This window comes from Alnus glutinosa, chromosome 10 (genome assembly GCF_958979055.1).
Source record: "Alnus glutinosa chromosome 10, dhAlnGlut1.1, whole genome shotgun sequence".
Lineage (NCBI taxonomy): Eukaryota > Viridiplantae > Streptophyta > Magnoliopsida > Fagales > Betulaceae > Alnus > Alnus glutinosa.
In genome coordinates, this window is record NC_084895.1 from 23,694,273 (window position 1) to 23,977,975 (window position 283,703).

Below are 283,703 nucleotides of genomic sequence, written 5' to 3' on the forward strand. Positions count from 1 at the left end.
CTTCAAGGCATTTTTGTAATTAGGTTAGAAAAATTATAGAAGTTGAACAAGAGACCAAGGTTGAAGACGATCCAAACATATTTTTTCTTTTCTTTTCAAAACGCACTGTATAACATAAGTAAGAAAGAACTTTGCACTGCACAATTGACTCTGCACCTTTAACAAGATTGTCAAGACATGACCTTTCTTTTTAAAATTTGTTCTTCTTTCATTCGTAAAACAAAGAAGTGACAAGGCAGCGAAGGCACCGAATATATTCCTCCCCCCCCCCCCCCCACCACAAAAAAAAATCACTCTTCTCTCATTTGCTCTTTTAAATTATTATTATTATTTATTTTTTATTTTTTTAAAATTTGGATTGCTTTTGTTTTTCATATTTAATTGTTTGTGAATATATATAATTTTTGTTTGATATTTTAATTGTACAAAATATATAATTGTAATTATTTGAGAATGGTATATTCAAGACTATCAACAATGACAAAACCATGCAGCGATCTCAATGTATGAAGAGTGGTTTAGAACAACTGATTAATTAACGCAAGACGTGACAAAATAAATTGTAAGCTAAATTTATATGTTTTAAAAAATAATTAAATTTTGCTGAATTATTTATATATTGCATTAGTTATATTTTTTTAATAATTTTAATTATTTTTTTTTTCCAATTTTAATTTTTTTTATTCATAAAATTAAAAAAAAAAAAAAAAAATTAAAAAAAAAAAAATCTTGACTCCCTTATCCAAAATCTTGGCTCCCCACTGCGTGCAGCAACTGTCTTAGAAACAGGTTGCTCTTTCAATTGAGTTAGCCTTTTTATTAATCGTGCCCTAATTAAATTCAATGAAATTGTTCTTTGGATTATTAACACATATGAGACAAGAAATACATATGTGGCCGTCTAATTAATCTTTGTTTGTATAACAATTGAACTAATGTTGAATCTATAAGCGTACGTCCATTGTCAGCCGATGCTTTGATAGATGGGACAAATTAAGAAGGATAACTTTAAGTAATTTGAAAGGTATTATATATATATATAGTCAACAAAGAGTAACGAATGAATATATATGGTTCAACTAAGATACCCGTTGACCCAATCACCAGTCACAATCACATTACAAAACACAGATGTTGACCCACTTAATTAGCTAGCCTAATTAAACACTATCTAATATTAACTTCAACTTGCTAATTAAGCAACCTAACGAGCTAGAGAAGTTCTTGAAAAACCAAAGTAAAATGTTAGAGAAAGAGGAGGGAAGGGTTTGTTCTTATGTGTGTGTGTGTATATATATATATATATATATATGATCACTTTCAATCGGGGGCATGTATTGATGCAAAATGACGTTTTCAGAAGATAAATAAATGATAATTTGTTATCTCTAAATGTCGTTGTTATACTAATTAACTAGTTTTCATGGATCCCTTGAAATAGGATAGTCGATGTGAGAGTATGGGCGGTGTTACCTGTTAAGATAAGTGTTCAGATAGATAAAATTTGCAATATACTGGTCTATCTCTACCATTTATTTGATTTCATAATCTCGTTCGGACGAATTTTGTTTGTAATAATTTCGTTCACCATGAAGATAATTTCGTCTACCGGCCATTTTTGTCCCGGTTTGGAATAATGCTGCTGTTGACAAAAATAAAAAGATGATGGGAATGGGGATCGATAATAGCTAGAGATCATAAAGGGGAAGTGTTAGCATCAATGCATGTGTGCTACAAAGCCATATAATTCTAACCCTTCTGTAGAGGTGATGGCAGCGTGAAAGGCTGTGGAATTTAATTAGTAGAGATTTGGGCTATCAAAATATTATGATGGAGGGGGATATGTCGGAGATTGCTTATGCTTTACGGAGAGATGGGAGCTATTGGGGCAAATATGGGCATTTTGGTGACTGATGCAGAAATTCTTCTGAGCAGCTTTTAGTCATAGCTAGTATGTGGGAACTGTACAAATTAGGAATGCAAATGAAGCAGCACACAGGTTAGCTATTTCTCAGTCCTTAGATCAGGTTTGGATGAAAGATTTTTCTCTGATCATTGGTAATATTGTACTTGCTAAGCATGATGTTTCTTCATGATTAATGAAAATCTCTAAGTTTCTATAAAATAATAATAAGAATAATATTTTTCTAGCTTTTGCATCCGCCAAATAAAATGAGATTGATGTTCCCTCAAAAAAGAAAATTATGAGGATGATGTTTTCCTCATATTTTTCTGTGGAAAAAATAGGGCTTAATAAAATTTGAAAAATATTTTATAAATTGTGTATGTTTTATAAGAAGCATTTTCAAGCTTAGTTTACCCGGTACACGGCTATACCGCACGGTAATTTTGAACATGTCTACTTTGAATAAATTAACTTTAATATAATAGAGTTTGTTATATTATTTATTAATCCATGGGCTAGGTTTATTGCTAGTAAAGTCTTTAGATTTATTTTATTTCTTTTATAAATAATAATAATTTTATTAAAGAATAAGAAAATTCTTCGTACACGAATAGTATACAAAATATATATATATATAATATGGAAAACCCTCTTTTGAGCCGGCCATAAATTTTCAAACCCAACAAAGGCAGCATGCTATATATATATATATGGTGAATTTCAAAATATGCTATATATCTAATCTAGCATGCTGTCTTTCCCAAATTCTAGCTCCGCCTCTGATTGTCAATGTCCCCTTCAAACTATCAATTGTGTCAATGTATCTCTTCAAACTATCAAAACATTTTCATGCAATGTCTCCCTAAGACTAACAAAAAGACAAAAATGACCATAAATTTTTTTCAATAAAATAAAAATGTCCTTATAAATTTGAAAAAAAAAAAAAACTAAAAACTTAAAAGAAAAAAAAAATTAAAAATCAAAAAATCAAATTACAAAAATAAAAAAATAAAAAAGAAGAAAAAAACGAAAAGAATGATTTTTTTTAAGGAAAAAATAATTGAAAATTATATATATGAAAAAAAAAAAAAACCTTTTTTTTCTGTATAAATTTTTTTGTTTTATATTTTTTTTAAATAATTTTTTTAGTTTTTTTTTTTTTTTTTAAAAAAAAATGATAATTTTATTAAATGTATTTTTGTCATTAGAGGGGACATTGACATTTTTTGGTAGTTTAGGGGGGAGATTGACACAATTGGTAGTTTGGGGGACATTGACAATGAGGTGGTAGTTTGAGAGGGGTTTCGTGTACTTTTTCAATAAAAAAACATATGCTTCTCACATGTTTAAAGGACACATGTCATTTTTATATGTGGATTGTATGAAATTTCCTACAAACTAAAATTTCTTACAAACCAATTTGTAGAAAATTTATATTCTATAAAAATAGGGAGATCAAAGTATAAATGAAAAGTATATTATATTAATAACCAACAAAAAAGAAAAAGAAAAAATGGTGTACAAATGGAGGTTATATATAAAGGAAAATGTTAGGTTTGTTGTACAGTTGTTGTATTGGTGTTGTACAAGAATCAAATCCCATATATAAATGGACCATAAGAAACATTTTCTTTGACTAATTAATAACCTTTTCATAAGCAAATTAAGGGAGGTTCAGACTTGTGGGGTAATGGTCCTTCAAACCCAGGAAAAGGAAATATATGGGAAGGGGTTACAAAGGAGGGGACTTAATTAATACACTTTGAAATCTAATTGGTCCAACTCGAAGAGGAGTATTTATTGAATCTAGGACCATAAAGTTTAGGTCTGACCGTGAAAACCTTTAAGGCTTTATTTATTGCTATAAATGCAAAACTTGTGGTTTAAGATTTTAACAAATTAATTAATAGACACCCCCTAAGTTTTGACCGTGAAAACCTTTATGGCTTAATTTGTTTATTGTGTAGAAAGATAAATAAATTATGCATAATTATCTCAGCCAAGTTTCAAGATTTAGGCAACCCTTATATGTAAAATTAGATTTGTGAAATATTTAAGGGAAAAGTACATAAAATCCTCTCAAACTACCATCTCATTGTCAATGTTCCTCCCAAACTATCAATTGTGTCAATCTCCCTCCCTAAACTACCGAAAAATGTCAATGTCTCCCCTAATTACAAAAATACCCTTCATAAAATTATCAATTTTTTTTTTAAGAAAATGATTTAAAAAATATAAAATAACAAAAATTTATACAAAAAAAAAAGGGTTATATATATATATATATATATATATATATATATATATATATATATATATATATATATATAATTTTCATTCTTTTTCCTTTTTTTTTTTTTGAATTTATAAGGACATTTTTGTCTTATTGAAGAAAATTTATGGTCATTTTTGTCATTTGTTAGTCTTAGGGAGGGGACATTGATATGTTTTGATAGTTTGAGGAGGGACATTGACACAATTGGTAGTTTGGGAGGGACATTGACAATGAGGTGGTAGTTTAAGGAGGTTTTGTATACTTTTCTCAATATTTAATGTAAATTTGTTAAAATTGCTAATTATTTTAAAAATTTAAGCCGATAAGAAGGAGTGACCTGTTTGGGATTGCGTTGATATATGTATATATATAAAGGTCATTTTTAAGCTCATCTCAAAATACAGTTTTAGACCATTTTACTATTTTAGAGCCAAAAATAAATAAATAAATAAGTTTTTTTATCAAACGGACTTAATTTTTTGCTTAGCATAACTTTTTATATATTAAAATTAAATACTTTTTAAGTTTTTTAACTCAATTTCAAATAGGCTATTAATTATTTAATTAATATTTTGAAAATAAAATAGTTTTTTTTTTTTTTTTGGTAATTAATAACAAAAAAGGGTTACAAAGCTAGGGGGAGAAATAGATTCTTTTTATTTCACGTGAAATGATCCACTTGTATTCTTCATAAACTTGACTGGCCAACTACCAACCTCAAATGACCCATAATCTTTGAACGTTGTCCACAAGTCACTGTTTTTCATTCAACATAAGCTAACTACAAATATTGAATTATGTTCACATGGGAGAGAATATGAGATCGAATCGAATATTTTAGTTTTTTTCTTTTTTCTTAAATGGATAGAAAATACATAGTCTGCAAATTTAAGGCAAAACTATGGGAATTAAGTTTGGTGAAATCCGATGATTAATTAGACTAAATTTAGGAGTTAATTGAAATATATATATATATATATAGACGTGTAAGACTAGACATATATAATGTCAAAGTTCAATATATTTTCCAACTTTTTATGGGCAAGACTAGAATTTGCGGAGATGATAGTGGATCTAGCTAGCATTAGCTTGACAATCGATCTGCAAGTCCACTTTTTCCTGCCAATTAATTAACTTCATTCATTAGCTCCTTTCATAGTTATTTCATTTTCCCTTTTAGATAATTAGGAACCATTAAACTCTGACAATTTCGATCCTTTTTTCAAAGTAATGTTCTTCTAGTTTTAACTAGAGATATCCAACTACTACTAGTAGGAGCCAAGAGGTACTCTCTTTCTTGTGTAGGGATTTGGCTTAAATATTGTACTGTATCTTTTTCACTAGTCGTCTGGATTTAATTTCACTATGTTTTTTCCTCATAAAAAAAAAACTTAAAATTAAATTAGAACTGTTGAAAAATTCTATAATATTTTTTTTATTTTTGAGGAACCTAATTAAGTCGAATCCTTCCTACTATAGTTCCCTACAAACTGCCTTTTCGGGCAACCAATTTCTTGGCCGATGGCCAAGAATCCAATGAGCCTAGACCATGGTGTAACTAAAATTTTAGGAGGGGGCGGGCAAAACTAAAAAATTGGTGGTAAACAATTAATTTTGAAGTGTCCGGTGTCCCATCGATCTCATGATCATAAAAAAAATAATAATAATAAAATAAAATAAAATTCAAAGAATTTTTAAACATTTTAGGGGGTTGGTGTCCCAAGTGCAAGTAGGGGTGTAAGATGAGCTCGGCCACTCATCAGCTCAGCTCGATTCAGTTCGGTTAAACTCGATTCGGTCTCGGTTTGAATAATAAATGAGCCGTTCGTGAACACAATAATATGTTCGAATATTAAACGAGACATACTCGTATAAACTCGGCTCAACTCGGATAAGCTTGTATAAACTCGTATAACTTCATTTTCAATTTTTTCTTAGTATTATTTTAATTTTGTAATAAGAACATCTTAAATAAAAATGAATCATCTTCCTAATATGATAGATATAGCTTGAATTACTGTTGTGAGTTTAATTTTATAGATTTGTGTGTACATAAGTGTGTTTGTGAGTATGTGTGGTTATATGTGTTTGTGTGCACACATGTAATTTGTGTATGTGCATAATAAATTTATATACATACATATAAATTCGAGATTATATTATTTAAAATTCAAGTTAATTTATTTAATGAACTCAGATGATAAAATTTTAACAAGACTTGATTAATTAATGATTAATATGGATTTATGAAAATATAAACAATCATGATATTTACTTTATTTAAGAAATGAATAAGTTAATTGAACAGCTCGTGATAAGATCGAGATCGACTCGTATTCGAAATAAAATTAAACGAGCCAAACTTAAACAGAATATTTCGTTCGATGATAAATTCAAGTTCGACTCGTGTTCGAAATAAAATTAAATGAGCTAAGCTTGAACATTCAATACTCGACTCGACTCGGCTCGAATACAGCCCTAAGTGCAAGGTAGTTCCGCCCCTGACCAGACTATTGACTTGGTTAATTCCTAATAGATTTTAAGTTTTTTTTGTACTGTATTAATTGATGACTAGGGTCTTTATTGCATTGCCCTACCTTTTTTTATTATTTTATTTTTTTCTTTGATGTATTTATTCCCTTTGTTCCCTTCATGTAATTGCTTTTTATTTTTAATTATTTTTTCAAAACTAAAAAAACTATAGCTATCAAAGATAGATTTTGGGCATATTTGGACCAAGAAACCAAAATAACCCAACACGTTTACCTCCAAAAAAGAAAACAAGAAAAAAAAAAAAACATATATATATATATATATATATATATATATATATATATATATATATATATATATATATATATATATATATATATATATATATATATATAAAACCCAACACGTTTCTCTTGTATATATTTAATTTAATTAGAATGAAATAGATAGATGTAAAAGTGTTTAAAATATTGATGACTGAGATATGCATAGACCATTCAAATTTCGAATCAATCCAGTTCTTATCCTGCAAAAGGGGGCGGGTGAGGGGTGGGGGGTTAAGAAAAAGTCACCGACTTAATTATATATCGCAATCAAGACTATGGCCAAAACACTTGTGCTCATCGATATCATAAACTATATGATTAAATTGTTAAGATCAATGTGAACTTAATTGATATTCTAATAAATGTGATCGGTTGGCGAAAAATTCAGAGGTTGAGATTTGTTAAATTATCATTTATTTCAAAAACTTATATCGGACATGTGAATTATTTTAATTGACTTCGATCGACTGTGATAACAAGTTAAAAAAACTGATTATTTTAAAAGTTTAAAAAGATAGAAAATAATCGATTTAATCATTTAGTTAGTAAGATTAATCGAGCTTTATTATAAATTTAGGCTACGAGATAACAGGATCTGAAGAAATAAGAAGCTAGATATCTCAAATTCAAACTTTTTGTTAATTGTGGGTCAATTGAAGAATGCATGCAACCAATTAATTCGACCTGAAAAAAGAATGTAATTATAATCACCACACATTACATATTGTTTAATTTAATTGCTTAATTATCCAAAGAAATTAGATGGTAATACCTCCAAAAAAGAGGATGCAAAGGATCCAGGCTGCAGCCGCCAGCAAAGATGTGCTCTTGTTGTGTGCTGTACGTGATCGATCATCAGCCGCCAAGTTGGAAATGGACTTTTTGTTCATCGATCTCTACTCATCTGCATGGGTTCGATCATCTCTCTCCCTCCTCTACGACTCTTAGCCTGTTTTTTTCTGCTTGGAAAACCACCCATGCTCGTTTGACGTACAGCAACGTCGAACTTAATTGGTACTTTCTATTGTCCTTGAGCCTCACCCACAACGAGAGAGAGAGAGAGACGCCTTGTTTTACTTAGTGAGCTCCTCGAGGACCTTGAGCCTTTCACCCCATGGAAAACGTTAAATCTTAGAGGTCCGTCAACGTCGTTTTTCACGCTGGGGAGATAGAGAGAGAGTCTAAAACGGTGTAGGGAAAAGGGATGTGATTAATTAAGGGTTTGTAACGGGGGGATAAATTAGAGTTCAAAATGAAGTCTTTTTTTCTTAAAACATCACTAAACATAAAACAACATCATTTTATTAAAAATATATTTTAAAAAATAAAATAGTGCGGAGTTGGATAGAATTTAATCGATCGAAAATGGAAACCAACTTCCACCCCCACCTCCAAATTTTGTCAAAAACTAAAACGGAACTACCCCTAGCCTCCACCTACCATCAAAGGCTTACCCTCGCGGGTCGGTGGCGAGTCGGTTATCAGAACTGCCTCCGCCTAGACAACCCTATTTTTGGGGTTGCTTTGTTTAATCATTGCTTTTATTTTCGTGATTTTCTTTTTCTAGTTCAATTAAATCTTATTCATAAAAAATTAAAAAAAAGAAAAAAAAAAGAAAAAGAAAAAAAAAAGGCTTTTTCTTTTCTGTTTCTGAGGTCGCCATGATCACAATGAATCAATGATGCTAACCACCCTCATATATATTGTATATCATAATTACAATCATGAATGGCACAAAGGGTACTCGTAATTTATTAATCAAGAAAATAGAACACAAATAAATCTGAATGTAAGGTACCTCTCACAAGAAACACTCCCACATACGATTTCCCAATTAATAGAAAAGTGCAAGCACAATAATGATGATCATTGCAAAAGATAAATATAATAATTAACAAGATAAAATTTTCTAATTTTCATCTTTTAATGATCAAATTTCTGTAATCTTTTTTTAGCAAGAATTACTCACAAATTAAAGGCCATATATTCCTTCAATTCACAAGGAAAACAAGGGTATCGCTTCCATGAATTCCCATGCAACTTGATCATCTTTATCACTTTATCCTTGGTTGATGACCGGCCATCTATATGCAACAACACCAAAAGCTTCTTCACCGATCCATAAACCAGCATTTCCTCCAACACCCTTTCTTCACCCACAAAATCTTCACCACCATCTTTGTTGCCAGATCGACATGCAGCATTCTCTTGGAGATCGCCGCAATGCCCATGCCATGCTCCACCAACGCTGGCCTGCCTTCGGCACATTCACATATATAGCGATTTTATCAGCAGCATGCAGAACTTTCTCAAATTTCGGTCGGTTCGAGTCCGGCAGAAGCTCAACGAGGACGCAAATGGTGCCAGCCTCGATCACCTGTAACCGGCTTTTCTTTGAAGATCCAAGTATTTCTATTAGAACTTCCAAGGCACATGAGCTTGCCTTGGTGCATATCGCATCAGAAACCATCTCTAACAAAGACTTAAAGAAATCTACACCTTGAATAACAAAATTCCAATCGTATCCATTTTTTGCCATCTTTTAGTACATAAAAAGATTTGTAGATTTTTTATACAATATTTCGGATAGTATAAAAGATTTGGTTATAGTTCAAAATTGAAGTAATTTTTCTTCTGTTATTTGATTCTTTTCCTGTGTTTATTTCGTAATTAGCCACCAAATTCAAGAGAGAAACTTGGGTAAAGAGTAACGAAAATTAAAAAGAGATTTTGAGGTGAGAATTGTGAAGAAAGCTCATTGTGAACAGGACGGAGCCATCAGAGAGCAATGGTTGAGGTTGGTCAAAGGAAAATAGTGCTAGTAAATAGTTAAAATGGTATGGCTGCTGAAAATTTTTTAAAAAAGTGACTCACCATAATAGAGAAAAATAATTTTTTTAACTCTTTTGGTGAGTAAAATTTAGATGCTATTAAGAATGCTTTAATAAGACCGGCAAGACATGACCTTTCTCTTTAAAATTTGTTCTTCTCTCATTTGTGAAATAAAGAAGTGACAAGGCAACGAAGGCACCAAATTCCTCCCCCACCCCCCCCCCCCCCCCCCCCCCCCCACAAAAAAAAAAAATTGTTCTTCTCTCATTTGCTCTTTTAAATTTTTTTTTTAATTTTTTAATTTAATTGTTTTCATATTTAATTTTTTGTGAATATATATAATTTTTGTTTGATATTTTAATTGTATAAAATATATAATTGTAATTATTTGAGAATGATATATTTAAGAATATCAACAATGAAAAAATCATGCAGCGATCTCAAGGTATGAAGAGTGGCTTAGAACAACTAAATTAATTAACGTAAGGCATGTCAAAATAAATTGTAAGTTAAATTTATATGTTTTAAAAAATAATTAAATTTTGTTGAATTATTTATATATTATGTTAGTTATTTTTTTTTAATATTTTTAATTTTTTTTTTCCAACTTTAGTTTTTTTTATTCATAAAAAAAAAATAAAAAAATCTTGACTTTCTTATCTAAAATCTTGGCTCCGCCACTGCGTGCAGCAACTGTCTTAAAAACAGATTGCTCTTTCAATTGAGTTAGCCTTTTTATTAATCGTGCCCTAATTAAATTCAATGAAATTGTTCTTTAGATTATTAACGCAAATGAGACAAGAAATACGTACATATGTAGCCGTCAAATCTTAATTTGTTTGAAAAACACTATAACTAATGTTGAATCTATAAACGTCCATTGTCAGCCGATGCTTTGATAGATGGGACAAAGAAGGATAACTTTAAGTAATTTGAATGGTATTATATATATATGGTTCAACAAAGATACCCGTTGACCTAATTACCAGTCACAATCACATTACAAAACACAGATGTTGACCCACTTTATTAGCTAGCCTAATTAAACAGTACTATCTAATATTAACTTCAACTTGCTAAGTAAGTAACCTAACCAGCTAGAGAAGTTCTTGAAAAACCAAAGTAAAATGTTAAAGAAAGAGGAGGGAAGGGTTTGTTCTTTTATATATATATATATATATATGATCACTTTCGATCGGGGGCATGTATTGGTGCATAATGACGTTTCCAAAAGATAAATAAATGATAATTTGTTGTCTCTAAATGTTGTTGTTATACTAATTGACTAGTTTTCATGGATCCCGTGAAATAGGATAGTCCATGTGAGAGTATAGGTTACTTGTTAGGATAAGTGTTCGGATAGATAAAATTTGCAATATACCAATCTATCTCTATTGTTTATTTGATTTCATAGTCTCGTTCAGACGAATTTTGTTTGTAATAATTTCGTTCACCATGAAGATAATTTTGTCTACCATTTTTGTCCCGGTTTGGAATGTTACTGTTGACAAAAATAAAAAGATGATGGGAATGTGGATTGATATATAATAGCTAGAGATCATAAAAGGGAAGTGTTAGCATCAACACATGTGCGCTACAAAGCCATATAATTCTAACCCTTCTTTAGAGGCGATGGCAGCGTGAAAGGTTGTGGAATTTAGTAGAGATTTGGGCTATCAAAATATTATGATGGAGAGGGATGTGTCGGAGATTGTTTATGCTTTACGGAGCGATGGGAGCTATTGGAGCAAATATGGGCATTTGATGACTGATGCAAAAATTCTTTTGAGCAGCTTTTAGTCATATAGCTAGTATGCGGGAACTGTACAAATTAGGAATGCAAACGAAGTGACACACAGGTTAGCTAAGATAGCTATTTCTCAGTCTTTAGATCAGGTTTGGATGAAAGATTTTTCTGTAATCATTGGTAATATTGTACTTGCTGAACAAGATGTTTCTTTATGATTAATGAAAATCTCCAAGTTTCTATAAAATAATAATAAGAATAATATTTTTCTAGCTTTTACATCGGCCAATAAAATGAGAATGATGCTCCCTCAAAAAAGATAATTATGAGGATGATGTTTTCCTCATATTTTTATGTGGGAAAAATAGGGCTTAATAAAATTTGAAAAATCTCTCGTTTGGTTCGTGGAATGTGTATTCTATTAGGAAAATGAATAGTTATTATTGGGAATGAGGAAGAGTGAAATGAAATAATTGTTCTAGTTCCTTAGTTTGGTGACAACACATATACTATAATTAGAATTGAGCCAAAATTACTAAAAAACCTAAATAATTTCTTATTTTTCAAAAAAACTCAAATCTTAAATAAATAAATAAATAAATGTTGGACCTTGAATTTGTGGGTGGCCAGCCACCTAGATCTGATCTAAATTCTATGTTTATTTTTTTTTTTTTAAAAAAAAATTATAATTTTTTTAAAATTTAATTAATTAATTATTATTATTTTAAGTTTAGTTTGGAAAAATTAAAGAAAAATATGATTTTTTTTTTTTTTTGCTTTTTTTTTGAAAATGTTGTCTATTCCTCTAAAAAATGAGATGAATAGTTATTCATCTTCGTAAGAGAATAGTTATTCCCATGAAATAGCTATTTAAAGGAATTGGTCCTTACCAAATAAATGAATAGCTATTTTAATAAAATAGTCATTTCATTTCAAGAATTTATTCTGCGAACCAAATGAGATATAAATATATAAGAAGTATTTTCAAGCTTAGTTTACCCGGTACACAGCTATACCACATGGTAATTTTGAACATGCCTACTTAGAATAAATTAACTTTTATATAATAGAGTTTGTTATATTATTTATTAATCCATGGGCTAGGTTTATTGCTAATAAAGTCTTTAGATTTATTTTATTTCTTTTATAAATAATAATAATTTTATTAAAAAATAAGAAAATTCTTCGTACACGAATAGTATACAAAATATATATATAATATGGAAAACCCTCTCTTGAGCCGGCCATAAATTTGCAAACCCAACAAAGGCAGCATGCTATATATATATATATATATATGGTAAATTACAAAATATGGAAAACCCTCTTTTGACCCATAAATTTTCAAACCCAAAGGCAGCATGCTATATATATATATATATATATATATATATGGTAAATTTCAAAATATAGAAAACCCTCTTTTGACCCATAAATTTTCAAACCCAACAAAGACAGCATGCTATATATATATATATGGTGAATTTCAAAATATGCTATATATCTAATCTAGCATGCTGTCTTTGTTGGGATTGAAAATTTATGGGTGAAAAATTAAAGAGGGTTTCCTATATTTTGTAATTTACCATCATATATTCAAATTAATAAATAAGTAAAAAGATACTTGCTGCATGCTTCCTTTGAGAATTGGATAGTCAACTCCTCAATCTTTGGAAAACAAACCTAATAGACTAATATTGGTAATGCAAATCGGTACGTAACGTAATAGGTTTCCGTTTGATGCAGCTTACCAAAAAAAAATGTACGTACAGTAGTTGACTGGGGCAATTCAAGTGTAATTAAGCACTCATCAGGAATAAATAAATAAAAATTTGTTAGACCTAGCTGTTAATATGTACGTTTTTTTATGTGATTGAATGACGTTATTTTATTTTTTTATAGCGGTTGACATGGTTCCAATCACGTCCTGACACGTGTTAACAAATTGCAATTAAAAAGTTGTACGTGCAGCATTATTAAAGAAAAATGACAAGTATATATATATACGACAGGGATTATGAGTGTGGAAAGGGAGATGATTCTTAGGGGTTATGATTAGGGACGGAGCTGGGCATTGTTATGGGGAGGGGCCAATTAATTTTTTTATTTAGTTATTTTTATCCTTATATTAAAATAGGGAGATCAAAGTATAAATAAAAAGTATATTATATTTAAATATTAAATTAATAACCAACCAAAAAAAGAAAAAATAGTGTACAAATGGTGGTTATATATGGTGCCAATTAGGGTAAAAGGAGGAGTTAGTTGAGTATAATTTTTTGGGACCATAAGCAACTTTTTCTTTGACTAATTAATAACCTTTTCAAAAGCAAATTAAGGGAGGTTCAGACTCGTGGGGTATGTATTGAAAGGGGTTACAAAGGAGGGGACTTAATTAATACACTTTGAAATCTAATTGGTCCAACTCGAAGAGGAGTATTTATTGAATCTAGGACCATAAAGTTTAGGTCTGACCGTGAAAACCTTTAAGGCTTTATTTATTGCTATAAATGCAAAACTTGTGGTTTAAGATTTTAACAAATTAATTAATAAACACCCCTTAAGTTTTGACCGTGAAAACCTTTATGGCTTAATTTGTTTATTGTGTAGAAAGATAAATAAATTATGCATAATTATCTCAGCCAAGTTTCAAGATTTAGGCAACGTACCCTTATATATATTATTATATTCGTGAAATATTTAAGAGAAAAGTATATAAAACTCCCCTTCAAACTACCATCCCATTATCAATGTCCCCTCAAACTACTAATTGTATCAATCTCCCCTCTTAGGCTACCGAAAAATGTCAATATCCCCCATAATGACAAAAATACTCTTAATAAAATTATCAATTTTTTTTTAAAAAAAATATATTATTTAAAAAATATAAAATAACAAAAATTTATACAAAAAAAAAAAGGGTTTCTGTTATATATATATATATATATAATTTTCAATTAGTTTTTCATTTGTTTTTTAAAAAAAAAAATCATTTTTTTTCGTTTTTTTTAAAAATATTTTGTGAAAAGTTTTTTTTTTTTTTTTTTCAAATTTATAAGGACATTTTTGTCTTATTGAAAAAAATTTATGGTTATTTTTGTCATTTGTTAGTCTTAGGGGAGACATTGACATGTTTTGATAGTTTGAGGGGGGACATTGACACAATTGGTAGTTTGGAGAGGACATTGACAATTAAGTGCTAGTTTGAGAGGGATATATGTACTTTTCCCAATATTTAATCTAAATTTGTTAAAATTACTATTTATTTCAAAAGCTTAAACTGATAAGAAGAGGTGGCCTGTTTGGGATTGTGTTGGAAAATAGAGCTTTTCGTATGGAAAAAGCATGAAGGAGCTATATTATATATATATATATATATATATATATATATATATATATATATATATATATATATATATATATAAAAGTCATTTTCAAGCTTATCTCAAAACACAATTTTAAACCATTTTACTATTTAAGACCAAAAAATAAAAGAAAGTATTTTTATCGAACGGACTTAATGTTAAGTTTTGCTTACCATAACTTTTTATGTATTAAAAGTACTTTTTAAGTTTTTTTAACTCAATTTCAATTAGGTTCTTAATTATTTAATTAATAATTTAACACTCTCCCGAACATAAAGTAGTTTTTTATTTTATTTTAATTAATAACAAAAAAGGGTTAGAAAGGGGCAAAATAGATTCTTTTCATTTCACGTGAAATGATCCAGCCAGCTTGTATTCTTTATAAACTTGACTGGCCAACTACCAACCTGAAATGACCCATAATCTTTGAACGTTGTCCACAAGTCACTGTTTTTCATTCAACATAAGCTAACTACAAATATTGAATTATGTTCACATAGGAGAGAATAAGAGATCGAATCGTATATTTTAGTTTTTTTTTTTTTTTTCTTAAATGGATAGAAAATACATAGTCTGCAAATTTAAGGCAAAACTATGGGAATTAAGTTTGGTGAAATCCGATGATTAATTAGACTAAATTTAGGAGTTAATTGAAATATATATATATATATATATATATATATATATATATATATATATATATATATATATAGACGTGTAAGACTAGACATATATAATGTCAAAGTTCAATATATTTTCCTACTTTTTATGGGCAAGACTAGAATTTGCGGAGATGATAGTGGATCTAGCTAGGATTAGCTTGACAATCTGCAAGTGCACTTTTCCTGCCAATTAATTAACTTCATTAATTAGCTCCTTTCATAGTTATTTCATTTTTTTTTTTTTTTTTTTGGTGAATAATTGAACTATATTGATATCAAAACAACTGTACAAACTCCAAAACCACATACAGAAACACAAGAGCAAACAAGCTCTAAAACTTCTCATACAAACCCAGCAAAACAAGCTGGAAACCAGACTACAACCAAAACAATTAAACAGTTAGTTATTTCATTTTCCCTTTTAGATAATTAGGAACCATTAAACTCTAACAATTTCGATCCTTTTTTCAAAGGAATGTTCTTCGAGTTTTAACTAGAGATATCCAACTACTACTAGTAGGAGCCAAGAGGTACTACTCTCTTTCTTGTGTAGGGATTTGGCTTAAATATTGTACTGTATATTTTTCACTAGTCGTCTGGATTTAATTTCACTATCTTTTTTTCTCATAAAAAAAAAAAACTTAAAATTAAATTAGAACCGTTGAAAAATTATATAATATTTTTTATTTTTGAATTGAAGAACCTAAGCCGAATCCTTCCTACTATAGTTCCCTACAAACTGCCTTTTCGGGCAACCAATTTCTTGGCTGATGGCCAAGAATCCAATGAGCCTAGACCATGGTGGAACTAAAATTTTAGGAGGTGGGCCGGCAAAACTAAAAAATTGGATGGTAAACAATTAATTTTGAAGTGTCCCATCGATCTCATGATCATAAAAATAATTAATAATAATAATAATAATAAAATTCAAGGAATTTTTAAACATTTTAGGGGGTTGGTGCCCCAAGTGCAAGGTAGTTCCGCTCCTGACTAGACTATTGACTTGGTTAATTCCTAATAGATTTTACGTTTTTTTTTGTACTGTATTAATTGATAACTTGGGTCTTTATTGCATTGCCCTACATTTTTTTTTTTCTTTGATGTATTTATTCCCTTTGTTCCCTTCATGTAATTGCTTTTTATTTTTAATTATTTTTTCAAACTAAAAAAACAATAGCTATCAAAGATAGATTTTGGATATATTTGGACCAAGAAACCAAAATAACCCAACACGTTTACCTCCAAAAAAAAAAAAAAGAAAAAAAAAAGAAGGAAAATATATATATAATCCAACACGTTTCTCTTGTATATATTTAATTTAATTAGAATGAAATAGATTGATGTAAAAGTGTTTAAAATATTGATGACTGAGATATGCATAGACCATTCAAATTTCAAATCAATCAAGTTCTTATCCTGCAAAACGGGGTGGGGGGTTAAGAAAAAGTCACCGACTTAATCGCAATCAAGACTATATATAGCCAAAATAATTGTGCTCATCGATATCATAAACTATATGATTAAATTGTTAAGATCATGGTGAACTTAATTGATATTCTAATAAATGTGATCTGATGGCGAAAAATTCAAAGGTTAACATTTGTTAAATTATCATCACTTGTTTCAAAAGCTTATCGAACAACACGTGGACTATTTTAATTGACTTCGATCAACTTTGATAACATGTTAAAGAACTAATTATTTTAAAAAGTTAAAAAGATAGAAAATGATCAATTTAATCATTTAATTAGTAAGATTAATCGAGCTTTATTATAAATTTACGCTACGAGATAACATGATCTCAAGAAAAAAGTAGCTAGATATCTCATATTCAAATTTTTTGTTAATTGTGGGTCAATTGAAGAATGCATGCAACCAATTAATTCGACCTGAAAAAAGAATGTGATTATAATCACCACAAATTACATGTTTAATCTAATTGCTTAATTATCCTAAGATATTAGATGGTAATACCTCCAAAAAAGAGGATGCAAAGGATGCAGGCTGCAGCCGCCAGCAAAGATGTGCTCTTGTTGTGTGCTGTACGTGATCATCAGCCGCTATATAAGTTGGAAATGGACTTTTTGTTCATCGATCTCTACTCATCTGCATGTGTTCATCTCTCTCCCTCCTCTTTAAAACCATGTCTCATTTCACCATTCCTAACTATTGATCTACGACTCTTAGCTTGTTTTTTCTGCTTGGAAAACCACCCATGCTCGTTTGACAGCAACGTTGAGCTTGGTACTTTCTATTGTCCTCGAGCCTCACCCACAACGAGAGAGAGAGAGAGAGAGAGAGAGAGAGAGAGAGAGAGACGCCTTGTTTTTTACTTAGGGTGTGTTTGAGATTGTGATTTCGTAAAGAAAAAATGCGATTTTAAATCAAATCGCAAAAAATGAACCGTTTGAGAACCGCGTTTTTAAAAAATTAAAAAGTGATTATCCAAATCGCAGGAAATGATGTGCTTTTTTAAAAATGCAGTATTTTAAAAGGCTAACATGCGATTTTAAAGGCCAAATTACAATTTTACCTAACGCTTAACTGCGTTTTTAAAAATTATTTTTTTAAATCGCACATTTTAAAATCGTTATTTTTAAATCGTACTTTTTGAAATCGTAAACCCAAACGGACCCTCAATGAACTTCACGAGGACCTTGAGCCTTTTATCCCATGGAAAACGTTAAATCTCAAAGGTCCGTCTACGTCGTTTTTCACGTAGGGGAGATAGAGAGGGGGTCTAAAACGATGTAGGGAAAAGGAAAGTGGTTAATTAAGGGTTTGTAACTGGGGGATAAATTAATCAATGAATCAATGATGCTAACCACCTTCATATATATTGTATATCATAATTACAATCATGAATGGCACAAAGGGTACTCGTAATTCATTAATCAAGAAAATAGAACACAAATAAATCTGAATGTAAGGTACCTCTCACAAGAAACACTCCCACATACGATTACCCAATTAATAGAAAAGTCCAAGCACAATAATGATGATCATTGCAAAAGATAAATATAATAATTAACAAGATAAAAATCGAAAACACCAGCGGTATACATTTTACTCACTCAAACTTTCTGGAGAAGATCATATTATAAAATTTTCTAATTTTCATCTTTTAATGATCAAATTTCTGTAATCTTTTTTTAGCAAGAATTACTCACAAATTAAAGGCCATATATTCCTTCAATTCACAAGGGAAGGGTATCGCTTCCATGAATTCCCATGCAACTTGATCATCTTTATCGCTTTATCCTTGGTTGAAGACCGGCCATCTATATGCAACAACACCAAAAGCTTCTTCACCGATCCATAAACCAGCATTTCCTCCAACACCCTTTCTGTAGGGTGAAAGCTACAAATCATGATCACCCACAAAATCTTCACCACCATCTTTGTTGCCGTGATGGAGACATGCAGCATTCTCTTGGAGATCGCCGCTATGCCCATGCCATGCTCCACCAACGCCAGCCTACCTTCGGCACATTCACATAGCAATTTTATCAGCAGCAAAACTTTTTCACATATCGGTCGGTTCGAGTCCGGCTGAAGCTCAACGAGGACGCAAACGGCGCCAGCCTCGATCGCCCGTAACCGGCATTTCTTTGAAGATCCAGGTATTTCTATTAGAACTTCCAAGGCACATGAGCTTGCCTTGGTGCATATCTCATCAGAAACCATCTCTAACAAAGACTTGAAGAAATCTACACCTTGAATAACAAAATTCCAATCGTATCCATTTTTTTGCCATCTTTTAGTACATAAAAAGATTTGTAGATTTTTTATACATTTCGGATAGTATAAAAGATTTGGTTATAGTTCAAAATTGAAGTCATTTTTCTTCTGTTATTTGATTCTTTTCCTGTGTTAATTTCGTTATTAGGCACCAAAGAGAGAAACTTGGGTACAGAGTAACGAAAATTAAAAAGGGATTTTGAGGTGGGAATTGTGAAGAAAGCTCACCGTAAATGGGACGGAGCCATCGGAGAGCAAAGGTAGAGTTTGGTCGAAGGGAAATAGTGATAGTAAATAGTTAAAATGGTGAGGTTGCTGGAAAAACTTTAAAAAAGTGACTTACTAGAATAGAGAAAAATAATTTTTAGTTATTTTGGTGAGTAAAATTTAGCGAGACTACTAGGAATGCTTTAATAAGACTATCAAGACATGACCTTTCTTTTTAAAATTTGTTCTTCTCTCATTTGTGAAACAAAAAAGTGACAAGGCAACGAAGGCACCGAATTTCCCCCCCCCCCCCCCCAAAAAAAAAAAAAAATTGTTCTTCTCTCATTTGCTCTTTTAAATTATTATTATTATTTTTAAAATTTGGATTGCTTTTGTTTTTCATAATTGTTTTCATATTTAATTTTTTGTGAATATATATAATTTTCGTTTGATATCTTAATTATATAAAAATATATAATTGTAATTATTTGAGAATGATATATTTAAGACTATCAACAATAAAAAAATCATGCAGCAATCTCAATGTATGAAGAGTGGCTTAGAACAACTAAATTAATTAACGTAAGGCGTGACAAAATAAATTTTAAGTTAAATTTATATGTTTTAAAAAATAATTAAATTTTGCTGAATTATTTATTTATTGTGTTAGTTATATATATATATATATATATTAATATTTTTTTTCAACTTTAGTTTTTTAAATTCATAAAAGAAAATAAAAAAAATCTTGACCCCCCGACCCAAAATCTTCCCGGCTCCGCCACTTCATGTAGCAACGACTGTCTTAGAAGCACGTTGCTCTTTCCATTGAGTTAGCCTTTTTATTAATCGTGCCCTAATTAAATTCAATGACATTGTTCTTTTGATTATTAACGCAAATGAGACAAGAAATACATATGTAGCCGTCAAATCTTAATTTGTTTGTATAACACTAGAACTAATGTTGAATCTATAAGCGTCCATTGTCAGCCGATGCTTTGATATATATATATATATATATATATATATATATATATCTTAGTTGAACCATATATATATATATATATGGTTCAACTAAGATACCCGTTGACATAATTACCAGTCACAATCACATTACAAAACACAGATGTTGACCCACTTAATTAGCTAGCCTAATTAAACACTATCTAATATTAACTTCAACTTGCTAATTAAGCAACCTAACCTGCTAGAGAAGTTCTTGAAAAACCAAAGTAAAATGTTAAAGAAAGAGGAGGGAAGGGTTTGTTCTTATGTGTGTATATATATATATATATATATATATATATATATATATGATCACTTTCAATCGGGGGCATGTATTGGTGCAGAATGACGTTATCAGAAGATAAATAAATGATAATTTGTTATCTCTAAATGTCGTTGTTATACTAATTGACTAGTTTTTATGGATCCCCCCAAAAAAAATGTTCTTCTCTCATTTGCTCTTTTAAATTATTATTATTATTGTTGTTATTATTATTATTATTATTATTATTTTAAATTTGAATTGCTTTTGTTTTTTATAATTGTTTTCATATTTAATTGTTTGTGAATATATATAATTTTCGTTTCATATTTTAATTATATAAAATATTTGAGAATGATATATTTAAGACTATCAACAATGAAAAAAATCATGCAACAATCTCAAGGTATGAAGAGTGGATTAGAACAATTGAATTAATTAACGCAAGGCGTGACAAAATAAATTGTAAGTTAAATTTATATGTTTTAAAAAATAATTAAATTTTGCTGAATTATTTATTTATTGCGTTAGTTATATTTTTTTTAATATTTTTAATAATAATAATTTTTTTTATTTTTTATTTTTAACTTAAGTTCTATTTATTCATTAAAAAAAAAAAAATATCTTGACACTCCCGACCCAAAATCCTGGCTCCACCACTGCGTGGAGCAACGACCGTCTTAGAAGCACATTGCTATTTCCATTGAGTTAGCCTTTTTATTAATCGTGCCCTAATTAAATTCAATGAAATTGTTCTTTGGATTATTATTGCAAATGAGACAAGAAATACATATGTAGCCGTCAAATCTTAATTTGTTTGTAAAACACTAGAACTAATGTTGAATCTACAAACGTCCATTGTCAGCCGATGCTTTGATAGATGGGACAAAGAAGGATAACTTTAAGTAATTTGAAAGGTATTTTATATATATAGTGTAGTCAACAAAGAGTAACGAATGAAATCATTAGATTTTAGCTTCGTAAATAAGTGGCAGTTTGGTTGTTCTTATATTAAGTTATATATATATGGTTCAACTAAGATACCCGTTGACGTAATTACCAGTCACAATCACATTACAAAACACAGATGTTGGCCCACTTAATTAGCTAGCCTAATTAAACACTATCTAATATTAACTTCAACTTGCTAATTAAGCAACCTAACCATCTAGAGAAGTTCTTGAAAAACCAAGGTAAAATGTTAAAGAAAGAGGAGGGAAGGGTTTGTTCTTATGTATATATATGTATATATATGTATATATATATATGATCATTTTCAATCGGGGGCATGTATCGGTGCAGAATGACGTTTTCATGGATCCCTTGAAATAGGGTAATCCATGTGAGAGTATGGGCGGCGTTACATGTTAAGATAAGTGTTCATATAGATAAAATTTGCAATATACTGGTCTATCTCTACCATTTATTTGATTTCATAGTCTCGTTCGGACGAATTTAATTTGTTTGTAATAATTTCGTTCACCATGAAGATAATTTCGTCTACCATTTTTGTCCCGGTTTGGAATAATGCTGCTATTGACAAAAATAAAAAGTTGATTGGAATGGGGATCGATAATAGCTAGAGATCATGAAGGGGAAGTGTTAGCATCAATGCATGTGCGCTACAGAGCCATATAATTCTAACCCTTCTGTAGAGGCGATGTCAACGTGAAAGGTTGTGGAATTTAGTAGAGATTTGGGCTATCAAAATATTATGATGGAGGGGGATGTGTCAGAGATTATTTATGCTTTACGGAGAGATGGGAGCTATTGGAGCAAATATGGGCATTTGATGACTGATGCAGAAATTCTATTGAGCAGCTTTTAGTCATAGCTAGTATGCGGGAACTGTACAAATTAGGAATGCAAACGAAGTGGCACACAGGTTAGCTAAGATAGCTATTTCTCAGTCTTTAGATCAAGTTTGGATGAAAGATTTTTCTGTGATCATTGGTAATATTGTACTTGCTAAGCAAGATGTTTCTTTATGATTAATGAAAATCTCCAAGTTTCTATAAAATAATAATAAGAATAATATTTTTCTAGCTTTTACATCCGCCAAATAAAATGAGAATGATGTTCCCTCAAAAAAGTAAATTATGAGGATGATGTTTTCCTCATATTTTTCTGTGGAAAAAATAGGGCTTAATAAAATTTGAAAAATCTCTTGTTTGGTTCACGTAATGAGTATTCCATTAGAAAAATGAATAATTATTATTGAGAATGAGGAAGAGTGGAATGGAATAATTATTCTAATTCCTTAGTTTGGTGACAACATATATACTACAATTGGAATTGAGCCAAAATTACTAAAAAACCTAAATAATTTTTGAATTTAATTTTTTTTTTTTAATTTTAGTTTGAAAAAATTAAAGAAAAATATGATTTTTTTTTTTTTTTTTGAAAATGTTGTCTATTCCTCTAAAAAATGAGAGGAATAGCTATTTCTCTTCGTAAGAGAATAGTTATTCCCATGGAATAGCTATTCTAAGAAATTGTTCCCTACCAAATAAATGAATAGCTATTCTAATGAAATAGTTATTCCATTCAAAGAACTTATTCCGCAAAACCAAACGAGGCCTAAATATATAAGAAGCATTTTCAAGCTTAGTTTACCCGGTACACGGCTATACCACATGGTAATTTTGAACATGTCTACTTTGAATAAATTAACTTTAATATAATAGAGTTTGTTATATTATTTATAATTAATCCATGGGCTAGGTTTATTGCTAGTAAAGTCTTTAGATTTATTTTTTTTTATAAATAATAATAATTTTATTGAAGAATAAGGTAATTTCCCGTACACGCGCGAATAGTATACAATATATATATATATGGAAAACCCTCTTTTGAGCCGGCCATAAATTTTCAAACCCAACAAAGACAGCGTGTTATATATATATATATATATATATGGTAAATTACAAAATATGGAAAACCCTCTTTTGACCCATAAATTTTCAAACCCAACAAAGACAGCATGCTATATATATATATTTATAGCATGCATGCTGTCTTTGTTAGGATTGAAAATTTATGGGTCAAAAGAGGGTTTTCCATATTTTGTAATTTAGCATCATATATTCAAATTAATAAATAAGTAAAAAGATATTTGCTGCATGCTCCCTTTGAGAATTTGATTGTCAACTCCTCAATCTTTGGAAAACAAACCAAATAGGCTATTATTGGTAATGCAAATCGGTAGGTAACGTAATAGGTTGATGCAGTTTACCAAAAAAAATGTACGTACAGTAGTTGACTGAGGCGATTCAAGTGTAATTAAGCACCCATCAGGAATTAATAAATAAATAAAAATTTATTAGACCTACCAAGTAATCTTTTACAATTTGTTAATATGTACGTTTTATTATGCGATTGAATGACGTTATTTTATTTATTTTATTTTTTTATAGCGGTTGACATGGATTCAATCACATGCATCCTGCCACGTGTTAACAAATTGTAATTAAAAAGTTGTACGTGTAGCATGCATTACTAAAGAAAAATGATAAATATATATATAGGACATGGATTATGAGTGTGGAAAGGGAGATGATGCTTAGCGGTTATGATTAGGGACGGAGCCGGCCATTGTTATAGGGAGGAGCCAATTTTTTTTTATTTTTTTTTAAATCCTTATATTAAAATAGAGAGATCAAAGTATAAATGAAAAGTATATTATATTTAAATATTAAATTAATAACCAACAAAAAAAAAAAAAAAATGGTGTACAAATGGAGGTTATATATGGTGCCAATTAGGGTAAAAGGAGGAGTTCGTTGAGTATAATTTTTTGGGACCACAAGAAACTCTTTCTTTGACTAATTAATAACCTTTTCAAAAGCAAATTAAGGGAGGTTCAGACTTGTGGGGTAATGGCCTCAAACCTACGAATAGGAATTAAATATATGGAAAGGGGTTACAAAGGAGGGGACTTAATTAATCCACTTTGAAATCTAATTGGTCCAACTCGAAGAGGAGTATTTATTGAATCTAGGACCATAAAGTTTAGGTCAGACCGTGAAAACCTTTATGGCTTTATTTATTGCTATAAATGCAAAACTTGTGGTTTAAGATTTTAACAAATTAATTAATAGACACCCCCTAAGTTTTGACCGTGAAAACCTTTATGGCTTAATTTGTTTATTGTGTAGAAAGATAAATAAATTATGCATAATTATCTCAGCCAAGTTTCAAGATTTAGGCAACGTACCCTTATATGTATAATTAGATTTGTGAAATATTTAAGGGAAAAGTACATAAAACCCTCTCAAACTACCATCTCATTGTCAATGTTCCTCTCAAACTATCAATTGTGTCAATCTCCCTCCCTAAACTACCGAAAAATGTCAATGTCTCCCCTAATAACAAAAATACCCTTCATAAAATTATCAATTTTTTTTTTTAAGAAAATGATTTAAAAAATATAAAATAACAAAGATTTATACAAAAAAAAAGGGTTATATATATATAATTTTCATTCTTTTTCCTTTTTTTTTTTTTGAATTTATAAGGACATTTTTGTCTTATTGAAGAAAATTTATGGTCATTTTTGTCATTTGTTAGTCTTAGGGGGGAGACATTGATATGTTTTGATAGTTTGAGGAGGGACATTGACACAATTGGTAGTTTGGGAGGGACATTGACAATGAGGTGGTAGTTTAAGGAGGTTTTGTATACTTTTCCCAATATTTAATGTAAATTTGTTAAAATTGCTAATTATTTTAAAAATTTAAGCTGATAAGAAGGGGTGACCTGTTTGGGATTGCGTTGATATATATATATATATATAAAGGTCATTTTTAAGCTCATCTCAAAATACAGTTTTAGACCATTTTACTATTTTAGAGCCAGAAATAAATAAATAAATAAGTTTTTTTTTTATCAAACAGACTTAATTTTTTGCTTAGCATAACTTTTTATGTATTAAAATTAAATACTTTTTAAGTTTTTTAACTCAATTTCAAATAGGCTATTAATTATTTAATTAATATTTTGAAAATAAATTATTTTTTTTTTTTTGGTAATTAATAACAAAAAAGGGTTACAAAGCTAGGGGGAGAAATAGATTCTTTTTATTTCACGTGAAATGATCCATACTTGTATTCTTCAAAAACTTGACTGGCCAACTACCAACCTCAAATGACCCATAATCTTTGAACGTTGTCCACAAGTCACTGTTTTTCATTCAACATAAGCTAACTACAAATATTGAATTATGTTCACATGGGAGAGAATATGAGATCGAATCGAATATTTTAGTTTTTTTCTTTTTTCTTAAATGGATAGAAAATACATAGTCTGCAAATTTAAGGCAAAACTATGGGAATTAAGTTTGGTGAAATCCGATGATTAATTAGACTAAATTTAGGAGTTAATTGAAATATATATATAGACGTGTAAGACTAGACATATATAATGTCAAAGTTCAATATATTTTCCAACTTTTTATGGGCAAGACTAGAATTTGCGGAGATGATAGTGGATCTAGCTAGAATTAGCTTGACAATCTGCAAGTCCACTTTTCCTGCCAATTAATTAACTTCATTAATTAGCTCCTTTCATAGTTATTTCATTTTCCCTTTTAGATAATAATTAGGAACCATTAAACTGACAAATTCGATCCTTTTTTCAAAGGAATGTTCTTCTAGTTTTAACTAGAAATATCCAACTACTACTAGTAGGAGGTACTCGATCTTTCCTGTGTAGGGATTTGCCTTAAATACTGTGCTGTATCTTTTTCACTATATTTCTTTTTCATAAAAAAAAAACTTAAAATTAAATTAGAACCGTTGAAAAAATTTATAATATTTTTTACTTTTGAAGAACCTAAGCCGAATCCTTCCTACTATAGTTCCCTACAGACTGCCTTTTCAGGTGACCAATTTCTTGGCCGATGGCCAAGAATCCAATGAGCCTAGACCACGGTGGAACTAAAATTTTAGGAGGGGCCGGCAAAACTAAAAAAATTGGATGGTAAACAATTAATTTTGAAGTGTCCATCGATTTCATGATCATATAAAAATAAAAATAAAATTCAAGGAATTTTTAAACATTTTGGGGGGTTGGTGCCCCCAAGTGCAAGGTAGTTCTGCCCCTCACCAGATTATTGACTTGGAATTAGACTTGGTTAATTCCTAATAGATTTTAGTTTTTTTTGTACTGTATTAATTGATGACTTGGGTCTTTATTGCATTGCCCTACCTTTTTTTATTATTTTATTTTTTTTCTTTGATCTATTTATTCCCTTTTTTCCCTTCATGTAATTGCTTTTTATTTTTAATTATTTTTTCAAAACTAAAAAAACTATAGCTATCAAAGAAAGATTTTGGGCATATTTGGACCAAGAAACCAAAATAACCCAACACGTTTACCTCCAAAAAAGAAAACAAGAAAAAAAAAACATATATATATATATATATATATATATATATATATATATATATATATAACCCAACACGTTTCTCTTGTATATATTTAATTTAATTAGAATGAAATAGATAGATGTAAAAGTGTTTAAAATATTGATGACCGAGATATGCATAGACCATTCAAATTTCGAATCAATCAATTAAGTTCTTATATATCCTGCAAAAGGGGGCGGGTGAGGGGTGGGGGGTTAAGAAAAAGTCACCGACTTAATTATATATCGCAATCAAGACTATGGCCAAAACACTTGTGCTCATCGATACCATAGACATAAACTATATGATTAAATTGATAAGATCATAGTGAACTTAATTAATTGGTATTCTAATAAATGTGATCGGTTGGCGAAAAATTCAAAGGTTGAGATTTGTTAAATTATCACTAGCTTATTTCAAAAACTTATCGGACAACACGTGAACTACGTACTACGTAATTGACTTCGACTCTGATCTTAAGAAAATGATCAATTTAATCATTTAATTAATAAGATTTATCGAGCTTTATTATAAATTTATGCTATGAGACTGGGATCTTAAGAAATAAGATTGAAGGTAGATATCTCATATATATTCAAATTTTTTGTTAATTGTGGGTCATTTGATCGAAGAATGCATGCACATGCAACCAATTCGACCTGAAAAAAGAATGTAATCACCACACATGCATTACATGTTTAATTTGCTTAATTATCCAAAGAAATTAGATGGTAATACCTCCAAAAAAGAGGATGCAAAGGATCGATACAGGCTGCAGCCGCCAGCAAAGATGTGCTCTTGTGGTGTGCTGTACGTGATCATCAGCCGCTAAGTTGGAAATGGACTTTTTGTTCATCGATCTCTACTCATCTGCATGTTCATCTCTCTCCCTCCTCTTTAAAACCATGTCCCATTCCGCCATTCCTAACTATTCTACGACTCTTAGCTTGTTTTTTTCTGCTTGGAAAACCACCCATATATGCTCGTTTGACGTACAGCAACGTCGAACTCAATTGGTACTTTCTATTGTCCTTGAGCCTCACCCACAACGAGAAAGAGAGAGAGAGAGAGAGAGACGCCTTGTTTTACTCAGTGAGCTCCAGGAGGACCTGGAGCCTTTTACCCCATGGAAAACGTTAAATCTCAGAGGTCCGTCTACGTTGTTTTTCACGTAGGGGAGATAGAGAGAGTCTAAAACGGTGTAGGGAAAAGGGAAGTGGTTAATTAAGGGTTTGTAACGGGGGGATAAATTAGGGTTCAAATTGAAGTCTTTTTTTTCTTAAAACATGCATCACTAAACATAGAACAACATCATTTTATTAAAAATATTTTTTAAAAAATAAAGAAGTGTGGAGTCAGATAGAATTTAATCAAAAATGGAAACCAACCTCCACTCCCACCTCCGAGTTTTGTCAGAAACTAAAACTGGACTACCCCCTCGCCTCCACCTACCCTCACAGGTTTACTCTCGCTGCAGGTTGGTGGCGAGGTGGCTATCAGAATTGCCTCCTCCTGCACAACCCTATTTTTGGGGTTGCTTTGTTTAGTCATTGCTTTTATTTTCGTAATTTTCTTTTTCTAGTTCAATTAATTCTTACTCATCCAAAAAAAAAAAATGGCTTTTGCTTTTCTGTTTCTGAGGTCGCCATGATCACAATGAATCCATGATGCTAACCACCCTCATATATATTGTATATCATAATTACAATCATGAATGGCACACTCATATATATTGTATATCATAATTACAATCATGAATGGCACAAAGGGTACTCGTAATTCATTAAGCAAGAAAATAGAACACAAATAAATCTGAATGTAAGGTACCTCTCACAAGAAACACCCCCGGCCAATTAATAGAAAAGTGCAAGCACAATTATGATGATCATAGCAAAAGATAAATATAATAATTAACAAGATAAAAATCAAAAACACCAGCTGTATACATTTTACTCACTCAAACTTTCTGGAGAAGATCATATTATAAAATTTTCTAATTTTCATCTTTTAATGATCAAATTTCTGTAATATTTTTTTAGCAAGAATTACTCACAAATTAAAGGCCATATATTCCTTCAATTCACAAGGAAAACAAGGGTATCGCTTCCATGAATTCCCATGCAACTTGATCATCTTTATCACTTTATCCTTGGTTGAAGACCGGCCATCTATATGCAACAACACCAAAAGCTTCTTCACCGATCCATAAACCAGCATTTCCTCCAACACCCTTTCTGTAGGGTGAAAGCTACAAATCATCCACAAAATCTTCACCACCATCTTTGTTGCCGCGATGGAGACATGCAGCATTCTCTTGGAGATCGCCGCGATGCCCATGCCATGCTCCACCAACGCCAGCCTGCCTTCGGCACATTCACATAGCAATTTTATCAGCAGCAGAACTTTCTCGCATTTCGGCCGGTTCGAGTCCGGCAGAAGCTCAACGAGGACGCAAACGGCACCGGCCTCGATCGCCCGTAACCGGCTTTTCTTCGAAGATCCAAGTATTTCTATTAGAACTTCCAAGGCACATGAGCTTGCCTTGGTGCATATCTCATCAGAAACCATCTCTAACAAAGACTTGAAGAAATCTACACCTTGAATAACAAAATTCCAATCGTATCCATTTTGTGCCATCTTTTGGAATATGGTAATGGTGTAGAGCCTTGCCTCAGCGCTTCCTCTTTGAAGCATGATTGCCATGGACTTCATAGATTCTGGTTTGGATAACAAGTCAAAGGTTGTGTTTTCTTCCTCGGAGAAACGGATCAGTTGTTGTAAAATTCCCAAGGCCTCCTCACAAGCTCCAAATGTATTGAAATCAGAGCACTCAAAAAGAATTTGTACAATAATTTGTACGAGTGCTTCAACTCCTTTAGATTGAATAAAATCTGCTTTTACAATCTCATCATCTTTTTCAATGATGGATCGGAGTTTCTTCAAGGAACTCACCTTAAACGGCGACGATTCAATGGTTCTGAGGAGAGACAACATGTCGTCATGGTTGGGCGAAGGTTGTCGTGAAGCTGACGAGGATGATGGACAAGATTGCGATATTATTGCTTTGAGGGTGCGATTCGGCGTGATATCGAAATTCTTGATGCTTTGCATGGTGGCCGGGCAGGTCTTCTTTTTGTAAGCGAAGAACCATTTCTCGATGTTCTTTCGTTCGTAGCTGACGCCGGTGGAAATGGTGACCGGGTCTTTCATGAGCTCCATGGAAATGGGGCAGAGGAAATCTGGTAAAATCTCCATCGTTGGATCTGGTTTCCTCTCTGTCGATATCTCTTCCATTTTCAAGTGGAGATATTGATAGCATGAGAGGATGAAGGTAGGTTAATTATATATGAGGAGGGAGCCGTGAAAATATAAAGAAGGAAAAAAATCAAAGTCAAAAAGTAATGCATGCACTGTTGCAAGCTGTTAAATATTAAAACATATATGGAAGCAACCAGGAAGCTTGCAGAAATTATCCAAGTTTTTATTTTTTATTTTTTTTCCTTTTATATATATATATATATACATCTTAATTAATTAGTTATACTGTCTTGCTGCCCACTTGTATACGCTAGCTGTGTATTTGACCAAGTATTTAATTATGAACTTACACATTTTACCCAACATTTTAAGTCTATTTGACTTACATCCCTTCAAATTTCAAAATAGCATTGCGGTATCTTAATGGTGAAGAAATTGGCTAATAAATTCAATTGTAATTAGCGATTAACATTGTAAGTGTCGCGTCGACTGCTACATCAGATTGTACATCTAGGATGCAGCATTCAAACTAATAAACATAAATGAAGAGTTGTGTTTTAACTTGGCATTCATAAATTTTTATTGCCAAATTAAATGACAAAAAAATGAGTTGGTTAATATTCACTATTTTTCTTTGCAAATCAACCAATCTGGCTGGATATATAAGGTAATTGATTTACGGTTAAAGTAGTGACAGATTTTTGCTGGTTGCAGAGTAATTCGATCTGCAGGGTATAGATAATTGGATGTACTAAATAACCAACTCATTGACACCCATAGAATGAGATAGCTAGAATTTAAATAGCATGAATTTGGGTCATTTGAGGAGTGATTTAAAATCTTACCATCTATTGAAAATATTTATTATTCCTGCGTTACAATGGTGAAAGAAAACTATAATGTAATAAAAAATTAAAATAAAAGCAAAATAAAGGAAGAAACACAGATTTTATTTGGTTAAGTAGATGATTAATGTCCACATGATAAACCCCAACGGCTACATTTGCTCTTATTCAATTGATGCTTTTACAATACATGATACTCTATGAGAATTGAGGTAAATAAGTATGATAATCAAATCAATGTGATATTACCATTAAATCTGATTACAATCAAATTAATCAAACATATATAATTATTATCAGATATGATTATAGTAGATTACTAACAATTACAACAAATCTCTGAAATCAAATATTCTAATATATTCTAACAAATGATCCATTAATATTCATAATAGGTTTCATTTTCCTTTCATTTATATGCCAACTATCATGTAAAAGGGAAATGTAGCTAGTTGAGATGAGGTGAGCCAATGACACGTCTTCTTCTCAAAACATTCATAAGATGTCATTAGAGTTACTAAAAAAATACTTCACCTAGCAATTAGGAAATGTATAACAATGTATGAACAAAGTTTTTTTCTAAATTGGATTCAAAAAATTCAATTCAGTCTACTTCATTGACATATGTCTAAAATGCATATGCAAAAACACACATGTCAATTTAATATATTGAATTAATGAAAATCACATGACAGTTTAAAGGAAAACTTTGTTCATAGTAGTTTATGAAATAAATGATCCATAAAAAGAATTATTTTCCACAAGTTCCGATCCTCATTGGAAATTATCTCTAGCAGAACTAATGCATAAATTAGAAAGAGAAGTATTAATATATTTGGTGCACAACAAAAATATACCAAGTTGTAGGGACTATATTTCAAAACTACGAAATTATCAATGCAGACGACCGTTTAGGGTTTGACTTTAGAGAAGGTGGCCCACTATTGTGAAATGGATGAGATCTTGATTTGCGGAAAACATGCATGGCTATTTTCAAACTATTAAAGAAAATTAAATCATGAATTTTCAACGGTTCCCAAATATATATTCAAACCCTACGTAGAGAACGTCGGCGAGGACTGCGAGCATAAATATTTTTAATCCACTGAATAACATCTTGTCTGGGCTGTTGAGCTGCCTTGCTGACTCTCTCTCTCTCTCTCTCTCTCTCTTTTCAGGTGAGAATCTTACGCAAATATATTGACAAAACAAAACAAAAACTGATCTGATCGATGATGATAGTTTAGCTGAATAGATATTGAAAAAATATGAGGACCCAATTAATAATATGTTTAGTATCTCTATATAATCTGGGTATATAAAAGGGTTATATATAGGAGATGATAAGCTAGGCTTTAGCTAGGTGGTAATGGTATATAGCTAAATTAATAAACTGGCTAGGATTTATAATTAATTAATTAATTAGAAAGGTGTGAACAAAAGCAAAGCCTATATATATACGGCAGTCACGCTATAGCTAGGGTGAATACCTAAATTAATATACACATAATAATTATACTAACAAGATTAAAAAGAAAAAAAAAAAAATACTTTGAATACCCAATAGAGAATTGGTGCATGATATATATAATTATATATATTTGCCGACGTCCAATTGATTAGGGCTGGCAACAGTACTCGACCACTCTGGTTCTTTTCTTTTATATATATATATATATATATATATATACATTCAAAAGATTCATATGGCTTAATTAATTGATTTTATTATCTTCTCATGAGTCATGAGTGGTGAGCCACTGATCACCTTCAATTGAGTTTGTTCTCGTTTGATCCCGTTTACTCCACGTTATTTACATTTTTATAAATTACTGAATAAATTACGCGTCATACTTGCTTAATTAATCCCTAATTAACTCAGTAACCGTCCACCACCTCAACTAGTTAATCATATTGTGGCAATATGTACACCACAAATGGGAGAATTGGAAACAAAAACTCAATTGAAAGTGAAACCGCAAATTAAGCTTGCGATTTGGCAAGCCGACAAACCAGATGCTTCTTGTTTAATTAATATATTTCTTTATTAAAGCCTTCGGGTTGAGTCAAAGCTAACCATTGCATGTGCTTATTTCAAAAATTTGGGCAGTAGTGGTTTTCATTATTTTGCTACTATAAGTGGATGACATGATCTTCCTTTTGAACATATATATAGACCCAAATTAACTTTTCTAGAGAAATCGTGAACAAATTGAGTTTGACTACTTACAACTTAATTTCATTGCTTCTACGTGCAATGTATCGATCCTAATATCCCTAATAAAATTGAGTTTGATTATCGTTTGCAATGTAAATGACATAACACAAATTAAGTTGACAAACTAGTCTTTTGGGAGCCAAATGGAAGCTGCCTAGTTATTCAAATATTATCTAAATTAAAGCGAATTGCAAGCTCATGGCCAGCATATATATATATATTCGCACGTTAAGGTGATTAGGAGATTAAACATAAATACCGTCTCTTGGCGTGGTTTAATCTTACAAAAAACCTGATATTTTAAGCATGATTATAAGTAGTTAAGCCAAAATAATAATTAAATTGAATCAGACAGAATATCTGTGAGATCAGTTGGGTCATGTATATTCAGAAGTAACAAATTTGTATTATATGGTTTCCTCCATAATTAATTATCGGATATTTATAATTAGATCAACCCAAGTGAGTACTGTCCATGATGGTTACAAGGAGTACTTAGAAGAATCAGTTAATCGCTGGTCAAACTTCATTATTCTGTCATTTTTTGTTTAAAATAATTATAATCCATGTGGAGATCATAGAATAAAGTAAGAAATAGTGGGGGGGAAAAATCTTTAGTCGTTAATGGGACAAATGACAATCGTACGTAGGATATTAGGCTACAAATTGTTTTTTCCTAATAGCTCTATTTGGAAATCTTAGCTATAGGCCGGTCTTTGATTTGAGTTAACTGGAATATTTATATAGTATATATGTCTTCTTTTAGCAAGGCAGTTAAGTAGAAGGAAAATGCTACAATTCCCACCACCATCCCACCCCAATCCCACCAATTCTAAAGTGATTTTTTTTTTTTATTTAATAAATTAATTTTCAACTTTTTACACTTAGGGGTGGTGGGATTGGGGTGGGATGGTGAATCCAGTGGATATCTTAATTCTTTTTGTTTATAGTTGTGATTGGGTCAATAGGTTATACTCATACGATTTTCTTTTCTATTTCTTTTTTCTTTTTTCAGTGCATGGGGTTTCTAAATTAATAGGATTGATTGATGGAATTACAGTCAATTCGAGCAACTCCACGTAGATGATAGATGGGTCTCGCATTTCTGATTGTTTGTGGACCTTGCAGCTATTATTTTTGTTAAGGGTGTCGATATGTTTTTTCTGTCGGAATTTAGTTGTGTCAAAATATAAATAAGATCATTATTTATATTAATTTTAATCCGATTAATTTAATTAAATTCGTCAATTTTATGTTAAACTCGTTTCGAATTTCCAAATAGTGTAAAAACAATGCATGCATGTCTTGATATTGGTGTTGAATTCAAGTCGTGTTCTATCCGTGTTAGATTCGTGTTAGGCTTGAGAATAGTGTAAAAAAATTACAAATCCTAATACACGTAGGATTGCCCCGAATTGGCTGCAATATCACGTGGGTTTCTTCCGTATAGGTGGGACAAAGTTGAAGTTATGAAGATGGGTTAGACACTAGGCAGGCTCTCTCGATCTCATTGGTGTTTTGAATTACTAGCTAGCCGCAATTATGGGCTACCGAGAAACTCCAAGCTAAAATTACGAGTGTAAAAACAGCACAAAGAATAGAAATAGTCAAAGGGAGAAAATTGATCGATTGTGATGGTACGTGATCAGTGATTAATGTTAAACGGCAGCGCCAACGACATGTGTAGAAAACTTTAACCGGCCGGAGTCAAAAAGTTTAGGATCGAGAAAGGAACGTGATGCATGATCGATTAGGAAAGTCGTCACAGTAGATCGATAGTCAAAAACTAATTAATGCCGTGACTTCTCGATCGATCAGACTCCAAAAGAAAAGCTCACAAGAAAAAAGCGACGTTGAAGATGATTATCACAGCGATCGATCCCTATATATCTGTCTAATAAGACTGGTAGTTTTGATCGTTTTGTCCTTTCTTTTGTCATTTTATCAACGGATCAGAAAGGGATTTAGAATCAAGAAAACGCGTTGTACGCGCGTTGAAGTCTGGTGCAAATTCGTGCAAGGAAAAGAACTTGCTCGTGAGGGTAATTAAGCTCGTATGGTTAACTCGTTTGGTTAATATCATGAGATCGACCATGTTTGAGTCCTTATTTAATCAATATATAATTTTTGCGAGTGGAGTTGTGTATATGAAGTTTAACCGACATGGATGTGTCACGAAAAGTAGCCCTCCATTGAATGAGTTTAACGTCGTAATTAAAGAAATTAAACAATTTTTCTTAAAAAATAAATAAATAAATTATCTTCTTCCATCTAGCGGTGAAAAGTTGGTTATTCTATTTTGATAACTACAATCACCCGCCTTAAGCAGTTAGCAGTTATTTAAAGCTATAACCGCATTGCATAACTGCTTTAAGAATTTTGATCTTATTTTTGGAGTATACGGCCTTTGTTGGACCTCATTTTAGACTTTTTTTAGATTTTTTTTTGGCCAGATGTACGCTAATTGTCTTTTAAAACCCCATATAAAACGAGGTTGTGTCGTTGACTATATATATTTTAATATATGGGTAGAGGATTAGTGGCCGTTAGTAACTGCATCCGCCTACCCTTGAAACCGCTAATTGCTTGCCTTAAGCAGTCATCAATTTTTTTAAAAAAATTCTTACAAAAACAGTTAACAATTATTAATCGCTCGCCTTTTCACCCCTAAAGTGCCATTCATACCTCTAAAGAAAATGTTATCTTTTGAAGATCACATGAACATAACGTTTGAACAAATATTTTTTACCTCACACGATCGAAGACATTGGCATATGATCTGGCTCATATCTATTGTATTCCCAATTATACCAAAATAGCAAAGCTTGGCAAATTATTACAACATTTATAATTTACCCTATATGATGAAACCAATAGTTTTTGAAATGGTCGTTCGTTCTATATAACCCAAACACAAACAATATATGAAAAACAAGAGCTATATATATATATATATAGAATTCCCTCTAACAAAAAGAGAGTATATACTACATATATATCATATTGTTATGTTGTCCTACACACACACATACATATATATATATATATATATATATATATATATATATATATATATATATATATATATATATATATATATATATATATATATATATATATATAATTCTTTAAAATTTAATTCCACACAATAATTTGAATGAAAAGGACTGTTAGAGTAATATTTCACGTGTACGTTTGTATCACATCATATCTGTTGCTTGGAGTACTCTTTAGCATATTTAATTTACAAGCTTTGATATGTACGTAGGGCTTGTTCCACTTATGGGCTACACGTTATAGGTGATCAAATATTGATTTTTTATTTTTTATTTATTTTTTAGTACTGAATTCAAATGGAACTACATAGGCCCTTGGGGCCATCAGCTGTCCAAAATTTTAATTTTTTTTTTTTTTATGAGATAGACCCTTCAAAATTAGTATTTTACCTCCTCCAAATTCTTATTTAAAATTTTGTCCCCCCAAAAATTTTAATTCTGCCCTTATGAAGGGGTAAGCAAAAGTAAAGACAGGACGATTTTATATACATAAAGGATTTGAATGCCAAAATAGCTGGTTTATAAGGTTCAGTCAAGATTCTCTTATGCAGCAGCTTGAACCAAACTCTGTCGAGCTGAGTTAAAAATATATAAATTTTATGCTGATGTTTCTAATAAGGTACGTCCATTACATTCATTCCTGAGATGGGTAGGGGATGAATTTGCATCATTTTTCTTCTAATGATTAACAACTTCAAGATTCCAAGGAGGCCGTCTAAATTCTTTTACAAAAATTAACCGCTTGGCCATGTGTCGTCACCTTATTAATGCTTCTTCGACAACTGAATATACCACATTCGATCCCCTTGCATGCCCTTAAGTCCCGAGTTTCACGCTAGTAATAAGGGAGATAGTTGTTAGGGAGAGAATCACATAAAGAGTCTACCAAGAGTGCATTAATATACATTTTTTTTGACACCGTATCATTCTAGCTCAAAAAAGCTTAAGCTAATGGGTTTGAATCCACTTAGGTATATTAATTATTCTTTTTGTCTATACTTTCTCAATGTACATGAAGCACAATACTCACATGTGCACTTACAACCAATTTTCTCCATGTACGCGTGAGTCTCTTCCACATTGACCCAACTCCCTATTGCGTGAATCATTCACAAATCCAAAAGTGACACATGTACAAGAGTTGCACCAATTGTGAGCCACAAAATGCAACTTTGTTCCAAGAACCATTTACCACAGTACTCTTTACCGAAACCAAACCAAATGCGTCAAAGACCAAGACACTAGCTCATTTAAGAGGAAATTAACCATAGTTCTACTAGCAATTGTTAGGGAGAGAATTACCTAGGGAGTCCACCAAGAATACATTTATATACATATTTGAACACCACTTTAATCCAAAAGATTAAACTAATGGGCTTGAGTCTACTTAAATATATTAACTACAAATTTTCTTTTGGACAGAGTTTTCTTCCAAATTGAGTTAAAAAAAAAAAAAAAAAAGTTTCCTCTAACCTCATTTATAAAAGTGATGTGCCTCTTGAACATGTGAAAAACACGTGCTTTTTTTAATAACATGGACAAAGTTTGAATGTTTTTTAATGCTTTTTTAATAAAATTATTTTATTAAAAAAAGCATGTGCATCTCACATGCTATTAAAAAAATAGACATATGTCATTTTTATAGATTCGTTTGAAAATAATTCTTTCAACCAAGTTCGAAGGAAATCTTTGTCCCTTTTCTTTTCTACTTTCTATTATATGAGAAAACATTCACATGTACGTGCACACACAACAGTAGTTGCTGAGTTGGCGGACGCGGGGCTCATGGAGTGCATTGCAAGGAGTTCTCTCATAAGAGCTCTTAGGCTTGTTAGCATTGGGCCTCCTTTCTTGGGCTGATGGGCCTAACGGATGGGCCTTAGTAATGATAGACCTTGGTCATATGGGTTCATCAATTGCCCCTCAAATTTCATCTCCAACATGGCCAGTTGGAAGGTGGGAATCGTTATGTAAACCATATATGCACATGAGATATAATACGTTTACAACTTTTATATAATTTTTGTACAATTTCAACAATATTTTTTTAAAAATTAACTATTAAATATGTAGAACCCACGTGTAAAAAAACAGATCCAATGATTAGTTTAAAAAAAAAAAAAAATTATACAAAAGTTGCAAATATATCATATATCTAAATTGTATACCTGGTTCGGCTACTGTACGTGATGGAACAGAAGTTGTTGTCCGGAATTTTACAAAGTAGGCTACGGTGAAAAAGTGGGATTAGGGTTTTGTCTTATTCCTATATATTTAAAAGATCTAAGAACAAAGGAAGAAAGTGGTAATTGCATTTGCACGGGTGTGAGAGGCTAGCTAGAGTTTTGTGTTATTCTCGCCTCTTTACTTCTAGGGTTTAGAGGTCGTGAGGTGGATTTTGAGAAAAAGAAATAAAAGAAAATAATAATGGACGAAGATCTCTCTAAATGGTATACGGCCTTTTGGGGTAAAACCCATAAACAAAACCGTGCCTGTTTGGTCCAAAGCAAACAATATCATGCCACTTAGAGGGAGCTGTTACATCACCTCTCTTATTGAGTGGCCTAGAATAGCCAAAATCCCTCTCCCTATAGACGTGGTATTTCAAGCATGCTATGATTCTTGTCTATCTATGAAGTCTTGCTGACTATTTTCCCTTGAATTTTGTGGTACTCTCGGGCTCAAGAACAGAACTCCTATGCTAATATATAATGTAATCAAAACCTTGAGATTGCTTATATAAAAATTAATGATTATAATAACTAATAATTGTAAACAAAAACTGAGTGAATAGAATAGAAAACAAAGTGTCACTGAGTGTGGCAGGGCATAGGATCTATAGTATAGTGTCCTAGCCGTCCAGTACGATAGAGATTTAGTAACTTAGCAGCAACTTTATTTTGAGCCTCCTCACCAAGTTCCACAGGAACCCGAAAGGCTTCACGCAATGCAGTGAATTGTGTCTCAATAAGCCTGCCCATGCCCTTCTCGTCTTCCACATTACCATCAAAAGATGAAATCGTCTCGAAGAGAGTCCGACGAATACCATGCACTACGAAATCCTGCACCAACAAGCATGAATTCAATTTCAAACAAAGATAAGAAACAAAGGAACCAAAAACCTAACATCAAAGGTAAATCCCAATTGGAAAGATATTCATGGAAGAAGAAATAATGATAATAGCAGCAGTTAGCTGAGTTGTCCAAGTTTCTTTCTGGCGGCAGCAAGATTTGATGGTTCTATGACTGCTTCAAGGAAGGACCAAATAACAAATTGATTGATGTTATTTCAGGGATATTTCTGAATAGTATACTTTGATTTATTCCATAGAACTAAACATGGATAATAGTTACTTTATGCGCTAAATATTTGCTACTTTCCTATACATTATTGTTTGAATTTGTGTTTTAGATACACTTTTTTAACTTTTTGGTGCTTGTTATTTATCTTCTAAATCAAAAGTTTACATACAAATGTAGAGTTATTGGTTAGTTAATTAACTGTCCGGGTCGTATCATATCTTAATTTTTTTGCCAGAGGATACTTACATAGCAACTAGTGAAAGTTACCAAGAGGTAAAAAGAAACATAAATAGATAAATCTAAGAGAAGATAATTTACAACAACTATAATTCTTTTAGATATATGACAAATGAATAGCTGATACCTGTGTGTGATCTGTGGGGTATTGTCTTTTCTGTTCCATGTCCAACTCGGAGCTACTTAAACACTCTGCTTTGTCATCTACGAATATTCCGTCATTCTCATGCATGGCCAACTTTGCCCATTTCTTGTATTCATCACTTAAGTTGAGGATAGCCAGAAAATATTGAGCAATTTCCCTTTCCCCTACTAAGCAATCTCTAATTGATCCTACATTTTGGAATAAGCAAAACCTGAGCTGACATTGATCCAAGCTTTGGAATTTTCAACAATCATCTATGCATCCCAGATAAGCAACGGTAGCCTATGCAGAAGTACTCAGGTTACAGGCCAAAGTAATTCTAACGGACAGAGTTAGACCAGCTACAGGACTCATCAAAACCCATGGAAGGAAAAAAAACCCTAGTAGGTATAATCATACCTGTTAAAGATAACTTGGAGCAGACCTCAGTGTCAGGAATTTTAGGAGGCAAAACACCTGGGGTGTCCAACACATAAATATTGGGATGGCTACCAATCTGAAATAAAAATTACCTCTCTTACAACAAGATTCAAAAAAAAAAATCAAAAGACAAGAATGCCCATTTGTTGTAGAGAAGATATTCAGAACCAACATAATTGTAATCCTAATTTCCTTTTTCTTTTCTTGGCTTCAAATGAAGCATGAAAGGGAGTGATAACCACGGATACTAGATTTTTTACTTCTAGGACATACAATGTACTGATAAATGAAGGACACACACCTTCAAGCTGATGATATCTTTCGTCTCACCTGGATGTGGACTCACAATTGCATGTTTCAACTTTCCTTTCTCTACCGCCCAAAGATATATGAAAACATTAGTATATAATAAATATTTTTACAACTCAAAGAATAGAAGAAACTCAATTCCAGCAAAACATTATAAATCTTGAAACAAATACCTGCAGCACTAATCCTCCCAATTTGATGCAATGAGTTGACCAGGGCTGACTTACCGACATTTGGAATACCAACGAGCATTATTGTTGTAGTATAACTAGAATGATCTGTCTTCTTTAATTCTCTGACTTGGGCTTGTAAAAAATTTAGGAACTATAAGAAACAAAAACTCCTTGATTGCTTAGTAATTTATAAACAAAGAACAAAAACTAGATTAACAGAATCAGTAACAAAACAACAGATATAAAGTTTAAACTTAGCAAGTTGGTATTTTGAAAAAATCAAGATGGTAATAGAGACAAGTGGGTTCATGACACACACACACACACACACACATATATATATATTAAAATATCAACGAAGTGACATTGTTACAACCACTGGATGCCACTATCAAGTAAAACAAGACAGATGCAAGACAAGATATTTTACATAAGTAAGAACTATTTAGGTTGATTTTAGATATCTAACTAAGCTGAAATCACACAATTGAGTTCCTCACTGCATTTCAGTGAGATATTAGACGTGTCCACCCACATGCAAACACACACACACACACAGTCCTCTTGATAATGATATAAAAGTATCAACACAATGTTCTTGCATATAGTTCAGACATCGATTCAGCACATAACGTTAGACTAAATTCATAAGCTATTGAAAAAATTGGCACATGCAAAAAACTACCTAGCACATACTGGAATACTCCCAATGCTCCACAGAAATAAATACAAAGTAAAAGAAAATCACATTTACCTGCTTTATATTTTCCTTATTATGCGAATTAACTCCATAAGAAATGCAGTTTTTTTTCTCAAAATACCTTATCCACTCCTACAAGCCCCCAAAAAAAGAGAGATTAATTGAAGAGAAACAAGAGTGATCAATGACAAGAATTAGACATGACTATATATGTTCATTACACTGAAAGTACATATAATTACTACAGAAAGCTATTTTTGTCTTTTCTGATAAAATATGTGTCCAAGCATGCACATAATCTATATAGTTTGTGCTAAAAATGTATTTGTACTCGCTCCAGAAAGGTAATAAGTTTCAGTACACTTTTTTCTTTCATCAAAAGGATTAGGAGACCATCAGATTTTTTGTGATTTAAATACTTAATAGCTTCAAGATTGATGGTTATTTCTTTCGCAAAACATGAGGAGAAAAAACAGAGAAGTGAAGCAAAATACCCACCTTAATTTGAGATCGGTTTGCAAGATCCATCTTGTTCATCACTATGATCCGCCTTGAGGAAGATGGGTAGTTTCTCAATTGCTCATACTCCGATGACAATGGAATCTAGAAAGCAATAACACTAAATATTAAAATAATGCAAAATTTAATGAATGTTCCATATCATATAGTGCCCAATAGAACGGGGTAAATGAAAAAGTTGTTAAAGTTTCGTCAGCATCTTGCAAGCACTCTTATTCATAATTTAAATAAAAGCATCATAAGATACAATTCTAGATAACAAGAGCAAGGCCATTTTGATCTCAAATGTATCAAAATTCCTTTTTAAACGCATTAAGAAATTCACTTTTATATAAACTAAGCAAGCAATTTTCTCTTAAAAGAAAGCAAATTACTCAATCTAGTTAAGGAAAATGAACCTACTTCAAAAGAAACAGAATGAGTGTTACACTATAAACATAGAGATGAATGACAGCTTTGGATCATTGAACGAAGCTGAAGCCACCTGAAACCCAGATTCCATTCCCTACCCACTCCTCAGTGGATTCAACACTGATTGGAAACCCAAAGCCAGACTTTAAAACAAGAAGCTCTCACAGACATTTCATCAAACATTTGGTATATGAAAGCAAAAGGACCTTTTCAAGCACGTATAGAAAAAGAAAAGTTGACAGAAACGGGAGGTACCCTTGCATCTCTGACTTCAAGAACGAGATCAACTAACGGGATTCTCTCGGCGATGGCACGAGAGGCCGCGGCCATGTGAGGGTCGTACCAGCCTCCGCCACTGTTCTTTCTGGCTGCTTGCTTTACCGCATCGCCTATTCGCCTTGCCAAAGTAGCCGTTGCCATTTTGGCTGGAAAATTCAAAAAGTGGTTAGAACGTTACTTGACCCTAGAGTTTAGTTAGGGGACCACTTGAGAGATTTTATTATTATTAGCAGAGAGCTGAGAGCCCCTTCTATAAAAGGATAGGCTTGGAAAAATGATGTTTTACAGCTTCCAATAAAAAGTTAACACATCATCTCAAAAGACTAAAATAGAATATGCATGGAAGTACATAATCATAGGAAACTTTCTCCCTTTCAAGAGCCCAACCGGCCTTAAAAAACCAACATCTCCTCAGCCCCATGCCGCCGCCATATTCCGCCGAAGGCCACCGCCATCATGGATGGTGTTTTGCCGTCTAAGGAGAAACCTGGCACGATTTCCATTTTCCAGTCCCCCACAGTAATGAGAAACCTCTGATTTTCACCAAATAAAAAACGTAGAGACCGGATCTGCGCCTGCGAGGGAAAGAGAGATTCGGTGAAGCCCGAGGTCGGCGTCGGGGTCGGCGATGTGGTGGTCTGTTCGATAGATCCGAGAGACGGCACTCTTTGCGCCGCTCTCACCGGTTTTCCTACGGTGTCGTGGCTGGAGGACCGGCCGTCGAAGGCCTCCTCCCTTTCCGCCATTTCCGCTCTTCAGTCCCTCTTGGTCGGATCTCCGACCAGTGCCCATAACAGATCTAGAGGTTGGGGGTGGGGGTGGGGGTGCTTCCGAGATCGGCCTCCCGTGTCGCCGTCAAAGGCCGCCTCCGGCGGCGGCGTTCAGCGAATTCCGACTTTCGGGTGGTTAGGGGCAAATCCGGTGACTCTGTAGAAAGGTGAAAAATTGTATTTGATCCAGTGTTTTCAGGTTTATTTTATGTATATTATATTTAGTGTTTTTAAATGATGTGTCACCCTTTTATTGGAAGCCGTAAAACTCCATCCTTAATGAAAATGTAGTAGGGCCATTTGGTAAAATTTTGAGAAGTTTTTGGGGGGTTTTGAAAAAAGTAAAAGTTGATAATTGATTTGGTAGGTGCCACGTTTAACAAAAGTTGAAAATTGGTTTGATAAAATTTGGAAGCATTAAAAAAATAAATAAACAAAAAAACGTTCAGTGTTGAACTGGTGGCACTGGCAACGGTCGCCAGGCCGTCAGTTCTGACGGGCAACCATACAACACTACTTTTTTTGTTTTTTTTTTTTTAAAAAAAAAAGTTTTTTTTTTATTTTTTTTTGGAAATAATTTGGGTTTTAAGAAGAGTTTTTTTTTTTTTTTTTTGAAAAGTGTGTTAATGGTGAAGGCCACGTGTGAAAATTCATTTAGTTTTTTTTTTTTTTTTTTAAAGTATGAAAATTCATTTAGTTTTAGGGTTTGATGAGTAAACAGAATTTTTTTAGCAATTTACCAATCAAGCCCTTGTTTTGCCAGAAAAGCCAAGTGACCCATGACTATAATAACAAATTTTGAAGTGAACAAGGATAATATTTACTTCATGTCTTTTCTAGTTTTCTTTTCTTTTCTTTTTTTAAAATAAAAAATAAAAAATAAAAAACTCTTTTTGTTGCATGGATATTACGACATGAATGATGGGGAATGCTGCATTACTTATATTTACATTTTAACCATAGTTTATCAATATGTTTTTTTTTTTGAAAAATAATAGAAATCAATTTTTGTACATTTTCACTTTTAAAGAAGTCCGAAATGATTAATTGACAGACAATTTCTGTTTCTTCATTAGTTTATTTCAATAAATATATCAATCAATTCCAGTTTTTTTTTTTTATTATTAATCCTTTTTCGATTAAGATGTATTGATCCATGGATATACATGTTTCTATAGTTCCTGCTCATAGATTAATGAAAATGTGCGGAAGCTCTTTTTTTTTAATAAAATAAGAGTTTTTCCATAACACTTTTTGGGAGTTGTTTCCAGGCATGCCCTTAGACACTTACTGAATGATTCTATTTTGTCTCCTCAATTTTCTTTTTATAGGTAATTAAAATTAATTAAAATGCAAAAGGATACACTGCAAGTCTGCAATGGAATCAAGGAAGCTTAGATCTTATATATGTTGCCGATGAGTAGAACCAGTTGAGTAGTTAGGTAAATCTTCTCATTTTTTGTTTTCTATTTGTTAAGCAAGTGAGAATGTCAAATCAAAGGCTTTTAAAGATACTAAAGGTCATATTTCAAGAGACAGTAAAAGGTTGAACCTGATGACCCATAACATTCGGTGAAGTACTCCTCTTAAAGCTGAAAATGGCATATAGTTGGGGGGGAAAGAAGCAGATTTCTCCTTAGTAGTTGATCAAAACGAACTGATCTATGTCTCTATTACAAATCTCACCTTGTAAGGTTTTTTCTTGTCTCTGTACTCAAGGGGGTGGGGTTTTTTGAGGCATGATTTCAGATTCACCGGTTCCCCTGTCAACACAGGTGAGGGAACTGAAACTATGGTTCCTCTTCTCCTGTGTTCCAGTTGCTCAACCCAGAACTGGATATTTGCCCCACCAAATAAAAACTTCTTTTTCGTAGCATATTTATAAGCAGCTACTGCGTCGAGGGGGCGTAAGAAAACCACCCGAACAGCACCTTTATTAGAAAAGGCCTTTGTCCTCTGGGAATCTACAGTGCCAAATGGACTAAATATCTTTACCAAATCTAGCTTCGATGGCAGCTTGAAATCCTTAGGAAACTTCATACACAAAGATGTAGAAGAAGCAGCAATGGTGGCAAGTGCTTCCAATTTCTCAACCCTTTGTGACTTGAATGATAAATTAGAACAAGCAGGTTGACATGATTTTGGACTCACTGGTTTTGGTTTCCATGTCAACGACTCCGCCGATGGAACTGAAAAATTTGTTCCTCTTCTCATGTGTTCCAATGGGTCAAGCCAAAACCGGATATTTGCCTCACCAAACAAAACCCTCTCTTTCTTAGCATATTGGCAAGCAGCCATTGCATCAGTTGGGTGTACAAAAACCACCTGGGCAGCACCTGTGTAAGATGAGATTTTTGTCCTCCGGGAATCTACTGTACCAAATGGACTAAATTTTTGTACCAACTCCTCTTTTGATGGCAGCTTAAAATCGTTGGGAAACTTCATATGCAAAGATGTAGAAGCAGCAACGTTGGCAAGTGCTTCCAATTGCTTACACCTCTGCAACTTGAATGATGTATCAGAACTAACAGATTGACATGATTTCAGATTTACTGCTTTCTCTGAAAACAATGGTGAAGGAACTGAAGACTGGGTTCCTCTTCTCCTGTGTTCAAGTGGGTCAAGCCAAAACCGGATATTTGCCTCACCGAATAAAACCCTGTTTTCCTTAGCATATTGGGAAGCAGCCAATGCATCAGTTGGGTGTAAGAAAACCACCTGGGCAGCACCAGTATAAGAAGAGATTTTTGTCTTCAGGGAATCTACTGTGCCAAATGGACTAAATTCTTTTACCAACTCCTCCTTTGATGGCAGCTTAAAATCTCTTGGAAACTTCATATGTAAAGATGTAGAAGCAACAAGTGCTTCACACTGCTGACCCCTTCGCAACTCAAATGATGAATCTGAAGTAACAGGTTGATAGAGCTCCTTATTCTCCTTAAAGCTGTCTCTAGAAGTGACACTAATACTGGCTTCTTTGTTGGATCCACCGGATGTAGCACCATCGCCGTCACTAGACAGCATCTTGATTTTTCCAACACTAAGGTCAGATTCCTTCAAAAAAAAAAAAAAAAAAAAAAAGACAGTAAGGTCAGATTGTGATAAGCATATTTTGGCTCCCAATCTAGAATCAACCTCAATAACATTGGCACAAGTTCCAATAATATATTCAACACTGACTGAGTTGCACAAGGTTGAAGTAAACCAAAATTGCAATCAACTTTAACACGCTCATCATGAGCCCCATCAGTGAAGATCATAGTAGCATCACAAACATAAGATATGCAGGTCTCATTATCTTCCCAAATACTTACACTTCTCCCAGTTTCCTGTCTCATGACACAAGGTATGCACGCCCTAGTATCATTTAAAATATCAACTCTTTCTTCAGACTCCTGAAGCTTGCCAATTTCAACAATGTGACCATGGTGAGATGGATCAGACAAAGCAGGCACTGAAATAAACGAATCAGATGAGTTTTCCTTGCATCCAGTTTTATTTATCTGCAGATATGCAGTAGTTGGGATAGTCTTGTGCAGCTTAAAAGAAATACAAGAAACAGAAGGTTCATCAAGCTTCCTCTTTCGCCCCAGACAGTTAACAGGATTGTCCGTGTAAGATACAGAGGGGCCAAAAATTTCTCCACAGCTTTGTTTTCTGTCAACCTTCATACTTAGCTCAGACTCGATATTCCCAGGATGAGAAAGCTGAGCTTCAATGCCTTTAGGTTGCAAGCATTTTTTTAAACAGATGTCAGTAATGTTTTGGAATGACAAACTTCTGAACCTCAAGATATTCTGCTTCACTGTATTCAAGCGTTTTCCAACTAAATAAAATGGATCTAGAGCAAGACAATGCAAGTTTACCAGTATCTCATTGACTGACCGTGCCTTCATTTGCTTAATTCGAGTCTGTGACATACTGCAAAGTTGATGCTCATTAAAAAATTCTTTCAAAACAGGAATTTCCAAGTTCGTTATGTTTGTCACGCCAACTGCCAGGTTCTTTTCCCCTTCCTCAAAGAATAGCTGAAATTCATCTTCCAGTTCTAAAATATCTGATTCATGATAAACTGAGTTCTTTTTCTCACTACCTAGAAAGATATTCAAACAGAAAGAAGTTACAAACCATGAAATCAGACATCTGGTAAGTACAACACAAGCACCTGAGCAGGATATCCTGTGCTATAAATCCTCAATTTTAAGAAATGGTCCAACAAAAAGGACAAGAGCCCATGTACATTTGACAAAGAGATTAAACTAAACACTTGAGAGTACCTTCTAGCATCAGATTAGTCAAAACTCACAGGACCATCAAAAAAAAGTTTGCAAGAGCATATATCACCAAACAGAGATCTTGTTTACCTTGGAGTCGGTTCTAGAGTTTTGACTTTATCAGGGTCATTTTGCCCGCAAAATCTCTTGTACTCAGGCTATCTCACTAACCACAACAACTAAACCCAAATAATAAGACTTTGGTGCAAAGTCAAAAACCAAAGTAGTATACACCATCCATTTCATTAATGACCCCTTCAGAGACAAAATTGAAAAACAAGTTCCAAAATCAGAAACTGCATAATTCAATTACAAAAGATACCACATAAATAAATGAAAATTTAATCAAACCATATCAACCAATTTGACCAACTAGAAAATTTCATCTACGCAAATTTTTTTGATAGATTTGCTTTTCAAATCAAAGCATCCACTTCTTCCCCGAACCCACATTGTCAAAACAACAATGCGATCGAATGACAATAAATCAACCACCCACAATTATCAGATATTCGAGTATACGAGTGTAAGTAGTTAAACGCATTGGATCGTAGTAATACGAATGAGCGATTGATATAACATATTTATTGTCCAAACCCATAAGCTTAAGTTTCTGGGTTAAAACAATGTCTGAATATATTATATCAAAACCACATTTAAGAGATTCTTCAGGTGTTTTTCTTGTTTCATATCCAATACTTCGACAAATACTCACATTAAAATGGAAATTGCATAGACACAAGTGTAAGAATGAGTAGTTAATAGAAAATATCCAGCGACTAATCCTACATGCATAAATTTCTGAGTTAAAGCGATGTCCTACTATGTTATATCAAAACCGCGAAACTAAAATCAACATAGGCATTGCATAGACAATTGAGTACTCTAAAAGCCAAAAACAGTGACTCACTACCTCTTCTTTGGCTCTGCTTGGCCGACCTATAACCACGAAACGCCTGAACCTGCGCGACCGCTCTCACCGCCTCAACAAACTCCGTCTCCTCAACCCACGGTAACACACCCATCCTCAGCACAAACCCCAACACCCCAACCGCCTGAAACGAAGTCGTTCCCCTCAAATCGCTCGGATCACTTCTGTTCGTCCTCTGGCAAGGACACGTTAGGCTCCGAAGCGTCCTCCGACCGAACACCTCCAATGCACGACCAAACATCTCATCGCTGTTGTTGCAAATCATCGGAGATCGGAAAGTGTGGTCGAAGAAACGGAGCTCGGAGCTGAGGAAGTAGCGAGGGGGTTGGAGGTCGAAGAACGAGACGAGGACACCGAGGCTGTGGATGTGGAGGACCACACCGGGCCACCATGTGTGAGGGAACACAACCCTTGCCCATACGACGTCGCCTCTCTGCATCGTCGCTCTCTCTCTCTCTCTCTGACTAAACCATTGTCCAAAACCCTCACACCAAACAGTACTAAGATTGATTTAATATTGGAATTAGATTTTTTTTTTTTTTTTTTTGGGATTTAAACCTTTTTCCCGGTAATTGAGTGCACGTAATGGCGGGAATTGTTTTTTTTTTTTTTTTTTTTCTTATTCAAACTTCCTTTCAATATATAAAGGAGACTAAACGGTTAAATTTCCAAGATTACAATGATTTCCTGATAAACCAAGCCAGAGGCACAGGTATAGAATTTCTTCTACCCAGGCAAAGTCAAATTCAGACCATTACACAACACAACTGCGACAAATTCTACCTAGACTAACAAAATGATGTCTCTGCGTGACATAAACCTCTATTTAATTTAGGAGATGGCACACATTCTGAGCTAAAAAAAATAGCTTATACAGACCAAGTACTGATCTTATAAAACAGAGCAGCTGCACTAATTAACTAACAAGACATAAACAAAAAAACAACAAAGGCACTGGCCAAACCAAATCTCTCATTTCCCCCTTTTGTGCAGAGCCAAGGTTTGCCTCGACATCACCGGAAGAAACCCGATTCGCCCCCAACGAGCAGTGCCAAGCGGTTGATGATTCGACTCACTGAGCAGGGACGCCATAACCAACCGATCGAATAAGCACATGGCATGGGCCACGCTATCAAACCGTCCATAACTATTTCCCTACAAAATCGCCCCCACTAGCACACTCAAAGAAATCGCCCTGTACTCGAAAATGTCACCCCTTTGGCAGGAAGGCGGTTAACCTGAGTAACCGCCACTTGAACCATCGTTCCAACGCCCGTGAGTCCATCTAAACCAACATAGGCATCTTCAGTCATAGCCGCATGTGTGTTATATCGTCAGACAAACTCAGACCCAAAAACAGCACCGATTTCCACAAATCAAAACCGGGATTTCCAAGAAATTAAGCCCATGGCTGAGGAATGTGAGAGATCGGTCACGAGTAACCCCAACAAATCTAAAGAAAACACAAGAAAACCAATAATCTACCTCTTCATCCCATAAAAAGACAAAAGAAACAAACCCCCTCCTCTAAGGTGCCACCGACGCTTGAAGAAAGAAGAAACATTATTTATATACAAAACATAACACAAACAAACTAGGAAGAAGGCAAGCATAAAGCTTCCCTCCTCCATTTGCACGCTCAAACAAGGTCTTTGCCCTCAGAGGAAAAAATTGCCAAAGCGAGAGAGAGTTGGGATGTAGCGACTTCTTGTAATGGCGGGAATTGTTAATCGGATTTCTTGTTTATTAATTTAAATATAAAATTTTTGTTATTTTGTAAATCGCTACAAATTTTCTTTTAATTTATAATAATGAAGACAATTGCATTTTAGTTTTTAGCAAATACTCTTTTCGTTTGTTTCAACGTAAACTGTTTTTTGAAAAATGTTTTCGGCATTTTTTAGTATTTGGTGGGGATAAAAATAAATTAAAATAATGGTCAACGTAAATCATTTTCAGTTTGACCGTAAAAGCCTAATTAATTTTTGGAAAATGATTTTACGATTTTGAAAACCATAAATTGTTTTATTGATTTAAATTTTTCATTTTTGCACGCACGTTTGTAGGAATCCGTCACCACCGGGCATTGGAGTTTGTTGGTAGCCCGACTCTACCGCTCAAGGTCTCCGAATTTTGGTATCCGACTGCCAGAATCCGGCAACACATGCCTGATTCCGGCGATAATCCGGCCGTACTGGTTAAATTCCGGCCCGTTTGGCCGGAATCTGGTTCTACGTAATCCAGCAACGGCGGCTGAACATTGCCTGATTCTAATGGCCGTTGCCAGATTCTGTTTTACGCCATTGATAATTTTTTCGTACGAGTCAAATGCCGAAAAATATTTTCAGAAAAATTATTTTTTTTCTAAAAAATGATTTTATTAAATATATTTTACAATGAAAAACATCTTACATTAAAACAAACGGAGCATTAATTTATATCTTTGTCATGGATTTAGATATTTTACTTTTATTCTTCTTTGTCATAAACTTATTTGTTAACTCCCCTACATTCTTGTTAATTTTATTTTATTATTATTATTATTATTTTTTTTTTAGTTTGACCTTTACACTTTCTCGATCTTTATTTATTTCTTTTCTGCTGGTCTAAGGTTGAGAGCTTAAAAAAATTAAATGAGAAATTATGGCCTCACGTGATAACAATTTTAAAAACACTTCTATGTTTTCCAAATCATTATCAAACAAGTAAAATTAAAAAACACTTTTTCAAACCAAAATAAAAAAATACTTTCTAAAACCTAGGAACCAACACTTCAAAAAAGAATGCGCTCCAATTTGCATTTTCCAGTGCCCCCTTGGCCCTTACTAGGTAACATATTTCTCTTGAATCTAAAAACTACATTTTTATCTCACAATACTGATATAACAGTTACAACCCTCATTTAAATTAATATATATATTAGTTAAAACTGTCATATCAATACTATAAGAAAAAAAAATAGTTTCTAACATTTATCATTTCCTTTTAGGTGAAAAAGGATAGGATGGATTCGGCAATTCGCCGAGTTAAATAAGAAATTAATCGCCCGGAGGCTTGCTATTTTCTTTCATCAAATGATTAGAGAACTTTTAATCCAAGCCCCAATTGACTTAATTCTGCATAACCTGCTATTTGAGGTGTACACCACTGTCTTCTATTGCAAAATATAATCATGTATATATATACATGTATTAATGTGGACTTAATCCTCAGCATGTAAAATGGTTCATTCTCTGATCTTGCCAAATGCCGTTGTAATCACATGATGGACAAGCTTTTGCAAGTAGAGCTACAACAACAGACTTCTTAGTCAAAAGTTAGATCACATGACAAAAGTTACAGATACTACAAAGGAAGTTTATAGAGGGTGACAGCCATGGCCATTCTACTTGGATTGATAATCCTATATGAACCAAAAAGGAACTTCACTAGTGAAATCATACACGATTTGAAAGCAAAGCACCACTAATCCTGGAGGATAAACCTTACAGCAAATATTTTTACTAGCTACAAACTGGGTTGCAAAAAGGAAAATGCAGGGCCACTTAACATGAGCTTTGGCTGGAACTGACCCCAGACAAGCATGTTGTTAACCCTCACCAGTGTTGCTGTTACACTGTAAAAGTGGAAAAGCAAGTGAGAAACATGATAGAGGTAAATGATGTAAAGCATTATAACATATTCGACAGAAGCCATTTATACAAATTTCAATGACTCCTATTCACAGATGAAAAACAAGTTAATGAGAAATGCTTACTTCCAATTAACAATCATACTGTTGATGTTGATGAGTATTTACCAACATAAAGAAATGTAGCAAGATTCTAAAAAATGGAATACCTCAATTACCAGGGGTATCTTAAAACTTAGAGAGAGAGAGAGAGAGAGAGAGATTATGCAATCAAATTTCGACCCAATCAAACAATTTTAACATTTGTTGAATGGAACCTGACAAGGGGATACTTCATCTTTGTATTATGCTGTAAGTTCCATGGCATATGATCAATTCTTCCTTAAATGCACAAACCATGGAACACCCGGAAAGAGGATTAATGCCAGTATGCAAGTAGAAGATATTTCATGGCCACTAGACTTGCAGTCTTGGATCATTAGCTTTTAACCTATGGAAAACTATTATCATGTTAAACCTTGAATCTCGTCTTAAAATATATCACTATGGTAATCTATCATACTTATTACACCACCCAAATCCATTTAATTAGTCAGGCAATGCTCACTCAGCCAAGAAAGGGCTCCTTGACTTCAGTGATTGCTCCAAACAAGCATCCATGAATTGCAAAAATGGATCCATCAAATCTGACAAGCATTGCAAAATCTTATAGACTTGCAAGAATAGACCCATCTCTCTAAAGCCAAAATTAGATGCCTTAATCACAAGAAGTGGGATTTTTAAAAAACAATTCTGGGACAACGATCTTTTTACGAAAGCGCTAAGATCAAGCCTCTCAGCAGCTTTAAATTAAGTCTTGCTAGATCAAGGCTCTTCATTTCTCTACAATTGACAAAGCACAGACATCCGGTAAATTGATGCTGCATGCACACCTAATTCACGGACCTGCATCCCCTAAGCCTACTAAAGGGAGCTCTTTCCAAACCAGAGTTACCGGATTCTCCTACCCACCCTAGGAACTGCAAACCGAATCATGCACCCCAATTCGTGGTAATTTCACATTCTGATTCCACAAAACTAGCTATCTAAATGTACTGTATTTGTTCATCATGGATGGATAAAGGGATATGATTAAAACTTTATATAAAAGAAAGAGTAATACTAGAAATTATATTTTTATCTCACAATTATCCCACAATGTTGATGTGACAGTCTCAACCAAGTTAGTTGATTTTTTTTCTTTGTTTTTTTTTAGTAAAGACTGATCCAAGAGTTGGTTAGGGTTGTGACATCAGCATTGTGGAATAATTGTGGAATAAAAATATAGTATCTAGCATTCATCTAAAAGAAATAACATATGGAAAACATAAAAAAGAAAAAAGACGATAAGGACTTTCATTGAAATTTTATGTGCATGTACATTCACGTGTGCGTACATACATAATAGACTATGTTTATGTGTGCGCGCATGTGCATACACATGCAAATCATATGGAAGTGACCAAAATAAGCTTTTTGACATGAATCATGAATCCAAATAGTGAAACAAAAAGCCTAGTCCCAACATAGGGTGTACCAAGTATAGGATCTTATTAGATCATTGAACCCGTAACATGAACCCAAACACACCACATTCCAGGTAAATTTGCTCCAAACAACATAACTTCCTTCTTGCAACTCACAAGCAAGTCCCAAACTGTCAGTTTTCCTACACTGTATATAATTAGTTGCTGGAGATTCTATCCTCTAATGACACAGATAATTATATAACCAAGCGCACTATCAATTCTACTTCTAGTGAGAAAACTGAGCAGTTTCAAATCTTGAATGTTGTCATTTTTTAAAATATTTTAATGTTGCCATTCTAATTCCAAAAAAACTCACTGTATTTAAAAACATGTGGTTTCCACCAACAAAGACATAAAGAAATACATACATAAAAACATATATGTATGTACATATGTATATGCATATAAGAATGAATATGCTTACGGTTAAAAAATAACAGTAGTAGTTTTCAAAGATGAAAGAAGAAAAAAGGGAAGAGGCATGACTCCACCACGTGCAAAGGTCTACTTTGGGCATTGGAGAAGTAGATCGGGAACCAGTATCGAATAAGCAAAGGAAGGGACATGATTTTTTTTTTTATAAATAATAATTTATTAAAAAGCGTAAGGCGCCCCTAAGTACAAAGACAGTATGCACAAGATGCTCCAAACAAGCAAGAAGCCCGAGCCCTCAAACCCAAAACATGATTCATTCGTATTCAAAAGTTGTGTTCACTTCCAGCATTATGGTCAAAGCTTCTACCTACTTTTAGACCATTAATATCTTTGGACACAATTATGCTTGTCCTCCAGTCATGTTTTGCTTAATTTACCTGTTGGGGAGAGAGAGAGAAGCCAAATTCTTAACAACATGAATAAGAACAGCACCTTCGAATTTTTTTTTTTTCTTTTCAAATAATCGAAATATCCTTTTTATTTTTATTTTTTATAAGTAAATAATCGAAATATCATTAAAAGCATCAAAGGTGGAACCCAGGTACATATGAAGTATACAAAAGAAATACCTAATTAGAAAAAGACAAGATCAAGAAAATCATGCCAAACACAGCTGTCCAAATGCGAAGAATATTGAAGAAAATAGACTTTTATCTCCACCACCGTCCTCCTGCAGTCCTCCCAACACAACTGAAGAAAGTACTCCGTAAGGCACTAGCAACCTCACAATAGAGAAGAAGATAATCCGCATACTCCCCACTGCTATTATACTTGCAGCACCAATGAACCACAATGACATGCTGCTTCTTTAGGTTATACATGGTGAGGATCTTCTCAAAAGCGGCCAACCAAGCAAAGAAAGCCGCTCTCAAGGGAATCTTTATCCGTCAAACACTCTTCTAAGGGGAGGAAGTGCAATCATGAGGGACAAGGACATTGTACAAGATCTAACATCGAACAACCCTTTCTTTGGAGGGGGGGCCAACAAAATTTATCTTCATCTCCCCGTCTCAATCTAAGGGAGTATAATAATTTAAAAAACAAAGCAAAGACATCCACCTCCCAATAATGAGCGGCTCTAATAAAGCTTATGTCCCACTTATGGGAGCTACTAGAAAGCTCCAAATAATATGCTACAAAGGCATCCTTAGCGCAAGCAATATTATATAAATCCAGAAAGGCTTTCTTAATGGCCTAATCCCCACACCGCAAGTCATGCCATTATCTAATATGGCAAGACTAGAAAACACCCCCCAATACCTTCGAAAAATTGAAAGGTAAAATTGAGTACAAGGAATAATTCTAAAAGATCCACAAAACCTACCATAACAGTAAGAGAAACTCAGTTTCAGACTACAAATTCCCAATTGTTTATTTGACCAAGTTTCCCAAATGAAGTCCATGCACTTTTAATGGCATCCAAGAGGTTTGTGTTGGACAAGATAAATTTAACACCTTCAAGTACTGATACCATCAAGATGCCGTTTATTTCTTTTTCTAGTATCCATCCATATGGCACAACCAAGAAGAATCTAACCTCCAAGACCCTAGCCCTAAAAAGTTTGGCAAGAAGATGTGCTACAGCAGCCTAACTCATGCCGACCCTCCAAAACAGAGAAGCATAAGTAAGATCAGAAAGCCCCCAAAATGTAGGTACCGAAAGGCTTCATTCCAAAACTACTTGGAGAGGGAGAAGTGGGAGTGCGAAAGGGTAATGGCCAGCTTGACTAAAGAAGGATTGTACTGGGGGGCCCTGTGGGGGGAGAAAATGATGAACTGGATGAACATGAAAGATCAAGATGCAGTGGATACAACAAAGAATTAGATCAAGATACAATGAATGCAACATAGAATAACTGTTAAAATTTATTAGACCAGCAGAGGTCACCCCAGCAAATAGATTAGAACAAAGGTCTAATGGGGTTTTTTCCCTCCTTGCAGTAGCAGCAATGTACAATCAAACAATTACTGAACCACATTTCAGTTCATTTGATCATCAAACATTAGCAGTTATTTGTTTGTCCACATAACAAAAATAGCATTCACTCAATATCATTTTATGGATATTGTACAGAAATTCGGCTACTGAAGAATGGAACTGTTTTATACAAGATCCATCAATTGTTTTTCCTCCAGCATGCAGGACATAACACCATTATAAAGAATGTTGAGGAAATTTAAGTTTCTAACCGAAGCAATTAAGAAGAAAACTAAGCAAACTAACAATTCAAAAAACCTTCAATTTTCAGGACTTGTTACTATGTCTTACCTATTGTTCCCATATACTTTTATATTCAGAATGAAACAAGTTTCTAATATAAAAAGAAAATTAAAGACAAGGAAGTAAAATATGCAAACATGTCGTTTACTAAATTAAAGAGATCATCAGCTTGAATATTCAAACATTTTATTAGCAGTCATGATAACATGTACATAAGAGGGAGAATCCAAACCTTTTAGCCAGGACCATGTTTGCCGGCACCATGCTTTTCTGCTGGCATGCATACCTTAAAACACTAACCAAAATAACCACGGCAGTTTGATGATCCACATAAGCATTTCTTTTTCCTATTGAGTGTGATGTTACCCTCAGCCTCATTAGAGCGGGCAACCCCATAATCATAAGTCAACTCTGTCATAGGGGGTATATGTCTAATTGCAAAAAATGCAATATGAAGAAAGGATTGATTATTGTGTTCATATAAAACTGGTTGCCAGAAAACACTTGGTGAGCAGCTATGATTCATAAATCGTGCTACATTTCCGACATGCTTGGCACTTATGACTAGGGGAGATGCAATTTCGTAATTCTCATCAGAATCATTAGATCTTTCCTCATCCAATAACCCGGGTTCATAATTCCACTTGAATGAATCATAAACACGGGTTGTATCAAAAACAAACTCATCATTTTCACCTTCCTCCCCACCTGGCTTTACCTTAGCTTTGTCAATAACTTCACCTGCATACTCACATATAAAAGTACCAGCACGAATAGGATCCCATGACCGCAGGCCCCAACCCCTATCCGTCGTTTTAAATACTTCCAAGTGAACTTTCAAAGGCATCTGGGACACTCTGTTTTTGCAGTTGGGAAAGCAAGGACATGTAGGACCACATTCATATATCAAAGGCTTTCTGCTCACAAGAATCCCGTTGGTGGTATATGGAAAATCACCTCCATTATTCGTAACACAAGAGCAGTTGGGATCACCTGGTTGGCATGCATTACGGCAGTTACAACCAAACGAAGGCTGTGCTAAGTTGAATGATTTTGAATACTTGAGAGTGGGAAAATAAGTGAAATAAGCAGGGCCCTTCTCTTCATCAACATCATTTACAAGTGAAACAGGTGTATTTTCGGCCCCAGAAGTCAAGTCTGGAAGAATAAGTCCACCCCTTGAAGAGAAGCCTTCCTTCCACTTCTGAATTGATCTCCAAATGGAAAAGGCACCAGGCTGCCCTGGCATCCTCACAAATTTGTACTTGAATATATTGCAACCAGATTTGCTCTCAGACCACGACTCCTGGATTTTGTAAAGGCCATCATAGACATAGATCTTTGATGATGGATTAACAGCATCTTTGATACCCCGAATGACTCTTATCTCATTGCCCCGACGAAAGCTTCTCTCCAAAGCGAGGTTACCCCTTTCAAGCTTCTGATCAGATGCCTGTTTGTCTTTCTTTCCAAAATTCCCACCCTGACCACTATAAATCAGAACATTCCCATCATCTGCATCATCATCATATCCTTCAGATGAAACAATGCTCAGAGCCACTGGCTCTTCTTCCATATCATCCTTGAGAACCATATAGTCAATTCCACCCATAGACTGAGCATGTAGTCCCACCACACACAATTCAAGACGAAAAAAGAAGATGTCCCCAATCTCAACTCCAGGCAGAGCTCCAATCCTCCTCCTCATGTTCGTCCGGATCCCTTTGCTCATCAAAATATTCCCAGCTTTTAAATCTGCACGCTTAATCCCAGTGCTTCTCTCCTTGGCATCTTCAATCTGGCTGAGCCTCCTCCGAATCGCATCAAATCTCATAAGCACCAGATTATACACTTCCCTGTTACCGTCATCCCTTAGTACTGGACTAATATCAACAACAAAACTTGTACCAGCCCCTTTGCTAGCAACAACAGAGAGAGCAGATTTATTCTTTTTCTTTTGGTATGAGTTGGAGCCACGCAAGTGAGGACCCGCACGTTTTTTACCACTAGAATAACCATCATCATTCCCAGCGTCTCCATTAAAGGACCCCGAGAATTCAGATGGTTGCTGGCTTCGGAATGCCCGAAGTGGAGCCGGCATATGACCCACTGGCGTCTGCATTGGGGCAGGATTCTGGTGGTTGAGATCAGGTGAGGCTTGAGATCCTTGTTGCACACTAAATGGGTAAAATGGCGTAAACCCAGGAGGGAAAGGGCCATTGGGCGGGGCACACACAAAGGGAGAACCTTGAGGCGTACTTGAGAACACTGGTTTCAAACAACGCAAAGGCTTCACATCCAAAACTCTGGACTTATCAGAAGAGGTTGAAGAAGGAACAGAGTTGTAACCTGACCCTCCTTCCATTCCAAAAAGCCCTTTCAAACAAACAGCAAACTATGCAAAGTCTCCCAGCCTTATCATCCAAATCTAAAAATTAACCTGTTCTTCCTTCAAAATTATCTAATTCAAAAACCCTATTTCCCAACCTCCTCCTTCTTCCACTGCAAACCCTTTTAACCAAACAACACAACTCTCAAAGTTTCACAACCATCTCCTCCAAACCTTAAAAACAACCATTTCTCCAAAACCTGAAAAACACCCAACTCTATTTCATGTAAGAACAGAGATTTGGGCCTAAAAGCTGTAACTTCTGTGACAAGAGAGTACAAACAGTGTTACCCATTATGAAAAGAAAAAAAAAATTTACACTCTGAGCAGAAATTAGCAAACTAAAACTCAAAAGGGAAGAAGCAGATGAAGCATGATTTGGAATTGGAATAGGAAACATGGACATGCATGACATAATTAGCAGATCACAAAGTTAAAGCAGACTTTTTTCTAAAGCAAACGTGTTTCCAAGTACGAGACAAAGTTCAGATTAGAAGATCGTTTACCTTTTGCAGTTTTGGGATTAAATCATCGTTAGGGCTGGTGAGCAGAGACAGACACAGAGATGGAAGGAGCTTTGTCTGTCAACTCGCTCATTTCTATCTGAAATTTGCCGTGCCTAAATACTTCTCTCTCTGATTTATATTTATATTTTTGTCGGAAATTACGCTTATCTCGTAAACTACTTAAATTTACAATATTTCCCTGAGCTTTAAGAAATTGTAATGTTCCTTTACAAACGACTTTATAATCCCTTTTGGCCCCTTTATTAAGACTTTTTATAATTTATTAGATCCCAACTATAAAATGGTCACTTACACGTGACCCCAAATGAAAAAATTAATTAATTAATTAAAAAAATTATTATTTTTTAATTTCCTAAACTTTAAAAAATTGTAATGTTCATTTACAAACTACTTAATCCTCTCACTTAAATGTAATGTCCCCATGACCCAAAGTGAATATATATATATATATATATATATATACCCGAGATAAACTTCTAACTTTAAGTTAAGTGAAAGAGCTAGGTAATTAACTAATTAAGGGATGGACGTTGTAACTTTTAAAGTTTAGATAAGATATTGCAAATTAAGTGATAATTTGAGAAGAGTAAATGAGTAGTTATTGAAAATATTTATAAATGTAGATATTTAACTTTTGAAAATTACAATTAGATCTATGATCCTATATAAGGACCCACGTGGACCCCATACATTTTCAAAAATATGAGAATGAAATAAGGGCAGAAATAGAAATTAATTATTTCTCTTAAAGGTTTTGTGATTCGTATATTTGGATAAATAATGTATTAAATGGATAGATATTAATCCCCAACTTGCCTGCATCAAATTTGGTTATATTAAGCAATTATCAAGATTCCCAATTATGAGTATTATTTTTTAGGTATCGTGCATATATAATTATCAAACCCTAGGATATCTTCTCATTTTTCTTTTTCTTTTTTTTTAAAAAAAAGTACTGTAAATAGAAAAAAAAAATTAAGCACACTGGCCAGAACAGCACGATTTTTGATAGAGCAATGACTTCTTTATATATATATATATATATATATATATATATATATATTTGGTACATCTCTTTTTTCAAATTAATAATTAGAAGGAATAAGCTATCTTTTTATTTTCTTTTTATCTTTTCAAATTTAAGTGGCTCTTAAAATTATTATTGAATTTGGAATAGATTACTATTAGATTTTGATCAAATAATGATATTAAAAGTCATATCAACTTTGGGATGATAAAAAAAATACTCTCTACTATTACTCTCATTGGAAGATGTACATGTGTCTAATTGACAACCAATCAAGCAAGAGATTAAATGAGTTTAGTGTCCCTAAGTAGTACAGTGATTCATTAAAAGGGTGCAGTTCGATCTTTTTGTATTTGCAAGATCATAATAAATATTTCAATTTTAAATTTTTTATATATGGAAAGTGTTATGACGTAAAATAAAGATGAAAATCATTTTTACTGTTTCAGATTGTTTGTTAATGCTTTTGTTTTAAAAAGAAAAAGCAAAAGAGAGAAGAAAAAAATTAGGGATGTAAAGCCGGCCGGTTACCCGGTTGAAAATAACTAGTAACCAGCTCTATCAGAGCAATTACGGATTTAAGAAAATATTAAAACCAATTATAACTAGTAATAGGTATAAAATATATAAACTACCCCTCCAAGTGATAGTTGTCGTAACACCAATAATAAAAATCTAAATTATGCTCGATGAAAATTCAGTAATGATAGTATCAATTCCACATAAAGAAGGGGTAAAACAACGAGGGATAAAATATTTGTTACGAGCATTGCAAACTAGGAAAACATGTTTGAAAGAGTAACGAAAAAGGTTAGGTAATAGAATATTCAATAATAATTTTAAAAGTTGTATTATATTTGGGAGAATAAGAAAGGAATAGAAGTCTTGCGCATAGAATTACTCAATAGGATAAATATATATATATATATATATATATATATATATATATATATATATATTACTTATTTATTTATTTTTTTACAATTATCTCACAATCGATCCTAACCTTTGTGTGTGTATGTATATCTATATATATATATATATATATATATATATATATATATATATATATATTATTTTAACAATGATCAATCCAATGATTGATTGAGACTGCCACATCATTATTGTAAAATAATTATGAGAGATAAAAATGTAATTTTTAGCTAGTTAATAAAATAATATTCAAAGCTGAGTTTTCATTTAAAATAAACGAAAATAAAAATTGCTCAATGGATTTTGACGCATTTAAAAAAAAAAAATTTGCTCAAAGATTTCACACCACGTGTAGCTGATCCAACTCCATTATTGATATGCATGCTAGATATATGAACTCACCAAAAAATTAAGAAAAAAATGCAACATTTCCAAATTATACAATTAATTTTCACCTTTTTTTTTTTTATTAAACATAATCACTCTCTCAAACTATTCAACATTCACTGTAAACACAGTGCGGACAGAATGTCGGCCATCAACCCATGTAAGAGACCCAAAATTGTAGCCAACAGGAGCCTCCTTGCCAAAGAAAGAAACCTTGTAGGACAACCTTTTCACACCCTCAAGAAAAACAAGCTTCTTGGGAAATACCCTCACCACTAGCCCCGCAGGAGCATGCAGTTTAGCAATGTACGAGGTGTTTGACAGCCCCACGTTGGTGACACTTCTTTTGATTGTTTTGGCAGTTTGATGCCGGCTGAGCTTGCCTATGGAGATAGATGGGTAGTTGATATTTGAGATGAGTTCTTCAATGGAGTTCCTTGGGCAGTTGAAGTTGGTGTTTAACAAAGACCTTATGTTTTTCTCTGAATAACCGTAGCAGCAAAGGAATTGGAGATAATCTCTTGTTGTTGTTTCAAAGACCAGTCCTGGATTGAGAGCTCTGTGTGGGTTGATTTCTCCGACACCCATGTCATGTGGATTTGCAGTGTAGTTCGAACTGTTTGTCAAAGGTTTCCTCATGTTGTTGTACACGGTTGCTGCAGAATAAGAAAGACAACAAGTTGATGAAACTGATATATAGTCGATTGACCGACTTGAAGCAAATCAACTCGATCTTGTGGAATTGATGGGTTTATTGAATTCTTAAATTCAATTAAATTCATAGCATTGTTTGGATAATAACTCAGCATATATAGGGCCCAAAAGCCTGACCACCGACCACATCCTTTCCAAAACAAACCTCCTTTGTCCAATTTTTGCACGAGTGCATTGGAGGGTACTGTTGGGCCTGGCAGGCAGGCCCGTTGAGCTAGCAACCCGAATACCCGGACCACTCGCATATAGGCCTACTTCACGGCAATAATCAAAGGGATCTATTATAACAAGCATGGTCTTAATTTCTTGTTAAAAGAACACTACTGGCCTTTAAATGCCAAATTCTTCAGTAACATGTTGTTGAGTTTTTCAGTTCACTTAAATCAAAGCAACAATACCCTACAATAATATTGTTTGATAATGTTAGAATATATATTTCATAGGGAAAAGCTCCATGCACAACAGGTTGTGTACAACTTGTACACAACAACTCACATTGGTGGGACTCATGTGAGTGTGTGAATCCCACCAATGTGAGTGGTTGTGTACAAGTTATACACAACCTGTTGTGCAGCTATCAGTGCTCTATTTCATTTTACATTGGTTATATTTTATATTACGTTGACATATTTTCTTGTAAGAATATTTCACATTGAGGTTTAATTGTAATCAAATCTAGATTACAACTTTATACCATTTTATTGTGTTTTCTTGTAGGGTTTATTCCATTCCATAATTAGTTTAGGTCTACTTTATGTTTACTTGTTCATCACTCTTAGTCTCTCTATAAATCGAAAGCATTGGTTGATCAACATACTTAATACAATTCAGTCAAGATGTAGTCGATATACGTCTCTCTCTCTCTCTGCTTCCACTCTCTCTTTCTTTCTCTTTCAAATTTTGTTATTTTATATATATTTCTACATATAGAGATCGAGACATCATGCATGGTAGCTAGATTTCCAGCTAGCCTTTGAAATGTACCTGTTGTCATAAGTGCTGATTTGATCATGGAAGGAGTCCATCCACGGTGCACTGACTTGACCAATGAAGCTGCACCAGTTACATGCGGGCAAGCCATTGATGTTCCAGATCTTATGGCAAATTGGGATGGCTTCTTCCCAATTGGAACACTTCCAGGTTCAGTTTTTGGAATCGTGGCAGCTAAAATGGCCACTCCTGGAGCCATTATATCAGGCTGAATGGAAAAATTAATGTTAAACTATCATAAATGTAGGATAGTAAGACTGCAATTTTGCTAACCAAAAGTACGATTTTGAAGCAAATCGCAAAATATATATCTTATGGCAAATTGGGATGGCTTCTTCCCAATTGAAAACGTAGTATATATATCTTGTTAAATACACATGTATGGATGAAAGCATCTGCTAATTATCTCTTAATTAAGGTAAATGAGAAAGAGAAACAACCTTAAGAATGTTTTCTGTAAGCTGAGCAGGACCCCTGGATGAGAAATATGCAACAACTGGTGCAGGTCTGTATCTTGAAACTTCAACTGTTGGAAGGATTGTTGCTCTTGGGTTCCTGTTCTTATAGGAATAGAAAAATGAGTGTGCCTAGATTGAAACACCCCAAGTTTTATAGCATTCTTCCTTGAGGAATGCTCCGACTCTCTCATTTAGAATAACCGTTAAATGCATGAATTAAATGATTAAATTTACACTATTTCCTATCAATTTAAACTTTTGGAATAAATAGTGATTTAACATGGTATCAAAGTAAATGTACTTTTGGGTTTGAATCTTTTCTATGGTATTTACTCTTATTTTAATTAAAATAAGGAAAAACTTCACTTACCACCGCTGATATTTTATCACTTTTATAATCATACCCATAAACTTTAAAACGTGTCAATTTAGCGTATCCATCTTTCAATTTTTTTCAATTTTATTCATTCGTTAGAATTTTCCATTAAATCGTGTCAAAATTTCTAAAATTAAATAACCCTCATTTTTTTTAGGAAAAAAAAGAGAAAAAAACTTGCATGGATTTAGGCGTTGATCAAGATTTAACGAAATTTGCAAAAATACCTATGCCCGTTAAATTTACAAAAATATCTATGCTTGAATCTTTAAAAAATTATAAATATAGAAAAAAAAAATGGGTATTTTTGGAAATTTTGACCGGATTTAACAAAAATGTGAAATTGAAAAAAAAAATAAAAAATAAAGAAAGATAGATATATTAAATTGATAGTTTTTAAAGTTTAAGGATATGATTGTAAAAGTAATGAAAGATTAATAAATGATAAGTGAAGTTTTCTCTTAAAATGATCGACGTACGTGTTGTCCGGACCCACACGGAAGGGAAGTTCTTAAGTATTATCTCAGCTGGACATGCAATAAAGCTGCACAAGAAAAGTTTACCTGGTGGAATTAATGTACTTAAGAATCTGCAATCCTTCAATAGTGCCAACTTGTGCGAATGGGAAAATGCCTGAATCAAAAGGCACACCTCTCTGAGTCTCGCTGATAAAAATCAACCCTTTGGCCTTCACATCTTCTACAACCAACTTCTTGATTCGTCTTGAAGTAATTGGGTCATCGTCAACACAAACAACAATCTTGCCTGCAGCTTTCTTTGGATCCATCGATCCTGGATGGCAATTTCTGCAGTTTATTTTGAAGAGGATTTTTTCTTAATTTTTTGCTATTTACAAGGAAATTTAATTTGAGTATATTAGGACTGGTGTAATTGGCTTCTAATTATCTTAGCTTCAATATAATGAATATAATTTGGCAATTTTGATACTTTTATAGTGTATGTTCAATCAAGTGTGAGAAATCATTTACGACGTGATCATGATCATAAGTACGCATTTTCAAAAGATAATGAAATGGGAAAACTTCGCTTTACCGTGAAGCATCACGATTTTTATAACGTTGACATTGAATTATCAAAATTTGTAACGTCGGTATCCTATGTTTTAATTCTTTTTAATTCCATCTTGTTAGGGTTTAAGGTTAAATCAAACCGAAAAACAGGTAAAATGTCTCTTATACCCCTGTAAAATTTATAAAAATACAAATTTATCCTTAATTTTTTTTTTTCAAAAAAAAAAAAAAAAACCTAAATGTATGCGACGGCATGGGTCAACAAGAAATTTTTAGTTTATTATTTTTAAAAGAAAAAAATAAATAAAACAGGGATATTTTGGCATGCATCATCTATTAGGATTTAACAAAAAAATTCTAACGTATGAATAAAATTAAAATGGGATGAACATGAGATGTACCGACATTATAAATTTTAATAATTCGAAGTTAACATTATAAAACCCGAGACACCTCCATGTCCTCAGTGAAGTTTCCCCAAAAAATTTAGTCAAAGAATAATGATCCAAGATTACCTTGCTTCATTTACGGGGGTAAAATTAGCAGCAACATCCTCTCCAAAAGCCAGAAGATATGTCTCCCCCTTGTTGAGGTTTGAGAAGTTAATGGCAGAAGCCTAGCAAAACGTGTAAAAATTAAAAATTAAAAAATTAAAAAATAAAAAATGGACTGTCATAAATAAATAAACTTTACTTATAATATTTGATTTTCATCACTTTAGCAATTAAGCCATTGGGAGTGTTCTAAGTACTCAAACTTTAAAAAGCGTAAATTTAAAGTATCTATCTTTCAATTATTTATTTATTTAATTTTAACCGTCCGTTATAATTTTTCATTAAATCCTATTAAAATTTCCAACCCTGTGTTTATTTTTTATTTTTAACAAAATGTAGAAAAAAATTTCAAAGATTCAGGCATTGATATTTTTGTAAATTCCGTTAAATTTTGACCAACACCTAAATCGTTGCATTTTTTTTATATAAAAAAAGGAGGGGTATTTTGAGAATAAGAAATGATATTTACATAACACACTCCCATGATGTCAGACTCATCTTTGAGAATTTTTGACATGATATAATGGAAAATTTTAAGGAATTGTTGAAATTGAAAAAAAAAAAATGAAGAAAAAAAAGAAGAAGATGAATACCCTAAATTGATACTTTTTAAAGTTTGAATACTTAATTACAAAAATGACGAAATATCAGGATTATAAATGAAGTTTTTTTAAAAATAAAAATAAAAATTGAAGCATGATAAGGAATGAGTAATTCATAAATAAATATCTTACTGTGTAAGTCTTCCCATTTCCAAGCAGAACAGAGGACTGGAAATCCCTGTCAATATTAGAAGCTGCAACAGTAAAGATCCATGGAGCAGTATTAACAACGGTGTAAGAATCAGGGCCATCATTCCCTCCAGAGCAGACAACCATGACACCCATTTGCTCTGCATGAAAAGCTCCAATGGAAATGGGATCGTTTAAGTAGTCCGATTCGAATAATGAGTTCATCCCAACGGAAAGCGATATTATGTCTACGCCGTCTTGAAGTGCGTCATCAAAAGCTTTCAGTATGGCGGAACCGGCGCAGCCATCTTCCGAGCATACCTTGTAGCTAGCTATCCTGGCTGAAGGCGAGCCGCCCTTTGCTGTGCCTCGTGCTAAGCCGTAATAGCTGGCGTTGACAGCCGGCGCGCCGGCTGCTGTTGAGGCTGTGTGCGTGCCATGGTCTACAGTATCCCTTGGCGAGCCCAAGGCTTTTGCTGGACTGGTGTTGTTGCCATTCGATTTCATCAGAGGGATTTTGTAGTATCTTGCTCCGATCAACTTCCTACAATATTGTAATCAAATAACAATTAATATATATATTGTCATTTGATTAGATTTTCCTAGTAAACAAGCAACATCCAAATTAAGGGTCGGGTTTGACTTGGGTTTGGTTTTAGTTAGAACCGGACCGTTGGGATTGAAACATGCGTTCTATAACACGACACAAGAGACACGTCTTTCTTTTTCTCTCTCTCTCTCTCTCTCTCAAGCTATACATTTTTAAGTAATGCTACAATTCACATACATTTTATGCAGGCTAACGTAGCGTTTCAAGTTTTTTTTTTTTTTTTAAGTGGCTGACATAAAAAGTTACTTAAAACACGTCAGTTCAGCCGGTGTAAAATTGGTGTGAAGAGTATCATCAATCATACATTTTTTAGAAATGTTATATACTAGACTCTCGTTTCATCCACATTCCACTGAACTAATGTGGCAGTGCACATCCGACATTCTAATTTTTTTTTTTTTTTTGTTACAACGACTGATCCAATGGTTGATGTTCGCATCACATCAACTCAATGAAATATGAGTATATATATATATATATATATGATTTACCTATTACAATTGGATTTCTTAAAGTCAGGCCCCTCCATGCAAACTCCTTTCCATCTTGAAGGAATTTTCCCAATTCCCTCGTCATTGAAACTTGGAGACTCGGGCCATATCCCTTGACAACACATTCAAAAACAAAGAGATCACGTTAGTTGCTGCTTTTATTTATTTATTTATTTATTTTTGTCTTTTATTTCTTGTTTTCGAGGCAAGTACATTAACAAACAATTCAAAACATAAAACATTTTTAAAAAACAGTTAAATTAATAAAAGAAAATAAAAAAAACACTCTGAAATATGTGAAAGCATTGGATATGGAATCAAATAATAGCTATTTAAATCGAAACATGCTATTAATTCTTGAATTTGTAGGACATATATAGAATCCAGGTATGAGTCTTATAAATTAAATAGTTGATTTTCAAATAAAAAAAATAAGAGAATAAAAAAAAAAATTCTCATTTAAATCAGTCAAATTTTAGTTTCTTCTATTTAAATAGTTAATTTGAACACATAAACATGAACCACAAAGTAGATATCAAGCCACTTTCTTCTCTCTCTCTCTCTCTCTCTCTCTCTCTTTTTATCCTATAGCACTCTTCTCTTTTGTCTTGTTTAAGACTGCAACCCTTCTACATATAAGGATTGTACCACAAATTCTCTAAAAGTAGTTTTCCCGTCACCATATTGAAGTTGAATCAACTGGCTTTTTAATATAATAAAAAGAAAATTACTTATCTTGTTCTCGTGGTTTGCAGTTGTACCAAACTGATCATTGATATCAAAAGTACTTTAAAGATTTCATAAACTATTTGTCCAAAATGGTTTATGCCAATAGTTGTTTCACAGAAACCGTTAGATGCACGTATAAGTCCATGTCACAATCAATTACCGATTAACACGTGGTATGGTTGATGACTCATTTTACCCTTCAAAGATTTAATTTTCATTTTTGGGAAGAAAAAAATGCTAAATTGGTCCATATGGACAATTTATAACACGTGTCACTTACAATAAAACATAAAAAGAAATTAAAAACTATATATATATAAAGGAAAATTGTATGATTTTTTTTTTTTTTTCTTTCAATCCTTTATTGAAAGAAAAAAAAAATATCATACAACTTTCTTCAACATCATCAGAAGCTAATTAAATATCTGGGTACTATAATTGCCTGGGGGGTTATCAAAAGATTTTCAAAAGTAAGGACGGTAATTTATGTTTGTGTGTCGTGTTTGGGTGTGTCGAGATATGGATATAAGACTGTATAGGTCAATCTTAACCCAACTCATTTAATTAAACGAGTCAAACCACTCAACTCCAATCCGCTAATTTCTTATCTAATTCACGAATCAGATAAAAAATTGTCAACTCTAGTGAAAAGGCAAGTGAAAGTTTTATGCAGGTTCTGTTATGGAGGGCAAGAATCTATAGATCATTTTTTCTTCCATTGTAGTTTATGTCGGCCCATATGGAGAAAATTGATGACCTTGTGTTTGGTACAGCAGCCTTTTACCGAATGGGATGATATTGTGAGTTGGTCTTGCTCTCTCAAAGGCCGTAGCTTGCAAGTTCTAATATGTAAATTGTGTTTGGTGGCTACTGTTTATCATTTGTGGAGGTTGAGAAATGATTTGTGTCATGGGAATACTCCATAGACAGAAGAAACTCTTGTTGCTCAAATTCAATGGGAAGTGAGGAGTAGACTTTTGTTTAGACGGAAGGGTGATAGGTCAGCCATGACTACTCGGCTGATGCAGATCTGGAAGTTGTAATTGTAATTGTTGTTGTTAGTGGGTTGTTTCTTTGATTTGCTATAAGGCTAGTGTTAGCTTTGTGTTGATACTGGTCTTTAGGTGAGTTTCCAGTCTTAATTGGAGTGATTATACTTGCAGTGTTTGGTTATAAAATGATTAATTCATTTAAAAAAAAAAAAGAAAAAAAGAAAAAGAAAAAGGCAAGTGAAAGTTACCTGTGTCTATCATCCCAATTATAACATCACTTGATAAATGCTTATATCTTGGGCTTGCCCTCCTCATGCTTGATTCCCCTTCCAAGAAATCCCAAGAACGTGTTGTATGGAGTTGAAGAACAGCATCGGGGAAGACTGATACAGTCTCAGCACGCTCTGCTTTCACAATTCCATTCATATATTATTAATATATTATCCAGTAATTCAACTTAAAAAAATAAATTAGAAATTTCTGTGCTAATAAATAAGCATACAACAAGGGTGCTAATTTTTGGCCTGATCATCCATTATTATGAAATATAAGTAATTATTATTTATTAGTTCCATGGTGGTTAGGATTCAGATTCTCTAAATTTCTTAGTTAATTTCTATTGTGAAGTTCTTGAAATATATTAAATATCTTGTTTGGGTAACAATTGTTTTTTTTATTATATTATATTATATTTCAAAAAAAAAATTGGGTTGTTTTTTAGAATTCAAATTCTATTCAGATTTTATCCAACTTTTTATAATTTTGTCTCAAATTTTCTAAATGATTCAAACATAATTTTAAAAAACAAGTTTTCTCGGTATTCATAATTTTAAATATAATACAAAATAATAAAATATAATAAAAAAAATCGTACACCCAAACGAGCCCCTACATATTATTTTAAATTAAATTGTACTCATTTTCACATATAAAAAAAAAATTAAAAAATCTTAATCCATAATTAAATGACCATATTAATAATTAGAGACACGTAATAACCCTATCTTGCGTCCAATACTCCTATACATAGAATCAGGACACAAGCTAAAGCCCTTACAAAATATGCCCTTTACAAAATTACCATCATAACCTTGCTGCTCTTATTTTTTAATAACCAGACAAATCCAGATATGTCATTTTGTCTTTACTATAAGATTATAAAAAGCGGAAAAGCATTAAAAAAAAAATAATAATAATTACCAGATAAGATAGAGGCTTCATTCTCAGTAAGCATGGCAGAGAACCCTCTAAAAGCATGATGATAATGGTGGATTAAAGATATTCTCCCACTCTCTTCACTGCAGAGAAGAAAAAAGTTAAAACTTGTAGGTAGAATATTGCAATAAAAAACGAAAATAACAATTTCAATAATGATGGTGTAAAATCAATAATAATAATAATAAAAAGTACAACATTATTGATGATGATGATGATGATAACCTTGGAATAATGGAGGACAATAATTGCAAATGAGCTGATTCTGAAACTTGAACATCTCCATCACTCTTTGATGATGAACTTCCCATGTAAACAACATAAGGCTGCCAAGGAACAACAAAGTTTTACTGCTACAAGTCAACATGCAAGTTGCCAAGGATGAAGAAACCAAATATAATCGTCTATTGATCTTTGTATCAGCAGCAAAAACAGAGAGAAATGCTATTAAGAAACTGTAATTTGATGCAAACCCAATTCAAATTTTACCTTGGGAGTTTGATTAGATGCGGCGATGGCATAGATGAGAAGACAGTGTATTGATAGGAAACAGAGAAGTTGAAGAAGAGAAGCCATGGAAGATAGGATAAGGGGTCGAGCTTGTACAAGTGAATGAAACGAGTCTCCAATGCCACTGCTTAACTTATCTAATTGCTTTTTGGTTTTTAGTATTCATTTCTCATGTTCATGGGAAAAGCTACTCATAGACTTGAAATGCAAGCAACAAACCTCTCTTTTGGAAAAGAGTAGAGGGGAATGAAGAAGCCTTACTTCAATGACATGTGCAATTTTCTTTCTTTAGTTTCCCCTTTATTCTCTCCCTAATCTTTTCCGTTATTTTAGTTTTTATATACCTTCTTTATTCTTGGCTTCCTCATTTGATTGTGGTGGCTTGGCAGCCTTGCAAGGCTGTACTGACTACAATATGAGTTTGGCTGCAAGGCTGATGATGATCATCTCTGTTTTTGTTTTGAATATAGGCTGCCATACCATGTGCTTTTCATCACTAACAAGTTAAACTTCAAGCTCAAGTCCTATTGTCGGTCTTCAAGCTCGGCATGTTTGTTTAAACTTTTGTTTTCTGTTCTCAAGACAAATACATTAATAAAAACAATTTTCACCTTTACATCGCATCATAACACTTTTTCAAACTGAAAACAAAAAACACCTCCCAAAACACGTTAACAAGCATACTCAGTATGCAGTTAAGTGTATTGTTAATTTGTTAACTTCAACATCATGCTCATCCCTTCAATCTTATTTCCATCCTATGCTACGTTTAGAACATCCCTGGTAAGTGGTAGCCTTGGTCCCTTTCAAGCGTGAAAGCAATGCTTTTCTACAATCACAAATCAATAGAATGTAGACACTGTAATGAAAGGTGCCGATTGAGTGTGCTTTTCCATTGATAGGCTAAAATAATAGTAGGAACAGAATTGAAGACAGTAATGTTCTATCAAAAAGGGTTGGGGGTGTAGACTTTCAAGCACAAAAACTAATAGGGATTCAGGGAAGACATTACTTTATGCGTTTGGACAAAAAGTAATTGCATTACACTCACAAAACAACTATCATTAGTGCGTACTTTCAGAGATGCACTAATTTTAAACACACCATCCAGAAGAGGAATCTTGCTTTTATAGATGAGACTAGTTTTTACAAATCAAATGGTGTATATGTTTCCATGTGGTGAATATATTGTTACATCGTTCAAAAATTTTAAATGCCGTAACATTATTTACATCTTTAGGTACAACAAAATAAAATCTTAACTATAAAGCTAATTTCTCTCCCTTTCACTTAAAAAGAGAGAGGATCCTTAACCGCTTTTTATTTTGACTTCTTATTATAGCCTCACACAATGGACTTGTACCATCTTAATGGCAACAACTTAAGTGTTAGGGCTATGCAATATGCATCGATATTTGATACCAATAAGTTGTGCCTTCATGTAGTAGAGCTCTTTCCAAGTTCAAAAGGTTACTATATACAACAAGTTTATGTTTTGAGTTTATTGGAAAGAAATGCACATTGAAACTTACAATTGCACTCTCTTACAACATCTTATGGAAGACTAGGTAAATTGTCCATCCAACACCAAAAACGAGAGAGAAAAAGGGATGTAAAAGGGTGTTTTCCGGTCCTCAAGGGTTCGAAGATGGGGAAGCTAACACCAGCAGGAAGCACTTCAGACCCAATAAAGAACGGATCTAGACACACAAACCACTCCACAATAGAGAGGCCATCTGCAAGGCAACTGATTGACACTGACTAAAGGAGGTACTGCTTGCAACAGAATGAGGCAACTGATCACCAGCCACTTCGTGCATTTGGAATGCTTGAAATCTCTACTACTATGAAAGCTCTAAATCTTCAGGGGTATGCCTCTGCTAAACTGGGCTTATTTAGTCCAAACATAAGCTCGTGGGGATACACAGACCTCATTGAGCAGTGTCAGGCTGTTTCTCTGTGAGTTGGTTTTTAAGGAACTCGAGGACAGAAAGGCGCTGCAAGTGGAAACAAACAATATTTTTAAATCACTTTCTCAGGATCCAGACTTTTATATGACAAGGCAGGGGGGACCCTTACCCGTTGCTCAAGAGCAGTATCTTCAGATTTCAATTTCAAAGATTCCAATAAGTTTACGGCTTCTTGAAATCCATCAACGGCCACTTCCTCATTTCCTAGGCTCCTGTCCACATCTGCAACTTTTGCGAGAGAAACAGCGACATCTAGAATCTGTAATCATAACAAGCAAGATTTACAAAGTTGCATGGATCGAAAGTCAGAAACTGCAATGTTTTTACTAGAGACAATACTTTCAACATTGAAAGACCATAGGAAAATTGCAGTTTACTTGGTAGTAAATTTGTGAAGAATAAATATGGTTAACAGACTTCAACATGAAACAAACTGCTAAGATTCTTTCCCTTTTTTCTAGAAACATAACTGTATCTCTAAATACAGAACACAATGCATTCAAGAGCACAATAAGAATATGTGCACGTATAAATACATACTTTATACAGCATGTAGGTATGTACACATATATCTACGCATGTATGTCAACAGAAGGTTTATTACTCTACCAAGCAAAAAGATCACATCAAAACAAAGGTGAAACCAAATCATTATCCACTTCTAATAATATTCTATTGCTTGTAGTTTTTACCAGATCTTGAACAACCTCTCCCTTTAGTGTTCTTCAAACACAATTGTTTCTGATATCAACTTTTCTCAGTTGTTCCTTAGAGGTATAGAACCTCATATTTCTAAACTTTGAATCAAAATCCATTAAGGACGTGCAGGGGTTACTTTTGCTAAAACCCGCATGCAAATAAGTAATTAGTTGCATTGGTCTTCTGTTCCATAAAAAACCTCCAAAGCCAATTTGGATGGTTTGCTCCAGCAACCTACAGAAGAATATACAAGCCACCTTGACTAATGATATTGGACCCAATAGTATGTAGACACACACATGCCACACTAGAATCTTCATAGCACCCTCCCTGTAAAATGAGTTGCCAACCTATTCTCTTCTGCAGTTCCCTGATTTCTGTTCGGTCAGACTTCTGCAGTTCTTCAATTAACCTAATTATAGGAATGACCCTCACAGTCATTGTTGATGTATATTTCCAAGACTCCACCATGAAGCTATAAAACATCCCATATCCATGCAGAAAGCAGTACAGTTCCAAAGATGGAACTCAATCTATTTTGATCCAACAACGAAAAAAAAAAAAAAAAAAAAATTAATTGCAAGTCAATAGCTACCAAGTGCAAAAGTAAACCGTGCCACATCAAATATATGCAAAACACTAAAAAATTAAAAATTAAAAACCCAGTTCCCGTAACAAAGCATAGAATAAAACCGCTTGACAATGGCCACAATTCGATAGCTTCAGCTACACCTGAATCTACTATGACCATTTCACCAGTAACCGTATAAGATAACACATAATCAAATCAACTACTGTAGCAAAGCTTCCACCAAGCAAGTGGGTAAAAAGCAAGATAGTTCCTATACTGATAGAAGCCATTCTCTAAACTGTAACACTCCTCATCCGCTAACCAAGTTTATCTCCACAAACCTCTAGTCTGACTAAACATACTTTCAGAAACTCGCATTAAACACAGCCCTAACATCATGACTCATCTATTTGTTTGAGGAAGATGGAAAAACTTAACCTACACTTGTCTACAACTTAGATTGCACAACTTCCAAAAGGACTTGAGTAATTGACTATTCCTCCAGAAACCTGCCTCTTCTTTACCAGCCTGTCCAAACCAAGCACCAACTGACCAATAAAAATGTGAACATGTTAGCAGATGAATAAATATTTGAAAGGCCAAGCCTTTCTTCAGGGAGCAAACTCAAAAGCTACCTATTTTAAGTCAAAGGACTCCATTCAACAAAATCTCTGCAGTCTTTTTGCCTATGGACGAAAGCATCTCTAACAATATCCCAACAACACTAATAGTTTTCCACATCAGCAGGTCAACTATTGCTTTCAACAATTAATAACTTTTTTCAGTAAACAAACACTCACTAGATAAACTGCAGTCATTTTACTCCTGACCACTAGTTTAGATCAATATTCCCATTCACAAGGTAGACTAGAAGATCACATAATATGCAACCTTGCTAGAATCACAATAGATCCCAATTGGGTGCTTGATTGGAGCCAAGTCAATACATGAAACATATCTAAGACATGTAGCACCTACTCTTGTCAATATAATTGACAATGTACAGTTATGGTCCAATCTGATACTTCTGATCTGAAGAAACAGCCCATCCAGAGCTAATAGATTGAAGAAAACTAACCCAAATTGTAATTTCATATGACTCTGTAACTTGACAAGACAGTAAGGTCGCAATTATCTCAGTAACTGAATTCAAACTAAACATTGTAAATGATAACAAGTGAGATAGGCGTATATTGGTTGCTGACCTGGGACGAAACATCTGAATGATGCTTGATGGCATCACGACGAACATTTAGCGACCGAAAATAATGAGACCTTGCGGCTTCTAGTTCTCCATCATAATATTTCAGATCTCCAATTTTATTAAGTGAAACAGAAAGTGTATGTGTAATCTGTGGAGGGAAAAATAACAAGACAACAAAGAGTTCAACAATAGTAAGCACAAGTATGGTTAAATAAACAGTATAATGCCATTATCACATAATAAACGTTAAGATGATATAACCTCCAGATCATCCATTGGCAATTTTGATAGAAATTCAACACTCTCCTCAAAATAAGTGACAGCAGAGTCAGCCTCTCCCAGTGCACGACTGCAATAAATATGACGAGTTAAAATAATCTTACCCCAACATACACATTAGTAATCAAGACATTTGTTAGTGCTTACTAGAATGAAAAAACATAGTGGCTGGGGGTGTTACCCAGCTCTCAAATCGATTTTTTTTTCTTTTTTAAAAGAGAGAGAGAGACAAGTGGTCGGGGTGTCACCCAACCAAGCCAGGGTTGGGTCGTGCCCAGCAGCTGTGAGATGACTGAGCCGTGGCTGGGATGGGACACAGCCAGCCACTTTTTTCTGTTTTTTCTGGGTTTTTTTTTTTTTTTGAGGATATAAATTCTATGCAACAGGCAGGAAATTTTCAATCTCCAGCCAAGCTGAAATCAGCCATTTAAGATGTCTTTTGTATATATGTCAGTTGCTAAGCTACTACCCACCTCCAAGGATAACTAATTAAAAACCTTCCCTCTTGTCCAAAACATCTCATCATCATCATTCTCAAGCACTTCCCATGGTGCAGGTAGACTTTATATAAATAGGAGAAGTATCAACAAAAACCACCATAATGCAAACACATACCAGGAAAAAAAAAATTACATGAACTAAAAAGAAAGATAAAGACCAAGGACGAACCAGCAGTCACCAAGCATACCCAGAACTGCTCCAAGCTGTGAACACAACTCTGATGTGTTGCCCATTCTTTGTAACTGTTCTCGGATGTCTTCTGCACATAGACTGAGTCTTGATTTGGCACTTTCTACATTCTGGGCACGAAATGCCTACAAATGGAAAGCCATCAGTCCAAAGATAGTTGGCTTGGATGAAGGAAAAAAAATGTTACCAAGTATATCAACTACTCAAATTTGAAGCAATGACTCCTCTTGATCAATGCACAAAAAAGCCACTTCAAGTAATGAATGCTATTATACACTGTTTGGGTTTTTAAGTGAAAGAACTTCCTTTCTACATAAATATCACATATTTACCAAAAAAAAAAAAATTGTCATACTATTATACTTAACATTATTCTTGCTCCAACTTATCCACGTAGATAAGAATGGGAACTTAGCAACAATACGAAAGCAAGACATACTCACCCTCATGGCTTGTTGCACCAAGAAAGCACCTCTCTCCAAAGACACGTCTGCATATATGACTGGTTTCTTCTCACCAACTGCTTCCTCTTTGTCTATATTAGAATTAGACCTTTTGATTCTAGCATGACCTTCAATGAAGCGATCAACCATGTCCTGAAGATTTGAATCAGCTTCTATCTTCTCAATATCAGCTCCACATATTGGACAGTCCTTAAAGCGTGATATGCATGCTCTGATTTGAGTTTTTTTTTTTTTTTTTTTTACAAAATCAAAAAACATATATATCAGAAAGGGGAAAAGAGAAAGATTATGATGTAAGTATCAATAAGGGGAAAGAAATCTAAAACAGGAATTCCCATATTTAGCTTACTTGCAATAAACATGAGAACAAGGCACACATTTGCTACTTTCAAAGAGAAGCCCTTGGCAGATGATACAGCTGAAGGGCCCTAGCTTAAACGTTTCTGAATCATATCCAAATGGGCACTTTGGAGGAACCGTGGCAGAGTCACCAGCATCCTTCTTAGTCTTGCTCTCAGTCTCTTGCTGATATTTACACACATTTTCACTCGGTTTTTTCGAAGTTGTCTCATCAGGACGTGCAGCTTTGACAAAAGGACAAACAGGTGTCATCTTGGTCAACACCCTGTATCAATAACACAAAAGAAAGTCTTTAAAGATCAATAACGATCCTTGAAAGAGGTCCTTCATAAACACACAACATCAAAAAAGCGACTAGAAAAATCTACCCATTAATACATCATATTTCAATATCCTATCACCAGCACATTCCCTTCCTACCACGCAGAAATATAATTCATTCCTTCATCACACCCACCTTTACCAACACATTCAAAGGTCAAGATTGAAAGAAACTGCGCAATTGCAACCGACCCAATATCAAAAAAGCATCAATTCTGATCATTTTCTTATTTTTTTTATTCGTAACTCGCACACGTACCAAATGGGTCCTGAACCCAGAAATGCAATTCCAGTTCCTGAATTACCCAAACCCAAAAAATAAATCCTACGCGTAAAGATTACATTTGAGGTGATGTTATCACTTTTTAAATCATATATAGATACCCTCATCAACAAGACAAAGCCTCAGCTTCAGCTTCCATGTCAACTTCAAAATTCAACCCTAAAATGACAGCCACAAAAGTGCCTTTTGTTCATTCATTCATTCATTCTCAATCAACTTCCTTATCTTCCACAAATAGTTCAATTCGTAAGGGTCCAGCTCAAGAAACATGAATAAACTACTTTTACCCATCAATACATACATACATACATACATATAAATAAATTTGCTGTCCATTAAAGGTTCTTTTGAGATTAGGAGCGAAAAACAAAGTTATGAAAATGAAGAGAGACCTGGGTTTTGGATTGAAGCCCTGAGAATCGAAGCCCTACACGACGTCGTTGTTCTCTTCTTCTTCTTCTTCGGGTTGATTTCGTGATCTGCAAAATAAGCAGACCGTCTTGGAAGTAGCAAATATGAATGGTACGTAGATGCCCCACACTTCAATTATTTTATCCTGATTTTCCAACCAAATCCTTCAATTTTATATTAAAAAAGCTCCAAATGTCCCTTTTTGTCTTTTACTTTCCAGATTTTTTATTTTTTATTTTTTTTATTTGTTCCTAAAAAACAAAAAAAAATCATTCTCTTACGCTTTTTCCGTCCCTGGCCAGTTACCACATTAAGAGCGGACAATGATGTATCTCGAAATGACTCATTCAATTATACACAAGGGTATTTTGGTAATTTCATGTGAAATTACCAAAATACCCTTACAACCGACCAACTGGATCCTCTCCTAAACTACTATTTTATTTATTTACGCTGATGTCTGAATTTTTTATTTATTTTTTTAATAAAAAATAATTTAAAGGTGGATTGACAATACCACATCTAAAGGTACAAGCGACGCTAATAACCACTAATCACATAACCACTTAAACTGGTTGCAGTTAACAGTTTTAAGTATTGCTTACAGGATAGCTGATACATGGGGGACGATTTTCTGTCCCTTGTCCCCCTCTTTTTTATTTAAAAGAGGACACTTTTTATTTTTTATTTTTTGATTTAAAAATTAAAAAGAGGAAAATAAGATATGGTTTTTTGCTCCCTACAAATCATTTTCCTGCTTACAGTCTTACAGATACGTTGTTCTTGAATGTGTGCATTCTTTCAATGGAGAGAGAGAGAGAGAGAGAGAGAGAGAGAATTTATTAGGAAGTCCGTACGACATCAAAAAAACTGTAGCTTATGCCTCAGATTCTGCGTATACCATATTTGAGGGCTTCTTGTATTGTTTTCATAAGATATTAATAAAAAAAGCCACATAATGGGTTATTTATTTGATATTTCGCTTGCAAGTAATTATGTACGATAATGATAGGAACCATGATTGGGTCCTCCAAATAACTGACGTGAAACAAGCAGTGATACAATCTTCATATTCAATGTCCCCAAGTGGCCACGTTTTTACCAAACTTGCTCTAACTTTCAATTTTATTTGTAATGGAAGAATGAAGAAGCAAGATGGGAGGCGAAGAGCAGCGAAAAGGCTTTGACAGTCACCAATCATATTTAAAAGGATTTGAAAGAAAATACTAACTTTCCTTCAAAAAATAAAGAAAAAGGGGGATAAAAGTGTCATATTAGACTTGGATAAAAATTCAACTTGAAACGAAAATTCACAATCCTATTAGTATTAGCCACGTTAGGTCCTAGGTCCTACTGATGAGACTGGGTCTGATTATAGCTCAGTCGGACACCGTCTAGGATTTTCCTGTGCGGCTCCCAGTGAAAAGGTATTATCATAGTCACGCCCCCCAGATAGAATAGTTAGTTATGGTTCTCTCCCCCCACTCTTGCCTTTTTTATTAGAAAAGAAAAAAAGAAGCAAATAATCATACAAATTATTTCTGAAGAGACAGTAAATACGTAAATAATAGTCCTCACAAGCTGCAAAATTCTCGGAAAGCTCGTGTACATTAAAAAGCTTCCGAGGACAATTCTCAAGTTAAATAAAACGAGGAAAGTAAAAGCAATAACGTAATTTTCCTTTTTCTTCTATTATCCACAGTACAAAGAATACAGCAGACTAATATACAGAAATACCTGATCAATGATTTACATCTTTGTTTGTCCTAAAAAGAATTGATCTTCTAAAACCAGCATCAGCCACTCCAAAACAAATGTAATCCACCAACCATTAGATCCCCTTAATGCTACAGCATCCATTCAGAGTCCCTCTACTATTCAAAAGGACAGGTACAACTATACAGTAACACTATCAACCATTCGTATCAAACTTTTCCCATGAACTACAAAAAAAATCTGCTTTTTCATTTGGGTGAAGATTGAAAAACTGATGTAAAAGAAGCAAAGCATTTCTCCAGTGATCGTAGACTCCGTGTTCAACGAGTAGATTTGTGGATTCGTTAAAGAAACATCTTCCACATATAAATTCAGTTTCCAAGCAAGTATCTGCTTCACAGAAGTTAGAGCTATTTGACGCGAAAATCATGCCTGAATGTCGTAAGATTCTGCGTGAATTTATCCCTGTTCTTTGAATCCAAGCTTCGAGTAACATCTACCATTAATTTGTCGAAACACAAGGAGAGGCGCTGATGTTGATCTGCGGGCTGCAAGATGATGCAAAAAAAAGTGTCACCTGAGGGATACTTAATTTTTAACCGTCACCGGATGTATACTTCTACTGATGCTTGTAGTATGCAACATAAAGAATACTCGGCTAGAGGATGATAATCATTTTTATTTTTATTTTGTATACTTCAATTTTTTTATTTTTTTTGCATTTCTCTTTACTATTATTAATAAGGAAACAGAACCGTTCAAGCTTGACCAAAACTTATGAACTTGATATTTAAAACATACATAGCCAAGACAGCAGATAAGAAAGAGACAACTAACCTGCGAAGACATAATCTGAGCTTTCAGATCAGCGAATATCTGCAGGTGAATGTTATGTCAGAAATGAACAAGATTACAAACTGTTAAAAAGAAAATAAGAATCTGATAAAAGGTCATGGCAGTCAAAATCAAACCATATCAATCAAGACAAGCCCAATCTAATAGAGATGAGGTATGTAAAACCGCCAGAAAATAAATTTATAATATGTTTGATCCCTTCAAGATCAAGCTGCATAACAGAAGCAACAACAAAGTTGGTCTAACTTTGACAAGTTTTTGCTAATCCTAACATTGGCTCGATATCTTTCCGATGCCCGGTATGCTCACTGAATATCATATGATCAGAACCTAAATCCTACATAAATTACACTTTTTCATCTTAAATTACCATGTATTTGTAATGTCCCCTCTAAACTTTAAAATCAAGCAGTCAACCCCAAATGTTGAGCAAATTATCTTGCTAAATGCAATGGAGATTTTAACAAAAGGGGGAAATTTGCTATTATTCTCGAACATTTAGGGGTTGATTGGTGGAAGAGTTTAAAGTCTAGTGGGGTGCGGAGGGATTGCAAATTGTTTTATAGTTTAGAACAGAAAAATGAAATTTATCTAAAAGCAATCTCATCCACAAAATATTCAAAATTATTGTGGCTTTTAGTATTTTTAAATTGTTCTAGGAACATGAGTCTAGGAATTAGATAGTAACTGACATCCTATCGACGTGAAATTGGGGACGTTATGAGATTATAGAGAATAGAGATCCAACAATAAGTTTGACAAAAAATTGATCTTATGAAAAGTTATAGAATAGTGTAGTGCGCAAGGAGTTGCACCAAGGGCAACTTGAACCTAACCTACACACACACAAGCACGGACATAGAGAAAAAGGAAAATACACAAGCTTAAATTACAAAGCATCACCTGCTCACTGATAAGTATTAAGCTCAACATTGGTCTGCTAAGACTCCATTGGTTGCCACAATCCTCGAACAAAACAATCTCAAAGAGCGTCTTCAATATCTTTATATATAAAAGAAAAAGGCCAAGTTATTTAAACATTCAAAAAGTGCTCAAATAAGCAGATAGAAAAATAGATAAACACACACAAACCTACATTTACATACATACGTATATATATGATGAAATTCAAATGTAGAAACATATAAATGGACCTTGATTCCCATAATCATCATATACAAGTGACTCATAAAAAATAGAACAGAAAATAGAGTGCAAGTTTACATCAAGATATTCCCAATGCCCAACTGAAATCATTCTAACAGTTCTGATGATTGGTGCTGTCCTCTTTGCAATCTTAAGCTGGAAACAACTCAACACTTATTTCTGGGATGTGATATATCTAGAATAATATGGAGGCAGGCGATTTGAAGACTTCCCCATTTCTCACCGGATAAAGGTCATCTTCGGCCCCCTGAAATTCTTAGCTATCCCCAAGGACATCAGAAGTTTCCAACTCTTTGCTATAATAACCATGGATCTGATATGGTTTAGCAGAAATCAAGTGGTTCATAATTCCCAGAAACTGGATGTCACATCACTTCTAAAGCAAATCAAATCTGATTTGAAGGTTCATGAGCAAGCCTGGGAGAATAGTTCTATATCTATTGATCTTTGGAAAGCTCCTCCCAAGTATTGTTTCCCCCCCCCAAAAAAAAAATCATTTTATTGATAAGCGCAGAGGGACGCAACCTTAGTGCATAAGATGTATACAAAGAAAGTCCCCCTTACATGCTAAAAGAAGAACAAAAATCCACAAATTCAGAAAAGTTAGAAGATAGAGAGATATTATACGCCCAGTCCAACTAAAAAGCAATTTGACTAGGACGTTCTTGATGTAGCAATGAGAAATTCTTTTTCAGTTGCCTCAGCAATTATTAGTGATGAAAATGGGAGAGTTACTGCTCCCAGAACAGCAAGGCTGGACACTACAAATGTCAATATTGGAGAAGCACAGGCACCCTTATTAGCAATCATTCCCGCTCATTCTATGGGAATTAATCATCTTATCTCCTTGAAGGGGATTCCACTATCATCATTTTGGCTATAAACAATCCTGTTAAAAGTGTCTCACATCACCAAGAGATACATGACCTGTTAACTTCATGAGTTATGGTGTTCCCTTCTCTCTCAAGGCGTCTTTTGAGAGTAAAGCTCAATGGACTTTATCATGGTATCAAAACTTCAGGGCCTTGGACCATGTTGGGCCTTCCCTCCGATTGTGCACGTGTTTGGACAATAGTGCCACACGTGAGGAGGCGTGTTAAGAGTCCCACATTGCCAAGGTATGCCTGGGTTGTACGCTTTATAAGCCTTGAGCAAACCTCTTCCCTTAAGGTGCATTTTGTGAAAGAATAAGGCTCAATAGACTTTATCAAATCCAAAGCTCATAACTGATTGGCATATTCCTCCTATCATCAAACACATCACTCAATCTCTTTCTACTTTCACTTGATGGGAGGGAGTAAAAATCAGCAGGAAAGCCTACTTGAGAGTTCATCACACAGCAAAGGGTCGGCTTCTCACATTATTTTTGGATGCATTCCACGCTTCTCTCCTCTCTTTGATGATTATAATTCTGGTTGTATCTCTTAATCTCCCCTTTCCCCCCTTCCTATGTATTGCTCAGGTAATAATAATAAAATTAAAAAAGAAAAAAAGAAGAAGAAGAAATCATTCAGATCCACAATAATCTTCTATTGCACATATCAAGCCTATCAAGAGTCAACCATCAGCTATGTTCATGAAAAACTCTAAAATTTTAGTGAAATTGTTTATGAAATCTATCAATTATTATCAGCACAACACTATTGCTATACATGTTTTACCACTAGCATTTAGTACTTATTCATAGGGCCCAACAAACAGATTCCAACAGCATCACTCCACAGTCCTCACCCTAGTTGACAATATAAGGCACCACTTAAGTCTTAAGACATGCAGCCACATCTTGTACATTGAACTTACCCTGGCAGTGAAATTTAGGGGCACATGTGTGCATTGTATTGGTTTCGGCAGGGTTAACAACAGTGGTTTGGGTTTCAGGTTTTGAAGCATTAAGGCTGAGGAGGAAGTTTAGGGTGGTTTCAAGGTGTAGTGGTCGACGGTCGTGAAGGACACCGCCGTGGTATTCACAATGGTTTGGGGGTTGATTTTGCAGGTTTGAGGTTTTCATCACAGAGGCTGTGGTGGTTTCAAGCATACGGCCTGCAGTGTTTGTGGTGGTAGTGCATTGGGTTGCCACTCTCCACTCATCCTTCTGCACAGCATGTGAGCATGATGGCCATGGGTCCTACACCCTATCAACAGCTGGAGTTAGCTTTCTTCGCAGAGCTAGCATATTTGGCAGAGGCATTGGCAATACAAAGTAGGGGTGAAAATGAAGGCGGATAATAACCGTCAGCACCCGCTATTTGCATGTGCGGATGTGGTTATCAAAACCCATTATTCGCATATGCGGATGCGGAGAGCGGTTTTAGGAAATGCGGATGCGGTTTAACCGCATCCGGATACCCTAAAACCGCTATATATATTTAATTAAATTCACTAAAACGAGGTCGTTTTGAAATTTAATAAGTTTAGGAAATTTAGGTTATGTTAATTTTTTTTTCACTATCTCAAAGTCATACTTCACTACATTTACTTTTTCTTTTCTTTGGGTAATCCAAATCCCGATTACTCTATGAGACAATGACCCTCTATTGTCGATAATCGTGAATTGTGTAACAAGTGAAATCTTAATTTATTTAAGCTTGCATATAGTAATAATTGCATTATTTAATCTTGCATATAGATTTAGATAGCAATTCAAGACACTCATTACATCATATGTGGATAGCGGATAATAACCACATTTCATACTCTGTATATTTGGACGGTGGCTTTTTTGTACCCACTGTCGCTTAGTTTTGTAGATTTTCTTGTTCGTTTTTCTCTTCCTAGTTAGGTGTTTCCTTTTGTATACTTTTGGTGTACTTAAGAGCACCTTACACTTTCAATAAGACTAGATTTACTTATATTAAAAAAAAAAATAAAAAAAATAATCATGTAGATGCGGATTGTAATCGCATGATGCCGATGAGGATGCGGATACCTAAAAGCGATAATTGCATTATGCGGATGCGGATATTTTCTTTGATAAGTAAATAAGTTTATAAAAAACGTAAAAGCGTCCTTAAGCATACATGAAGTATACAAAAGTGACACCAAAACAGGAAAAAGAGGGAAGAGAGGAAAAACACCGGCAAAACCCAAAAACAGGATGCGGATGCGGATATTGTTAATAACTGCATCCACATCCGCATTTTCACCCCTAGACTACAAAGGATGGATCACCAAACGCACAAGTGGCTGCTTGCAAGGTTTGCTGGCAACCAATTTCTAGTTTCACTTTGATGCAGACATCATAACTGCCTATGATGCTACAATAAGTGACTGTGTTGAACCTATTTAACTTTTTCAAACTACATTTCTCTAGGGGCTTTTCCTATGAGGGTGGTGGTGGTGTTTGCGGTTTCAAGTTGTATTGTGCTGTGATGGTGGGTGTTTGGCTGTGAGTATCCAGCTGGGGTGTGGGTAGTGTGTGTCCTGTTGCTAGCCCAATCATGTGACTAGGGTGCCACATCAGCTAAGTTATATAATATGAATTTCCAACTCAGTGAAATTGATGACAGACAATTTTTGTGAGTCACATCAGCAATTTCTCTGTTCTATTTGATGAAAAACGTAATATTGAGATAATTTAACTATAACGATTAAATATACAATAATTGAATATTCAAGGACAACATTGACACAAAGATCAAAGCTGGAGGGCCAAAGTAATAGTTAAAGCTTGAAACAACTGCTAGACTAAGTTAGAAAGCACTAAATAAAATAGAAAAAGATCCCAAAAATAAAACATTCAGCTTATGGGTCTTTGGTAAAGCTAGTTCTACAAAATCTTGAACTTATTAGAATACCCTAGCTTAACATAAGAGAACTTAATTAAAACTAAAGCAGCAGCTTTCAAGACTAAGATTCTCATCCAACCTAAATTAGCTATGCAAGGGTTATGTCAGATAAAGGATATGCAATTACAAGACCTATGACAGCCAGTCATACCTCTCGATCACTCTTTTGGGCTAATATGCAGAGATCTAATAGTAAATATCACAAAATAGGTTGTTTTAAGCCTTATCTAACAAAAATGGAGGGAAAAAGGTTATGTCAATCCTGAAGAAGTCTTAACAATTAGTTGACCAAAAGAAATACACATGGTCATAGTTAAAGCACTTTAACTGCAAATGATAACCCATCAATCAGTAACACAATGTAGAATTGCTTACTTCTGGAAACAAATTGGGGCACTCTGCAATGTGACGAGCAAGGTTTATTGCAGCAGGTGAAGTAGGTGCCTCCCCCATAGCAATGTTGTTGAAATAGAAAGCAGCTAGATTATCAACAGCAGATGCACACTGAAAAGAAAAGTATAAATTTTTTTGCTTTAATGAGAAAAATCAGTAAAAAGGAAATACACAAAAAGGGTTCCCAGATTAGATAAGAAACAGATTAGCTTAAACTACATGCTCATACAAGATGTTAAACATATTGCAGTGAAAAAATGTGGGTTGTAGTAAATGAAGAATAGAATAATCCCACCCTTAAAATAGAGGCATAAAACACACCTGTGAAGAAATATTCGTATCCAAACCTTTAAGACCAGATTCAAGGGATCCTACTATATGCCTAAAAGTGTTTGTATCCATGTTCAATATGAAAACAATGTGGCTGTTGAAAAGAACCTCCATTAAGGCAAAATAGGCCCTTGTCAGCTGCAAAAACGAAAAAGAAAAAAGAAGCAGAAAACCAATTAAAATTGCTTAAATACTCTTAGTGAGAGAAAAATAATTCAGAATAAATAAATAAGTAAAAAGTACCTCATGTTTATAATGCAAAACAATAAAGTCAACAACCTATATTAAAAGGACCAACCAACATAATAGGAGGAAGGACTTTAAGACTATACAAATCAACAAATTTGCTTCATATAATTCATAGGCAGGCTTGTGTACAGAATGTTTGATACAGTTGGCACTCAAGGCTTATGCTGAAGGTGCAAATTCAAAATTTGCAAAAATATTACAGCACCAAAGACACAGCCAACCGGTTATCCAATTGAGGCAAGATGATAGAAAAATGTTTTAAGGGCTGGCAAATGGTTAAACTAAAAGAACTGATTAAAAAAATAAATAATCAATTAATTAAAAAAAAAAAAAAATCAGACCAGTTCTAAGGCTTGAACAACTTCGAAGGTCTATGTAGAATATTGGTATAGCAGCAGGTTAAATGGGCCATTGCTGGACTTCTTAAAGGTCTTGGTCAATTTCAGTAGAAATTGAGAAGTGTAAGATTTAGTTTGTCTTGCCTCTTCTCTTGGGTTGCCCAGGAAACTTCAGTGTCATGCCAAGGGATTCTTTTTTTCTTTTCTTCTTCTTACTTTTTTTTTTTTTTTTTTCCAAGTAAAATAAGTTCATTAGATAAAGGAGAAAACTCGAATACATGGGGGATGCATTACAGCTAATCCTAAAGAATGTGATGCCTAGGGAATCTAGTTTGATGATAGGTTCTCATATTTCTTTTTCTTTTTTTCTGTCCTTTTACCTTCTAAATCCCTTCTTTTTTCTTTTTTTTCCTTTCGTAAGTGTACCTTCTAAATCTTTTACTTAGCCATAAACCAGCACTCAAGCCTCCAACACAATGTATAGCCAAACCTTTACTTAAAAATATATTCTGATCATGCTCCCTAAAGCAGCAATATTTACTTTTTAACTCCAGTATTTTCTCCATAGACCAGTACTCACTGGGAGCCAAATGTTTACTTAACAATGTACCTCTTAAAATGCATAATTTACCGATGTACCTCACCATATTCCCTAAAGCACCCTCAAAATGCTTAATTTCCTAATGAGTTGAGACTGCTATAGACAATACCGCATCAAAACTACCATAGAGTTGGAATCCTACATCAAACTTAGTAATAACTAATAAGTACTATGAGTAGATATGACTCACTCACCCTCCCCCCACCCCCATTTTTTTTCTTTCCATCCCAAAGTAGAAGCTTGGAGTAAATGCATCGCAGGAGCAAGCTTTATAAACAAATCATTTCACCATGTTTCAAGCAAAAATATACAATGAAAACAAACAAAAACCACATTTTACAATTTACACAGAAATGTGGAGTTCAAAGGAACGATTATTAATAAGAGCCATGGTAGTATGGTAGTAAAGACTTATCAGTGATGTGATAATAGAGCAATGCCCTTATCATAGAAGGTCCATACTAAAAAATATAACAGTAGCATAGAACAAATTAACATGGCATCCAATTGAACTAATAGATTACTCAACAAAACTTGTAGAGAAAAAAGTTCACATACCTTACGGAAAGCCAATATATCAGCCAAAGGAATTGATAGTGTCATCTTAAGGGCAATGTCAAGTGCATCGGAGAGTGCTCTATCCCCATATAGTTCAAAAACACCAAAGTTGACATAGTTTCCAGAAAGGGCTGTCATTGGCAGTAACACTAAACTCAGCTTCTAACATACGTTTTTTGTCAAGATTTTTATTAAATGAATATTTGACATATGTGATAAGAAAAAAAAGATTACGAACTATTACTATAAGCTCCAAACCACCAGTATTGGCACTTACTAGTCTCATATATACTGTGCCAGATAACAGAAACAACAAATAATCAAATATATCTGAAAATCTGAAAGATAATTGTTTCTGTATGCCATTTTTAGACTGGAAAAGTATTGAAAACTTCTTTGTACAGAGAAGGTTAAGAAAAAGAACATTTTACAGAAAAGAGAAATAAAGAAATGCCATAATGGCTCCTTGTATAGTTCTTAAACTAGTGCACAGGGGATAACAATAGATATCAATGCAAAGAATGATATCGGTAATAAAAGATATCAAGTACAGAAGGCAAAGATGTCTGGCAGAGAACATGTTGAGATTTGCTGAATATTTGATCCACCTTGATTAATGCTTATTATTTATGTTCATTTTATCACGTTGTAATACTTTCCATATTAGGTTCTAGGTTTTTTCTATTTAACCAATGTAGCCATATGGAACACTACAAGCAATAAGAATTTCTCTCTCTCTTTTTCGATCTCTATCTTCTACTAAGTTGCTGAAATGGGAACTTTAGAAGAATGGAGTGATATTTATCTATTAGTTATATGGTAAAACAAAACTATAAGCAGTGGGGAAGGCATTATTAAGGATGGTGGACAAGCAGAGGAACAAATGCACTGGTAGCGCTAACGACCCCCATAGCATAAGAGGGAAAAAGTGGTTGAGATCACCGTGAAGGAAAGCGTTCTTGACGTCTAGTGATGAATGTAAGTGGGTGCTAATGGTACCATTTTGAGCAACTGGACTGAAGCAAAGGGATTTTAATTTGATAATAAGTAACATCATAATAATGATCTTCAAAAATTACCTTTTACTGTGAAACTACAATTTAGATGCGATACGTCTTGTTCAAAAATTTTGCAAGAATAACGTATATTCATCCAAGAACAGACACAAGATTCTAAATGATATTAATGATAACATTTAACATTAAATTTGGTGCTATTTGAATGATCAATTCACAGTAGCCAGGACATCTAGGAAGCTTAAATACTGGATAAATACAACACTCATTCTATTAGAATTATTGCCTAAAAACAAGGGAACCACATATCCAGGTGTGGCAAGTTCAAAAGCTATTCAGTTTGCTTTTGAAACTCCCCAGTCCAATCCTACTTAGAGACAAAGCTAAGAAAGTGAGAAAATGAAAAACATGAATGGGTCCACAGGTCACGTGCGTTGTTCAAAAGATACAAATGAACCTACAAAACACCCTAAAGATGCTGTCCAACAGGCTTAAAACAAACCTATTTCTGACTAAAGCATTGCAATGCAAAAGAAACTGATATCCATTAGATCTATAGTGCTAATGAAAAAATAAATAAGTTTATCAAGCTTTCATATTTAGTGTAAAGGGGAATCACACTCAACAACGCCAAATTGTTGAAAGGGTTAAAAAAACAAAAAACAGATCCAAAAATTCACTTTACTGTGTTTCAAAATTCCTTTTGAAAATTGAATTCCTTTTAATGCTTTGGTCGATTTTCATTCATACAGGTATGGCTCAAATTTTGTTGTCAATATGTACCTTTTAAGTACATTCGAATAAAAAAGGATTCGCGACTATTCGTTATCTCTCATCAAAACCTCTTTTTTTTTTACAAGAAACCCCTCCAAGGCAGGGCACTTTGTGTTCCCTCCCTCTTTCATCAAAACATTATCGAATGAACGTGCCCTTAATTTACATGTTTTGAAATCAATTTTTAAAGTTGTAATTTTTCAATGATTCACTCTTAGATTTTTGTCACACTACATTGTCTAGTTGGTTTTCTTGCTTCTTTCACCAGAATTTTTAAGTGTTGATTAACAACTCTTACATAGCAACTCAAGTTTACATTAGATTTTTCTTTTTAATTATTGACAAAAGTTAACAATGATATACGGTAGTTACATGAACACATGCTTACATACATATAAAAGAGCTTTAAAATTCAGCAAAAAAAAAAAAAAATTATATATATATAACTTAAAAAATAAAATAAAAGACAAACACCACACGAGCACACAACAAAGTAAGCCAAGCATAAGTTTAAAAAAAATGGCAAGAAACGATATCCCCAATATAGTCAAGAACAAATGTAATAAGTGTCTTCTCATTACAAGCACTTTTGTTGATGGTAAAAATGGCCACCAGAACCTATTAAAGGAACTAACTCATGTTTGTACTTAGATTAAGCAAAAATACAGCAAATAATACCCACGCCAAAATTGAAGTCACCGGACCAAAAATCATGCCAGATTAGACCTCAACATCAAAGCGAATAAAACTGCAAAGCAATTAATGAGAAAGGTCCATAATCTTACCTCTTTGAAGAATGGTTAAGGAAATCCATATACCCTTGTATCTAAAGGCATATACATCAGCAGCATCTGGAAGAGATAAAACCCTTGACCCATAAGCAACAATTAGTTTGCTGACTTCACGGAAAAGAAGTATGCCATTTGGAGAAGAAGAGTCAAAAGTCAAACGTTGGGCTTTGTTTAACACGAATTCAGCCATGAATTTCAACAATGGTGTGGTAACCTGCATCATCAAATGATTAAGAAAAGACCCCTTTGAGAAAAGCAAAGAGAAAGACCTAGCTAACCAACCAATAGATTCATAAGAATGAGAGCAACCAAACAAAAACTCTAAATAGAAACAATATCACACAAAAATTGATTTTTGTATGCATCTATGCTTTCAGCTGCATACATCGTTCATAACTAATTTAAAACAATCCTTTATTCATTTAAAAAAAAAAAAAAAAAAAGATTTATGCAGACACAAAAGAAAGACAACTAATATATAATTTGTATCACATGCTATATGAGCTCCACGAACCAAAATTAGAAAAAATAAAAATCTATATCAAGTAAATGAACTCAACCAGGATAGTAACCCTAAAAATGGAGTCAAATATTACAGCTGATTTGAACAATTTGGTCATTTGTCTGATCAACTCCAAATTCCATCACAACAATATAAAACCTTTGTATCATCAAAAGCCATGAATTTTTTTTATTTTATTTTAAGTAATAAAACCAATCTCATTGAAAGCATTAGGAGCCACAAAGTACACAAGAAGTATACAAAAGGAACAACCTAACTAGAAAGGGCAAAACGAAAGAGAAAATCACTAAAACTAATCGACAAATAAGATACGCCATTGTCCAAAGATACAAAGTTTTAAAGAACATAGAAATAATAACCCCATAGACCTCTCCCTGTCCTCAAAATTTCCAACATTCTTTTCCTTCCATAAACACCAAAAGAGGCACATAAGCACCATTTTTCACACCACAACGCTCCTTGGCCTATCAGAGGACCACCGACAATCATACAAATCAATTACATGTCTAACCCAAGACATTCCAAAGCGATTGAAAAGCTATAAATAGCGGAAGCCACATCACAATGAAGAAAAAGGTGATTCACAGATTCCTCATTCCTCTTGCAGCAACATTTGTCCATCACGATGACATGCCGCCTCCTAAGATTGTCCAAGGAGAGGATCTTACCAAGAGCAGCCGACCATGCAAAAAAGGCTGCCCTCAAAGGAGCCTGAGTCCGCCAAATTAGTCGTGACTACTATGGAAAAACTCCACTAAATAGTTCACATGGAGCGTAAATCTTTACTTTGGGTGTCACTCAAGTTCTTCAAAGGGAAACAATCCGAGTAGACAAGAAGTACACAAGAGAAACCCCCTTCAACAAAATCAAATAAGAAAAAAGCAAGAAAATGAAATAAAAGTTTATTCATAAAAGAGGAGAGAAAATAGAATCAGCCATCCATGTTTGCAAAGTATCTAAAGAACTTGCATTAAACTTGAGCATTATATGTCCCACACTCAAAGCTGACTGTTCTGCTGCAACCATAAGCACCACACAAGAGGCAACAGAGCAACCTCCCATACAGAACACAATCAACTTACCATAAAATGGAAAGAGGCAACAGGTAGTTAGCACTAGTCAATCTTGTCCCACGAAAGTTGTTTTCACTATTCGATCATTGCTATAGCCACTATTGCACCTCTGTGATGTCAGCATCACTACTTCTCTTAGGGAGTCCACAATACTATAATCTAGATATGATAAGTGTGTTAAGGGATTCTTCTCCCTTTCTTCCAACCAACAGACTAGCGAGATATTAGACAAACCTCCTCATCTCATGTGAACATTTAATAAAGAAAAACTATTAAAATAACAAACAAGCTTTGTGTGTGTGTGTATATGTTTGTATATGCTCAAGGCTATGAATTATAAAAGAGGCCAATTTTTCTTCCTCATCCAGGCGCGAGAGGTAGCTAGCCTGATTGAGACCAAGGGAAATAATAACGATGGCCATGACAGGCCTGCTTGGAGTAATGCATAAAATCAAAACACGTAAAATCAATGTGCCTCCCAGATATTTAAGCTAGTTTTGACAAGTGCAATTTAACACATGAAACTTTAAACCTATTGACCCATTGAACCTCATTTATTGTGCATTTTCTCAGACTAGTAACAAAGTCTCCAAACCAAACACTCGCTTGACTCCTCCAGGAGCTGCTAAACCAAATCCACATGTCAAAAGCAAATTTGCACAAATTTTACCAAACAAAAATCAAATATAAATCTGCTTTCAACTCTAGATGTGAGATTCCCATATCAAGTCTACTTTTAATTTTGCAAGAAAACCTCAAGAACATGATCACATATGAATCTGATTTACTCTGCTTCATTCTGTACATTTTCTATACAGTAATAAGCCTAATCCCTATCAGAAATCAACTCAAACTAGTTTGTGTTTAGAGCTTCACGCTAACACCATTGCAAACGCACATGGACAATAAATAGAAAAATATATTTTAAAAAGGCAAAAGGCTCAATAATTAAAAATTCCGTTGGGGGGGGGGGGGGGGGGCAAAACCAGAATTTAAACTATAAATTAATTGTAGTAAGATTTATAAAGCAACTATAGAGATACATAGAAGCATGTGGAAATTATTAACCAGGGCAATTGTCTTGCTTCTCAATACATTTTGATACAGGATAGCCAGAAAATGTTTGAGAATAAAGGGCTGTCACACCAGGCAGACGGTGAGAATTGGACATTTTAGGTAGATACGTGAGAGAATCAGAAATTGTTAAATCAAAGAAATGACAAGGAAGAATTGCTGAGACATTCAGCAAGCAAGAAAAAAGAAAATTGCAAAGAATTCAGTTAGACAAAGGAAGAATAGAGAGAGAAGATCAGTGAAGAAGAGAAATAAGACAACAAGTAACTTTCCAACACAACTCAAATTCCGTTCATCATTAAACATCACAAAGAGTCAATATTACAGGCTTCTGTTGCTGAAATTGCTTCCAGATAAGTATCCACAAGTTCATGAGTTGCATAAAAGAATAACGCTTATTATTACAGTTGCTAGCAATTTTAGTGGCAGCTAGCTAGAGCACATCACTGATAAATAGCAACCCTGTAAGCTCCTCGTGAACTGCTTGTAAGCACCATTAAGCTGCATGCATTCTATGCTTAATAGTAACGTTTTTTCTGTATGAACATATTAAAGTATACAAGATCTAATAAGTAATCAAAAGAATAAAAATCCTTAGAACCCTATTAACTAAACTTTGTATTAAAAGATATATTCAAGAAAGGGCGTGTGGACATGTCAAAGCAAGCAGGACGCATGGCCAGCTGGAATTCATGGGATGCATGGCTAAAGCTACCTTAATAATGTTTAATTGCCATTGGCTTCCAATGAAGACAAGTCCAGTTTAGCCATGCCAAGGCCACTCTATCCCCATTTTTTTAAACAACAGTGCTTTCTATACAAGTCAAAATCTCTAGGCCAGTTGATAAATATGGATTATACATGCGTCAATAGAGCCAACCCAATTCGAATTAACACTTAGTTGAGTTGATAAAAGTGAATTCCAAAACTAAAGAGCATAAATGCTTTTTGGGTTAAATATAAGCGAACACTGTTCAAATATCTAAATATAGGCAAAATTTGACAATATCTTCCTACCTCAGGTGTATCAGTCCAGCGCGAGATGCCTTTCAAAAGAAGTGGCATGTGTGCAGGATATAGCCAATCAAACAAAAGGCCATAAGTTCTGCGACTGAGAATATATAAAAAAACAGTCATTGATAGAGATGAACTATTGTTAACAATAAACAAACTCTGAAATTTCATATGTACTTACCTATTTGTGGCCATTGCAATTCCTCTGAGGTCCCTCATTAAGCCAATTAATGCATATTTTACCACATCAGTACGAAACAGTGAATCAGGAGTTGACTCCAAACTGATGAAAACCTAAACGATCGTAAACATTCAATCAGCGTCAAAATTTAAAAACTGAATGAAAAAGCAAAAAATCCAATGGGATGCCATAAATTGAATAAAATACAACTATGACCACCCCTTACACCAACAATCATAAATAAAAAAGAAATAAACTAATAATAATAATAATGATAATAATGATAATTGTAATAATTGTTTTTTTTTTTTAATAAGTATATTTCAAAAAGCACAGAGGGGCACAATCCATAGGATGTATACATGATACCCCTAATTTAAAGAGAAAATAGAGCACATATCTAGAAAATCAGAATAAGAACACTCAGATATAGACTGTAGTTTCGCTCTCCACATAAACAAAGTTTGTATCACCAGCTTTTTCAAGTTAATTAAACCAGTCTCACAATCTTCAAAACTGTGTGCATTCCATTCTCTCCATACATACCACATCAAACACAATGGAGCCATTTGCCAAATTAGAATCAACGTCCGGTCGCCCTTTTGCCCCCTCCAACTCCCCAACATATCTTTCACTGATTGCGGCATTACCCACACCACACCAAACAGCTGCAGGATCGTACTCCACAACTCTGTAGCAACCATACAATGCAGGAACAAATAATCAATTGACTCTCCAGAAATCTTACACATGTAACACCACTCCATCACAATAATGTTCCTCTTTCGTAAATTATCCAAAATTAGGATTTTCCCTAAAGTCGTCGTCCATACAAAGAAAGCCACTCTCGAGGGAACTTTAACTTTCCAAATACTTTTCATCAGAAACGAAGACTGTATAGTACTAGATAAAACCTTATAGTAAGACTTTACTCCAAAGGATTTTTTACGTGCTGGAATCCAACAAATTTTATCCTCTCCTTCCCACCTAACTTTAAGAGAATACATCTCAAAAAAACTACTAACTTCTTCTATCTCCCAATCATGTATGGGTCGAATAAATAAAACATTCCACAGAAGGGTGCCATTATGTCTCTGCATATTCTCCGCCACCCAAGCATCATTGCCACATGCAATAAGAAACATCTCTGGAAAAAGAGTCTTCAGAGGTAATTCCCCACACCACACATCATGCCAAAACAAGACTCCTTTAGTCGCTGGATTCTGTCTAAGCAGCTAGGCCAACCTGAAGCGATGAGCGGGAAGCTGGGCGAAACAGCAGAGCATGTCCAAAAGGTGACGATGACGACAATGAAGGTGGTTTCAAAGCTAGAGAACACCGACATAAGGTCTGGATCACTGGGGGGTAGTGCTATGCGACAAGAGATGCTACTGGACAAGAACGGGGTTGAACCAGAGGGCCTCGATGGTGTCTCTGGGGGCATGGGGAAGGCCGGCAAGGAGCATGTACTGCCTGGGTTTCAGGAGTCAATATGTGCAAGACATGGAATGGCGGAAAATGAGAATATGGAGAAGCAGTTTCACGGGGGAGGTGAGGCCGACATTGAGGGTGAGTATCAGCTGGTTTCTGATTTGAGTCTTGGTGTAGGTGAGGACAGGGATGAGGCCAATCAGGGGAGTGAGAGTCCAAGGGAGGCAGTAATTGATTAGGGAGAGATGGAGTACCCGTATGTATGCAAGGGGTTAGAAGTGAAGAAAAATGTTGTGTCTAATTTTGTGGAGTGTGAGCAAGATTCAAAGGGTTATGTGGGTTGTGAAGATGACTTACGAAGTGGGGTTGAGGGCGATAATTCTTTAGCAGTGGTGATACGCACAGAAGACGTTATTGGGGGAAGCGAGATGCTGGATATCCAACCTTTGGCAGTTTTGGGGGAACAATTAGGAGATAATTTTGTGTCCACAGAATGGGTGGTAGAGAGAGTTAAAGGATTCTACAAAATTGTAGGACAGTCTTGTTTGGGTTTGGAAGATAAATTGATGGTGGAGTTGTTCAATGATATTGAACCACATTGTTATTCAAATAGGGTGGGGCATGACAATAATTTGAGTGCTAAATTTGGGAATCGAGGACAACGTGAAGTGAAGAGGTTGGAATGTTTGGTGAATTATGATGGGAAATGAGGTTAGTTGTCTAGATGGCTAGAAAGGGGAGGGTTGGAAATTGTTAATGTTGAAGCCAAAGATAATTTCGTGGAATGTGCAAGGCATGAATGAGCTCGAGAAAAGAACGAAGATTAGGGGGTTGTTGAGGGAATGGAAAATAGATATTGTGTGCTTGGAAGAGACTAAAATGGAGGTAATTAGTAGGGAGGTGGTTCATAGTGTTTGGGGATGTGTTCATGTGGATTGGGTGTATTTGAGTTCGAAAGGGGCTTCAGGAGGTATTTTGTTAATGTGGGGCAGAAGAGTGGTAGAGAAGGTTGAGGAGCGTGTGGGGAGGTATGTGGTAGCTTGTGCGTTCCGTTGCGTGATGACGGATTTTGATTGGGCGTTTGCAGGTGTTTATGGGCCTAATGATGATGGTGATCGACGAGGGCTATGGGATGAGTTGGCTGGTTTGATGAATATTTGGGAGATGCCTTGGTGTATGGGGGGGATTTTAACATCGTCCGGTCTCCATGCGAAAGAGGGGGGGGAAGCGAGGTCATCACAGGCAATGGTGGAGTTTTCTGAGTTTATTTTTGACCAGGGTCTCATGGATATTCCATTGGTTGGGGGGAGATCCACATGGTCTAATTGCCGCGCTTGGTCCAGAATTGATCGATTCTTGCTCTCTCCAGAATGGGAGAAATATTTCCCAGAGGTTTCTCAAAGACATCTTCCTCGTCTTCTTTTAGATCATTATCCATTATTATTGGATTGTGGAGTAGGGAGACAGGATAGGGGGTCATTTAAATTTGAAAATATGTGGTTGCAAGTGGAAGGCTTGAGGAGCAGGTGAAGTGATGGGGATCTTATATTTATGAAGGTACGCCAAAACAAGACTCCAAGTTTTGGTTACTACTTTACCAGTTAAATACTCAGAGAATCTGGCCCGTTAGGTAAAGTGGTTCATCTAGTGACTTTGTTGCGTGCAGGATGAATACTATAAGGATACACGACCTTGTGATGGCTGTGGATTGTTTGTCATGCAAAACTAAGAAAATGAAGGGCTCAACTTATGCAAACCATTGCATGTGGCTACGGTTTTCAGTCTATGGCGGCAAGGAGGAGAGATAGAGGAGCATAGCAGTAGCATGACTAGATAAAATTTAATAACAAAGAAATGTAATATATATATATATATATATATATATATATATATATATATATATATATATATATATATATATATATATATATATATTGTTTTAAGAGAAAGTGATAAATTCTTTTTTCTTTTTTAATAAGTAATTGGCCCCAAGGAGAGGGGAAAAGGTAGATTTGAACTAGTTACCTCCGCTTCATGAAGCGTGGTCTCCAGCCGATTGAACTACCCCTGGGGTTAGAAAGAGATAAATTCTTTAAACATTGTATTCATCTTGGCGCATCAGACAGCAGTGAGGATCCCATCCATGAATGGTGAATGGTTGTGTGGCTATGGTGTTCAAAGCATTTGGGTGTATTCCGAAATGCTCTATGGGGGCAGCAAGGAGGAGCATAACAGTAGCATTCCTCAATAAAATTTAAAAATAAAAGGTTAATTCACGAGAGAAAATTTTCGTCGATTTTATTGACAGTTTTTTTAGTTTTTATTTTCTCTAATAATGTTCGGTTATTAATTGTTCTAATCAATTCTTTTTGTTCATAAATTAATTATTACTATTATTCACGAATGAGGAATGATTTCTTATATTTATTTATGGGATGACCAATTGTAAATTAAACCAATTTTTTATTATTCTTTTCCAATACATTTCTTAAAATCAAAATTAAATTATAATGAAAAAAAAAAAAAAAAAAAAAAAAAAAAAACCTACGCTATAGGCTAGTAGTAATAATATAAGAATAGCAATAACATCACTGATGACAAGACTCCTTTTTAAGACACATGTTCAGTATGAGCTACACATGCATATAATCAAGACAGGAAGGGTAGAGAGAGAGAGAGAGAGTACTTGCAAAAGTGGATCCATTGATGACTTAAATTTCACAGGGCTGTCCTCCATAAATATTAACCAACCAATAGTGAAATAGAATGTTGTTCTGCTGCGAGAGCATCTATATTCTTCTAAAAATGGGAAGTGCTCCCTCTGAAATTACATATGGGAGAAACAATCATTACAATAAGTATCAAGATAATAGACACTCGAATAAAAAGTGGAAAATGGATCAAAAAGATATAGTTCAGAGTTTGAATTACGGTATGATTTGCTACTATGAATTTAACAGTATCTAACTTCAAAAGCAGCTTCCCAATCATGTACCTGCAACCCCAAAAAACGTCACAGTGGTCTACCAGGTACTTGTAATTGAAAAACTAAAAAAGAAACCAATATATTATCTCAAACAAAACAAATATTTGCTTCAAGTATATCATTCAAATATTTAAGAAATAAAACTTACCCAGATGCCAGCTCCAAGAACAAGCTTAAGGTATGATCAATCACCTCTTCACTCTGAATTAAGCACAAACAAGAATATAATATACTATCAAAGAGAAATTATAACTAACACCCAGGAAAACAAAGTTTCCACCTCTGTATAACACTTCAGGTTTGTAGCAATCTTCCCAACAATTACATTCAATAGTAGCAGATGATCATGAAGCCCAAGAAGCTCAGACAACCGGGCATATAACTGCTGCAACAGAAAAAGAGAGCCTCAAAACAAATGCAGCAAGATAACTCAATGAAGAAGACAAAGGACAATTAATTACCTTAGAGGAATGCATGGCCTGATCACCAACATAAGACTTTCGGAAATGCTGAAAGAAAGTAAGAATTGCTCGATCAAGTCTCTGCTTGCATAGTTCATTATATCTCTGCCAAATACCAAGACGATGGAATTACTAATGTGAATGGCTAAACATAATGTTAAAATTAACATTGGTGCACTTAATTCATTATTCACAGATAACATTTTCCAAAATCACTGAAAAAAATTAATTTAGAGAGAGCAAGAAAGAGATAGGCATTTTCATCTTTCACTCTTTTTTTTTATAAGTAAACTTTTATAAAAGTAAAATAAATAAATAAAAATAAAAAATCTGTTGTCTAAGAAGAAAGGTTAATTCTTACTCCCGGTGGCATATGAGTTACATTTAAAAAGGGATCATGCTAAGAATGCAATTACCAGGAGAAAGTAATCAATATCACCAAACAAAGGGAAAAAAAATGATGAATAATTGGCCCCAAGGGAAGGGTGAAGGGGGCCAAACAAAGAAAAAATTACTGAGAACAAAAGATTATGGTCATCTTACCAAGACAAAACTATTGAAGATATGGTTCATTTTCTTTTTTTTAATAAATAATCGAAATATCATTAAAAGCGAAAGGCGCAACCAGGGTATACAGGAAGTACAAGAGAAACACATAGCTAGAAGAAGAAAAAAGAACAAAAAAAAATCATGAAAACTAAAGACACCACAAGAGGCAAGAAGGCACCATCTTCCACTGCCACCACTAGTCCACCAAGAAGCATACAAATTAGCCACTTTTCTAGGCATAACCCAAGAAAGCCCAAAACGACTAAAGGACGCATTCCATAATGTACAAGCAACTTCACAATGGAAAAAAGGATGGACCATGGACTCCTCATTCCTCTTGCACATACAACACCTATCAACAACAACGAAATACCGCTACCTAAACTTGTTCACGGTAAGGGTCTTTCCTGAGGCCACCGACCAAGAAAAAAAAAACACTCTCAAATGAATCTTGGTCCACCAAATACTCTTCCAAGGGAAAGGAATGTCATCATTACAAACAAGGACACTGTAGAAGGAGCTAACAAGGAACAACCCTTTCTTGGAGGGGGTCCACCAAAGCTTCTCTTCACCTTCCCCGTCTTACTCTAACTGAGTACAACAAAATGAAAAATTAGACATCTACCTCCCAATCATAAACCGCTCAAGCAAACCTTACGTTCCACTAATTGGAACCCCAAGAAAGCTCCAAGTGAGCCACTATAGAAGCATCCTTAGCGCAAGCAATAGCATATAAATTTAGAAAAGCTTCTTTTAAGAACTTGTCCACATCACAGATCATGCCAGAAACTAACCTTGGCACCATCTCCCACCTCAAATACTATTGAAGATAAGCTTTTGTAATCAAGAAACAAGCAAGATAAACATTACAATACGATTATTTCCCCATGACCACCAATAAGCATCTGTAACAAATTCCCTTTGAAATAAAATATTAATCCAAAGCAGTAAAAGGAGAAAGGCATGGTCAAGACACTAGGACGTTCACCCAAGGCACCAAATGTAAACATGTGCAAGTAAAGTGAGGCACCAAATTTATGGTGGTAGTCAATAAATTTATAGCTTCTCTTATATACTCCATGCGTACTTGGCTACGCTATGGTTTTTTAATGATATTACTCTTACTTATCAAAAATAAATAACTTATAGTAAATGGGGCACGACGATATCAAATAAGTTTTACCAATATAAGCAAATCTATCATCATAGATGATGGAGATAAAAAGCAACTAAGGAGATACTATTCAACACGAAAAAAGTAAGAATGAGAAGATCCCCTACAGTTAGAGAGAGAGAGCGCAAATATGGTGATACTTGTTCTTCTCAATCACATAAAGAAACACCTATTTAAATGGTCAAGAGATTTTCCAAACAGTGGTTCATTCTGCAAAATATGAAAATAACACCTTTACTCCAATAACAGGCTTGCTTTTACTGCTTGTCATCTCATTCAAGACACTCAACTTTTTCACAAAAGGCAACTGCCTCAGTAAGTTGCCTCGTCTCTGAATGATCTTAAGTTGGCTCCTATCACCTTGCCTAGCCTGAGCACCTAGAAGAGCACTAGCTCACCTTTGACTACGCTGGGTGGACAATCTTACACATAACCTTAAACCTTTTAGAAAAACTTTGCAAAGGGAAACATCCAATCCTCCTAATCATCAAAGTGTGAAACAAATGAACAATTCTTAGAGGATCATACACCCCCATAACCCATTTGCTATGTTTGAAGGGGCAAAAATTAATAAGCCAATAGCAATGCTAACAATTTACTCTCCAATCATGCCACATGTTCAGCCATTGAACTCCACCCCCCAAAAAAGAATTCTAATTGTACCAGGACAGTATATTTAACATTAAATTCCTCCCAAAAAATAAAAGCACTTCTGCTGGTCAAAGCATGGAAGAATTAGCTGATGCTAGAGGATCTTACCCGCTTTGTATCCAACTGTGCTTACAAGCACACTTTTTTGGAGTGCAGGAATTCATGCAATTAATGCAATAGCAATTGCATCGAGCCAACATCTAATCAGCCTACGAACAATCCTTCCACTCATAGTATGACTTGTCTAAGTGAACTTTTTTCCCTACATATGCAATTGGATAGGAAAAACAAATGCTACCCTGAACATGGTCAAGTTAGGTTCACAGAATTGGTATGGAAACAAGGTTTTCAATGTGGTATCATTGGGGGTGTTCTTAGTTGATTTGCTACTAGGGACTGTGTAGGTATTAAGATGCTAATTTGGTTGTTTGGGCACACACAACGTGTTTGAATCTGTGTTAAATGAGGATTATAATAAATATGTGTTTGCATATATAACACAGAACAATAATGATGATAATTATTATTATTATTGTTAACCATGATGAGAATATGCCAACGTAGGAGAAATGGGGTTGAATTTCCTTACTTCCTTCATTCTATTCTTCCAAATATATAGGAAAGGTGGTTACACAATACAGCTCATGAATTAACAGTTAGTGGGACACCTCACCAGGAAAAGCTGGTGCCTCACCTACAAGTTCTAGAAACTATCATTCTAACACTTCCCCTCAAGCTGGAGTATATATATATATATGCTCAACTTGGAAGCAACAAATGAAAAACAAACTTTAATACTCCCCCTCAAACTGGAACAGCTTCAAACACAAATACAAAGAGAGACTCTATAAAAAAATTAACAAAAAAATGCACTAAACCGAACATAAACAAGCTTAAATTCCACTAAAACCCCAACACCGATTGAAAATTCGCCAAAAACTTCAATGCCAGTCGAAACTTCACTGGAAAACACCCACTGTCGATCGAAAACTCGCCGTGAAACACCCATTGCCCATCGAAACCTTGCTGGAAACATCAACGCCAGTCAAAACCTCGCTGAAAACATCCACACCGGTCAAAAACTAGCTGAAAAACTCAACGGGCGGTCAGATGTCACCGCAAAACACCAAGGTCAGTCAGATCTCACCGGAAAATAAAACAGCCCAGTCGGATCTCACCACAAAACACTAAGGCCGGTCGGGATATAGTGGGAAAACAACACACAAACACCAAATCCAGCAAAACAGCGCCAAAGAACACCAGATCCAGCGAAACAGCGCCAGAAAAAAACCCACAAACAACAAAAAAGTTGATGGGAATGTAACAATACTGAAATCTGTTTGAGGAATTAGTAATGGAAATGGAATGAAAAGAGAAAGAAATGGAAGAACAATGAACGTTTTACTGAAATTTGGCAATTCGAGGAGCCAAAACCTCCTAGAGTGATTCAAAGTGCTCAACCTCCAATTACCGAAGTAATCTTCTTACTTATCAGATAACTGTCCAATCATACTCCTGGGCCTTATATACACAGCCCCTAAGCTAACAACTCTTACAATTGAAACGGGCTTCGCTACTAACTACTAAACCCAAGCTCATCCAGCCCACTAATTGTAGCCCATCCCGCCCACTAATTGTACTGATACATTACCCACCCCTTCAAAAGCACCTTGCCCACAAGGTGCAGGTTTAACAAAAAATGTAAGCCCATTATTTATTTATGTTCTATTTTTCTTCCAACCCATGGACTTCTTGGCCCACTTTAAGCATCAGACCTGCAGCAAAATTTCAAAAAAAGACTAGTGACTTTAGTCAATCCGTCTAACTTTAGCTCCTTGACACTTGGCTGTCCTCTTTGGCAGTCTCTCCTCTAAGTTGACTAGCCCACTAATATTCTGTAGAAGCAGACTTCCTCTACACTATGGCTTGTTCACGTGCCAAAAACGCACTGCTTCCTCTCCTTCAATGCTGACCATTCCTCTGCCAACCCAACTGTCCTCCATTCACCCTCACTACTGTCCATGACATGAAACCTGCCCAGGTCTCTTCACTACTGTCCATGACATGAAATCTGCCCAGGTCTCTTCACTACTGTCCATGACATGAAATCTGCCACGCGTGAGTCTCTACTTGCATGCATGCCTTCTTCTCCCTTGCCGCCGCAGTGAGCCAAGCTCTATGCCTTTTCTGCCACGCGGACTTAGAATCCTGCACCTCAGTCACGCTTGCTTGTTTTGGTTCACACGCCAGCCCTTTTCATTTTTACAGACTTCTTCTCTTCCCGAAAGCACCTCTGAACGTAGCTTTTTTTAGATCATCACGTGAACTCACTTCTACAAGAAACACTTCAGCAACATGATTCAATGACAGGGCTTGAGCGTGTAGCAGCTTGCGTCTAAATTTCCACCACCAGTACCTTAAGCCAAACAAGAGTCGATGGGTAGCTTCCCATACCAGATTTTCAGCCCATGCCAGATTCTGCTTCCCAAGATTAAAATGTCTGAAAATGAGCCAACCCACTACGACATTTATTTTCCACCTTGTCTTAAAGACCCACCAATAATAGTCCTAAAACATATCACTCCTTAACTCCAATTTCTGTTCCAGCAATCCATCAAAGACATTCTCTTCATCTTGAGAAAGCCAATCACTATCTTGGAAATTCTTCAAAGATGTGATGGCCATATCTTCTTGCAACTCCAATTCTTCATTCTTTTGGGTTAATGTCACAAGTTCTTCATCTTGATAAAGTCCAACCCTATCTTGAAATTTCTTCACCACGATAGATTCTGAAATGTTCAACTCCATTCAGCTTGGTTGAGGAATTTCGTCGAACGGTTGGTGGGTATCTTCAACCGGATCTGTTTCTTGAATCATCGTGTGTTTTGCTTCTTCTTCTCTCTTCTCCTCCTCTCCTTTCTTGAATTTTTCTTGAGTCTCTACCTTCTCAGGAACTGGATGTAGCTTTTCAAACTCCATGGATTTGATCTCTAAAGTAACTATCTCTGACTCGTCAAGCGTTTCTCTCCCTTTCACGAGAAAATTTTCCCCCTCCTTAAACAACTCTTTAAAGAGTTTATTTTGACTCCTGAAAAAATTTCTGAATTTTTGCCATAGTTTCAGCTATATGTGATGCCCTGGCATTTTCTTCTTGTTGCTGCCACTCTTGCGAAAATCTTGCTTGAATAGCTCTAAGAAATTCATTCCAAGTAGAAAGACCGTTACTAGCGCATAATGCTCGAAACCAAACTAAAGTTTTACCTTCCATATGGAAGCCAGTAATTGTGAATCTTGCTTGATCTGGAGTATTGTAGGAGTCAAAGAATTTCGATGCTCTGTAACACCAGCCTTCTGGATCTTCCCCATCGAACCGAAGAAAATCAAGGCACAGAGTCCTTGTGTGAAATGGTTCTGCATTCGTTTCTTCATGAAAGGTATGACCAGCTGCATTCATGCTAGTTTCCCCATTGCCATCCGTGACCATAGGCTCTTTGTTCTTGAACATCGTCGTAATCTGTTTGAACTGCTCCTCTTATTTCTTCAACATCTCTGCTTGATTTAGAGATGTAAATAAACCAGTCCGTTCGACAACTTGCTCGATACCCGTTCAGTTTAGCCCGATCCGAACTCGAGCTCGATACTGTAGAAACTCGATTGTTACTGTAGAAACCCGCTCGATTAGTAAGTGATACATACCCGACTCGCTCGACAAAACTCGATAGGGGCTCGCGAACTCAGCTCGTTTAAAGCTCAACCGGATCGCTTGCCCGGCTCGTTAATCCGATTCGTTAGCTCGTTCATATCTTATATATATATATATATATATATATATATATATATATATATATATATATATATATATATATATATATATATAACAATATAATAATATTAAATAGTTAGCATATATATATATATAAACACATATATCACATCACACATATTAACAATAGTTATATATTATACTTATATTATAGTTACTTAGTTATATAAAATATAATAGACTTACTAGGCTCGTCGTTGATGGGGGGTTCTTCCCCGGTGGAGACTCCGGCTTTATCCGCTCATCCGGTTTTGGCCCGGCAAGATGGGTCTAGGTCGGAGAAGATGACGATTGGCATGGATGGAGGGTTGTCGGATATTGGAGAGCTTCCTAGCGTGTGCACAGCGGTGATTGAAGATATCTCAGTGTGTGCGGCGAAGCCCAACATGCGTTTAGAAGGGTCTGTGTGTGGCTTAACCTCGGGTCTGCGTGGGGGACTGGAGTCGGGCCCTAAAGGATTTGAGTTTCCCTCTTTGGGGGCGGATGCGTTGGGAGAGAGGATTCGTTTGTCTCTTCCAGTGATGGCGGACAGTGGGGCTCCCATTTACCCGTCCGAAACAAAATCGGTCATGAGGTATCAGCGGAAATCGAAGGCCAAAGCGAGTAAGCTGGATATTTCCCTGATTGATGAGGCAATGACAGCTTTGAGTTCGCCGATGACACAGTGTTCGGGTACTTCCCAGGCTTTGGACGGGTCTGTGGTTCAGAATCTGCCGGTGCCAAGTGGGGGAGTGGGTCTTCGGCGCGGTTTCCTTCTCCCGAGAGTTCCCTCCCCTTTGAGCGATTGCAAATCGAAGACCGGTGACAAGGGCGAGAATCCTAACTCGAATGGATTGATCCAATCTCAGGAGTGGCCGGTAGGGTTTAGTCCATCTGGGGAGATTGTTTTGTGGGATCAGGGAGAGAAAGGTGACTCTCCTCTCCCCTTGGGCGTAATTCCTCCAGACTTACTCTTGGAGTGGGAGTCCGATGGTTCTGAGGATGAAGATTCGGCCCTGGCTTTGTTGGATGCCATTGAGGAAGATTTTCATCGGGATAGTATGGGGAAGCGGCATAAGATCAAAGGGAATTCTTCGCGGGGAAGTGGTGTTGAGGCGATTGGTGATTCTCCTGGGGCTGCGATTGATCTTAGCTTCTGTGTTAACACTCTAGGATTATCCCACGAGGGGAATGTGGAGGGCTTTTTAGATTTCATGACTAGTATTGATGCGGAGCATCGCATTGAGGCTTCAGTTTCCTCTTCTAAGTTTAAAGGGAGTCGTGAAGTGAAAAACTTAGAGTGCTCGATTAATTATGATGCTAGAGGGTTAGGTTCTAGTAGGGGCAAGGCTAAGCGGACTATTGCGATGTATTAGTATCGGGGTTTTGTGGGCTGTTTTGTAGGGGTCTTTCGGGTTTTTTCTTTTGGGTTTTTCGGGTGTTTTTCCCTTTCCCCTCTTTTGCTTTTTGGTGTCCTTTTGTATACTTCCTGTATGCTTAGGGGCGCCTTTACGCTTTTAATAAATTTCTCTTCTTACTTATCAAAAATAATAGACTTACTATTTGTTCACATTATACATATACTATAGTTTATACTATCTAGTTATATATAATAACATATTATTAATTTATTACTTATAAACTATAGTTATGTACTATATTTTATAATATGCCTTATATAATTACATATTATATATTTATGTTATTAATAAATGAATAAAGGTTGTTCATAATCTTGAGCTTGAATTCGGCTTTGATTATTCATTGAAAAATTTAATAGTCTACCTCGAACTTTAGTTGAGCCGAGCTTGTCGAGTAACCCGGCTCGGCTCGAATGTCATTTTCAACAAACTCGAGTTTGAGCTCAAACTCGCCCGAGTTTTAAACGAACCGAGCTTGAACATACAATTTATAGCTCGGCTCGAATTCGAGCTCGACTATTTAGGCTCGACTCATAAACGAGCCAGTCTTGAAATCTTCAAACTCGACTCGGCTCGATTACATCCTTAGCTTGATTCTTCCACAAACTCTCTTGAACTCCAACGACCTCTAGTTGTAATAACAAAAAACCGTCTTGCAATTCACGAACTTCATCGGCCTGAGAAGAATCTCCCAGCGTCGATCGAGTGTTTTTCGGGGGAAAAAAAAAAATTGTGTATCTAGGGCTTTGATACCACTTGTAACAATACTGAAATTTGTTTTAAGGAATTAGTAATAGAAATGGAAGAACAAGTTTTGCTGAAATTTGGCAATTCGATGAGCCAAAACCTCCTAGAGCCAAAATCTTCTTACTTATCAAATAACTCTCCAATCATACTCTTGGGCCTAATATACACATAGCCCCTAAGATAACAACTCTTACAATTGAAATGGGATTTGCTACTAACTACTAAACCCAAGCCCATCCAGCCCACTAATTGTACTGTTACAGGGAAACCTTGCCGGTGACCGAAATAATTCAACGGCTATCAATGCCAATAACCATCCGATCAATGTCGAAAACCACTGGGTCAACCAGATATGCGTTGACCTGGTTATAAACAGGGCCAACCCGGTTGTTTCAAACAAACCGAGCTAGGCCGAGATAAATGGATCAAATTTTTTTAAAAAAAAACTTGGGATGAACCGGCCAGGATGTGAAACTAGACCGGTCAGTGTAGAGTTTTTTTTTTGCTGGATGGGCCTGGGCTTCACTTGGGTGGAAGAATATTTGGGTTGGATAAGGCTTGACTATGTATACTCCCGGTGTACTTAGGGGCGCCTTACGCTTTTTATAAAATTTTCTTACTTATCAAAAAAAAAAAAAAAAAGGCTTGACGAGACTTGGGCTACATTATAAGTGGACTGAGCTGGACTTGGCCAAAGAACAAAACTGGAATAAGCTTATTCCGGATAAGGAATTAACCCAAACTGAGGTTATCCTTATCCTGGATAGGGATAAGATACACCCGCAACCAAACATGAGTTGGCTTCTTCCCGGAGATGCCACCGACCACCGTTTTCAACAGTGACAGTGGCGACCACCACCACAGAAACTACATATGCTAACACTGACAATGCCAATACAACAATAAATCCTTGAGAACCACCGTGAAAATCCTTAATCCAACCCAACCGAGATCAAACTTTCGGGAACACCGAGAATTCCCGTGAAGGTCTGTAAACCAACACAGAAAATGCTGAAAATGCTAATACAACCACTGAAACTTCCAACACAGCCACAAAAACCACCACCGACAACAAGACAAACGACATTTTTTCTTCAAGCCGGAAACTTTTTCCGGTCACCAACATCTAGAGTTTCATCAAGATCTGAAAGTTCAACAAAAAAGTGAAGAAAAACAAAGAGGACTAAACAAGAATCCTAAACTTTAGAACCTTGATCAGATACCATGTTAACTACGATGAGAATAAATGGGGATGAATTTCCTTACTTCCTTCATTACATTCTTCCAAATAAATAGGAAAGGTAGTTACACAATACAACTCATGAATTTACAGCTAGTGGGCCACCTCATCAGGGACAACTTGAGGCCTCACCTACAAGTTCTAAAAACTCCTATCATTTTTCTATAAGCAATTCAATCTCATTATAAAGCACAGAGGGGCACAACAAGTAAAATTAAAGCATCATAAGATACAACTAGTTAAGGGTATGACATCAAACCAAATACTCTACTTCTTCAAAAAGGAAAATCAGATCAGTTTTTATTTTAGACATCAAGTCAAGTCATATAACATGTATTTATTGCTTGAATAAGGGAAAAAATCTACTAAAAGTCATATCATATTTTTATTTGGGCATGAGATTAAATCAAGATGTTTTCAAAAAGGAAATAACTATAAAAGATCATGGATCTCTCTCTAATATCAAAACAGTTTATTTCTTAAGACTAGCAAATCTACAGATCTGGAACGCGTTAACACATTTTTTTTTATAAGTAAAAAAATTTCATTAAAAAAGCGTAAGGCGCCCCTAAATACACAGGAAGTATACACAGGAGCAACCCAGCTAGCCCACATGAAAAACCCATAAGAAACTACATACCCACAACACCCAAAACCCACATGACACATATCATGAAAAGGTTGCACACTGTGGATTGCAGGTTGGGTATTTGTTGGGGGGTTTCTATTGTATTTTGGGTTTCATGTGGGTTTTGGGTGTTGTGGGTATGTAGTTTCTTATAGGTTTTCTTAGGTTTTTCATGTGGGCTAGCTGAGTTGCCCCTGTGTATACTCCCTGTGTACTTAGGGGCGCCTTACGTTTTTTTAATGAAATTTTCTTACTTATCAAAAAAAAAAGAAACATTAATAAAGCATTACACCAAGTATTACACACACTTTTTAAGTTTTTGTAATGTTTCAACCTTTTGACACAAAAAGACCATTGAAGCACAAAGATCTAGGTTTGAGGACATGAACCAGATGCTTATTAATAAACCTAAAATTCAGCAAAATTGAAGGTCTTACTTTCAACCAAAATTCCATGCATGAGACTACAAGCACTAAGGCTGCTATATTAAAGAAATATATCAATTTGGCATTAGATGGTCAATCTTTCATCTAATATCAAAAATTAAGTTCAGACACCAGTGACTTGTTTGTCTACCTGGCTATGCAGTCCACTGTCAGTTACATTTATCAATTGCAAAACACGAGCCGAAAGTTCGGCATCAAGAACTTCTTGTGATTCCACACTGCATATCAGAAATAAAAGTGAAAATGCCACAGTATTGTAAGTCGAAAATAAAAGTAACCAGAACAACAACAAAGCTTAAAACTTAATATAAAGAATAAAAGGTTATCTACCTACAACCAGTAGATTGTTTTATCTTAAGAATAGCAGCAATTATATGAACAATCCAAGCAAGTTTGGCTTCGATAACAGAGATATCACTGTTATCAGTGGTCTGTAGTCGAGCTCTTTCCTATTTTAATAAATCAAGAAGAACAATTATGATCAGCTTAGTAATAGCCCAAGAGTATTTTAAATTAATATCTAAGGAAATACTCATGATAAATCGCAATACCGTGTACGCTTGCAGAATAGGCTCCATTATGTTTATTATATACAAACTACTGCTTTCATACTGCAACTCAACAAAAAAAAAAAAGTTGTGGTTATTATGCCAATAGAACACCAACAAACAAACAAAAAAATAACACTTCTTTCTGGGAGCTTCAGACCTGAACTATCTTCAAGGTGACAAAGGAACAAACACAAATCATGTATAGAGATTGAACCTGGAATCGGCAAAGGTAAGGAAAGCAATCTAGTTGATCCTGAAGAAGTTCAACATTGTCTAGCGGGTTCTCAGAAAGATCATCTGGCAATCCAGCCTGCAAATACAAAGAGAAGAAACTGGTAGGCTGCTGTTCTCACGTTTTTTTTAAGTATTATCAACATATCAGTCCCCAAAAAAGGCATGGGTTCTTATACCTGCACAGAGTTAAACCTTGATGTGATGAAACCTTCAGTAATCTTGGGCACAAATTCATCCAACAAACTTGGTGCATCACCTTTCAAATAGGGTACAGATGTCACCAATCTGGACCATAGCCCTAATAGGTAGTATACACTGCTGCTGGCCCACTGGTACAGTACATAAACACGGTAAGTAATGCAAGTTGCAGAAGGTATGATGAGTCACTCTATAGACATCATTCTTACGGAAATACAAGAAAGCAATAAACACCAACCAACCTGCCAAGACTGCAGAGACTTTAAAGTAAACTCTGCCACAAGACGTATCCAATCACTATAGCCTTCCACAGTCACGAGCTCTGACAACTGCAACACAATTTTACAAAGGTAATAAACATGGGCAATCATGTTTCATTAATTCAAAGCATAGTTATGAACCATAACAATTCTTTAACATATGTCACTTCAAGAAGTCACCAGAATGCACTTTCTGCATCACCAAAAAAAAAAAAAACACTTGAATCCACAAGTTAAAGTTTAAATACAAAGCATCATACCACCAAACCTCTATGTAAAGCATTTATATGCACTTGCATCAGACAAATGTCCATAGAAAATTTGGACAGTTGGATGCAAGAATACTACAACAATTTTCCAAATGATAAGCCACAGAGCTCAAGGAATTTATCACAGTATGAGAGAATGGTAACCTCAAACACATATACAAGCAATCCGCATATATAATAGATAGTTGTAAAGCCAAGAAATTGCTATATAGAGTTTCTACTATTCTTTAACTAAAGATATCCATCAACAAACTACCAACACCTTTAATACAAAACAGCAGTTATTAGAGAGAGAGAGAGAGAAAGAGAGAGAGAGAAGAAAAAAGAAAATGGATGTTCCTTATCCAATTATCTCTCACTTTTTTTTGGTATGTAATAAATTCATTCAAAGAAAACGAAGTACAAATAAGCAGACAAGAACATTTCCAAATGTTAGTGTCTTTGGCATTGGTCCAAATCTTGATGTGAATTCCACATATACTAGCACTAGTGGTTATGTCATGGCAACAAATGTTAATGCAACTAGATTTGCAGGACCACAGACCAATGTGTCCCATTAATGCAGCAGGGAGTAGAAGACAGCTAGGAGAACCAGCAATTTAACTTAATTTTTTATAACTAACTACAATTTTGTTGAAAAATCAGAGGGAATAACTTAGGTATACAGGCAATATACAAAGTATCCTCCCTCAATAACAATGAATCAAGAAAAACCAATTTTATTTTATTTTTTTTATAAATAATCAAAATATCATTAAAAGCATAAGACACCCACAGATACACAGGAAGTATATAAAGAGAACACCTAGCTAGCCAGAAGGAGAAAAATAACAAAAAAAATTATGATAGCTGAGCACCAAGGATGAAATAAATGCATCTCTCCATAGAAAAACAGTATAGAAGAAAAAAGACTCAATCTCCTCCAACGTTCTCTCGTAGTTCTCAAAATTTCTATCATTCATTTCTCTCCAAAGTTAACACAAGAGGAACAAGGTACCATCTTCCGCACAACAGCACTCTGAGTGCTACCAGCGATCCACCAACAAGCAAGCAAATCGACTACTCGACTAGACATAACCCAAGACAGCCCAAAGCGCCTGAAAAAGACATTCCATAAGGCACAAGCAACCTCACAATGGAGAAGAAGATGGTCCACGGACTCTCCATTCCTCTTACACATAATACTTGTCAATTACAATGACATGTCAGCTTCCTAAGATTGTCCATGGTAAGCATCTTTCCTAGAGCTGGCGACCAAGCAAACAAAGTCACCTTGAAAGGAGTCTTAGTCTGCCAAATACTCTTCTAAGGGAAAGCAAATTCATCAATACGAACTAGAACACTATAGAAAGATCTAACATTGAACAACCCTTTTTTGGAGGGGGTCCACCAAAACTTGTCTTTACCTTCCCATCTCCCATTAATTGAATACAACAAGATGCAGAAGAAGGCAAAGATATCCACCTCTCAGTCATGAGCCACTCTAGCAAAGCTAACATTCCACTGATTGGAGCCACCAAAAAGCTCTAAGTGGGCTGCTACAGAGGCATCATCCGTGCAAGTAATCCCATATAAATCTAGAAAGGCCTCCTTGAGGGCCTTATCCCCATACCATAAGTCATGCCAAAATCTAACCTTAGAGTCAGGCAATCAGCTCCCATCTCAAAACTAGTATGACTTGAAACTCCCCCCAACCCCTCCTAATATTCTTCCATAACCCCACCCCATACGCCCCAACATGCTCATTAGAACAACACCTACCACACAAACTGCAAAATTTAGCTTCCACCACAACTCTCCACCAAGCCTCTCCCTCATGCACATGCCATAAGCATTTTCCTAGGAGAGCACAATTGAACATCTGCAAGTTCCGAACCCCCAATCCTTTTTCAGAGATCGAAAACCAAACCTTGGACCAACTTAACAGGTGAAATGTCAACTCTTTGCCTATCCCCCCATAAGAAATCTCATTGAAGCTTCTCCATACGATTTGCAACACCCATAGGGTGAGGAAAAAGGGACACAATACGTAGACAAATTGGAAAGGATTCACTTGATAAGGGTAATCCTGCCACCCTTAGATAAGCACATCTTTTTCCAACTAGCCAATTGTTGCTCTATCTTTTCAACAACACCGTCCCAAATAGACTTGACCTCATAGGACGCCCCTAACAAGAGACTAAAAAACCCCACAACCCAGAATGCCAACCAACCCTCCACATTCTCAACATTACCCACAGGAACCAATTCCGATTTAGCCAAATTAATCTTCAATCCAGTGATAGCTTCCAAACATAAAAATAAAGCACGTAGATAGCGAAAGTGGTCAAGCTTGGCCCCACAACAAACCAAAGTGTCATCCACAAACAAGATTTGTGAGATGCTAACCTAGATTCCATAGAAAAGCCTAAAAGAAAACCCCATCAACAATTACAGAAATCATTCTACTTAAGGCCTCCATAACAATAACAAAGTGAAAATGCAACAAAGGATCTCCCTGTCTCATACCACAAGAGCTACTGAAGAAACCAAACAGAGTGCCATTCAACAAAATGGAGAAGCGCACCGAAAAAATACAATGTGTTATCCAAGAACGCCTACTCTCCCCAAAACCACACCTCCTCAACTAGTAAAGGAAGAAATCCCAATTGACATGATCATAGGCCTTCTCAATATCCAGCTTACAAAGCACCATTGGCTCACCAGATTTGATAAGTAATGTTAATTCATTAATAAAGCGCAGCGCTTAGAGAAGCTCCCGTGTCAATCACTTCCATTCCTCGTTAGACCATCCGTAGCACTCATAGCTACAGCTCTAACGCGATTATTTCCTAATAATTGCTGTACTTCACAAGTCACATTAATTTGTTGACCGGCAGTATCTCCCTAATACACATGAAGTATACAAGAGTACCCCTAATAGGAACAAACAGAAAATAAATTTAAAAAATCTACATGAGTAAAAACACTCAAACTATGATAATTCGCTATCCAAATATATAACGTGTTAAGCAAACACTTCCGTAGCTCCAACATCGATGTCTTTACATCTTCAAAGTGTCGCACATTCCGCTCCCACCAAAGACACCACATTAAACACATTGGAACTAACCGCCAAACTTCCTTAGCTGGACCATACCCAAATGACGCGCCCCAGCTACTCAACAATTCCAGCACCCTTCGTGGCATAACCCACTCTACCCTAAATAAAGTAAGAATGTAACTCCATATATCGCGAGCAACTTCGCAATGAAGTAGGAGATTTTCTACTACTTCATGTGCATGAGAGTTGGGAAAAGAAAATGGGAGAAAGAAAGGAAAAAAGTGGTGCTGCGCTGAGACTTATTTGTGTGTGTGTGTGTGTGTGTGTGTGTGTGTGTGTGTGAGAGAGAGAGAGAGAGAGAGAGATGACAATTTTTATAGTTTTTTAATGATTTAGTGAGTGAACAATACTCACTATTGTTGGTGGGTACTGTTCACTCACCAAATTTTTTTTGGTTAAAGTGGTAAGGCTGCTGGGAGTGGTTTTTGTAAGTTTTCTGCAAATTGCCTCACCAAAATAGCTAAAAGGCTATTTTGGTGAGGCTACTAAGAATGCTCTAAATAGAAAAGATGGCTCTTAATTTCCTTGAAAGAGTATCTGGTGTGTTAAGGTTCCGGCGAGGATGGCTTTCTTTGTATGGATAACAGTTTTAGGTAAAATTTTGATACATGATAATCCGTGAAAGAGGAATGTCATGGTGATTGAGTGGTGTTGTTTGTGTAAAAAGAATAGGGAGTCAATTGAAAATCTCAATCCCCACAACATTCCTCTTTCACAGATGTAGAGAAGCCAATGAAGCCAAGATTCTTATTTAAAGTGGGGTGCTTTAAAAAAGTGGCTCACCAGAATAGAGAAAATTGATTTTTTGCTATTTTGGCTAGTAAAATTTGGTGACGCTACTAGGAATGCTCTTAACACTTCGTAATAGGACTCCACTTCAAATAGACCCCTTTTGGAGAGGCTCCAAACTAACCTATCATCCTCTCCATGTCGAACCAAAATAGAATAAAGCCGAGCGAAAAAAGAAAGTACCATCTCCATCTCCATCTCCCAATCCTGGACTGAACGCGTAAATATGGCATTCCACTGATTAACTCCATTTTGAACAACCAAATTATGCCACCCTCGCATCTTTATTCCTCACAATACTTAACAAAACTGGAAAAGATTGCTTCAAAGATCTATCCCCACACTACAAATCATGCCAGAAACTTACATCTGACCCAGCCCCAACCTCAAAACGAACAAAGTTACGAAACTTACTACCAAAAAAATAGGAATGGACAAAACAGACTCAATTCTATCAATAGATCATGCCCCTCAAAGGTCCACCTATTTCTTTCACTGTGCGTGGTCCACATGAGACACAATGGCACCACATTTCAAACTTTGTTCATGTATGAATTAGGTTCCCTTCACCAACATTTGACAAAAGCAAACACTTGGGCATAACCCATGTCACATCAAATACCACAAAGAGGAAGGCCCATAAATCAACAGCAACTGAGCAATGAACCAGCAATTGATTGACATTCCCACCAAATAGTTATATAAACAAACCAGTCCATAACTCTCTTATGTCTTATAAGTTTATCAACCATAAGAAGTTTCCCAATGTTTGCAATCCAAACAAAGAAAAGCTACCTTCAAAGGTGCCTCACACCAACTAAATGGCAATTTCACATTATGACTGGCTTGAAAGTAAGATATAAACAGGCCCTAATCCAAGTAGATGGCCAAGACCGTCTTCCTCAATAAATAAGGAGCGTGCTCACATCACGACTTAATGAGGTGTTCCACCACCTGCCCATAGAAATTCATCTATTACAAGTTGAGGGAACTGTTCCAATAATGGAGGCCAAGGGAGCCCACTTCCTAGTACTGCTTTTAGCAACTGAAAAGTGAAAAATAGCTTTTAACCTTACCCTACTAAACAAAAAACAGAGAAGAAAACAATCACCAGACCTGATACTACAGTGTTATATTTCACAACAACATAATGGTGTTAGTTGTTCTATGAACATGAAAAAACATGGCCATATATATCAAACAAACACAGGAACTCCCTTTTGAGAAGAGCAATTACACAACAACATTTGATTGTTGAACATACTCAAATATGAACATTGCCAAAAAGGAGTACCTGACACTCCAGAATTTTACAACAAAAATACCTGATAATTCACTCTGAAACGTCCAAGAAGACGACAATACTCATGGTAATTATCATGATCAGCAAGACCTGATACACCATCCAATGGAGAAATTGTAAATGCACAACCAAAAGAATGAATAGAGAGTAAAGAACTAAAAACTACAAAATATACGAACAGAATAATTAGTATATTGTGTCTGGTCTACGAAAATAATTCCAGCACTAAATTTTAATCCTACTCCACTTTGTAAAACAGCACACTTACAGGCATTAATATAACTGTTTAAATTAAATCAACCACATATGCCTGGCTTGCTAAAAAGCATTAAGTACATGCATTTACAACAAGCTTCAACCACAAAATGTACAGAACAGCAAGAGCAATCAACTAATCTAGAAACTTTTTATAAGCATATTTTAGCTTAAAATTCTGACATATCTCCTGATGTGATTGATATATCAGCTCCAACCACACTTAATTAAAATTCCCACCAAATCTTATACATAGATAAATGCTGACCCAGAAGGCCATAAACAGATGACTAGCAGCAATACTTCCAAGACAAGTTCCATTGACACCAGATACAGAACACAAAAGCCTGACGTTGCAGATTTTCAGCTTGAACAAACCAATGCCAGTCTGTCAAAGGCCAACCAATTGCTTACTATGACTAGGTGGAATAAAAGTCTTCAAAGCTAGTAGTCATATCTGTTATACCAAATAAGAAGACAAAATGGGAAGAATAGTAAAAGAAAAGAACAATTATGTATAGGCAGTAACACAGACATGTGAAACACGCATGCACACACGCACAGATAGAGGAGAGACAGAAAGAGAGAATCAATCATTCAGTTGCCCATCAGCATCAATATAGTAAAACACAAAACTGAAACAGAAAAAGAAAAGGACAAAGAATGTGACAAGCCAACCACACCTTGCCCTGTTTGCAGGATTTCTTTGGTTCCTGTCATTAAATGGGCCAAAAACTTAGAACGGGCAGCATCATTTGTAAACAAAGAACGTCTTACAGAAGCTAGTCGCACCAAGCACTCCAGTGCCTGGAAAGAAAAATTACTTTAACCCCAAGAAAAGAGGTTTAAAAGCAGCATACTCAAAAACAATCAACTAGGGAAACCTTCACAATTAAAAAGGAAAAAGAAAGAAAGACATGGCCTGAGAAGTTTTTTACTTCCCAAAAAACAGAGCAAAAAAAAATTGGAGAACGAGATAGACGTAGTCACATTCCACCATTGTTAAGTCTTAAGTACATACATACAAGAAATTTTAAGTGATCAATTATCAAAGCAAATACCTGCTCATATAAACCAAAGTACTTAGCAAATATCAATTCACTTATAGCAGGGAGCCATCAAGAATACATCCAAAAATCAGTAAAGCAGTCAGAACAAACAATTTTGGTCTTTCAATGTTGCCATTTAAATATAATTCTCAACATTCTTTTTTATATATATAAGAAAAGTCAATACATTAAGAGAGCAAGGGGCGCAACCCAAATACACAGGACCGTATCAAGAGAAAACACCCACAAGATCAAGAACTAGGTACTCCCAATCTACAAAGCTAGAGATCCCCTCAGAGCAATTTAGGATAACAAAGTTGTAGCTTTGAACTCGACTTCTCGCAATCTTCGAAACGTCAAGCATTTCTTTTTCTCGAAATGCACTACATTAAACAAGAATGGATTACATTCCAAACAATATTGAAAACATTCCAACTAAACATTCCTTTCCAGCAAGCCAAGAGTTTCACCTCCCGTCTGGCATAACCCACTATACTCCAAACATCTAAAAAACCAAATTCCAAAACCCTTTCGCAAGATCACAATGAAGAAAGTGATAAGGTGTTTCCCCATTCTTTTTACATATACAACACCAATCAATCACTATGATGAGACGCTTACAAAGATTATCCATACTGAAAATTTTCCTGGATATGTTGTCCAAGTGAAGAAATCCACCTTCAAAGGAGCCTTAAACCTCCATATGCTCTTCCAAATGAAAGAGGAATCAATGTTGGGAAGGAGAACCTTGTAAGAAGTTTTTTACCTCAAAAGATCGTCTCTTCGAACGAATCCAACAAAACTTATCTTCATCTCTCCGACCCAACCTAACGGAATACAGAGCATTGAAAAGAGAATATACAAAATCCATCTCCCAACCAATCATGCACCAATCTGATAAAATTCATGTCCCAAAGCACCTAATAATTGTGAGCAACCAAGTGGTCAGCCACCAGAGCATCTCTATCCCTTGCAATACAAAATAGCTCCGAAAAGGTTTCCTTCATAAAAAAATTCCCAAACTAAACATCACGCCAAAACCTAGTCTGAGTGCCATCACCCACCTCGATACTGACAAAATTAGAGAAGGCATCCCATCCTCTCCTAATATGTTTCCATAGACTCATCCCATATGGCTCGATAACAACATTAGAACACCAACCACCCACCATACTATCATATTGTTTATCCACTACCTGCTGCGAGTAAGCCTCTATCTCTACAGCATACCTCCAAAACCACTTCCCCAAAAGAGCCTAATTAAATGAGCAGACTCCTAATTCTCAAACCTCCAAGATGAAGGAGAGTACAAACCTTCATCTAATTAACAAGGTAAAACTTAGACTCGTTATCCAAACAACCCAACAAGAAATGCCTCGACAATTTTTCTATCCAATTAGCAGCACTTACCGAGATAGGGAAAAGAGAAAGGAAATATGTAGGAAAGTTGGAAAGCTTGTTCTTGATCAATGTCAAAGATTTCTGGGTGGACACTGCTCTTTCCCTAGTGGTGGCGCGTCACGCGGGGGCTTTGAGGGATGGATAGACGATTTCTGGTGGAGGCAAAAGCGTTTGTCTTCTCGGTTATTGAAGGGGCGTCAGTGCTAAGGGTGGAAGAAAAGCGGAAATTTTATCCCGGTGCGGTACTCCTTAGCAACCAGTGCATCGAATGGCTGGTTTCGACTATGGAGGTGCTGATGGGTGGTCATGGTCTGTCTGATTTTGTCAAATCATTCAGGGAGGGGGCGAAGGTGACGATAGTTCATATTGGAGGTAACACTAATGGCCGGTTTGTGGAGGCAGCGGTCTATGGGGTGGGCGTTCAGAGAGGGTTTCTTCGTATTCCTGAGGGGCGGGATGGATGGGGTTGGCTCAAGTTTATTAGTGAGTTGCATAAGGCTTTAGAATTTTTTGGTTCTTCGGTAGGGTGCGGGTTCGGTGTTTCCTCGCCGGAGGAGAAGTTAAGGGGGAAGAAGGTGGGGGTTTGTTTGGGAAAGGCAGCGGGACCTCTGTCTTTCGCGGAGGCGGTTCGCTCGACGCCAACCATCCCTGCTTTTGGTGGCCGGAATCTGGTCTCGCAGGAGGAGGTGGCCTGGTGCGAGGAGGAGCAGTTCCCGATAAAGGAGCGGTCTTGCGCGATTGTCCGGCAGGCGGTGGACTGTTCCACCTGGGAGAAAAGCCTTTTGGATCCGGTGGGTAAAGACCACTGCGGCGATGGCTCCAATGTTCGAAAAGGCAGAGAGTGCAGTACAAGGGACTGCGACGTCTCAGTCTGCAAAAAGATCCTCGAACAGGTTGGAGTTTGGCTGGATTGGGTGAGTGGGTCTAACGTGGGCTGGAGCAGGATTTCTTCTATTGGGCTGAAACTGGGCCGGTGCAGGATCTCTTCAGCTGTGCTTAGAAGGCCACGCTGTAGGGATGGTTCTAGGAAGTTGGGCTTTAAGCCCAACCCCAAGAAGGCTAAGAGGTTTTTCCCGGATTAGGTTTGTGGTCTCGACGAAGCGAGGTTGGACTCTGGAATGTCGGGTTTGGGCTCTTCGGCGCCGGAAGCCTTGGACGGGTCGACTTCTACTCTTCCGGTGTTCAAGTCAGGCTCGTCGTGGATGGGGGGTTCTTCTCCGGTGGAGAATCCGGCTTTCTCCGCTCAACCTGGTTTGGCCCGGCAAGATGGGTCTAGGTCGGAGGTGAAGACGACGACTGGCATTGGTGGAGGGTTGTCGGATACTGGCGAGTTCTCTAGCGCAAGTCCTAGCTTATGCACGGCGGTGGTTGAAGATCCTTTTGCCTCAGTGTGTGCGGCGAAGCCCAACCTGCGATCGAAAGTGTCTGTTTGTGACTTAACCCCGTGTCTGCTTGGGGGGCTGGATTCGGAATCTAAAGGGTTTGAGTTTCCCTCTTTGGGGGCGGATGCGTTGGGAGAGAGGTTTTGTTTGTCTCTTCCGGTGATGGCGGACAGTGGGGCACCCTTTTACCCGTCCGAAACAAAATCAGTCATGAGGTATCAATGGAAATCGAAGGCCAAAGCGAGTAAGTTGGATATTTCCCTCATTGATGAGGCAGTGACAGCTTTGAGTTCGCCAATGACGCAGTGTTTGGGTACTTCTTCTCAGGCTATGGACGGGTCTGTGGTTCAGAACCTGCCGATGCCAAGTGGGGGAGTGGGGCTACGGCGCGGGTTCCTTCTCCCGAGAGTTCCCTCCCCCCTTGAGCGGATGCAAATCGATGACCATTGACAAGGGTGAGACTCCCAACTCAAATGGCTTGATCCAATCTCATGAGTGGCCGGTAGGGTTTAGCCCATCTGGGGAGATTGTTTTGTGGGATCAGGGAGAGGAAGGTGACTTTCCTCACCCATTGGGCGTTATTCCTCCCGACTTACATTTGGTGTGGGAGTCGGATGGTGCTGAGGATGAAGATTCGGCCCTTGCTTTGTTGGATGCCATTGAGGAAGATTTTTTTTTTTTGATAAGTAGAGAATTTTATAAAAAGCGTAAAGGCGCCCCTACGCATACAGGAAGTATACAAAAGGACACCAAAAAAGGAAAGAGAGGGGAAGGGAAAAAACACCCGAAAAACCCAAACAGAAGGAAACCCGGAAAACCCCTACAAAACCAGCCCACAAAACCCCGAGACTAATACATCACATTAGGCCGCTTAGCCTTGCCCCTACTAGAACCTAAACCTCTAGCATCATAATTAATCGAGCACTCTAAGTTCTTCACTTCACAACTCCCTTTAAACTTAGAAGAGGAAACTGAAGCCTCAAGACGATGCTCCACATCAATACGAGTCATGAAATCTAAAAAGCCCTTCACATTCCCCTCGTGGGAGACCCCTAAAGTATTAACACAGAAGCTGAGATCAATCGCTGCCCCAGGAGGATCACCAATCGCCTCAAAACCACTTCCCCGCGAAGAATTGCCCACCTTTGAGAAAGACAATAAAGGCGGGCACCCAAGCACAGACTGGACCGAAGAGAGTGGAACCACTCCCACTTTTGACAGAGGAAGAGCCGCGCCGCTTGGGAGAAGGAAGCCACGCCGAACGATAGGCTGATAGCCCTCATCTTGAGCAGCCATAGACTTTGCAGGAGCTGACAAGGGCTTGGAGACAACCCCACAAGCAGGCCTGGAAAGCACCTTGGGAGCACTGAAAGTCTCAAGAGCCTCTGCAAGCAGATGCTTATCCAATTTGCCAACCTTGTTCTTCCGAGAGTATGAGAGCACCGACTTCGAATCTGACGGGTAAATAGGCGCACCAGACTCTGACATCACAGGGAGGGAGTAACGCAGCCTTTCACCTAGAGCATCCACGCCTGAAGAGCAGACGCCAAGAGCTGGATCAAACCCAAAGAGAGCCGGAGAAGGAGCCATCTCAGACGAAGGCAACAAAGGAGGATCCCCACCCAGAGCTGACCTCACCAAAGCAGAGACACCAACGCCCTCGGAAACAGAAGTAACGGCCGACGATGACACGTTAGAAGCTTCAAATCTGGACGGAGTAGCGGACTTTTCCCCGAGAATCTCCGTGGAAGAAGAAACCGGAGAAAAAGGAGAAGAACACTCTTTTAACTCCGGAAGAGAGGCTGAAGAAAAACCCACAACTTCCGGCTCCGGGGAACCCAAGCCTGAAGGAACAAAACCCATACCCGCGTCAGAACCATGAACCGAAGCTAACCCGCATTTCTTAGCCTTCTTAAAGTAATCCACTCTTGTAAGACCAGAATTCCTGGTCTTATTAGAAAAAGACCTACAGAATCTGAAGAGCTCCATAAACTACGACGGTGCGAGCGTGCCTTCTAGGAGTAGAAGAGGAAAGGCTCAGGTTCTGTAGTTTGTGGGTTGTTTGTGGGCTACGGGTGGTGTGTTTTAGGGTGTTGGTTCCTGTGGGTTTTTGGGTGGGTTTCTTGTGTGTTCCTTGAGGGTTGGGTTGGGGTTCTTTGTTCTTGTAGGTTTAGGTTCTCGTGGGTTTGTTTGGTGGGCTTCTTTCTTTCTTTTTTTGGGCTGTTTTTTTTCGATTTCCAGCTTTGCGTTTTCTCTTGTATACTGCCAGTGTACTAAGGGGAGCCTGACGCTTTTAATAAAGTCAGTTTATTACTTATCAAAAAAAACTTTAAACAAAGGAGAACACATCTTAGATACTGACAATTATCCGATGCAACCCCACAGAAGATAAGGGCATCATCCGCGAAAAGAAGATAAGAGACAGATAATAAGTCATAATTCCCTATCCCCCACCGAAAAACCAGAAATAAAACCACAATTCACAGTGGCTGACATCATCCAACTCAGAGATTTCATAACAATCACAAAAAGTCGGGGGGCCAGAGGGTCACCTTGTCTTTAGATCATGAGCGCTATTGAAAAAGCTACAGGGAGTACCATTAATAAAAATAAAGAACCGAACAGTGTATATACAGTGAAGCACACCAACTCCGCCATTACGCCCCAAATCACATCTCCTTAACATGTATAACAAAAAATCTCAGTTAACGTGGTCATACGCCTTCTTTAAGTCCAATTTAAATACCACTCTCAACTCACCAGATTGAAGACGACTATCTATGCATACATTGGCGATGAGAACTGAATCTAAGATCTGAGTCATCTGACGACCTTTGATAAAAGCATTCTGAGACTTCGAAATCATATTCTCCAAAACAATTTTCAATCTATTAGCCAAAACCTTCGCAATAATTTTATAGATGCCACTTACCAAACTAATAGGGCGAAAGTCTTTAACCTCAACAACCCCCACTTCTTAGGAAAGTGAGGTGAACGTTGCATTCAAACTTTTTTCAAACATGCCACGCCCATGGAACAAAGGAAAGACTTTGATAACATCCTAACAAGATTGGAAGAAGGCCATAGAAAAGTTCTCCGATCCCATAGCCTTATATCCATTCAAGTCTTTCACCACCTCAAAAACCTCATTTTCCTCAAAAGCCCACTCCACCCAAACAGCCTCCTCCTCACTAATAGAGTGGAAAGGAAGACTCTAAATCTGGCCTCCAATTTTCATTCTCAACATAAAGCTGAGTGAAAAATTAGACTACATGATCCTTAAATTCCATCGGACTAGAAGAGATGTTACCATGGATAACCAAGTTCACTACCTAGTTACATTTTCTATTAGAGTTAGCCACCCGATGGAAGAACTTGGTACTCTTATCCACAGCTTCCTCGACTTTTGCCTCCAGCTCACCTCTTCCAAAAGAATAGTCTTCTCCAACTCAATTACAGCTGCATTCTTCCTCAATTTCTCCCCACTAAAAAGCTGTCTATGTTCTTCAATCCCATCCAGCCGTTCTATATCCTTAAGAAGAGCCATTTTGTTCTTCTTCTTTTTTGATAAGTAATAAGCAATTTTATTAAAAAAGCGAAAGGCGCCCCAGTACACAGGCAGTATACGAGGGCACTTACAAACCCAAAGCCCAAGAACATGCCCAAAAACAGCAAAACGCACCAACAACACCCACAAAACCCGAAACGCCCCCAAAAAAAGACACCCACTACAACCAAAACCCAGAGGCACCCAAAGACCAAGCCTACTGAAGCCGACCAAAACCACAAGAGACACCCAAAACCCAAGCTGACCGAAGCCGAACTACAAAGCAAAACCAAAAAGCAACGGAAAAACAACCCACAGCCATGAAAACAATAGGAATTCCACCGGTGCCTCACCTTCTCAACGAAGCTATCTGTTTTCAGCCACATGTTTTCAAATTTAAAATAACTTATGCTCCCTCTAAAAATCGCCACAATCAAGAAGAATAGAAAAGTCATCTAAGAGAACTCAGGTTAATCTAAGTGATCCTTCCATTCGGGAGACAAGAAACCTTTTGATTCTAGACCATGAAGGAGAATCCCGATTATTACACCAGGTGAAATTCCCACCATGGAGGGATATCCATAAGACACTACTCAAAAATAAAGTTCAAGAACTCTTCCATAGTGAGCGAGAAGCTTGCCACTCATGATCTGTCACTAGGGAAGCAAGTCACATTAAAATCGCCCTCAATGCACCAAGCTAAGACCCACCAACTAATCAAACCCGCTACCTCCTCCCATAACAATCGCCTATCAACATCTAAATTAGGGCTGTTTTTGGCAAAAGCCCACTCAAATTGGTCGATAACATTCTTGAATTTACACACCACCAAGTAGTTCCTCAAGCAGTCTTTGACTTTTTCCACAACTCTCCTATCCCAAATGAATAAAATGCCACTAGGTCCCCCCCCCCTCCCTCCCTCCCTTTTTTTTTTATAAGTAACGTATATTAAAAAAAGCGGAGGGGCGCAACCCACAGTACACAGGATGTATACATGAAACCCCTAATTTAAAGAAAAAAGATAACACATTTTCTAGAAATTCAGAATAAGAACACTCAGACATAGACTGTAGTTTCTCTATCCACAAAAACAACATTTGCATCACTAACTTCTTCAAATTCTTCAAGTTCATCAAACCAGCCACTAGGTGCCCCCCTTGAATCCAATTGGCACCAATCTAGATGTTGCCCACCCCATAAACTTTGCACTATACTCATGGATATCTGTTCCAATTTAGTTTCCTGTAAAGTTACTATGCCAGCCTTCCAAGTTCTGAGGAGATTTCTCATTAGCATACATTTATTTACTTCATACAACCCTCTCACATTCCAAGAAATAATTTTTGGCTTAATCAAGGAACAAAAGACACCCATGTAAGAACATATAATTTAGATGGCTGGTTTGCTCAACAGACTCTCTATCTTAAAAAAGAAATCTTGTGGGTTAGCCAATCCAGTAAAGGAGCGGCGTGCAGTCTTCCTCCTTTCCAGCTCTGAATCAAATAGAAAATTTTGGACTGAAAGAGATGAGAACAAGAAAGAGAGACAGAGAATTAAGGTAGTTTGGCGTATGGCCTATATCCACACATCAACACATCAAAGCCTTTCTTCGCTACATATTTGCTTAATTATTTGATTGTATACAAGACTCTATTTATAGAGAAAGAATCTTAACGTTACACGTATTTTCTACTTCTACATTAACAACTATCTTGTAACTTTTGTCACTTGAGTTTTTGTAACTCTTGTCTCTTGAATGCTTGTAACTCTTGTATCTTGAGTCCTTGTAACTCGTCTCAATAACCCACCCTCTTCTACCACCAGATTTGGACGTAGAACCTTTAAAGACATAATTAATGGAACAAGCTAGTCTTTTAAATTCTCTATTGCCTTAAGGCTTGTTCAGAACCCTTGCTCAAAACATCCTTGTTGTGAATGGCTTCAATAGAAGCGAACAGTTCCATAATCGTTTTCAAATTTATCACAAAGCATACCCAAAAATTTACTAGCACCTTTGATTTTCTGTTCTACTCACTCCAAAGTCTTTTCCCACGGATCCTGCTCCTTTTTCTTTTAAGTTCACTCCATTGGGGAAGCTTCAGACTCCTAAACCCCTTTCTGCCGCTCTGTCTCTCGCTGGAGCAGCTATTTTAGGAGAGAAGCTGCGTTCTCCCCTCCCTGTGGTGGTTTCTAAGCCTTTTCAGTGTTACTACAGGAGGGCGAAAAATCTGAGGGAAGGGCATTCTGTGAAGTGGAATGATGGGCTACTTTCTGACTCTCTGGAAGCCGTGAAGATGTCAATTGGCGACGTTCTTAAGAGGTTTTCAGGTGCAGAGCCGTCAGCTGAGAAGGTGGCAAAGCCTCCTGCAATGAAGAAGTCAGTGACGTCAGTGAATCAGGGCCTTTTTAGGAAGGGGTTTCTCAACCTTCCCCCAATATCAGTCCTTCATGTGGCGCTTCAGGAGGTCAACAATGGAGGGGTGGTAGGCCCCTCTTCCCCTTCGATTGGTTGCTTTAATGGTTTCTCCCAATTTCGGAATTGGCCAGTTGGTTTTGAACATAACGGGGAGATTGTGGTGTGGGAGGAGGATGAAGATGATTATTGGGATGGTTTGCCATTAGATTGGGCGATGGATGGAGATTTTGGGGAGGAGGCATTGGCTATTCGGGATGCCATGGAAGAGGAGTTCCAATTTTTTGCGCGTCAGAAGTCTAAAGGGAAAAGGGAGCTTCTAAATTTGCATAGTTCCATTAACTATGGTGATCACTTGTTGCTTCATTGTGAGGTAGCTCGGGCCCTGTGGAGCTACGTTCTTAATTTATTTGGGGTTGAGTGGGTTATGCCACATTCGGTGTTGGAGTTATTGATTAGTTGGGGAGCGGCTATTGGGAGTCGGCAGGCGAAAGAGGTTTGGCGGTTAGCTCCTCTATGCTTGTTGTGGTGTATTTGGAGGGAGCGGAATGCTCGTCTGTTTGAAGATGTAGAGACACCTATGGTGGAGCTAAGGAAGCGGCTGCTCAACACTTTATACTCTTGGATAGCGCCTTATCGTAGTTTGAGTGTCTTTACTTTTGTAGACTTCTTAAATTTACTTTCTGTTCGACCCGCTTAAGGGCTCTCTTGTATACTTCCCGTGTATAAGGGTTGCGCCCCTTAGCGCTTTTCAATAAATTGCTATTACCTATCAAAAAAAAAAACTATGGTGATGCGAACTATCCCTCTAGGCGTAGGAAAGGCAAGGCACACATGTTGTAGGTTTGTTGTGCCTTGAAGGGTAGTGGGTAGTTCTGTTCTTAGTTGGGTTCTTTTGTAGCTTGTTTTGGTTCTTTTGTGTTCTAGGGCCTTGGTGTTGCGGGTTTTTTTGGGTTAGCTTTGGTTGTTCCTATGTATACTTCTTGTGTACTTAGGGGCGCCTTACGCTTTCTTTAATAAAGTTCTTCTTACTTATCAAAAAAAAAAGTTTCATGTTCAAAAAAACCAATCTCCTCCAATCCTGCAGGGGCAAAAATTAATCGGCTCACAATAAAGTGGCTCACCCCAAGGAGAGTAATCCAAGCCCGGTGCACTCTTCTTACTCTCTAACCCCCAACCCTCCAATACCCTCTCATCTGAGGCAGAAAACAACTCCTCTCTAGGGCTGCTAGTCTCTCCTAAGTGCTCGGCCATAGTGGGAATCACAACAACACCCAAGCTATACACCTCGTTGCTCCCATCCCAACTAAGAAGAGACTAGTGAGGAGCAACATCGGTTGCCATGGCTGCTCAAGCCATTCCTTGCATTACAACCCTCCAGCTGGGCCAACCCCTTCTGCTTCTGCTTCTGTTTCTGCCCCTCACAACAGCCCTCCCCCTTCCTTAACGTAAACGATGGAAAAAGGGACCTAGGGATTAAACCAAGGACAAAACCCCTCCTCCCCACCCTAAACATTCTAAACTGACTAGTAAAATGTTTAATACTACATTTTTGCACCAAAAAGAAAAAGGAGATATGATTGAATTATTATAGACATTGTGGATTATTTTCAATAACGTTATGCAGTCGCCCATCATATATATGAGTCAAGTATTTTGTCAGATTAAAAAAGCATTCATTACTTATTGCAATTTCATGCTTTAAGAAGACTAAGTGCGATTACCTTTGGAGATTGATTTATTGCTTTTTACCCATTGTAAGCTAGGTGTGGCCAGAAATAAACATTGTCAAGAAGGGAGTTGCACTAGCGACATGTGACCAATGCCAAACTGGAAGATAAGCATTCTTCCTGAGATGCATGATAGTGGTAAAGGTTAAGACGTTATGGATATGAGACCTTCCCATAGCCATAAATTTGTGGTGAAGATGTTTGCCCAGCATTTTTTTTTCCCTCTAGATTTCTACCCAAAGCTGAAAAAGCACACGCATTTCTGAATCCCAAGACAATAAAGGAGCACACTTTTCATCCCAGAAAACAAATGACCATTAATTTACTTACAGTTGATTTACTATTGTGGTCAACACCACCTTCAAGTATTAAAAGCATTTATTTCCTAGTGCTATAGCCCACATATAAGCATAAAATAGTATATAGCATTCTTTTATTAATAGCAACAGAATCATTGCTAGTAATATTTTCCTGTTAAAAACTCCATTAGCAAGGACGGATGTATATGAAGCACTTGACAAACAAATAAGGTGTCATCCAGTTGAATTACTATCTAATATTAGTAGTACCGTGCAGAATTATTGAAAGCCTATTTGTTCATAGAGAACCCATAGTCAAAACCCAAGAAAAAGGACAATCTCCTTTAATGTCTCATTAATTTTTTATAAGTAATCAACTATTCAAAAGAAAAACTGCCACAACCCTCGTACACGAAATGTATGCAAGAGAGATAACAACATTAAAGCTGTCTAAAATCTTACAAGGTCTAAAATATTCGAAAAATGAGAAGAAGAAACATAGACTACAGCCCAATCTAAGAGGGGTCTCATAAAAGTGAATTTTAAAGAAAGCGCAGGGGTCTCACAATCCTCAAAGTGGCGATGATTCTTTTCTTTCCAAATGTTCCACATTAAGAACAAAGGAACAACTTTCCCAATAGCTTTAAGAACGAAGCAAGGAATATCCTTTAATGTTTCATTCTCTTCATTATATGCAGCTACTACCTAGTGCTGAGTGGCATAAAAGGATCCACATAGCAAACTCCAATTAGTTGGGATTAAAGCTTATTTGAATTGAGTTGGGGTGAATTTAGTCTACCACCATAGTCGCCAATTGATTTTAGTGGGTGGGTGGGGGAAGATAGCCCGGGAATGGATGTTCGATGCTTCAAGAAGTGCCCGGCACCTTCATCCTTTTAGTTGCAACTTTAGGGGGTTCCCCAAAAAAGATAGCCGCCGGGGGGGGGGGGGGGGGGGGGGGGGTTGGAGATGCGCACACCCCCACTTTATTCTTAACTTTGCATTCATAGGATAGAGTTGGTGTTTTCCCTTCAATAGCATTTGATTGCTGGTTCTAAGATGACTTTATTTTGGCCGCCTGCAGCTTTGGGGAGCATTCTTTTTTTTTATATATAAGTGCAAATTTATTAAAAAAAACAACGTACGGCAGCCCTAGTACACATGGAGTATACAAGAAGCAACAACCTCACCACCGACCCTACAAAAACAGCCCACAAAACAACTCAACCCTAAGCTCCTAAAGCTCACACCCCTCAATCTTATCCCACCTCCTATGATAGGGAGCATTCTTACTACAAAACAATTGGTGAATTACCAAATTGAGCAGTATTTGCAAGTGGACGACTTAATAACCTTCTTCATCACTGCCTAATCAATAAAAAGCTTTGAAATTTGGTTTTTCTGCTTACCTGGTCTGTTTTGGTTAATGTGTAGATCAGTAGACATTGCTAACTTTTTTTAAATAAGTAATCTAATTTCATTAAAAACCAAAGAGTTTACCCAAATACATAGGAAGTCAAGAAGTATACAAGAGAAACACCTAACCAAAAAAAGAAAAATGGAGAACTTCACTTAAGGGTACCAAACTATCGGCCTATTTGACTTAAAGGGTACAGAACTTCAAAACGTCTCAAACTAGGGTATCCAATTTTTCAAACATCTCAATTACAGGTACTTCGTTAGGATTTGATGTTAAATTCTGCCAAAATTCCCAAAATACCCCTCCCTTTTTTTAGGGAAAAAAAAATTGTTAGGATTTAGGTGTTGGTCAGAATTTAACGAAATTTGCAAAAATATCTGTGCTTGAATCTTTAAAAAATTTATAAAATTTAAAAAAATAAATAAATAAATAAACACGGGTATTTTGTAAATTTTGGCAGAATTTAACGGCAAATCCTAACAGAATACCTGTATTGAGACATTTTGAAGATTGAATATCCTAATTTGAAACATTTTGAAGTTTAGTACCCTTAAGTCAAATAAGCCGAGAGTTCGGCACCCTTAAGTGAAGTTCCTCCAAAGAAAAAATATTAAAAAAAAAATTCATGAAAGCTAGAAATATGCAAACAAATATAGGTAGCCATCCAATGGAAAAGGGTGTTGAAGAAGAAAGCATTTAACTCTGCCACTATCCTCTCACTATCTTTGAAGCTTTGGTCATTTATTTCTCTCCAAATACACCACATCACGTAATGTGGAATCATCTTTCAACTTACTTCACTTTGAGGCTACCAAACTGCCATCTCCAACAAACAAAGAGATCTTTCATCCGACGAGGTATGACCTACGGTAAACTAAACAAGCCGAAGATAGAGTTCCATAAAGCAATCGTTGTTTCACAATGGAGTGAAAGGTGCTCAACGGTTTCTCTACTCTCCTTACACAAGCAACATTAATCTACCACGATTATATGCTGCTTCCTTAAGTCATCCAAATTGAGGATCTTACCAAAAGCGGCCGACCAAGCAAAGAAAACCACTCCCAAAGAAGCCTTACTCCACCAAATACAACTCTCCTTTATGTACCATTAGGGGTATAAAAAATGAAAGAAAAAGTAGCACTGTCAAGGTAGCAAAATTTCATGAGCAAAACTCTCTTTTGTTCATTGGTTTCACTCCCTCTATATCTGTAGATTTGGTTCTTTTTATCCTTACAAGTTACTAAACTTTCTTCAGATCCTTCATTGAGTAGCAAATTGCCTTTCATTGAATATGGGTCAGCTTTGTATACTTCCTATGAACTTGGGTTGCTTCCTCCCCCTTTGACATTACTTAATGGTTTTATTTACTAATCAAAAAAATTAAAAAATAGCACAAAAGGTGGAGAATATACTAAAAAAATCCCCTATACCCCAACTTGAATAGCTCATAGTAATAATATCAATAAATTAAGGATTAATAATAAATTTGAAATAAATATCAAGGTTTGAAAAAATCTGGTTGAATATGAAAGGAACATGACATGTACCTCCTTGGAAAGAGGGGCCTTTGTAATAGCATAGTAGTCAAAAAATATTTGCAATGATGCAGGGTCCTCCAAAACTGGTCTCCAAGAAGATGGAATCTGTCAAATCACCATCACATTAGAAAATTATTTAACAATCCAATGCACAAGAAACTCACCGAAGAACCATCAAATAACTAATAATTAAGTCAAAAGAGGTAAACACCTGAACAGTACCAAATTCTTCTGAACTTTCATCGATTGATGTCCCAACAAAATCAAACGATAAACATTTAAGTGAAAGAGAAAGTGCTAACTCTTGCAATCGACTGACAACTGCATATTACATAATGCAAAACCTTCAGAACAAAAGTCACCAGCAAAGCAGCAAATGAAGAACTTTTAGGCAGGATGTACGGGTTATGTCACAGCATATATATTAAGCATATTACCATCATTCTTCAGTTGACGCAATGATGTCAATGATATTTGGAATATTTGATAAAGCGACTGATCCCTAAAGTTGCACGCTACCCTTCGATGATGAGTTGAAGGCAAGCCAGGATTTGGCTAAGGATTTAGAAGTCCAGAAAAAATAGAAGCAGATATTAGTAAGCAGATCAAATGATTAAAACAATATCTAAAGAGGAAGGGGGGAAAAGAAAAAGAAAACAAAAACTCACATTCTTATTGGCCAAAAAAAACAAAACTACAACAAGCCTGAATCAAGGGCAAACCTAAGGACAGATTATTGCTCAAATATCCAATACTGTTTCACAACAATAACAAATGCATTGCTATAGATATAATATTTATCATCTTTCAATCTTTATAACATTGGAGTAATTATTCACTATATTGATGATAAACTTGGGGAGAACTTATAAACTTTTTTATTTTTGATAGGTAAGGAGAACTTATAAACTTACCTGATTCATCTCAGATACAAGTTGATTTAATATCTTCAAACCAATAGCATAGTGATCTGATGTCGCCTGTCAAAACAAATAATTAGTGAGCAACATATGTAACCAATCATGTAAAAAAACCAGTTGGAACTAGGTACAACTGGTAGCAACACCTTTAAAGGAAAGAAGTCTACTAATAAATTTTTTTTTTTTTTTTTGATAAGTAATGTCAATTCATTAATAAAGAGCAGAGGGGTGCAACCCTAATACACAGGAAGTATATAAGAGTGCCCCTAATAAGAATGAACAGAAAATAAATTTAAAAAATCTGCATAAGTAAAAACATTTAAGCTATGATAAGACGTTATCCAAATATATAACGTGTTAAGCAAACGCTTCCTTATTTCTTTTTCTTTTTTTGAATTTTTTTTAAAATAAAAAATACAAAACCAGACCCCAACCCATTTACATGATTTTGTGATTTTTTGTTTAATAAAAAAATAAAAGAATTAATAGTTGTGTCATGGGGTGACAACATATCATATCTCTTAAAATTATGCCTAAGAAGCAGAAAGTCAAGATGGATGAGCAACAAAATGTGGGATGCTAGTATGTGACATGGATGCATTATAAGAAGATATATTCTAATACAGATTGTGAAAATCAACCTACTGTGACAAGAAAAGCAAAAGCTCAAGGCATTAGAACTATGCCTAAGAAGCAGAAAAGCCAACATACAATCAAAAAGTCAAATATCAAATAGAGCAAGCATTCAGTTGCAACCATCCAATCAAAAAGCAATCACAAGAACAACTTCAAACCCAACATAGAAGTTTTACAATCCTCAAAAGTGCAACAATTCCTCTCTCTCCATAAAAACCACAAGAGACATGGTGGAATTGACTTCCATTTCTATGCCTATTGCTTCCAAGCAAACACATTATTTGTAACAACACCAACTAAGGACTATTATAAATATCATTCACTTATTAGCAAAGATACATGCTAAGTACTTGCAAAGCCCTAGCAGGCCCAGATGGCCCAGCACAAATGTGGCTGTAGGACAAAAGTTTTAGGCCCTAGTGGCAGGGTTAGGACAGAAATTTAGGGCCCTAAAAATATTTTTTTAATAAGTAATTGAAATGTAATTAAAAGCCTCAAGTTTACAGGAAGTATACAAAAGAAAACACCTAACTAGTAGGAACAAAAAGAGCAAGGAAATCATGATAACTAATCACCAAAGGAGAAACAGCAGCGGATGTCCAAAGATGTAGAGTATTGAAGAATAACAACATAATTTCCTCCAACATCCTCTCACGGTCCTCAAAACTTATGTTGTTTCTTTCTCTAGAATGGCACACAAAAGGTATGAAGGCACCATCTTCCACACAGTAGCACTCCGAATGCTACTGGCAGTCCACCAACAAGAACACAAGTCGACTACTTGTCTAGGCATAACATAAAACAACCCAAATCAACTAAAGAAAACATTTCACATGGCACAAGTAACCTCACAATGGAGAAAAGGATGGTCCACGGACTCCCTATTCTTTTTACACATGTAGCCATCGACCAAGATAACGTGTCGCTTCCTGAGATTATCCATGGTAAGGATCTCCCTTAAGCCCGCCGACCAAGCAAAAAAGGTTGCCTTCAAAGGAATCTCAATCCAGCAAACACTCTTCTAAGGGAACAAAAGCCATCAATACAACTCAGGTCACTGTAGAAGGATTTAACACCAAACAACCCTCTTTTGAGGGGACCCACCACAACTTGTCTTCACCTTCCCATCTCATTCTAGCTAGATACGACACCCTGAAGAACGAGGCAAAGACATCTGCCTCGCAATCGTGAGCCGTTCTAGCAAAGCTTACGTTCCACTAAATGGAACCACAAGAAAGCCGCAACATAAGCATCCTTAGTCAATGGCATTGACTAATTTATTCTTTTTTGCTTACCCCAAGAGTGATTAATCACCTTTTAAAACTCGTGAGCTATTTATCATAATCTCAAACCACATGGACCAAAACTACATTTATCCCTTCTTTTTTCTCCTTTTAGTTAGGCGTTTCTCCTATATATTTCATGTGTATCTAGAATGCGCATTGCGCTTTTAATAATATTTCAATTACTTATAAAAATTAAAAAAAGTATAATGATGAGCCCACTTCTAGTGCATGTCACCTCAACTAATGCACTAAAGTTGCCCCGCATATAGAGGCGCCAACACCTTGACTCATCCAAGAGCCTAGGCCAGCATCCAACTCGTCTTTGACTACATTGCAATAACGTGGTCATTTCCGGTCATTTCAAATGTAACATGGTCTCAAATTCATTAGCGCGGATGCGTGTGATACACTTGGTTTGACAACTTTATAACCATGTTAGTTTATAACTCTCATATAATAAAATTTGTAATACCCCAAGCATTTCTCGAATTACAGTAGATTCATATTTTATACACATAAGTCTACATGCAAACTTACACATACTTTTCATATGAACTTTTTCCTTACACAAATTGATTTATTTCTAACCAATTAAAAACTCCTGAGATGTTTCAAACAAGCATCACCAGTCACCTAAATAATATACAGAAATTAGTATGTAGACACTGGAGCACATACTAATAGAGTTATTAGACTCAATCAGCCAGTCAAAACAATAATGATGCAATCCTCTGATTACAAAAAATCAAGACGGGCCAAATAACCCAATACTGCCCAAAGGGAAAACAACATAATGTTTAAATTTGGATCATATGCCACTACAATGGCAAATGCATTATCAGTAACAAGACCCTAAAAAATAAAATATCTTTCGCTTAATTATCAGCAACATAACCAAGCTATATATTGACACCACAAGTAATAAACATCAAACTCGAAAGTGCAAAATAAATTCAAAATAATAAAAGAATTAAAAAAAAAATGACCTGGCAGAAGGATCATCTCGTTGCTCAATTCATTAAAGAGCCATCAAATCATAAAAACTTGTTAGGCAGGAAAACTAGAATTCAAAGGAACCCAATGAACCAGCTTAAAGATGACACTGTAAGCATATCTTAGACATCACAAATGCGTACATGCATCCGTAAAAGAAGTGCAACACAACAGTTAAGACGCATACACAGGTGTGTGCACACACACACAGATGGACAGAATCCTTAATGTATGCACTATACGTAACCTGGCTCAAGAAGTTCATCGACTCTTTAACCACCTCCCGGAACCGATCATCATCAAACCACCCAAACTTTGTAACTCGACATAAGAGTTGAATTAATGATGCAGTTACAAAAGTCTGCAATTCAGGTCCTCTGGTGGCCAGATAGTTAATAAGGTAGTTTCCTACAAATGAAGTTCAGAAATTCAAAGTTAGGAAGCAAACTAAGAACGAAAAGGAAAAGAAAAAAGCATAAGCCATTTAGCGAACAGGATTAAGAAAAGTACGGATATCAAGACGGAGCTGTAGCGCGAGGCTATGCTCAGTGACTTGCTTCAGCAAACTTGAACTAGCGAGCATCAATGCATAAGGTGTCAATGCATGGTCAAGAATGTATTGGCATTGGGAAATATAATCAGTGTTCACTGAAAAGCATTTCAAAGTGCTCTCTGCATGAGCTCGTTCTACTGAGTCCTGAGAATTGTACAGCCTCTCACACAATGCCTCTAGTTGTGCTAGCTCCATTGCAATGGAATCTGAAATAATGACATTAATATCACATAAATAATACCATCCCTTCAAAGCAAGTTCCAGAATATCTATAGCAACAACACCATCACATTTCACTTGTGAATGGATTAATTCAATAAGCCTTCGTTTGGATACAAAGAAAATGAAAGAAAGAGAAAAATAAATATCTTGATCATTTGTTAAGTCCTTTTAACGCAACAACATCAACCACAGTTCAACAAATTAACCATTCAAATCACTTTTCTCAGCCACCAAACAGAGAATAATAAACAGAAAATAGAAAAACACGACCAGAGTAACATCCAACATCTACGCCATACAGTCAGCCGAGATTGTAACCAATCAAGTGTAGTTGCAAAAGGAAAATGAAAATGAAGTGGAAATCACTGTGATGTATTCATTAGATAATGACTCTTCCCATAAAACGATTGCAACCAAGATTCAAATATGAGTACTACTAAATTTCTATTCCAAAGTTTCCAATAAAACAAGGAGAAAGTTCAAACCTAAAGATAAAGGAAAAACGAAAGAATCATTTCAATCACACACCCTGGCACGAATTCATTGCACAATGGAATTTCCTAGAGAAGCTTTTTTTCCGAGAAAAAAGGATTGCAACGACGATTCAACGATAAGCACTACTCAGATTGACAGTTTTCATTGCCAAATTCGAAGAAAACAAAAATGAAATTGAAGATTAAACCTAAAAAGAAGAATGAAAAAGTCATTGCACCGAAGCAACTGGAAAAAAATTTCCCGAGAAAATGAAAGAAAGCTCCTCCGAAAAAACAATTGCAACGAAGATTGAAAGATAAGTATTACTCAGATTCCATTGCAAATTTTCCAGAAAACGAAAAAGGAAAGTCAAGTTTGACGATAAAAAGAGAAATGGAGAAGAAAAAAAAAACACAGTCATTGTAGCAGCTGGATTTTTCATTTTCCGAGACAACGATTGCAACGAAGATTGAACGATAAGTTCTACTCAGTCTTAACTGCAAAAATTCCAAAAAAAAAAAAAATGAAGTCAAGTTTAAAGATTAAAAATAAAATAAAATAAAATAAAAGAAGTCATTGCAGGCTTGCAGCAAAGCAGCTGGAAAATTTTGCCATTTTCCGAGAAAACGAAAGAAAAAATGTTCCAATAGAAAATAAAAAATAAACAAAGAGAACCATCGCAATGATCAGTGAAACAAAAAGAGAATAACAGAGTAAACCACCTTATTGGGATCTATCTGAGATCCAAACCTTGTTGCCGTTTCGTTTTATTCTTTTTGTTTTTTCAGCTGATTTGGATTAAAATAGGGAACATCGACGAGAGAGAGAGAGAGAGAGGTAGGTTTGTTTTGGTTTTTGCTTTCTTGGTCAGTGAAGAAGGCTTGGGCTTTAATACGATGGCGGTGGCGAGAGCAAGGAGGTCCTTTGGCGCACGGTGGTGTCTCTTCGGCTGCGAGCCTGCGAGGATGGAGCGTTGTGTTGCGTTGCTTTGCTTTGCGGTCCAGTTTCTTCTTTGGTCGGCTCATCAGGGTTCAATGGGCCGGCTGTCTTATTTGGACCAAGGGTTCTTTTCTTCGTCACAAGGTATATCAGCTGAAACTGAAATTCAACCGCTGGGATTTCGAGAGCATTCTAATTACAAAAATTGAAGGGACCATTATAATAAAATTTAAATAATAAAAATCCTAAATATGCTAACATATTTCAAACCTATTCTCGTGCAAACATACAAAAATAAATGTAAAATATGTATATAAAAATAATCAACTATTTTATCTTACATAAATCGAAAAGGAAAGAAAACCACAATTTACGTATCGTTTTCAGGACACCCTATAAGATTTTTAATCATTCCTACACGTGAAAATAGTCACATTTGTGGAAATCCAGATTTTCAGACATCACATTTCTATAAATATGAATGTCTGAAAAATATTAGATTTTATGAACCAAATGTCACGCAAGAGAATTAGGATAACCATCCCCTTCATTCCAAGTGAAATAATGTTCAATTTCATAGTTCATATTATATCTTACAAATCTAATGGTGTATATATTATCATATGGTGAATATTTTTTTAAATGACATGGTAGCATATACAACATTTTATGCAACAAAACAAACCGTAGATAGAAAATTAAATTATCTTTATTTTATTTGAAATTTAAATGACCCTTTAAAAGAATCATTGCACATGTAAGATTTTGAATTATTAATATACACTAGGAGGATTTTATTAAGATTGGATTTGTCATTTAAACTCCCATTTGGAGTTTGGACTAGAGGTCCTAACAAGCTCCTTATTATTTTATTTAATTATTTATTTATGATTAAAAAAAAAAGACATAAATGAAAGAAGTTCATAAAGTAAGTGACAAATTGATAAAGTAAGAATATTCATAGCCGTAAAAAACTGGAAATTATCTATACACTTTATGTTTAGCAATAGAAGCGTAATGTTATATACAACATTTTTATCTCATAATTGTCTCACAATCTTGATACGACAATCTCAATTAATTCTTGTATTTATTTTTTTAATAAATACTAATCAAATAGTTGATTAAGACGACCACATTATTAATGTACGGTAAAAATATAGTTATTAGCATTACTCTTAATATAAAATTCTATCAATTATTTCAATTGTTGTCCTTTTTTTACGTATGAACAAATATTAAAAATTATCAGAAAAATACATCAATTACTCTTAATTATTCTAAAAGAAGAGGGTAAAAACGGTTAAAATAAATTTTATGAACAGAAGAATGTTAATCAATCAGCAAAAATTACCAATGAATCATTGTTTCAAGTTTTATTACTTGTCAAAATAGATCCAGAAGCTTGAGAAATGGGCTTGTAATAAGCCCATTTGAAGGGTCCATAGAAGAGGCGTCCTTGCAATAGTTTATGATAGTCTCCAAATGGGAATTACTGTTTGGACAAAAATTTCTTACAAATGTCCAAACTTCTTCCAAATTGATTTGTAATAAATTTTTTACGACTCACATATAAGAATGATATGTATCCTTTAAACATGTGAGAAGCACATTTTTTTATTAATGCTATTAAAAAAACATGTGAAAAGTACATGCTATTACAATAACATGTGATTCTCACATGCTTAAAAGACACATATCGATCACTCTTATATGTGTATTGTAAAAAATTTCCTACAGACTGGTTTGTAAAAAACTTCTATTCTGTTTGTTTTGTGTCAAAACTTTAAGGCTGAATTAAACCGTGGACAAAAATTTCTTACAAACCGGTCTATAGGAAATTTCATAAAACTCATGTATAAACGTAAGATTTAAAGTATTTTTTTGGTCCTTCAAAATTAATGACTTTTAAAATTACTATTTGATCAAAATATAATTGTGGCCTATTACAAATCTATGTATATATAAGGAATGAATAAGTTAATTGAGCAACTCGCAGATCGTAAACAAGTTCGAGTTCGCTAAAAAATAAATGAGTTAAGTTTGAATAAATTATTTAGCTTAGTGAGAAGCTCAAACTCAGCTCAAATTCGCACTAAAATTAAATGAACATTCAATGCTCCACTTAACTACAGTCTTACCCTTCCTGCTAGCTTCCTGGTTATAATTAATTGAAAATATATGATCACGACAATGAGAGACGAGAGAAAGACGTAAAGATCGAACCAAACCCAAAAGGGAAAAAAGCCAAAACACAATAGGGAGACACAGAGAGAGAGAGAGAGAGAGAGAGAGAGAGAGCAACCGATTGCATTGCCAACAATGAAAGAATCAACGTATATATATGTAGAGATCAGAAATATATCCATGTTCATTAATGTCTCGATCACTGACATGTTTCACGTAATATTCAAGCCTTTTGTATGCATACGCCATAATTAATGCGTGGCTTCGTCATATATATATATCTCGCCCCAGCCAAAAACCTCGTATATATGTATGTTTGAGGGGCTAAAGCAATAATTCTGTCACTGCTTACATCATTTGCCTGCAAGTTGGGTGGGGGGCCGGTAGAGACAATCAGACAAAGAACATTTTAATGAAAACGAAACGAACGAAACATGTTGATTGGTTTTGATCAACACGAGAAGCTTGCTTCTGCGTGTGAATATATTAATGTCTGGCTTTTCTTCCAGTGGAATACTACTTCTTCTCTTTGTTTATAATTAATATGTTATCTTGCTGTCGATCTTTCCTTTCTCTTTTTATCCATACAAAAAGCTTCAGCAACCTCTATAGGTAGCTCTTTACGTTATCGACTCTAGGGAAAATCCAAGGAAAACTATAATTAGTGCAGCATCGATCATCTCTTTCATTCATTTCTAGTGTTCTTGTTCTCATGCACATTATTGCATCGCAAAATATTCCTATCCTCTATCTATTTGATTCCTCGGGGGGAGAGAAAGAGAGAGAGAGAGAGTTGAATGACCTCAGTCAATCACGCAACTTGAGAAAAGGGATAATTAATATAGTGACCATTTTTTTTGCAATGAGGAGAGTGAGAGGAAAAATAAAAAGGCCAATTTTTTTGCAATCAGGAGAGGGAGAGGAAAAAAAGGGGGGGCCAAATTACAATACATAAACGATTTTGTTAAAAAAAAAAAATGTTTTATTTCTCCACGGAAAAACCAATAGCCGAGGCTCATAAACACGATTTTGCAAAAAAAATAAAATGGTTTATCTCTCTGCAGACTCTATAACTCTCGCATAAAAAAACCAACCATTACATGTTTGGGAATACAACGATTTTGTAAAAAAAAAAAAAAAAAAATTGCCCATTCCGCGACTATAGAACTCCCACATAAAAAAAATCAACCGTTAAAATCAAAGAACACAAATATATATATTTTTTTAAAAAAAACAAATACAAATACATAAATCAACAGTTTCTCTTTAACAAATTACCAAAATAACTCTCTAAAATGTATTGCAATTTTCCTCGACAGTTAGAAAGTAGGAGACGTATAACCACCGCTACGAGTTCGCCCACTTAACCACAGCCAGCTCTCGCGTCAGCCTCTCCACATCCCCTTTCAAAAAATATCTCTTGCACCGTAAGCTTTCTTTTTTGTAAGAGGAAAAAAAAAAAAAAAAGACGAACAAAAAGAGAGATAAGAAAAAAAGAGTAACAGGGGGACGTTGGGGCTTTAGTTTGAGTGTTTGAATAGTCTAGCATCAAGCAGTGCGTGAAGTGGACTGAAGTGATGGAAACAATACAAAGCTGACAAGGAATAATAATCTGGAGGCTTAAGGCGATACAATCATTTCAAAATGATATTAGTTTTATTAAATTGTATTCTTTTTTTTTTAGTAACTTTTCAAATGTCATTCGTGGCTATGTTAATAGCCACACTTTATTTATTTATTTATTTATTTTTATAAAATATTATTATATTATTTTTTTCAATAAAACTTAAATTAGCAAATTAATATTAAAGACATAATTACGTAAAAGGGATTATTAAAGTGTGATTATTCATAAACATAAACAGTACATTTATATATTTTTATAAAACAGTATTATGTTTTATTTTTGTCAATAAAAAATTAAATTCCTAAATTAATATTAGGCAAATAAAATGATTCTAGTCAATTATTATTTAACGGATTACTAATTATTATGCGGATCAAAAGTGTTATATTATCTTGTTATGAAATTAAGTTGAAAAATGTTAAAAATAAAATAGTAAAAAAAATTAATTGAATCTAAAAAAGAATTTCTAACAAATTTATTACTATCAATATAATAAAGTTGTATCTAAAAATCTGGAAAAATAAATAAATTTTATATTATAAATGTAATATAAAAATTTAAAAAACTTATTAAATATAAAAATGCCTCATTTAAAATTGTCGCCTTAAGCCTCACAATATCTCGAGCCGGCCCTGTAATGGTTATTAGTTAGGCGAGTTATGGAGTTAGGCCACCGTCTAAGAGCATCTCCGACAGAGTTGCTATTTTAGCCAAAATAGTCAAATTTGATTTTTTTTGCTATTTTTTTCAATCCAGCAGATTAGCTTCTTTAACATTTTTTTCCTTAACAGTGAATAGCCAACACTGGCTATTTACTGTTCATCTGTCTACACTTTTTTTATTAATATTTTTTCTCTCCCCCTCTTCGTCCCTCTTTGCCGGCCATGAATAACCAACCAAAAATCATGAACAATCAACCAAAATTGACCATGAACAACCAACCAAAATCATTAAAATCAACCATAAATATAGCTTTAGCCGTGATACACATAACCGAAACAGGAGAGACACATTCAAGTTTCAAAATCAGATGGGTTCAACTAAAAATCATCAACCAAAATCAACCTATTTTACCAGTCACTGGAAATCACCTCTGACTCTGCCGAATCCGCGCCTAGCTCAACCAAAACTCGTCTCAAGCCACTTGACTCGACTCATGGAGGATCGGGTTGATGGGTTTCGTCTTGGTTCGTCGAGTTCAGCGGTTCTCTCTCGGAAATCGCTCATAATCACAGTAAATCACCTCTGACTCTGCCGGATCCGCGCATAGCTCAACCAGAACTCGTCTCAGGCCACCGGAGCTCGATTCATGGAGGATCGGGTTGATAGGTTTCGTCTGGGTTCGTCGAGTTCAGCGGTTCTCTCTCGGATCAGTCTTGGCCTCTCGGGTCTCTCCATCTCCGGCTCTCCTCTCATGGGTCTCTCCCTAAATCCCTCGATCTCTCTCTCGGTGTATTTCATACGAAAAGAGAAAGGAATAACAAGAAAGAGAGATCGGACAGAAGGGAAAATGAGGAGAAGAAAAGAATAAAAAATATATATATATAATAAAAAAAGAATAGGAAATAATACGTAAATGTTAGTAGAGAGTTGAATAATAAATCTGTTGGAGATAATATAGGAAAAGCAGTAGTTAAAGTAGAGATTGATACTTTTTGAGTAACTATTTTAACCCCAACTGCTGGAGATGCTTTAAGGTCCCAAATTTATAAAATGCCTCAAAAATAGTATATTATATTAAATTTGTCCAAAAAAAAAATTTAGAAAGGTAAGAAAGTCTGAAGAAAAATAAAAAGAGATGAGGCTATTCAGCAACCATGCTATGAGGGTATAGGGAAATTAAAAAAAAATGGTGATGCAGCACGTTTAAAATCTTAAAAAGTTTCAAACCAAAGCGCAACCCACTTTCTTTTTATATTGATTTTTTACTCTTATTTTATTTTAGGGATAATTGCACCGTTGATCCCTGTGGTATGCCATAATTATTTTTCACTCTCTATGGTTTAAAAAATGCATGGGAGGTCCCTGTGATATGCAATAATTACGTTTTACTCTCTGGGTCGATTTTCCGTCCACCATTTTGACGGAATCTGTTAGCCCTACACGTCAGCGCCACGTGTCGCCAATAAGATGGCGACACGTGTCCATCTTCATAAAAAATATAAATTTATTAATAAATAAATAAATAAATTTATTTTTTATTTTTTTTTAAAAAAAAAAAGAAAAAAAAAAAAAGAAAACTGGTAGCAAGGAGTGGCTGGGCCACCGCCAGCCAATGGGGGTCACGCGCGCGGCCAACTAGGGGTGGCCCTGTGCCACCCCCTTGCCACCTTTTGCCTTTTTTTGAATTTTTTTTTTGAATTTTTTTTTTTTTTAAAAAAATAAGTATTTTTATTTTTTTTAAATAAATTTATATTATTTTATTAAGATGGACATGTCAGCGCTACGTGTTACCAATAAGATGGCGACACGTGGCGCTGACATGGCATTTGACGGAATTTGTTAAAAAATTTAACAAAATTTGACTGTAGGGATTGATTTGTAATTATTGCATATCGCAGGGACCTCCCATGCACTTTTTAAACAATAGGGAGTGAAAAATAATTATGACATACCACATGGACCAACGGTGCAATTATCCCTTTATTTTATCACTTCTAATCATTTGCTTATTGGTTTGTTATTATTTTATTTTCTTTGATATTTTATATATTTTACTTACTATTAGACGCTGTTAATTTTAGTTGATTGTTGTTACGAGTTTCGATCACGTGTCTTTGGTTTTAGTACACAATTACTAATTAAATCATGCTTACAATTGTTTATCTTACAAACAAGATAAAATATATTAGTCATATTATCTTTTAAGAAGAGTCTTAAAATTTGATTAGTAATTTTACATCTCAAAAAGCTAAAAGAGTGACTTTTAAATTAATATTTTGAAAGAAAAATGCCCCATTTTAACTTTTTGCTTTTAGGCCTCAATATTTATCAAGCGGCCCTACTTCTGACATATAAAAAAGTGTTAATCACATATGCACTATAACTCTAAAATGACTAGTCAAGTTGTAATTGAACCTTCTTATAATCATTTATAAAGCTCATGAGTCTCAGTTAGTAAATGTCTCATACAGTAAATAACAACTAATATGAGACTTAACACCCATAATTTTCTTTATACTTTACCGACTTTATATGAACTAATTATCCTTTTAATATAAGTCTGAAGTGTTTGATGGATGTCTTATTATTGGCATGCGTACGAAGGGGAAAGAGTTATCACATACGTACATGGATTCTTACAATCACAATTTGAATAATTGAGGCCTTTGAAGGAAAAAAAATAGGAACTCATACAAGTAAATTGTCATCTCCTATAAGCTGTAAGGATCAAAGGTGTGCCTTGAAATACGATGATCATTTGAGCCGATTGATGTATCAATAAGAGATGATCATGAGAACCCTACAACAATATTCTGTCAGGACCACCTCAGGGGCATATGCTTGAATCTCAAGAGGTGCCCCAAATAATAGAACCTAAAGTTGGTGAAATTAAGCTCTAAAACATCATTTCTGGAGATTAGTTGTTGGTGTGTACAATGGCGACGACACAACAGGGATGATTGCATTGAGCTCAATTGAATTAGAGCCGTTAATTACGAAGGAACTCGATCTACTCTGATGTTCGGTCAAGGAAGTGTTCAAGATCGAGTTGGTGAGCAAGAGATATTTTAATCTTTGCAAACTCCATATATAAACATGCAAAAAAGATGGGGATAAACGGACGACTAGAATGAAATGGTTGGGAGAGGAATGAAGAGGCATAGCTCTTTATGGATTGCTTCATGTATTCAAAGTTTACACATTATTGCAGTACGTACCATATGTAATTAGGAACATAATCGATTATCTCCATTTTACTTGAGGTGGAGAAGAGGTTATATTTTAGGGATAATTGTATGTACCATTAGGCTTTGTTTGGTTTGCGAAATGGGTATTTCATTAGAAAAATAAATAGTTATTTTTATGAATAAAAGAGAATGGAATGGAATTAATGATTATTCATAATCTTTAGTTTGGCAACAATTCATACACCTTAATTAAAATCCAATCAAAATTACTAAAAAAATCTCGCATTATTATTATTTTTTAAAATAAAGAAACTCAAATTATAAAAAAAATAAAAACAAAAACACAATTTTTTTTTTTTAAAAAAAAATGGTGGGTGACCGACCATCCATTGGGGTGGCCGGCCACGCACCAAAGCGCCAGAGGTGGCCGCAACCTCCTCCAAAACTCATTGAGGGTGGCCTATGCCACCCCCCATTGCACCGGGGGTGGTCGCACCACCCCCAACACTCTATGTGACTGGCCGACCACCCATTGGGGTGGTCGGCCAACCAGGGTTAGGGTTTCATTTTTTCTTTTTATGAAAAAAAAAAATTGAAAGAAAATTAAAAAAAAAGTGTTTTTTTTTCAAAAAAATTGTAATTCATTCCCATTTGGTATTCCTTTTCATAAGGGAATAGCTATTCCAATGGGAATAACTATTCAAAGAATTAGACTCCTACCAAACAAAATAATAATTATTTCATAGGAATAGTCATTTCATTATAGAGGTTCATTCCACGAATCAAACGAGGCTTTAGTCTTTGAAGTTGGCCTAAATTATAAATCATTTTCCGTGACATAAAAAGTTCATGGAGGGTCATTGTGATAAAATATAATTACAAATCACTCCCTGAACCAATTTTTCGTCCACTAAGTTAACAGATTCTATTAGTTTGCCACGTTATACTCAATAGAAAACCGACACATATTCATTATAATATATATATATATATATATTAAAAATTAAAAATTATTATTATTATTTAAAAAAAAATAGAAAATAGTGAGGGGTGGCTGGCTGCCAAAGGCCATTCCTTCACTATTTTCTTTTTTCTTTTTTTAAAAGAAAAATTTAAGTTTTATTTATTTATATTTTTTTTAGTGTAATAGACACACATCGATTTTCTTTGTGTACGTGACAAATTAACGGATTCTATTAACTTGGTGGACGAAAAATGGGTTTAGCGAGTAATTCGTAATTAGAGTTTACCACAAGGACCTTCCATTAACTTTTTATACCACATAGAGTTATTTGTAATTTAGACCAATCTAAAAAATCGATGGTGTAATTATCCATATATTTTATAGTAAGATAATTTTTTTTTAAATGGTGTTACATTATATACATCATTAAATACTATCAAATTTAATTTGAATCATTAAATTATTACTCAAAATTTGAGATCATCCTAATTCCTATCCCATTTACAAAATTCTCCTGGTCATATTTTTGTTTTTTTAAAAAATAAAAATAAATATTATAATGAACGGAAGGAACAAAAGGCAACTCCGGTCCGTCAATAGCGACACACCGCCTTTGTCAAAGTCTCAAACCCTAAAGTACAGCTCCCTTGATTGTGCAGTGGACGATCCTACCCGACACCTATCGCATTCACCTCTGACCTTGACCGCATATTTGATTGTTTTATTATTTTTTTGGCAAGTTAACCGCATATTGACAAATTGATTGAGAGAATGCACCATAATCAGACAAAAGGGAAGAAATAAAATAATAAATGTTTCTTATTTTAGGTAGACATTTTTAATTTTTTTTTAATTTATTTATTAGGAGAGTTCCAGTACCATCTTTTGAATCCGGCTTTGAGATATTTTTAATTAAATTGTACATTGTGTCTATTTAAGGTTGTAATGGAGCTAAGTATTAAATCTTCAAGTTTAATTCATTTAATTTGTTTTTGAATACGAGCAAAGCTTGAACTTATTACTGAGCTAGACAATATTTTATAACTCCATTTATTTATTTTTTCGAATTCTTAAACTACTCAATTAACTTATTCATTTTATATATAAAGTAAATGTTGTGATTGTTTATTTTATTTTTTTTATAAAAAAATTGACACTAATTATTAGTCAATTAACCATTGTTAAAAATGTTATTATTTGGGTTAATTAAATAAATTAACTCAAATTTTATACAATCTAATATAGACTATACACGTTTGTCTTATAGCATGTACATACATTTATAACACTCGCATATATACATTCATACAAACTCACGTACACACGTATATATATTTATGAGTAATTTTATTTAGTAGACCCTTGTATAAGTGCCATATAACATGATGATATGATATTAAAAACCAGCTCTTAGATCAATAATGATTTAAAAGCTAATTTCTATTGTCACATCATATATTTGTACGATAATTATATTATAGTCAACTAAACAGTATTACTATTTATTAATATTAAGACTCACTTTTACAATAATTTAAACTATATATATATATCACATTATATACATATATTCTTTTTTTTTAGACAAAAAAAAATTATAATATAAAAAATAATAGTATAAAAATCTATATGAATTTATTGGAAGCCAAGATTAATATATATAATATAAGGTAAAAGAGGTATTTTACCTGGTCCTACTCCGAGTGCATTGTCCCTAATTTCCCTCGCCGCGTGCCCTTTTTTTTCGCCTCTCAAATCCCCCCAAACTCTCAACTCAAAAATCTCTTCATCCCTCCCTCACTTCATTTCCTCTACAAATCTCTCTCTCTCTCTCTCGCTCTCTCCGTATGTGAGTGTTAGTGTGTGTTCGTGTGCGTGCGTGCGTGCGGATCTGGGTTTTCTTTCTTTGTTCTGCTCTCTCTCAGCTCTGATCCTCTACGAACTGTTTCACACTTCACGGTTAGGATCATTTCTCTTGCTCTCTCGATTTTCGTTTGCTTTCTTGGGTTTATTTGGAAAAAAAGAAAAAGAAAAAAAGATTATAATCTATATTTGTTTTTGGCTTATTCGTGTTTGTGAAGCTCCCAATTTCGGAGCTTTGAGTTTTCCAGCTGATTTGGTAAAATTAGGGTTTCTGAGCTGGTTTTTCTTGGTGATTTGTCGAGTTTTACATCAATTTTGGTCGAAATCCAGTTCTTTTGGTTTCAATTTGTCTATTTTTTTACCTCGTTCTCAGCTCCGAGCTCAATCAGGCGCTCTCTCTCTGAGCTTTCAATCTCTCTTATAGTCCAATTTCTGTGAAAAAAACTCGCATTTCGGCGATATACAGCTTTTTTATCTCCGTCTTGGTCAGATTCAGATATCCAATTTGGATATTTCTTTCTCTCTCCGTTTCTCTGTTTCTTTTTGGAGTATAGGTTTTGACCTATTTATACCTTTTTGGTTGAATTGGGTTTGTATAAATATGGTGGGTGATTGAGCTGAGAGTTGGTAACTTCTTTATTATTATTACGATTTGCTATATGTAGCAGCCTGCAATTCACCTTTTTCTTAGTTCATTTAATGTAATTATAAATGTGTTTCGTGTTGCAATAAATAGCATTTATTGTTTTTTAATGAATTGGGATTTTAGTTTAGTGGACAAAATTGAATTCTTATGAGGATTATGTTGGCTTTTCAGGTTTTCATGGTTTTGGAGATGGGTCCAAAAGAATAATTCAGCACGAGAACATAAGGGAAATCGAGGTTGACATCGTTAATTCACGTTAGATTGTTAATTTAATTGCCCCATAGGGCTTGCTGAGTTATTACTGTTCATAAGTTTTTAATGTTACTGTTTGCATTTTTGTGTCATGTCTAATATTCAATTTTGGCTATTAACCCCTAAAGTTGCTTTTACAATCATCGCAACTATTTTTGTTTCAATTTCCAAGTATGATTATCCATACATGATATTGGGTCGTTTATAATTATGACATGAAGTGATTTTCATTTAAAGTAGTGCTATCTATATTAGCACCACTTGTAGTTTGTCATGCTCGGCAACTGGAGCAGACTCCAAAAATCTCAAAAAATCCTTTTGGCCTCCAAAAATCTAAAAACTCTCGTGAAACATATTTCCCTCCCCCAAAAAAAAAAATCTGAAAGAACCCTGGCTCCCCCAAAAATCTAAAAGATACATATATCTGGGTTTTCTTTTTTCTTCTTAAACCCAAAAATTTGGTCCCAAAATCTTTAGAAAAAAATCTGGGCGTTTTTTCAAAACCAATGAGGGGAGGCACTGTCTTACAATAAGGTGTAGTCCAGCCCCCTCAAATAAAAATCTATGCTCTGCCTGCACGGCAAAGAGTGTATAACTAAAATAGGAGGTGGAGTGCAAGTATTATGAAGTGGAAAGAAAAAAGGAGCTATCCTTTTGGACTTTTGGTTATATGTATTAAAATTTTGTTTCTTATCCTCCATTTTTCGTTCAGGCTGTCATCCTATTCTTTGCATGGTTGTCAGCCAGTGGCAAGGGTTGGTGTTTCATCAAAGATTGAGAAATGACTTGCACAACAAATGAGAGTGAAGATGGGGTGCTCTTCAAGGATCAGAGTGAGTCTCCTTTGATTAATGAAAGTAATGGAGGAAGTCCGGGCACAGGGGCTGCCCTGAAAAAAGGGCCATGGACATCTGTTGAAGATGCAATTTTGGTGGACTATGTCAAGAAGCATGGGGAGGGGAACTGGAATGCTGTTCAAAAGCACACTGGGTTGCTCCGATGTGGCAAAAGCTGTCGATTGCGGTGGGCAAATCACCTAAGGCCAAACTTAAGGAAAGGCTCATTTACAGCAGAAGAAGAACGGCTGATCATTGAACTCCATGCCAAGATGGGAAATAAATGGGCACGGATGGCAGCACATGTAAGTATACAGTATGCTTTTTTTTTTTTAATTAATTGTTTATTTATTTTTTAAATAGGTAGTTAGATATCATAAGAATATGCTGTGTACCATATGTTCTCTGGGTTTTGTTTAGCCAACTCTAGTTTAACTTTTCCATAGTGCATTTTTATGTGATAAATTTAGATATTTGACACAAATTTGCATTTTTCTTGCCCATTTAATTTAACCCAATTACTTTTATATATTTTTTAACCCTGAACAATGATAAAACCCAAAACGCTGACGGTTTTGCTTTCTTCAACTTCAAACAATCATGCTCCTTCCCCCTTATCTGATTCAGATCGGACAAAAATTAATAGAATAAACTACTCAAATTACTTTGTTCTGAATTCATAACAGCAAAATGCCCTTGACGTTAGGTTACTAGTATACTTGTGCTTTATTATGTTTCTAAGTGATGTAATTTCCATTTAAGTAAACCATCATTTAACATATTAATGATGATCCATTGTTTTTTATCCCAGAGGAAACTTAAAAACCAAATTTTTTAAAATTTTGATCTTTATTTCTGTGGGACATATTTGGTAACCTACAAAGTCTTAGTCTGTTTAGTTTTAGTCTTATTGTTATGTTGATTTGCATTAGAAAGTTGTTGTTCAGTTAAGTTCTACTGAAGTAGCAGTAATCTGGTAAATTTTTAGATTTGTTGGAATGGTCTGTAAAAGAGGGCCATGAGCCGTACTGTATATTTTGGAGTTTATTTTATTTTGTTTTATCGTTTCCTACTTGGTTTAGTAGTTTCTTTTTCAATTATTAATTCTAGTTTTGTAGAAATAGTATTAGGAATAGGCTATTTATAGGCTTTTTATATAATCTGTCAAAATTCATACGAGATTAAGTTTATTAAAATTTGGCAGCTTTGTTAAAGCTTTGAGGGTGTGGTTGCTAAGGAAACCTAGGTGTGATTGTCTAGGCTATTTCTTTTTTATTTTTGGTTTTCTCCTCCAATTCTTTGTTGTAATTCCAAACAACTATCAAATACCTTCAAGATTCAATCTTTTTCATAACGTAACCCCCCACGCCTCCTTAAACATCAAAACCCATTCAAGAAGCCTTCAAGAACTTAACAGGAAACCAAACCTAGTGCTGAATTTCCTAAAGATCCTGCATCAAATTGTGTTAGATCTTATGTTAGTACTTACCATGGCTTTCTGTCCTTCGTCAGTTGTCTTTAAAGTGCCAAGTTTTACATTGACTGTTAGCATTAGGTCTTTTGGATCATTCCACTACATGGGGTTCTTAAATAGAGAGACAATTTCAACGATATCTTTAATTTTTTTTCTCTAGAATTAATGAAATGGTCTACTTATAGATGTTACTCCAAGAATATTGATACTTATGCCTTCAATTGCTCCAGTTTCTGTTGCTATTGATCTTGTTAGATATTTGAAAAATTAATAGGCCAAGTCAAGCTTAATAGCAAAATGAGACAGTATATGTTGTTTAGACAAGGTTAGCATGCATTGTCTAGATAAAGTGGTAACTAATTCATGCCTGGATACTTTGTGCCCCATCAAGGGCTAAGAAAATCAAGTAGTTACTTACCAAAGCTTGGAGGACAAAAAAATGACAGAAAATGAAGGATGCACACTGTAGTATATACTGACAAATTTTGATAAAACTTGGTGATATTCATACTTCTATAGAAATTTTCTTGTGACAGATGCATTACTGACTAATTTCTCTGGGTTTTATGTTATTGCTAGAGCTGCTGATTATTTATTCTTCATCTGTGAAAATGAAGACTCATTTCTACAATATTTTCTCTAATTATTTTTATTATTTAAAATTAAGCTTGAAAATAAAAACTAATGATTAATGTATTTATGTCCTTTCTTCTGGCCCCCGGTAATGAGTGAGGAAGAAAAAAAAAATTGAATAAGGAACCTTTTCTGTTAGAGATAAATGGTAACATCTATGGCATAATAGTTCAATTATAAAATTGCTGTTCCTGTAATATGTTTGGTTACTAAGAGCCTGTTTGGGATTGTATTGGGAAATAAAGCTTTTATATCCAAAAAATGCTTTTGATAGAAAGCTTCATTTTCAAGCTTTTTCCAAAAATGGGTTTTGGTCCTTTTTAGAGCAAAAAAGTCAAAGAAGTACTTTTTGAGTTTTTTACCAAATAGACCCATTTTTGCTTTGCATAGCTTTCTATATACTAAAAGAACTTTTTAAGCTCCTTAATGCAATCCCAAACAAGCTCTAAATATGGTTTGTTTGGTATGTTTAGTCATTTAGTCTTGCATATCCTTATGATCTCTGTCACTGTGAATATTTCAAAGTTTTTTCACGTTTTGTTCCTTAAAAAATTGAGTGTATATCTTATAGAAAACAAATGTGAGTGTATATATTTCTTCATCTAACATAATTTATCATCTCTTTCTCTCTTCTCAGTTGCCTGGTCGTACAGATAACGAGATAAAGAACTACTGGAATACCCGAATTAAGAGGCGTCAACGAGCTGGCTTACCTCTTTATCCTCCTGAAGTGTGTTTCCAAGCATTGCAAGAGAGTCAACATGACCAAAACACTGTCGGAGTAAATGGTGGGGATAGAGGGCATCCTGATCTTTTGCAGACTAACAGTTATGAGATACCCGATGTCATATTTGACAGTTTGAAGGCCAATCAGGGTTTCTTACCCTATGTCCCTGAACTTCATGATATCTCCGCGAGCAACATGCTTTTGAAAGGCCTTGGTTCTCCTCAATATTGTACTCTGCCACCCATGTTGCCGCGGCAGAAGCGTCTTCGAGAATCAATTGAGTTACTCCCGAGTCCCTGTGCTAATAATGTTGGAAATGGGTTCTCCTTGTTTGAGCAGTTTCAGGATGATACTTGTGATAAAGTTGCTCGGTCATTTGGATGGTCTTCTCCTCCTGATCCTGATCCTGCCACTAAGAACTTAGAGTCTTTTGGCGTAATTCAGGGTAGCCATTCCCTCTCAAATGGCAATTCCTCTACTTCTAAGCCCACATATGGGGCTTTGAAGTTGGAGCTCCCTTCACTCCAATATGCAGAAACTGATTTAGGTAGCTGGGTCGCATCTCCCCCATGTTTACTTGAGTCAGTTGAAGCTTTTATTCAGTCTCCTCCACCAGATGGTGCATTTGAGACTGATTGTTCTTCACCACGTAATAGTGGTTTGCTGGATGCTTTACTTCACGAGGCAAAGACTTTGAGTGGTGCAAAGAATCATTCATCTGACAAGAGTTCAAACTCATCTAGTGGTACTCCTGGTGATATAGCAGACAGTTCTAATTTGAACATTTGCGAGACAGAATGGGAAGATTATGGGGATTCCATTTCACCATTTGGTCATTCTGTAACTTTGCTTTTCAGTGAGTGCACTCCCATCAGTGCTAGTGGAAGTTCGCTGGATGAACAACCACCTATGGAGACCTTTAATGGTGAGCATCTCTTAATGTTGTCTGGTGGATTTCGAAGTTACTCTTTTCTATAGTTCGAACAAAACTGTGAGGCGATTTTTAAATTATTCTTGATTTCATCAAATTTATCAATTTTTTCTTATCTTTAAGCAGTTAATATCCACCAATATATTTTATTCTTATAATTTAGTTGGTCCTGAATTATGCATAATTTACTGAATTATAAATGAATTATTGCCTGCTAAATCTTTGAACATTCCAAGAAACTCACATATGATGCCTCCTTTTTTATTCTTTTCTTTTTGTTTTTTTTTTTTGTTTTTTGGTAATAACTTGCTTTTCTCCTTATCAAGTCCCTCCATATATTGTTCTTGAATTTTTACTTATATAATAATAATAATAATAATAATAATAATAATAATAATTTTTTTTTTTATCTTGATACTTGAACATCCAATTTCCAATCTCGTTGAAAAGTAGGATAAAGTCCTGTGAATATGTCATTATAGTTTCGCAAGTTACATTTGATTGTTCCCTAGGGATCATTGTGAAATCAGAACCAGTGGACTTAGCTTGGGCTCCAGATAGAGAAAAAGAAACCAGAACTGGGTTGAATTTTACACGGCCCGATGCTTTACTTGCAGGAGACTGGTTTGAGCAGAGTTGTGGGTATATGAAGGACCAAAGCTTCATGACTGATGCTATTGCAACAATTCTTGGTGATGATTTGGCCACTGACTACAAGCACATGGTCCCTGGAACTTCTACATCAAGTGAAGGATGCGGGCTTCGGCCGTGTGCATGGAATAACATGCCCGCTGTCTGTCAAATGTCTGATCTTCCTTGAAACTGCTGTTGGATTTATGAACTTGAAACTTTTGTCTCCTCATTCACGTTGATGATTTGTTTAATATGGTCAGTCAGGCTACTGAGAAAATCTGTCTTTCGGGTAAAACTTCGGGAAAGATGTGCATCAGTTGTTGGCTTGCTTTGTTTGTGGCTTTGTATTTCTCGTTTGTAAACAGTGCAATGCAGGTATGCCAATATGGAACTATATGAGGTATACAAATGCATGCAGGCTTTTGCTACAATTGTAAAATAACTACGCATTACAAGATGTGGAACATCGTGAATTTGTGACCAAGATGCAGGATTCTTCCTTCCTGCATCAGACCAGTTGTTTGTGGTTATTTGATTTGTGAACACCAATTTGCTTGGGTTTTTATTGTGTCGCACTTCAAATTCATATTTTGCAACCGATTAGACAACTTTCGGGCAAAATGTTCTTGATTATTAGTTTATTTCATAGTAATTTTGTCGATCATATGGGTTTTGGTTTTGCTTTTTATTGCCAGATGTCCCCAGAACTTCCTTTTGGGACATATATCAGGGTTTCCCCCCTTTTCTTGAGTAAATGTCCGCTTATCTGTGCATGGGTAGGTCATATGAAGGAACCCACGGACAGGCAAAAATAGAAGCTGCCGGCTCTATCGGTGAGGATACCGCTCATGCCTAAAATTAAATCAGTATAATAGAGAAAGAAGAGGGGGAAATGAGTAGTGAAGGAAATGAGATTAGAGAATGCCTGCTACCATGGCTACCTTTTATTGGGGTCGAGGTTAACCAATTTGAGATATATATGGGAAGAATATAAAGCGTTCAAATATATTATATGGGAAGAATACTAAATAGGGTGAACACAACACATACGGAAAGAATATAAAGCAATTACCATAAAGGTGATATGCTAATAGGAGATATCTTGGCCCACAAAAATCAACGCATGGCATCGATTGGTTGGAGAGCCTATTAGTCATGTGGACTCCTTTGTAACCTGGCTGCTGTGCTTTCAATTGTGGAATGAGGGCTCTCGAGGTATGGGTTGGGCTTATGGCAGGTTCACATATCAGTGCAGAGCTCTCATTCTAAGTAGGCTCAGCTCGAGGGCTAATTGAGCTAGCGGCAGCCCATTGCTGACATCAGACCTTCAGATTGGTTGGGCTTGGGTCGATGGTTGATCGGCCCATCGGTAATCGGTCTACCAATTGCCTTCTAATTCACATACTTGGTTTGGGGCTTGGTTCGAGCCATGTGAATTCGAATGGGCCTCTTACTTTATCAAGACAACCTTTCTTTTCTTTTGAGGCGTTTCCCAAGTTGGCTTTGGGCATGTGTCACATACTGACAGGCGAGGTTGACATTTAAAGGGGTTAGGTAATAGTGGGGTTGAAATTTCAAGATTTTGTCTGCACATTTATCGGATTTGTTTTAGTTATTGATGGAAGGTAAATTGCAGTTTTACCAACCGTTGAGCTTCATTTATAAAAATCATGTTTTCAAATTGCATATATCGAAATTACAAACTCGACCTACATTTAGATGAAAAACGAGCTTTTATTGCGCAAAAAGCCATTTTCATATTACAAGAAGGAAGGAAAAAAAACATAAAAAAAAAAAAAACTTTTTAACACCTTAAAAAAGCTGAAAAGACGCGTTTTTGCAAAAGCTCCAATTTGGAGCTGTCTTAGAAACGCGGATTTTAGCTTTCGCGCGACGCAGGTTTGGGGTTAATGAAATATGCAAATGGACAAAAATACCATATCCGTTTTACATAATAACAACCATGCCATCCGTCGTTCTGTCGAAGATTGGAGCTTCCACCTGATTGAGAGAGATCCCAAGCCGAAGGTTACTTCCCTTCTGGTCGGTAAGTCAGAGCTCCTCTCCTCTTTTGATTTTCTTTCTTATTGGACATACTTGCCAAAATTCTTTCATTCTCTTCAAAATTCTGAAATTTTTCGATTTTTTTTTTACCGATAATATCAATTTTTATTTGCACAATTTTTTTTAAAAGAAAACCCTTTCGTTGGTGGGATTAGAGCAAAGAGAAGGTGAGAAGTTAACTGGAATTCTGTAGATTCTGCTTTCATATGGCTCGTCAAACCTAGAATTTCTGAGCAATGAGTATTAATCAAACATTGCTCATCAAGATTGGTGTGCCGGATTTTAGAGGGTTGATAATGTTTTTATCTTTGATAATTCAAATGCTCAAGCATATATGATTTTTAGCTTATTTTTGCTCCATTTGTCTCTCGAGTAGAATTTTCCATGGAAAGGTGGTTCCTTGGGATATTCATACGAGGTGTAAAAGGTGAAAAGGTGCCTGAAACTAATTGCAGATACTAGATTTTGCTTTGTTGTAGGAGATCCTTCAAGACGAAAGAAGTCTTGAAAAAAATACTCCTCAGTGTAAAAGTTTTTAGGAAATTTTTTCTGAAACGAAGTGGGTGTAGGGATTGAGTAGTTAAATGTTTATTTTCATTTTCATTTTTAACCAGTTTTAGCAACCAAACGGAGTGGAATGCTCCCATTTCTCAAAATTCATCAAGAATAGAACTTTTTGAAATTCTATAACAGCCACTTCAAACCCAATCCTCATTACATTGTACAAGGTTTTTCTCTTTAATTTAAGACGTGGCACTCATCAAGCAGTGAGGAGTCAATGCATCTTTCAAGATTTACTTTCAGGATTGGAGCTAAAATTGATCTTGAAAAAATGTTATCTAAAGCTACTAGCAAAACAAAGTATGTTGTAGATTTGTGGGATGATGTCAATAATTTATTTCACTGTAATTGTTGGTGTACCAGATATGTGCAGAACTCGTGGACTTGAATCTCAATTTCCATGTTATCATTATATTTTGGTGTTAAATTTCAGTAATCATGTGCAATTTTGAGTTTTGCTTGAAATTCTGCTGTTCTCGAACTTTGTGAGTGTCATCACCAGGCATTGGTGACGTTTAAGATGACTTGGGTCCAGAATATTGCCGCAGATCTTCTACAAAACTCAAGTTTTATGAATGCTTCTTACTGAGTTGATTTTTCTTCACCTTCATATTCCTTGAGCTATTGCCATATCTGGTTCTTGGGAAGGTAGATACTCTGGATATCTCTCATTGTTGTTGTTCCTGTGGCACAATATCATTTATACTTTGGGTGATATTGCTGGACTTCTCCAGGATGATTCTATTTCTTCTTTAAAATGCTATCATTTCAAGGTTAGATAATGAACTTTAGAGTTCTATTCATGTCCTAATTTTTAGTGATATGTATACTCAACTAAGCCATAGAGCCGGTATGGTATTGCGTTCAGTAAATTACCATTTTACCCCTACTAATTTTACTTAATTCCTAATCCATCCAACCAAATAAATTACACACACACACACACACACACATATCCGCTCCCATGTTTGACAATTTTATATTTTTATTTGATAAGCTTCAAACCAAGTTTACGTGTAGTCATGGGGTGAGTTTTCTATGTATGCTTCCTTACGTGTTGTTTTTCTAAATTATACTATGTGGTTTTTTGGATTAAATCTATTTTGATTCCAATCACAAACTTACTTCTTCTATAATTTATCAGCCTATCTATTGTGTGAGAAACATGACTAAGAAAAGCCAAAGCAACGTTGCTTCTCCTGCTGCTACTGCACAAACTCAAGATCCTCAGACAGTGAGGGTAATTTGGACTGATAAAATGGTTGAGGATTTTCTTGATGTATGTATTAGTGAGATTTACGCTGGTAACCGCCCAGTAACACATTTCAATAAGACAGGGTGGAAAAACGTGGTAAACAAATTTAGTGAGAAGACTGGTAAACGATATTACTATAAACAACTTAAGAACAAGTGGGATAATTTGAAAAGAGATTGGAACATTTGGATGAGATTGGTAGGAAAGGAAACTAGCCTTAGATGGGATCCGGTGAAAAAGACAATTGATGCTACCGATGCTTGGTGGGAAAAAAAGTTGCAGGTATTATGAATTTACCTATATGTTTTCGTTTATATAGTTCATAAAGAGTTATTATTAATATTTAAATGTACCTGAATGTAGGAAATTCCAGAAGCAGCAAAGTTCCGTACTGCTGGTTTCGCTCATGTTGCGAAGGTGGAGATGTTGTTTACAGATATAACTGCCACCCGAGAGGGACCTTGGGTGTCATCCTCTAGGCTGGTTCCTGATGATATTGGTGCCACAACTGGTGTAGGTGCAAGGTGTGATGAGGGCAACGATGTGTTGTTAGAGGGTTTAGGTGACTTGGATGACGAACTTGGTCTCAGTGCACGTGGATGTAGTATGTGTGATAGGAAAAGGAAGAAAGAAGTTCAAATCTTTAGCCAACATTTGAGTCGTATGTGTGACATACTAGAAAGTAGGAGTACAATGTCATCTAAGCGTTCTGATAAACTTGGATGTAGTATTGAAGAGGTTATGGATGTTGTCCGGGGGATTGCTGAGATAGAAAATGACACTGATATGCTTATGATTGCGAGTGAGGTACTTCTTACAAGATCGCATAGAGAGATGTTTGTGGCCCTTAAGGAGCCAAAGTTTCAGATTGAATTCCTCAAGCGAATGAGAAATTAAAAAATCAACGATTGAACCGCTGTGAAGTTGTTTTGTTAGGGATCATTTTTAGGTTATTTTTTAAATGTTGTTTTGTTATTAACTATTTTGAAAAGTTGTAAGGATTTATCTTAATGTTATTTTTTTTCTTATGCACTAAATAATTTGAAGGGTTGTGACGCTGCTTCAGACAAATTATGCCTTCTTATTTTAATGATGTTTATTTCTGAGTATTGCATCTTCATTTTGTGTTTCTTTTGTTCTTTCTTTCTTTTCCTCTTTTTTTTTTTTTTAATTATTATTTATTTATTTATACATGGTGCGTATAAAAAGTGTATTGGGCATTTTTTTTTTTGTTATTATTTATGTTATGTACTGAAAATTTATGAAGGCACCAATCATTGCGGACTATACATAAAAGCACCAACGTTATTGAATTTATTTCAAGGCCACTATTGAATGATTTTTTTTTTTCGTTTTTGTTATTATTGACAGTATTTGAAAGCATCAATCATCTTAACCCAACATGTGAATGCCCCATATATTACAAAAAAATATTTGGAGCACCAAAAAGACAATGTTATGACATGAGAGCTGCTACAGGTACAAAGAGAAGCTTACCAACAAATTTACAAACTGACGTGGAGCCTTATATAAAGCTCCATGTCAGTTTAATGCAAAAATAGTCAAAAAATAAATTAAATGCATAGGACAAAAATACCCTTCTCATTCCGGTTGAATCCAGACACCGCTGGAAATTCAACACAACGGCCAACCACGACCCTGACCAGCCCAGTGGAAGCCCGACCAGTAGATCCAGCCGGCGAGGACGAAGTAAGGGAACAGCGGCGACAAGGATGAGTTTTCGGCCTGATCTGGGTTCGAGAATGGACGATCGGCCGAATCTGGGTTCAGGAAGGACGGTTGGCCGGATCTCTAGTTGCAGACGAGATCCGACCAGATCTGGCGAGCATGGGTATCCCGACAGGAGATCCGGCCGGATCTCAGATTTGGCCGAGCGTGGGTTCGGCCGTATCTCAGATACGGCCGGATTTCTTAAACCCACGCCGGCCAAGCGTGGGTTTCCGGCCGGCCAATGAGAGGGGAGAGAGAGAGAGTGTGCTAGAGAGAGGGAGAACGGTTGGCTAGAGGGGAGAGTGCCGGAGAGATTTTTGGACCGGTGAAGGGAAGGGTATTTTCGTCTTTGTAAAAAATGTCATGTCAGTTTGTAAACCTCTCTTTGTAAAAGTGTAAGTATCTCTAGCATTTTCCTTATGACATTAACTACTTATTTCGAGTTAAAAGTATGGAATTAAACCATTACAATTTTATTTTAAAAGAAAATCAAATTAACCATTTTGATATTAAAAGTTAATATAATTTTTTTAAAAAAAACTTTAAATATCCTTTTTTGTCTTTTCTTGCTTTTTGTCACCAAACAGGTGTAATAGCTTCCAAGCACCTTAGGCATGTACTTACCAAACGGTTTTTAGAGCTTTTTGGCAAATCTCTACAGACAAAAAGTCTTACCCACAACAATCCCAAACATGCACTAATAGTTTTCTTTGGCTTGGGGAAGAAGACTAAAAATTTACTGTAAATTCATGTTTGCATATTAGTACATTGTATTATCTCCTAGTAAGTTGTGCCTTTTGAACTACCTCATAAATTGGCCTTTATATCTAGGGAGTGTATTTACATTATCTAATGTGAAGCATTTGGAAAGAAAGAAATTAGCGGCTCTTTTAGGATGGTGAGTCTATTGTACTTTTTAAAAGATTCTCATTTCTGGGATCTCTTTTGGATTGGATTATTGTAAATGTTCCTATTTTTGACTGAGAATCTGGTAGATTTGATTTGTTTTTAGATTGTAAAATAGTCTTTAGGGTATTTGAATCTCTTGTATACTTTTTGTGTACGCGAGCTTTGCGCTTTTCTTTCAATAATAATAATATTATTATTCATTACAAAAAAGTAAGTTTAAATCATCTACTACATCAAATTTTGGAAGTTGTAGAAAAATTGATGTTAGAAATACTATATATATTGTATGTGAAGGAAGAGTGAGAAACAACAATACAAATCACTATTCTCTTTAATATAGGAATTAGTTGAACATAGCTCCCTCTTCCTTTTCCTTTTCTTTCTCTTCTTGGTGGAGGAAAGCAAGTCTATGCTGAGAATGGAGGAGAGAAGGAAAGGCTTCTTAGGGGTTGTGCTATTGGGTTTGCAGTGTACTGCTTGGGTTGTCGCAGTGGTGAAGGGGGTCGAGGATTTTATCAAATCCTTTCGGAAAGATTCAAAGACTTGGATTGTTTGGAAAGGTTGTAATAAGGATGGCCACTTCTTGGAGTTGGCAATCTATGCAATGGGTGGCCGGAGAGGGTTCATCTTGTTCCCGGAGGGATGAGGAGGGTGGGGTTGGAACATAGTGGTTGATGAGTTGTGTAAGGTGATGGTTTTCCTGGAAACCACGTCTAGGTCTTCTCCCGTTGGTGTGTTGTCTCTAGTGGAGAAGAAGGATGTGAAAGAGGTTTTGGGTTTGAAAGTCTCCTCCCCAAGCTTGGGTGGGGCTTGACCCTTTGTGGGTGGTGCTCTATCGTCGTTCGCGGAGGTGGTGAGGTCAGAGGGCCCTGTCAAGTTACGGGTTCCGCTGGTTGAAAGGTGTGACCTTGATCTTCTCCCAGCGGTGAGACCAGCAGCCTCGGAGGAGGGGAGATTGGCCCTAGACTGCTCTGTGATCGAGAAGGAACTACTGGGTAAGGACTTGCTGCTGAAATTGCAGAGCAAGGAGCATCCAGTACGTTTTCTCTCTGCCCAAGGCACACGAAGATCAGCGAGGAAGATTTTGCCTTGTTTGAATCTGCGTACATGAAGGAACCTTCTAGTGAGGATGATGGGTCTGGTCGTTGGGTCATTGATGGATTGTTCGTTTGCTTTCAGGCTGGGTCTAAAACCCACTTCAGTTTTAAAGGTTTCCATCTCGGCTGGGTTATGACGAAGCCCAAATCTAAGAAGCAGGTTGAGGTTACGGGTCAAGGGCTCCCTTTGGATCCTGAAGCGGGTTTTTAGTTCTCTTTGGGTTTTGGGTCTACATCAGGTCTTCATCGGCCGGAGGTGACAACGGCAGTTGACATGGGTGGCGGGTTGTTTGCTCTGACCAATTATGAGATGTCTAAAGCTGCTGAAGATACTCCTGCGAGGCCGCTGTCCTTTCCTCTTGAAGGCACCGGCTCTTGCTTGAACACGTCATTGGCCGCTGATCTCTCTTCGCTTGTTTCTGAGGGATTTGCAAAACGGGCGGTAGAAGTTGCGCATTCTCTTTTGTTGCCGGCAAGGTCTGGGCCAGATTTTTCTGCTCCAGAGTCTTCTATGTATGCCTTATCTCCCATGCAAGCCTCTACGTTTCCAGGTATGTCGTTGCCGACGATCTCTGGTCCTGTTTCGGCGTTTTCTAAGTCCCCTTCTGCAATAGCCTCCTCTGCCTTTGCTCCGCCTTTTGAAGCAATGAGTGTCCCCTTTGGGTACTCGGATTTGGATTCTAAGGAGTTTTCTCTGGCACTCGACTTATTTAAAGTTGGGCCAAATTCCTTCGGTGTCTCTTCTTTGGGGGCGGCTGTGTTGGGAGAAAGGCTCCGCTTTTCTCTTCCAGTAATGTTGGAATGTGGGGATTCCATCTACCCATCCGAGTCCAAATCGATGTTGAGATATCACCGGAGATTGAAGGTAGGCAAATGTGCTCAGATGGATGCATCTTTGTTTAACGAGGCTGTGACAACTCTCAGTGCTCCGACGACGCCGTCTTTGGGTGCTTCTTCTCAGGCCTTGGGCAGGACCATGGTCTAGTCCTCGCCGAAGCCAAGTGGGGGAGTAGTCGGTAAGTCTCCTTCGTCTAGCTTTCTTCGGCGAGACTTCCTTCTCCCGAGTGTTCCCTCCTCTTCGGTGGTTGCGCTTCTCTAATCACTGAAAAGGGTGTGAATTTCAGGTCGAACGGCTTGATCCAATCTCATAAGTGGCTGGTAGGTTTTAGCCCATCTGGGGAGATAGTTGTGTGGGATCAGTGCGATGAGATTTGGGTTGGGGAGGATGGAGACTCCCCTTACCCCTTGGGTGCCTGTCCTCCAGATATGCCATTGGATCGGGTGTCGGATAGTGTTGAGGATGAAGATTCGTCCTTTGCGATTTTGGATGCCATTGAAGAGGATTTCTATGGGTTAAAAATGTTGCGCGTTTTAAGATCAAAGGAAGGAGAGAGGTGTTAAATCTGAAATGCTCCATTAATTACGGTGATGCAAGCGTGCCCTTCAGGCGAAGGAAGAGAAAGGCTCTGGTGCTGTAGCGTTGAGTGCTCTTTGTGGGTTTTGGGTTTAAGGGCTTAGGTCCCTGTGAGTTTGTTTTGGTTTTTTTTTTTTATGGGCTGGTTTGGTTGTTCCTGTGTGATGCAAGCCTGCCCTCTAGGTGAAGGAAATGAAAGGCTCACGTGCTGTAACTTTGAGTGCTCCTTGTGGTTTCGGGTTTAAGGGCTTAGGTTTTTGTGGGTTTGCTTGGGTTTCTTTTCGTGGACTAGTTTGGTTGTTCCTGTGTACTTAGGGGTGCCTTACGCTTTTTTAATAAAACCTTGGGGTAATTACCTTTTTCCCCCATGAACTACCGGCCTGTGTTATTTTGCCCCCATGAACTACCACTTCGACCAAAAGAGAGCATCAAACTACCATTTTTACACACTTTGCTCCCTTCTGTCAGTCTAATTCATGCAAAGACGTAAATGCCTTAACTCAATTTCAAAAATGACTTAAATACCCTCATTTAAAAAAGAAAAAAAAAGAAAAAAAGAAGAAGAAAAGACTGAAGGAAAAGGGGTGGCGGCAGCCACCCCTGAGGTGGCCGCGCGGCCTGCGAGCCACCCCTAGGGTGGCTCGCGGCCACCCTTTGGGGAGGCCGTGCGGCCACCCCTTAGGCCGGGGTGGGCCGCGAGCCACCCCAGAGGTGGCCGGAGCCACCTCTGGGGGTGGCTCGCAGGCCTCCCGGCCACCTCAGGGGTGGCGGCAGCCACCCCTTTTCCTTCAGGTTTTTGGTTTTTGGTTTTTTTTTTTTTTTTTTTTTTTTAAATATTAATTTTAATATTTTTTATTAATTACTGTAGAGGGTATTTTGGTCTTTAAGTCAAAATTAACGGTAAAAAATGGTATATTCCATCCAAAATTAACGGAATTCCTGACGGAAGGGGGCAAAGTGTATAAAAATGGTAGTTTGATGCTCTCTTTTGGTCGAAGTGGTAGTTCGTGGGGGCAAAATGACATTAGCCGGTAGTTCATGGGGGGAAAAGGTAATTACCCCTAAAACCTTTCTTCCTTAAGGAAGGCTACTTTGGTAATCGTTTTGTTCACTTTCTGTTCCAGCTATGATCATTTACGAGGAGATGTGTGTTTCGCATGTTTAGGTTGATAGTACAGGAAATGAGATGAAGCATTACATATTCTGATCTAATATTTTGAAATTCAAAATTTATTAGTGCGGTAACCAGATCCACTCCTGTGTAATAGAAATTTTCCCACCCCCCTCCTCATCCAAAGCATTCTAATTCATCCGTTTTTTTGTTCAACAGATGAGATTAATAAAACTAGCAATTTTAAGGGAGCATATGTATAGAGATTAAAATTTCAATCTTACAAAAAACTTTCTGCAGAAACAAAATTATTAATTATTAACAGGCTTAGCTTTCACAGAAGCTCAAGATATGGAACATCATATCTACGTGACCATCTCATCATAAAGTAACCCACTTTTCTTTTGTGATACTTCTGTTTCACATTCTTCTCTTTTCTTACCAACCAAAGTAGACATTTCATGCGCAATAGACACGCATCTATTTGAAGAACTGAATGTTGCTGGAGGTGGTGACGATGGAAGTGTTACCTCATCTGACTCATGTGATTTATTGATGTAGATTCTCTATTATAGCTTCCATCTTCACATGGTGACTCAGGGGAGCCTGGCATGCTACACTGTGATTCGCCAGAGCCTGGCATGCTACTGACTGAATCTGATTGTGCTGGGGAGCAGTCTCTACCACAAATGGGGTTGCATTCCATTATGTAATCTAAAGCTTCAACCACCTGTATTGAATCGTACAACAATCGTGCAAATTAGATTTGTGTTAGTAAGAAGAATTACTAATGTGATAAACAAATGTCTATATATACCATGAACAAATAATAAAGAGAATGCAGAAGAGATAAATATTCACTATAATGTTCAGCTCAAATGAGCATAGTTGCGATTGACAAATTAATATACACATCCAATTACTGAAGACAGAGATAGGATTTGCCATGTTAGTCTTGGTCTCTCACATGAATCTGTGATATACAAAAATCTCTGACGTAATAATTAAGTTAACGTGATCATTTAGTTGGGTTGATTATGGAACTTTAAATAACCGTTGCAGAATAATCATCTGTAGCTTGCAGATTTGACTTACACTATTCTACTCAGGGGGAGTGGTAATATTGAAATACTAATCTACATAAATGGAATTACATATATATATATATATGTGTGTGTGTGTGTGTGTGTGTGTGTACAAACAAACGTATATACACATAATAAACCTAGCTTAGGCAGATGCATACATATTTATGCTTCTTTGTGTGTGTGTTGATAAATGTATGTTTGCATCCGCTATTTAATTCCCTTGTCAAGGCAAATCATTGTCTTTATTAGTGAGAGAAATTTAGCTCAGGCAGATAGAAAATCTCAAAATATTAATCTGTTGCTATAACTTTCACGCTTGTAAATTTGGAGTTGCCCTGCTCTTTTAGCCACTGGACTTTTCTCTTCAATTATGTCATATGAGTTCTTATATGCATGAACTGGGTGCGTTATCTCTACTTATTGTCTGCTGCTTCTTCTTGCTTATTTGTTAATTTCTTACTTTTAATATTCTTCTATTGCTAAACTATTGTGCTAACTTTCTCATCAACATTGCTATTAAGCAAGAACATCTGCGTGGGCTTCTGCTGAAAGTACATAAATGCCTAGAATAAATGCTAATATACTTGTGATACTATCATATCTTCCTTTGGAGATAAGATATATAAAATGGAGCTTGGGCTAGTTCCTCGTAATTAGGGATTTACTATTACTGTAATATATATATATATATATATATATATATATATATATATATATTTATAAATTTCCTGTTGCTTTCTTTTTTTGCCAAATATCTACAACATTTCTTAAGCTCTTCTGATCACAATGATGTGATTGTTGAAGATACTCAAGTGTACCAATAGGTGCGGTGCACAAGGCAGTCCTAGTCTCATGATCATATCAGAAGTCCTGCCAATTCCTAAGGTTGTGTTCCTTAAACATGGAGGATTTAATTTATCCATTGGCAAAGGCAAATTCAGGCAATGTGTCCAGAATGTAAAAAACACTTGAATTCTTGTAATGCTATAGTTTTCACACAAAGGCTACACATATTTTGTGTGGAAAGACTTGGCACATGCAGACTTACTTTATCCATCGTTAATCTCGCATGAGGATCCCTGCTGAGACATTTTTCTGCCATTCGAACCATCCAAAATAGTTGATGGACATCGTGCGAGTCCATGATCCTTTCGTCAATTAAATCTGGGTAGTTCTTTTCTTTTAATAGTGGTCTTGCCTGCATAGAAAGGAAATCTGTGAAGATAATGAAGAATTGTGACATATACTTAGAATGCTCATCCTATGTCCCCCCACCCCTTTTTTTATTTTATTTTTTAAAACGTTGGAGGTTGGTAAGTGTTAAAATATTAATTAGATGATTAAATTTACCATTATTTATCGGTGTAAGCTTTTGAGATAACTATGATTTAATATAGTTTTAGAGTCAAGGTCTTGAGTTCTTCTCCTTTTTTATCGGCTTAAGCTTTTGGGCTTTTGGAATAATTAAAGGACAGAATTGTCTTATTGTTGAATCCTTTTGCTCATTTCCCTTCTTTATTTTTCCCCACTCAAAGATATAAATAACTGCTTTCTTAAAAAATTAGGAGAGGACGGGAAAAATTGGGTGGTCTGTATTTAGAGGGCCGGGATTTTGAAAAACATATGTGCTAGGTTAATTCTCCTGTTCTCAACAGCTCAATTTTCACTAGAACAGACTTCTAAGTTAGCATATTGATCAGAAATGGTCAGAATTGGCATTAAGATTTAGTATCAGACACTATGAATAAGTAACTTTAAGGTGTTGAGGCTGTTACCCATCCCACAAGACTTCTCCCTTTAAGTCTCTTGTCCGTAGTCCTCATCCCAGTTATAAGCTGTAATAGAACCACCCCAAAAGCATACACGTCGGTCTTGGTTGACACTATTCCACATTCTGCATATTCTGGTGCCAAGTATCCGAAAGTTCCAACGACTCTTGTCTCTGAAGATTTATCTGGGTCTTCATTTTGAGGTCTTGCAAGACCAAAGTCTCCTAGCTAATAAACATATTGGACATGTTAGATAGACATCTATACCATAATATATTTTGGTTGCACACTAGAATCAGTTAAGACTTAAGAAAATTGTATATTGATGTGTGTCTTGGTCCAACAGGTTTTTTCTTTGATCCAGTGCCTTCGATGTACTGGATTACCCAAGTGCCAAATACAAAAAATCTTAAAATGATGCAACATAAATCAATATGGTATGACTTGGCTAGGTGCTTTGCTTTAGCGGGCGAATTTTGCAACGATGATAATAGATCCTACTATTATTTGTTTAACAAATATGTTACGGACAAACCTAGATGTCATAAGTTTAAACGGGTGCCTTAATATTTCAAATGGTAGCATGACTGTATGACTGAATCATTTGGCCTGGTTTGACCCCATGCAACTATTTTAAAGATCAATGGGCAGATAGGATCTTAAGAACTGATTTAAAAGCACGTGTTTGATTTATTACCAGTGCTTCGTAATCATGGGTTATAAGGATGTTGTTTGGTCTCATATCTCTGTGGATGAACTTGTTTTCATGCAGATATTGTAAGCCTTTGGCAGCTCCCAACGCTATTCTTATCCTTTTTTCCCAACTGAGGGGTTTGCGGCTGTGTCCTGCAGCATTTCAGCAAACGTTCCTCTTGGATTAGATTTCCATATTTTGCAATAGTTAGTGTCAGAGAAAACAAATATTTCAAGTATTGTAGAGGCTATCTATAGTAAGGGCTCTTTTGATTTTATTTCATTTTTACTTGATAGATGTTGATCCAGGGAACCGTTGCAGACATATTCATAAACAAGCAGCCTGCGGCTTCCTTCTGAACATGACCCCAACAGCCTGACTAGATTCTTATGTCTGACTTTGCTAAGTACATGAACTTCAGCCTTGAATTCTTTATCTCCTTGGAAGCTTGCATTTTTATGTTGCTTAACAGCAATCTTCAATCCATCTACTTCTCCTCTGTAGACACAACCAAATCCACCTTCTGATATGAAATTCTTTTTTGCAAATCCCTCTGTAGCAGATTGGAGATCTAAATAAGTAAAGTCTCTCTTCCATTCAATTTTTGGTCGTCTATTCTTGCAGATAGAACATAGAGATTCAGGATACTCCTCCTCCATCTTGCTCCCCGCATTAAATGCCTCTTTTGGACCAATATCTTGATTCTTGGCTGTGGACAATGGGGACTGCTCTCCTGCTGTTTCTTGTTCCGTATTTGTAGTGTTTCCTTCCTCTTGAAACTGCAAAGGAGAACACTTTACCCCAGTTAAAACTGAACTTGATGCTTCACTATTCCCCAGAGTTGAAACTCCAGTTGACATCAGCTCCTCACTTGGTGAGGATTTAGAAACTGAAGTAGAAGTCCAATGACCACAGGGTTGACAACCATCGGAAAATTGTCCCTTGTCTAAGCTGGTCTTCTGATCACTTGTAGATTCTGTAACAATGTAGACTTTGGTGCATAAGTTCTTGTTCTGATTGTGGATATGGACAAATGTGTATTCTTCAAAGAAACTATTTATCTTTCAAATTAGACACCTAGAACTAGCGTCATTGTTTCTGCACTTTATGTGTGGGTGCACATGTCGGTGTATCGATTGGACAGTGAAAAAATTAGTTGCCATGACAACCGTGCAACAGTATATCATCAGGTACCAAACAATCAAAGGAGTAGCAACTTTAGAATGGATCTTTTTTTAAAATGCCACTCTGACTATTTAAAGGCAGCCATAGGATCACAAACTTAAGCTTCCAACGGTTGACAGGTGAAAGGATCCTCCAAGAGTAATATGTTGTTTGGTGTTAACATTAGCTGGAATTTCATTCCAAAATGCAGGAGATTAAGCAATCATTTGGGGGGTCACTTTTCCCGGTCGGAAAATTCCCTAGCCATACCGGTTTATTTCATGCAGGTTTGGGCTGATTGCCTAGGATTTGTATGTAAAATGGTAGATTTCTTCAGGTCTAGGTTAAAAATTCTTCAACCTGGAACATTTAACAATTGGGTCAGATTTAGGCTGACCCATTTCATTGTTTATGATGGATTATTAAGTGATTAAATTCAATCATCCTCTTCAGTTTAAACTTTTGGAATAAGTGGCAAGTTATCATCCTATTAGAATATGTGGTTCTGACTTCAAATCATGTGTTAAAGCTAGTCGTCATATTTAAGTCAAATTATTCCACTTGTTAGTTCCTATTTGTTTAAGAGAAGTGGAAGAATATTTTTGAAGTAATATTCACACTTTCCGATCTTCACACTTTCTGATCGCAGTCCCATTCATTATGGTCAGCTTTCAGGTAAAATTTTGTCAGATATACTTACTGTTAGTAGATTGTTCTTCATCTGGGCTCCCTGGAACCATTTCATTGTATGTTACTAGGCCCATGGTGCTGCTTCCATTGGACACTTTGCTTTTCCCTATTGCTTGAGGCGCTCTCAATAACTGAATGCTGTTGTTGCGTTTCATACTTGAAATACCACATGAAAGCATCTCCACGAAGTATTTCTTGTATTGCTTCATCTGCCTGTGCAAAACATTATATTAGCAAGCAGAATTTTTCAACGAATTATTTGATTGCCTTCATATCTTCTATCTTTTTTTTTTTTTTTTGAAGATTATTAAGTTCATCTGACATGCTTTAGAAATCTTCAAGTGTGAAGTGAGAACTATGATCTTCTATTTCTAGCATGGCCCTTTTACATCGTCTAGTTATAAAGGAAGCAACTTTTTGCATGAATATACTTTGTTTATAAGCATATTAATCTTTAAAAAAGAAAGAGTTCAGCACTTTTTACTGCTTTAAGTGATTGATATAGAGACATGCACTTTTTACTGTTTAAAGTGCATGTTCAACTTTTTCTAGACTTATGTATCGAGTATGCAGTTTTTGTAATGTTTTGAAACAAGTTAGAAGTTGGTTTTAAAGTTCAGATTTCGCCTCTCATATAGTGCACAGTAATCATCGAAATAATATCAACAGTTTGACATTTGACTCACCTATCGAGTATTACCCATGTTGCCTCCCACTTTTTGGCAGCCATTAGAGCAACCCTCTTTGGACATGCTCCTGCATGAACCTCTATATGGAACTTGATCTGAGAAATTTGCAAATTTGTCTAATTAGCCATTTGATAAATAGGGATAAAGTAATAAACTTTTTCCTTTAAGTTGCAGTGATAAGAATTGGTGAGCAGTAGACTTTTGAACTCTTGATAATAGATTAGAAAAATATCCTTCATATTATGCAGTAATAGGATTATTCATATATACCCTATTTGTATCCAGATGAAGAATCTTGTTTTAGTTCTTTCGCCCGTCTAGTCTATGGAATCCTTTTTGGCAATCTTTGTTGCCATATACTCATAATAAGTCCAAAATAATTGACTACAACCACTAGAGGGTACCTTGTTTCTGATCAGTCAATAATTTGCAGAAAGTGTTTGAAGAAAAAGTTATACGAGTTGCTCAAGATGAAAACAAGATGTAGAGGTTTGATATTTTTGAGGAAATTCAAAACATAATAGTGCTGCTGTTGCTTGATAAGTTTACATTCTTAATGTGTGAAGCTTTTATATGATGAGGATCATGAAATATTAGCAATAAAGTAGGTCTATATAGATGATATCCTTTACTCAATCTGTCAAAGCTTGCTAGTTAAAGATACAATGCAGAAGTAGATTTCAGAAGCTCCAGGGTCAACTTTTAGACTTACCTTTTCTGTTTTGCAGTGCTCACCAATTTCCATGATCTCCTCATTGTTAAGGTACTCTTTCTGCCTTCTGTCAAGCTCTTCCTGAACGATTTTGTTGTTTGTTTTGTCCACCATGATCTTGTATCCCACTGAAAGGGAAAAGAAAAAGAAGCAAAGGGTGTAGGGGAGAAGAAAAAAGTTAGCAAATCTGTCTAGTTTGACATAGCAGTGATTTTTTATTTTTTTTTCATTCTTGCTTCCATATTATTTCAATTTGTGCTTATTTTTTCTTGTTCATTACCTCCATTATGTTCATTATTTATTTATTTTACTTTCATCAAGAAGACAGAAGGAGAAATCCTTACAGAGTCTCCCAGCTCTTATGAAAGAAAACGTACTAGGATTAGTAACATGGTGAAGTACTCCAAGAATTGTAACCACATCCCCAGGCTTAAGTGCAAAGCCTTGCAGGGCCGCTCTGATTGCGCCTGGACTAACATCCCTTGATGCATCCTGGATCACCAATACCCTCTGAACCTCCTCTTCTGGCATGATTTGTCTTGAAGATGTTCTATATAGTTTGAACTTTCAACATATATAATAAAGTAGTACGTACTATGAATTTTTATGCAGTGATTTGGTTGTTAACTTTGATTGTTCATCACCTCTCAAACTGCTTTAACATGAAATATTGCCAATATGACTCTAATAATTTCTTCCATATTTATATATAGTTATATTATTGCAGTTGACTAAATTTGCAGATGAAAGTAGTAAAACTATTGAGAATGTTTTACCCAAAAAGATAAATAAAAAAAAGACAGATTCTGAGAAGTAAAACAGTAAAAGTTGAGAGGGTGTTGGAGAATCAGGCAATTAAGCATCTTCAAATAATGTTGGTTCAAGGCGCATATTCGGATATCCTGCCGGGGTGTGGCCCTGGGAGTTTTCTTCACTGATCATGTTATAGGAAGAACGTCTCAAACTTCTTCGTTTTTATGGTGAAAATCCATATATGCTACTTTCCAAACATAACAGCCATTTTCTACTGATTCCAGGACAAATAAAATATGGTGAATGATGATATCGAGGCTCCCTAAGAATTCTGTCCTTTGTGGGAGTTGCGAATTATGATGCCTTTTATTGTAATACTTGATAGGGAATTTGTCTATGTATGAGCAGGGCATGATTATAAATTTTTTTAAAACCCGAACCTTAACCTTCAGCTGGTTTTTATTTTTTATTTTTATTTTTATAAAGGGTTGTCAATTTGTGTTCGGATTGTGTCGAAACATACGTATAAGACTACATAGGTTAATTCTAACTTAACTCATTTGATTTTAATTTACTAAATTTATATTGAGTTCATGTTAAATTTATTGGTTGTGTCAAAAATTAGCAGGCGTAATATTTAATATGAGTCTTAGCGTATCGATTAATTGAAACTAATCTTCGCCGCGTTTGAGTAAAATATTGAAAGAAATTTTGGCTTTTAGTGTTCAATTATTGGAGAGCATTGATTTTACTATATAACTAAAAAAAAAAAAAATGCCTAGAAAAGACCGTCAAGATTTTGTTTGTTTGTTTGTTTGTTTTAGACCTTTTTATGTCCAACTTGAAAGCCGTACGTGTGCGTGAAGCTCACACACACGTGGGGTGTATGTGAAGATTCTTTGGGCTTTTGAACGAAAGAATGGGTGAAAGATGAGCTTGTGGTCACCACGCTTTAGACACTAGGAACACAAAATTTTAAACTGCGGGTGGTACCTACTGCCTTTGTAATAGAATCATATTTTTTTTTTAATTATTATTTTTTTATTATTAACTGAAGGGATTATAATTGGTTTGCTAATTTCTAATTTGAATCACTTGTCGAACATATTTGTTACGATATTTAGTGTTTCATATGGTTTGAATGTAATTTTAATCATGTATATATAAGTTCTTTGGCATCCTTCCGAGCCTGTATTTAAGAATGAATTCTACTTAAATTTTGTATCATTTGGCATCATACTTAGACACCCCATCGAGTAATGAGTATGAGATCGAATTAGTTACAATTTTGTTGTTGAATCCCAGAAAAGGTGATTTATAGGTTAGATTAAAATGTTGTGACCCAGGATAGACCCCCAACCAAATGTGCATCATTTTCATAGTTGTTTTTTTTTTTTTTTTTTTTAAATTATATTTTTCGTTTGATTTCCGTAATTTTTTTAAAAAAATCTTATACATGGTATTTTATCATTTTAGGCCGCAGAAAGAGGACAGTGCAACTTAAATTGTAAATTGGCGTATACATTGCAAAAATTAAAAGATTGAAAAAGACAATTTGAAAGAGGAGGGGATGCTATGACTTATAAAATGCTCAGGTAAAAAAAATCTTAGCGATGTGAAACATTTTAACAAGAATAATAAGTATAATTTCTCCGCTCTTGTTTCATTTTGTTTGTCTCGTTGTTTTCTTTCTTTGTGTTTGTCTTTTGTTCTTCCCCAAGGATAAAAAGAAAAAGAAAAAAGTATTCAATCATGCTTAACCCAGAATAGATTATATTATGGTCATGAATAGGTCCAGCATATGGATGAAAGTTCAATTCCCTCGATTTTATAACCGAAGATAATACAATTTCAGCATGAATAAATGGTTTATTCTGGATAAGGTTCATTTGACGTCGACCTATCATCTGAATTTGGACATTTCTGGATAGAGGTTAATTATTTACTTACCTCAAGCACAGTAGGGATCCCATTATTAGATAAAGGTTCATTTTCCTCGATTGTGTAAATAAAAATGAAGTGAAAGCCTAGTGACAAAGCAAATGGCGACAAGGAAAAGTGAGTACTAAATTCTAATCATTCTTAACAAAAAGATAGGATTAGCTTGGGAGAAAACGTCTGAAAGGTCCTAGGGATAGGGATAGAAAATTTTGAGCTTTGCTCACCCGCCCGCCCCCGGGGGTTTCAAGTCTCCTCATCTTGGTGCTAGTCTTTCCCCTAGCCCTCATGAATTAGGGTGGCTTATAGAAAATTTTGAGCTTTGCTCACCCCCGGGGGGGGGGGGGGGGGTTCAAGTCTCCTCATCTTGGTGCTGGTCTTTCCCCTAGCCCTCATGAATTAGGGTGGCTTTTGTCATCCCACTGGTCTCCGGTGGTGGATGGTTTTGTTATCTCAATCTTAGGGTTGTGAAGCTTTTGGTCCCTCCCAGTGCTTGATCCGGTAAAGTTTGTGTTTTTATGTTGTTTTGTCTTTGTTTTATGTTGTTTTGGTGCAAGCAGAAAGATTTTCAGGCTCTGGCCTGTGGGAATGGCGGATGTCGGTGGGTTTCAGGTGAAGTTGTTTTTATTGCTAGATATTTAAGCCTCGGCTGGGTGTTTGTCGACAAGAGCTTTTCTTTAGTGGTTGCCGGCTTCCTCCGGTCACGGTAGTCACTCGACGGGGCTGTGCGGCTCGTTCTTGTGCAGCGTGTGGCCAGCACGCGCGGGGGAGTATCCTCCTTTGGGTAGCGCCTGAGGGTCACAACTTGCATATCCGACCTCGTTTAGTGTCGTTTTGGGCTTCTAGAGGTCGTTTGATGCTGGAAGGGTTCCTGGAGTATGAGCGTGCTCTACACGCGCTGAGCTTCGGCGGCGATTCTCTCGGTGCTAGATTTCTGATGTTTTTTGTTTTTATTTGTACATTCTTATATCTTTGTTCATAGTCTACCTTTTGGTAGTTGTTTCAAGCCAGGATCTTTCCTGACTTAGTGGATGGAGTTTCTTCATCTCTATTCACTACATTGGCCTACGGGCACTAATGTAGCCTTCGGGCAGTTTCTCACCTTCTATGTTCTTGTATTTGTTCTGACTTTGGCCTTGTTGTAATCCCCTTTGGGGTTTCTTTTTTAGCAATTAAGGTTTTGGAGATTATTAAAAAAAAAAAAAAAAACAAAAACAAAAAGATCATACAAAAGTCTAGTGACAAAGCAAGGGACCTTACAACCTAATTAGAGTGCTAAGCTCACCTACTCAAAAAAGATAAATTTTGGACTGCCTAGCTTCTAGAATATATGACTGTAATAAAATTTGATTGTATTTAAATCATTTTGATTACATATCATCCCTTATCATTTTAGGTGATATTATCTCCCCTTAGCATACTTGTATCATTTTCACCAACCCCAATTCACATATAAATAGGAGTTATTTCAACTTATTTGTAATATAAATCAATCAAGCAATAAGAACAAAAATGTCACTTTATTGGGCTCTTCCCTAATAGTGGATGTAAGTGTCTAACACCAAGCTACGCGTAAATCATTGTATCTATTTTTTTTTTTTTTTTAATTTTCATTTAATTATAAGTTTCTTCATGATATCAGATCTATCGGCTAATGCCAGTGTTCGATCCCAAATGACCATGTAGACTCCAACATTTGTTATCTCCCTTTTTCCAACGGTGCCTCTCTCCCGTGATTCTCACCCCCATTCAACAATGTTTTTGTCTCGCATCCCTGTCTTCTTAGCATCCAATAAAGCTTTTGAACACATCACCCAAAAGATCATTGGCCAATCTACACAACGCCACAAAAATCAGCCCGAACAAAGGTGTCACGCGCTCACATGCGCCTCCTAAATTTTTGGCCAATCATGCCAGGTGTCCTACGCGGAGGTAACCTTCTTCCAAATTTGTCCTAAACAACAACAAACACCTAAACGACATGTTGTTTAGTGCCTGCCAAAAATTTGTCCTACGACCCATCCCTTTGACCATTTGTTGGCCTAATAATTTGCTTTTGTTGGTCTTATTTGATGACTCAGGCTTATTTAATGCCCATAGTTGGACTCATTTTATGCTCATTGCTAGCCCATTTAGCGTTCGAAGTTGGGCTTGTTTTCGCCCATTTTTTGGCCCAAGTTGTTTGGCCTATTGTGACCCATTTTCGGTCTTTTGTTGTTAGTAACTTAGTAACCTATCTCCGGCCATCGTTGCCGGCCGCCTCCATCTTCGACAATTTTCTGGCCACCATTGCCAATTACCTCTGTCTCTAGTTGAACCCATGTCTAAGTTTCTCCGTGGTGCGTAGGATTATTGCTCATCTGAACTCACATCAAGTTTTCTATACCTACTACACAGGATCTCATCAACTTCATTCAACGTCTTGTGGTAGATCTCAAAATCAGTTTTTTATGCTTGCCACACCAAATCTCCTTTCCGCAACAGAGAAAAGAGATGATTTTTTTTTTTTTTTTTTTTTTTTGAAAATAAAAATAAAAAATGAAGCTTTCACAAACTCTCGCTTTGAGTTTGAGAGGAGGAGGTTAAAATATGTTATTGTAATCAAATTCGATTGTGTTCAGATCATTCTGGTTAGATATCATCTCCTATCTTTTAGGTAATCATATTTGATTGTAATCAATTCTGATTTGATAATTCATTACTTTTCATTTAATTAAGTTTCTTCACGACCACCTACTCAGACAAGTGGATCCTATGAGAGCTCTCTCACATGTGCTGCTAAATTACGAGCAATTTTGTAAGTAAATTGTTGGTGGTCCTAATACGATGAGTTAAACCCTTCAATATCTCATTCGAAATAAATTACACTTTTGCAATGGGTCAATTTTGAGAGTGAAAAAATAAAAACTTTGCACTAGTGAATTTGTCTTTTTCTCCCTTTGTATTTTATTTTATTTTGTTGTTTGAGAATTTTGTGTTGAAATATATGTAGATCATAGTCCTTAGTACGTACTAGAAGGCACTTGCCTCATTTGACTTCACGAATTTGAATCATCTCCATTTGGATCCTCTCAATTCCTCTCTATTCCTGTTCCCTAGTTACCTTACTGAATTTAAATCACAAATTATCCACACCATTAATGAAGTTGTTTTTGTGATCATCACTCAAACATGATTATGCCGGTCACCTATAAAATAATCACCAATTTCTGAATCATTAGTCAAACTTTTATTCTCGTTTGTCTGCCCTCCGTACATATCAATCTTATTCAATTATCATAAAATATTTTTTTAAGGGAATTATCATAATTTCTTTAATATTGAAATTTCCTCCTCAATGTAATAAACGTTCGCCTGAAATATTAGACTTAGAACATAATTATTAATTAAAAAGCATGCATAAAATATTACAAAATTTATAAAGATACACATTGGCATGTTAATAATACCTCTCTTTTTTTTTTTTTTTTTTTTTTTTTTTTTTTTTTGTAGATTATTAAAAATATGAATTTCTTTACTCTCCCTTCCCTCTCCCCTTGAAGTTTGAACCTTTGTAATGTGAATATGAATTTCTTTATAACACATTGATTTTTTTTTTTTAGAAATTAGAATGCTTCTCCTCCAGCATTAAACCTTTTATGAGTTTATCCAGCACAAAAAAGTTTCTCTCTGCCGCCCTCATGTCTGTTTCACTCGAGCTCAACGGTCACCCTTTGCCCGTCTTTCATCGTCACCCGGTAATTATAACCATCATTATGCTCCATTTCTCTTTATTTATTTATTTATTTTTCTTTCTTCTGGGTTTAAGGGTTTCGATGAATTCTCGTCCGCGAACATTCCTAGATTGCTTTCCAGGCGCTGTTGCTCACACCAATTCAACAACTCCTCAGTTAATCTGAGCCGTTCTCGACCACCCAGAGTCCGCTCAATTGACGGCGACAACAGTGTGAGCATTCCACTCTTTTTTTTTTTTTTTTTTTCCCTTCGATTTTCATCTCGTGGTAAAATTTTTACTGTGTGCATTAGGTCTGTTTTGCTGAATTTACACGCGGCCCGATTATAAAGTTATCGCTTTTGATTGTTTTGAGATTTTATTGTATAACATTGCCATTTTCTGTGTGAAGCCTGATTGGTTTAGTTTTAATTTGAGTTTCTTGTAATATTATTATATTTATTGCAATTATCACTAAAATTGTGTAAAGGAGTTGCGTATTCTGGTAATTCTATTGAGGCATTGATGTTTTGAGATTTTTTTTTTTTTTTTTTTTTTTTTTTTTTTTTTTTTTTTTTTTTTTTTTTTTTTTGGTATACATTGCATTTTAAGTGCTGTATAGCTTATTGCATTTCCATCTTCTGTGTCTCAGCCTGAGTGGTTTCGTTTGGGGTTAGAATTTCATGTAATGCAATTTATATTTTATTATTGTAATTGTTGCTAAAATCTTCGTAAAGGAGTTAAGTAGTGTGGTAATTCTATTATTCTCTAATGAGTTTTTACTGAAATCTATTCTGATTAAAACATTTTGTTCTTCTTCTTTTTTTTTTTTTTTTTTTTTTTTTTTTTTTTTTTTTTTTGTGGTTAGGGTTATGGTATATCGGATGGTCCGAACCACAAAGGTGATTGGCATTTTCAACTAGAAAAAGATATATTACAAATTGAATCTTGAAAAGTTTACACCTTTGCATGTCTTTTTTAGGTTCCACAGAGAAGAATGAAAGCAGTCAAGGAGGATCGCTCACATCCAATGAGTACTTACTACTTGCCTTTCGATATTTTTGGGTCAATATGCTAAAGACTTCTGGTTTTTGTTAATGACATGATGATGGTGAGTCTATTGTGTTCTGGGTCCCAATTGATCTAACATCATGACTTGAGTGTGCAGTTTAACCTCTATGACATTGTCAATGTGCTAGAAGGCAAATGTTCCAAGAGGTTTTCCAGTTAATGGGACAAAATGCATGCTGGAATTTGCAAATCAAACTAATAACTATTCATTGGGAGTCATAATCCAAAGGGGTAGCTCAATTGATTGGGGACTATGCCTCATGAAGCGGAGGTCACTTGTTCGAATATTCCCTTCCCTTGGGCCAATTACTTATATATATAAAAAAAGCTATTCATTGAGAGTCATATATTGTAGATGTTATTCTTTGAATTCTTGTTGTCGACAAGATGTTACAATTGACGGACTGCCCCCATCATGTTCAAATTCTTCAAAAACTTTCAGGTCTCTTAGCTGTTGTAATCCCATCTAACCAAGCATTTGTGAAGTGTTTTTATTTCTTTTTTCACTCCTGTGGAGTTTTATGGATCCCTCATCCTTGCCTTTCGTTTTTCATTTTCTCTTTTGCGTATCAAAAGGGAAATCTGTGTGTGTGTCAAGGTTTCTTCTTTTCTTTGAGTAACAAACATTAGAATAAACAAAAAAACTAAAAAAGAAGAGAAGAAAAAAAGAAAAAGAAGAAATGAAATGTATATTTGGATGCATGTCTAATTTCTTTGGTTTCTTTGTGACATGGTATGTTTACTCAAAGTTAGAGCTTATTCTTGTTTGTTCAATTTGGCAGGATGTTGAAGAGATTAAAGAGATATGGAATTTCAGGAATATTGTCCTATGGGCTATTGAATACTGCCTACTATCTTACAGCGTTTCTCTTGGTTTGGTTTGTGAAATTATGATTTTCATATGAATTTGTTAATATCTTGCCAATTTCTTTTGGTGTACACATTAACATCTGAAGAAACATAATGCATAAATGCTATTCATTACCTCGGCTATTGTTTTTTTGTGAAGCCATCACCTTGGCTAGGTTGGACTTCCTACATCCTGCCATAAAAATAACATGGGAACTCTTCTGTGTCTAGCTACAAGTTGTTAGTTTTGGCATTTTTTGTATATGTAAATGCCTCAAAAATAATTATTTAAAATATTTAACCATTTAGTCAAATTCTGTTGCTTGTACTTTATGACGAGGTTCCTTTGTTGAACTCTAATTGCTTGTTATTTTCTTTAGGGTAAAGTATACTAACCTCCCTCAAGGTTTGGAGAAATGTGAGGGTCTTACTTCCTATTTTTAGAAACGACACTTTACCCCCAAGGGAGCTAATAGCTTTTTTCGGTAACAGAACATTTTTAAAAACATATTTGAACAAATATTTGAAAACCTTCACATGACTAACTTGCCCTTGGGATAGTCCTTGCACAGTCATCCTTGAAGAAGAATTTTTGACCTTGAGCACTTCTATCTCTCTGGTTCTCCCTCCCTTACATTGCCTGCTGAGTTTTATTGTTATTTTTTTAAAATTCATTGAAATGCTTTTATTTTATATTTTTTCTCTCTGTGATTACCCTTTAACTAGTCAGGTTCGTAACCATCCCTTGAAATTACTTTGCTTGGGAATCTAATTTGAAAAAAGAATATACATTCACAGTTTGTAATGGCATAGGAATATAAGAATGTTGTAATGGTGTATCTGTTATATGGATTACACAATTGAAGGGTTGGAGTATTATTTCTGAAAATATGAGATAAGTCCTTGACATTTCTGTAAACCTCAAGAGAGGTTGATGTAATTTACACTTTTCCTTGATATGAGTTCTTAGTGTTTGGCCATAGTCCAAATTGACGGATAGACATGAACCAATTTGTCACTATTCATTACACTATTCTCCTAATCTTTGTGAATTTACAGCACTACTGAGTATTTTATACTTGCTTCAGTGCATTGAGGTATATACCAGAATCTGATTTTGTTGATATAGACGACTTTTAACTGTACATATTTCCATATTGGAATCGGCCAATTTTATTAAACCATGAATTATTTTAATGTTCACCATTTAGCAAGGATAGGTGGCTCTTATGGATATTAACAGATATAAAAATCAAACAAATAACCAGAGGTAATTAGAGGCAGCTATGTGCTAGATTTAGCCAGAGACGTCTCCCCTTGTTGGCAGCCACAGGATGACAACTTTTGGGTCTCCATCTAATCTCCAAACCCCCTCCAAAAAAAAAAAAAAAAAAAAAATACTTCTCTCTTGAAAAGCTTGTTTGTGAAACCTTTCATGGAAGAGGTCATATTAAGGTTGGGTATATAGTTGGGTTTCATATTGATTTTATGGGTTGACATTTTCCGGCCCTCCATAGTCCTCAATCAAATATATCTGACCAGCATTGGAAGTTTGTGTTTCTCTGCTCTGTAATAAAAGGTGATAAAAGGATGGGTGACTGATATTCATGTTCACTTCCAGAGCTTGCTATTGTAACTCAGCTTTAAAGTTCAATTTGTTTAAGTCTTGTATACTTTTTGGTGCGAATTTCAAGTATTGCAGCCCAAAAAGAATTTTATTTTAGGCACTATATTCGCCTGCTATCTAATTTATAATCATCATTATTTGGTTGTGGGAGTCTTTTCTTTTGCTTGGTTTCTGAAGCATGTGTTGTCGATTAGAAAAAAAAAATATAATAATGAAGAAAAGGACGAAAGAAATCAAATAAAGGAATGCACCACAGTCCAAATTTCTTATATTCAAAGAATAAATGTAACTTAATTTACAAATTAAATGGTGATTCAAGAATCATATGGTGACAAGCAATATTTGGAATATCAATGTTTTTGAAAAATTAACTGTAAAATGTACAGAGAAGGTGTCTCACTTCTTTTATTTGTATTCTCCAAACTACTCTTGCTTTTTAGGTTTTATGTTGCTCCTGCACCTGGAAGAATGGGATATCTTGCAGCGGTTGAAAGGTGACTACAGTTCTATTAATATTTTTCTAAAGCATAAATGGACTAATATATTGAAGCATAAATATTCTGAAAAATTTTATGCTTGTCTCAAAAGAATTCAATAAATGATCTGAAACTTTTTGTAATTTGCAGATTCCTCAAAGTAATGGCCATGGTGTGGGCTGGAAGCCAAGTTACCAAGCTTGTAAGAGCTGGCGGGTGAGCTGCTAGAACTCAAAATTTTCTTCCTTAATTTAGTTATTTAACCATGATGTTTCTACATTCTTGAATAAGCAAGACTTGCTGCAAGTTTGTTTAAATGTCAAATCCGGCTGGTTCAATTAATGAAAATAACTCATTTGACCTATGGATCGAACTTTTGAGATTTGCTGTTAATTTTCGTTCTGTATTGTATTTTGTGACTGAATTTCTTGAAGTTATGGTCACTCAATCATACTGGTACTTGAAACAGATACAGGGACACTATAGGGGGTGGAGAAAAATGGGAAAATCTCCTAATAATGAAGTGTTAAATCTAGATCTGGTGCTGTTGACGTTTCTTTAATGTAACTGAACTGATCATCTTAGAAAGTGTGAGACAGTATTCCTTTGTAGTTTTTTTTTTTTTTTTTTTTTGTTATTTTACATCGCAGACGTGTATTGCTGGGAACTTTGTTTGAAAATTCCTTCTTTTGATGCTGGCATATTGTTTTCAATCGTGACAAATTTTCATCTATGGGGCCATGAACATTGGTTTATGTTCTGTTCTTCCCATCTTATATTTATAATGATATTGTTCAACTACTAGTTTGATTCAAATCCCATTAGACCCATTCTGATCGAGCAAAAGTCCTTTTTCTGTTAACTATAACAGCCTTTTGATTCTATAGACGTGGTTCTTATGCAGGGCTCTTGCTCTTGCACCTTTTGTTGACAGAGGATTGTCATGGTTCACTGTCAAATTGAAGTTCGAGTCTAAAGGGAAGGTATGCAACACTGGAAATATCAATAAATTCTTAATGTTGTTCAATTATGAGTATCTCATTCCCTTAACTGTCTCCAGGCTTTCATGGCGATTGTTGGGTTTTGTGTTGGACTGGCTATCGTGCTATTTATGGTTTTGACAGTGCTTTGGGCGTAGGAGCAATTCCTGTTGATTGTTGGAAACGAAGAACATGGTATTGAAGTTATAACCAAAGCCAAAATGGTAACCTATGATCTTGTCTTTCCAATGTTTCCATCACCTTAATTACTCCTGCATTTTCATTTTTCAAATGACATACCCATATTCAAAACTTCTATAGACGAAAATGAGAATTTTGTGCTTGGGTCTTCTTGTAATATATATAACCTTTTATGCATAACACAAAACTTTGTCGAGTTCAGAAATATCATCAACCAAGATGATGGGAGGTGAAGATGGGCCCAAAGAGTTGTCATTAGCATGCACTTGAAGCAGAAGAACAACCGGGATAAGCAACTCCATCATCACCGCCCATATAAGTTTTTTAATACATTTCCTATCCATTGATTTCCCCACACTTTAGAAACTTTCTTATATATTTCGAACCAAAGTCGGAATGATATTTAGCGCTTAAACCCTTTAATAATCTGTCTCTATATATGAACACTACAATTTAGTATATGAATTGATTCAAATTAGTGTCGTTTAATAGTTGTACGTTTATTTTTGAACTATACGATAAAAAGCTTTTATGTTAACCTGATTTATCAAAAAAGTCGATATACATATGAAAGTTACTACTCAAAAGGTGGTGTTTATGAGAAAGATAAATTATAGAACAAATGGATTACTTATGGGAATTATGAAGAGACATTCCATTTGTTGGAATTATGAAGAAACATTTAAAGGTCAAATGGGAATTATGAGTATGACTGTTTGTTTCAACGTAACATGTTTAGTGGTAGCCTAATGGTGGTCCGGGGATGGCTTGGTATTGGGCCTCTGGCGGATGCCCAATGTTGGCCCGACGGTGAGCATATCTACAAAAAGAACATAAAGAAAACATTAATGTAGATCCTTGCTCGAGAACAAAAATTTCTAATTACCGTCCTAATAATAGAGACCAAATGCAAAGAGCATCTCTACAATTGAATTGTTGATTTATTTTGTTATTTATATTGGTTTTTTTTTTTTTTTTTTTTAAATCTTGACCCTTTGAGCTAAAATTCTGGCTCCGCTACTGGCAATGTCCATAACCGTTATTAATAAAAAAATTTAAAAGTTGATGGACACTACCACATTAACCTACTAAAATGAAGGTGTAGTATATAACATTTTTCATTCCATAATCTATGTTACCACTAGATCATTTTTAAGGTGGATTTGACTAAGATGCCTTATTGGTTAGCCGTCTAGAGATCTCTACTCTTTTTGCCCAGAAAAGAGGAAAAAAAAGATGGCAAATTATTATTGAAAAATACAATAATCAAAATGAATTACGCTCTATAGAGAATTATGAGCTTCCCAAAAAGTTATAGAGTAATGATATATATCACATAAATATCTTACATAAATTTGACAAAGCTAATATGGCAAGGTCTAGTAGTTATTGATTTTTATTTATTTATTAACAAGGGCCGATCCAAGGGTCACTAGACTCTACTAGACCATGCTACATTATCTTTGTGAAATATTTATATAATATGTAGCATCACTTAAAGTTGTAATAGAATTAAGGCTAGGGTTAAACACTTTTTTGCCCTATGTGGTTTGATTTTTTTTTTTTTTTTTTTTTTTTTTTTTTTTTTTTTTGGTTTTGTTTTGTTCTGTTCTGTTCCCTGTGTTTCAATTTTTATAACAAATGGTACCTGGGTTATGGAAAAGATGGAGATGGTACATCAGTTCAAATTTCCGTCCAAAAACTAACGGTAGTCCACGTGTCTACTCTCAGGTGTTGACATGTGTCATATACATTAAAAAAAAACTGAAAAGAAAAAGCTTTAAAAATTAATAAAAAATTAAATAATTGAAAATAATAAAAACCTAAAAAAAAAAATTATTAAAAACTAAAAAAGAAAAAGAAAAAAAAGGAGGGCCACTCCTCCCTTTAGGCAAGCCCTTGGGACTTGGGAGTGGCCGAACCATCCCAAGGGCCAAACCTTCTTATTTTTATTTTAATTATTTTTTAAGTTTTTAATATTTTTTATTTTTTGTAAGTTTTATTATTTTTAATTTTTTTAATTTTTAAAGCACATGAGATAAAAAATAAAAAAATTAAACCACCAGTATTAATACCCTATTTTACCCTAAAATTAGTAAGTAATTTTTATCAAAAGGCGCACAATTAAACTCATGGATGTATCAATTGGGACTGCTGGTACGACGATGTGAAGAGTTCCTATATATCCAAAAGTATTAAATGAAAGCACCCATTTAAAAGGACTACGGGATCATTCTTTTTAGTCCCTACAAAGAAATTTGCTCAATAGTGTCACCGTTAATGAGTAGTACTCTATCATTACTATTGATCAAAATCGGCGACACTTCGTTGCTAATGTGTTAGCCGCAAATAGTCCGACGCTAATGATTTATAGCGGCAACTCAATAGGTCGCTGATAAGTGATAATGATCACTTAACAACAATGACTTTGTTGCTGCTAAAAAAGTATGGCTCTAAAATTATTTGTCGCTGTGGGATGCTATTTGTATTTTCATTTGTTATTTTATCTACTTACTGTTATGTTAGGGAGTGAGTAGTACTTGGTAGTATGTATAACACGTCATATCAGTCAGTTTAACATGACTGTGTAAATGAGCGTGAAAAGTAGCATTTTCTAAAGTGATTGTCCAAATGTAAGCATTGAAAAAGTTATAAATAATAACATATAGACTCATGGCGATCACCAGAAATAAAGGGAAAAACAAATATCCTTTTAAATTCCATAATCTATGATGCCAACAAGAGTCTGACCTAAGTAGGATGCCACATTTAGTTGTCCCTCTCTACTCTTTTTCTGACGAGAAAAAAAAATTGATAAAAAAGATAATTTATTCTTGAAAATACGAGAATCAAAATGAATTAACCAAGATATGAAAGAATCTTGCATATATCAAATATCAGATTAATCGTCCATCAGGAATTAAAAATATGTAGTTCAAGTAGTATTGATTAAAGAAATAAATTTACTATTTCTTATAAACTTAAGCTTTTTGAATAAATACGTTGGCATATATATATAAAAAACTCAAAGCATCTAGCTTTCAAAATAGAACTCCATAAGCTTAGTTTTTATATATGGTGAATGAAAATAAATAAATGAACCTTTCATAAATACCCTAATAAAAATAATGTAAAAATTGAAAAGTCTAATTTTGAGAGAGAGAGAGAGACACAGTACGTACGTACCAAATTTAAAGCCGGCCGGCCCAAACTCATGGATTATACGTATAAACGATATCTGAGTGCCTGTTGAAACGATTTTGAAGTTTTTTGAGAAGCTCTGGAATACTGAGATGGTTACCCTCTACTCTAGCGGGTCTTCTGAGATGCTTTGAGGGAATATTTCTGATACGCTCATGAGGGCTTGGGGGACTTTCGATATGCTCATGAGGGCTTGGCAGACTTTTGGTACCCATTGCTTGCTTTTCAACATGCTCGCGATAGCAGTCAAGTAAACAAATCACAAGCATGCGTTTTGTAGTTGTTTTTACGCATTCACCAACGCAGGTTTCAATGCGAAAATACATAACTGGGTCATCCTGTCGTTGGACATGTTCCAGGCAGTATATAAAGCTATACTCAACACACCGTTCATAAGCCAAGTAGCCAATTTTCTCTCTTTTTTGCTTACAAAAGTCCAAGTTATCCGTTAAGGCATTTACCCATTGTTGGTGCCAAAGCGGTTTCAGAAGAATCATGAAGCAGGATGGGAAGTGAGGATGGACCCAAAGAGGGAGGGGAAACGCCATTAGCATGCACTGGAAGTAGTGCAAGTACAAGAACAACATGGATAAGCAATTCTATCATCACCCATATAAGTTTTCTACTACATTTCCTACCCATTGATTTCCCCCTCTTTACAAACTTTCTTATTATATATATTCAAAATGATATTTAATCCTCTCTTTATATATACAATTGAATGATTAGACACACTTGCAATCACCACAATTTGGTATATGAATTGGTTTCTTATTAAAATTATTTTATTCTAATAAATGTTATTTAATAGTTGCGACTTCTCGAATTACGATTCTTAATTTTTTCCAGTTAAGTTTCACAAGGTTGCAAAAAAGCTTTAATGTTAACCTTTGATTATTTAGAAAAGGTAAAAGTATGCTTGTAATCGTGCATTTAATTTCCAATCAACAAGTGATAAATGAGGTGAGGTATGATCCAATATTAGTCACAATATACAATATCGACGCACCCATTTTAAAAGGTTTTGAAAGAAAAGTTTAGTTTTAAATTTAAGACTGATAACCGCGTCATATAAGAATATATTGAATCCAAATTATTATACAAGTTCCACCACACGTCAAGGTGGGAAAATGATTTGTGGGGGACGGTTCCCCCAGCACACTTTTTATATTAAAAAATTTGATTTTAATTAAAAAGTTGTTTATGATGTCACATCAGAAACAACTTTTTGATTAAAATCAAGTTTTTTTATTGAAAATAGGCTGCTAGGGGACGGTTTCCCATCCCCTATATATCAGGCCTCCGTCAAGGTGATACTCTACTGCTGAGTTTTATCCCTTGATCCCCCTCGAGAAATAGAATTGACTAATACAAAGTCAAAGGGTCAAGAAATTCAAAGCCATTATTCTTGAACAACTTTTTTAACTAATTTCACCTAGTTGCAAATAATTCCTTAAGGTTTAAAAGTGGGAAAATGATAGGTGGGGGAAGTTTTGCCATCTCCAACCGTCGTTTTTTATTAAAAAAAGACTGGAGGACGGCAAAACGTCCACAGTAAATCACTGCTCTTAAAAGTGATTGATATCTCTTTACGGTAAGCAAAATGTACAAACAGGTCTTTAAATGCGTTTTCAGTTTAACAAATTGAACGGAGCCTGTGCCATGTTAATATTAATAATATTGTGGCATATTCCTTTAAAATAACAAATAAAAAATATGAAAACATAAAATATAACATATAAAAAAAGTGACAATTTAAGAAATAGCCAAGGGTCTCTAGAATTAATTTTTATGGAAAGTTAAAAATCATTATTCGTATGAACACTGAAGAGTTTCAATCCAAAAGTAATAATAGTTTAAACGAAACTCCCCATTTAAAAAGCTGAAGTAGGTGTCATTTCCTTTTTATTTTATTTTATTTATTATTTTTCTCTTGTTAAGCATAACTCAACCTTCATTGTGATGAACTGATGATGTAGAGTACGTCATGTAGAGATATATGAAGCCAATAGATAAATATATCCGACGCAACCATTTTATCAAATGAGTCAAATGGGTCATGTCGTGTCATTCGCTTATTTAAATGGGTTATGCTAGGATTGATGGATTTAATCTATTTAGATAAATGAATAGTATTAAAGTTGATTCTTAACGGATTGGCGGGTCGACTTGAACCTTACCTTCCATCCCAGATTTCCAGCTATCATTCAAAGCGAATAAGGATAAGCAACTCCATCATCCCCACCATACGTTTTTTAATACACTCTTAGTCATCGCTTTTCTTAGACTTTAAAAACATTATTATTTTGAAATTTAAATTAGAAGGCAACCTTAAACCCTTTAATCTTTACGAGTAATGTTAGACGTCAGCCTCATGTCCCTCTAAAATTGATGTGGTTTTTAACATTACAATTGGATCAAAATTCAATAGTGATCTATCACTAATTTAATAGTAATTTTAAAAGGAAATTCAATTTTGAAGGAAGATGAGTCTTATATTTAGCATTACTCAATGTTTATATATGCGCTCAAAGAAAAGAAAAACAAAAGCAAAAACTTTATATATCCGATATGGGTGATTTGACACTTTTTGAAAGATAATTTCGTATATGAATTTATTTTTTCATAAAAGTAATTTCAATAAATTGTTGTTTAACAATTGTGACTTTCGGAAGTATGACAACTTTTAAGTTAATTAAGTACCTTTTAGTTTAAGTGATATGTTTTGGCTAGGAAAATTCTCAATGTATTACATGAAAGCACCCATTTAAAAGGCTGAACAGAATTCTTTTTAATTAGTGTTAATTAGCCATAATTTTAATTATTTTCAAAAACTCCATGAACTTAATTAGAGGGATCTGATGGTAATTCCAAATGTTTTTGTTATTCTATATAGCAGGGCATATTATTGCTTGAAACAATATTTGAATATATCTTCTTTTGATGTTGTCATATTATCAATTTCCAGTCAAAACAAATTTACAAATCAACTTTTAAATGTAAAATGTGTTCTTAGCATGTGAGAAATACATATATTTTTGTTAATAATATATACTTCTCACATGTTTTTTTAATTACTTAAGAGACTTGTCGCTTTTGAAAACTGATTTATAAGAGTTTCCTACGAACTAATTTGTAAGAAATTTATGTCAGTTTGTAATGCCTCTGCTCATTAGGGCTAAGTTTGCTAATTAAAATAGCTTCATAAGCGCAAGTAAATCACAAGAAGACCCAAGCACATAATGAATTAATTAAGACAAATTAAACCTCTTATAACGTAAGGTCAACATGACGTTTAATTAAGTGAAAGAACATTAAAAATATATAGTGTCATACATTTTTCCCTTGCATGTATATGTGCACGAAGACACTTGCTACAAAACACCGTAATAACATAGACTTAATTGACTTGACTCCCCCTTGATCATAATTATATATCATGCATCTCGGCCGCTTAATCCATTTGCTCCAAAATCTGAAGGGAAAAACGAAAGTATTGAGTTCTCCAATAAGTAATGTACCCAACCAGAGGTAGAATCAGGATTTAAGATGAGGAGAGACGGAGCTAAAAAATAAAGATCTTCGAAGGTAAAAAAATTAATTTTGACCGTCTCCAAGTTCCCATGGAGAACGTTGGGTTTAGTGTTGGTGTGCAAACATCAGAGCTCAATAATGTAAGTTCAAATCATGGAGTAACCAATGCATCTATTGATGCAAGGAATAACTACATATGTGGCAACCAATTTATCTATAAAACAAGAAGGGGTCGTCAAAAGGCTGCCGGTTTGGAGAACGGAAGCACTCTGACACCCAAGTTAATAAACCCTACTTGAGAGAGAGTAAAGTTAGTGAGAAAAGGGGTTAGAGAGCCTCTTTGAGTATGGTATTGTGTGAGGGATATAAAAAAGAGTGCATGAAACCTTAGGCCAAAGAGGGGATCGCTTGTGGCACATGGCACATCTCATGGAGAAAGGGGTGCATCCTTTTTGACTGTCTTGGCAGTCGGGCCTTAGAGGCATGTTGGTATGTAATATGACCCTTCAGGCTTCAACAGCATCCTATGCAGCAAGTCCATATCATGCATCCAATCTGTCAAGCATAGATCGTGGTCCATCACATGACACACTAACTAATCTGTCTAGCAAAGATTGTGGCTCTAGCAAGACATTTTCCATCAATCTGCCGTGGAGAGATATTGCAACTGCAACCATTGTGCAAGAAAGGAAAGAATCACAACAGCATAAGGAAAGTCTTGCCGCTAGCTGGAATATCAAGTCCACTCACTATAGAAAAGGATAATAATAATAATAAAAAAACAAGCGCCATAAAAGCAAAAGACATGTTTTTTTTCAGCCAAATTTGACAAACCAATAAAGTCCTAGAATGCATCAGAACCATAAATTAATACACAATGTCTAGAATCCACGAGGACCCACAATGCAATAGAAGAGAACTCAAATTGTAATAATAGAGCGATTGTCTAAATGTAAGCATTGAAAAGTTGTAAATCATAACATAGAGACTCATGGCGATCACCAAAAATAAAGGGAAAAAACAAATCAATATCCTTTTAAATTCCATAATCTATAATGCCAACAGATCATTCTGAAAGTCTGATCCAAGTAGGATGCCACATTTAGTTGTCCCTCTCCACTCTTTTTCTGACGAGAAAAAAAAAATTGATAAAAAAAATAATAATTTATTCTTGAAAATACAAGAATCAAAATGAATTAACCAAGATGAAAGTGACCTTGTATAGATCAAATATATGCTTAATCGATTGTCCATCAGGAATCAAGAACATGATCAAGTACTGATTAAATAATTAAAATTTACTATTTCTTATAAGCTTTAGCTTTTTGAATAAGTTGGCATATATAAAAAACTACATCTTGCATTTATTCCTCCCAAATGACGTCAAAGCAGCTAGCTTTCAAAATAGATCCCCATAAGCTTAGTTTTTATGGTGAATGAAAATAAATAATTCTTAAATGAACCTTTTATAAATACCCTAATAAAAATAATGTAAAAATTGAAAAGTCTAATTTTGAGAGAAAGATAGAGACATAGTACGTACCAAATTTAAGGTCGGCAGGCCGAAACTCAAGGATTCTGCATATAAACGACATCTAAGTGCCTGTTGAAACGATTTTGAAGTTTTTTGAGAAGCTCTGGCATACTGAGATGGCTACCCTCTGCTCTAGGGGGTCTTCTGACACGCTTTGGGGGATTTCTGATTTGCTCATGAGGGCTTGGGGGACTTTTGATACCCGTTGCTGGCTTTTCAACATGCTCGCGATAGCAGTCAAGTAAACAAACCACAAGCCGGTATTTTTTATTGTTTTTTACGCATTCACCCATGCAGTTTTTAATGAGAGAATACGTAACTGGGTCATCCTGTTCTTGGACATGATCCAGGCAGTGTATAAAGCTATACTCAACACACCGTTCATAAGCCAAGTCGCCAATTTCCTCTCTTTTTTGCTTACAAAAGTCCAAGTTATGTTTAAGGCATCTACCCATTGTTGGTACCAAAGCGGGTTCAGAAGAATCATGAAGCAGGATGGGAAGTGAGGATGGACCGAAAGAGGTAGGGGAAACGCCATTAGCATGCATTTGAAGTGCAAGTACAAGAACAACATGGATATGCAACTCTATATTCATCACCCATATAAGTTTTCTACTACATTTCCTACCCATTAATGATTTCCCCCTCTTTACAAACTTTCTTATGTATATTCAAAACGATATTTAATCCTCTCGTTATATATACAATTGAATGATTAGACACGCTTGCAATTTTAGTATATGAATTGATTTCTTATTAAAATTATTTTATTCTAATAAATGTTATTTAATAGTTGCGACTTCTCGAACTACGATTCTTTTTTCCAATTAATTAACTTTCACAAGGTTGCGAAAAAGCTTTTACGTTAACCTTTGATTGTTAGAAAAAGTAAAGCGTACTGGTCATAATGCATTTAGTTTCCAATCAACAAGTGATGGGCTGGCCAGGGGATGATCCAATATATATTAGTCATAATATACTATATATATATATATTGACAAGTAATGTTTTCTGCACAACAATCGTATACACTTTGTACAATAAAGTTGATGTGGAAATGATTTTCATATTTTTTTTTTCTCGTGAAAGTGAAAAAAAGTTGTGTACAATTATTGTGAAAATCATTTCCACATCAGTTTTGTTGTACAAAGTGTGTGCAATTGTTGCACAGGAAACATTAATTACTCATATATTGACACACCCATTTAAGAGGTTTTGAAAGAAAGAGACATGTTACATGTACATTTTTTTTCTAAATTAACCATTGCGAGATATGTTATTTGTATAATTCTTACACAATAATTGTACAACAATTCTGATGTGAAAGAGAGAGATAAATGATGCACAATGCTTTATTTTGAAAAACAAATTGAAAATATTTTACACATCAGCATTGTTGTGCAATTGTTGTGTAAGAGTAGTGCAAATAACATATCTTAACCATTGGATTTATAGGACCTACATTTGAGTATTTGTGGGTCTTACAAATCTAATGGTTAATTTAGAAAAGAGATGTACAGAAAATATACAATAAATGTACAAAAATTATTTCTCAAATTTAGTTATACTTCTGATTTATCGAAAAAAAGTCAATATATATATATATATATATATATGAAGTTACTACTCAAAAGAAGGTGTTTATGAGAAGGGTTAAATACATATGTGGTACCTGTAGTTTAAAAACTTTAGTTTTTGGTATCTCAGTTTTATTTCGCTTTACAGATGGTACCTGGGTTTTGAGAAAATATTGACTTGGTACCTCTATCTATTTTTTTGTCCAAATTGTTACGTCCTTCCACGTGTCAACCTCTAAGGGTTGACACATGGCACAATATAAAAAAAATTAGGGGTAATTACCTTTTTTCCCCATGAACTACCAACTTTTGCGCAAAGCCTCCACAAACTACCAACTCGACCAAAATAGAGCATTCAACTACCAAACACAACTATTTCCCCCCCTTCCGTCAGTTAGAGGGTTAAAACAAACGGTCAATGGGTCACGTGCCGTTTTACATGGGGGTATGTTTGAAGATGGTGGTAGTTCATGGGGGCATGTTGGAAGATGGTGGTAGTTCATGGGGGAAAAATATGAAGAAAATGAGGGTAAAATAGTATGTGACGGTCACGTGATCCGTTGACCGTTTGTTTTAACCCCTATGACCGACGGAAGGGGGGAAATGAGTTGTCTTTAGTAGTTGAATGCTCTATTTTGGCCGAGTTGGTAGTTTGTGGGGGCTTTACGCAAAAGTTGGTAGTTCATTGGGGAAAAAGGTAATTACCAAAAAAAATTAAAAAATTAAAAATAAAAATCTTTAAAAATTAATTAAAAACTTAAAAATAATAAAACTTAAAAAAAAAAATTATAAAAAAATTGAAAAAGAATTGAAAAACTAAGAGGGTTGGTTGAGCCAGCCCCTTGAACAGTCTGGGGTGGCCGAACTATCCCCATGGGCATGGTTCAGCCATCCATGGCCAAAGAAAAAAAAAAAAACCACCCCAAGGGCCACGGGGGTGGTTCGGCCACTCCCAAGGCCCAAAACCCCATTCTTCAATTTTTTTTTTTTATTTTGCCATGGGTGGCCAAACCACCCCAATGGGGATGGTTCGACCACTCCAGATCGGTCAAGGGCCAAAATGGGGGTGGCCGGCCACCCCCATGGTGGCCAAGGGTGAACCACCCCTCTTATTTTTATTTTTTATTTTTTAATTTTTTTTATGTTTTATTTTTATGTTTTTTTATTTTTTAATTAATTTTTAAAGATTTTTATTTTTTATATTGTGCCACGTGTCACCCCTTATTGGTTGACATGTGGCAGTCCGTTAAAATTTGAACGAAAAATAGACGGAGGTATCATGTCAGTCTTTTTCCAAAACTCAGGTACTATTTGTGAAGAGCTGAAATGAAACTGAGGTACCAAAAAATAATGTTTTTAAACCACAAGTACCAAATATGTCTATAACCCTTATGAGAAAGAGAAATTATAGAACAAATGGAGTACTTATGGGAATTATGAAGAGACATTCCATTTATTTGAATTATAAAGAGACATTTAAAGGTCAAATGGGAATTATGATCGTTTGTTTCGACGTAAAATGTCCAGTGGTGGCCCAATGATGGTTTGGGGATGGCCAGGTATTGGTGCTCCGGCGGATGCCCAATGGTGGCCTGACGGTGATCTGATGGTAGATTAGTATTACCATAATATCTGATTATAGGAGACTAGTATTAGTTACGTGAAGATTATATGTATTTTGAACACATGTCAATTTAATAAACTAAATTTAAGTAATTTATTCCTACCTATTTTGGAGAAAAAAATTTGTCCCCTGTAAATTATAACTTTGGCTCCGCCACTATATGTAGTCTTTATTATTAACAATTTTATTGTGAATGGATTATTTGAATACCATAAACAATATTTGAAAACGATATGATTATCTTGGATTGACATTTGTCCCCTAAAGAATAATTGTCCTTATTAATTATGAGATAGTGAATATGGGTTTGTGGAAATATAGAATTTTTCCAAAGTCATAGATTGCATTGTGATCAAGTTGAAATGTTCTATTTCCTTTAAGGCTCCGTTTGTTTCGGCATAAAATGATTTTTGAAAAATATTTTATGTATTTTTCAGTGTTTGGTGCAACGAAAAATAGTAGTTAACCGAAAACATTTTCGATTTGACAAAAAACAACTTCTTTAATTTCAGTAAAATGTTTTTCATTTTTTCAAAACCGTAAATCCTTTTTCGAGTTTAAGCTTCTCATTCTTCCACCACTAGACTACTGTCGGGTTATCGCTGGACCACCACTAGAGCACCAATACCAGGCCATCCCTGAACCACCCTTGGGCCACCATCGAGCCCCGCCTGACCACTGCAGGGCTACTACCAGACATTTTACATCAAAACAAATAGTTATAATTCCCGTTTGACCTTTAAATGTCCCTTCATAATTCCCATAGTACTCCATTTGTTCTATGATTTCTCTTTCTCACAAACACCATCTCTTGAGTAGTAATTTTCATATATATATATATATAGACTTTTGATAAATCACAAGTATAATAATTCGGATTCTATATATTCTTATATGATGTAGTTATCACTCTTTGATTAATTTCAAACTAATCTTTTCTTTGAAAACCTCTTAAATGGGCGCGTCAATGTATAGTATATTGTGATTAATATTGGATCATCCCCCAGCTCATCACTTGTTGATTGAAAATGAAAACTAAATGCATTATGACGAGTACAGTTTACTTTTGCTAAAACTCAAAGGTTAACATAAAAGCTTTTTATTCGAGGATCAACGTACATAAATAACCTTAAGTTATTAAACCACGTCATTTTTGAAATTACAAATGATAGAAGACAGATATGAGAGATGTACTCCCCACTCCTTCCCCTTTTTATTTCTACTTCCCGCTCCTACCTTTTTACTCCTATTCTGATTTTTTGCTTGTAGGTGTTCTTCGACTAGATCAACAATTTTGACCTCTTCGCTATGCATCCGTCCATCTACCTCCGTACTGTACCGTTCAACCGTCCCTGGCTGCTATTGCTGTTTGCTGATTGTATTTTTTTTTTTTTTGAATAAGAGTTTTCTTCTTTTTAAATCTACCATCATGGGCGATCTATGTAATGAATGTTAGTCAAGTGTGAGAGATTATCTCTCACAGCCTGAATAGTTCGGTATGATGAGTTATCTATCACGACTGGTTTAAATAATTTTTTAGGATATTTAGCTATCTTTGTCTTAGATCTAGTCTGCTCAGAGCAGATCTGCTCTTTAACTATTTTTGTACATGGGTTAGCGGAAGATGAAAGTTATAGATAGCACTTTATTGTAAAAATTTAAATTTGTTTGTAATTGATGACTATGTAACCTTATAGCATGTGGCTATAATTTTGCAGAGCTTTATGCTTTGTGATGTAAGAGTTTTATGCTCGTGATCTTTGATCAATGAAATACTTGGATCTTTCGTTCAAAAAAGAAAAAGAAAAAGAGATGGCAAATGATATTTGTACACATTTACACACTCACATTTGGTGTGGGTACATATATCGATCATTTGCCATTTCAAAAATTGTTTATAAGAGTTTCTTAAAAACTAATTTGTAAGAAATTTATGCCTGTCTGTAATGCCTCTACTCGTTAGGGCTAAGTTTGCTAATTAAAATAGTTTCAGAAGAGCATTCCTAGTAGTCTCATCAAATTAACTTTTTAGTTATTTTGGTGAGCCAATTTGGTGAAATTGTTCAAAATGACTCTCCAGCAGCCTCGCCAATTTGGTGAAATTTTTTTGGTGAGTAAACAGTACTCACCAACAATAGTGAGTACTGTTCACTCACCAAACTTATAAAAAACTATTAAAACTTTATCTCTCTACCTTTTTTTAATTTTTTTTTTATTTCTCTCTCATACTTCACACACAACCTTCATTTTGAAAAAAAAATTAATTGAAATAGTGATAGTGGATAGCTAAAATGGTGAGGCTGCTAGGAGTACCTTAAAAAAGTGGATGACTAAAATAGAGAAAAATGACTTTTAATTATTTTAGTTAGTAAAATTTGATAAGGCTACTTAGAATGCTCTAAGCGCAAAGAAATTGCAAGAAGACCCAAACACGTAACTAATTAAGACAAATTTAACCTCTTATAAGGTCAACATAACGTTTAAGTGAAAGAACATTAAAAATAGTGCCATACATTTTCCCCTTGCATGTGCACGAAGACACTTATTAAAAAACACTGTAATAACATAGACTTAATTAATTGACTTGACTCCCCCTTGATCAAAATTATCATGCATCTCGGCCGCTTAATCCATTTAATTTGGTCCAAAATATTCTGAAAGGGAAAAACAAAAGTGAGTGAGAACTCAGTAAGTAATACACCCAACCCAAGATGAAATCAGGATTTAAGATGAGGGGGGCAGCACTAAAATTTAATTATACTAAATAGTATTACTCGGAATCTACTTAGTCCCTTCTCCAATTACCTCCAACAAGTTGTCATAAAGAATATAAACTAACCCCGTGGGGTTGGCTCAAGAGGTAAGGACATTGGTGTTTATGGTAGTTCCATGAGATCTAAGGTTCGAATCCTCTTCGGTGGAAACAATTCTTTAGGGCCAGCCTGCTGTCTAAGTTAGAGTATTACTCGATCCATGTGGGAGGGGCGTTTTACACGTATAAGTCCGAGGTTTACCTGACAGACGTGAATACACGAAGTGACCTTGCCTTGGAGGGGTTCCTCATCATCAAGAAATAAAGAATATAAACTACATCTTGCATTTAATCTCCTCAATGATGTCAAAGTAATCTCTTGTCCATTTCCGTACAAAATATATATATATGTGCAAATTCACCATTGAATCTGTAAGATCATATATGAGTTCCACATATTTAATGATGGATTTACAAAAAAAAAATGTGCAAAAGAATGACACCAAACACATACATATCTTGCAAAATATATAGAACTCTAGATGCAAAATGATTTTTATGGTGAATGAAATTAAAATAAATAATTCATAAATAAGCCCTTTATCTTTACCATATAAACAAGGTAAAAATTGAAAAGTATTATTTTAGAGAGAGAGAGAGAGAGAGAGAGAGTAGTTAGGAACCTAAAGCTGGAACTCATGGATGCCTTCTAAACTTCTGAAACTTCTCTAGAAGATTTTTCAGATTCTCTGGGACATCTTTCATACGCTCTGGGTCGTTCTTGATATGCTCTGAGGGATTTTTGATATGCACGTTATAGCATTCATCAAAACACTTGAGAAGATCTTGTCCTTTGTTTGCTCTCACGCAATCACCTACGCACTTCTTCATCATAGGATAAATTGGGTCCTCATGTTCTTCGACGTCATCCATGCAGTCTATATAGCTCTTCTCGACACACCGTTCATAGTTCCGGTCGCCAAGTTCAGCGCTTCTTTTCTTACAATCCTTAGTTCGAGTTTTAAGGCATTTACCCAACGGTCCCAAAACAATATTATCAAGTTCGGAAAACTGAGGAAGGAGAATTGGGAGCGAAGATGGACCGAAAGAGGTAGGGGCAAGGTCATTAGCATGAAGAACTTGAACAAGAATTGGGATAATAAGCAACGACTCCATTAACACTAATATAAGTTTTCTAATACATTTCTTAGCCATCGATTTCCCCCCTCTTTAGAGACTTTCTTTTATATTTTGAAGCAAATTCAGAATGAAAATTAACGCTTAAACCCTTTAATCCTCTATATATATACAATTGAATAGTTAGTCACGTACGTACAGTACTTGCAATCGCGACAATCTAATATATGAATTGATTTATTATTAAAATTAATTTATTCAAATAAGTGTTATTTAATAGTGGTGGCTTCTTGAGCTACGAAATCTTTCAATGAAGTGTCACAATTAAGCTGGTTGCAAAAAGCTTTGACGTTATACCTTTGATTTTTAGCAAATATAAAGTATATATACTCGTAATAATTCATTTAGTTTCCAATCAACAAGTGATGACGTGAGGGATGATCCAATGGTCACAATATGTTATATTAACGCACCCATTTAAAAGGTTTTGAAAGAAAAGATTGGTTTGAAAAGAGTGATAACCACGTTGTGTAAGGATATATAGAATCCAAATTATTATACTATTGATTTATGAAAAGTCAATATATTGATTTATTTTTTTTTTGTAAGTAGTATATTTGGAAGTTACTACTCAAAAGATCGGGTTTATAAGAGAGAAATTACAGAAGAAATGGAGTTCTAAGAATTATAAAGAGATATTTAAAGGAAATAGAACATTTCAACTTGATCATTGTTCGTATATATATATATAGTTGACCGCACATTGGTAGCTCAGGAAAGAAGACTTGCAGAGACAAGAAACATACATGGGTGACTCCTTGGTGGTGCTGGCATAGGAAACTCTGATACTTAAGTAAGTAGGGTATTTGAGAGAATCAAATAGAAAAGAAAGTGAGAAGGGAAATGTGTGCATACCTTCGAATATGGTTTAATATGGTAATGATCGGAGGTCAATAGTTTGATATGGAAGGTGGTATATTCACATAGGAAAATGTGTCGAACTGTAATTAAGCGTTACTCAGACGGCTCCCTCGAGGCTACTTGGCGAGGGATGATGAGAGATGGCAATGACACGTGAAACATGCTTTACAAGTGGGCTCGATTCTTAAGTACAACTGGTGGGCAACCTTAATGATGGGTCGCTAGCTAGTTCATTTTAATTTTTTAGGGCAATGGAATTAGGACTGGCAAAACGGGTTCACGTGTCGGGTTTGGATCAATCTGTTTGACCCACCAACCTGTTAAGAATCAACCTTGATACAACCCGTTTATTTAAAAGGATCAGACCCTTCGACTCTAACACAATCTACCCAAATAATGGGTTGACACGACACAACTTGTTTGACCCAAATATAAAAGAATGAGGAAAAAAAAAGAAAAAAAGAAAAAGAAAAAGAAATACAGGCAAGAAAACAGGAAGGAAAAAAAGAGATTGAAGTGAAGAAAAATGAAGAGTCCGAGAGGCTTCTAAGTTCTACTCTTCTTTATCTAGCTTTTAGAGTTTTGAATTTTAATCTTTCATTATATTTTTTTTTTTTAAAAAAAAAAAGAGAAAAAAAGATATGGGTCAGACTGGTTAGCCGGTAGGTCAAGCAAGTTGACCCGTTTATTAATTGTGTTATAAATCTGTCTATGATCCGAACCCATTGATGCCAAACTCTAACCTTACAAGTTTGCGTTCTGAGTCTTGTAAAACTTTAATAGCCATTGTAATGATATGACATTAATGCATCACCTGGTACACCATACACGTTATTCGAGTGGTTTTCCTTGCGCCACATGGCGGCAACAGCCAAACGGGCGCTTTGGTTTTCGCGAGATTCAAAATTTTAAAATTCAAATCTCCTTCGAAGCGTGCACCGAGCCCTATAAAGACTAAAAGAAACTTTGGACAACATAAGACTCCGATCCCATCAGCAACAGATTTCATACTGCTTTACAAATGTGAACTTGATGGCTTGTTGATGGTAATCCGAAATCTTGCTGACAAGGCACGCTAACTTATTCAACTGTTGATAGTTGAGCTGGAACGTTACTGGTGATGTACGTAATACCGACTCCATCATTGGTTTTCTAGACATATTTATTGTAGAAAACTCGATTAATGGAAAAATTATAAAAATCTTTTTTTATGGTAATTAAGTAAAAAAAAACGTGACAATCGGTGGCTATACATGTACCTACATGATAATGATAAGAGTTATTTGTATTGAAATTTCTACTTAAATGCTCTATAAATTAGAAAGTTTTTACTAATATAATTAGCTTTTAGTGCACGTTATCCTTCATGCAGAAGAAAGGAACGTACGTTATTGTGGGAAACAAAAATAAAAAATTCATAATGAACCTTCTTTTGCTTCCTAGAAATAATCCAAAAGCTAAAGTGCAGTCTTCTTTTGCAATATATAAAAAGATTGATAAGAATTTATTGCATAAGGATATGTCGTTGATGCATGTATGTATATATGCATTCTTCCAATGAAAAGAGATCGCAGAGAAATTAAGTAGTTAAGAGGTCTTTACCAAATCTAAATTAAGGTGGAGGTCTTGGATACGACTTGTTGATATGGCGTAAAAAACATCGCAATAATATACAAGCAACACGAGGACTTAATTCTTTGTGGTTGTCAAGGCAATCTTCTACGCACCCTTCAATGATAGGGACGATTGGGTCGTCAATTTCTTTGATATGCTTGTGGCAGAGACCAAAAATCAGACCAATACACGACTCAAATGCAAACTCTCGTTCTTTCGCATCTTTAACTTTTAGCCAAGCTCCACATTTTTTAATTCTATTTGTAATACATATAATGAATGGTCCTCGGAATTGATCAAGTTTAGAATTACAAGGAAGAGGGGTGCGAACTGAAAGACAAAAAGAGCTAGGGATTACATTTTTAGCTTGCACTTCAAAGTGAATGATGATAAGCAATTCCATCATTGCTACCATAATTTTTCTAATACATTTACTGTAAGATATTATTCTCTTATGTGGCCTTTATATCACATTTACGGTGTTTGCTATGTTTATTATTTTTTAATAAACATATACGGTATTATGATTATTTCTATTAATTTAGATTACCGTAAATATGGAATCGGTTAATTGATTTTAAAAATCAATTAACAATATTGTTTCCTTGATGGAAGGAAACAATACGGTGTTTACCATTTGAGGGTCCCTAACCTAGCCTATAAATAGAGTGCCTGTGTACACCATCAGTACAGCCATCAAGCAATAGGCATAGGTTAGAAGATCCCTCAAATAATCTTTTCTTGTTCTTCAGATGGATCGTGGAAAAGCTTGAGCAAATATGGCTAGAGGTAAGCCTGAATCCTGTCTTATTTGTTTTCCGCTGCGCATGTTAGGTTAAAGAAATAATTGTTATTTAATTATTTCTAACATGTGGTATCAAAGCAATATGTTTCTAACATGTGGTATCAGAGCCATCCTCTGTGCTATTTTGCTTAGCGTATAATTTTATTATGCGTTATCAATATTGAATCAAGTATTTTTTATTGGTTATCAATATTGAATCAAGTATATTCTATTTGGTATTGTTCACTTTGTTTGAGCAATATTTCGTCTTTTGTGACATGATAGAAACGTATTAGCGATTATTTTGTGAATATTTGTTGTTCACGTACTGTTTGTGAAAACCCATAAATTTGATATAACTACTTTTTGTTTTATCACTATTCTGTGTATTGTGATATACTGCCTAATTTTGAGTTGTTGTAATCTTGATATGGGTATTTTCATAAAGGGGTGGCGGCTAGGGTTCCATTTTTAGGGTTTTCAACCCATCTGGAACATTACGGGTTGGGTTGGTTGGTGATTGGGTAGGGTTTCGACCCATTAAAGTTTTTGGGTTGGATATATTTTTCGGGTAGGGTTTTTTAAAACCCATACAGTTTTGGGCCATTTAAGTGGGCTGACCTAGTTTGGGCCAGCACTATACATAGACCCAGAGGCCTGACCCGATTAAGTGGGTTGACCCAATTGCCCAAATATAGTAGCCCATTTGGAGTCTTGTGACCCAGAAGCGCAACCCAATATACTAGCCCATTACAGTAGCATTTAAATAAAATAAAAGATTTGGCTCATATAGGGTTCGAACTTGGGACCTTCATGTCCATAAAGTGACAAGCTTCAAACCATTGAGTTAAGCCTGGTTTTATGCTTTCACATTAAGGTTTTATTCCCTTTATTATTTACAGTACTGTGTATTAAAATTATTGTTTATTTAATACATGAATTGAGGAATATATTTTTAATTGTTGAATTTATATTGTTTAAATATAAATTGCTTGATGCCTAGACCTAAGAATAATTAACAATACCATATATACTGGTGTGTTTACAGTAATATCTAAGAATGCAATGTCGGGGAAAGTTCTGGCAAGGAAAGTCTTGGGATTTAAGTGTGTCCGGTGTGACCCCCCTCACTTTCCTGGGAGCTCATCTGCTTGCACCTTGAAAAATGCTATTTACCCCATTTAAGTATTAGTTTGTTATATTCCTGGGGCTATTAAGGGGGCATCTATAAAGTTGTTAGATGTTAATGAAGTAGCAATTATCATGATAATTTTGGGAGAGCCACAGCATCCCAATTTTGAATGACAATTGCATCAAGATTACACACACGTAATTATCATTATGATTTTAGGGAGCCACAGCATCCCGGTTTTTAATGATAATTACATCAGGATTACACATAAGAACATCATAAAAAATTTTATTAGATGTTCATAAACTGCAGAGTGATTATTATGATTTTGGGAGAGCCACAGCATCTCGATTTTATAATAATTGCATAAAGATCGTACACGTGAACTTCATATAGAAAAATTAACATCGTCTTGTAATTAATTCATAAATTTAATTACTTATCCCCACAGGGAAGTTTTTATTTTTATGACTTAATTAGAATAAGATAACAAATTTGGTATTGAAAGTAAAATTTCTCTCGGTTGCCCACAGGTACAGAGAATTTTATTTTTCAATATTTAAATTTATTAGTCTTATTGATAAAGAGTAAATTTCATGCATAATGCAACCTTTGCCCACAGGTAGGTTGAAATTTACTATTTAAATTGGCATTGGCTAATTTAAAATAAAGTTAACATTGTCTTGTAATTAATTCATAAATTTAATTACTTATCCCCGCAGGGAAGTTTTTATTTTTATGACTTAATTAGAATAAGATAACAAATTTAGTATTAAAAGTAAAATTTCTTTCGGTTGCCCACAGGTACGGAGAATTTTATTTTTTAATATTTAAATTTGCCTTAGTCTTATTAATAAAGAGTAAATTTCATGCGTGATGCAACCTTTGCCCACAGGTAGGTTGAAATTTACTATTTAAATTGGCATTGGCTAATTTAAAATAATGTTAATTCATAGCATTAAAGTGTTTATTTTCTTGGTTATTGCAGCTGTTCATAATACTCTACTTTGGTAGTTTTATATTTCAATACTTTATGGTAATATTTTTCTGACTGGAAAAAGATTAATATACTTTTTCATTTGAGTGTTTCTAATTCCATTGTGGGAATGAAGGATATTGTAGTTTAGCTTAAGTCCCTAAAGATTGAGATTTTTTAAGTCATTATTGGTCATTTTATTTTTGAATTTTCTCTTCCAAGTGTAAAATTTTATCTTGTAACACACATAAGGATAAATGGTTAGTAAATAAACTTCTAACCATGTGTGTTCAAGGATATGAGAGAATTCATAAAGTGTTCACATAATTACTCATGTCAAGGGAAGGACCAATAAATGCAATCATGTCCAACACTTAAAGCATGAGAATAAAGTGCCAATAAAGTATTATGGCAATCAAGATACCTATTTCTCATGCAATAAGGAAAATTAAGGGCATATAAAGAAAGATTGCATGAAGTATAAGAAATGACTTAAAATAAAGATAATCTCCATATCTAGTATGTCGTGAATCTCTTTTAGTGACTCAATCAAATATATTGTGGATTGATTATGGTTTAACAATCCACATTGTCAACACAAATGCAGAATCTTTTTAAAAATGGATAACACGTGTTTATAATTTGAGCTTGTTGGGATCTATAGGTTAATTTTAAAATTCAGTTATAATTTTGACCTCAAAAATGATTTATATTCCATAATCTTTTTGAAATCTATTTTCTAGTTTGGCTTATTAAAAATTTCAATTTTATTTTAAACTTGAAATTTTTCTTATTTTTGGTGGAATATTGGTTGGGGTTTATTTAAAGTCTATTTAAAATTGACCTACGTCCCAATTTTTGAAACAAAATTATTTGTTTATTTCTGCATAGTGATGTTGACGTAAAGTAGAGTCTTTGAGAATTTAAAAATGCTCTTGTTATGGCTTTGGAGATTGAAATATATCTCTATACAGAAAATAAAAGTCGGTAATTTACTGACTTTGGTACTTGTGTGGACTGCATAAGGGAAAGCATACCAACAAGACCATTAGAGGTGCCAAAGAGAGTCTTTTAAAATTCTTGAGATCATGTACATTGAAAGGTGTTAACATTTCCATATTCATTGCCTAAATGACAGAGATATTTTTATCTCTTTTAGTGATGACTATATAAAGTTTATGTATCTCTATCTTCTAAATATTAAAGTTGGGGTATTGAATGTTTTTAATACCTATAAGGAAGAAGAGGAGAAACAATTTGAAGATCATAAGATCTAATATAGGCATAGAGTATTAAGGTAGGTACACACATAGGGAAATGATTAGTAATACTAATCTGCTATTACCCTTATAGAGTAAAGCTTTGAAGACCGTTGTATATATGTTAAACAGTATTCCATCTAAGGTTGTCCATAAGACACCTTTTAAAGTATGAAATAGATGGAAGCTTAGTTTAAATTATTTACACATATGGGGTTGCCTTGCTAAAGAGAGGATTTATAATCCTCGCCTAAGGAAATTAGATTCAAGGACAACCAGCGGATCTTTTATAAGCTATTTAGTAAACTTTAAGGGGTTTTTATTATCCTTCACGTAAGCCTAGAGTTGTTGATTGTAAAATTTCTAGAAGATGCGGAACCTAGTGGGAGTGCTCATTCACATAAATTGGAATTAGATGAAGCACTAGAGTTGGCCAAATCTCCTCCTCATAGAGGATGATTGATTGTATTCAGGGAAAATCAGATTGATTATCCTGAGCCACAATCACTTCTAGAACAACCAACTCATACAGAACAGGTTCAAAATCTATTCTCCCATTACAAAATGCAGAGGAAGTAGAATTAAGAAAATCCTATAGAATAAGTAGATCAATAATTCTTAGTGATCATGTTGTATATCTCACAGAGTCTGATGTTGACATTGGACATAAAGATGATCCAAATTTGTTTTCACATGCTATGAGTGGAGAAAACTCCACATTGAGATTCAGTGCCATGAAGTAAGAGTTAAATCCATTGCTCAACAATCTAGCTAGACTTGTAGCCAATGGTTTTACTCATAAGGAAGGCATTAATTATCGTGAAACATTCTCTCCAGTGTCTAAGGATGGTTCATCAAGATGATCATAGCATTAGTAGCTCATTTTTGATCTAGAGCTACATCAAGTGGATGCGAAAACGACTTTTCTGAATGGGAATCTTAAAGACGAGGTTTACATGAAACAATCAAAAGGTTTTATAAATAACAGTCAGAAAGCTTGCAAATTAAAGAATTCTATTTATGGGCTGTGATAGATCTCTCAATGGTAATATACCTTTTACAAGGTTATTGTTTATAGAAAACCTTGTTGATTAGTATATATACCTTAAGGTCAGTGGGAGTACAGTAATCTTTCTAGTCCTATATGTAGATATTATTTTTGCAAGTGGTGATTTAGGTTTGCTACATAAAGTTCACAAAACTTTGAAATGAAGGATTTGGGTGAAACCTCTTATGTCTTTTGACATAGAGATTCACAGAGACATAAAGAATATTAACATTGTCTCGGAAGGCCTACATTGAAAAAGTTTTGGGAAGATTTAGAATGAAGGATTATGCACCTTCAGTAGCAATTAAGAGGGACCAATTAAATACAGATTAATGTTCCAAAAAAAAAGTATTGGAATAAGGGCAGATGAAAAGTTTCTTAAGCGTCTGCATTATACATAACCATATGACTGACAATAAATATATTGAGTCAATAAAGTGCTGCAAATAAAGTCTTGCGGTATATGCAAGGAACCAAGAAGTACAACTTAACCTAAGAATACACTTTCCATTTGAAGGTGGTTAGTTGTTCAGATTTGAGTTTTGCTGATTGTGTAGATAGTAGAAAGTCCACTTTAGGGTATATATCTTTTTATTGAAGGATATATCCTAGAGATGCAGTATGCAGACTATAGTTGCTACGTCTACCAAGAAAGCTAAAAGTCTAGCGTGCTATGAATTTAGTACACAGGCATGATGGTTGAGACATTTGTTGAAAGTCTCAATCTTGTCGATTTTACAGTTAGACCATAAAGATACTCTGCGGTAATTCTACTATAATCTTCTTTTATAAGAATAAAGAGTAGAAGCAGAAGTAAATCGACATCAAGTATCTCAGTACGAGAGATAACATTAAAAGACATAAAGGGTCTATTGAGCATATAAGTACTGAATTAATGATTGCGGATCCCATGACTTAAAGTTTACCGGTAAAGAAAGAATAAAGTCATGCGGAATATATGAGACTCATTAATTCATTTTCGCTTGGTTTGTCTCTTTTTGGTCTATAGACATAAAGTTATTATAATAAAGATTTTTTGTGCACATTTGTTATTTTATCCATGAGGATAAATAAAGTTGGACCCGAATGACTTATAGGAAGTTCATTCATAAAGCTTGATTATCCATAAGGTACTCATGTAAGGAGTGTTTTACATTGTGATACATGGAAGGGACGACCTAATTTTACAATGGTTTTACCGCCATGATTCGTGTGAAACATTTCTTATCTGAGTGGGAGGATTCCATAAGTGATTGGCCAAACTAAAGAACCTAATACCATAAGGTCATGTGTCATAAAGGCCAAGTGGGAGAATGTAAGATATTATTCCCTTATGTGGCCTTTATATCACATTTACGGTGTTTGCTATGTTTATTATTTTTTAATAAACATATACGGTGTTATGATTATTTCTATTAATTTAGATTATCGTAAATATGGAATCGGTATTATGGTTATTTCTATTAATTTAGATTATCGTAAATATGGAATCGGTTAATTGATTTTAAAAATCAATTAACAATATTGTTTCCTTGATGGAAGGAAACAATACGGTGTTTAACATTTGAGGGTCCCTAACCTAGCCTATAAATAGAGTGCTTGTATACACCATCAGTACAGCCATCAAGCAATAGGCATAGGTTAGAAGATCCCTCAAATAATCTTTTCTTGTTCTTCAGATGGATCGTGGAAAAGCTTGAGCAAATATGGCTAGAGGTAAGCCTGAATCCTGTCTTATTTGTTTTCCGCTGCGCATGTTAGGTTAAAGAAATAATTGTTATTTAATTATTTCTAACATGTGGTATCAAAGCAATATGTTTCTAACATTTACTTGCCATTGTAATTCTTTGATCTCTCACCTTAGAAATTTTCTTATTTTGAAGTTTAAATTAAAAGGCAAGACCTAAACCATTTATCATTCTTTTATATTTTCATTCGGATGATTAGACACCTTGAAAAGTTAATTTAGTATTTGAATTGATTGTTCTTAAAGTAATTTTATTCAAATAAGTGTTATTTAATAGTTGTGACTTTTGAAAGTAGGACAATTGTTTAAGCAATATCTTTTGGCTAGAGTCAAAAGGTTTTGAAATATATTTTTTTTTTTTTATGATGGAATTATATTATTCATTTATGAAAAGACTACAAATATGAAAGTTACTACAAAGATTTTGGTGTTTGGGGGAAAAAAATTATAGAAGATCGGATCGACTTGTTACAAGTAATATATATCTTTTTGTTTCATCGAAACATATAAATGTTGACTTATGACCAACATTGAACTTGGTAAAATAAAATGGTTGAATAATTAAAAAATGAGATTATTCTTACAAATTATGAAAAGACATTTCAATCAAATAGAATAAATTAACATGATCACGTCAAGGTATATGGCATTGAATGAGAATAAATATATTAATTCAATGCTAAACCAACCCAAAATGCCATATCACATAACATGCATTTCCGTAAAGAAATAAAGTTTTATTTACATGCAGGAAGACATGCATACCGTTTCTAAAAGCTCACTTTTCATGGAAGAGAGAGAAAAGTTTAGTGGCTTTTTGTGTGTGTATATATATATATATATATATATATATTATATACTGTCCCTTGGAGAGAATAATAGCGTTAAAAAAAAAATTACAACCTGATTAATAAGTAAATCTTAAACCTAAATTAGTAAGTCATTTTTTTCGAACTCAACACTTTAGTGGTCTATTCTTTGGAGAAAACTTTAGTGGTCTGAACCAAGCTTGAAGTCTGTTGTTTGCTAGGAAGGGAGGCCTATTCGCCTCCCTTCCCCGGTGGTGCTTTTTGTTTCCCCCATGGTGTTTTCCATGGGGATGGGTGTTGTTCTCCCAGCCGTTTAGGCTGTGGAGTTTGGGTTCTCCGAGTCCTCCGAGCTCTGGAGTTTTGTGCTTATTTGTGTTTGGTTTTTTCTTTCTTCTCGTCTTCTTTGGCAGGAGGTTTTTCCCGAGGCGTCCGGCGGGTGCTCTCTGTTTTCGTTTTTGTCTCACCGGTGGAGGGCGTTAGTGCCTAATATGTCTATTCTTTGGATGCTAGATCTATACTTAGCCATCGGTTTTCTAGAGACACGCACCGCTCAGATGGGTTCACTGGCGTCGTCTTGTTCCGCTGCTGTTTGTTCCGGTCGTCGGGATCATTGGTGACCGGCGGGTGATCGTCACGCGCCAGTAAAGTTTTCTCTTCATCGGGCGAGTGGAGGTCTCGTTCCGGCGTTTTTCTCGCCGGGCAAAGGCGGTGGCCAGGCACAGGGGGACTGATCTGATGGTTGGCAGATTCGGGGGAGGCGCGTGTTGTACACGCGCCGGTCTCCGGCGAAGACAGTGTTTATCCTCTGACGTGTTGGGTTGAATTTTTTGCTAGTTGTGTTTGTGCATTCTCTTGTTACTAGGTACAATTGCCTATGTGTGGCTCAAGTTTTACTAGAATTTTCTTTGTTAGGGGCTGATTGTAATTTTAGTGAAATTTGAGATTCTACATATGTAATTGTTTTTTAAGTCAGATCCTTCTGATTTAAGAGTGTGTGGGGGGTATGTCCCTCATTGCTCACCATGTAGCCTTCTAGCATTTAGATGTTAAATAGCACATGCTATTTATTCAAAAAAAAAAAAAAAAAAGAGTAAATCTTAAACCTATATAAAAATTAAAGAGCCTATCGATCGACCCCTATATGGTGACTTTTTGTTTGGCCTAGAAAATGACTCTTTTGTCCTTGATTATTTACTGACCTAAGTGGTTTGAGGAGGAATAAAGGATTAATTTCATTGCGGCTTTTTTTTTTTTTTTTTTTTTCGCATGCCTTTTTCACAGTATTTTGTTGTGCACAGTAAAATGTCTATTTTACACTAGGTGAATTACAAATTAACATTGGATTTGGGATTACTAATCACTCTCGCTAAGTTGACGTGACTTTTAAAATACTATTAAATTTGGAATGAATCATTATTAAATGTTGATTTGATGATAATTTTAAAAGTCACATCAACTTTAAGAGGATAAAAAGAAAATTTATAGCATTACTTATATTATTTTCTATCCATATACACAATTATATTACAACAACGACTCCAATATTATATTCAATTCCTAAATGCCATCAGTTGTAGCCCTGAAATGATCTGATCAATATACCTTAAAACTCAAATATACAAACAAGAGATATTTGAAATGGCTATCTAGGAAAGTCTAGCTCTTGCACCTCCCTTGAAAGCGAGTAATTCTATTAGTACATTAAGTGTTCATAAAAAACTGAGGGCCTAAATATTAATTAAATAATATTCTTTCAATATTTATTATTTATTTTTACTTAAAAATCATTCTTCTCATTTTTTGGATACAAAATTACTGATTAAATTTTTATATTCAAGATTTTTCATATTCTTCTTGGCATTCAATTTAGATTTATGTTGAACCATTCAATTTAATTGAAATTGACATTACCACTTTGCATAATTTTTTATTATTATTATTATTTTTTGTAACAAGGAAATAACCTTCATTATAATCTGAGACCCAAAGGGTCAAAAGTTGTAATTAGGGTTACAAAGACTCCTAAAAACAAAGTACGTGACTAGTTCTTGACTTGGAGGGCAGCTGCATTCATAGAAGGACACAGAAAAACACCTCTCTTTTACAAAAAGTTCCACTAGATCTAAAGTCTACCATGATAAGCTGCAGAGATTAAACAACAGAACACAATCTAAAGAAGCCAAAAACATAAACTCAATAACATTGGCTGGCATAGAGTGTAGGGAGTTGCCGGTAGATCTGTATAAGACTTCTTCTAAATGAAAAAAAAAAATAAAAAATGCTCTGGAATAAGCTTATCCATATACTGGAATAAAACTCCACCAAAACTGGCTCAAGAATAAGCCTATTCCCGTACTGGAATAGAAGTAACCCAATTGTGCACCCAAATATCAGTCTTCTTCTTCATCAAAACGCTGTCGATGCCCTAGAAAAGAAATACCCTAGGTTGTGCAACCTATTATCATTCCTTCCTCCTCAAACGTTGCTGATGACCCTTGAAATAAGACAGAAAGTGCAGATCTGAGAGAGAAAACCTCTCTACATCCCCCACGCTCCCCGCACCAGTTTGAGCCTTGCCAGAAACAGAAAATCGATCTTTGCTCCTAACTTTGAACATCCCAACTGTAGAGTGAAACCCACCAACTTCAAATCCTCAAAAGGATTATAGGAAAACACATTCACCTCTTGGGTTTGCAGAGAGCTACCTAGAGGGAAGAAATCCAACAACCCACAGCTCAGTGTCGGGCCGAAAACAAAACCATAAACAGAAAGCAAGTAAACAAGACGGAAAAAACAAAGAGTAGGGGGTTGGGGGGCAACACCCCCTCCCCCCCCAACCAAGATTTGAAGGGAAAACCGGCGGTTAGGGTTTTCTCTTCAGAGATAAGGTTAAGAGAAACCTGGCAACTACTTGTTTTGATATGGTTTAAATATGAGAATGCAACTTTACCTAACTGAAAAAAAAATAAATAATAATAAATAAATAAATAAAAATATTGCATAAAGTTATGCACGCTAGAATTTATATATGTTGAAAAATTTATATATGTTGAAAAATTTATGATGTTGAGCCTTATTATTAATTAAATTTATGAGGTTGGGGCCTTATTGTTAATTTTTATGGAAAGTCCATTATTTATGAATGTACACGTTAGAAGAAATGAGATGGCATGAACTGGGGTATTTATGGTACTCTCATTGATCATGTACGTGGTGCATTAAGATGGCTACAAAAATGGCGGGTCATCATGTAAAACGAGAAGGTAACAAAGCGGCCGCTCACCGGCTTGTAAATTAAAGGAAGCTCTTTTGCTTAATGAGGAATATGTCATTCTCGAGGAAATACTCCTGTGTATCCTTAATATTGTGTCTTTTGAGCGTTGTACTTAATTTGAGTTAATTATAAGATATGTTTGACTGTATTAAAAAAAAAAAAAAAAAAAAAAAAAAAAAAAAAGGATAACTACACATCTAAAGTCAATAAATTCCCAGATTTTTTAAAGCCCCAATATTGTAAAATTATTATCTTCAGCATATATATATAGTTGAGAGTCTTAATTAGAGGTTATTAACTTTTTACCCTATTAGAGTTTTAATTTTTTAATTTTTTGGAAGAACCTTTATTGTGCAATTATTAATAGGAGGCCTTAATTAGAGCCTACTTATTGGAAGCTTTAATTTTTGTTTTTTGAAAAAGCTTTTATTGTACAATTATTAATTTGTAGCCTTAATTTATTGGGAGCCTTAGACAACCGTCAAAGTTGCCTAAGGCTTGAGCCTACGTTGTGAAAGCTAGGCCGTCAATAGAATGACGCAGAACAAAAGAATGACAGAAGAAAAAATAGATAAATTTCATGTTGATTGTTCCTAAAGAAAACATTTGCGGGGTGTATCTAATATCTACAATTAAGAAATGCTTTACTTCTCAAATTTTTTTCTTAAATGATGTGTCATCATTTCATGAGATAGTAACACGCTTTTTTTTTTTTTTTTTTTTTTTTTTTATCAAAATAGTAGATCTCATCCATAATTGACACATAATTTGGAAATCAACTTTTGAAAAAAAAAAAAAATTGGTAAATATAACTTCTTATTGCTGGTCCGGCTTCCATTAACATGCTACAAATCATTTTTCCAAATCCCAACCGTTATCCGCTTATGTGTTATAATTTTTTCAATCGTCCAGATTTAGTTTGAAGTTTTTAAGAGAAAGAAAAATATAGTGAAATTAAATTTGAACAGTTGGAAAAACTACAACATATAGGCTGTAGTTTTCTTTTTACATCACGTAAACCAAATCCAAGAAAAATAAAGCGAAAAAGTAACGAGTAAAATTGCGCGCAGTTGTCGGCAAAGGAATGGTCGTTACAGGCCAGTCACATATAAATATTTTATATAAACAAATTATATTACTCTCTAGAAATAACTCTAAAATCTACTTATAGCTATAATGCAAATTAGAGTAACCGAGTAACAAAACCTCCCATATTATATTGATAAATTCCTAAATTACATTACTTGTAGCCCCAAAATGATCCAATCAATGGACCTTAAAACTCAAATATACAAACAGTATCAAATAGTCTAATTCAAAATGATTTAAAACGAGATATTTGAAACGGCAATCCAGGCAAGTCTAGCTGTTGCAGCTCTCTTGAAAAGCCTCCAATCAACTCTGAAACCATAGCATGCAAAAATAGAATTGTTGGCTATATTTATATATATATATATATATATATATATATATTGATCGAGCATTAGCACAAGTATTAAAACTTCTACTCAAATTCTCAATAAATTAGAACAGTACTTAGTTGTACTAATATCAGCTTTTAGTGAAACTTAAATGTTCCCTAAATATTCATTGACAATGATCCTTTTAATTTCAAATGAAATAAATTAAAGAGGATCCTTGTCCATGATTTACGTACGTAGAAGAAACAGAGTTTTTGTGGTGAATAATAAAAAATAAAAAATATAATGAACCTTCGATCTTTTGCTACGTACCTAGAGATAATTCAAAAGCTGAACATGCATTCTGCTTTTGCGATATATAAGAAGATTGATAAGAATTTCGTTAGATGCATGTATGCATATATTCTTCTAACGAAGAGAGATCACAAAGAGAGTAGTTAAGAAATCTTACCAAATCCAAAGCTGGAGGTCGTGGATACTGCATGCGTATATAATCGAGATCTCAGGACTCGTTGGTATGCTCGTCAACACATTCTAATAAACAAGCCCCAAGAAGCCTTTTTTCTTTGTGGTTGTCAAGGCATTTATGTATGCATTCAACGATAGAAACCATAGTGGGGTCGTCAGGAATTTTGATATATTCCAGGCAGTGAATAAAACTCTTACCAATACACATCACATATTCAAAGTTTCCATGTCCCTCAATTTGTATTTGTCGCCAAGCTCCACATTTTTTGATTCTATTTCTAAGACAAATACATGTATGATCCCTGAGCTAAATTATCAAGTTTAGAAGGACAAGGAATCGGGATGCGAATTGAAGAACGATAAAAAGAGATAGGGGCAATGTCATTAGCTTGCACTTCAAAGTGGATGACAAGAAGCAATTCCATCATCACTACCATAAATTTTCTAATATATTTCCTAGCCATGGATCTTCTCCTACTTTAGAAATTTTCTTATATTAATTAGAAGGTAATTAATTAGGCTCAAACCCTTTATCTTTTATAGTCTATGATCGAATTGCCGGTCCTTAAAATAATTTTATTCAAATAATTATTATTTAATAGTTGTGACTTTTGGAAGTAGGACATGCAGTTTTTTCTATTATGTGGCTTTTAGTTTAAGCAATATCTTTTGGTTAGGGCCATAGGGTTTCAAAATAGTTTTTTTATGATATGATCTTTGATTAATAGCATGATAAATACATCGTATTAGAATAATATATATATATATATATATGGAATTGAAGGCATTATATATATTATTCATTTATGAAAGGGCATTTGAAGCAAACATAATAATTTAGATTGATCACACCAAGATATATGGCTTTTGAATGAGAATAAATATAAGAGAAAACTTCACTAATTAATAATCCTTGATCTTTCATCACTTTTGCAATTAGAAACTTACACTTTAAAAAGAGTCAATTTAGGGTATAGTATATATCCATCTTTACATTTTTTTCAATTTCAACTCTCCGTTAGAATTTTTCGTTAAATATTCTTGTCAAAATTCTCAAAACACCTCTTTTCTTTTTTTTTTTTTTTGGGGGGGGGGAAGAAAAAACAAAGTTGCAAGGATTTAGGTGTTAGTCAGAATTTAATAGAATTTGCAAAGATACCCATGCTTGAATCTTTGAATTTTTTTATAATTTTTTTTTTTAATTGAATGCTTAAGCAACCCAAAATGCCATATCACATAACCTTGCTCGCTAGAAAGTATTATTTAAATGAAGAACAATTTATAAATGCTAACTTTTGATGGAAGAGAGATAAAAGTTAAGTGGCTTAATTTGTTTGTGTGTGTGTGTGTGTGTGTGTGTGTGTATATATATATAAGCAATACTGTCCCCTGGAGAGAAATATAGCTTCCGGAAAAGTTACAATGTGATTAATAGGTAAATTTTATCAAAAGGCATCTAAATCTCATAATTGTTCAATTGGTGTTGGTATATATGTAAATGTGAAGAGTTCCAATGCAAAAGTCTCGATACATTAAATGAAAGCATGCACCCCTGAAGAGATAATCTATTTTCAAAACTGTGAGAAGGCAGAGTGAAGATGGTAATTGTAATTGAAAGAAAACAGAACCGTAAAATAAATTAAAGATAAAGTGTGCACAAAATAATAAAATAGAGACAACATATTTTATTTGGTTCAGTCTATGACTTACTTCTACAAGATAAAACTTAAATTAAAGGGTTATATATTGATACAAATAAGTATGGTAATCAAATCAGATTTGATTTGATTACCATCAATCATATAAAAGGCAAGTGATGTACAATATCATATTAATATATTTCCTTTTATTAATATAGAAAATATAATCTCTAACACCCCCTTCAAGCTCAATTTGGAAGAATCCGAAAGCTTGAATTTGAAATAAGGTGAAAAATTGATTTCAAATGAAAAGTAATATGGAAAGTTAAATCCATAGTTTTTTTGTTTATTTTTAAAATTTTTCATCAATTTTGTGTTAGTAAGAAAGAAAAAGAAAATACATCATCGATCATTGGATCAAATAATATGTAATTTAAATATAATATTACATTGAAACTTTCAATTATATAATACATATTGTTAGTTAAGGATTTGGCTTAAATACATATTTTTAACATGCTAGGTATAAATCATTTCTCGGTATCCCAACTGTTATCGATCTGCTTATTCGAAAAATAAAGCAATAAGATCGAAGGGGTGATTCTTTTACGTACACCTATATATTCAACTCCTCTACACCTCCCCTACGCCTCCTCTTTGATTCTTTTTATTATTATTATTATTTTTTTTTTTAAAAAAAAACAAATAATAAAAAAAATTCCAAAACACATTGGGTGTAGGGAAGGTGTTGAATGTGGGCGTTAAAAAAATATTTTCTCGTAAGATCGTGGTTATCAGCACAAGAACCATCATCTGGTCACGTATAAATATTTTAATTATTTACACAATTATATTATAATATTTATTTTTACTGCTTTGCATATTTGATTATTTACAATTGGTTAAGGTTGCATAGGAGTCTATAATTATTTTTCACTTCTAACTATCGAAGAGAGATCACAAAGAGAATAGTTATATATGAAATCTTTACCAAACCTAAAGCCGGAGGTCGTGTATCCTGCATGTGTATAATGGAGATCTCAGGACTCGTTGGTATGCTCATCAACACATATGCATTCTAATAAACAAGCCGCGAGAAGGCTTTTTTTCTTTGTGGTTGTCAAGGCATATACGTATGCATTCAACGATAGAAACCATAGTGGGGTCGTCAGGAATTTTGATATGTTCAAGGCAGTGTATAAAACTCTTACCAACACACATCACATATTCAAAGTTTCCATGTCCCTCAATTTGTATTTGTCGCCAAGCTTCACATTTTTTGATTCTATTTCTAAGGCAAATACTGTATGATCCCTGAGCTAAATTATCAAGTTTAGAAGGACAAGGAATGGGGATGCGAATTGAAGAAGGATAGAAAGAGATAGGGGCAATGTCATTAGCTTGCACTTCAAAGTGGATGACAATTAGAAGCAATTCCATCATCACCACCATAAATTTTCTAATATATTTCCTAGCCATCGATCTTCTCATGCTTTAGAAATTTTCTTATATTAATTAGAAGGTAATTAGGCTCAAACCCTTTATCTCTTATAGTCTATGAATTGAGGGTTCTTAAAGTAATTTTATTCAAATAAGTATTATTTAATAGTTGTGACTTTTGGAAGTAGGATATGCAGTTTTTTCTGTTATGTGGCTTTTAGTTTAGGCAATATCTTTTGGCTAGGGTCATAGGGTTTCAAGATAGTTTTTTATGATACGATCTTTGATTAATAGCATGATAAATACATCATATTAGAATAATATATATGGAATTGAAGGCATTATATATATTATTCATTTATGAAAGGGCATTTGAAGCAAACATAATAATTTAGATTGATCGCACCAAGATATATGGCTTTTGAATGAGAATAAATATAAGAGAAAACTTCACTAATAACCCTTGATCTTTCATTACTTTTGTAATTAAGTACTTACATTTTAAAAAGTATCAATTTAAGGTATATATCCATCTTTCAATTTTTTTCAATTTCAACTCTCCGTTAAAATTTTCCGTTAAATCCTGTCAAAATTTTCAAAATACCTCTCTCTCTCTCTCTCTCTTTTAAGGAAAAGAAAAAAAGAAAAAAAAAAAGTTGTAAGGATTTAGGTGTTAGTAAGAATTTAACGGAATTTGTAAAAATACTTATGCCTGAATTTTTGAAATTTTTATAATTTTATTTTATTTTATTTAATTCAATGCTTAAGTGTATTAATTTGAATTTTCATATAAAAAAAAATTATAAATTTGAATAAGTGTATTAATTCAATACTTAAGCAACCCAAAATGCCATATCACATAACATTGCTCGCTAGAAAGTATTATTTAAATGAAGAACAATTTATAAATGCTAACTTTTGATGGGAGAGAGATAAAAGTTAAGTGGCTTAATTTGTGTGTGTGTGTGTATATATATATATATATATCATAAGTAATACTGTCCCTTGGAGAGAAATATAGATTCCAGAAAAGTTACAATGCGATTAATAGGTAAATTTTATCAAAAGGGGCATCTAAAACTCATTAGTGTTCAATTGGTGTTGGGATATATGTAAATGTGAACAGTTCGAAATATATAGGATTCTCTCCGTTTCAAGTGAAATGGAGACGAGCCGATTAATTGTTTTACGAGTAAAATTGTCCACCCCTTGTAAAACAACTAACCTGCTCCTCTTTATTTCAAGTCCATTTCCGAAGAGTTCCTATGCAAAAGTCTTGATACATTAAATGAAAGCATCTTCATTGAAAGGCTGAGCAGATAATCAATTTTCAAAACTGTGAGAAGGCAGAGTGAAGATGGTAATTGTAATTGAAAGAAAACATAACCGTAAAATAAATTAAAGACAAAGTACACGAATAATAAAATAGAGACAATAAATTTTACGTGGTTTGGTCTATAACCTACATTCACATGATAAAACTCAAACTAAATAGTTATATTTTGCTCTTATTCCTTGATGAAATTACAATACAAAATACTCATATTTATGAGAGAATTGATACAAATAAGTATAGTAATTAGATTAATTTGATTACCATCAATCATATAAAAGGCAAGTAATGTACAATATCATATAATATATTTCCTTTTATTAATATAGAAAATATAACATCTAACACCTCCCTCAAACTCAAGATAGAAGAATTGGAAGCTTGAGTTTGAAATAAGGTGAAAAAAATGATTTCAAATGAAAAGTAATATGGAAAGTTACATCCATAGTTTTTAGTTTATTTTTAAAACTTTCATCCTTTTTGTGTTAGTAAAAACGAAAAAGAAAATACATCATCGATCCAATATGTAATTTAAATATAATATTACATTGACACTTTTTTTTTTTTTTTTCAATGAATTAAAGCTTTAATAGAAGCAACAAACCAAATACAACTCTCCAGTAAAAACTAAAAACTGGAACACAAATCCAACAAGAAATACACCCAACAACACAGGCCACTCACAACAAAGGCCGGGCCTAAACAGCGCGCAACAAACAAACAACTACAATCACAGAAGGCTAAGAATGAAAACAAAGTCATGCAGGCCTAAAAACAACAACTAAGCACTTCTCAAGATTCTGCAGAAAACAGAACACTCAAGCTGCTACAAGCAGCAAAACAACATTAGACCAACTACGAATGGAGATTCCATCGATGCACAAGCTCCAGGTTCTTTCCAAGACACTTAAATCTGCCTTTGCCCAACATTCTAGACCGAACATCCCACCTGATCTGCTTCAGAATAGCTTCCTCCGTGCGTGGCTTATTATAGTGCAGCAAATCATTTCTCTGCCGTCATAAGTGGTATATAGTAGCACCAAGACATAGTCTTCCCAAGCTAGCCGTAAAGCTTTTTCCTTGTAGCTCAGCAGCCCCCCAACTTTCAATATTCTCCCAATCCAACAGAACATTCTTAAAGGAACACTCAGTCATAATACTAGTCCATATCCTGCAGCTAAAACTACACCTAAAAAATAAGTGTTCTCAAACTTTCCTGTCTACCATAGCAAAAGAGACAGAGGCTCTTCCCAGCATAGCCCAGCAGCACATCTTTTGCTTAGTCACCAAAGCATCCCGAAAAGTTATCCAAAGCATGAATGAATGTCTAGGAATAGCCATGGGATACCAAACCAACTTCCACTAGTTAACAACTAGATGGACTTCTCTCAACTTCCCCCATGTATCAGCACAAGAGTACTTGCCATTTCTAGAATCCCAAACAGCCATGTCTACATCTCCTATTTCAACATCATGGAGCTGACTTTGAATTTTCACTAGAGCATCAAACAGAGTTGAGTACTAAAACCAATCCCCATTCTTAAAAATAGCATCAAGTTTAGCATTAAGAGGAATGCTAGAGTCATACACAATCCGGTATCCAAACCTATCAAGAAGGTAGCCTGCAGGATGCCATTTATCAAGCCAAAGAAACACCTTATTTCCATTACATTGAAACTTTCAATTTATATAAAACATATTGTTAGTTAAGGATTTGGCTTAAATGCATATTGTTAACATGCTAGCTATAAATCATTTCCCAGTATCCCAACCAGGGGCGGACCTGCATAGGGGCCCTGCCCCCCAAACCCCAAAATTTTTACCAAAAAAATTAAAAAATTAAAATTTTACCTCCTAATTTTTTAATTTTTTCTAGTTGCCCCCTCAAAATTTTTTGTTTTCAATTTGGCCCTTCCATTTTTACAAGCCTGGGTCTGCCACCGATCCCAACTGTCATCTGCTTATTCTTCAAAGTAAAGAAAAATAAAGCAATAAAATAAGCAGTAAGATCGGAGGGGTGATTCTTTTACGCCTATATATACACCTCGGATCCCCTACACCTCCTCTTTGATTCTTTTTCTTTTTTCTTTTTTTATTTTATTTTTTTATTTTTTAAATAATAATAATAATAAGAAAAGAAATTTCAAAACAGATTGGGTTCAGGGAAGGTGTTGAATGTGGGTCAAAAAAATCTTTTCTCGTAAGAGCGTGATTATGATCAGCACATGCAATAATCATTGTCCCGTCACGTATAAATATTTAATTTATACAATTATATATAATATTAGAGAAATGATCATTACACTCATTTCTCATAACAGCCCCACAACAAGCTGACGTGGCTGGTAATATTTTATTATTTTTTTACAAAAAGAAAACAAAACAGAACAAAAAAATAGAGAAATGATCTTTACACTCATTTCTTACAACAGCCCCACAACAAGCTGACGTGGCTGGTAATATTTTATTATTTTTTTTTGTTTTCTTTTGTTTTCTTTTTGTAAAAAAATAATAAAATATTACCAGCCACATCAGCTTGTTGTGGGGCTGTTGTGAAAAATGAGTGTAGGGATCATTTCTCAAAAAAATAATAAAATATTACCCGCCACGTCAGCTTGTTGTGGGGCTGTTGTGAGAAATGAGTGTATGGATCATTTTTCTATATATTATAATATTACTCGATCTCTAGCAATCGAATTAAAGTAAACATCTGCATCCGTATCCCATGTACAAATAACGGAAAGTTACGAATTAAGGATACGGGCGATTAATACTCGTCCGCATGTAAATTCCTACCGCACGCTATTATTATTCACGTAGAGCAGCAGAAGAATCAACTTACGTTACTGTGGTGAACAACCTTCTTTTGCTAATTAAACAATCCAAAAGCTGAAATACAGTACTATTCTTTTGCAACATAGAAGAAGATGGATAAGCATTTATTGCTTATGGATATGTCTGTCTTTACCAAATCTAATGCTGGAGGCCAGCCATGGATGCTGCGTACGTAGATCAAATCGACATCTCAAGGCTTCTTTTTGGCATTGCCATGTTCTTCATAACATTCTAATAAACAAGCCACAGCTGGGCTTCTTTTCTTGTGTTTCTCAAAGCAATCACCAACGCACCTTTTAATGGTAGGATAGATTGGGTCTTCAAGAGCTTTGATATCGCCGTCGCCGTGGCAGAGAACAAAAATCATGCCAATACACCAATGATATGCAAAGAGTCGGATTCCCTCGTTTTTTATTTTTAGCCAAGCTTTACATTTTTCAGTTCTATTTCTAATACAAATGGCGAATGGTCCTTCAACTACTTCATCAAGTTTAGAAAACTCAGAAAGCCGCGGGGTGCCAAGTACTGAAGAAGGAGAGAAAGACAAAGCTTGCACTTGAAGAAAGTGAATGACGATAAGCAATTCCATCATCCCTGCTACCATAAATTTTCTAACACATTTCCTACTCATCGTTCTTCGATCTCCCACTTTAGAAATTTCCTTATTTTGAAGTTTGAATTACAAGGCAACTAGGCAAGGCTTAAACGATTTATCTTTTTATATATGCATTAATCGGATGATTAGACGGTGTTATTTAATAGTTGTGACTTTTGGAACTGGCCGGGACAGCTTCCTATTCAAATTAAATAATATAAGGGTCACAAGGTTTCAAAATATTCTTTCTTTGATGTGATCTTTGAATAGCAAAAGTGAAGTATAATTGTAAAAGTGCAATGGGTTTGAAATGAACAAGTAAAGAGGGATGATCTGATGGTCACAATATATATATCATATCAACGCCCATTTTAAAATTTTCGAAAGTAAAACTTAATTTAAAAGGCATGATAAATACATCATATATATTAGAATAATGGAATGGATGGCCGGCATTATATTATTCCTTTATGAAAAGAATTACATATATATATATTATGGACTCTATACATTACAAAAACGCTGGTGTTTGTGGAAAAATAATTATAGAAAAATGGATTCTTACAAATTATGAAAAGACATTTGAAGCAAACAGAATAATTTAACTTGAAATTTCAAGATATATGGCTTTGATCGAGAATAAGTGTATTAATTCAATGCTTAAGCAACCCAAAATGCCATTTCACATAACATTGCTCGCTAGAAAGTATTATTTAAATGAAGAACAATTTATAAATGCTAAATTTTGATGGAAGAGAGATAAAAGTTAAGTGGCTTAATTTGTATGTATATATATATATATATACATCATAAGCATTAAGCAATAGTACTGTCCCTCGGAGAGAAATATAGCTTCCAGAGAGTTACAATGTGATTAATAGGTAAATTTTATCAAATAAAGGCCAGGCATCTAAAACTCATAAGCGTTCAATTAATGGTGTTGGTATTTAAATGTGAAGAGTTCCTATGCAAAAGTCTCGATGCAAAAGATATACATACATAAAAAATAAAAATAAAAAATCCCAAAACACATTGGATATGGTATAGGGAAGGTGTTGAATGTGGGTACGGTCAGGGGCGGAGCCAGCTCCCCCAAGTTGGGGGGGGCCAAATTGAAAAAAAAAAGTTTTGGAGGGACTAAAATTAGAAAAAATAATAAAATTTGGAGCAAAATTTTAATTTTTTTTTTTTTTTTTTGGGGGAGAACCTTGGGGCTTGTGGGGGGGCCAGGCCCTCCCAAGCCCCAAGGTGGCTCCGCCCCTGGGTACGGTGTATATAAAACAATCTTTTCTCATAAGATCGTGGTTATCGGCACAAGAATCATCGTCCAATCACGTATAAATATTTAATTTACACAATTATATTATAATATTATTCTCTAGTAATCAAATCATAATAAACATCTGCATCCGCATGTATGGAAAGCGGATAATTGCAAATAACGGATATGGGCGATTAATATCCGTTTGCACGTAGACTCCTATTACACGCTATTATTATTCTTGCAGAAGAATCAACATACGTTACGTAATGTGGTGAATAAAATTAAAATAGAAAATTCGTAGTGAACCTTAATTCTTTTGCTAAATTATATATCCAAAAGCTGAAATATAGTATTCTTTTGGGACATAGAAGAAGATGGATAAGCATTTATTGCATGCATATGGATATGTCTTCACCAAATCTAAATTGCTGGAGGCCAGCCATTGATACTGCGCGCGTAGAATCGACATCTCAATGCTTAATGTTGGCATTGGCATGTTTTTTATAACATTCTAATAAGCAAGTCACACCTGGTCTCCTTTTCTTGTGTTTCTCAAAGCAATCTCCAACGCATCTTTTAATGGTAGGATAGATTGGGTCCTCAAGAGCTTTGTTATGGCCGTCGTCGCGGCAGAGATCAAAAATCACACCAATGCACCAACTATATGCAAAGACTCGGATTCCCTCATTTTTTATTTGTAGCCAAGCATTACATTTTTTAGTTCTTTTTCTAATACAAATGGCGAATGGACCTTCAACTCCATCAAGTTTAGAAAAATGAGAAAGCGGGGTGCCAAGTGAAGAAGGAGAGAAAGAGAAAGCTTGCACTTGAAAGTGAATGATGATAAGCAATTCCATCATCACAGCTACCATAAATTTTCTAAGACATTTCCTAGTCATCGTTCTCATCCTACCACTTTAGAAATTTTCTTATTTTGAAGTTCGAATTACAAGGCAAGGCTTAAACCATATATTTATCTTTTTATATATGCATTCGGATGATTAGATGCGCTTGAAAAGGTAATTTAAGTCTTAAAATAATTTTATCCAAAAGGGTGTTATTTAATAGTTGTGACTTTTAATTTGGAACTGAGACAGCTCTTTAATCAAATAAGGGTCAAAAGGTTTCAAAATATTCTTTCTTTAATTTAATTGATGTGATCTTTAAATAGCAAAAGTGAAGTATAATTGTAAAAGTGCAATGGGTTACAAATGAACAAGTAAAGACGGATGATCCGATGGTCACTATAAGAATTTGCTTCATTAGCGTCCAACTTTTTACTGGTGACACCAAAGTGACCGTTAATAATGGGTCATTAGTGACGATTATTAGGGGCGACATTTGTGTCGCCGCTAAATATTGGATGCTAAAAAAAAAAATTAATATTAGTGTTGACTTTTAGGTCAACGCTAATATGTCGCCGCTAATAATCGACTAGTAGATACGAGAAAAATGTCGTTGCTAATAGTTGACGCAAAATAATAATAATAATAAAAAATATAATAATAATAGTAAAAGTATTATTGGCTTTTGTGGGAAGATATTAGCGGCGACATGGGTCGCCAATAATAAAGACATTAGCGACGACCCAAAGTCGCCGCTAATGAGTTAGCAACTGATATCAGTCGCTGCTAATAATTTACTATTAGCAAGCGTTCAAAGACAAAATAGAATGAAAAAAAATAAAAAGTACAAAATAAATGCTAAGAAGATATGGCAGCGACATTTTTGTCGCTGCTAATAGTTGATAAAAAAAAAAAAAAAAAAAAAAAAAAAAAAAAAAAAAAATTGATGATAAAAGTATTATTTGCTTTTGTGGGAAGCTATTGTCGCCACTAATAATAAAAATATTAGTGGCGACCCGAAGTTGCCGCTAATAATCTACTATTAGTGCCGATATTTTTGTCATAGCTAATAGTTGACGCAAAAAAAAAAAAAAAAGTATTATTGGCTTTTGTGGGAAGATATTAGCGGCGACATGGGTCACCGCTAATGTAGCAGTGACCCATAATGTGTTGCCGCTAATGACACATTATCAAATGTCGTCGCTGATAATAACTCAGTAGCAACGACATTATGGGTTGCCGCCACTACATTTAGTTATTATAGTAGTCCGATTAATCTTGATAAGATTAATCGATCAATCATATTGCATTAGTTAAATTGTTCATGATACGATCAAATGATCGATCAAACTTGATATAATTGAAGGTTTGATCGAATATCTAATTGATTCTATTACACACTACAAAAAAAAGGCTGATTCTAGTCGGGTTTTTTTTCTAGACGGTTTTCAAAACTGTCTAGAATTATAGTTTTACATTCAGTTTTGTAAAACCATTTGTAAATTTACAGACGGTTTTAACCAAATCGTCTGGAAATTAATTTCCAAAATTAAAAATTTACAGACAAATTTTTTTTTCTTGTTTCTTTCTTTTTAAAACAAAAGCCATCAAACTGAACCATCGTTCTTCTTTTTCTTTTTTTCTTTCCCTGTTTGCATCTTTTTAAAACAAAAGCTGCACAACAAACCATCAAACTGAACCATCTCCCTCTCTCTCTCTCTCTCTCTCTCTCTCTTCGGCCGGCGAATGAAGACAGGTGATAGGATTTGAACGATCGGTGGGATCGGGACGATAGGATCTTGCGACTGGAGAGAGTGGGTTTTCGGTCGGATCCAGCCGGATTCGTCAAACCTACACTGGTGTGCGTAGGTTTTCGGCCAGATCCGGCTGAAACCCACGCTCGACCAGACCTTTGGCCGGATACAGAGAGAGATTAGGTTGGAATACGTAAATTTCCAGCCGGTTCTCTCTTCCTCTCTCTTTCTATGTTGCCGGCTGGTGTGCGTGGTGCTGGATCTCTCTTCCTCTCTCTTTCTTTGTTTCCGGCCGGATCACTCTTCTAGGCGTGGGGCTTGTATATCAGATTGATTTTTTTTTTTATTCTCATATCGGTTAATTTAGTTTTAATATAAAAAAAACTAATTAATATTAAAAAAATAATTATACTAATATTAATGATATATATATATATTCATTGTATTTCTAGACTGTTTGGGCCAAACCGTCCATAAATAATTGTGGACGGTTTTGCCCAAACTGTCTGGAATTAATTTCAGACAATTTGGCCCAAACTGTCCAGAATCCGAATTCTCGACCAAAAATTCGGGTGTCACCGCTAATAATAGAGCATTAGGGGCGACCCGAACGTCGCTGCTAATTATAGAGCATTAGCGGCGACATACGGGTCAAGTTTTAAAGTTTTTTAACATTGACATAAAATATTTTTAGCGGGACATTTATCGTCGCTATTGATCTAATATTAGCGGCGACCCTTTGAAGTTGCCGCTATTGATCATTTGCGTCCAATTTTTAATGACAACCTCATTAGTGGCAACAAAATACTCATTAGAGGCAACATTGTGTCGCCGCTAAAGAACTTATTTTTTGTAGTGACAATATATCATATCAATGCCCATTTTAAAAGTTTTGAAAGTAAAGATTAATTTAAAAGGCATGATAAATATATAATATTAGAATAATGGAATTGATGGCGGCATTATATTATTCCATTATGAAAAGACAACATATATTATGGAATCTATTACAAAAGCGCTGGTGTAGAAAATTGGATTCTTACAAATTGTGAAAAGACATTTGAAGCAAAAAGAGAACAATTTCACTTTACCACGTACGTCTAGATATGTGGATTTGAATGAAAAGAAATGTATTAATTCAACGCCTAAGCAATCCAAAATGCCATATCACAAAATATTGCCCAAAATAAAGTTTTATTCAAATGAAGAACCGTCTATATATATATATATATATATATATATAAAAATGCTAAGTACTTTTGATGGAAGACACATAAAAATTAAGTGGCGTTGTGTACGTTATGTCTATATATATATAAAAGTAATACGTATATACTATACCTTGAAGAGAATTATAGCTTCAAAAAATTTAAAATGTGATTAATAAGTTTTACCAAAAAAACATATAAACTGTCCTCAAGGAATAGCTCAATCAGCTGGGGACCACGTTTCATGAAGCGGAGGTTACTAGTTTGAATCCCCTCTCTCTCTTTCTTGTGTGGACTTGTAAAAAAAAAAAAAAAAAAAAAACATCTAAACTCATACATTAAATGAAAGCAACCCCCATTGAAAGGCTGAAGAGATAATTTATTTTTAGTATTAGTCGTAATAATTCTATTTTGAAAATTGTGAAAAGACTTTTTTACGGCACCCAACCCAAATCCATGTTTCACTCTATCCTTTAAGTGGTAAAGTAATTAATCATATCATTAAAAAATATCAAACCCCTCTATTCCTAAGGCAATGTATTCAAGTTGGGTTATATCACCTCACCCGTCCTCTTCCACTATTACTATAAAAAAATATGGGAATACTAGTCTATAGAATTTTATACGTGAGTGATTACAGTAACGTGATAATTATTTGACATGTTACTGAAATATATAGTATCGTGTAAAATTTACATCGTAACTCCTTTGTAACCTGAAAATTTTATGAGTTACTGGACAGTAACGTAAATATATACTGGTTACTACACACTAACCTGGTAAATTTACGCGTTACTCCAGAGTAACGTGCAAATTAATCCATTAGTTAATAAATGACCTAGTAACATGATATTGTTCACGTTACTCAATATGGAGTAACGGGCATATATGTATCACGTTACAATTATAGTAATGTGTAGTTTTATCACGCTACTGTATTTGCCACAAAATTGAATATTTATATGCATATAAACCTCCATAATTAACCATATATACCCTATGTACGTTTTGTAATGGAGAAATCTCTAAGCAGGTTGTTTGTTGGCATTTTATTACATATTGCAAATGCAACAGTCTATTTCTTTTAAATAACCACGTGCAAGGGGTTTGTAGACCAAAACACAAAAATTAATTAAGTACAATAAAATTTTTATTACTTTCCTTATAACATTTTACAAAACAAATAAGCTTCATGTTCACACCGACAGTACATACAGCATGTGAACCTCTCATCATCATATATCTTCTACATGGTCCCTGAAATTCCATTCGGTTTGCCTTGCCACCAAATGATTTGGCGTTATTCAATTGCAGCATGTTTCTACATGGCAGTAGGGTTCCTCATTTTCATTAATTGTTAAATTAACATTACTTAATGAAAATATTTAACATTCTGCTTGTGTATTTTCATTAAAAATATTTAAACAAATTGCAGCATGTTTCATTAATATGTAACACCAATATTTAAAAGTAAAAGTAAAAGCAAAAGCATGCTTAAAATTACTTAATTAATGTATCATGTGTGTTATACGGTTCCTCATTTTCTATAAGGCCCCTCTTTTTTCTATAAAATATAAGGTGAGCCTCATGGAATTTTATGTGGGACAATTATTTCTCACTATATTTTGTAAATTATTTTTTCTGAAATATAACCAAATGTCCATCTGATTCCTGGTCCATCGACCATGATCACCCAGTAGATTGTCCTGTCTAAATGGGAGTAAATTAATTAATTTCGTAGGTCCATCTCTAAGGGTCCGTTTGGGTTTGCGATTTCAAAAAGTGCGATTTAAAATTACGATTTTAAAATGTGCGATTTAGAAAAAGTGATTTTTAAAAACGCAGTTAGGCGTTTGGCAAAATCGTAGTTTAGCATTTAAAATCGCAAATTAGCCTTTAAAATTCTGCGTTTTCAAAAAAGCACCATCTTACCTGCGATTTGAAAACGCAGAAAATCTGCGTTTTCAAATCGCAATTTGTAAAAACGCAGTTCCCAAACGATTCATGTTCTGCGATTTGGTTTAAAATCGCACTTATTGTCTATGAAATCGCAATCCCAAACGCACCCTAATTCATTTAGATTTATTTTTTATTTTTTTAAATTCATGTAGGTCCTAAAATTTAATGCTGAATTTGAAAAAAAAAAAAAAAAATTGAATGAAAAATTATCACCTACCCCTCATTGAAGTCTTTATTTTTGGTTCCCATTTCAATTAAGGGAAATGAAGGGTTTTTTCCGGGCCACCGTAATTCACCACAATTCAAGTAAAATATTTCTACAATTCAAATGAACGCTCGTTTTGGTAAAGAGTTTTGCCAATGGTTAATTAAATTTTCATTTTAAAAATAATGAATATATTTTAAGTAAACTAACATTAATGCTCCGTTTGTTTTGGCGTAAAATATTTATGTTTTCTGTATTTTTCAGTATTTGGTACGACTAAAAATAATAGTCAAACTGAAAATATTTACAATTTGACCCAAAAAGCTTTTACAGTTTAGGAAAATGATTTACATTTTAAAATTTTGTAAATCATTTTTCGAATTTGAGTATCTCCTTATCAAACCGTCATTCCACCACCAAGCGAGTACCAGGTCACCCTTGGACCACTACCGAACGACTTCGGACCACCACCGAGCCACCCTGAACCACTGTCGTAGTACCACCAAGCCACCTCCGGACTACCACTGAGCCAATTGTGGACCACCATTAAGCGACCCCCGAACCACCGTCGAACAACAACTAGGCCATTGCCGAACCATTACTGTACCACCTACAGGCTTTCGCCAGACCACTGCTAGAACTCAAATTATTATTATTTTTTTTTAAAAAAAATTATAATAACATTTTTATGTTGTGATTAATATGATTGAATGAAAATATAAAAAATATTTATGATTTTTTGTATGCACCAAACGCCAAAAAATATTTTCAGCGGAAAATATTTTTTTGAAAAATGATCCCCCTCCTGCCAAAACAAACAGAGCCTAAGTCATATTTGAATACTTCAAAATATAAAATATTAATGGATTTACTAGCTAAAATAGCTAAAAATTACTTTTCTATATTCTAGTGAGCCACTTTTTTAATGCACTTCCAATAGCCTCACCATTTTAAATATTTATTTTTACTATTCCATTTAAATAATATTTTTTCAGATTTCTTCATTCTTTCTTTATTTAATCTTTTTTGAATGTTTGTCTTTTCCTAACAATCATATTTTTGAATATTTGTCTTACTCTAATGGCCATATTTTAAAATTTTTGTATTATATTTTGTTATTTTTTACTATATTTAAAATTGCGAATACCGAAAAAATTTGTTTCTTAAAATTATGTTTAGATGGTTTGAGAACCCAAGACAAAATTGAAAAAAGTTTGATAAAACTTTAGTAGAATTTGAATTTAAAAAACCTACCCAAACATGTTTTTAAAAAATAATTAAAAATAAAATGTTATCCAAATATGCCCCTTCAATTCCACAAAACTTGTTGGAATATGTGAACAAGAAATTTGTATGGCATTGGATGTTTAAAGTATGGAAATATTGTAATTTAAGAGAAAAAAAAAATACACTTTTATCCTAAAACATTGCAAAACGAAACAGAGCTGTGCGTAAAAAAGAAAAAACGAAGAGAGAGAAATGACTAAAGTTTTATAATTTTTTAATGATTTGGTGAGTTTACTCATCAAATTTTTTTAGTTATAGTAGTGAGGCTGCTGGGACTATAAAAGGTTTTTGTGTGTTTTTACAAAATTGTCTCACAAAAATAAAAAAAAATACTTAAAAATCTATTTTGATGATGCCGCTAGAATACTCTTACAAGTAGCGGAGAGAGGTATTGATGGGACCGAATTAGGGCTGGCAAAACGGGTACCCGACACGACCCGTTAAGACCCGTGACCGGTTTAAGCTAGACCCAGACACGACCTGTTTATGTTAACGGGTCGGGGCTCCAGACACGACACGACACGGCTATTTCACGGGTCACCCGACATGACCCGTGAAACCCGTTTAGCATATTGGGTCCACACGACCCATTTAAAGAAAACAAAAAACCAATCACACCTCAAGCAAGAAAAAGAAAACTTGGTTGAGTAAGCAACAAAGATATAACCGTGTTTCATAGCCAGATCCGAATGATTTCTCTAGAGCCAGCTTGGAGCTTTAATATATATGGAAATTTAATTATTATTGTAGAGAAGTTCAGCATTCTCACAAAATGCAGTAGGCAGCACCTCATTAAATCAGCAGTAGTTAATTTTCTGAGAGAAAAAATATATATCAAGAGGCCAGGTTGCACCACTGGTCTAGAACTTCTAGATAGTGAGCACATGCACATCTCATCTATAGTTCTATACAGCCTAAAGTTGGTAATACTTACAATGATCAAAACAGATGTAAAACCAATTGCAAATCCCGCATTTATACGACGCAAGTAATGATCTAGTATGGTTGATGTAGTTGCCAAAGCACTTCACAACAGGCCCCATGTGCAATGTCCATCAAAGAACAGCCAAAAACCAGAAATCAAACAAACAAAAATCGAGTGAATGACTGGTATTTATATTAAAAGAAAGTTATATTGCATATTTTACAACTTTCAGAGAAATCTATACCCCAGAAATGTGTCGATGCCTGAATCTTTGTGAGGTTTTATCGGATTATGATTTTATACCCACAATAATGAGATTATAAAAAATTAAAAATGGAAATCAACTACATACCGGCAGACTCGGCGGCGGTACTGGATGCGACATCGGCCGGAGAGAGCGGCAGAGAAACGGGGAGAGCAGATTGCAGAGACTTGAGAGAGAGAGCGTCGAGCACGGCGACTCGGCGAGGTTGAAGGAGAAGAGAAGGGCGGCGGCGAGGCTGAAGGAGAAGAGAGGGCAGCGGCACGGCGAGCTGAAGGAAAAATCCAAAAAGAAAAAGCTAGGGTTTTCACTGTTTTCTACTTTTCTTTCACTTTTCTGAGTTTTCTCACTTTTCGGTTTTCCGGTTTTGTTTGTTTTTTCACTGTTTTAGTGTTTTAAATTTTGATTCTTTTGAGTTTTCAACTTTTCACTATGTTTAATGTTTATTGTTTTCCCTTTTCAGATAATTCCCAATTTCCCCATTCCCAGTTTTCCACTTTTCCGTTTCCCCCCCAATTTCCCATTCAGGCCATTCGGCCATTCCGCGCTATTCTCCCCTTTTTTTTTTTTTCTTTTTTTTTTTTTTTTTTTCATTTAAAAAAAAAAAAGAGCTAATCGTGTCTGGAGGGTCACCCGCGGGTGACACGCGACACGACCTGTTTAACTGAGATAAACGGGTAGACCCGTTTATGACCCAAACCCGTTTAAGGTAGACCCAAACCCGCTAATTTCGTGTCGTGTTCGTGTCAGGTTGTCGTGTCGTGTCAAAATTGCCAGCCCTAGACCGAACACAGCCCTTCAAGTGGTGCGGATGGACTTTATTTGAATTGAGACTTGTTATGGGACCCACCCCATGTGAGGGGATGTGTCCATGTTGTGCACTTAAAGTGCAAATAGCATTTTTCATTTGGAATTAGTATCTATTTTTCTTTGTTTTTTTTTTTTTCTTGGCTGAGAAAGTGGGAGAGCTTTACTTAAATGTGGTCAAATATGGTGGCCTCCAGGCATGTGAATAAGGAAGACGTATCACCACCAATGGACCTCACCAACCATAAAAAATGTGCCATCAATCATTTGATTCATTTTATACAATAAAATGGATTTATTTATTTGTACAATATAATGGATTTATCAAATATAATGGGGGTAGGCAAGAGTGTGTGTATATATATATATATATATATATATATATATATATATATATGTATTTTTTTTTTTTTAATAAATACATCAATCAAAAAAAAACTACAACAAAGAACATTAAAAAATGGTTGAGTAACTCAATAATAAACTTAAAAATAAACAGAGTAAACATAAATTAAAAAAGAATGTATCAAACGAATGACGCGATTTTACAAATTTTTTGTACAAACATCAAGAAAAGTATATGCTATTTTAAGCGGTTAGACAAGGCGCGGACGTAGAAATGTTGGTCATGAGACCCTCAATCCTACTTGTACCCTAGTACAAGGGACACAAATAAACACATAACCTTTGAAATCCTTTCTAACTTTACTCGAACACCTGTAGGTAAATAATAACAGAAAAAAAAATAAAAAAAGAAAGAGTAAAAAATAAAGCATAAGACCTAATAAACAATAGCACCTACAGTAAAAAAAAGAGGTGCTCCTTACTAATACTACTCATGCAATTTTTATAATCACTAGGGATATTAATGTGCATCCAAATAGAAAGAGAAATTATTAATTTCTTTCTTAACCAAGCAGGATATAATTATTTTTTATTGTTGATTCTAATTACAATATAATAGTTCAAGTAGGAAGTTTTGCCCTATAAAAATCTTTTGCATGTAAGGCGATTTTGTGGGATCCACCTGTTATAGTAATTAATATGGTACTGAGGAGAGATAATAGGATTAAATTCTGCTAATCCTTTCTCTCTCTCTTTCTTTCTTTTTTTTATTCTTTTTTTTTTTTAACACTTTTAAAAAAATGTATCCAAACTTTAAAAAATGTCAAAATTTGGAGCATTCATCTTTCAATTTTTTTTCAATTTCAACTATCCTTTAGAGTTTTCCTTTAAATCATGTCAAAATTTTCAAAATACCCATTCTTTTTTTAGGAAAAAGAAAAAAGGAAAAAAAAATTCTACGATTTAAGTGCGAGTCAGAATTTAACGAAATTTACAAAAATATCTATGCCTGAATCTTTAAATTTCTTTTTTAAAAAATAAACACTTTCAATTTATTTTTTTAATTTCAACCCTCCGTTAAAAGTTTTCGTTAAATCATGTCAAAATTCTTAAAATACCTCTATTTTCTTTTAGAAAAAATAAAAAATTCTACAATTTAGGTGTTGTTAAGAATTTAACGGAATTCGCAAAAATATCTATGCCTGAATCTTTGAATTTTTTTTTTAAAAAAATAAACACATTTTTTTATTTTATTTATTTTCAAAAAAATATAAATTCTAACGGAGAATTAAACTTTGGTAATTTTTTTTTCTTTTTTTTTTATCTGTTTGACTATTGACCAGCAAAGTCTATGTCGGTAATACCAAAGAGCAGAGTAAAAAGTTCCTTTTAAGTTTTCCGTGGGAAATAATGCCAAGTATCAAACAAATGAGGTTGCTTTTTCTTTGGTTCTCCTTTTTAAGTCTCGTGTGTGGACTCTAGAGTTCACCATAAATTGGCCACAGTCAAACGACCAACCCCTCTCTTTTGGGCTGTTTTAAAAAACATTTTTTTTTTGTGTGGAAGTTATAGAATTATCCTTCAAAATAGCTTGTATTTCAAGTATATCAAGTTTATATTTCTTGGCATTATTATTTTTTATTTAAAAAATAAAATGATTCCATTGTTTGTTAGAGCAGTTTCGAGTCAGATTTCAAATTTATTTAGAGAGTATTTTCCACTTGGGCTGTTTTTGGGCGTTTTGGGGAATTGTTTGAAGGAGTATCCTTCGCATTCAAGATTTTATGCTGTATTGGGATTTTTCAGAATGAGAATGGTGTTCTTGCAAGAATAAAGAAGCGGTCAAAGGATTTTTGGCCGGTAATTGAAGACACTCCGATGTTTAAGTTAACATATTTGTATTTAGAGTGAACAAATGTATCATGTGTGTAATCCTGTTCCTTCCTTTTTAGAAGGCCCCTCTTTCTTCTATACAATATAAGGTAGGCCTCATGGAATTTTATGTGGGACAATTATTTCTCACCGTATTTTGTAAATTATTTTTGTAAAAAAATTATTTTTCTGAAATATAACCAAATGTCCATCTAATTGGAATCGTAGGTCCATCACCCAGTAGATTGTCCTGTCTAAATGGGAGCAAATTAATTAATTTCGTAGGTCCACATCTCTACGGGAAGTAAATTAATTAATCTTGTAGGTCCATCTCTAATTCATTTGTATATATATATATATTTATAATTCATGTAAGTCTTATAAATTTAATGATGATTTTCTTTTCTTTCCTTTTTTTTTTTTTAAAAAAAATGAATGAAAAATTATCACCTACCCCTCATTGAAGGGGCAGAAATTTCCGGTTTGTAGGAAATTTCATACAACTTACATATAAGATTAACATGTATTCCTTGACATATGAAAAACACATGTTGTTTGAATAGAATGCACTTCTCACATGCTATTTTAATAGCACTAATAGAAAAACATGCGCTTCTCATATGTATATGTTTAAAAGACATATGTCACTCTTATGCGAGGGTTGTATGAAATTTCCTACAAACTGATTTGTAAAAAAAATTTGTCCTCGTTGAAGTCTTTACTTTTGGTTCCCATTTCAATTTAGGGAAAGGAAGGGTTTTTTCCGAGCCACCATAATTGACCACAACAAGCAAAATATTTTCACGATTCAAATGAACGCTCGTTTTGGTAAAGAGTTTTGCTAATGGTTAATTAAATTTTCATTTTAAAAAGTATGAATATATTTTATGTAAACTTACATGAATGCTTTGATTGTTTCGGTGTAAAATATTTTTTGAAATTTTTTTTTCGTATTTTTCGGTGTTTGGTGTGACTAAAAATAATAGTCAAATTGAAAATATTTACGGTTTGACCCAAAAAGCTTTTATAATTTTTAGGAAAATGATTTACATTTTTAAATTTCATAAATTATTTTTCGAGTTTGAGTATCTCCTTATCAAACAATCATACCACCACCAAGCTAGTATCGGGCCACTCTCGAACCACTACCAAACAACTTCGAACCACCACCAAGCCACCCTGAACCACCGTCGTACCACCAGCAAGACACCTCCGGATTACCATTGAGCCAATCATGGACCACCATTGAGCAAAACCCGAACCACCGTCGAACAACTACTAGGCTACTGCCGAACCATCACTGTACCACCTACGGGCCTTCGCCAGACCACTGACAGAACTCAAATTATTATTAATTTGTTTTAAAAAAAAATTATACTAACATTTTTATGTTGTGATTAATATGATTGAATGAAAATTTAAAAAATATGGGGTAATTATCTTTTCCCCCCATGAACTACAAACTTTTGCGCAAAGCCCCAACAAACTATTAACTCGACCAAAATAGAGCATTCAACTACCAAACACAACCATTTTTCCCCATTCCGTCAGTTAAAGGGGTTAAAACAAACGGTCAACGGGTCACGTGACCGTCACATGCTGTTTTACCCTCATTTTCTTCCTATTTTTTCCCTATGAACTACCACCATCTTCCAACATACTCCCATGAACTACCACCATCTTCCAACATGCCCCCATGTAAAACGGCACGTGACGGTCACGTGACCCGTTGACCGTTTGTTTTAACCCTCTAACTGACGGAATAGGAAAAAATGGTTGTGTTTGGTAGTTGAATGCTCTATTTTGGTCGAGTTGGTAGTTTGTGGGGGCTTTGCGCAAAAGTTGGTAGTTCATGGGGGAAAAAGGTAATTACCCCAAAAAATATTTATGATTTTTCGTACGTGCTAAACGCAAAAAAATATTTTTGGCGAAAAATATTTTTCTGAAAAATGATCCCCTTTCTGTCAAAACAAACGGAACCTAAGTCATATTTGAATACTTCAAAATATAAAATATTAATGGATTTATTAGCCAAAATAGCTAAAAATCATTTTTCTCTATTTTGGTAAGCAACTTTTTTAATATATTTTCAATAGTCTCACAATTTTAACTATTCACTATCACTATTCCATTTAAATAATATTTTTCAGATTTCTTCATTCTTTCTTTATTTAATCTTTTTTGAATGTTTGTCTTTTTATAATGGTCATATTTTTGAATATTTGTTTTATTCTAATGGTCATATTTTAAAAAATTTATATTATATTTTGTTATTTTTTACTATATTTAAAATTACGAATACCGAGAAAATTTGTTTCTTAAAATAATTATGTTTAGATGGTTTAGAGAACTCAAGACAAAATTGAAAAAAGTTTGATAAAACTTGAGTAGAATTTGAATTTAAAGAACCTACCCAAACAAAAATAATCAAAAATAAAATGCTACCCAAATATGCCCATTCAATTCCACAAAACTTGTTGGAATATGTGAACAATAATTTTGTACGGCACTCGATGTCTAAAGTATGAAAATATTGTAGTTTAAGAAGAAAAAAAAAAACATTTTTAACCGAAAACATTGCAAAACAAAACAGAGCTTTGCGTGAAAAAGAAAGAAAAGAATGAACGAAGAGAGAGAAATGACTAAACTTTTATAGTTTTTTAATGATAAACTCACCAAATTTTGTTGATTATAGTAATAAGGCTACCGAGACTATGAAAGGTTTTTGTGTGTTTTTACAAAATTATTTCAAAAAAATAGAAATAAAACAGAAAAACTATTTTAATAAGGTTGCTAGAATACTCTTACGGACCGAGATCCCCTCAAATTCTAAAAGAATTTGAGAATCTCAAATTCTTAATTTTGGCCCTTCATCTGATCTAATGGATGAAAACTGGGCAGTAACTTTGCAGCTTCCCAAGAAAAGTTTGCTTCCCTCCAAAATGGATGAAAAAAAAAAATAAAGGGAAAAGAAAGACGTGATGTACGTCCTTCCTCAAGCTTTTTCCCTCCAAAACAAAAAAAATAAATAAATAAACAAAACATAACATAAAGAGAAAAGAAAGAAAGACTGTACATTCTTCTTCTACCTTCAGTTGTGTACGTCCTTCTTCTACCTTCCTCAAGCAAACTTGAGAAATAGAGTAGCTTTTGTTGCAGAAACCACCTCTTACTCAAGCAAACTTAAATCTTACACCAACATCCCTTGCTAATAGCACAAATGCAAATGTGAACTTCATAAATTTTTTTGTAAGTAACAAGCTTACGATTGGAGAGAATTTTTTTCTTTAGCATATTCTTATTGAGTTAATTTTAAAAATTAACTTTGATGTTGAAATATGTACAGGACATTGATTTTTCTATCGTCACTTGGAAAATTAATCAAGTTGGTGTGGTGGTGCAAGTTTAAATGGTGGTCAAGAATTGTAATTTTTTGTTGTTTTGGTGGGTTGGTGTTCTATGTATAACATTTTTGTGTTGGAATTATGTTATTTTTGTGTTGAAATTAAGTTACATTGCTCATGAGATTATACAATTGACGTTGTGGTTTGATGTCCATTTAAATGGTGGTCAAGAATTGTAATTTTTTGTTGTTTTGGTGGGTTGGAAATCTATGTATAACATTTTTGTGTTGAAATTATGTTATTTTTGTGTTGAAATTAAGTTAATTGCTCATGAAATTATGTTATTTCTAGCAATTGAATGCTTGCAGGAAGACTTGCAATTGGGCCAGGTGGTGTTCGTGCTTCTAGCACTATAGTAAATAAAAATTGTGTTTGGTTATGCAGAAATTGTAATGGCATGATATTATATGTTTTATGTTTAAATTGGATTTGTTGATATACTGGTGGAAATTTTGTTATCATTGTAATGTTAGGTTGCCACCAGCAAGTTGGACGACAGAAAAGCAGAAGCAGACACATATTTGACAAGTTCCTTTCACATAACAAAACTCCAATTGGGTTCTATGCATTTTAGCACAGAGAGGTTAAAAAGAAAAAGAAAAAAAGCCTGCTCATTTTTTAGTGACAGGCCAGTGTGAAAGCTAAATCAGGTAGTAAAGCGGTCTTGTTATTCTTCCATCTTATTTGTAAGAAAACACGAGCTTGCTGGCCTTATATTCTCCCCAGTTTTGTAAACTGATCCAATCTGACTTTGCATTTAAAGCTCCCTTTTTTATTAATGAGCAATACAGAGTAAAGATGATTGCCATCCTCTCTTATAAAACCCAATGACCAAAGTGAACAACCCCTTGTCCTTTCAAATTCAAGCAACTTCAAGATATTTATGCCTTTTGTTATCATTGTAATGTTAGGTTGGCATATTTAGCCATATGAAACACAATCTGAAAACAATACAAGCAAAATCTGAAAATGCCTCATACATTCTAGTTCTATAAACAGTACAGACTCTAGCAGTAACCTGAAAATGCCTCATACAATGCTTTTGTCGATTTTGTTCATCACAATGGTCTGGTTTACATCCCTTGCTTCAGGACAAAACACAGTCCTCTTCAAACTGCCCAAAACAAAACAAGCTAGAACAGAAAAGAAGAACAAAGCAACTAGTATGAATCATTCCAACCATTCACATTCTATATTGAAAAAAAATAATACACTATCCTTTTACATTCAACCCCAAAAAAGAAGTACAATATTCTTACAATAAGCAAATTGATTATATATATATTGATCATGGATCCACCAGCATCAAAAGTAGCACTTTGGTCTTGCTTCTTCTTCCTTCTCTGTCAACTCTTGATACCACTCTGCTCCAACTTTGGCCATGGGCATTGGGAACATGGACAGTTAACTGCAGTTCTGTGTTTGTTTCCTCTAAATTTGGATCAGATATTTTGATTGATTTGCTCACTGGTTCAACAGAAATCCATCCTAGACTTGATATAGCCACATCACAAGCAGGCCTGCCCAAACAAAAAGAATTATATCACTTAACATATCGGCACAAATGAACGAACTATGAAAATTGCTACCTGATTTAGCTTTCACACTCAACAGAAACGCATGTTCCATAAAAGAATAATAAAGTCACGTAGCTAGTGTAAATCTTACTGTAAGACAAAATTCTACCTCCAAGTTATCCAGGAACACACCCAAACAGATCTGAGAAAGTCTGTCACATGAAGTAAAATTCAACACATCTTTCGGGTTGAAATTTTCCAATTTTATTTTTCAAAATCCAGAAAAAAAAAAAAAAAAAGAGCACAGAGATTTAAACTTCAAAAGGGGATGTACATATTCAAAATCCAGAAAAACTTGGAACGGAGACTCGGTTAATAGAACTCACTGATTCAAGCGAAGAACCCAAGGAGAACCCGAACCCGAACCCAAAGCCCGTGGGGCTCGGAATCGATCTCAATGAGATCCCCTCACCGCCGCCCGCAGAAACCCTCCCGGATTCGAAGGACGTGGTTCGGACCTACCGGACGGCGCAGCCCAGGGGTCCCGGGCGGCCCGAGGTCGGCTTCCATCTGGGTGTGGCGTGGGCTGATGTGGTTCGGCGACAGATTCTCCGGCAGTGGAAGCCCAGGCGCCCGGAGGACTCTCCGTGCTCCCCATGCTCAGGCGCTGGTTCGGCAACCGACGCGTGCGGGCGGCCCGAGGTCAGCTTCCACCTGGGTGCGACCGATTCTCCGGCGGGGTTAAACCCATCCGACCAAAAAACCCAAACATGCGACTTCCTCTTTAAACTTTGTGTTCACGTCTTCTTTTAGGGGTATTGGTATGTTTGGTTGGATAAGTTTAAAATTTGAATTTTAAAATTTTGGTCAGATGGGTTTAAAATTTGAATTTTAAATTTCAAAGTTACTGCCCAGTTTTCATCCATTAGATCAGATGAAGGGCCAAGATTAAAGAATTTGAGATTCTCAAATTCTTTTAGAATTTGAGGGGATCTCGGTCCTACTCTTACAAGTAGTGGTCCTAGTGGAGAGAGGTATTGATGGGACAGAACACAGCCCTTCAAGTGGTGGGGATGGACTTTATTTGGATTTTCTATCTATTTTTCTTTGGTTGAGAAAGTGGGAGAGCTTTGCATGAATGTGGTCAAATATGGTGGCCTCCAGGCATTTGAATAAGAGAAGACATATTACCCCTAATGGACCTCACCAACCATAAAAAATGTGCCATCAATCATTTGATTCATTTCATACAATATAATGGATTTATTTATTTGTACAATATAATGAATTTATCAAATATAATGGGGTAGGCAAGAGTGTATATATTTTTTCTTTTATACAAATACAACAAAGAAGAACTACAACGAAAAACAATAAAAAATAGTTGAGCAACTCAATAATAAGCTTCAAAACAAATAGAGTAAACATAAATTAAAAATGAATGTATCAAATGAATGACGCGATCTTATAAATTTATGGTACGAATCCCAAGAAAAGTGTTCATCATTTTAGGCAATTAAACAAGGCGCGGACAGAGAAATGATCGTTGCGAGACCCTCAATTCTCCTTGTATCCCAGTAATAACATGACCTTCGAAATCCTTAATTTTCATCCCTACTCAAACACCTATAGGGAAATAATAACATAAACAAAAAAAATAAATAAATAAATAAGAAAAATATAGAGTAAAAAATAAAGCATAAAACCTAATAAACAATTGCAGCAATAGCAGAAATGGTGAGATGGAGGCGCAGCGATGGGAGCACCTAAAGATAATGATGATGAAGCACGTTGGGGAAAGAGCGGACGGAGAATGACAAAAATAAAACCAAAAACAAAAAAAAAAACATATCAGAAATCGAAGGAAAGAGTAGTGTATTTAGTTACTACTTATCCTTAAACCCTGAAATATATGTGAAATTATCCTTATTTATCCCGAGGGCAACAGCCAACAGCCATTAACTAGTAAGTTTTCATGCATGCAGCTCAGAAAAAAGAAAAAAAAAGAGAGATAAATAAAGCTTTTATGCATCCAATGAGGATTAATCACATAAACACAACCAACTAAAACACAATGTCAATGCCCATATGTGATAGGAAGTGAAAAACATACGCGTGAGTCAACAAGAAGAAAGAAGCCAACAAGTGCCCCCACAACCACAAACATCCCCTGTTCTTCACGGCAGAAGAAACCAGCTGTTACTTCTTCAGCTTCTGAGTTTTTAGCTACCTTTGCTTCGTAATCTTCCCACCATTCCTTCCTACAAAGAAAACCATGGCAGTGGGAGAGCTTTTCCTTGCTGCGTTCCTCCAAGTGCTGTTTGACCGACTGGCGTCTCGCGAGTTGCTTAACTTTGCACGCCGATACGAGGGACTCGGAAGAAAGCTGGACAAGTGGAAGCACACGTTGAAAGGAATCCAGGCAGTCCTTCAGGATGCGGGCGAGAAGCAACTGGATAATGACGGAAGGGTGGAAGGGTGGCTGGATGATCTCAGAGACTTGGCTTACGATGTGGAGGACATTCTGGACGAGTTCGCCACCGAAGTTTTGCTGCGCAAATTGAAGGGAGGAGAAGATCAGGGCAGCACAAGTAAGGTACGCAACCTCATCCCTGGTTGTTGCACTGCTTTGACTCCAAGTGCTCTTAGGATCCGTGTTAGGCTGGGTTCAAAGATAAAGGAGATTACTGCTCGATTCAATGATATCGTGACACGAAAAGATCAACTGAAGCTGAAAGAAACTGTTGATGGGAGGTCAAGCAGAGGAAGAGGGACACTACCTACAACTTCTTTAGTGAATGAAGCTCGTGTTTATGGCCGGAAAAAAGATAAAGAGGCTATAGTTCAAATGTTACTGAGTGAAAAACGTAGTGATGCCGATGATGCTGAAGTCTCTGTTATTCCTATACTTGGCATGGGGGGTGTAGGAAAGACAACTCTTGCCCAGCTTGTGTACAATGATGAAAAAGTACAACAGTTTTTTAATTTGAAAGCATGGGCTTGTGTTTCTGAAGATTTCGATGCTTTTAGAGTCACAAAAACAATTTTGAAATCGGTCGTTTCTGAAAGCTCTGATGAAAGTGATCTGAATGACAATGATCTGAATATGTTGCAAGTCAAATTGAAGGAGAAACTGTCCGGGAAGAAGTTTCTTGTCATTCTGGATGATGTTTGGAATGAAAACTACCATAATTGGACTATCCTACGTGCTCCTTTCGAATCAGGGGCTCCAGGAAGTGCAATTGTCATCACAACTCGTAACCAGGTGGTTTCATCAACGACAGGTTCCGTTCCAGAGTACCATTTGCAAGTGTTGTCAAATGATTCATGTTTGTCTGTATTTACCCAGCATGCACTGGGGGCAAGTAACTTCGGTAGACATCCAGACCTTCGGGATATTGGTGAAAAAATCGTTGAAAGATGTAAGGGCTTGCCTTTGGCGGCAAAGACCCTTGGAGGCCTCTTGCGTACTACACTCGACCATGATAAGTGGGAAGATGTACTTGAGAGCAAGATATGGGATATACCTGAGGAGAGAAGTGGAATTCTTCCGGCTCTTATGTTGAGCTACCACCATCTCCCTTCCCATTTAAAAAGGTGCTTTATGTATTGTTCAATTCTTCCCAAGGACTATGAATTTGAAGAGCAGCAGTTGGTTCGGTTATGGATGGCAGAAGGTCTAATTCAGCCACGAGATGGGGACAAGCAAATGGAAGATTTGGGTAGCAAGTATTTTCATGATCTCTTGTCAAGGTCCTTTTTTCAACATTAGAATATGAAGGAATCACAATTTGAGATGCCATGGTGGTTATCTTTCGACCAGTTAAGCACAGAAAAACCACGATTTGTGATGCACGACCTCATCAACGATTTGGCCCAAAGGGTTGCAGGAGATATATGCTTCAGAATGGAGGATCGAATTGGGGGTAGTAATGGAAGGAGACTTCCTAAACAGGCTCGGCACTCTTCTTACCTGGGTGGCGAATACGATAGAACTAAAGATTTTGAGGCTTTTTTTGAGGCTTCTTTTGAACTCAAATGTCTGCGTACATTCTTGCCTCTTATGCTTCCACGTCCTGGGGCATGTTATTTGACTTCTAAAGTTCATCTTCAATTGTTGCCAAAACTATTATGTTTAAGAGTGCTCTCTTTGAGTGGTTACTGCATAGTTGAGCTACCAAATTCGATTGGAGATTTGAAGCATCTACGGTACCTTGACCTTTCTTACACTCGAATTAGAGGATTGCCTAAATCGACAACCACTCTTTACAACTTACAGACATTGATATTGGAGAATTGTTTTTATCTAAAAGAATTGCCTTCAAAGTTGGGAAACCTAGTCAACTTGCGCCATCTCAACATTCTAAATGCAAATAAGCTCGAAGGAATGCCTCCTCAAATAGGTAAATTAACTTTTCTTCAGACATTGTCTAATCTAATTGTGGGAAAAGGCAATTGCTTTGTGTTAAAAGAGCTAGGTTCATTATTGCATCTTCGAGGGACACTCGTCATCTCACAATTGGAGAATGCTATTGAACCCAAGGATGCAAGCTATGATAAGTTAATTGAAATGCTTGATCTTACTGCAGTGCGCTTGGAATGGAGTGTCAACGTGAATGATTCACAAGACAGATCAAGTGAGTTAGACACACTTAACATGCTACATCCAAAAAAGTCTTTGAAAGAGCTCACTATCAGGGGCTATGGTGGTATAAAATTTTCGACTTGGTTAAGAGGTCATTCCTTTCCTCATGTAGTGCTGCTAAGGATTGAAAATTGTAAAAAGTGCACATCATTGCCACCGATCGGTCAACTACCATCACTCAAACACCTTTTCATTGGAGGCATGGCGAGTGTGAAGAATGTTGGTGTTGAGTTTTATGGGAAATGTTCCTCACTACCTTTTAGATTGTTGGAGACTTTGTGGTTCAAGGATATGGAGAAATGGGAGAAGTGGAGTCCTAATGGAGGGTTCCCACACTTGCTCGAGCTTTCTATTCTAAGGTGTCCCAAGTTGAGGAAGTTAGGAATCGGGCCATTACCATCACTCAAAGTCCTTTCCATTGCAGGCTTGGCTAGTGTAAAGAATGTTGGTCATGAGTTTTATGGAGAAGATTGCTCACAGCCTTTTAGATCCTTGGAGACTTTACGCTTCGAGAGTATGAAGGAATGGGAGAACTGGAGCCCTAATGGAGAGTTCCCACACCTGCGTGAGCTTTCTATTAAATATTGTCCCAAGCTGTTGGGGCAGTTACCAAACCACCTTCCTTTCCTAAAAAAAGTTTTGGTTGAAGGCTGTAAGAGATTGGTGGTTTCAATTTCAAGCTTTCCTGAACTTTGTGAACTAGACATTGAGGGATCGAAGGGGGTGGTGTGCAGAAGTAAGGTTGACTTCAGCTCACTAAACATGGGTTCTCTTCCAACAATTTCAGAATTCACATCTCCAATAAAAGGGCTTCTTCTCGAAGGACTAACTCATGTAAAAGATCTAGCTATTAAAAATTGTGAGGAGTTGACGCCTCTGTGGTCAAATGATGTGGGATTACTACAACCCTTCCCCTATCTTCATGTTCTAAAGTTTGAGAACTGTCCGAAACTAGTTTCTTTGATAGCAGAAGAAATAAAAGAGCAGCCACAATCGGATTTGCCTTCCACACTGAGAGAAATTTGTATCTCTCGTTGCAATGGCCTGGAGTGTTTTCCCAAGGCAGTGATGTACAACTACGGGTGTCTTGAGGATATTAAGATTTATGGATGTGACTCGCTGAAGCAATTTGCAATAGGCCAGCTACCTTCAACACTAAAACGGCTAGAGATATGGTCTTGCAGGAATGTGCTGATTTTGCTAGACGAGGATGATAGCAGCTGTTGCAGTAGCAGCACATCTCTTCTTGAGTACTTGAGCATTAAGAACTGTCCGTCGCTCAAATCCTTAACATCAGGTGGAGAATTACCTGCAACACTCAAACTCCTCAGCATTGACTCTTGTGAAAAGCTGGAGTCAATAGCAAAGAGCTTCCATCACAACTCGTCTCTTGAAAAATTTATTATTCACAGTTGTGAAAGCCTTAAATCCTTACCAATGGGCATACACACCCTCGGCCATCTAGAGGAGATTGAAATCATTTTTTGTCCGACTCTTGTTTCCTTCCCAGACGGAGGGTTACTCCCCGGCAACCTTGGAGAGTTAAGGATTTTTGATATGGCCCTACCCAACTGCATACACAGCCTCACCTCGCTTCAAAATTTACAGTTTTGGAGTCGTCCAAGCATGGTATCATCCTTTCCGAAAGAGGGTTTTCCGGTCAACCTAACATCACTTGATATCTGGAATTGCAACATCACTGAGGCCTTGCTTGAGTGGGGATTGCACAAGCTTACTTCTCTTAAACGCCTTAGAATTAGAGATGAATGTCTGCATCTGGAGTCCTTTCCAAAGAAGATGATGCCTGCGTCTCTTACTAGCCTCACCATCGAACGCTTCCACAATCTGAAATACCTGTCTTCCGAAGGCTTTCGAAACCTTGACTCTCTTGAAGAACTGTTAATCGATGAGTGTGAAAATCTCACATCCTTTCCAGAGGATGGCTTGCCTCCCTCACTCCAGAAACTCTATTTCAGACGTTGTCCTCGGCTGAAAGAACGCTGCAAGAAAGATAAAGGACGGGAGTGGTCCAAGATAGCCCACATCCCTTTAGTTGCGATTGATCACCGGTTCATCTATGACCCAGAAGAGGAGGAATCAAAGTGAAGGGCTCCCTTACACCCATTTGCCCAGTTCTATTTAGTATTTTGATGGTAGAGAAGTGTCATTTCCTTTGTACAGAATGAACGTCCTGTGATTGGGTTTCAACAGAGCCGTGGGTGGGTCCACAATGCAGATTATCGCCACGAGCCACACATCATTCTGTTCAAGAGGCCTCTAAACCGTTAGCAGCAGGAGGAGAACATGCACCATCCCGCACAAATATACTTGTAATCTGTCGAAGTGAAACCGATGATTAAGTTGAGTTTATATTTGCCTGAGAAACAATGTGGATGTTTTGGAACTTGGGTTTCTATAGTTGTTCATTTTCCTGTTTGGGAATTTTATAAGAGGCTCTTTTGTTTGTGTCTGAATGTTGGCGTTGGAGAGATCTTGTTGTAACGTTGTTCCTGTTTCTTAACGTTCTTGTTGGGTTCGCATAAATGCATAACAGTTGTTTGTTGAATTGCCTCAAGGCAAGCGGAGAGGGAAAGCCTTTGTTAAATTGTTGGTCTACCTGCTTCGTTTGAGTGTAGAAGGCTTATCAATTAAGTGAATAAAGTTAATGAAAAGTCGGCATGTATATGTTATGAAAAGAGCAAAAAAAAAATCTCTGGAAGATTGTCAAAGATAATGTTATAAAAAAAATCTTGTGAATTTTTTATAGAAAAGGTGGGGGTTTGTGGTCCTAGATGGTAAATCCAACGCCTACAGATGCAGTAATTTGGAGTTTGGTTGATGAATAGCTGGTTCGTAACACAATGTACTAATATTTTTGTTCAATGTGTCCTTGCAGAGTTCTAGCTTTCCCCAACTAAAGCAATCTGATATTAACGAGAGGATGAGAGCTATTCTCATTGATTGGCTTATTGAGGTACATTATACTTTGTTTTAGTGGCTTAAATCTAGGAGATGGTATTATGGTTTCGTCTAGTTTAACTGAAATGACAGGTGCACTGCACTGATGGATGAGACCTTATATCTTACTATAAACCTGATTGATAGACTCTTGGCTGCTCAACCAGTGGCGAGGAAGAAACTCCAGCTGGTCGGAGTAACAGCGATGCTTCTCGCCTGCAAATATGAAGAAGATTCAGTTCCTGTTGTGGAGGATTTCATTGTGATTTCTGAGTTCTGACAGGGGCTTACAGCAGAAAAGAAGTGCTTGATATGGTAGATTTAACTAAAAGCATTTTGTTTTACATTCTCTTCAAACATAATTCAGATTAGAGCATATGATTCACTTATATACCCATGCAGGAGAAGCTTCTTTCCCAAGTTTGGGATGGGTGGTAATTCATGATTGCGTATCCGATTTTGGTTACGTTATTATGAGAAGGAATTAATAAAAAATTATATAAATTAATTATAATTCGATTTATTTAATGGAATAATTGCACCACTGGTCTCTGAAGTATGTCATAATTACAAATCATTCCCTATAGTTTAAAAAGTTCATGGGCGGTCCTTGTGGTAAATTATAATTACAAATAGATCTCTGAAGTCAAATTCCGTTAAATTTTTTGACAGATTCTGTTAAATACCACGTTAGTGCTATATCAAACCAATAAAATGTCGACACGTGTCTATTTTAATAAAAAAAATATAAATTTATTAAAAAATAAATAAATAAACTTATATTTTTTTTTAAAAAAAAAAGAAAAGAAAAGAAAGGGTGACGGGGCCACCTCCGGCCACCTCTGGTGGTGGCCGCGGCCTCCCTATACCAGTGTAAATGACAACATTGTGAGTCTTTTAGAGAGAGAGAGAGAGAGAGGGGGTGGTGACGAGGAGCTTTGTGAGTTGGGCCAGAAATAGGCCTCTACAACCACGTGGGACAGATAAATATTTTTAGTTAGAGACTCACATCCTCTACCAAAAGGGGGACCTATGGATCACGTGAAGGGGCTTACAAAAAATCGTTTACAAACTTATTGACACGTCATCATCATATAATTTGAGGGCGTTTTTTTTTTTTTTTTTTTTAATAACGGACATGGTTCTAATCGTGTGTTGACACATATCAACAAGCTTTTTAAACAATAAGTTTATTTATTTATTTTTAATAAATTTATATTTTTTTATTCATATGGACACGTGTTGCTATTTTATTGGTTTAATGTGATATTGACGTGGCATTTAACAGAATCTGTCAAATTTTTTAACAGAATTTGACTTCAGATATCGATTTGTAATAATAGTTTACCACAATAACATCCCATGAACTTTTTAGACCACAGGGAGTGAAAAAAACTTATGACTAACTTCAAGGACCAATGGTACAATTATTCCTTATTTAATTAAATGTGTAAGATTTTTTAACCTGCAAATGTGTGCCTTTGTTAACATATACATTGAAGTTTATCATTACTATGAGAGCATTTGTTAAATTGTTGGCTTGACAAAAGAGAAGAAATCTGTAAATTCAACACTCCCAGCCTAATGCAGTATCCCTCCTCATGAACAAACTGATCGAGATTGTGAATACAAAAGAGGTATGCCTTACTGCTCATGCAATTTTATGTTATAATTTATAGGGATGTTGTGTAACCAAATAGACAAATTCCTTTTTAACTGATCAAGAGTGTAAATGTTATTATTATATATATGTTTATTCTTATATTACAATAGAGTAGTTCCAGTAAGAAGTCTTGCCCTACTCATTAGAAAGCTATTAGGTACATATTTGATCGATGCATAGGTGTTTGAAGAAAGGCTGCAAATAAGAAAGGAAGAACAGAATGCAAGAGATGGAAGAGAGGAGATGAAGACGACGAGGGTCGCTCGATCAGTAGGGCTCTGATACCATAAAGACAAAGAGGTAATTGAAGAATATTTTGCACACTGTTTTCATTCCATCAATGGTTGGTATATATACAGGAGATTGATTGTTTTTACCAAAGGGAAAATAGTTCATACAATATATAGAATGGATGAGAATTATAGTGCTTGCCGTTGGTGTTGATTTGTTCGCCTTTTGTGGATGACTTAGCCGTTGAGTTGATTTGATTTCCTTCTTGAGTTTGTGCTAGCCGTTGTAAGTTTATTTGATTGCCTTGTATGGATTGTTGACTGTTTTCCTTTGATGGTTCATTAGTTACAACCTTCTAAGTACAATCTTCCTGAAGTGGTCATGATCTTTTCTTGACTTTGCTGGTTATTGCTAAGATTGCCTAGCAAAAAGGAAGTATATACTTATGCATGTATAATATTATTAAGAATTTTTTTGTTAGAGATTAGATGTTGTTTGTTCAGAACATGCTATGCTCATGAAAAGGACAATCAATTTTCTAATATTTAGTGGTGTGCAACTCTATTTTGCAGTATGGGTTGCCTTTTTTTTTTTTTTTTCCTCCTTTTTTGTTCTTTTCTTTCTAAATTGTTTCCTCTGTAACCAAAGAATGCACTTATGGACACGAGAATACTTTTAACATTTTTCTGGTGATTGCGATTGGTGAATTATTTTTTGTTACTAGTTTTGCAATGTTTCTTTGCATAAATGGCCTTACCACCCCGAGAGTGGTTGTGGTAGTCGCGAAGGCCACCCCTAGATTATATGTGTCACGTGTTGTCATATCAGTGTAATCCCTTTATTAAAGTGTCATAATTCACTAATTCACTAACACTTATATTTATATTCAGATTTATAATTACAATAATTTAATTTATATTTATTATGTTACAAAAAATATTTATTTATTTATTTTTTTTTTTTCTAAAAAAAATACTTAATATTTTCTCATTAAAAAGGTTAAAATAATATTATAAAAAAGTAAAAATAAATTTAAATGAGCTTATATGAACTATGCGAATCAAGCCCAACCTAAATTTTTCAGTTCAATTCATTGAGAGTGGTAGGCTACCCCAACCGAACCTATAAGGATGGTCACGACCACTCCCAATGTCTGATTTAGTGGTCTAAATTTCTCTAATATGGTGGTATTGTGACAACAAGCTAGATTTGGCAGTCCCGATCCATCCATCCCTTGTGGTGATTGGGGCTTGGAACCCTGTTTGCAGCATTCACTGAACTAGGTTGGTGGAGCAATGGTTTTCACTTTTCATCTACAAGATGCAGTAGCGTCGGGAGAATAAAATGGGTGCTTTTGTCCCCCTGCATGCTGCTCCTCTTATAGCTTCGTCTTAATTTGTAGTCTTCTAGTTGTAAATCATCCACTTGATCTTGCTTTTAGTTCTATCTACTTTGCCTACGGTGGAGATCAATTCAGTGGATGTATATCTCAGTTGTCACTAAAGAATCACATTTGCTACTTTATCCTTACTAATTGCATTTTAATTACTTCTCTTAAAAATTACACTTTTAGATGAAGCCCAACATTCAATTCAAATGCATTAAATTCTGATGAAGCCAATTCACGTTTTATTGAATTGAATTGATTATCAAAAGCATTCAATGCAATAAATTCTAATGAAGCCAATTCAATCAACAACGCAATTTGGTAGCCAACGCGAAGAGACCGTGTCAGGCGCAGCCTTTTTTTCAGCTCTTTGAATGTAAAGAGAGTTACTAGCTCACCGATAAATGTTAAACTCCACATTTGATAAAGAGTTTGTTAAATGATAGTTTTTGTGAATATTGTTAAAAATTTAGAAAAAAACTAAATATAAACAGCTCATTGTGAGTGCTCTAATGCTATTTTCATAAAAGCATGCGCGCGGCCTAAGCTTGTTTCTGAAACGATTATCCAACCCTCGATCCTTTCGGCCAACAACCAATCAAATGGATCTTTTGTTGAACATTGGACCACAAACTAAATTATTAATGGCATAAAATCTAGGAGACTAGGACTAATGTTGTAATACTATTAAGTTTGTGACACTAAGGAGATAAACTTGACCTGAAAAGTCTGCATACAAAAGTAACTTTTTCTTTCATTCTCATTATGTATAAAGGAATTGCTACATTTCAATTATCCTCATTTAAACATGGCCATTTCTCTGTTTTGATACCAATGACATCAAATAACTATACAATAATTTTGGGCTACTAACTGTCATTCATATGTCCAAGTATGACCTTTCCAATGTATACAACATATTTGATTAGCTCAAATTATCTAAATTATAAGTTAATAAGAATGGAATTTACTAATCAGTAAGGGTTCAATGGCCAGTCAATTTCTAGGTGGCAGCAACCAAACAAACCTTTAACTCTCTTTAGTGCTGCTTCCTTATGTTGCAATAACAGAAGTGAGGTCTCATCTAAATGCTTTGGCACGTCTTCATTTTCTCTTTTTCGGGGCGATTTACTTGAAAAACTTTTCCATTTTGATTCCAACTTACAAGCTACAAATACAATTTAAAAAAAAAAAAAAAAAAAAAAAAAAATCAGTCTCAACAACCTCCAACCAATATGTATTATCGATAACAAGTTTAGCAAAATCTCAAGTAGAAACATCATAAGATAGCAAAAATACAAAAGTTTATTCACATGATCTTTTATACAAATATGATACTTCCAATCATATTTAAACAACACTTAAAGTATGAGTACATGAAGATAATTAGAAAAAAGAAAATCAAAGATATCCTACTAACTAAATGAGGATATTCAACCAATATGAAATTCATAAAGGGCCTCAAATGTTATTTTGTGTAGCAAAGGTTATGGAAACAATGTTGTCTGACAAATAAGAGCGGATTAATTTAAGGGAAAAATGCAAAATTAGTCCGTGGTTACACCAATTTCAATTAGCTCCATATGATTTAAAAAGTGACTTAAAACTCCATGTGCTAAGCAAAAGTAACAAATCACTCCTACGTTGAACCAAGAACCTCGCTCTACTCAAAATCTCTTTCCAACCAAATACCTTCATCATCTCCGATTGATGTAAAAGCGAGACCATCCAAGTTTGGCCTCCAACTGAATTGTTCTAAATAAAGCTGATTGTAAAATTGGACAATATGCTCCCTTATTTCTGTAAAATCTGAGGACAATTAAGGATCTATTAACAACTAAAGAATCCATGGTATTATTTCTTCTATTGGAATTTGCCACCAGATGGAAAATTTTAGTGTTCTTATCTCCTTCTCTCAACCACAAAGCCTTTAACTTTTTCCTCCAACAAATTTCTTTGAGTAGAATAAACCTCTAAATCCCTAGAAATTTTTTCTCCACATTTTAGCATCAAATAAGGGTCTTCCCTCCGCAATAATATTAAGGTCACGGATTCCAACCAAAAGATCCTTTTTCTGCTTTCCAATGTTACCAAAATCCTCTTCATTCCATTTTTTCACATCCATTTTCATGGCTCTCAACTTGAGAGCACCAGAATAAAACTAAGGTAACCCTGAAAATTGTATGGCATCCACCACTTTTTCACATGTTCCACAAATCCCTTTAACTTCAACCAAATTTTCTCAAACTTAAAATATCATCTACTCCTAACTGCAACACCACAATCAAGCACCACAAGGAAGCGGTCCGAAAAGATTTTAGGAATCTCCTTCAAGAAACATTAGGAAATTGAGCTTCTCAATTAAACAATAGGAGAAACCTATCAATTATGGACTAAGACAGCAAATCTCAATTATTGGACCATGTGAAATTTTCACCAACAAGAGGGATATCCATTAGACCCTAACAAAAAATGAATTCAGAAAAATCCAGCATAGCTAGGGATTATCGGTTGTCACCTGATCTCTCACATGGATATCGGGTAACATTAAAATCACCCCAATACACCATGACATCTCCCACCAACTAATTCATCCCATAGCCGTTTCCTATCATTATCATCATTTGGACCATAAACACCAACAAAAACCCACTTAAAGTTATCATAAAAAAAACACGCAACTGTATTGGTCCCCACAAACTCCTCAATCTTTTCCACCACCCTCCTATCCCACACTTACAAAATCCCTCTGAAAGCCCCTATCGATCTCAAATAACACCAGTCCACACGATAATACCCACCTAAACTAGCACCACAACCCTAGAAATAATCTTCATCTTAGTTTCTTGTAAACAAAAAATGTCCACCTTCCAATCCCTAAAGAGACTTTAATCCTTGACCTTTTACCCTTATCTCTATCATCTTTTTCACAATCCAGGAAAGAATCTTTAGGCTTCATAAATAATAAATATCACCCCTCCCTTCCCCCTTAACCTCTACTAGAGTGACGTCCCTTCAAATCATAGTCAATGGAATAGGCCAATCTCTTTAATTCACGGTTTCCTCTGTTTAGGAACTAAGCTTGAAGAACAACCCGAATCATTCGGTTTTGACTATCTTCAACGGTAATAAATAGGGCCAACATCTTATCCTCGAACCCCTCACATGACACCCAATCTGAAGACATCAATTCAGGCAACCCAGATTCTTTAATTACAGCAAGGGGATGGACCATCAAAGGCTCATTTTCCTTCAAACCCTGTGCAGAATAAGGCACCACTTCCATATCAGAATGTTTTGCATCCCTACAGGAGGTCAATAGACTTGTTCCAATCTCACCTCCTTCCAAAGAGGACGCCCACACAATCTGAAGTTCCTGACCTTCTTTGCTACAATCCCCCACACCATTCTTCAAAGGAACAATGGGTGTCCTAGAAAAACAACCCAAAGAAGACAATCTCTCCCATTCTCCGATAACAAGAGCCTATTTTAGATTCCTAGGAACACCCACCTTGTCTGTCACATCAAAGCAAAGAATCACGCTCTCTGCTAGAGTTTCCTGAGGACGTACTTATCCATTTCCATCGACCCATTCACCTGCACCCTAAAATTTTGTAGTCCCATCCCTTGACCCATCATTAGCAAACAAGTCCTAACAAACACTCAGGTCCGAGGACCCAACTTCCCTCTAACACCTTCATCTCTGACATCTAAGTTCCCGTTGGCTTTTTTTGCATAAAGCCCAGGATTTCCTGCATCTACAGCTGTCAGAGGTTGGATTAATGAACCACCTGTGCTAGAACGCCATCAACGAGGCCTAACGTAGGCCTCGAAACTCCATCGAGCCGATCTACCGTGTTCACAAGAGATGAATTTGAACCCGCTGGAGGATCGTCTATCTCCCTAGAAGAGTGACTTGACTCCAACGGATCAAGTTTGAACAACATCTAACGCATTGGACCCAAACACACGAGTGCCCAAACTAATTTTACCCACTCCATTCGATCAGCCGAAGCCTTCCCTAGCGAATTAATTAGTTTAGGCCCAAAAGACAATTGATCCACCTCTAATCTTTCCAAACAATCATCAAATTCCTTTTTAGGAGAAAAGTAATGCTACACATTATCCCCCTGTCCTCCTTTTGTCCCTAAAAATTGATGTTGCTCTTAAAATTACCATTGGATTTATGATAGGAGGCCTGCTAGACAGGGGACAGTCATCCGTCCCCTGTCACCCCTTTTTCCTTAAAAAATTTGTTTTTTTATTATCAATGGGTGCTGGGGGATAGATGACTGTCCCCTAGTAATCATTTCCCTTATGATAGATCATCATTGAATTTTGATCCAATTGTGATTTTAAGAGCCACATCAATTTTGAGAGGATAAAAGGAGGACAAGGGGATGATATGTAGCATTACTCCTAAAACATGGAAGAATGTTGTATGTTGAAGCCTTGGTAGGGAAGGGGCAGCCTTAGGAATTTGAGTATTCATGCTCAGGTAGAGTGGGTAATTTGGAGGAGCAAACATTGAAGGACGGATATGGAAGGAAGGAGCAGCAGGCTTTACACGGAAATCCCGGTAATCAAGAAGGAGATGACAGCTTGAAGATCTCTTCGGTTGATTCAAGTGAAATATTTGAATTATGGTCTTTGAAGAATTTACTGGTTTCCCCAAAGCTTCAACATACAACCTTCTTCCATGTTTTAGAGCATCTGTATTAAGCTTTTCAAAAAAATTTCCAAATTTAAGCCAAACAATCTACTTTTTTGATTTTATCTCACTTTTAAAAAAACTTCATACATCAAACTCTCTAAATATTTCTTTATTTTAACTATATATTATTTTTTATTTGTTTTGAAACCAACTAATTTAACTGTATGAACATCAATTTTCCTACATCAAACAATCCCACCACAGTCGGCTACCCACATAATGGAAAACTTCAAATTTTCAATTCCCAGCCACTACGAACTTCAAATTTTTACTAAAACGCACAACATTCTCTATTAAACGCACTGCTTCATCCCCTTCTAGAATGCTTAGCTGGACCGCAACACTTTGGATTGATGCCACGTACACTTCACTTTGATCACACAAACTCTTCTTCTATCTTCTTCAAGCTCCAGCCTTTACCTTTTTTCCCTCTCTTAGAAGAGCTGCAACAAAAAAGTGGTGGATTGTGGCGGTGGTGTTGGCTATGTCTCTTAGGTGTCTTTGATCTCCGTGATTCTTCGTTTGAATCCAACACATCTACTAGAATCCATATCAAAAGCCATGAGAGAGAGAGAGAGAGAGAGAGAGAGAGAGAGAGAGAGAGAGAGAGAGTACGGGCGTTTTGAGAAAGAGGGAAAGCAGGTGCACATAGTGAAGAAGCTTGACAGAGAGATGTAGAGGAAAGTGAAGAAAGGCGCGAGAATAAAAAAAAAATAATAAAAAATGGAATAGCGTGAGCTCGATGGGAGTTAAATATGGAGAAGGATTCTAACAAGAGTTGTTTTGGTGAAACGATGGAGAGTTTGATGCATGGGAGAGTTGGAGAAGTTTCACCAAAATTTGGTGAAATGTTTGAAATAACCAGCTTGATGCGAATGCTCTTATAGAGAGGTCCTTCATTGTTTGTGTTGTAACAAAATTAATATTCCAGGATCACCAAAGAAGTAGAAAAAGAGCAGAATATCAAATAACCACAACACAATCACAAGAGATACTAAGATTTAAGTGGTTCGGCTTAACAAGCCTACATCTACTGGCGGAGGTGCCATTAACATCAATGGAGGAAATGAAAGAATTTGATGAAAAAGCCCATAGTGCAATTTTGTTGTCTCTTTCAAATGGAGTTTTGAGAGAAGTTGTAGATGAAGAAACTGCTGCTGGACTTTGGAAGAAGTTGGAGAACCTGTACATGAAGAAGCCTCTCACTAACCGGTTGTACTTGAAGTAACGCTTATATACCCTCAAGATGAAGGAAGGTATGCCTCTTTGTGATCATCTTGATAAATTTAATAAAATTCTTATGGACTTGAAAAATATTGATGTTCAAGTAGATGATGAGGATCAAACCTTGATTTTGTTGTGTTCACTACCAGATTTGTTTGATGATTTTGTTAATTCAATGTTGTATGGTAGAGATACCATCTCTTTAGCTGATGTTAAATCTGCTTTAAATTCTATGGAGTTGAGGACAAGATTGAATGGGAAAGATAGTGATAATCAGGCTGAGGGTTTATTTGTTAAGGGTTGTTCGGAAAATTCTTCTAATCTTAGAGGTCGATCCAGTGAGAGAGACTTGGGAGGCCAATCCAAGTCCAAGAAGAATATTCAATGTTACTATTGCAAAAAGTATGGACATTATAAATCCGAGTGTCCGAAGTTGAAAAATAAAGAGGAAGGTGGTTCCTCTTCTGTGGCTGGTGTTGTCGAAGGAAATTCTGAGGATTTAGGATTTGTCCTTGCTGTTATCGGTTCTGATGGCCGCTACAGCGATCAGTGGGTCCTTAATACTGCTTGTACATTTCATATGTCCCCTAAAAGGGATTGGTTTACTACCTATGAGTCAGTCAATGGTGGTTCAGTCTTGATGGGAAACGATGTTGCCTGCAAGATTGTTGGTATGGGTACAATCAAGATAAGGATGCATGATGGGATCGTGAAGACTTTGAAGAATGTTCAATATATACCAGATTTGAAGAAAATCTTATTTCTTTGAGCACTTTGGACTCTCTTAGGGCATTTATAGAGTAGTATATACTATATATAGCACTAAACCAATATAAGTTATAAATATGCTCACTGCTATGTATAACTCTAACCCTATATATTATATAAAGCACATAAATCCTAAATGTATGTAACACTAGGTTTAGGGCATATACATAGTATAGTATATATAGTACTAAACCCAAATAAGTTATGTTTAATGTACTATGTATAACCCCTAACCCTATATACTATAAATAGCACATAAACGTAAGTGTATGTTACACTAGCTAGGTTTAAGGCATAGTAATATATATACTATATATAGCACTAAAATAAACCCCAAGTGTATGTAACATTAGGTTTAGGGCATATACATAGTATATTATATATAGCACTAAACCAAAATAAGTTATGTTTAGTATACTATGTATAACCCAAACACTATATACTATATATAGCACTAAAATAAACCCTAAGTGTATGTTACACTATATTTAGGTTATAGTAGAACATATATTATACATAGCACTAAATTAAACCCTAAGTTGATGTTACATTATATTTAATTAGGGCATGCATAGTAGTATATACTATATATAGCACTAAACCAATATAATTTATATTTAGTATACTACTAACTATGCCCTGAAGCCTATAACCAAACCCCTAACACCAAACCCCAAACCCTAAACCCTAAACCCTAAATAATAAAACTTAAAACCAAAACCCAAACCCCAAAACCCTAAACCCAAATATACCTCAAACGTGCATGCACTAACCCCAAACCCCAACCAAACCCCAGACACGCACCTAACCTCAAACCCCAACCCCAAACACTAAACACTCAAGCCTAAACCCTAAAACCTAAAACCATAAACACTAAACCTAAAACCAAACACCTAACCCCAAACCCCTGAACCCAAATCATACCCCAAACATACATGCACCTAACCCCAAACACTAAACACTAAAGCCTAATCCCTAAAACCGGAAACCAAACCCCGACCCAAACCCCAAACCCCTAAACACAAATCATACCCAAAACATCCAAGCACCTAACTCCAAACCCCAAACCCCAAACCCCAAACACTAAATCCTAAAACCTAAAACAAATCCCTAACCCCTAACTCCAAACCTAAAACCCTAAAAACTAAACACTAAACTCTAAAACCTAAAAACTAAACACTAAACTCTAAAACCTAAAAACTAAACACTAAACTCTAAAACCTAAAACCTAAACTCTTAACCCCTAACCCCAAACTCTAAAGGCATAAAATAAAAAGATAATTGCATCATTGGTCCCTAGGGTTGGCTTAAATTACGAATAACTCCCTGTGGTACAAAAAGTTTATCGAGGGTCTTTGTGGTAAACTATAATTACAAATCATTCCCTGCACTCATTTTCAGTCCACCAAGTTAACAGAGTCCATTAGTTTGCCACATTATACCCAATAGAAAATCGATACGTGTCTATTACAATAAAAAATATAAATTAATAAAACTTAAAAATTATAATTTTTTAAAAAAAAATAGAAAATTTTTAAGTTTTAGGGGTAATTACCTTTTCCCCCAATGAACTACCAAAAAATGTGCGATGCCCCCATGAACTACCAATTCGATCAAAATAGAGCATTCAACTACCAAAGACAACCATTTTTTCCCCTTCCATCAGTTACAGGGGTTAAAAGAAACAGTCAACGGGTTATGTGCCGTTTTACATGGGGGCATGTTGGAAGATGGTGGTAGTTCATGGGGGGAAAAGAGAAAGAAAATGAGGGTAAAATGGCGTGTGACGGTCACGTGACCCATTGACTGTTTGTTTTAACCCCTTTGACTGACGGAATGGGGGAAAAGGGTTATCCTTGATAGTTAAATGCTCTATTTTGGTCGAGTTGGTAGTTTGTAGGGGCTTTGCGCAAAAGTTGGTAGTTCATGGGGGGAAAAGGTAATTACCCCTAAGTTTTATTTATTTATATTTTTCATATATTTATATTTTTTTATTGTAATGGACACGTGTCGATTTCCTATTGGGTGTAACATGGCAAACTAATGGATTATGTTAACTTGGAGAACGGAAAACGAGTTCAGGGAGTGATTCGTAATTTAGGCCAATCCAGGGACTAAATGTGCCATTATCCCTAAAACACAATCCCAAAACAATAAATCTAAACTCTTATAATTAACCCCTGACATATATATATATAACCTAACACATAAAACCAAACCCCAAACCCTATATAAATATATATAAACCCTAAAACCCTTAAAGAGCCAAGACCGTAAACTCTAAAAACATAAACACAAACCCCACAGACCAAACACCATAAATCAAACTCCATATATACACCATATATATATAAACCAAATTAACATGAACCAAACCCTAAACCTTTTAACCCTAATTAAACACAAACCCCAGCCAAACACCAAACATCAAACCTTAGCTAAACCCTAGGTTTAACATGCATGCATTAATTTTCGAGTACGTAAATAGCTAGGTTATAATTTTCTATATATAAATGGACTAATATATATACATGTAAATATTATAGGCATGCATATAAAACTCAAATCTACATCATGCATGTTAAAAATGTTTACAATACATATATCATGCACAAAATATTTATTAACTACATGCACATCTATGGACACATACATAAAAATGAAAATAAATATAAAGCTTCAATTTTTACCAATGTATATAGAGAGATTCTGGCAATGCAGAGGAGTAGCGGCAATGGCGGCGGCAGTGGCACCCACATGAGAGAGGCAGGTCTGAGAGAGAGAGAGAGAGAGATACTTACCAAATTTTTGGGAAGAGGATCAGAGGCTTCGTGGTGGCAAGGAATATGATGTGGTCACTGGCCGGAGAGTGAGAGAGAGAGAGAGAGAGAGATACTTACCAAATTTTTGGGAGGAGGACCCAAGGCTTCGTGGCAATCGGGAATCTGACGTGGTCACTGGCCAGAGAGTGAGAGAGGGCTGACATAGAGAGAGAGAGAGAGAGAGAGAGAGAGAGAGTGGGGGGGGGGGGGGGGAAATGGGGGGTGTGCTGGACACGTGGCGCGCACCCCCCACTTTTTGGCCACGTGGCATCTTTTGGGCCAACCAAACAACGCCACATCAAAACTAGGTGGAGTTGTTTCTACAGTGAGACGACTCCACTTAGTAAAATGACATCACTTCATGCGTGAAACGACATGACTTTGTGGCGTTGTTTCAACAGTGAACGACTCAAATAGTGGAGTTGTTTACTGTAACACGACTTCACTTGGTGACGTCGTTTTATGAGAAAACGACACCACTAATAAAGTGGGGTCGTTTTACAGTGAATGACTCCAAACGTTGGAGTCGTTTCACTGCCTAAACGACGTCTAGTTTAGTGTTAAACGACAATGCTTTAAAAGGGCTATCGTTTTGACAGTGAACGGCATTTATTGTAGAAACGACACTAAGTGAGACAACACAAAGAACCTGATTTTTTGTAGTGAGTTTATCTCACCAGTAATTAGTAAAAATGTATTTCTCTTAACTTATTTTTTTTCCCCATAAGTTTAGCTTTACATAAATTTTGGTTGTTGAGAGGATCATTTCCTTTAATCGTTGTACTAATAGATCAACTTCAAATGCTAAAATTCGGTAAATAATTTACATTTTTAAAAAAGTGAACCATTTGACGGAGATTAAAAAAGTTTTTCTTGGTCAACTATAAATATTTTTGGTTTGACCACGATTTTTTATCGTACCAAACATCGAAAAATAGAAAAAATGATTTCCATAAAACATTTTACGTCAAAGAAAACGAAGCCAAAGAAATGGAAAATCAATAAAATTGAAGAGAATGCATTACTACAAAAAAAAAAATGGGAATACTAACTTAAGGTCAGTAACGTGGTCCCACTAACGCAAAGCTGAGGTTAGTATCCCTTAGGTTGCTGAAATGTGTATTGTAACTGGGAAATTTAACATTGCGTTATTGTCCAGTAACCCGACAAATATTTCACGTTACTGGAATCGAGTTACGTGAAACTGCATGTTACTGAGTTGCTGTAACGTGCAAAGAACAGGTTACTGAAATGTTGTAACGCAGAATTAATTATCACGTTACTGAACTATTGCAACGGGAATACTTTTATGTTAGTGAATGTTGTTACGCAGAATTTATTATCACGTTACTGTAATTTGTAACGTGAAGATTGTTAGGTTAGTGTATGTTGTAACCCAGAATTAATCCTCACTTTACTGTATGTTCTAACGTGAATATTATTAGGTTAGTGTACGTTGTAACGCAGAACTAATCCTCAAGTTACTGTATGTTCTAACGTGTATTTTGTTAGGTTAGTGTATGTTGTAACGCATCACTTATCTTCACGTTACAGTAGTTTGTAACATGAATATTGTTAGGTTAGTGGATGTTGTAACGCATAACTCATCTTCAGGTTACTGTGTTTTGTAACGTGAGTATTGTTATGTTAGTGAATGTTGTATCGCAAAACTAATTTTTCGTTACTGTATTTTCTAACGTTATATTTATCATGTTACTTTATATATAGTAACATGAATATATATATTCACACGTTACTGTGTTTTAAATAGCAAAGAAAAAAAATTACAGATTTTTCTCTCCCAAATATTTTTTTTTAACGGTTGACCATTTACATCCATCCTTCAATAATCACAACAAATTGTACGTTTCCATCCATTCATTTATCAACAATAACAACATTTTACATTTAATTTTAAAGAACAAGCACAACAATATACATTGAGAATGAATCGTCAAAAATTACAATCGTTGAAAAAAATATAACCAATGTTTGTGTTTTCATATATATATGGACAATTATACATAAAGAATACACGCAAAACACAATGATAAAACAGCTACAAATGGATGCGCATGAGTTGAATTTCTCACCGCCGATACATGAACAACTACTAACGGATGCGCGGCAACATGCTCCATATTACCTATAAATGATAAAACAAACAAATTCAGCAAACAAAAATACTATAATATCATATTAAAACTAACACTTAAGGGCCAACATGTGGAATATAAAGAAATGTCATCAATACTAAAAAAAATAAGGATATAAATATAAAGTAATTAATTATTACCTGAACCGCTGCAAGTAGACAATCTAACATTCAAACGAGGTGTGAAATATTTGTCAAGTGCTAGGGTAACCTATGAAATACACAACGCGCCCAAATTAATATTATATATTTATACATAATGCACACGAGCATGAATTGATTTTAATTGATTGACAACGCGTTAACTTTATTGCTTACCTAATGCACACATTAATTATTACCACATGTATAAATGATTCACCAATTCGTTAACAATTGCCAATCAATGTAGAAATAAATAAGAGAAAACCATTCAAGTTTTATCGAATCATTGACACTAAGATTGGATTTGAGTCTAGTCAGGCGTAGTCAAAATCATCACTTGGATCATTGTCGTTAATTCTGGTTAATAGGAACGGCTCACACTTGTGGTAGGTGTCAGATGCATCATGAAACCCATCACCCTGACCATCATCATAGACGTTCCTGGGTTTAGTTCGCACGGCACAAGCCCAACCTGGGTTCCTTTCATCTTTGATGTAAAATACTTGGTCAACTTGTGAAGTTAGCAAGTACGGGTCATCAGTCTCCTGTTCTTCCCTGTGGACAAGGCGATTGAAGTTGACAAGTACGATGCCATACTCATCCACCTTGTACCCTCTGTCCCTCGTGGTGTCCGCCCAATCACACTTGAACATGACGTACTTAGTCCGATCATAGTACTCGACTTCAATTATATCCGTTAACTTTTCATAGTACGTTAAGCCATCAACGATCAGCACACACACGCCACTGTTCTGAGTCTTCTTACCCGCATCATGTGCAACAGTCCGAAACAGTTTGCCGTTAACCACGTACCTGTTGTACCTAACTGCTGTCTCCTTTGGGCCCTTACAATGCATAACTAGCTTCTTAGTCATCTCCGTTCTACGTTGATCGTCCAATTTATTGACCTGTAAGCAATATTACGTAAAATGGTAAGCCAAAAGTTAAACATGTAATAGCTAAACATCAAATTATTCTTACGTATTCACGGTACCAATTGAAGAACTGCCGATGATGTTGGGCTTCCAACTGATCGTCCGTAGTTCGCCTTCTATCGCATGATCGCCTAAGCATATCCATGTGCATCCTACAATTTATAATTTAAATTTATTATCTATTATTCGTCATTCCAGGCTACAACATTATAGAATAGAACACATGCTAGAACTTTTTTTAGCTTACGTTCGTAGTTGATTAAACTCATCAGAGTTGAATGAAATATATCGGTGAATCTGGCTCAACTGAGTACGATTGAGGCTAACTAGTGTTCCCACCCCCTTCGGACCATCAGGATTTTGTTGGGGTCTGTTGTGGAAGGTTGGTGCGTTTTCCAGATACTTCGAGTAGAATGTCACCAACTCGATTGCTATGTAGCCTTCCTCAATGCAGCCCTCAAGAGCCGCTTTATTGCGCACACTAGACTTGAACACCCCGAGGCTCCTACATTTTAAAATCAGTCAATCACAGGCAATTAGTCATTGTGATATATAAAAAACACAAACTAATTAAAATAATGAATATACAGAATCAATATTTTACCTTTCCACTGGATGCATCCACCTATACTGTATAGGGCCCCCTAGTCTGCACTCGTGAACAAGGTGAACGACCAAATGAACCTTGCTGGTAAAAAAACCGGGAAGGAATATTTGTACCATCTTGCACAAAGTGACACAAATGTCACCCTCTAGTCGGTCCATATCCTCTTGTGTTAAATTTGTTGAGCATATGCCCCTGAAGAATGCGAACATCACAATAAGAGGTCTAACCACATTATCTGGCAGTGACCAATGCAATGCAAAAGGGAGAAGTGGTTGCATTATTATGTGGCTGTCATGGCTCTTCAAGCCCGATATCGTACGTTCCTTAAGGCATACACACCGAGAAACGTTTGGTGCATATCCGTTAGGCACCCTTAGATTTCGAATCACCTTTAGAAAATTTGTTTTCTCTTCATTGGACATTGTATGGCAAGCCACGGGCATATAGGTTTTACCATCATCGCCGGTGAACGAATGCAGTTTAGGCCTCAAACCCATTTCTTGCAAGTCTTGGTGAGCTGCGAGGTCGTTCTTTGTTTTCCCTTTGATGTCGAGAATTGTGCCAAATATGTTGTCCATAACATTTTTCTCTATGTGCATGACATCAAGGTTGTGCTGCAATAAATTATCTTTCCAATACGACAACCAAAAGAAAACACTTCTCTTTTTCCACACGACATCGTCAGTTGCAGTTTCTATCGATTGTCCCCTATTCCGCTTCTTCTCTTTCGTCTTGCCCGCACTCTCATTCCCAAATACCATCCCCTCCAACTGTCCCAGGATGTCATCACCACTTTGCATGTTGGACTCACATTCTCGTTCTTGAGTGCCGTCAAATGCTCTCTTGTTGCGCCTCCAAGGATGATCCATCGGCAAATATCGCTTAAGCCCCATATTGTTTCATGCGTGGCTACTCACTAAATCATGGACTTAAATTTTATCTTTTCACCTATAAAACAACATTGTTTTACAGCTGACCCTTGTATAGACCATGGTGAAGCGGGACCTGCTCCAAAGGCTAACAATGGATGATCTGGTTAGGCTGACTTTTGGGTCTAACCCTCAAATGGTAGCCTACATGGAGGCGCATCACATGGAAGAGGGTTTCTTATTTTTAGCACTTTTCTTGTGGTGGTACGTACCTGATTTACCATCAGGATCCCTGAGGATTTTTGTGGCTCTCTAATATTCCAGACTTATCTTATGGCTTGATGATTTCATCATATCCTTGACATTTTTAGACTTGGTCTATGATATAGCTTATTTATTTGGTCTATGACCATAGTGATGGTTGACTTGATGATATTGTTAAGTTATGATATGATGGTTTAAGTCAGATTACGGTTTTGTAGCTGCTTTGGTTATTGTTATTCATGATTTATTTTTAGTTTTGTTGTGGTTGTCAAAAAAAAAAAAAAAAAAGAGAGAGATACATTTCCACTACATAGTTATCTATTTATTAGGGAGTAGTGGTAACTCTTCAGATTATTTAGCAGTTAAATAACACCAAAAACGTTACAGTAACAATTCGGGTTAACTATAGTTAGTTAGGGTCATTACACTTTCACTAATTCTAGTTTTACCATCATCTATTTTACGATCATGTTTCACTTGCATATGCATTACATCTAATGATTAGATTCTAATCATTCCCTAAATCTTAAGACCTTCTTCGAACCCTGAAAAACCTTTAAATTACAAATTGTCCTGTAAAAATATCATTTTTAGAAAATAGCCCAAGCTCAATCGATCGAGGCTTTTAGGTTGATTCTATCTAACTTCTTGGTTGACTGAGATTCCACTGAGGCATCAACCTAGGCTCTCAGGTTGCTCTGTCCCAAACTCGGTCGAACGAGCATAGTACTCAGTCAACCGAGGGGGTTCTAGAAGCATTTTCAAAGTTCGAGAACACCCGAAAGCTCCACCTTTTTCAACATTTTTCACACCCACTAGTACTTAAATACTATCAAAATAACCATTTAAAACCATCTGAAAACTTCAAACTTTAAATCCTAGAACAAAATATTAGTTTCCTTCACGTACTTATCCATCGTGCGATTACCCTGCCTCAGATCGTATAGCAACATATAATACTCTTGAAGATAATTTTCTGTCAAAAATTTCTTCCTCAATTCCTTCTTCATCTTTTCCCACAATATTGTGACCTATTTATAACATTATTCCTCCCATACGGAGAGAATGATTGGGCGGGCCTGTCAATTAAATTGGAAATTGGAAGGGCATTTGAGTACTTTAAATTCCAACAAGGGCAATTTGGTATTAGTCATTCACTCATTTGGATGAGTTATTAAACTTGAGTTAACCCAACCAGTTTGGCCTCCTTCGGCCTTTATGCCGCAAGTCCACAGAAACAACAGCCTCTGTGTTGCGACTTTCCCATTCATTCTCAACAAACTTTTAGCACCTACCTGATGCATATTTCTTCAATTTTGACTTTCCTCTCATCCAATACTTCTTTATAGTCGAACATTCTTTCAACCGAGTTGAGCCAATTGATAAATTTGTCAAGCTAAATCCTTCCTTTCAATTCTGGTACATCCACTATTAAATCAATATCATAAGCTTGTGGTAAATGAAAGGAAAGTTCATAATTCTCCCCTTCATGGCAATGTTGGTGAAAATGATTGACATCATCGTCACAGACATGAGTGTCATTATCATGGAACATGCATGGGTTCGAAACATGCAAGGCTTTGATTCCCAAAGCTGTTTGATTTATCTTCTTAACTCGTCTATAGATCCGATTAGTCCAGCAGCAATAAGCCAATAAACGAGGTTATTACATGAAGAAAATGATAGAAATCTCAACTATATATGGTTGTAATTGCTAAAAGTGGAGGAGGAGGAGAAACAACCTAGAGTGCAAAGCAAGCACTCAATGTATGAAATTCATTCGATAAAGTATAATTAATGATGATCTCCAAAAGACAATCATTTATAGAGATATGAAAATTGTAGATTCTTGAATCAACTACATTTTTGAATACTTATTGATTATTCTGAAGTGTCTCCACATCCAAACCCTTCATATTATGTTCTTTCATTTATTTAGATTAAATAGTCTCTTAAATAAGTTAATTAGTTTCTTGATGCCTCTTTTGGACTTCCTATTTTGGTCTCTTCAGTTTCTCTAGACGTTCCACTACTGCTGAAAGACTCTTTACTATTGTTGATCAACGCTCTTGCATCATTGGGGAGCATGTTTATTTATTTATTTTGATAAATAAGCAGAACTTTCATTCAACAAACGAGAAAACAAACAATTAGCAAGACAGCTGAAAACAAAATAAGGAGCAAACAAAAAATCCTACAAACAAGCCCTAGGCACAGAGCCTAACACTACAAACCAAACCTCAACTAACAACTAGAAATGGGCCAAAACTACTAGACTATTTAAATCAATAAATCTGCAAGAATGTTCCCAGCTTGACAGATGACAACATTGGCTTGAGACTTTGGAAACTTCCCCTTTCCCAGAATTCTAGATCTTACTTCCCAAAAAATTACCTTCAAGAGCTATTCCTCTGTTTTGGGATGACCGTTATGCTTGATCTCATTCCTAGAACTCCATAGATTATACACTGAGGAGCTCAACACCAACTTACACAAGGTAGCATGCAAGGAATTGCCCTTCCAATTCCTACTACCCAAACTCATTACTTCTTTCCATCGAGGAGGATTATCCACAATGCAACGGTGCATTCCAACTTTCCAAATGCGATGACTGAAACTGCACTCAAAGAATAGATGCTCACAACTATCCATGGCATTCCTGCAGAATAAACATTGCACATTCCCATTGAAACCCCAACTAGCCAAACAGTCCCCAGTAGATAGCCTATTTCGCATAGCTAACTATAAGACAAAGGCATGTTTGGGGATAGCGTAGGAAAACCAAACAAGCTGCCACCAATCAACCACGTGATTTTTCTTCCAAAGATATTCTCAAGTATCAGAACATACATAGGAACCCTTCTTGGAGATTGACCAAATAGGAATGTCACAAGCACTTATCTTGATCTCAAGAAGCCTACTTTGGATATCTACAAGAGCATTAGAACGAGCAGCTTTCCAGTACCAAACTTTATTTTTTATCACTGAAGAAACTTTAGCTTCTAGTCTACTCTGAGCATCGTAGACAACTCGAAAACCATAAGTATCGAACAATATTCCACAAAGGTGCCAATGGTCCAGCCACAAGTGAATGTTTTCCCCATCCCCCACATCAAATTTGAGGAAGTGTTTTGCTAAGACATGCAATTTCAGGAACTTCCTCCAATACCAAGAGTTGTTTTGAGAGATACCAATATTCCAAAAACTCTTATTTTTCAGTACGTTCTCTTTAATCCAAGCAACCCATATGGAACCTGATCTAGCAAACAGATTCCAAACATGCCGCAACATGGAGGCATGATTCCAAACCTCCAAATCCTTCAGCCCCAAGCCCCCTTCTTTTATAGGATAGCATAAATCAGTCCAAAGCAACTTTTGCTTTTGCAGAACTAGAACTGTGACCATTCCATAGGAACTGATTAAACTTTTGCTCAATAGCATTTATGATCTTTTTGGGGAAGATGAAAATACCTTACCAATACACTTGAATACTATAAGGAATGGAGGATATCAATTGCAATCACCCGCAAAAGTAAGCCTTTTAGAAATCCAAGAGTCAATACGACTTGTGATTTTCATAATCAAAGCTTGGCAATCCGCTGCAGTGAGTCTAGAGGAGATTAGAGGAACCCCAAGGTACCTAACAGGCAGAACACCTTCCTGCATTTGCATAGCAAACAACAAAAGATGCTTTATTCTCTCAGAGACACCAGCAAAGAAGATGAAACTCTTAGAAGGATTAGCTTTTAACCCCGACAAGCATTCAAACTCCTTCAAAACCTGTTGGATAACATTCACTGATTTGAGACTAGCCTCCGAGAAGATGAGTAAATCATCCACAAAACATAAATGGGATAATCGCAATTTGGCACAACGATGATGAAACTGAAAATCTGTGTTCATTCTCGCATAATCTTCCATGAGATTAGAGAACACCTCAATGACTAGAACAAACAAATAAGGAGAGAGAGGGTCTCCCAGCCTTAGAACTTTCCTTCCTTCAAAATACCCTACCAAAGTGCCATTAAGAGCAATGGAGAACCTTGGGGAGGTGACACATTCTTTAATCCAGCTGATGAACTTAGCTAGAAAGCCAAAACAAAGCAAACAAATGCATTAGAAATTCCCAGTTAACCAAGTCATATGCTTTCATGAGATCAACATTTAAGGGTACATCTCGGTTTGCCCTCCTTCTTATTATAATCACTAACAACCTCCTAGGCAAGCAAAATGTTTTTAGAAATGCTTCTAGAGGGAGTAAAGGCCGATTGGTTCACACTAACCAAATCCTTCAAAATAGGCAACAAACGATTTGCAATAATCTTGGTTATGCATTTTTATAAAGAATATTGCAACAAGCAATGGTCCTATAATCCCCCATACCAGCTTGCAATGGGCCTATAATCCCCCATACCAGCAGGGTTACCTTAGCATGTTTATTTTTAGTGTTCTCATGAATTTTTATTTTTTAATATTTGTCTCAGTCCCTTTGATGAAGTTAGTTTGTAACAAATCCTTCATAAAATGATCCTGAAAAATGAAAAAGAAAAAGTCATGGTATTGAAGTTATTTTGTTTTACTTGCACTATAAAAAAAATCGTGGAGTACGAAACTTTGTTTGGAAGTGGAATCAACTCAAATATGAATCCTAATTTTTTTTTTTTTTTTTTAAAAAAAAAAAACATGTAATTATGGATGCTTTGGATGTTTAGAGTTTGTATCGAGTGTGAATTTCATGGCAAAAAAAAACAAGGAAAAAATTTGGGTTTTTTTTTTTTTTTTTTTCACTTAACCAAATCCTAAATTTGCATATAAATTTGTACTGTACACAAAAACAAGAACAAATTTGCTTCTAAACAAGGCTGTAATTTCTCTGACCTAAGTCATTATCCTGAATTTTTACTTTTCAAAATTTTATCCAAGACTACTCACATTATTCAAAACTTCTATTGTTGGATTTCACTAAATTTAAAACTTTATTATACAAGAGTATAATTACTCTATTTGATCATTTATGTACGTAACAATCTATACTAGTGTATCATAGAAACAAGATCAATACAAAAAATGAACAACCCTTTTTCCATTAAGTAAAAAAAAAAAAATAGTTACAATCACTAGTTAAGATAATTAATGATAAAAATTTCTTTAGGATTACTTGAGGTATGGAAATTACTAATTAAATGCTCAGAAAAGTTGAATGAAAATCAAATTTTAGTACACTTTAAGATTCATGTTGAAGAAATAGTGTTCAACATTTTGTGTTGAATGAAAATATATCATTCATGCATAACTGACCTTCTATTGCTACCCTAGGAATAATGTAGAACTTGAAAAGTGTTCTTTTGCTATATATATATAAGATGAAAATTATGGATATATTGTTAATGCACGTGTGCAATATTATTCTTTCATTGAAGTGAGTGACAAAGAGAGAAGTTAGGAACTCTTTACCATATCGAAAGCGGGAACTTATGGAGTCTGCATATAAACAACATCCGAGCGCTTCTTGATATGCTTTTCATAGCATTCTATTAAACAAGCAGTAGTAGTAGCTGGTTTCCCTTCGTGTGAGTGCAGGCAATCTAATGCACACCTTTGAATGATAGGAAACAAAATTGGGTCGTCCTCTTCTTTGATATGAGTAACGCAGTGTAGAAAACTAGAAACAATGCACCATTCATAATATGCAACTAGCCGACTGTGTAGTTTACAAACTTCAATTTTATTTGTAATGCAAATATGCAGAGGTCCTTCACTGGAAGAGGTAAGGGCAAGGTGATTAGCTTGCACCTGAACGAGAACGAGAATAAGGATAAGTAATTTCATTGTAACTGGCCGGCTATTGATGATTTTCCCTACTTTAGAATAATTCAGAGCAATGGCAAACTCTTAAACGCTTGTGTTTGCTATGCAATTGATTATATAGTAGACACACTTGCAATAAAAATAATTTAGTCTATGAGTTGATTTATTCTTGAAGTACTTTTATTCTAATAAATATTGTTTAATATTTGTGACTTTTGGAACTATGAATGGGTAGCTTTTCAATATAGTGACTTTTTGTTCACATAATATCTTTTGGCTAGCTAGCTAGGGTCACAAGGTTTCAAAGTAATTTTTTTGGTACTATGTGAATTTTTGCTAGAAAAGATTATATTGGATTGAAAAGCAAAATTGTCCTTTGGGTAGCTTGTGGATGATCCACAACAATTAGCTATTTAAATTACTAGCAACTTGGGTAGCTTGTGTGAGAACATCTATGCTCTCTCAAATTAATTGTTTAATTTGCTAGCAATTTGGACAGTTAATTGTCGTGAATCCTCATCCGTCCCTTGATTAAGATTATGAGCTTTGAAAAAAAGGGCCATATAGTTTCCATTCAATATATATATATATATATATATATAGTTATTATGTAAGGTATGTAGTTTTCAAATATGTCAAGAGTTCCTATCTAAAAATTAAAAATAAAATAAAAAATAAAATAAAAACACTATTTGAAAGGTTTGAAGGGATCAATTCTTCAAGTGTTATTGTTTAAACAGCCTTTTGATTTTATTGAGGAGTTTCTTTTCTACTGCCTGTTATGCTATATTTCTTGTTGGGACAAGGCTTTAGGCCTAGAGCCCTTCTCTAGTTCTTTTACATTTTAGATATCTTTTCTTATTCTTTTTCTTTTTCTTTGGTAGTCTTGAAAAAACAAAGCATCAATACGTACATAATTTATGTCAATCAGTTCTCTATTTCTTTACTTGCTGCTACTGCAGATTAAGTCAATTTTGTTTGTTGGAAAATGTAGATTTTATTACAAAGAGAGATACTATGCAACTATGTATATGATCGAGTAGCTTGTTCACAGATGGGCACAATACATAAATGTTAGAGATCTCTGAAAACCACAAGAATGTGAAATTCTCTTGCCTTCAACGTTATGCTTTTAGCATGTTCTAGTCATCGTCGCTATTTGAAGTAATTCTTTTTCGATGATAATAACAATAATAATAAGAAGAATAACAATCATCATCGCCATTAGCATTATGGTGACGATGATGATGATCGATGTTGATATAGAATGAGAATCTCCTAAAATTAAGTTGGTTGAATTTCATTGACAACCCATAGAAAGGGAACTAGGAGACTCACTTGCACCACAAATTTCACTAAAATTCAGTCGGCCCACCAAGGGGGCTACGGGACACACTTGCCTCGGGTAGGGGGGCCTCACATCCTAGTTTGACTAGAACAAGTAGGCCTTGCAACCCCTGATGTGAACCCGTGGGATCGAACTCCTTTGAACCCACAATCAAATTGAAACCTACCCAAGAAAGCTAAGAATCAAGTCAAGAAAAGGTCTAGACCCGTTGAATTCTCATTTCAAGAACCTAGACTTGGTTAGAACGCCACAAAGGGTTTGCTTTTGATAAGTTCTTAGTTCAATCAAGAACAAGTAGAGAAAACTGAAAAGTTTTTTATGAAGGAAAAAACTTCATTCAAATTCAACTTGTCTAACAAATGCGGCTACAAATCTTTTTAAAACCATTCCATGAAACCCTAAACCTACTAAGACCTACATCAATTAAAAGACATGGGCTGAACATCTTCAAGCCCAAAACATTCTAAACTACACTTCTATAACTAATAAAAGAAGTCAACTTAATGAAATAAATAAGCTCAAAAGCCTACAACCATAGAAACATAAAAATAGGCCCACACGCCTATACTTAGTGAAATAAAGAGTTTGCACTAAAACACTAGGTTATGCCGTCCCTATCTGTCGCTTGTATCACATGGATTAAAGTTGGTTCTTCTTCTTTCAAGCCCATCTTAAATGTTGAGGTCTTACTCGATAAATTTTCAAACTCGGCCCAAGTGGATTGTACTAATCCTTGCATTGCTTCGTTGATCTTCTTCGTTCTTGACCTTGTGATTGGCCCATCTAGAACTTACAAGGGATCTTTAAGATTCGGCCTACCATGGGAACCATCAACCCCCTTTATGAAATGCTTGAATTTCTCAAAATTTCGGACAACCAAATTTCAGAGGATCATGATTATGATGATGCTTGGGCTATGAAATTGAGCTCTGTGCACAAAGACAATGAATGTAACACGAAAGTTATAGTTGTACGACAGTTTTGGTTATTTTGCATACATTTCACTCAATGAACTTGTGCCAAGAAATTCTATTATTTCATTTGCATTCAATGCCTGGCAATCTGGCATGAATTCTCTGCCTGCAAACTCAGGTAAACTCTCCTCTTCACTCTTTTCTCACAGGTGAATTATGTGACATTGTCACGGCTAGTAGAAATGCATATCAACAATGGAATAGTTGCCATAGACAATAAGATTAAAAAATAAATAATAAATAAATAAATAAAAACCACTATGAACAACTTGGTGATAAGATGAATTATTGCCATCTTCCGAGTCCCAGGTTTGAACCTCATACCTACATACCATATTACTTCCAAGAACTGCCGCTTCAGATAGAGGTGCTAGGCTTATTTACAGGAGAGGAGAGACATGATCATGCTTACAAATACTGGAAGCTTTGAAACAATTTTTTTTTTAAAAAAAATTAATGATGCAACTATATTGAAAAAAAGTAAGACGCCTTTATGTACACAGACAATCAAATAGTATACAATAAAGCTCTTATAAACCCAGAACCCAGAAAAGAGCAAAACAACCCGTCAAACCCTCCTAGTCAGAAAGCACCCACAGTACCAAAAACTCACGCGAAACCCAAATCCCAAAAAACAATTGCAGCCCCCGTCAAAACTCTTTCCGAAAACACCCAAACCTGCCTTGAAAGCACCCCAACCAAACAAACCCCCCAAAACCCACTAGAAACCACGAACAACCCTCCCAAAAAAACACCCGCAAACCCAAAACCCACGTGAGACACCCAGTACCTAAGCTGACGGAAGCCGAAATACAAAACAAACCAAAAATACAAAGGAAATGCCAGAGCTACACACACACAAAAACTGCAGCGGTAGTGGCACACAATGGTCACGTGCACTAGGACGGTACATGGCAACCACGTGTTGTAGCGATGCAGAATCTGCCAGAGAGGTGTGCGCAGTGAAAAGGTCCCAAACACTGTAGATTTAACTCCATAGCTACACGTTGTAACGACGCGGAATCTGCCGGAGAGGTGTGCGCGGTGAAAATGTCTCAAACACCGTAGATCTAACTTCCAAGCTTCATAAGCTCCCTCAACCACGCGCTAGAACGGCGTGTGGCCGCCACTCGCAGTTGCGCCGACGACGGGGTAGAGCCGAAACACAATTGACAACTTGAGAAGTCAAATTGCATTGATGGGTCAAAATAAGAAGTCTTCAACCAGAACAATTTACAATAGGTATCTTCTAGCCTCAACTATGCTTAGACTAAAAATGAAATTCTTCTTGTGAAGTTGATGGAAACTTTTAACAGAAGCAATAATCAAATTACAACATTCAATAATTCATGTTTAAAGATATGCAAATATACAGAAACCATCCAGCAGTCCAGCCATGAGTGCATGCAAATATGTCGTCAGGTGAGGCTCATTCACCCCTTCTACAGTGTTCAAAATTATCTGTTCTGTCTTGCTCGACTCTACTTCCATCCTATTCTATCGTAGTCTTATTTTTGCCCATGCCAAATGATACTCTCAAATTGCATACACAAACACGTATCCATAAATCTAGAGTAATGCTAGAAGGAAGATTCCCATGTCTCCTTTTTGTTCTCCCAAAATTGAAATGACTTTTAAAATCACCCGTAACAGATATACTAGTTAATGGGCCGCCTTAGTAGTTTAATGGGCCTTATTAGTTAGTGACCTATTAGTTTAGTAGCTTTTAGGTGGATCTATATAAACAAGACTAGTTAGATGTTTTAGGCATGAAAATTGATATCAGGAGAGCTCCTCAAAATGCTCAGGAAGGTAGGCACCCTCGAAGTTGCCATATCTGTAATTTTCCATTGATTCAGTTTTAATTCCATTTCCAGATTCATCATCTATCTTTTCTTCCATTACCCTCCTCAATTCATCATCAATTCAATCCCATTCCAATTTCATTTTACAATTCTGAAATATAAACCCTAAATTTCTAAACAAATAATAAATCTGTTACATCACCATTAAATTTGTGATAGACCAGTATTGAATTTTAATACAATGATCATTTTAAAAATCACATTAATTTTAGGATACAAGAGAGACGTAGGTCTTCCTTATAGGATTACTCATAAATCTATAGACCACAAGAAGATATACCAAAGCATACTTAAGCTATCCAATGGTTCATAGAATTTCGTATCGCTAAATTATGCCATCAAAGATCAAACACAACATAGACGTCGAAGTAGTATCTTGATGGCTAGCCAAAGGGATGAAGTGAAGGATGGTTCTCTGAAAGCTCAACCCAACCAAGAAAAAAGAAAGCTCTTCAAGTTATCTCTCCAATGGTTGCAAACCGGAAAAGCTGCAGCTCTGAAACCCTCCCTTGGGACAACAAAAAGTTGTTTGCTTGGTGGGTAACAACTTATTTCCTACTTCGTCAGTGCACGTTTCAAGACCACAAGCATTGCAAAATGATACCAAATCTGATTCCTAAAAGAATCAAATGGAGCTTTTAAAACTCTCAACATTTTACACATTCAAACAATGAAAATCAGCAAAATCTATTTAATAAAAATTGTACCTTCATCATCAAGAGTTTGCATAGGTGTGCCAGTGGATACGGATGAAGCTTGTACCCACCATTATTTATACATGACAAAGCCAGTGCTCGTACCTTTTATGGTCAGTGACAGAAGCAAGAAATAAATATTCTCAACATTTTTATTGAAGTATGCAAAGATATAATTCTGGAAGTACACCACAAAGAGAGTTGAAAGCAACTTCTAACCCCACATCAACAAAATAAATTTATGAAACCAGTGAACTAATTAAGAACTCTTAAGAGCACTAAAATTGAAAAAGAGCCAGAAAACAGAGAGTGGAAGACCTCACCACCCTAAAAAAAAACAAGAAAAAGAAAAACAACTGGCATCTTTCCAAAATAAGTGTCTTGCTTTCCTGTCTGGAATGTCCAAAGACAAGGCCTCCACTTCCAAAAAGTAAAAAGCATTTCCTACTACTTTTTTCTATACTACCTCAAACTAAAAAAGAGAACAAAAAAAATAAAAATATCATTATTAAGATATTCTAGTGGTGTTCAAAATTCCCGCAAGACCGACCTGACCGAACTTGACCATGTGTGGCCGGTATTCCAGCCGGTTTGGTTTGGGGGTAAGAGCGATTTTGAGACTACCAACTTTTTTCAGTTCGGGGTTGGTTTTCAAACCCCGAACCAAACCCCAAGTTGTGTCCTCGTCTTAATTCAACTTCGCTTATTTTGTGATAACGTGTATCAGTAAGTATGCTATGCGCCACGTCCTTAGGTAGTGGTGTCAAGTCTTGAGTCAGAAGTCACGTGCTGACTAAGAAGCTTTATTTTTGTTTCAAAACTAATCATGTACACGTAATTTAAATCAACATGTCCTTGTAGTGTCTTAGCTGTCCTTGTAATGGAAGAGTATCTAGCAAGACGTGAGTCTTGTATTCAGTGGGTTAGAAAGTTGTGGGTAGCCTAACGTCTACTTTATAGAAAAGGACTACATTGATGTGGTACTAAGTCAAAGAGTGTATAAATAGTGCAGTGCTGTTGAAACTGATCATTGTAGTTAACAAAGATCCAAGTTACTAAAATGCCAGAAAGAAAGGTCAGGACAAAATTGATATATACAATTACCTCACTGATATAAGGTTCAATGATACAATACTGTTGATAGGATGCCTCAGCTGCAGCAGTTAGAAGGAAACGCTTATAATTTCCAATTCGGAAAAAGCTGTTACAAAACAGAGACAAGCTTTTAGCTTACAGTAACTCATATTATAAATGAATATGATATAGAAGATCATAAGACAAATCAAAAAAACAAAAAAAGCCTCCTAAACATGTTAATTTTAATGAAGCAAGTTAGCGACACTCAAGAAGCAAATGAAACCATTGAAAAATTATGGAAAATACCGCAAGATTCTCCGGGCAAAACACATTTCCTTTGACTTGATTATTGGAATGGGCACATGACGAAACCACAAAGAAAGTGATTCTCCCTGTGGATCAGAAACAGCTATATTTCACGTATTAAGGACGCAGCACAAGGCAGCAATTAAGAATGAACAAAATGAATTAACCACACCAATGAAGCAGAGATCAACCGTTGGTTGGCTGTTAGAATCAAGATGAAGAAGCACATAAAATGAATGGAACTCAGCTTCATTCTCATAAATAGAATTGGAACTTCGATTTGCATCGTACAGATTAAATAAAGATGTTAGAGCCTTCGTAAGCTGCTCCACGTTAAGGTAGTGCACGGAAGAAATATTTGGGTCGCTACTACAGCTTCGAAGCTTATGAAGAGAAATGACATGAAATTTAACCTGTGTGATAACACATATCATGAATTAATGTACAAAGCTTTAGAATGTTTCCATGGTTTCAAGCTCCCAACAAAAATTTATGATTTTGATACACAGTTTTCCTGCAAAGCCATGTAGAAAAGATGCATTCCATGTTTTGAAGTTTCAATGACAGTGAAGGGTATCAAGTGTGCTAATATGTCAATATGCGCATGCCAGAAGTTAAAAAATAAAGACTCCTTTTTCTGGTCATCTGCCTAGGGCAACTGGGCAAGAAAGTTAAATTAATCTAGGTACTTGCAAAGCTTTATAATTTAAAAATAAATAAATAAATAAATAAAAACACTATGATCACATCTGAGGATGCAAGGAAGATACAGAAATTGACCTCAAAAGGGGAGGGAGAGAGAGAGAGAGAGAGAGAGAGAGAGAGAGAGAGGTTACTGCAATTTGTCACTGGTGCAACAGTAGAAAACTATAGTAAGTGAAAATCAGAATTCGTATTCTTTACTAGTTGAGCTAAATCAGCATGGGTAAATGAAACTGACTTATTCTATAACATTTTTTGTTCAAATCCATACCTTCAACAGCATGACTTTCATACTTTAAGTCAGCTAACCCCCAGGTCCTCTCCCTATCCTCTATTCCATCACAATCCCCTGTTTCCCTCGAAAAAGACGACAATGGCTTAGTGCTCCTGATTTTCCTCTACCCCATCATAGATCTAAATATTATTTCTACTTTGCCACATAGGTTCACCAAAAGTACTGCCACCATGCATTTGTTAATGTCTCTTGCACTAACCAATTCAGAGCGCTCGTATATGGGTGGGGTTGTAAGGTTGGGGGTGGTTTCATGGCTTGAATGGTCGTGACCGAGAAGGAAAAATATGCCCTGGCCTCAGTATGATCCAACGACCTTCCATTATATACCAATCTCTAGATGGAAACCATGGAATAAGCATGCTATTCATTCTCTTTTGATAAGTAAAAGCATTTCTTCATTATAATGTCCTGCAGATTCCCAAAAAGATGTCTAAATAAAAAAAACCATAGAAAGATGGTTCAAGACATCCTAGTTGAGAAACATGTCTAATGTAACGTCATACATTTGGGACCAACAAATAGGTCCCAAATGCTACTGAGTACCGGTTTGGTTTGTGGAAGTATGTTCTATGTCAAGCGATAGCATTAAGGAACTAGTGAGTTTTCAACTCTCAACCTTACCTCCACCTTGATCTTACACGGAAGGAAGCGTTATTTAAGCTAGAGCTGATTGGCTACAATGGCATTTCATAAAATTATAAAATGGCATATCTCAAAGTAAATGGCTTTTTCAAATGTCTATTATGAGATAAATAAATTTCTTCCACAATAACATAGATTGCAAAGGTTTAGAAAAGAAAAACACTAATTTTTTACGTCAATGAGATATCATGTTTAGAGAAGGAATATGCTAATGTTGAACAGCTTATGACAAGGATGAAGAAGACAGAGACAATTGAAAAGTTTTCTCCAAGATAAACATACCATTTTCTCATACATGTAGATTGCTTTTTCATTAACAATATTCTGCATGCTCAGATCTTGCCTTATTGACCTTGTCCTATCGAAGATGAAGTCATGAACCACTTGAAAAGGATGTTCTGTAGAGTCCAACAAGCTTAAAAGGAAGTCTAACGCGTCTTCCAATACCGGAAGAGGCCGCAAATCTGATGGTTGCACATCTCTTATGGATATAGTTCTGCAAAACTAGTGAGAGGAAAGGAGAGTGAATAGTTTTCTTCAATTAACTACACATGCGCCCACACACACAAAATGGCAATTATAAACCTCAAATGGCATTGTGACCAAAAAGATAATTCCACAAAAATTAACCTCTATATTATCATGCATCGGAGATATCTTTATCTGAGGAGGAGGCTTCGGAGAGAGACTCGGTGAAATAGATATGTTTGTGATATTATACCATATGAGATATTCAAGTACATAGACGAAATTGAACAAAAAAAGGGTCAGGGTCATTATGCCTAGCGTCAAATTACAAAATAATGCATCATGGAGACCATTATTCTGATTCAATAAAAAAAATTTTGATAAGTAGAAAATTTTATAAAAAGCGTAAAAGGCACCCCTAAGCATACAGGAAGTATACAAAGAGGAAACCAAAACATGAGAGCAAGAGGAGAGAGGAAAAACACCCGAAAAACCCAAAAACATAAGGAAACCCAAAGACCCCTACAAAACCAGCCCACAAAGCCCAGAGACTAAAACATTACATCAGAGGCCCTCTTGCCTTGCCCCGGCTAGAACTAAAACCCCTAGCATCATAATTAATAGTGCACTCTAGGTTCATTCTGATTCAATAAATGCTAACACATAATACTAAAATGTGACAAAGCTGTTGCAACCAATAAAGAAATAATATATTAGATAACCAAGTATCAACTATGAAAGAGACACAAAAAAACCAGCTCCTCATACAAGATCAACAGAAACATTGGACATTAAAAATGAAAAACTGAAGACTCTTCAGTAAGGATTGCTTTGAAAAAAAGGCTTCAGCTATGTGATAATGAAAAAAAACGAAGACAGATGAGATGGGGCTGATTTCCAGGCCACTTACTACTAAGCAAAGACATAAACAGAAACAAGGAAATCTTGGTCCAGTAACTCCACTTTAGCAAACCCCAATTTCAATTGCATGATTTCATCTTTCACTTTAGCACACCCCAATTTCAATTGCATGATTTCATCTTTCATAGGATCAATTAAAACAACAATTAAATTAACTGGAGCAATGGAAAAAGCATAACTTGAACAGCATATTGAGGCTACCCATCAACTCCTGTCTTAGTAGAAAGAAACATGATAGAGCCTCAAATAACATATTGAATCATACTTTTTGAAAGTGGGGAGGCAAAACAGTGCTTAATAAACTTTAATTTGAATGTGTCTATGTTAGAATTTTGATTAAGTGATTAAATTCATCATTTTCTATTGCAACTAATAATTTATCATAGTACCAAAGCAGGTGGTTTTGAATTCGAACCCTCACTCTTCACTCTACCTCCTATTCAAAGTTAAAATTTCACGTGTTGGGCCAAAAATTTAAAGTTAAAATTCTATGTGTTGGATCTAGAGTCTAGACCCAGATGTGAAATAAATGTTAGAATATTGATTATGTGATTAAGTTCACTGTTTCCTTCTAGTTTACGTGTTGGGACAACTGGTAATTTATTAATCCGAGACAACCAAATTTGTTCAAAAGGAATGCATTAAAGCATGTAAATACATATTTCAGGAGGAAATTATCAACATTTTTAAAGTCAAATACATATATATTACCTTTTTAACAGCAAGAACAGGAGATGTTTTTCTAGGATTTCCATCCAGCCTCTCAAACACGGCTAAATCTCGTAGACGCTCACGTTGGGCCCTTTCACCCACTGGCACAACAAAGATGAACAACATAGGAGTACTAGCCATCAGCATATATAACACAATGCATAAATTCCACCATAATCATTGTCACCTAGAGTAGCAAAATGACTATGAATCATAGATTAGAATCTTCCATATTTTCCTGTACAACTTCAAAGCAAAGTTCTTAAAACCCCCATCAGATTTTTTCCATCTCACCCTTTATCAAATAGTATCTCAATTCATCATATATCCCTAAATCGTAAACTGAAGTGACAAAATCTTAACCATTCGATTAGGAATTTAAGAACTCCGCCATAAAATTACCTTAGAATACCAATACTTTTAGTGTAATGTAGAGGCAGCAGGACCAATATTTCAAAAATAAAAAAATCTTGTTGAAGACTGCAAATAGTACCTGGGCACATGAAGGGGCAAGTGCCAACTAAGGGGGGAAGATTGAAAGGGTCGTCCACTTCTTGGTCTTCCTGACCAGCTCTTCTGGGTTTAACAAAGCCAGGGGCATGACGGTTTGTGTTTGGAGATTTGGCATTCTGGGTGGGATTTGAAGGGAATCTTCTGTATGTCTGGGGACGCGTCGAAGAAGAAGAAGAAGAAGAAGGGTTTGGACGTTGTCGCCGGCTCCTCTCCATTGCTTACAGCTCCCAAGACCTTTTCGCCATGCTCTTGGTTGCTTCTTTTCGTTATTCCTAAGTAGTACTATGTTCTATATTTTTATCCTCCAATTTTCCACAATTTTGAGAGTTAAATCAATTATTGGATTCTTCATGTAAAAATAAATAAATAAAAAAATTATTTTCTTTTTTAGAAAAAAGTCAACATATTTACATTACATTACCCTAAAGCAACTGTTTGTCGTGATTTTGAAGGTTCGGTTGTTAAATGTTTAGCTCAAGTAAGCCCCCTTTGTTCTGCTATATTTGGTGAAGCCTCTGCGGCGCTTCTGGCAGCTCAACTGTCTTTATCTCTCAAGCTCATTTCAGTCATCTTTGAAGGCGATTCTCTTATGACGACTCTTACTATTAACGATCCTTTTATGACTCAGGATTGGATAATATCTTCAGTTATTTCGGACTCTTCATCCACAATTCCTTCCACAACTAGTTGGTCTGCTAGTAATATCAATCGAAGTGCAAATTTCTATACCCATCATATGGCAAACTAGCAGCAACTAGATTCATTTTCAGCTGCATTCACCTCCCTTCATGTTTCCAGATTTCCTTTCCACCCTGAATAAGAAAGGAATCTTCTGCTTTTTTTTGTTGTTGCTTGATTTAGTTTTTGTTTCAGTTTCTGATTTGTACTCAAAATAAATAAATAAATAAGTTTTTCATCAGATTCACCACCATACAGTATACTATTTATATTTTATATTTATTTATTGAGGTATTTTACAGAAAAATGTTTTATTTAGTAGGAAGAGTCTAGGAAGTAAGCAGCACGCGCGCTACCGACTTCACTTTAAGTGGAAATCGAAAGAAATCGTATTTTCCTACCTTTTTCTTTATTCGGGTGTGAGGGGGCTTTTTGCTTTTTGCTTTTTGAAGTGTTTATTTATGGAGGATATGAGTAAAAATTATCATTGGAATTTATACGGATTAATCTGAATATTCACATTAATGGTAATTTTTAATTTTTTACTTTCACATTAAAAAGTAAATATTTAAAAATAAGTACTTGAAAGTGCACGTATTATTTATTTTTTTCTAAAATATCTTTGTCGCTGATATTTTTTTATTTTGGGATAAATATATTTTAGCTCCTCAAATTATTACCATTTTTTCGGATGGCCCCCCAAACTACCAATGCTTAGATTTTGGCCTCCCAAACTACCACTTTCTGATTTTTTTGTCCCATCCATCCATTTATGCTGTCAATTCTAAACATAAATCTGAAAATACCCCTCCTACATTTTGAAATTTTCACGGTTAAAGAAAGGGTATTTTCGGGTTTTTGGCCAGTTTCTATTAGAATTGACGACATAAATAGACGGATGGGGCCTAAAAATCAGAAAGTGGTAGTTTGGGAGACCATCTAGAGAAATAATGATAGTTTTAGAGACTAAAATATATTTAACCCTTTTATTTTTGTAGCGGGGATTGCATCATCTACATATTGGCTGTTTCTAAAATATTATATAAGAATTGAATGATTATAGACACGTTATTCTATAAATATATATATTGTTAAAGTATTTTGATTTAAACAAGTGTTATTTAAAGGTTGTGACTTTTGTAGGTACAAACTTTTTTAGTTAATAGATTTATATACATTTTCTCACAACAATAATTATAAATAATAACATCATTTATTTTTTAAAGACACGAGAATCGTGG

The 283,703-nt window shown here is 35.2% G+C and overlaps 16 protein-coding genes and 4 long non-coding RNA genes across 31 annotated transcripts; 5 read left to right on the forward strand and 15 right to left on the reverse strand.

Annotated features, from left to right (window-relative positions):
• Window positions 1-18,661: 18,661 nt before the first annotated feature.
• LOC133879225 (E3 ubiquitin-protein ligase PUB23-like) lies at window positions 18,662-19,595 on the reverse strand. Its single transcript, XM_062317756.1, has 2 exons — window positions 19,576-19,595; window positions 18,662-19,363 (listed from the first exon to the last, which is right to left on the reverse strand). The coding sequence occupies exons 1-2, from the start codon at window positions 19,593-19,595 to the stop codon at window positions 18,799-18,801; spliced, it is 585 nt and encodes a 194-aa protein (XP_062173740.1). The 3' UTR covers window positions 18,662-18,798.
• A 9,442-nt stretch (window positions 19,596-29,037) lies between these two features.
• On the reverse strand, window positions 29,038-30,597 carry LOC133879386 (E3 ubiquitin-protein ligase PUB23-like). Its single transcript, XM_062317928.1, has one exon. It carries the CDS (start codon window positions 30,520-30,522, stop codon window positions 29,278-29,280), a length of 1,245 nt encoding a protein of 414 aa, XP_062173912.1. The 5' UTR covers window positions 30,523-30,597; the 3' UTR covers window positions 29,038-29,277.
• Window positions 30,598-39,307: 8,710 nt separating this feature from the next.
• Window positions 39,308-43,585, reverse strand: LOC133880077 (DAR GTPase 2, mitochondrial). Of its 2 annotated transcripts, XM_062318958.1 has the most exons (9): window positions 43,451-43,585; window positions 43,078-43,247; window positions 42,391-42,495; window positions 41,947-42,024; window positions 41,193-41,343; window positions 41,012-41,082; window positions 40,690-40,786; window positions 40,273-40,478; window positions 39,308-39,667 (listed from the first exon to the last, which is right to left on the reverse strand). In XM_062318958.1, exons 2-9 carry the CDS (start codon window positions 43,240-43,242, stop codon window positions 39,416-39,418), a joined length of 1,125 nt encoding a protein of 374 aa, XP_062174942.1. In that variant the 5' UTR covers window positions 43,243-43,247; window positions 43,451-43,585; the 3' UTR covers window positions 39,308-39,415. The 2 variants fall into 2 exon arrangements, with proteins under 2 accessions (XP_062174942.1, XP_062174944.1); XM_062318960.1 differs by lacking the exons at window positions 41,947-42,024; window positions 43,451-43,585 and having other exon boundaries at window positions 43,078-43,363.
• A 1,895-nt stretch (window positions 43,586-45,480) lies between these two features.
• Window positions 45,481-49,586, reverse strand: LOC133879226 (uncharacterized). The gene is made up of 3 exons (XM_062317757.1): window positions 49,059-49,586; window positions 47,186-47,964; window positions 45,481-46,925 (listed from the first exon to the last, which is right to left on the reverse strand). Exons 1-3 carry the CDS (start codon window positions 49,513-49,515, stop codon window positions 45,534-45,536), a joined length of 2,628 nt encoding a protein of 875 aa, XP_062173741.1. The 5' UTR covers window positions 49,516-49,586; the 3' UTR covers window positions 45,481-45,533.
• A 2,780-nt stretch (window positions 49,587-52,366) lies between these two features.
• LOC133879462 (histone-lysine N-methyltransferase, H3 lysine-9 specific SUVH1-like) lies at window positions 52,367-59,959 on the reverse strand. 2 transcript variants are annotated; one of them, XM_062318033.1, is made up of 3 exons: window positions 59,827-59,959; window positions 57,164-59,520; window positions 52,367-52,692 (listed from the first exon to the last, which is right to left on the reverse strand). In XM_062318033.1, the coding sequence occupies exon 2, from the start codon at window positions 59,294-59,296 to the stop codon at window positions 57,227-57,229; it is 2,070 nt and encodes a 689-aa protein (XP_062174017.1). In that variant the 5' UTR covers window positions 59,297-59,520; window positions 59,827-59,959; the 3' UTR covers window positions 52,367-52,692; window positions 57,164-57,226. The 2 variants fall into 2 exon arrangements, with proteins under 2 accessions (XP_062174017.1, XP_062174016.1); XM_062318032.1 differs by having other exon boundaries at window positions 57,164-59,582; window positions 59,827-59,956.
• Window positions 59,960-62,192: 2,233 nt separating this feature from the next.
• LOC133879593 (CO(2)-response secreted protease-like) lies at window positions 62,193-72,330 on the reverse strand. The gene is made up of 12 exons (XM_062318213.1): window positions 72,254-72,330; window positions 71,575-72,166; window positions 71,311-71,411; window positions 71,071-71,168; window positions 70,119-70,274; window positions 68,150-68,261; window positions 67,052-67,592; window positions 66,279-66,379; window positions 65,296-65,538; window positions 64,339-64,453; window positions 63,893-64,106; window positions 62,193-62,850 (listed from the first exon to the last, which is right to left on the reverse strand). The coding sequence occupies exons 2-12, from the start codon at window positions 71,659-71,661 to the stop codon at window positions 62,300-62,302; spliced, it is 2,319 nt and encodes a 772-aa protein (XP_062174197.1). The 5' UTR covers window positions 71,662-72,166; window positions 72,254-72,330; the 3' UTR covers window positions 62,193-62,299.
• A 679-nt stretch (window positions 72,331-73,009) lies between these two features.
• LOC133879594 (protein NCA1) lies at window positions 73,010-78,989 on the reverse strand. Its single transcript, XM_062318214.1, has 8 exons — window positions 78,829-78,989; window positions 77,822-78,097; window positions 77,452-77,683; window positions 76,988-77,133; window positions 76,301-76,388; window positions 76,041-76,187; window positions 73,675-73,824; window positions 73,010-73,592 (listed from the first exon to the last, which is right to left on the reverse strand). Exons 2-8 carry the CDS (start codon window positions 78,082-78,084, stop codon window positions 73,527-73,529), a joined length of 1,092 nt encoding a protein of 363 aa, XP_062174198.1. The 5' UTR covers window positions 78,085-78,097; window positions 78,829-78,989; the 3' UTR covers window positions 73,010-73,526.
• Window positions 78,990-80,505: 1,516 nt separating this feature from the next.
• Window positions 80,506-138,688, reverse strand: LOC133878882 (uncharacterized). Of its 5 annotated transcripts, XM_062317440.1 has the most exons (30): window positions 138,369-138,688; window positions 138,062-138,143; window positions 136,908-137,156; window positions 136,645-136,805; window positions 133,477-133,542; window positions 133,000-133,117; window positions 132,774-132,883; window positions 132,572-132,667; window positions 118,467-118,590; window positions 117,551-117,618; window positions 112,047-112,133; window positions 111,783-111,935; window positions 111,587-111,682; window positions 111,373-111,432; window positions 111,152-111,270; window positions 110,952-111,039; window positions 100,164-100,268; window positions 99,983-100,087; window positions 99,851-99,903; window positions 99,648-99,711; window positions 99,403-99,537; window positions 95,286-95,398; window positions 95,108-95,201; window positions 91,415-91,634; window positions 88,840-88,970; window positions 87,085-87,231; window positions 86,746-86,874; window positions 82,322-82,420; window positions 81,401-81,439; window positions 80,506-81,111 (listed from the first exon to the last, which is right to left on the reverse strand). In XM_062317440.1, the coding sequence occupies exons 3-30, from the start codon at window positions 137,143-137,145 to the stop codon at window positions 80,974-80,976; spliced, it is 3,156 nt and encodes a 1,051-aa protein (XP_062173424.1). In that variant the 5' UTR covers window positions 137,146-137,156; window positions 138,062-138,143; window positions 138,369-138,688; the 3' UTR covers window positions 80,506-80,973. The 5 variants fall into 5 exon arrangements, with proteins under 5 accessions (XP_062173424.1, XP_062173423.1, XP_062173422.1 ...); XM_062317439.1 differs by lacking the exon at window positions 138,062-138,143 and having other exon boundaries at window positions 138,369-138,687; XM_062317438.1 differs by lacking the exons at window positions 138,062-138,143; window positions 138,369-138,688 and adding an exon at window positions 137,701-137,834 and having other exon boundaries at window positions 99,983-100,084.
• A 10,233-nt stretch (window positions 138,689-148,921) lies between these two features.
• LOC133880171 (transcription factor MYB33) lies at window positions 148,922-155,781 on the forward strand. 3 transcript variants are annotated; one of them, XM_062319068.1, is made up of 5 exons: window positions 148,922-149,173; window positions 149,895-149,959; window positions 150,688-151,116; window positions 153,556-154,570; window positions 155,194-155,781. In XM_062319068.1, the coding sequence occupies exons 3-5, from the start codon at window positions 150,757-150,759 to the stop codon at window positions 155,394-155,396; spliced, it is 1,578 nt and encodes a 525-aa protein (XP_062175052.1). In that variant the 5' UTR covers window positions 148,922-149,173; window positions 149,895-149,959; window positions 150,688-150,756; the 3' UTR covers window positions 155,397-155,781. The 3 variants fall into 3 exon arrangements, with proteins under 3 accessions (XP_062175052.1, XP_062175051.1, XP_062175049.1); XM_062319067.1 differs by having other exon boundaries at window positions 148,924-149,173; window positions 150,719-151,116; window positions 155,089-155,781; XM_062319065.1 differs by having other exon boundaries at window positions 148,925-149,173; window positions 155,089-155,781.
• A 1,344-nt stretch (window positions 155,782-157,125) lies between these two features.
• LOC133878791 (L10-interacting MYB domain-containing protein-like) lies at window positions 157,126-160,198 on the forward strand. 3 transcript variants are annotated; one of them, XM_062317325.1, is made up of 4 exons: window positions 157,126-157,256; window positions 158,337-158,482; window positions 158,979-159,371; window positions 159,453-160,198. In XM_062317325.1, exons 3-4 carry the CDS (start codon window positions 159,000-159,002, stop codon window positions 159,984-159,986), a joined length of 906 nt encoding a protein of 301 aa, XP_062173309.1. In that variant the 5' UTR covers window positions 157,126-157,256; window positions 158,337-158,482; window positions 158,979-158,999; the 3' UTR covers window positions 159,987-160,198. The 3 variants fall into 3 exon arrangements, with proteins under 3 accessions (XP_062173309.1, XP_062173310.1, XP_062173311.1); XM_062317327.1 differs by having other exon boundaries at window positions 157,214-157,256; window positions 157,404-158,482; XM_062317326.1 differs by lacking the exon at window positions 158,337-158,482 and having other exon boundaries at window positions 157,145-157,256.
• A 5,453-nt stretch (window positions 160,199-165,651) lies between these two features.
• On the reverse strand, window positions 165,652-169,995 carry LOC133879227 (probable serine/threonine-protein kinase PBL5). The gene is made up of 6 exons (XM_062317758.1): window positions 169,980-169,995; window positions 169,192-169,878; window positions 168,906-169,054; window positions 168,215-168,436; window positions 167,488-167,637; window positions 165,652-166,081 (listed from the first exon to the last, which is right to left on the reverse strand). The coding sequence occupies exons 1-6, from the start codon at window positions 169,993-169,995 to the stop codon at window positions 165,878-165,880; spliced, it is 1,428 nt and encodes a 475-aa protein (XP_062173742.1). The 3' UTR covers window positions 165,652-165,877.
• An 8,467-nt stretch (window positions 169,996-178,462) lies between these two features.
• LOC133879338 (uncharacterized) lies at window positions 178,463-184,190 on the forward strand. The gene is made up of 10 exons (XM_062317860.1): window positions 178,463-178,585; window positions 178,657-178,794; window positions 179,429-179,462; window positions 179,543-179,594; window positions 180,414-180,509; window positions 182,548-182,601; window positions 182,734-182,799; window positions 183,488-183,566; window positions 183,644-183,758; window positions 183,967-184,190. The coding sequence occupies exons 1-9, from the start codon at window positions 178,487-178,489 to the stop codon at window positions 183,719-183,721; spliced, it is 696 nt and encodes a 231-aa protein (XP_062173844.1). The 5' UTR covers window positions 178,463-178,486; the 3' UTR covers window positions 183,722-183,758; window positions 183,967-184,190.
• Window positions 184,191-197,666: 13,476 nt separating this feature from the next.
• LOC133880434 (uncharacterized) lies at window positions 197,667-202,088 on the reverse strand. The gene is made up of 3 exons (XR_009902279.1): window positions 201,647-202,088; window positions 198,040-198,416; window positions 197,667-197,888 (listed from the first exon to the last, which is right to left on the reverse strand). It is a non-coding gene; the product is annotated as an uncharacterized LOC133880434 (long non-coding RNA).
• An 11,788-nt stretch (window positions 202,089-213,876) lies between these two features.
• On the reverse strand, window positions 213,877-215,344 carry LOC133880345 (uncharacterized). The gene is made up of 2 exons (XR_009902240.1): window positions 214,560-215,344; window positions 213,877-214,088 (listed from the first exon to the last, which is right to left on the reverse strand). It is a non-coding gene; the product is annotated as an uncharacterized LOC133880345 (long non-coding RNA).
• A 24,378-nt stretch (window positions 215,345-239,722) lies between these two features.
• On the reverse strand, window positions 239,723-241,021 carry LOC133880143 (uncharacterized). The gene is made up of 2 exons (XR_009902196.1): window positions 240,460-241,021; window positions 239,723-240,076 (listed from the first exon to the last, which is right to left on the reverse strand). It is a non-coding gene; the product is annotated as an uncharacterized LOC133880143 (long non-coding RNA).
• Window positions 241,022-242,149: 1,128 nt separating this feature from the next.
• On the forward strand, window positions 242,150-243,845 carry LOC133879419 (putative disease resistance RPP13-like protein 1). The gene has a single exon (XM_062317994.1). The coding sequence runs from the start codon at window positions 242,349-242,351 to the stop codon at window positions 243,843-243,845; it is 1,497 nt and encodes a 498-aa protein (XP_062173978.1). The 5' UTR covers window positions 242,150-242,348.
• A 3-nt stretch (window positions 243,846-243,848) lies between these two features.
• LOC133879418 (uncharacterized) lies at window positions 243,849-247,284 on the forward strand. The gene is made up of 2 exons (XM_062317993.1): window positions 243,849-244,476; window positions 244,663-247,284. Exons 1-2 carry the CDS (start codon window positions 243,849-243,851, stop codon window positions 246,822-246,824), a joined length of 2,790 nt encoding a protein of 929 aa, XP_062173977.1. The 3' UTR covers window positions 246,825-247,284.
• Window positions 247,285-263,590: 16,306 nt separating this feature from the next.
• On the reverse strand, window positions 263,591-265,550 carry LOC133879311 (uncharacterized). The gene is made up of 4 exons (XM_062317841.1): window positions 264,324-265,550; window positions 263,967-264,224; window positions 263,779-263,871; window positions 263,591-263,692 (listed from the first exon to the last, which is right to left on the reverse strand). Exons 1-4 carry the CDS (start codon window positions 265,217-265,219, stop codon window positions 263,656-263,658), a joined length of 1,284 nt encoding a protein of 427 aa, XP_062173825.1. The 5' UTR covers window positions 265,220-265,550; the 3' UTR covers window positions 263,591-263,655.
• Window positions 265,551-267,533: 1,983 nt separating this feature from the next.
• On the reverse strand, window positions 267,534-271,370 carry LOC133879471 (uncharacterized). Its single transcript, XR_009902089.1, has 2 exons — window positions 270,914-271,370; window positions 267,534-269,544 (listed from the first exon to the last, which is right to left on the reverse strand). It is a non-coding gene; the product is annotated as an uncharacterized LOC133879471 (long non-coding RNA).
• A 4,069-nt stretch (window positions 271,371-275,439) lies between these two features.
• LOC133880556 (SAC3 family protein C) lies at window positions 275,440-282,062 on the reverse strand. 2 transcript variants are annotated; one of them, XM_062319510.1, is made up of 8 exons: window positions 281,765-282,061; window positions 281,272-281,372; window positions 279,454-279,675; window positions 277,724-277,945; window positions 277,533-277,618; window positions 277,254-277,350; window positions 276,162-276,254; window positions 275,440-276,070 (listed from the first exon to the last, which is right to left on the reverse strand). In XM_062319510.1, the coding sequence occupies exons 1-8, from the start codon at window positions 281,997-281,999 to the stop codon at window positions 275,912-275,914; spliced, it is 1,215 nt and encodes a 404-aa protein (XP_062175494.1). In that variant the 5' UTR covers window positions 282,000-282,061; the 3' UTR covers window positions 275,440-275,911. The 2 variants fall into 2 exon arrangements, with proteins under 2 accessions (XP_062175494.1, XP_062175495.1); XM_062319511.1 differs by lacking the exon at window positions 277,724-277,945 and having other exon boundaries at window positions 281,765-282,062.
• Between the last annotated feature and the right edge of the window lie 1,641 nt (window positions 282,063-283,703).

Excerpts from the sequence above, each read along its gene's own strand:
- LOC133879225 (XM_062317756.1), bottom strand. The coding sequence starts at position 19,595 with ATGGCTCCGTCCCATTTACG. Across the intron at positions 19,364-19,575 it reads ATGGCTCCGTCCCATTTACG|ATGGCAAAAAAATGGATACG; the intron begins GTGAGCTTTCTT and ends ATGTACTAAAAG.
- LOC133879386 (XM_062317928.1), bottom strand. The coding sequence starts at position 30,522 with ATGGAAGAGATATCGACAGAGAGGAAACCAGATCCAACGATGGAGATT.
- LOC133880077 (XM_062318958.1), bottom strand. The coding sequence starts at position 43,242 with ATGGCAACGGCTACTTTGGCAAGGCGAATAGGCGATGCGGTAAAGCAA. Across the intron at positions 42,496-43,077 it reads TTGAAGTCAGAGATGCAAGG|ATTCCATTGTCATCGGAGTA; the intron begins GTACCTCCCGTT and ends ATTGCTTTCTAG. Across the intron at positions 42,025-42,390 it reads CAAACCGATCTCAAATTAAG|GAGTGGATAAGGTATTTTGA; the intron begins GTGGGTATTTTG and ends GGGGGCTTGTAG.
- LOC133879226 (XM_062317757.1), bottom strand. The coding sequence starts at position 49,515 with ATGCAGAGAGGCGACGTCGTATGGGCAAGGGTTGTGTTCCCTCACACA. Across the intron at positions 47,965-49,058 it reads CAAGCAGAGCCAAAGAAGAG|GTAGTGAGAAAAAGAACTCA; the intron begins GTAGTGAGTCAC and ends ATATCTTTCTAG. Across the intron at positions 46,926-47,185 it reads GACAGGAAACTGGGAGAAGT|GAATCTGACCTTAGTGTTGG; the intron begins GTAAGTATTTGG and ends TTTTTTTTGAAG.
- LOC133879462 (XM_062318033.1), bottom strand. The coding sequence starts at position 59,296 with ATGGAAGGAGGGTCAGGTTACAACTCTGTTCCTTCTTCAACCTCTTCT.
- LOC133879593 (XM_062318213.1), bottom strand. The coding sequence starts at position 71,661 with ATGGCTTCTCTTCTTCAACTTCTCTGTTTCCTATCAATACACTGTCTT. Across the intron at positions 71,412-71,574 it reads CATCTAATCAAACTCCCAAG|CCTTATGTTGTTTACATGGG; the intron begins GTAAAATTTGAA and ends GTTCCTTGGCAG. Across the intron at positions 67,593-68,149 it reads AAGAAATCCAATTGTAATAG|GAAGTTGATCGGAGCAAGAT; the intron begins GTAAATCATATA and ends ACAATATTGTAG.
- LOC133879594 (XM_062318214.1), bottom strand. The coding sequence starts at position 78,084 with ATGACACCTGTTTGTCCTTTTGTCAAAGCTGCACGTCCTGATGAGACA. Across the intron at positions 77,684-77,821 it reads TGTTCTCATGTTTATTGCAA|AGCATGCATATCACGCTTTA; the intron begins GTAAGCTAAATA and ends AACTCAAATCAG. Across the intron at positions 73,593-73,674 it reads ATACTGCTCTTGAGCAACGG|CGCCTTTCTGTCCTCGAGTT; the intron begins GTAAGGGTCCCC and ends TTCCACTTGCAG.
- LOC133878882 (XM_062317437.1), bottom strand. Across the intron at positions 111,271-111,372 it reads CTATTCTGCAAGCGTACACG|GAAAGAGCTCGACTACAGAC; the intron begins GTATTGCGATTT and ends TTATTAAAATAG. Across the intron at positions 100,269-110,951 it reads ACAGTGGACTGCATAGCCAG|AGATATAATGAACTATGCAA; the intron begins GTAGACAAACAA and ends GGTATTTGGCAG.
- LOC133880171 (XM_062319067.1), top strand. The coding sequence starts at position 150,757 with ATGACTTGCACAACAAATGAGAGTGAAGATGGGGTGCTCTTCAAGGAT. Across the intron at positions 151,117-153,555 it reads GGGCACGGATGGCAGCACAT|TTGCCTGGTCGTACAGATAA; the intron begins GTAAGTATACAG and ends CTCTCTTCTCAG. Across the intron at positions 154,571-155,088 it reads ACCTATGGAGACCTTTAATG|GGATCATTGTGAAATCAGAA; the intron begins GTGAGCATCTCT and ends ATTGTTCCCTAG.
- LOC133878791 (XM_062317325.1), top strand. The coding sequence starts at position 159,000 with ATGACTAAGAAAAGCCAAAGCAACGTTGCTTCTCCTGCTGCTACTGCA. Across the intron at positions 159,372-159,452 it reads GGTGGGAAAAAAAGTTGCAG|GAAATTCCAGAAGCAGCAAA; the intron begins GTATTATGAATT and ends ACCTGAATGTAG.
- LOC133879227 (XM_062317758.1), bottom strand. Across the intron at positions 167,638-168,214 it reads GGAGAAGTCTTGTGGGATGG|GCAAGACCACTATTAAAAGA; the intron begins GTAACAGCCTCA and ends CTTTCTATGCAG. Across the intron at positions 166,082-167,487 it reads CGAGATTAACGATGGATAAA|GTGGTTGAAGCTTTAGATTA; the intron begins GTAAGTCTGCAT and ends GATTCAATACAG.
- LOC133879338 (XM_062317860.1), top strand. The coding sequence starts at position 178,487 with ATGAGTTTATCCAGCACAAAAAAGTTTCTCTCTGCCGCCCTCATGTCT. Across the intron at positions 178,586-178,656 it reads CCGTCTTTCATCGTCACCCG|GGTTTCGATGAATTCTCGTC; the intron begins GTAATTATAACC and ends TCTGGGTTTAAG. Across the intron at positions 180,510-182,547 it reads ACAGCGTTTCTCTTGGTTTG|GTTTTATGTTGCTCCTGCAC; the intron begins GTTTGTGAAATT and ends CTTGCTTTTTAG.
- LOC133879419 (XM_062317994.1), top strand. The coding sequence starts at position 242,349 with ATGGCAGTGGGAGAGCTTTTCCTTGCTGCGTTCCTCCAAGTGCTGTTT.
- LOC133879418 (XM_062317993.1), top strand. The coding sequence starts at position 243,849 with ATGAAGGAATCACAATTTGAGATGCCATGGTGGTTATCTTTCGACCAG. Across the intron at positions 244,477-244,662 it reads AGGAATGCCTCCTCAAATAG|TGCGCTTGGAATGGAGTGTC; the intron begins GTAAATTAACTT and ends ATCTTACTGCAG.
- LOC133879311 (XM_062317841.1), bottom strand. The coding sequence starts at position 265,219 with ATGGGGCTTAAGCGATATTTGCCGATGGATCATCCTTGGAGGCGCAAC. Across the intron at positions 264,225-264,323 it reads TGGATGCATCCAGTGGAAAG|GAGCCTCGGGGTGTTCAAGT; the intron begins GTAAAATATTGA and ends TTTAAAATGTAG. Across the intron at positions 263,693-263,778 it reads CATCGGCAGTTCTTCAATTG|GTCAATAAATTGGACGATCA; the intron begins GTACCGTGAATA and ends TATTGCTTACAG.
- LOC133880556 (XM_062319510.1), bottom strand. The coding sequence starts at position 281,999 with ATGGAGAGGAGCCGGCGACAACGTCCAAACCCTTCTTCTTCTTCTTCT. Across the intron at positions 277,351-277,532 it reads TTTGCCCGGAGAATCTTGCG|CTTTTTCCGAATTGGAAATT; the intron begins GTATTTTCCATA and ends GTTTTGTAACAG. Across the intron at positions 276,255-277,253 it reads TTGAACCTTATATCAGTGAG|GTACGAGCACTGGCTTTGTC; the intron begins GTAATTGTATAT and ends TGACCATAAAAG.